This window comes from Heloderma suspectum, chromosome 5 (assembly GCF_057233095.1).
Source record: "Heloderma suspectum isolate Gila_16-S chromosome 5, 16-S_ref, whole genome shotgun sequence".
Lineage (NCBI taxonomy): Eukaryota > Metazoa > Chordata > Lepidosauria > Squamata > Helodermatidae > Heloderma > Heloderma suspectum.
Genome location: NC_139462.1, coordinates 103,146,638 through 103,402,385, shown reverse-complemented (window position 1 = coordinate 103,402,385; position 255,748 = coordinate 103,146,638). Strand labels below are relative to the sequence as shown.

General features: G+C 42.2%; 2 protein-coding genes across 5 annotated transcripts; both read left to right on the top strand.

Moving 5' to 3' along the window:
- The first annotated feature begins 36,993 nt into the window (after window positions 1–36,993).
- PGM2 (phosphoglucomutase 2) lies at window positions 36,994–68,075 on the top strand. The gene is made up of 14 exons (XM_084856957.1): window positions 36,994–37,163; window positions 49,169–49,336; window positions 52,640–52,746; window positions 53,862–53,946; window positions 55,214–55,297; window positions 55,546–55,739; window positions 56,533–56,722; window positions 57,197–57,294; window positions 58,750–58,930; window positions 59,031–59,124; window positions 61,883–62,012; window positions 62,096–62,285; window positions 63,608–63,741; window positions 65,119–68,075. The coding sequence occupies exons 1-14, from the start codon at window positions 37,095–37,097 to the stop codon at window positions 65,219–65,221; spliced, it is 1,827 nt and encodes a 608-aa protein (XP_084713083.1). The 5' UTR covers window positions 36,994–37,094; the 3' UTR covers window positions 65,222–68,075.
- Window positions 68,076–76,994: 8,919 nt separating this feature from the next.
- On the top strand, window positions 76,995–204,582 carry TBC1D1 (TBC1 domain family member 1). 4 transcript variants are annotated; one of them, XM_084856956.1, is made up of 22 exons: window positions 90,987–91,096; window positions 91,863–92,335; window positions 139,152–139,682; window positions 144,218–144,307; window positions 150,103–150,207; window positions 151,705–151,837; window positions 152,830–152,921; window positions 153,957–154,067; window positions 155,389–155,517; window positions 157,697–157,783; window positions 158,743–159,020; window positions 161,616–161,783; window positions 163,995–164,114; window positions 165,914–166,053; window positions 174,863–175,048; window positions 177,794–177,955; window positions 184,580–184,738; window positions 189,406–189,650; window positions 190,988–191,147; window positions 198,042–198,211; window positions 199,290–199,460; window positions 201,207–204,582. In XM_084856956.1, exons 1-22 carry the CDS (start codon window positions 91,063–91,065, stop codon window positions 201,408–201,410), a joined length of 3,948 nt encoding a protein of 1,315 aa, XP_084713082.1. In that variant the 5' UTR covers window positions 90,987–91,062; the 3' UTR covers window positions 201,411–204,582. The 4 variants fall into 4 exon arrangements, with proteins under 4 accessions (XP_084713079.1, XP_084713081.1, XP_084713082.1 ...); XM_084856953.1 differs by lacking the exons at window positions 90,987–91,096; window positions 161,616–161,783; window positions 163,995–164,114 and adding exons at window positions 76,995–77,123; window positions 77,590–77,652; XM_084856955.1 differs by lacking the exons at window positions 90,987–91,096; window positions 161,616–161,783; window positions 163,995–164,114 and adding an exon at window positions 77,537–77,652.
- Window positions 204,583–255,748: the final 51,166 nt, after the last annotated feature.

The following is a 255,748-nucleotide window of genomic DNA, read 5'->3' as shown; positions in this document are numbered from 1 at the left end:
GGTTGCTGCAGGGTCCAGGAGTGCATTGTACCAGCTTAAGCTCATATAACGCCTATACTGCGCCAGCTGCACTGGTTACCGGTGTCTTTCCGAGCCCAATTTAAAGTGCTGGTGTTGTCTTTTAAAGCCTTAAACCGTTTGGGACCAAGTTACTTGAAGGACCACCTTCACCCATATCAGCCTGCCCACACTTTAAGATCAGAAAGACAGGGCCTTCTTATTTGCCCACCCATGGGAGCAGTTAGGTAGATGACCACAACTGAGAGGGCCTTTTCTGCAGTGGTTCCGCACCTCTGGAATAAGTTGCCATAGGAGGTGCACCATGCTCCATCATTGCAGGCTTTTAAGAAGGCCTTGAAAACGTATTATTTGTCCTTGGCCTTCTCTTATATGACTGCTGTTCTAATATGATTTTTTTTCCTAATGGATCAGTGTCGCTGCCTTCATCTTCTGTAGATCCATTGTTGTTCTGTACTCATGTACACTTCAATAGCATCAAGTACTACTGACCAGTGTTGAAGGCAAAATATAGGTGTGACGTGGCAAATTCATGCCACAATCCACATAACATATATTCCGGAGCATTATGGGTGGGGACCAGTGTTTCATGTTTGTTAACTAACATTGTTCTTAGTACTAGAAACCACAAAGTATAGCTCAAGGGGAAAGGAAGGAGAAGGATTATTTGTGCTTTAGCACCATCATTATCTGTACTGAAAAATCATATAATTAAGTTCAGCATTGCTGGCAAGAAAACAGATGAATGCACTTTAATGTACTTATGTATACATACATCCCAGTGATGCCAACAACATTGGTCACAAGTCAGAATGGCTTAGAAAGTGCTATCATAATGGCACAATGGTTATATCAATTTGAAAAACATTTGATATAAATGAAAAAGTTATCCTCCCATGAGGTGATCATCAGTGGGATGATTAGTGCCTTACACACAACAAAATCAGCTACATCCATTTCCATTCTATCTAGTTATCCAACAAGCAAGCAACTCAGCATAACCTTATTTTACCCCTGTAAGGAGTTCCTTTGGGCAGTATCCAGTGTGACACTACCGCTACTGTAAGTTATATTGTATGACAAATGATCGGGGAAACCTATCACACCAGCAAGCGCTATTGGTGTTGCGCTAGAGATCGTTTACGAAAGCGCAGCATAATTTACATTAGCGATAGAGTTGTATTCAATACTGCCCATTCATTCCAATAGGCTCAGTTAACTGCATAATAAGACATATATACACACACACACACACACACACACACAGTGGTGTCATGGTAAATTTAGCAAATTGCAGGTGCTAACTTAGCCATGCCTCCAGGAAAAGTAAAAAATATAGGCAGCTGTGTTGATCCATATTTTTTTCAAACCACAGTTCTAGCAGTTTTCATCTCCACCAGGAGCAGGTCTTTTGTAAAGCTTGATTGCCCATTCAAGACTAAGCCACTGCAAAATACTTTGCATTACAACAGGCATAGCTCACAACAATATATTGTTGCTGGGAAAATCCATTTTCCCCTAGCTACTGAGGGGATTGCAGCTAAGCTCAGAGGGAACAGCGAGTATGGGGAGTGGCAGATCACATCATTGTCCCTGCTAATCAAAATGTCTCAGTGCTTTGACCCTGTAGGTCTTTGTGCTCACCTCATATTTGCCACTCAAAATGGATTCCTGCTTCTCAGACCATTCCCTACTCTGTTCCCCGTCTTTGAGCCTCACTGGGACTGCTTCCTTGTTTCCTGGACCTTCTTACTGGTCATTAGCAGAGTTCACAAGATGACCATAGCCGATTGTGGCTTATTTAAGCCATGGTGGGTTGCAGTGCATGCTACCCCATGCCAGGCAGCTTTTGAATAATCAAGACACCCAAAGCATCTTGTGTCCAAACCCAGTGAGGGTGGGTTGTTAACAAACAAAAAAAGCGTGGTTAACAAACCACCTAGAAACCAAGGGCTGTTTTAGACTTGTGGGTGGTTTGTTAACCAGGCCAACAGCCCACCCTCGCTGGGTTTGGATAACGCGACATGCCATGGTTGCAGCTTGAATATTCAAACCGGTTGCCCGCATGTACCGCAGCTCACGGTGGCTTAAATGCTTGATCATGTGAACCGATTCACTCAGTTTTCTATTTTCCCTGTATGGGGCATAGCTCCTCCTGTTCTTGAGCCCTATGGGAAGTTTTTCACACCCAAACTGACATTCTGCTTCTCTAAGAGAACTTCCATTGATTCCCAAGATTCAGACTGCTAACCCACAAGTTAGAAAGTTTATGATTATAGTGATGCCACTCCACATCTATAGAGAATAATGTAGCCAATGCGGCTTTCAATTTAATATTGGAAATTCACAAGCTGTGTGTGAGTCTAACCTTTTTCTATCTCTATGCATGCAGAATCATGCTGCCTGCAGCTTCCCTTTGAAATGAACTGGAATGACAATTGGGGAAGAATCATCTATTGTCCTCAGGCAGGATATTTTCCAGGAAGTGGTGCTAGATGCTGAACAAGTGTGTTTGTGTTTCAAAAAGCATGCTTAATGAGGGCACATCTTTCGTACCACCTTTGCTGAATAAGCCACATCTGAAATGTGCTTTGTTGTTTGGGGTGACTTTGACTGTTTATGTGTATTAGCACAGTAAATAGGAAATGACTCAAAAAAGGAGTAGGCAACCTGGTGTTCTCCAGATTTTTGGACTAATTCCCACCATCCCCAACAAGCATGGCAAATGGTCAAGAATTATGTGAGTTGTAGTCCAAAACATCTTGAGGGCACTAGGTTGCCTATCCCTGACTTAAAGTTATGGCCTCAAAGTAAAGCACAAATGTCCTTCTGAGACATAAGCAGTTGCCAAGAGGAACATGAGTTTTCCCCTCATTTCTCCTAAATTCCCAATCCAGTTTTTTTTCCTTTTTGATTTGGAATATATCTGGAACATTGTCCCTACATTTACAGTCTGGTAGAATTCAGGTTCAGATTGCTTCTCCAGGAATATCTACACTACAACCATATTGGTTTCATGCCAGTTTAACTGGTTTGGCTTTCCCAAAAGAATTCTGGATATTGTTATTTGGTGAGTGTGCTTGCAAGGTTTTGTTTGAGATCCCTAGCCCATCCCCTCACAGAACTACAGTTCTCAGAGTTAGCTAGACAGAAGGAATGACTATTAAAGTACCCTGAATTTCAAGTATAGATATAAACATGCCTTTTTCTCTGGCCAATTTCACCAGGGAAGCTAAAAAGGAGTGAAAGCCTTTAAAATGATGTTGAAAAAAAATGAATTGTATAGAATAGTAAAACTGCCTTCTAAGATAGTAAAGTGTCCAATACATTTTTGTAAAGACCTTCTTCAGAGGCACAGAAATACAGTTTTCCTAGTAAGACAACATCTCTAGAATACAGGAAAACTGTATTATAGTTTGCTTCTGAAGAAGTTCTTCACCAAAACTCATAGGACATTTTTACTATTTTACAAGGACATTTTACTAGTTTATAAAATTCGTATTTTTCTCAATACCATTTTTGAGACTTTGTCTCTTTTCCTTATCTTTTTTCCCCTTTCCTTTTCTTTTTTGCTTCCTGTGTTTGGTGCTTTCCCTTTTTTCTGCTTTGTTAAATTTGCTAGGGACCATTTTAAAGCATTCCATGAAAACTCTGTTCACAAAATGGTGACTAGGCAATGGCTTGTGAGATGGAAGGAAACCCATAACACAGATCTATAAAAACTGAAGTAAAGAAGGGGACTGCTGAAGTCAGATGGCTTCTACAAATCCAATCACTGTAGGAAATAGCTGCCAGAATGTAATGGCTGTGAATGAAAGGCCCTGAAGCATATTTGGGGATATATATCTTTCTCAGAGGAGAGGGTAGAATGTGAGCCTTTGGTACGCTCATGAACACCTTGCCTGTGGCTGGGGCTTTACTGGCATGCCCTTAATACAACCCCACCAGTGATTCTTAGGCAGTGGAGCTTTTTATTCATTATATACATATCAGTGAATCATTAACTTTTAATCTTTTCTGAACTCATATAAAACAGCAACACACAGGAGAATATGCAAGCCCCCAGTTTACTATGTTTGCTGGTTTGCCTCAGTCCATGCACAGAAGGAATGCAGTTCTGCTATGAAAAGGCATTCCTTTGTTTACTTTAGCCAATCCTCAAAACTTCAGTGGTCTGATGATGTTTGATTTAACTGTTTCCTGGATATATGCAGAATTTTGCATGGTGTAATGAAGAGATGAAAACTGTTTTTAAAACTCTGAGCACAGGAGCATTATTCCAAATAGAATTGGTATAACGCAGGCTGGTTAAAAAAAAAAAAAAAGAGTAGCAGACTGTGTGGGTATTGGAAAAACATTTTCCCTAGGCTGGCTAAAGGTCATGGATTTCCACTGGGCCTTGATGTCAAAATAAATACTTCCACTTCAGTATACATATGTTTGAATAGTTATCTCCACTAACCTAAACAGTAAGGATTTTGTTTCAATGGTCTTTGAGTTTACACATTCCTTCAACACTTCTGTACTTTCACAAAGATAATGGGTTGGAAAGGTAATGCATATATATTATATGAAAGATATATATGAAAGATAGACAGAGTAAAAACAGAGTATTGAAAATATATTTTAAGGTAAATGTTTCAGCTTCCACCCTCATCAGTAGCTGGTATCAGGAATAGCAGTTTGGAATGCCTGGAGATGAAAGTTGCTTAGGAGAAAAAACAGAAGTATGATAGCTATAAAGGTAAAGGTGTCCCCAACCAGTCGTGTCCGACTCTCATCCCCGTTTCTAAGCCGAAGAGCCAGCGCTGTCTGAAGACGCTTCCGTGGTCATGTGGCCGGCATGACTGAACACCAAGGTGCATGGAACGCTGTTACCTTTCCTGCCGAGGCGGTACCTATTTATCTACTTGCAATTTCTTGCCTTCGAACTGCTAGGTTGGCAGAAGCTGGGACTGAAGACGGGAGCTCACTCCCTCACGCAGCACTCGGGTCTCGAACTGCTGACCTGCCGACCTTCCAGTCTGCAGTTCAGCATCTTAACCACTAAGCCACCACGGCCCGTGATCGCTATACTGCCTACAAATTAACCTCCAGATTAAGGCCATTTGGACTAAGTGTTCTGAGTCTACAGATCCAGACATGTTCACTTTTGTCAAGCAAGTTGGGGTGTTTTGCTTGTTCCATTGGAACTAACTGTAAATCTGGGAGACTACACACAGGAGAGTTAAAATGTCTTTCAACAGGCTGGTACAGTTATTTTGGTAAGAATTGCAAATTTGTGATTATGGAATCTTGTTCTTAGGTCCGTTGTAGCTTACCCTACATATTGCATATAACATCCTTTTTTTTTTTTACATTCAGTTAAATAAACAACATAAGTAGAAGTGCATATTAAGGATTGTCTAATGCAATAACTTTTGTTAGTAACTGTGCTCCTGAAATAAGTGGTTTCTTGGAGTTAACTGCATGTAATGCAACACATTGATTTACAATGGTATGATCCTGGGTTGCAAATATCTTGTTTCAGTGCAGCTGTAACTAAAAATTTATGCAGATTGGGTAGTTTTCTGAATGCGATGCCAGGTGGAGAAGTAATGGCTTCCATTAAACAAGCACAATAGGTCATAATAGGGCAACTATCTTTAATTATCTTGTGGTAATTAGGGGCAGCAGGGTGATAGTCCACAACAAATGGAATGCGATTTTGATTAGGATCTCCACATTGTTGGAGATGTTCTTTAAGTTTGTACATCTTCTTGAGAAGTTTTCTTTGTTATTTCAAATGCATTTTATCCTAAGATCCAAACTATATATAATTTTCTTCCTTAGATGGTTTGGATGACATGACTTGAAGTTACGGTACAGGTGGGATTCTGTAGGTTTACAATACAAATCTATGACAATTTGATGGTTTTCAACGGTTAAGAGGACATCCAGGAAGGGTAATTTCATGTTTTCTGTTGTGGTGTTACTGGTAAATTGTATTGTTGGGTGGATAGCATTGATAAACTTAGTAAAAATCTCCGAGATATCCCTTCCATAGTCCCAGCTGACAAAAATGTCATCCATGTAACACCACCATATGCTAAGTTTGAAGGTTGAAGTTCTGCAGATAGTTTTTTCTAGTTGTCCCATTAATAGATTGGCATATGATAGGGCCTTAGTGTTCCCATTGCTGTATGTTGGAGTTGTAAATAGTGATTGCCATTGAGCATGAAATTGTTACAAGTAATTAGCGACTGAGCCAGGGATGTTAAGACTCCAGTACTGGGTTCATTAGAGGTGTTGCTGTTTAAGAAGTGTGTTAAGGCAGAGAGGCTGTCTTTGTGGGGTATGTTAGTATATAAAGAAGTAACATTGAAGGTTGCAATGATGGTATCATTGTTAAATTGACGTTCCTGATTTAGTCATAAGGAAATCTGTAGTGTCCTTAATATATGAAGGAAGTTTATGGGCTAGTGGTTGAATTATGGAGTCAATATATAGTGAAATTCTTTCAGTGACTGTATTGCTGCATGAAACAATAGGTTGTCCTGGGTTGTTGTTTTTATGGATCTTTGGCAGCATGTAAAATCTTCCTTCTGTACGGGTGGGGTAAACTAAAAGAACAGCAATTTATCTGTATAGTAAGTTTCCATGAAGGAATTTATTAATTACATTGCCAATTTTTTTTAAAAAAAACCCACTAGATCAGCTATGATATCATGATTGAGGAGTTTCTATGTACTGCTGTCATTTAGTTGTCTCAGACTTTCAGAAATATAATCCTCAATCTTCATCACAACAGCTCCTCCTTGATCAGCTGGTTTTATGACTATGTCTTTTCTAACTCGAAAGTGGTTGAGGGACTCCCTTTCTTGTTAGATTACAAAAGATACGCCTAGGTTTGTGTTCATCAATTCTTTTTTTAACTGATTTGAAGGTTTCTAATACTGAATTTCTATTTGGGTTTGGAGTCCAGTTTTGGGGGGGCAGAAATTGTAAGAGAGGATTATGGCATGGGTTCAAAATATGAGTTTTGTTACCATTATGAAAATATTTTTTTAACCTGCATCTTCTCTTAAATGCTTTAACATCAGCGTTCATTTGGGCCAGGTCATGCTCTCTAGGTGTAGGACAGAAGTTAAGGCTTTTAGACAGCAGTTTAATTTCTGTAGGGGAAATCTATCACCTGTTAGATCCCTTACAAGAGCCTTCTTTGAATTTGTAAAGTTTTGGGAGTACTTTTGGTGTATATCTCAGTGTGTTGAAGTCTTCTAAATCTTCTATTTTTATCTTCGGATTTACTATGTTCAGAGTGTGTATAAAAATGTGTTTAAAGATTGAGTTCCTAATCTTGTTTTTATTAGAGAGCACAGGAATATTGTAACATAAGATAGCCCTTTTGAGTTCTTTAAACTTTTTTCTCCAAATCATCTCAGAAAAGTAATTTGTTTGGTTTTAAATATACTTTTAAAAAACGAGAAAGTATGGCATATTTAAGTGCATTTCCGTGTGTGTGTGTGTGTGTGTGTGTGCGCGTGTCCGTGAATGTATCTTAAACTGCCTTTTAAGAAGGCAGCATTAATCAGAGGTAGGACATCTTTTGGGCTATGGGCACATTTGGCAATTTGAGAAACTGTCCTCGACACCACCACAAAATGGCTGTCATGGGAGGCATGACAAAGGACAAGTAACCTGAGTCCTGTGTAGTTTTCGTCACCAACAGAAACATCTTTCACAGCAATCCCAGCTACCAGTAAGAAAATGTGTTAATTTTTTTAAGTGGGAGAGGTAGGCCACCTTGGCGGGGGCTGCCAAGAAAGGTGTCCAGGAGCATATTGGTGTCTTCAGGCACCACATTGCCTACCCCTGGATTATTTATTTATCACATGTGTATTATGTCAGCCTGTGTGACATAGTTTAGGCTGGCTTTCCCCAACCTGCTGCCCACATGTTTTGGACTAACCTCCTATCATCCCTCACCATTGGCCATGCTGGCTGTGGCTGATGGTAGTCGGTCCAAAACATCTGGAGGGCATCACTTTAAGGAAGGTTGTTTTGGCTGAGAGATAATGAGTGTCATGACTGTGAAAGGATTTGAACCCAGCTCTTCCTAGTCCAAGGTCAGTATTCTACCTACTACATCACACTGGAGACTTGATATCACATCATAGTCAAGTTATCTACATAGCTCTGTTCAGTCGAATTACTTCCCTTGCCTCTGAATACTAGTTTCTGGGGAACAACTGTAGAAGGGGGCCATTGCCCTCATGTCTGTTTGTGGGCTTCCCAGAGGCATCTGACTGGCCACTGTGGGATGCAGGAAGCAGGATACAGGAAGCAGGACTAAACAGGATTTATCCAGTACAGCTCTTCTTATGTTCTTACTTTTCAGCCGATTAACTAGTAACATTTAGATATTTTCTTAATATTATATTTTTATTTGAAATAACAACTAACAATGTAATCTTGTAGCACTTTAAAGACTAACACATTTATTGTCTCATGAGCTCTTGTGGATGACAGCCTAGCTACCTCTGCTTTAATTTACCCTTTAGTTAATGCTTCCTTTTGTTGCTTGAGGACAAAGGGATATACCAGCTCATGCTGAGCCCGGGAGCTATGCCATGAGAGTTGATGAGTGGGAACATGGGAACTGAGGAGAGGAAAAATACTAGCCTGTGCAATCTGGATTCCAGTTGGTTTTATTACAGGTACATGGACAATCTGAAACATTTTTCTGGCAGATCAGAATGTGCCTTTATGTCATTTTAAATGCAATGTTCTTGGTATGTCCTGTTCCATTACTATTAGTCCCTCACACTGCAGATCCCATGATCTCTCAGTAGCAAGACATGACATATCCCAAATGAGACAAGAAGATTTATTCCTGGTTGCAGTTTCATTGGAAGTGGTAAAATTCACAGGGGATGCCATCTGCCATCACCATCCATAAATCTCATCAGATGGTGATATTAACTTAGGCGCAAAACATTTCTGATCTGTGGTATTAACATGGGGCCAGTTCATATCAGGAAAGAAGAACCACGGGGCCTATACTTCTTTACACTAGTTGTGAGCACCCGTTTGTGCATTTGGTACATAATACAAATTATGCCACAGGCATATAGCCAGAAATAGTGGAAAGATTGAAGAATTATTTGAGATGTTTTTAATAGTATCAGCAGTTCTGGATTAACTGATGCAAGCACTTTTGCAGAGAAATCTGTGCATTTATTCCATGGCGGCTTTGGGTAGAACCTAATGGCATGTTTTCCTGCATAAGCCCCATTGAAAGGATCAAGACCCATGTCCTAGGACAGCTCCCATTCATTGCAAAGGGCCTGGTAAAGGAGGACTTCCAAGCAGATCTGGCTCTTGTTATTTTAAACCCCTCCTGAGAGCAACATTCATTCTGCCAATGAGTTTGGTAGAGGCTACATTGGTGGAACACATCCATAATAGCAATGTATACATGAGGTGAGCCACAAGCAAAGTCCTTGCCCGCATGTGTCTTGTCATGTTTAAATGAAATGAGATTACAACATCCATTTAGTATGCTAGCGATTGATCAGCAGGCCTGTGGGAATCCAGAGGTTTACAGAAGCACAAACAAATCTTCAGGAAAAAGTAACCTAAGGTGGTGATTGTGAGAAACTCCAGATAGCCCAATGAGACCTGAGCATGCTCAGTGGGCATGGGATCTGACTGACTGTGGGGGAGGGGGAATTAGGAAAACCATAGAGAGGGAATGGAATGGAGTGTCTGGAACCCTGAACTCCACTCTTGTAACATTTGTTGCAGGGCTTTCTTGGTAGTTTCCTCAGGCTATGGAACTCCTCCCATGATATCTCCCTCTTGCATGAATGGTGCCATTTTGGAAAATGAGTTCACTATTAGTATATAGGATATATAAACAATACTCCTGTGGTGAGGCTGTTCCATAGGGGCTGTTGTTCATTATGCTTGTGTTTTGGCTAAACAGCATTTTCCCTATGCAATAGAAAAGACTGCCTTCAAGATTCCATTTCCACAAAGGCGACATTAAAATACCTACCAAATATGAGGTGTGCGGCATGGCATGAAGAATAAACATTCCATGTGCTGCTGTGTCATTATGCGGTTCTTTGAAAGCTCCCTGGATAATGCAGATGACAAATGTTTACATATGCAGGACAGACTACACCTGGAAGTTGTGACAAGATCCAAGTGAGCTCTGGATGCAAGAACATGCAGTTTGCATAACCCTGTTGGCTGTGATTCTTACGTTCCAAAAAACATAAACAGACTGCAGCTGCTCTCTGTACATAACCAGAATGAATGCATCACACTGGTTAGATAATACTCCTCCACCACAAAGCTCAGCTGCTGTGGAATGGCAGAGAGGCACCACATAGAGCAAGGAAAGCATGACTTTTCCCAATCCTCAGTCAAGCTCCCTTGAAGCCTTCCTGAAAGACCGCCTTCTCCCATACGAGGCTGCCAGTTCCTAAGATCTTCTTTCAAGAGCCAGTGTAGTGGTGAGAGTGACGGACTGGGAGCCAGGAGAGCCGGGTTCTAGTCCCCACTTGGCCATGGAAGCTCACTGGGTGACTTTGGGCCAGTCACAGACTCTCAGCCCAACCTACCTCACAGGGTTGTTGTTGTGAGAATAAAACGGAGAGGAGGATAACGTAAGCCGCCTTGGGTTCCTTGCAAGAGGAAAAAAGGTGGGATATAAATGCAATAAATAAATGAATGAATGACCGTCTTCAAAGGTGTGTTTGGTGGCGACCAAGGGAGGGCCTTTTTGGTGGCTGCTCCCAAGCTGTAGATCTCCCTCCCAAGGGAGGCTAGGTTTGCTCCCTCTTTGATGTTCTTCCGCCAGCAGGAAAATACTGCTTTATTTAAGAAGGCCTTTAACGTGTAAGGAGGTCTGGTGTGTTGGGTGCTGTTTTTTCTGTGTTGTTTTTATTGCATTTTAATGTATCGTTTTAATCCATTTTAATTGGATCTGTAAGCCTCCCTGAGTGCCGTATTTTGGTAGAAAGGTGGGGTACAAATAATTCAGTGGGGTTGAACCCCAAGTAAGTGTGCTTTGGTTTTAAAGGCCAGTGACAGAAGAAAGGAGGGGAGGAACAGCAATAGTAGAAGTGGAAAGTGCTCTTTCCCTGCTCTCAAGAACATCATATCTTAGCTCTATGAACCTTGAAAATTAAAAGCTTCCCCTCTCACCAGTCATATGGTCTCTGTCTGGGAGCCCACTATAAATGCGGAAAGGCAGCCATTATGCCTTAGGAGATGTATTTCAACTTTTAGAAGGGGGGGCAAACAAAAGCCAGGAAACCACCAAACTATCCGTTGTTGGGAGAAAGAGGGTGGGGCCAAGGGAAGGGGGTGGGCTCCTGGGAAATTCCAGACAGCTGGATGAAATGAAAACAAAATGAAAGCCATTTTTCAATACCAGCCCCCCCCCCCCTGTTTTATTCTCCTGCAATTATCTGGCTCTTTAAATTGACCCTAGTCTTCTCATCAGAACAAAAGGTCCTTAATATGAATATATAGGATGTGTTCTGATACGTAGGATGAATATATAGGATATATATAGGATGAATATATATATATATATATATATATATATAGTGCATGTGTGCGCGCACGTGTGAGTATATATATATATGAATACATATATAGGATGAATATATAGGATGTGTTTTCATGAAAACATAAACAGAATGAGTGATCTAGAAAGAGTAAGCTGTGGCTAACAAAGTGCAATTATGAATTCCCCCCTGCAAAGGGTGGAGTTGCCAGTCTTTTTGTTCTCTCATTCATTCTAGTTTAATTTTAATGGGGCAAACATGAAAACGCTTCTAATCAACCTTATACATTTCCTATGGGGCAATGTATAGCTGCCAGAGCAGCAAATATGCTGCGAGGGCAGCAAAGTTAGATTCTGCATGTCTCTTTGTTCTATCACATGAGAGCTGATGCTTGCAAAAAAACAAATGGCTTAATGACTCTCAAGTACAGAAAGAGTCTTTAGAAGTCACTCACTTGGAGCTACACATGTTAGAGAGAGCTGGGAAGTTAGGGGTTAAATCGGGAGGGCAACTTGCACCCCATGAGCAGCATTAATCCCTGCCACCACATAGCCATGCTGCCAAAATCAGAGGTGGCAAAAAAATCCGTGATTTACTGTTACAAAGTGATAAATAGGTCAAATTTAGCTTGTTCTCAAGGTAAATTTTGTTAGGGTTACATTTGTTTGGTAAGTTATAGCTGTGTAGTTTCAATGTGCAACTGGTAGAAGGCAAGTCCTATAGAAACACACACACACACTGCTCCTTCAAAAGCAAACAGCATTGTATTGGGAGTACATAGCTCCTGGGAAAACAAATAGTTCCTGAAGTAAAGGCTGAGTGCAGACATTATAGTTGCACTGTTCAGACAAAGGAACACTTACTATGGATGAAATAGGAGGAAGAAAAGCCTGAGAGATGCAATCTACATCAAAAAGTAGTTAAAGAAGAAACTTGCAGAGGAAGAAAACAAGTTCCTTTTTGTCTATTGTCCCCCACTAGTTCAGACGACTTATCACAAGTGCCATTGCTTTAAACCAGGACCCCTTTGCAATGGCGTGTGGATAAGTCCACAAGATTCATCTTGAGAACAAACTAAATTTGACCTAGTTACCATTCTGTATTTTGGTGGCAAACCCCTGGGTTGGTTTGTTTGTATGCTGCTGCTGAATTTGGTGGCAGGGCAGCAGCAGGAGTTTGGCCCATGGCAGGTTCAGTGGGACAAAACTGGACCCTTGACCCCACAAAATGACACACCCCTGGGCTAATTGGTAATGCCTAAAAAATAAGTTTGACCTTACTTTAACTTGGTCACTGTTCCTTCCTGCTACCTTCTTCCCTTCCTTCCTGAAGGCACACTCAGGGTTGATCTTTAGTCTACCACTCCTGTGCTTCCAAATGGAAGGAGGGTTACTAGACCTACCAATCAGAAGGCGTCATGCAGCTATTCCTTCTTTTGCTCCTTAATAAATTTTCTGCAGTAAAAGATGGAAGGCGGAGTGGGAAAACATGGGAGGCTTACAAGTAGAAGATGGCATCATCTGGATCCCTCCTAAAATTCTCCTAAAAAACAAACAAATTATGAACGGGGAGCAATTCTACTTAGTAGTTTGGTAGCTAGGGGGCCACTATTCATGCCAGGTCATGTTTCCATCCTTTTTTCCTGAGGCCTTCCCACCTACCTGGGCTGAATCTACACATAGCAGTTATACCGTTATCATAACTATTGTTGCCCATTGGTGTCATGTGTACCAATAGTTAGGATAACGGTATGATAACGGTATAACTGCTATGTGTATTCAGGCCTGGACAGATTCTTGAACTCTTGTCTCTGGCCTGAGCAAAGGTCACCCTCAAGGAACATATATTCCAACTGTCCCTGTTTACTGGAGACAATTCCTACTTGTTGTTAATTGTCCCTGGTAAAGCTGCATCCCCATTTCGTCCGTATGTTTGTCTTTTGGGAGATGCCTTATTCAAATGTTGTTGCTTTAGTATGAGTTGCTAGCATTTCAATCTTCAGGGTTTAACTCCCTCCCCTGAATGTCCAGAATTGAAATATCTTAGTGGAGGGTGAGTGTGGCTTGTCTCTCAATGCATGGATATTAATGCATGCATAGGAAGGCTCTGTGTAATGCACAGCTTGCTGTTTCCCACATTGCACTTGCTGAGGTTTTGTTTTGAACAGCAATAGTATATTACCAGACAAATTTGCATTTTGAATCTATCTTTAATCAAGGAATAGTCATTTTAGTTGCTTTTCAATTAGCAGAGGAGAAGCTATTCCAGGGTAAAATGAATACAGAATGCAATATAATAGATCCTTTTGCATTTCATACGGGGGTGGGAGGTTCTTGGGCAAAGATCTTTGGTATGCGAGTAGGAATGTTACAAGGGAGCCACTATTTTCATTTGTGAAATGCTGGAGGATATTGAGCAGGTGTACTCTTGGAATGTTGATCTGGTCTATTGGCTCTCCATCTGCCCTAACAGGATGGTAAGGCTTGCTGTCCTTGAAGGATGCTGAAAACTGTTCTTAATTTTGAACCATACAATCGCTAAACATCATACTGTAATTACAGTGCAATAGGAACGCCGCTATTGTGTTGTACCAAATGAAGAGAGGACTGTCTCTGAATTTTTGTTTAGCTAAGCTAATAGTCAAAGACAGTGACTTTAATGGGCACTATGCTTGCTTAATGGCTTTTTGTGGCTGGTGGCTTCTAGTTGCTGGACACGTACCACATGCCTAGGTGAGTCTGGATTCTAGAGAGAACCAGTTTGGTACTTAGAATGCAGCTGGCAAAGGAGATAGATGTCTGGGAGTTTTCCAGCTTACTGGCAAGAAAGAGCCTTAGGAAGGCTCTAAGGATGTGCTGTTTGCTTGAAGCTGATGTGGCTTTAAAGACTAGTGCTGTTTGTCTGGGCAGCCTTGCCAACCTCTAGGACCAGGCTGGGGAAGGCTGGTCTAGGCATTTGCTTACTTCCCCTCTTTCCTCCAGTCAAGATATATTTGACTGGAGGGAAATTACCAGATATTATCAAAACAAACACCTGCACTAAAAATACAAGTCTCCAATATCTTCTCATTACAAGAAAAATAATACTGTAAAAGTCTGTTTTGCTCCAGCCCAAAGTTCCTACCACTTAAGGAAGTAGGGAGCACAAATTAATAACTTGCCATTTCTGTCTGAAACCTTTTCTGTTCTCAGCTACTTTTCTAGAGCTCACAGAGTTCTACTCATACCGACAAAAGCTGGTGTGCTACAGCAGAAGTTCAGTTTGCCTATTGTGTAATATGCAAATCAGCTTTTATAAACCCTGATCATACTGATGGATACAATGGGCTGTATATTTACGTGCAGATATTCTCCGCTTTTTATCAACTGGAAAAATGTGATCCCTCCACTAAGAGGTTGTTTTTTTAAAAAACACCTCTTTTGGCTTCTCACAATCTGTTCCTGCCCAAGTTTCTCTTTTCTTAAACTTTCCTCTCTTTGGTGTCTCTACTATATTCTTGAGTACTCTGGCTCTCTGGGGTGGGTGGATTGCTTGCTATACCTCAGATGACTCAGATTAACTTATCTCACTCATGTATTAAATAGGCTGCCTTTCAATGAGACCAGTCCTCAAGGTGACTTACACAAACACACAACCAAACAGTACAGTTTAAACCACATTTGTTTCTATTGTGCAGTCCATAAGTGAATTCCATAATTCACTTTAGCTATTTGTAGCTTCCTGAACAAAGATAAGAGAACTCCTGATGAGAGAACACTGACTTCCAGAAGGATATTCCCTTATTAGTTGTATTCCTAAGCAGTGCTCGCCTTCTGCAATATGCTGTACCTCAGGATGCTTAAGAGATCCCCTAATCCCCTACTGGCCTGCTTGGTTGCTGCGCTCATCTGGAGATACCCTCCTGGTGGTACCCAGAAGTTCAGAGGTCCAGTCCATCATGGCTCGGAACAAGTCCGTTAATGTCATAGCGCCCATTCTCTGGAACTCCCTACCACAACAAATTAGGCAAGTGCCAACCCTTCTAGGTTTCCAGCGCCTACTAAAAACATACCAACAGACATTCCCAGACATTTCCAACAGACAATCCAAGAAAGGTAATCTTGTCCTTTGTACATCGCATAGAAAGTTCTTTACTTTAAGTGATTCATAAATATTGCAAAATAAATACATATTTTTATTTTTCAGTGAAGCCAAAACCAGAATTATTTATTTATTTATTTATTTTAAAAAGGACTATCCAGCCAGGGAAGCCAACAACAGGCTAGCATGGGGGTTAGCATCGATTGATATCGAATATAACTGCAGACAGAGAAAAACGAGCATTTGATGAGGCTGAATGGTTCAGTGGCGTCATGACATCCATGCAGCTGACCTGACACATTCCTTCAAAACATAATGTCTGGCTTAGGGCCCCTTTTAATTATAAAGTGGGTTGTGTTCAAAATTCTCCTCCATGAGTGCTATTGCTAAAGACTTTGGAACATTTTTAGACAGACAAAATCATTTTTAGGGGGGAAAAAACCATGGGAGGGAGTACCCAAAATAGCCCTGTGGGGTCACTGAGGGTGGTTCATGGGCACAGAATGATGACTGACTGTTGGGGTGGGGGGGGAAACTAGGTGGAGATGAGATGGAGTATCCGAAAGAAGGTGTGGCTGGCTGGAACATCAAACAGGAGCACTCCACACTACAACATTTTGTTGCAGCTCCCACTACTGTGTTGCTGATAGCTTAGATTACATTCCAGGCATCTCCAGGTGAAAGGATAAGGGCTGGGGAAGACATTTCATCTCAGAAATCTTTTATTTCCCACTGCATTGGCCGTGCAGTCACTATAGCTTACTGCTGGAGAAAGCTACTGGTCTTTTGAGACGGTAGGGACAAATGCACTTTGAAGGCAGCGTTGTCAGGAAAGATCCTGAGATTGTGAAGAGGCCCTGGCATTTGGAGCAGCCATTTGGAACAGCCTTGCCTGAACACGGTACTAGGGACTAGGGACTAAGAGGGACTAGGACCATGAGTCACTTAACCTGACCTTGAAGGGTCAATACATACCTGAGTGAGGTGGGAGGGGATCTCTGGGAGGTCCTTCTGCCTTTTCCTTGTCTCCTCCCTCTACTTTCCTATTCTTCTTCCTTCTTCCTCCTTCAAGGGATGCTGACCATGGGGCTGACCTCAGCTGAGTTACCTTGGGATGTAAGTTTGTTATATCTCCAGTAAAGATCTGTTCTTAACCCACCACTCGAATCTGTTTTGTCTACATCCGTGGCTGCTGGTGGCTGCTGATTTGGACTTCAACCTTGTGCCCTCCAGATGTTTAGGACTACAACTCCCATCAGCCCCAGGCAGTATGGCCAATGGTCAGGGATGACAGGAGCTGCAGTCCAAAACATCTAGAGGGCACAAGGTTGGGGAAAGCTGGAGTAGGCAATGCTGGAATAGGTGGGTCACTGGGCAAACTAGAAGAGACAACTGGCATGTGACAGGATTTCCTATCTCTTTAAATTGTACACATTGTTGCAAAAAGTAGTGGCTGTGAAAAGGGAATTTGGATCAGGACCAAGGTAACAGTAGAGTGGAAGATGGGGGGGGTAACCCTCTCTCTCTCTCTCACACACACACACACACACACACACACACAGACACACTCACAGACATGGACACAGACACAGACACACACTCACTTGGTATTTCCATCATTAGGGAAAACTATAGGTGCACATAAGTTTCCTCTAGTGGGGCAAACAGCAGCTCCAGGGGAATTTCAATCAGGAAAATGACGAAACATTTTTTTAAAACAACCCAGCACTGTGGTCCTTTCCTGCCTCACTTCCCAGTGGCTTTTTGCAAAAATTTCAAAGGAGATGCTCTTATTTTGTTTGGCAGCTTTATATAGTCATACTTGCATTATTTATTGCATTTTTAGCCCACTCTTCTTCCAGAGAGCTCAGGGCATGTACATGGCTTCCCCCCACCATTTTATCCTCACAACAACCCTTGGAGGGAGGCTAGGCAGAGCGAGTGAGTGAGAGACTGGCCCTAGGTCACCCAGTTAGTTTTGTGGCTGTGCAGAGATTTGAACTCTGGCCTCCCTAGTCCTAATTCATATTCTAACCAAGACTTTGCCAACCTGACATTCTCCAGATGTTGACCAGAACACCCAACATAGAGATAGGAAAATGTTAGAGTCATAACTCAATTGCCTAGAGCAAGAACTCCCTGATTCATTTTGGTGCTATTCTCTCCCTCCCCCCACCCCCAGGGCTGGAAGTGAAAAGAGCTGCCCATAAGAAAGAACAGAGAAATCCAGGATTTTAGCATAGCTGTAACTGGGCAGCACCATGTTGTCAGGAATGATGGGCATCTGTAGATGACTGCCACAGTTGGTGAGTGACTGAACTACAGGTGGCAGCTTCACAGGGCCAATCTACATTGCACCTGCCATCGCAATGAATTCGGTGTCCCATCGGGTTAAACACTCTCGCATTAAAATGTGATTATTCACACTCACCCATTTTCCCCGTTGCAGTGCTTCATCGAATGCGCGAGCTTGGTTCACACTCGAGCGCTGTGCTGTTTTCCTGCATGCGCTTGTCTGATCTCAGATGCTAAGCAGGGTCGCCCCGGTCAGTAGTTGGATATCCGACCGCCTGGGAATCAGGCTTCCTGCACTAAGCAGGGGGTTGTTCTATCCCTTCAAATGAGACTAAGTTTTACCCCCTCCTATCCCCTGCTCTGGATGTTTGTTTTTTTTTAATTAAGGCGTTATCCTTGCAGAATCGGGGCTTCTCCACGATGTTTTTTTTCTAATTCAGGCATAATCTTCGAAGATATGTATGGACAGGTGTGGGAGAGAACTACGACCGGATATGGTAGCGAAGGCGGAAAATCAGAGCACATTAAGGGGAAATACCAGGATATTGGGGTATTGAAAGCGGGGGAACGGAAGTGGGAAATTCCATTTCCAATTCGAGGTGGGTACTGCGTAGTGTTAAAGGTGGGTGGTGAAATATCATTGGAAGCGAAAAAAGGCGGTAAGTGTAGATCCAGCCTCAGTGAAATTCCCTCAGGCCTTGAACTGACTCCATCCACCTGGGCTGGCCACTGAATACTTAGACAGAAAGGAGCATAAGATGGCTCCCTTTGGCAGCTGAGCTTTGCTTGAGGTACAAGGTTTCCTCTGCCCATCTGCCCCCCCCCCACACCTTCTTTGCCACAGAGGAGGGGACAAGTGCCTGGGGAAGGAAGGATTAAATCTCCATTCCCTGCATGCAGTGGTCTCAACCCACTCAATCCAGTGGGTCCCGGAGAACTTTGGAGTACCCCCCCCCCGGGGTCGGCTGCATGCTGTATAATTAATGTAACATGTAGTTTCACCCTAAGAGTAGCTGCTGATGTGGTGTAGGTGTAAGTCATCTAAAGACAAACGTGGATTCTGTTCTATAAGAATCTTTTTTTCTTAGGCTATGTGAGCAAGAATCTATAAGCAAAACCTCAAATGTTTTTTGTCAGAAGGATAAGGAGACAGAAAACCGCGTAGCCTGAATTACTGTTAGTTTCTGGAAGACGGCTGGAATGCATTCAGTCATGGCAATATGCCTAAGGCATTGGCCAATATTCAAGTTTGGTGGGGTGGGGTTTGAAATCTAGGGCAGGCGTGGAGATTTGTGTAACAAATCACTGTATAATAAATCACTAGTCTTTCCTAAATACCAAATGTATTCATTGAGATTTAGCCCCATGTTATTAAGCCTGACAGTTTTCATATGCAGGTTACCAGTTAAAACCCACACCCCTAAACATGAAGGGCAATTTAAGGCTGCAGTCCTATACACACTTATTTAGGAATAAATCCCATTGAACTTGGTAGGACTCACTTCTGCATAAGCTTGCATAAATTGGGCTGTATTCCAGGTGATGTTGATATATTATTGCCGCTTCGTCCAAGTATTTGCATCCTCTACTCAGTTAAAACAGCAGCATCCTGTTACAGAGGGCTCTTCTACACAAGGCATTTTTTGTGCGCTTGTCATTCCCTGCTCATGGTTGTTTACAGGTTCTTTAGATGATGTGACCCTCCAGTTCCATGCCTGTGTCTATTTATGTATTTATTGCATTTATCTCCTGCCTTTTTTTCCTCTTGCATGGAACCCAAGGTGGCTTACCGAATCCTCTTCCTCTCCATTTTATCCTCACAGCAACAACCCTTTGAGGTAGGTTGGGCTGAGAGTCTGTGACTGGCCCAAAATCACCCAGTGAGCTTCCATGCCCTAGTGGGGATTAGAACCCAGATCTCCCAGCTCCCAGTCCAACACTCTCACCACTACACCACACTGGCTCTGTCTACCCAGCACTTCTGGTGAGTTTTGTTTAGAGCAGGGCAAATGGGGCATTTAATTGTGAACGCAAAAGAAAGCAGATTTCATCTTCTGTATTTGCACCATTCTGCTATACCACAGTGCCACCTAGAATTTGCAGGAAAGGAAATGTTCCTTGTGTAGTGCTCAGATCTCAATTCTGCAAGGAAACCAAAAGTACATACAGTGGATTAGCAGGCTCATGTAGAAAAGTTCGTAAAGAATTTTCAGAATGTTTCAGATTGTTACCATAACTAGGCTTAACCTATGTGGTGAGCCCTAATCTGGATTGCCAGACATGAGCTGAAACTTCCAAGGTCCAGCTGAAGTGGATCCAAATCCACTGAAAAGACAACTTGCATTACATTCAGTGTAAGATGATGGATCATGTTTGATTGGCCCTAGCACGCCTCTCCTCTCCAGGCACTTAACATTTCTTTTCTCAAGGTTGTTCAGAACCCATGACTGGAAACAAAATGAACACGCTTTTGAAAACTCTTGTTAATCATTTAACCAAGAGTATTTCTTTAATATGAAACAAATCAGAAAGTCATATGAATAGGTGTTTGTGCTCTTTAATTTTATTTGCATGTTCTTGCTTAACATCTGCAGTTTATAAATTACATTGACTAGGTTTAAAAGTGTTAAGGACTCTGTTCTGCATTTTGGCTATCGAGTCCAGGCCTCAGGTTAAAAGATCCACCAGCAAGGAATCAATGGGATTGCAAACAATGTTTCTACTAGCACAAGATTGGCCCTCCTGGTTCCTTTACAAAAGCAAATACTGAGACTCTTTAACTCAAGAATACAAGGAATTCTACAGGAACTGTCATTTCACACATTATGCAGCAGCAAATCAGAGCATATGCCTCACATCTTGTGATTTGTACTGCTTCCTTATTCATTTCTGGCCTGAATGACAGGTGCCAGTTCTTATCTTTAAAACCCTAAGTGGCTTGGGACCTCCTTTCCTTGTAGATACTCTCTTGTGCGCTCCTTTCAACCTCAGAGCCCCTGCTCTGTGTGCCTCTGCCAACTGAAGTTCGTTGAGTGTCTATAGGAGCAAGGCCTTTTCAGTGTGGGCCCTACCTTTCATCAAGCCCAACACTGGGGTCCTTCAGACACCAAGTTAAAATGTAGTCTTTTAAGCTTTCAGCTTGACTGATTTGTTGGGTGGGGGGTTGCTTCTCTGTAGATTTCTTTTGTTTCTGCACCTTTGTTTTATGACTTTTCTGCTGACTGTGTAACTTCTCATTTTCATTGTATTTGTGCTATTGGTTGTTGTTTGATTTTATGTATTCTTATTCATGTTTTTATGTAAGGTGTTCTGGATTAAACCAGGGGTGCACAACATTTTTTGGCCCCAATGGCCGTACTGGGTGTCAGATGGGGGAACGGGAGCCACACATACAGGACTTTTCTACATGAGGCTTTTAACCTGCCACAGAAGCTTCTGCTTCTGGATTCTTTGTGGGATTAAGATTGGCTCCTTTACAAGTGGTTTGTTTTCCGGGGTTTTCCTTTCTCTGTCCTTATAGATATTCCATTACACAACCACTAGGTGGTGCTGTGGTGTAGCAGAATTGCACAAATACACAAGGGCTTCATGCCACCATTCACAGAAATACTGGACTTTCCTCCTTAGAATACGCCCCCCCCCCCCATAATAGTTGCAAAGCATGGGAGAGGCCCTGGAGGATGACGATGTCATGAAAAGCACCCACAAACTATGATGAGGAAACATGAGCACACAATAAATGCCTCCTGTAGAAAGGTACACTCTCCCACTGACGTATACGTTCACTCGCACAGAGCCTCAGGCTCACTGCTTTACCACCATTAGCAGCAGTAAAGCAGCAAGCCAGGCAGCTTTGGGGTTGCAAGCTACTGGCCTTTGGACGAATCAAGTAAGAAGAAAAGAAGAAGAAAAGATGGACTAGCCACAGACCACCATATCTCATCATAGTAAGAACCAGAAATCCCTTTCCTTGTTTCCAGTCATACAAGAAAATAGACACTGGTCTGGACAGCACTTGAAACACTGGACACTATGGTATGAAAGCGGACATCTGGCCACCCTAGGACTCAATACAATATAAAATTAGGGATGGTTCTACGCTGTATGAGAAACAAGGAACTGCAACCAAAGACAGTAGCCCAAGACTGAATTCTTCCTTTTCTTTCTCCAGTATATAGTACAACTAGCATATAGTACAACAACTTCACGACATTAGTACTAAGCTGTTCCCTGTTCCATGGCGATGTCTGCCATGAGATTCAGAAGGGATAATTCTGATGGTACTGGGACACAAAGCAAGCTGTGCTGAATTTACTGAGAAAGCTGGGAGATGTGAAAGCAGGGAGCTACTACGTTGGGCAGCAGTCCTGTGTTTCTTTTAACGTGTGGTTCTGCCCATTGCAGCTTTGGGCAAGCCGCTGCCTCTCATCCTCACCCCCATATGGTGATGTCAGCAATCATAGAAAGAATCACAGAATCATAGGGTTGGAAGGGGCCTACAAAACCATCGAGTCCAACCCCCTGCTCAGTGCAGGAAGCCTGATTCCCAGGTGGTCTCCCATCCAAGTATTAACCAGGGCTGACCCTGCTTAGCTTCCGAGATCAGGAGTATCCCGCCCTTTGCGACCTTACGGAGTTATTGTAAGGCCTGCTGAAACAGCATACCTGGGGAGCTCACAGAAGACTGAACTGCTAGATGTTACTACTACTGCTACTACGACTCTCATGTTGCACACTCTCCTCTTAAAATCGGGCATAATTTATGAGGATAATTTCCCATGAACCAGGGCTTTAAAAATAAATGGGGGATGACGACTTCATATTATCGGTAAATGTTTTGAAAAAACTTTTTAGAAATACCCTTCAGGATTTATAATGTCATTGTGTTGGAGAAATAACTTCCTGTGAGCGGCATTTCTTTGGTTTGTCTTGTGGTGACAAAGTATATTTATAACAGGAAGTCTCTCTATAATCACTGCTTCCATCTGGTGTTTATAGAATCCCCTTAAATTGCAGGTTAGAAGGGATAAACGAGAAGACACTTTATATTAGAAATCTTTTTGTTTTTCTTTGAACTCAAAGATGGAGGGGGCTGCACCCATCAAAATGTCAAAACAGGAAGACAACAACACTGTCAGCCATCTTGTTTTTCTACTAGAAACAAGAACTGATATTATTTTTTGCATGGCTTTATAATGAATTGTGGGGCGGGGAAGGTACTCTTGGAACCATTTTTTCCCCACTGCAGAAAATGAAGGGCAAGAACACTGTGTCCTAGCACTAAGATACAAGGACAGGCCATGTAACTCTGTGGTGTTGGCTTTCTGCTTGTGCTTTTTACTGTACTTGCAAGCTGCCAGCGTTTCGGCTCTTCTGGTTTCCTGGAGCAGCACTGATGGCAAAGGCATTGTTATGGCTCCTGGCCAACAATTCTAAATGGCTGGTTGATGTCTCCACAATACCCCCACTGAAGGGAGGAAATAGATGTAAGGTGAGCATAAAAGTTTTAAGAGCCACCCATATATCTAAATAAGCATCCATATGAGATTGACAGCTAAAAGAGATACTTCTGACCAGCATTGTGCAACCTGTCTACATGATAAGCTTTTGGAGGTTTTCTCTCTGAGTGTGTTCTGTGTCTCTCTTTTTCTTTGTCTTTTCTTTGTGTATTTGTGTGTTTTCTCTGTATTTTTAAGGTTAAAAATTTAACCTGACCAATACTGCCTGGGACACCTTTAAGGTTAAAACCCTCTCAAGAAAACCCACTCACCCAGAGAAACACACACAGAGACCACAGGTGGAAGATGCTTCCAACATTTTTGTAACTAGCTATGTCTCTAGAACAAACATTTTGTTGATGTGCCCATAACATTATTTTAAAAGCTTCAGATGTGCCCACAGGCCAAACAGGATTTGGTAGTAACTTGGAAGATACCAGGGCAGGAGTAACTGTAGTCCCCTGAGTGCCTCCCTGGCCTTCACGCCTATGTTGGTATTGCTCTGGTGGACACAGCTGAGAGAAACCCCTCTCTCATTTCATCCATGGCATCTTATTTGCTTCCTCCTGTTATGATATGTCATGATATAGATGTTACTGTTTTATTGAACACTGCCCAGGAATCTGATTCGATGAAAAGCTGTCTTAAAATGTTTTAAATAAAATAAAAGGTCTCAGTAATACATGCCAGGTCAGCCCCCTCATCCATAATCAAGGCATGGATAATAGATTTCTAAATGATGTACTGACATGGCTATTTATAATGCCAGAATGTGGTGTAATGGTTAGAGTGTTGGGCTGGGACTGGGGAGATCCTGGTTCCAGTCCCCACTCTGCCATGAAACTCACTGGGTGACTTTGGATCAGTCACAGATTCTCAACCCAGCCTACCTTACAGGGTTGTTGAGGGGATAAAATGGACAGGAAGATGATGAAAGCCACCTTGGGTTCCTTGCAAGAGGAAGACAGGAGGGGTATAAACGTTGAATGAATGAATGAATGAATGAATGAATGAATGAATGAATGTTTCTAGGATGGCAGAGGTGGGACTTTCCTGATACCTGCATACAGTATATTCTTCTAGATCTCCAAGAGCTGTACCTGGTATCTCAAGAATTCTAATTCTAGATAACCCCAAATGTGGGGCTCTCCAGATCAATATAGTCACATGAAAGCAGTAAAAATAGGCAGAGCTACCCTTAAAGGTTTCTTTTTTTTCCCTTAAGGGAAATCTTTAGACTTCACTTCTCTTTCCCCAACCCTGTAATAGATTATCAAGCCCCACTTTGCCTACCTGCGTGAACATGTATGTGGCTTGTTGAGTAACTGCTGTATAAAAAACAGTATGTTTTCAAGACAGGTATTATTTGTTGAGTGTGATCATATGATAAGACTAGTGACGGGAATGTGGTTCTCTCTGTTAGCAGCCTATTTCTGCAAATACCAATGGTCAAAGAAAGCAAATTGTTTACACACAATCACACTTATACATAATCCTTTCCAGTAATGTTCACCAGCCTTAAGGCTCTCCCCATTCAATGCAAAGCCAAATATCACACCACAAAGGAAGGACCATTATTACCCAGTCAAAGTGTGCACTTTTATCCACTTTTGTTGTTCAGTCGTTAAGTTGTGTCCAACTCTTCGTAACCCCATGGACCATAGCATGCGAGGCCTTCCTGTCCTCCACTGTCACCCAGAGCGTACTTTTATCCACACCATTCCCTTTATTACCCTGCATCCAAACTCTCTTAGATCTTAATTCTATAGCTTCTTTGGAAGCTTTCTAGTTGGGAAGAGGAATGAAAACCTCCCAAAATAAATACAGTCGAAACTTGGTAGGCAGGGGTGGGGCAGATACGATTTTAGAAGGGGTAGAGTAGGTAGCGAAGTTAGGACTAAGCATTAACGAATAATAATAACATATAACTCTTTGTGTCACAAATAAATCTTTTGGTTGTTTTTTTTTTAAATACAGACTCCCAGGTGTTGATTGAATAGTTACACTACCATTATTAAATCTGTTTCCTTGTTACTTCTCCTCTAGTGGGTTGAGAAAACCGGTTGAGCATATTGAGAATCTCTGGTACCCAGGGAGAGTAAAAGGGCTGAAACTTGGGGTCAGTGGAAACTGATCCATGTGAAAGCAGGTGTTTCCTAAGGGGTTTGCTTCTCAGTTTCAGAGGTGGAGGCTGGGGAAAAGGTGGAACCCAGGCAGGAATGTCACAAGACCAAATATTTTTCTCCACATCCAGGGTAAAAGAACTATTTCTGGCTGGAGAAATATGTAACATGTCCCTAATATCGGCCCCTGTATCAGATGACTGGAAACTTATGCCAACTTTTGAAAATGGATCAAAGTAGGAACCAGGAAATGACAAGCCAGTTAGCATCTTTTCCATGTGAATTGGTGGAAGGAAGCAATATTAAAGATAAAATTATCAAGCATAGAAAAGGATATGGGTTCTGGAAAGGTAAGTCCTGTCTCACCAAACTTTTAGAGTTCTTTGAATGTGTCAGCACGTATGTGAATAGCAATGATCTGGTAGACATTGTATAGCTGGACTTTCAAAAGGCTTTTGACAAAGCCCCTCACCAAAGACTCCTGAGCAGACTTAGCAGTCATGGAATACAAGGAGAAGTCCTTGTGTGGATTGGTAACTGGTTAAAGAACAGGAAGCAGAGAGTAGGAATAAATGGACAGTTCTTGCAATGGAGGGATGTAAATGGTGGGGTCTCCCAAGGATCTGTATTGGGACCAATGCTTTTCAACTTGTTCATAAATGATCTGGAGTTAGGAGAGAGCAGTGAAGGGGCCAAGTTTGCTGATTACACCAAATGATTTAGATGGTTAGAACAAAAAGGGACAGGTGAGAGCTCCAAAAGGGTATATCCAAACTGGAGGAATGGTCATTAAAATGGCAAATACAGTTCAATGTTAAGCAAGTGTAAGGTGATGCATGCTGGGTCAAAAAATCCCAACTTCACATATACACTGCTGAGATTTGAGCTGGCAGGACTGGCCTGGAAAAGGATCTTGGGGTTGTGGTAGAAAGCTTGATGAAACCATCGACTCAGTGTGCTGCTGCTGCTGTGAAAAAGGCAAATTCTATGTTGGACATAAATAACTGCTGGACATAATTAGAAAAGGGATCACAAATAAAACTGCCAGTATCATAATGCCTTTATACAAATCTATGGTGTGACCACACTTGGAAGAATGTGTGTACTCTTCTTGCCACTATGCTTCAAAAAGGATACGGTAGAGCTAGGAAAGGGGCAGAAAAGGGCAACCAAAATGATCAGGTAGCTGGAGCAACTGCCCTATAAAGAAAGGTTACAATGTTTGGGGCTTTTTAGCTTGGGAAAAAGGTAAGTATGAGGGGACATGATAGAGGTGTATAAAATTATGCATAGTGTGGAAAAAGTGGGATAGTGTCACGTTCCTTTGTCTTCTCCCCTCTCAATCAAGATACCAGGCTTCAGGCTCACTACTTTATTAGTTAATGACCAGCTTCCTTACAAATGCAAATTCTAGAAAACTCTCAGGCTACAAAGGAAACAGCTATTCCACACAATTACAAATACCAACAGAGGAGCCGAAGTGGAAGTTAGAAAAGTTGCCAGCAGTTTGAACAAGAACTTCCCAGCCCGACTAGCATAGGGGGGATGCGCCTCCCTTACAGTTGCTCCCTCCTACATAGGCTTTCACGCATAGCCAACCTAGAGGAGCATCTGAGCTCCACCTCTAACTTTTCCTGCTTCGCTCTGCGATGGACCCTAGAATCCCTCAAATCACATCCCTCACTCTCCTCCTCCCGAGACCTGGATTCTCATGGAGGAGGAAAGTGGGGGGCCCTTCAAGTCGAGCCATCTGTGTGCCAAGGTCTTGAGAAGAATGCCTTGCCATATCTGAGCTCACCAGGGAGGAAGCCTCCCCGGTTCTGGCTGTTCCCATTCTGAGTCTGAGCCGCTATCTCCACATACTCAGATTCATTTCTGACAGACAGGGAGAATGTTTTCCCCATCATAATAGTAGAATCCAGTATCAATCAAAGAAGGTGTGTAGTGGGACATTCAGAATAGAGAAAAGGAAGTATTTCTTCACGTAGTGCATAATTAAAGTATGGATTTCACTTCCACAAGATATAGTAATGGCCACAGACCACTTTCAAAGGGGATTAGACAAATTCAGGGAGACTAAGGCTATCAATGGCTATCAGTCCTGATGGCTGTATGTTACCTGCAGTATCAGAGGCAGTATGTCTCTGTATACCAGTTGCTAGGAAATATGAGCAAGAGTGAGCTATTGTATTCATAGTCCACTTGTAGGCTTTCCATAGGCATTTAATTGGCTACTCGGGGAACAGAATACTGGAGCAGATAGGCCAGTGATCTGATCCAGCACAACTTTTATATACTTAAACTCAAAAATGAGATCAATTCAGCAACTGTTATCTGGGATTGAATTCAAGAGGCACATGTAACCATCCAGTCCTAGATTCCCTAATTTCCAGAATCATATTTTATCACATGCCATCTTCCCCACTCCCCAGAAAGTCATACATTCAAAAAGACAGATATAGGAAAGCTTACTTCACCACCTCAACGAGTAAAATTTACCTTAAATAATGTAAAGGTGTGTTAGTGAAGCCTTTGTTTATAACTGGTACAGACTGGACATTTTTGTTCAGTCTATAATTTGGTAACTTAATCAAGGCTTTCAGGAAGGCTGGCATATTATTGACTTCCAGGAAAGCATGTTGAAGCATATGTGTAAACTAGGGATGAGCAGAAGGGAGCAGTTCCATTTGGTAATTGTTACAGGATTCTGACACCCAGTTAGTTCTGCCCAGGTTTAGTTCCAGGCAGAATTCAGTACATGTGCCATTTATCTAAAAGCATTAAAATTCAATCTCTCTCTCTCTCTCTCTCACACACACACACACACACACACACACACATGCACGCAAAATAAAACTGGGGGAAACTGTTCTGCAATTGTACAAAACTGGCGAAATTGTACAAATATCTGCTTCTCTGACATTTGGGCTGTTGCAATAGTTTTGGGGAAGGAGGGAAAGACCTCATTTGATGGGCTTGGCTTTTCATGAAATCTTAAATAAACAACATTTGTTTTATTCCCCCCCCCCATTTAATGGTGCAATGGTAAATTTGCATCATTTCACCATTGCCCAAATTTGCAAATTAAACAAAGTGTGTGTGTGTGTGTGTGTGTGACCTTTCAAAATCATTTAGCAGGTCAGTTTTCCTCTGGAAAAATTCTGAAATTCGTCCACTCTGCCAAGTTCTTACAGGGAAACTATTCTGGACATATGGATTTGCAAAATCCAAGTGGAAGCAAGTTGAGATGAATTCTGATACCATCCCATCGCATAACCGCTGGTAAGTTGCAGCACTGGGCAAGAGTCCAAGGACTGCTGATAGCATTATGAGGCATGCTGACTTACCGCTTCACAAAGACCATTCTCTGGGCAGATAAATTTCCATCTCTGGCTGGTTGTTTTTAACTGTTGCAAATGTGAGAGGGGAGGATATAAAGAAGCCCTCTGTGGTTGCTTAGAAAGTGCAAGATTTTCACTGCTAATACTGCCCCCCCCATGCACAAAGAAATGTCCTCCCCACCCTCACAATGCCACATGTCCCCCTAGATCATAGTACGACTGTTCATTAAAAAGACCGCCATTTCTGAGCCCAGACCAATTTCCTTTGGGCACGCAGAAAGTAACATACCAGTTTCTGGAGAACTGGAGCAGGAAGACACTACTGTGCTCATGTCCTACTTGTGGGCTTCTCACGGGCATCCGGATGGCCACTGTGATCAGAATGCTGGACTAGACAGCCCTTTGGTCTGACCCAGCAGGGCTCTTCTTACAGTATGTTCTTATCTAATTTCCTGGAAGCCTTCAAGTGAAAAATTATTGCTCTTGTTTCACCCTAATAACAGTCCCTGATTGCACACAGCTTTCTAATTTGTGAAGCTGTCCTACGTTGCACTGAAATCAATAGGACCACTGTTGGTGTAAGTGTGTTATTATGGGATGAGATGCCAATAATTGAATCCACAGGCCTTCAAATGCTAGTTCTCTACCAGCAGAGGGCACCATTTCCCGCAAAATGTTCTTTTGGTGGGACTGCTGGAATAACAAAAGCTGAAGACAGTCTTAAAAAACAAATGAATCCTATAGCCTGAGAGTGATCAGGCTCATAGGGGAAGTCCAAGTGGGAACTGGCGGGAAAACAGACCCTCTCCCTCTGAATCTGACACTGGAAGTGACTGCTAAGTCCTACTTAATTTTATGGCTTTGTTTGAATTGCTGCTTTGGTTTTTATTCTTGTAGTGTTTTATATATTTATTGTTTTTACTGTTTTATTATATGGTGCCCTAGAAGTTTTTCTGAAGGGCGGCATAGAAATCCTTAAGTGTTGTTATTGTTGTTGTTGTTGTTAGCATTAAGACTGTGCAGGTATTATGAGCTTCACTACTGAACGCAGATAGAGGAGGGAGCAGGATTACACCCACTGGCCCCTAAAGCTCCCCAATCATGTGCACAGAGCCTATGGAAGTATAGTTTGAACACACATAGGCTGTTTCAGGTGGGGCCAGGGATTACTGGGCACAGTCCCATTCCTGTTTTCCCCTCTCTGTGCATACAACAGGAAGGCTCAGAAGTCAGAACATCTGCAAAGGCATAATGTTGCTTCATGGTAAATGTAGCCCTGTTTGCAGTACACATGCAAAGATCAGCCCAAGCAACGTGAGAAAGCGTTATGCTCCAGACAGCAGGCTGGGCTAGTGATGCACAAGATTTACTAATGTTTAGGCGAGTACTTAACATGGCAAGCTGGGGTGCCTACATACAAATAGAGATATTTGCAGCTCAGCCATTTCAAGCACTATGACAAAATGAAGAGGACAATGTTTGTTACCATGTCTGTGCTCACATGATAAGGAATGTTGAGGAAAAGCTTAAATACAAATAAAGAACTCTTCTCATTTATTGAGAGAAACATATGTAATGAAAAACCCAAAGTAGAGCCTGAAAGACCATCACCACCTGGGAGGACCAGGCTGGGAGTGCACCAGCATATTCTGATATGGTCCAGGGTATGTACCAGGACAAGCAACTGATGCAGACATACGTTCCAAGCCCTTAGATTCAACCCCTGGGCAAATCTATCTCTCAGCCTCAGTTGAAGTCTGCGAGACAGGAATATAGTAGCCCACCTTGCAGGATTGGTGGGTGGACAAATGAGATAAGGTCTGTAAAGTCCTTTTCATACCAAAATGAATATATTTACTATGCTGTTTTCTTTTCAATATCATTTGTGCTGTGTAAGAGAAATACAGACGCAATAGAATATACAACCATGACCCACAATCTAGCCCAAGCTCCCTTTTAAAATCCCATAGATTGCAAAAGACTTAAACATGCGCTGGAATGAAATCACTTGAACTTGCTGATGCTTAAGTTCATTTGGATCATAAAATGATCCTGTAGATGACCAGGTACTGTATTCTCAAGGGAATTAAGTGCTCCAGTCTGAAAGCTGGAACAATTGGACACCCTTTTCAGATGGGGGCCCTACATCTCGTGGGTATTACTTATCAGTCAAAGTCTTAATGGCATGAAGCAAATGTTCTTGGATGGTATTGGATTGACGGGTTGGGCTGAGGAATGAATGTATTTCCTAAAAGCTCCCAGGACCAGCTCCAGCTTTGAGAGGGCCCTGGGCAAAGTGTCCTTTAATGGCCCCCTCTCCTCTCTCGGTGGGTCCTGGCAGACTTATCTGGCAGAGGTGTTAGTGCTCCATGTGCTACGGGCAGCTGTGTCTAGCCACCCTTTTGATTTTCCACAATGCCCCAGAACAACACTAGGTCAGAAGGATTGTGGGACATTAATAGGGTGACTAGATCCAGCTGCATGGCACTACTCAAGAGTGCCAAACCGGGGGAGGGGGAATCAAGGGGGCCAGAGCAGGTATCAGCAGTGGGCCCTGTTAGGGCCCTGGCAGCTGCCCAAGGATGCCAGATAGTGAGTAACGGTGGCCCTGAAAGATCCCATCAGCAGTAGACATCAGAAGACCTGCAGAGATTTGTTGTTTCTTTTCTTGAAATGAGAACCAAGCAGAACTCTTCAACTTGATTGAAATGTAATGGTGTAATGGAGGGAAGGGCAGCACATGGCATTGTGGAGTGGGGGCTGGGGCTGGCCCATGGCCACCTTAAGAACATAAGAAGAGCCCTGCTGGATCAGGCCAAAGGCTTATCTAGTCCAGAATCCTGTTTCACACAATGGGCCAATCAGATATCCACAAGCAAGACTTAAGTTTTGGGGTCTTTTTAAACATAAGCAACATGGAGGATATGAGCCAAAATATACTGGTAGAAACTAACCTTTCAGGTAACTGTGTAGATGTCTATTGAATAAATAATATGAACCAATTTGATCTTGAACTTGCAGAGCAACTGAACACAAGTATGGAATACATTGTGAAACTCATTTTTACAGATCAGCCATATGGGTTGATATTGGAGAGAACATCCTATTCTAAGGCAAAGAACTTAGTGAAAATCTTCCACCGGTTCTTTTCACCAATATTCTGTTGAGACCATAAAGTATATAAACCTGAAACACTCCATAATATGCCATGCCTCTGATGAAATGAGCTATAGTTCACAACAGCTTATGCCAGAATAAATGTGTTAGTCTTTAGGTACCACAAGCCTCTTTGTCATTAATGCTATGGTTTTTGAAAAGAGAGCCAGAGTTTGAGCTTTTGTGGAAGGTTCTTGTTTTTAATTTTATCAGAAATCTTCATTTAGTATCATGTCATCAGTACATGTCAGCATGATCTACAGCTGTGTTTTTTTTAAAGAAGCAATTTACTTTGTTTCTTTGAGGGGTGGGGGCAGCACCAGGTTCATGAGGTAGCAATTTTGTGGGTTTAAAAATGAAATATCAGTATTGTAATAGCACCCCAATCCACAAATCTTAGCATGCAACAGCAGGATGCACATGAGAATCTCCACTTGCTGATCTTTGGACCAGATAGCTATCAGAGTTGGGTACTGAAGAGAAAACTAAGAAACAGGGCACAAGCTCAAGAAGTGTAAGAAACACTGGATTATCATCCATCTAGTTGCCACCATGTAGTATTTGCAGTTGTTTTTCATCGGTCGGCCTTCCCCAACCTGGTGCCTTCCAGATGTGATGGGCTGTAATTCCCACAATGCTCAGCCAACACATCTGGAGGGCACCAGGTTGGGAATGGCTGTCATAGATGGTTTGATCCCCTTATCCTAGGCAGTATTCCAGAATACAGAGCAAAGAGGAACAAAAACACTTATTACAGGAGATATCAAATCCTATCTTGGTCTTAGATATCAACTATCAGCACCTATTAATTCTAAGGTTCTTAGGAAACTGAAACCACCATCAGTTGTATTTAAACTTAGGTGAAACCTGATTCCATTTAGGGTACCCCACCCCAGGATGAATCATGTGCTCAGTAAGGGATGCCATTATAGGTTTTAGCAGGGGATATTTCATTGGTGAGAAGGAGGAGCAAGATCCTGTACATCCCAAAGGCCCAGTACTGGATACATTCAAGGGTAAGTGGCAAAACACAAAAACTATCAACAAAGGACAGTCACACACCCCATTTTATAATGCAAGTGGATTTGTGCCTCCAGCAAGCATACCTAATACATAGGCCCATTTAACTGTTTACAGCAGTAGCTTCTCAAGACAAATTAGATGTGATAATATGTTGGAATCAGGTCATTGCTGAGTTCTTACAAAAAGGCCAGCAATACCATTAGGTTGAGTGAGGCAGCCCCTCAGGCAGCAGCTTTTGAAAGTAATGAGTGATATCGTTTATTGTATTTTTTTCTGCCAGGGATGGGGAGAGGGGCTTGTGGGATCTTCTGTCTCATGTGCCGAAATAACTTGGTTGGGTTTGAGTACTATGTACTTACTTACTTGGGTGAGCGGGGGCACCATTTGCTGTGCTGCCAAAAGCAGCAAAATGTCTTAAAAAGGAAGGGAGGGATTTTAAAACTGCATAGTTAAATGGGATTGCAGGGGATAAACTGTTTTTCTCCTTCTGGGATTCTGATGTCAGGGTGGAAACTGAGCCGATAGAACCCCAGAGCAGTTCTGATTCTGAGGAGGATCAGCAATCCGTGGGAGAGGAGCCAGCTCATCCCTCACAGGCACAGCAGCTGGCAGAGATTCCTCCTGCCGGCATTCCTGAGACAGTGACCCTGGTAGTGAGAGAGTGTGGGAGGGGGCTTGCTAGACGTTTGACGCAGACGCAGGGAGCGACAAGCGATGGAGGGCATGGAAAGGAGGCATAGCGCCTGTTTGGCGCACAAGCAACGGCCGCCTCCCGTGGACCCAAAGGAAAGAGGGAGGATCTCTCCCTAGCCCATAAGTTCAGGGTCTTCAAGTGATTCTCCTTCAAACGGGGACCAACTGCCTACCCAGAGCATAGGCTACTCTGCTGTTCATTGCTTAGTCGCTGGTGATTAGCTTCTGAAACAGTCATTAAGTTGTAAAAGGATTAAAGCCTTGAAAAGAATCCTTTCTGTGTCTTGAGTTGGCTATTGGAGTGTACGGAAAGAGGCCGCTAGGGCACTCCTGACATCTAAGACTAGAAGTAACCCCAATGGGAAAAAAACAGTTGAGGGGGAGGGGAGGATATGGGATGGAGAAGGGTTCAGCACCCTTTTCTCCCTGCCCATGCTATGCTTTAAATTACCCTTATCTCACTTTACAGAAATTTATGACACACCCTCTAACATACAGATTGCACTACCATTATGTCTAGCTTTATGTGTAGATACTGTGCTTTGAATAGATAGTAACAGCCCGATCCTATGCTGTTAGTGTAAGTCCATTTCAGCAGGCATAAGTATGCCTAAGTCTCACAAGTTTGAGTTACAGGTGCTCCTGAGGCACAACCATGTGCAGCGCAGTCTGAAAAATGTGAGAAGGGACTGCCTACCTGCCCTCTCTGAATGGCACACCTGTTCTCATTACTGAAGCTAATCCCTGGAAGGCACAAAGCCCTTGTTGACCTACCTGCTAATTGCTTTATCTGGGAAGCTCCTATGCTGATTTCACCATACTTTTCCAATAGCATTCCTTCTGTTCCATCCACCTCCTCATAGCCTTTTATTTAATTACCTATATCATAACAACCCAGGTAATATTGTGTCATATTTTAAAGTGTGTGAAGATATGTGGATTTGTTAAGTCCACAGCCAAACAAGGTCCCATCCATCTCTGCAAGGTGATGTGTGTGGTAGAGCATGGTCACCTGGGATTTCAGCACCACATACCTGTGTGTGGCCACACAGACAGCTTTAACACACGTGCACGCACACAACATGAATGAATAGAAGTAGCTTACGAACTCAGATTTTAGAACCATGAGGAATGGTGGGAAACTGAGAAAAGCTGGACCGTCCCTGGACGTGCTGTGATTGACTCTTGCGTTCAGAAAGATCAAGACATAATAAACACACCTTCGCTGCAGGATGAGACTTAATTATAAACTTATTATTTTACAGATCACATGAAAAAACTCCTTTCAAAGCGGTTGCTTCGATGGCTCAAGACAGACTTCGTAATAATGCAGCAATGTTGCTTTTTGAACAGGATCCCAAGGTCAAAGGGGTATCTTCCAAATCAGAAACATAACTGGCAGTAATTTAAAGTTTATTTTGCAATTGTAGCAAGTTTGGGGAGTGGGGTGGGGAAACAGATTGTATGAATGATATTGCGCCAGTTCAAACAGAAGGGAAAACTAGCGATTGATCTAGAGGGTTTTGGGAGGCAGCCAAACATCACCCTGCTCATAGCCTTGAGATTCCACTCCAGCCCCAATCTTAAAATGACAGTGAGAACAAAAAAGTGCGTATATCTCCTGAAAAAAAGTAGGAACATATACAAAAACTTGAACTATAACTGAATCTCCTCTGTACACAAATAAAGCAGTATGTAAGAAAATGTAATAATCAAAAAGACTAAGGGCACAGCCTTATGCATGGCTGGCTGGGGAATGCTGGGAGTTGTAGGACTTTTTTCTGTCTAAACATGCATAGGATTGCACCCTAACAGTATTCTCACTGAGTTTTCAGCATGTTAACATGAACTGCAGTAAGATCGGATCCTGTATGGTTAGTATTTTGATTTTCATTTATGTATTTTTATACCTTTCCCAGTAGTAACGTATGGCTGTGAGAGCTGGACTATAAGGCAGGCTGAGCGCAGAAGAATTGATGCTTTCGAACTGTGGTGCTGGGGAAGACTCTTACGAGTCCCCTGGACTGCAAGGAGGTCAAATCAGTCCATACTAAAGGAAATCAACCCTGACTGCTCATTGGAAGGACAGATACTGAAGCTGAAGCTCAAATATTTTGGTCACCTAATGCGAAGAGAAAACTCTCTGGAAAAGACCCTGATGCTGGGAAAGATTGAAGGCAAAAGCAGAAGGGGACGGCAGAGGATGAGATGGCTAGATAGCATCACTGATGCAATGAATATGGACTTGAGCACACTCTGGGAGAGAGCGCAGGACAGGAAGGCCTGGCGTGCTATGGTCCATGGGGTCACGAAGAGTTGGACACGACTGAACAACAATTTTTATACCGGGAGATTGTCATTGTAAACCAATATATTTACAGTTTAACTTTCTGTCGATTGTATTTCTTCTTTTTGGACTTTGAGTCTCTCAAGACTCCCTTCCCCTTTACCCCCACCCTTACCCCACCTCATACCTGTGAGTGCCATTCTACAAGCAACTACTGTGAAGGGTTGCCTCTGCCTGATTATCATCTCAGGGTCTCCAGAAGAACGAGAAAAATTTCAGCATGAGGAACAAAATGTATAGAGCCAGGCCTTTATCTGGTTCACTTGGCAGCTTCTGTAATTTGCTCTAAACTCCCCCCCCCCGCAAAATCAGTCTCTTTCTGGAAGGCACCCACCACAACAGCCTCTTCTCTGACACACCAGATGCTGTCCTTTGCCCTCATTATACACCACTGTCCTCCCAGGTTTCTCCCCATGAAGCACCATCTTGTAGCTCCTGGAGTCCCTCGGAGAAGTCTTATGAGAGCCGGCATTCCTATTACTGCGTGATTTGGGGCCATGATGGGGCCGGTGTGCTAACAGCGGCCACGGCCACACCGGAGCCAGGAAACCTAGGCTCACGTGGCCCTTCAGCCGCGCAGCTCATGCGTGGTGATGCTGGGCCACTCGGCCTAACTTACCTCACAGGGCCGCTGTGAGGATATTTTTTAAAACCTCCACATTTGCAAGCTGAAGGAAAAGAGGGGTCGACACATCCGGAGTCAGGGAAAATGAGCGGCATCCTCCCCGCTGCCGAGGCCGGCCCAGCTCCTGCCCTGCCGCCGCCCGCTTCCTGCCTCGATCGCCTGCTCGGCGGTCCGCCCGCCAGCGCCTCCGCCGCCTCAGAGGCGGGGCCGCGGCTGGCCGCCTGGGCGGCGTGCGTGTGCCCACGGCCCGGGAAGGGCGCCGCTCCTCCGCGGCTGCGTCCTCTTCCTGAGCGGCCCGCGGCGAGAGGTCGGTGGCGCTGGGGAAAGGATGGCTGCGGCCACGGAGGAAGCCACGCCGGCTCAGGCAGCCGCTGCTCAGTGGCTGCTCTGGGACGAGGTGAGAGCGGGGCGGCGGGGAGCACGCGGAGGGGCCGGGCAGGCGGCGAGGGCGCAGGCGGCGCCGGCGGCCGCTGCTCGTCTTCCTCGCTGCGGCGGGAAGCCTCCTCTGCGGCCGGGCGCCTTCCCCGTCCCGCTGCTGTTGGGCAACGGCGCGAACCGCGCTGCGGCGGCGCGCTGGCGTGTTCACAAGCGCCTCGCGTGAACTGGGCACTCGTAGCTACGGTCGCGCCGGGGTGGCCGTCGTTGCCGCTCTCGGGCTTTTCAGCCGGGCTGGCCCGATGCGAAAGAGGCCGGAGCTTCGGCGCCTTTAAGAGCTGCGTGGAAGGGATTTCCGACGCGCCGGCTTGCGCGACCCCGGCTGAAGCTCGCTCTCCTGAAAGGTGCGGGGGTCCCGGCCTGTTTTGCGCCTGGCCGGCCTGTTTTGTGAACCGCCCAGCGAGCTTCGGCTATTGGGCGGTATAGAAACTAACTAACTAACTAACTACATACATACATGCATGCATGCATACATACATACAATTTTCAGAGCACAACCACCTCGTGGGCTCGTGGCAGGAGAAAGGGTTTGAATCAGAGACGTTTTGGTTTGTCGCGCCATCTGTTTCAGTGCAATTCTGTGCAGGTCTACTCAGGAATAAGCCCCGTTGAGTTCCATGTGACTTGCTCCCACGTAACGGTATCTAGGGTTACACGTCCTAGCACCAGCGCTTGTCTTGCCCTGCATGCAAACCTTTGCGCGTTTGCTCTGAAGTAAGCCCCACTGTGATGGGTCAGGTTTACTCCTTGTATTAAGGATTTCAGGCTTGCTTTCCTTGCTGAGGATTGCAGCCCAACAGTGCAATCCTATGTATATTTACTCAGAAGTTAGTCCCACAAGTTCAATGATGCTTACCCCCCAGTAAGTTTAGGATTGCAGCCATAGTTAGGGTTAGCAGGTCCAGAGCCTGAGGTCACCTTCATGTCATCCGTATACCCCAGGGCATTATTATTTGTTAAACTTGTATAATGTATTATGAGTTTTATTTAAATATATTTATCTCTTTAGTTAAAGCAACTGTAACACTTCCCACAGCCACTCAAGGTGGTTTCAGCTTTAATGACACCATTAAATTGAATGTATACCAGACACTTTGGGGTGGAGGTAGCAGAGTATGAGCCTAGACAGACTGGGTTTGCACAACATGCTAACACACGCTCAGTGGTTGAGTGTGGATTGTTGTTGAACTGTGGGTTAGCTTGTTGTGTGAACAGCCCCAGTGAGTTAGACTAATCACTAGATGACGGATAGCCAACCTGTATGAACCTGAGCACACTCCGGGAGAGAGTGGAGGACAGGAAGGCCCGGCGTGCTATGGTTCATGGGGTCACGAAGAGTCAGACACGACTTAACGACTGAACAACAACAAGCCAACCTGTGGATGCGTGCCAGAAGTAGCACAGGCAGCCTGAGTTGGTGGCACTCCTGAACAGGAGCAGCGTGACCCGTGGGCCTTTGTGGCCTGGCTGTGGCATAAAACTGGGCTGGCATGGACTCCTTTTTCCCTCTCCCACACTGCCCTACTGCCTGCTCCATGGCTGACTAGAGGCAGAGCTGTTGGACCTGCTAGCGTACCATAGTGTGTGCCAAGGTAGCCACTATCTTTTACCTTGGAGTTGACTGCCCACTTGCCAGAAGGGCTGACCACCAGTAGACCAGATGACCTCTTGTTTTCTAAGACTGAGTTTGCCATGCATAGTTCCCATTGAAGTCTGTGGGGCTTAAGTTACTCACGACTAACTTTTCACACTGATTTCAGTGGGGCCTAAGGGTGGCAAACGTAGTCTGGAACCAGCCGGTATTTAGGTAAACGTGATGTGCAGAGGCAGGGTGAAAAACACCATGTACAGCGGGGGTGGATAATTACTGGAACGACCTACATGCTGCAATTAAGGTCACTTATTTCTACGTATCCTACTTCCTTCCCTATCCCTAAATGGTTCTTCCTCATCTTAGCATGTAGCTGTGGCCTGATATGAGAGGGCCCGTCCCATGTCAAGATGAAGCACTACCCAGCCCATTTCTTGAAGTCTTGATGCTTATTTGTTCTCTGCTAGCACCCTTGTGCCCATTAATTTTAGTCACAGGTTTGCTGCAGGGGTCCCGCCTTCCTTCCCTGATACATAGATGGAGACGTTCCGCAGTCACTATGGAAGTAGTGAAAATAGCAGCTTTATTTCCTCCAAAAGTAATCCTATGGCCCCTAGTCAGAGTCTGGGAAGCTGTAGAATAGTTCAGATTCCTGGATCCAAAGTCAGAGACACCACTCTGACCTCAGATCCAGGAGTCTGAGCTCCCCTCCCCCTCGCAGCCGGTACCCTCGGAGGGAAGGGAAAGGGGGTGTGGCGGGAAGGGATGGCTTATACTGTATCCTCAGCCTCCTTCCCTCCCCCTCTCCTACACCTCAGCTAGACGGGCAAAATCCCATCCAGCGAAAATACAGAGCTGGAGGAGCACGGAGGTGAAGATTGCCTCTGCCATGCCTCCTGCTCTGCTTTGGATGGCTGTAAGCCTCCAAGTTCGGAGGCTTGTAGCCATCCCCATAGGATTGCGCTCTAAGGTACCTATCCCACAGACCTTACCTTGGGAATTACTGGCACCTTTATTTCATGGAGATTACTTGATGGAGACTCACAGAAGCATTAAGCATGGGTTGCTGATAATAGGTGGGGATACGGGGAGCAACCCATAGATTTTACTTATTCATTTATTATAGGTTGGAATAAACAAGTGGGCCTATAAACAACAATGTATTCTTGGGTGGGTGGCCATTGCCCTTCTTATCTTCAAAACCCAGCAAGACCATTTATTTACCCTGTGACTACACTTTCTGTACTCTGCCAATGCCCAGTGTATCCTTTATCAGCAGGCAAAACATATGATTATGGTTGTCCAGCACATATACTGGGTCACATGCCCAGTTCATCATATTATGATTATATTATATTATGAATGGGTTACAGTACGTACTGTACTCTACAAACATGCGTAGCGATGACATTAGTGACTATCAAAATTAAATTTTAGAAATCTCTAAAGGCATTTTATTCAAGTCTGGTAGTAAAATTAGCTGAGTCAGCACCACTCATATTTCAATAGTGTTCTTTAACTTTAGTGGCTTTCTTCCTATCTCTAAGTTGTGTTCCTTTTTTAGTTTAAGGGAAACTTCACTTATATGTTTTTATGTAAAATATACGCTGCCTTGCTTACATAAATAGCTTTAATTCCCCCAAAACAGTTGGAACCATTTTCTTCTGATGATCATGCTTTGTAATAGTTCAAGTTCCCTTAACATTTCAGGCAGTCTTTAATGAATTATTATTAACCCTCCAGTGGTTGGAACTGGGAAGCATGATACAATATGCAAGATCTTCATGCTGTGACCTCTGGAACTTAATAGTTATTGAACAATCCCATTCTAAATCTGTGTAACATCTATATGCAGTTCAGTCCTAAAAGTCCAATGTCCAAGGCAGGTATGCAACAATCTTCATACCAATTACTTTTGAAATAGTACTGTTTATATATATATATGGACCTACTCCTCAGTAAGTGGTTGGAGGAATGTAACTTTTGGTTTTATATCAGAAGGTGGTTGCAAAACCTAAAGTAAAGTTCAGCTGAGATCACTGTCCTGATAAGCTCGATGGTTGTCTTTACTATTACAAAACAAGGATCCATCTTGGCAAGCTATTACACATATCGATCCTTCAATCCTTGGATGAACAGAGTGCCTACCTAAAACATCTGGGCAAATACTTGTCCATAAGATTCATTGTTTAGGACTCAGTAATATGCCGCGGTGGCTTAGTGGTTAAGATGCTGAACTGCAGACCGGAAGGTCGGCAGGACAGCAGTTCGAGACCTGAGTGTTGTGTGACGGAGTGAGCTCCCATCTTCAGTCCCAGCTCCTGCCAACCTAGCAGTTCGAAAGCAAGAAGTTGCAGTAGATAAATACGTACCACTTTGGCAGGAAAGGTAACAGTGTTCCTTGCACCTCGGTGTTCAGTCACATGACCACAGAAGCGTCTTCGGACAGCGCTGGCTCTTCGGCTTAGAAATGGAGATGAGCACCACACCCTAGAGTCGAACACGACTGGCTGGGGACACCTTTACCTTTAATACGTTACAAGATTTGCCTGATCTTGAATTAAACCAGAATGAGTGCCATCTTACTGACTGCTGGTCTTATATGAACTTCCAAAGATTATGATACCACTGACTTCCATCTCTCAGAATCCTGAGACAGGGAGGGAGTAGGATTATGGAACAAACATTGATTGCCACTCCTTTGTCCTTCATTAATCCTGTTTTTCCTTCTGCCTCCTTGCTGTACTTTCCTCTGTTCATTGCACCAACAGCTGTTTGTAGTATAGTGTAGTAGCTGAAAGAGTGAGCTGGATGTCCTTGGTTCAGATCTCACCTTAAAGTTCAGATCTCACCTTAAACTAAATGTCATGGCAGCAAATGTATTTATTTATCAACCCTAAAATGTGTATGCCATAACCAATAACAACAAAATTAATAAAAATCCATTTTAAAATTTGGCTAAAGCAGAAACAAAAATGTAAAACTAATATGTTTCACTCTCCATTGCCTCAGACCCCAGTCACAAAAGCTTGGTAGAAGATAATGCTTTTCTCTGCCCCCAGAAAGAGGCAAAATATGAGGTTAAGGGTGCAATCCTATGGCAGACTTGGAGGCTTATGGGCATCCTATGCAGAGCAGGAGGAGCTGCAGAGGTGATCTTCGCCTCCACGCTCGTCCCACTCTGCATTTTGGCTATTTTCCCCCTTCATGTTCCTCCTGCTCCATGTTTTAGTTATTTCCCCCCTTCATGCTCCTCCCCCTCTGCATTTTGGCTTTTTCACCTATCTAGATGGAGTGTGTCGAAGCTGGAAGGAAGTAGGCTGGGAAGGCTTGAGGAGATGTCATATCCCGGCTTCCCCTGTGCCCTCCCCTCCCTTCCCACCAGCACCCCCCTTTACCTCCTCTCTGAGGTCACCTTTGCGATCTCGGAGAGCTAGCTGGCATGGTTCTCTCCATGCCGGCAGGGATGGGGGGAGGGGAGTGCGGATTTATAGGAAGTGGAAAGAAGGCCAAGTAACAAAGGAAGAGTACAGGCAGGTAGCACAGAACTGTAGGGATGGTGTCAGGAAGGCTAAAGCTGAGAACGAGCTGAGGTTAGCGAGGGATGCTAAAAACAACAAAAAGGCTTTCTTCAGCTACGTGCATAGTAAAAGGCAGAGGAAAGAAATGGTTGTTCAGCTATTAAATAAGGATGGCAAAACGGTAACAGATGACAAAGAAAAGGCAGAGGTGCTCAATGCCTACTTTGGCTCAGTCTTCTCCCAAAAGAGGGTCTATGACCCCCCTGGCAAAGGCGAAGTACAGGCTGGATTGCAGCTTGAGATCGATAGGCATATGGTCAAGGAACACCTAATTACTTTGAATGAGTTCAAATGTCCAGGGCCAGATTAACTGCATCCTAGAGTAATAAAGAAACTGGCAGAAGAACTCTCAGAACCGCTGTCTATTCTCTTTGAGAAATCATGGAGGACGGGGGAAGTGCCAGATGACTGGAGGAGGGCTTGTCCCTATCTTCAAAAAGGGTAAAAAAGGAGGAACCTGGGAACTACAGACCAGTCAGTCTGACATCAATCCCTGGGAAAATTCTGGAGCAGATGATAAAGCAATGCATCTGTAAGCACCTTGAAAACAATGCAGTGATTACTCGAAGCCAACATGGATTTGTCAAAAACAAGTTCTGCCAGACGAATCTGATCTCATTTTTTGATCAAGTCACCTCCCTTGTGGACTGTGGGAATGCTGTAGACATCATATACCTTGACTTCAGCAAAGCTTTCAACAAAGTGCCCCATGATATCCTGATGAGCAAACTAGCTCAAAGTGGGCTAGAAGAAACAACGATCCGGTGGATCCACAGTCGGCTACAGAGTCGGACTCAAAGAGTGCTTATCAATGGGACCTTCTCAAACTGGGAAGAGGTAACGAGTGGGGTACTGCAGGGCTCAGTCCTGGGCCCAGTGCTCTTCAACATTTTTATTAATGACTTGGAGGAGGAGGTGCAGGGAATGCTGATCATATTTGCAGATGACACAAAATTGGGCGGGATAGCTAATACTTTGGAAGACAGAAACACAATTCAAAGTGATCTGGATAGACTGGAGCGCTGGGCAGAAAACAACAGAATGACATTTAATAGGGATAAATGCCAAGTTCTGCACCTAGGAAAAAGAAACCAAATGCACAGTTACAAGATGGGGGATACATGGCTCAGCAACACTACAAGCGAGAAGGATCTTGGCATTGTTGTCGATCACAAGCTGAATATGAGCCAACAATGTGATGTGGCTGCAAAAAAGGCAAATGCTCTTTCGGGCTGCATTAATAGAAGCATAGCTTCCAATTCACGGGAAGTACTAGTTCCCCTCTACTCAGCACTGGTTAGGCCTCATCTGGAGTACTGTGTCCAGTTCTGGGCACCACACTTTAAGAAGGATGCAGACAAACTGGAGAGGGTTCAGAGGAGGGCAACAAAGATGATCAGGGGACTGGAAACAAAGCCCTATGAAGAGAGACTGAAAGAACTGGGCATGTTTAGCCTTGAGAAGAGAAGACTGAGGGGAGATATGATAGTGCTGTTCAAGTACTTGAAAGGTTGTCACAGAGAAGAAGGCCAGGATCTCTTCTTGATCATCCCAGAGTGCAGGACACGGAATAATGGGCTCAAGTTACAGGAAGCCAGATTCCGGCTGAACATCAGGAAAAACTTCCTGACTGTAAGAGCAATATGACAATGGAACCAATGACCTAGGGAGGTGGTGGGCCCTCCCACACTGGAGGCGTTCAAGACGAGGCTGGACAGCCATCTGTCAGGGATGCTCTGACTTGGATTCCTGCATTGAGCAGGGGGTTGGACTCAATGGCCTTGTAGGCCCCTTCCAACCCTACTATTCTATGATTCTATGATTCCTGGATCCACTGTTGGTGCAGTGTCTCTGACCTCAGATCCAGGAATCCAAATGGTCCAAGGGCCCCCAGACTCTGTCTAGGGGCCATAGGATTGCTCCCTAAGTGAGCTGCTGGGAGGTGGCATTCTACACCATGGGGGCTACTGCTGAAAAAGCCCTGATCCTAGTGCATGCCAAACTGACATCCATGAAATATAGTATGCTTAGCAGGGCCTCACTGACATCTATATGTTCATATGGTAGGACAGCCTTCCCCAACTTGGTGCCTTCCATTTGTTTTCGACTTCAGCTCCCATCACCATGGACAATAGTCAAGAATCCTGGGAATTGTTGTGAACAACATCTGGAGGGCACCAGGCAGGGGAAGCTGTGGTAGGAGATACTCAGTATCTAGACTATTTAGCACTGTATAGGTCAAAACCAGCACTTTCAGTTGGGCCCAGAAATTCACTGGTAATCAGTCTGCCACAATTACATAGAAACCAGTGGGTGGAAGACCTGATTTAGACAGCAAAATAGGTATATGGTTGGAGATGGTGGCATCCATTCCCCCACCCCTTGTAGTGTAACTCCCCACAGTCTGTCCTCCAAAACTGTTCTTTCCCCAGCTGGGCTCTTTTCTGGTGTTGAGGTATGGTATCTGGCTGCATAGAAATGACATGCAGGGAGGTAAGTTGGGGGGGTGGGTTCTCTGTAGACACCAGTAGTGTAGTGGCAAATTCAGAAGTGCAGGGTCCCTTTGTGATGCCCCCTTCTAAAATTGTACAACCTTGTAAGATATACAGCCTTAAACTGGGATCCCAAAACAGTGCATCTGAGAGTAAGGCATTTTAGGTTTTCAAAATATGATACTCTATGGAAGCTTTACCCTCTCAACTCAGCCTCCATGGACAGATCCCTTCTCATTTAAACAGCTCCCTTGGACACTCCCTTAGCACCCCAACATTACCCATTCGCCTTTCCTAAGCTCATTCATTATATCTTTCCCATCCCGCAACAGAAATGTCCACACACCCAGCTGGATTGAGACACTCGCACACACACACACACACACCTTCTTTCTCCTCTCCCCCCAACTGATTTTTTTCTGTTTCCCTTCCCTCCACCAGGGTTTGTTTTCCCAGATACATGCCAACCTTGTACCAAAAAGTTTAACTGACAGAGCAGGTTGCATTTGGCAGTTCTGCTTACTGTAGGAATTAATGTTCAAGAATTAACAGTGCAATCCAATGGGTCTTTATTTCGAATTAAGTTTACAGAGATCTTGGGAAGGCAGCTAAGGCTGCAGCCCTAGGCACACTTGCCTGGGAGAAAGCCCAATTGGCAATTGAACATAGTGGGACTGACTTCTGAGTAAACATGCATAGGATTGTGTGATAAACCCTAAAAACTGGCACAAACCAGCCACCTGCCCTGCCCCATAAGTAAATAATGGTGGCAGCCCCCCCCCCCCCCCCGCTGCTGCCATGGCCAGCAGCAGCCCTGAATGGGTGGCAATTGTTGTAGGAGACGAGGGCAGCGCCAGGCGCACAGGCACAGAGCAGGGACGGGCGGAGAAGGAAGGGGGTCGAGAGGAGGCTGCAGAGCTCCATCAGGCTCCCTCGCTTGCTTTGTCTGGCCAGCTCTGAGACAAGAGGCAGCCGCCCGCACTCCCTCTGCTCCCTCCTCCTTCCCTAGCAGACTGCGACCCAGCTGTGGGCTGGCTTCAAAAAAAGTGCCGGAGCAAAGCCCTGGCACGACCTGCCACCACTGCACCGCTGGTATACACACTCGTTTTGTTGCCCCAATCACTTAGAAAGTATGGGAGGGGGAAAACTGATTTAGGGCACAATCCTATGCATGGTGTGGAGAACGTGGATAGGGAGACATTTTTCTCCCTCTCTCACATTACTAGAACCCAGGGTCATCCCATGAAGCTGATTGGTGGGAGATTCAGGACAGATAAAAGGAAGTACTTCAACACAGCGCATAGTTAAACTATGGAATCGCTACCTCAACATGTAGTGATGGCCACCAATTTGGATGGCTTTAAAAGGGGGTTGGATAAATTTCTGGAGGGAAGGCTGTCAGTGGCTTCTAGTCCTGATGGCTATGTGCTACCTCCTGTATCAGAGGCAGTATGCCTATGTACACCAGTTACTGGGGAACATGAGAGGGAGAGTGCTGTTGCATTCATATCCTGCTTGTGGGTTCCTTGTCGACAGCTGGTTGGCCACTGTGTGAACAAAATGCGGGCCCCTTGGTCTGATCCAGCATGGCTCTTCTTATCTTCTTATGTTTTAACAGAAAAACTCATACAACTCCCAGCATTCCCTAGCCAGCATGGGGAATGCTGGGAGTTGTAGGTCTTTTTCTGTCTAAACATGCATAGGATTGCACCCTTAAATGTATATCTGTTGTCATTGTATCTAGTCTGGCTCTTGAGTGCAAACTCACTAGGTAGCCTTGGGCAAGCCTCATCACCTGCCCACCCGAGTCTGCACTGCAGCATGTGAATAAGACCTACCTAAGGCCTTCCTTATGGTTCCGTTATAAGAATTATTGAGATAATGCATGTGAAGCACTTTATTCCTTCTTAGCATTTAAAACAAATGCTAAGTATCGTTATCCATCCACTTTCTTCTCTACACCTAATAATTAATGGGATAATCTGAGCTTTAGCCATTCTACTTCCATATTCAGAATTATGTGTTTTTGGGGGGTAAATATTCCTTTCAGAGGCGCTGCATGGCTGTGAAGTTCAGGCATCTCTGAAAATATATAATATTGTGCTTCTATGAAGCATGCTAATGGGAAGTTATAAAAGTATGTTTCTGTTATTGGAGGCAGGAATTAACATCACAATCTTTCCTTGGTTTGGAATATTTCTTCAAAAATAAGCAAGTACCAATGGGAAATTAGATTCTCATGTTGTTCTTCCTCGTTCTTCTTGCAATTTGAACAAGAAATTTTTTAATTATTGAAGATAATCACTGATATGTAATAGTGTAGGAATGGAAAGTCCATAAGGATAATGGAGGATCAGCAGTTAAAGTTACAAAATTAAGACAAAATCTGCAATCACAAAAAAGATCTCTGCTACAAACCTCACAGATATGAATAAGAGTTGGACATGTGCAGTATTGAATTGGTTTGAAAGCTGATCCTACAGTGGACAACCAGTTAAACGGATGCCACTTTACCAAACCAAACTGGTTTTGACATAAAAGCCTTTATAGCTTGGGCCCTACTGTGCTCAGTCACAATCAAGAGCTATTGTTCTTATGCAGGGATGGGGAACTTCTGGTCTGCAGGCCAGATTGTCAGGAGCACCCTAACTGCCTCTTAAAGTCCCTTCCAGTTGCCAAAACAAGATGCAGACAAAAGGGATTCTTTCCAAGTCTTTATTCCTTTACAACCTAATGACTCTTTCAGGTGCTAATTGCCAGCGACTAAGGAAGGAACTCCATATTGTATCATAGCAGAGTAACCTAAGCTGCATGTACACAGTTGGTCCCCATTTGGAGAAAGGCAGGAAAAGCTCTGAAACATATGGGTTAGGAGGGGAGGCTCCTGCCCTTACCCATGGGGCATCGGGACGCAGCCATTTCCGTAGCGCCAGGCGGGCTGAGCACCTCCTCTCGGCGCCCTCCACCTCATGCGTCTCTCTGTGCCGGCGCCTTGCGTCTAGCAACAACCGTTCTCCTGCTCTTTTGCTGCCAGGGTCACTATCTCTCTCAGGAATGCGAACGGGGGGGGGGGGCCTCTCCCTGCAGCTGCGCCTCTGAGAGACAAGCGGGCTCCTCTCCCACGGGTTGTAGCTCTTCCTCATAATCAGAGCTGCTTTGGGGCTCTATGGGCTCAGTTCCAGCCCTGACACAGATATGGCCTGTGTGGGTTTCCATCTGCCCCACCAGCTTCTTCTCCAGGCCCTGCCCCTTCAGCTGTTTAACATGTGCTACATGTATAAAATACTTTGTAAATGCCATAATAATATGTTGATGTTCACATCTGTATTGTGATGTAAACAACTCTCCCATAGCCTCTCTCCTAAGCTTCGAAAATCTGCTGAACTTTCAGGGTTAAAAAATATAATGAGACTTTTTCATTCAGCTGGTATATGGTATTGTAGGGATTGTGATTGACAATATAATCCATTGTTGCTATGAGCCCCTTCTCATATTGCCTTTGTGGTGAGGGAGCTGTTGTGGTGCACTTCTTTCCAATGCTGTGAAATAACATAGTTGGCTGTGAAGACAATAAGATAAAGCATGTTGTGGCTCCTTCCCCATGCAGGCATTGGCGCAGTTTCTGGAAAAGGCATGTGGGGTGTGGGGAACCACAACATAGGCTCCCCACACATGTGTTCGGGGTTCCAATGTTCTTTTTGTGGTGCTGTGCTGTGGTATCCCCTGCACTTTGAAGGCAAAGGGGTACTGTGTATACTATGTGAATGGACTTCCTTGGGAGCCATTGTGGCTAAAAGGAGTCTATAAATCAAGACATTGTGTAAAATTTAGCTGTGATATGCTGCCTTTTAAAACATCTGAGACCCCGAGATTTAGAACAATGGCTTTCAAACTTTGTACATTTATGGAAACCTTTCCACATTGTGTTCCCTGCAAGGGAACCCTTAGGCATCGCTGAAGATTCTGGGGTTTCTTCTTGGCTGTACAGTTCACACAAGGTGCTGGCCAAGATTGTTGGCCCTTGGTCCACTTGAACTAAGAGTAAGACTGGGAAGATATCCAACATTCCTACACCTTGTGGGGAAGCATCGATAATGATGGTGGACAGCAAGCTGTCTTTCAGGGAATTCTCCATCACTCATTTTCCTGATGGGGGAACTCTTGATAGTTTCAAAGGAACCTTGGGGTTCCTTGGCTGAACAGTGTCAGAATTGCTTCCCAAGAACAAACAGCAAGGAATGTATGGTTTTACATTAAAGGCTTCTTAAATTCTAAAATGAAATCCAGGTGAATTCTTTTACAGAATCCTAAAACCTCAGAAATAGTGAAGCAGCTGGTTGCAAAAGGAAACACAGAAGAACTCCAACAATGCTTTGGTTCACGGATGGAATTCGGGACTGCAGGACTCCGAGCAGCCATGGGAGCGGGAACATCCCGGATGAATGATTTGACTGTTATTCAGACTACTCAGGTACCAAATTTAAATGAATGTGCCTTTTTAAAAGCAAGTGTGTTCCTTTTTCCCAAGCAGTGGCTATAATTGCCAGAAAGGAAGTTGAGTACATTTCTCTTATTGTCAATAGGACTTAAGCCCATCTTGTTTTCTTTTAATTGCCCCAGAAGTTTGTAATAACAACACAATTATGTGTGTTTTCCCTTAAAATTTGAAGGTTGTTTTATTTATAAGGACTACAGTGACCTTATACTGCTTCTCTTCAACTGACCAGTCAACATTCCATCAATGTCACTGAAAGTACTTTTAAGTGTTGGATATTTTTTGAAAAAAACCCATGAAAGCCTATTTGAGGTAATTAAACTGTGTCTCAAAATGGCCATAATTTTTGTAGCTTGTACACATATTCAGTTTCCAAGTTAGGAGTAAGGAGCTGTTGTATCTGTAAGCAGCCGTGTAAAGTATGGCTTGGTTGTTACTAAGGAGTGTACTGAAGTGTAGGGGCAGAATAATAGAATAAGGAAGTCACAAGACATATGTCCAAAAATAAGCAAGGTACGTTGCTGCAAGGATAATGGACCACTAGATGAAAATGGAGTACTAATTGGGACAGGTTCTGTAATGAAGAGGAAAGCATACAAGCTATTTGCATTATTTACAAATGGGGCCAGACTGACTGCAAAGCCCCACAATTCAACTGTTGTTGTTTCCACATGGCCAGAAAATTGCTCAACGAAGATGGCAGCAATTTATAGGCCATGTTACCACTTGTCCCATGTGTAGACATGGATAGTACAGGTGCTTCATCTTTCTCATATGTAGACAAGATGACACTGTGTGTGCTTTGCTGCTATCTTTGAGTGATTGTCCAGCAGTGCGGGACCAGCGTGGGTGGCAGCCCTCCCAAACCCAGTGGACTAAGACCAATATCCTGCCCATTCCATACCAGGTATACCAGCATAAATCAGCCGCTCATAGGGATTCTCATAATGGCGGATCATAATTAATCGTTTTTTCCTCTACGTTAACCTTTTCATGTCATGTCTGTAAGAGAATACTTGATTTACGGTACCAGTCATAAATATTTGCACTGGCGTATCTGCAACATGGTGATATAATGGCCCTGCGGTGCTAGTACAAAATCATGGCTTGGGACATTGGCCAAGTTTGCACAATTGCAGGGTGGTTAATAAGCCACAGTGGCTTGTTAACCATCCTGCGTGTGGCTTGTTGCCGTGGTTAGCAAGCCACCCAGAACCCATGGGCTGTCGTAAGGTTCTATGGTGCCTTGATAACCATGGTAACAAGCCACCCTGGCCGGGTTCACATGACACAACAAGCCACTCTGCCAAGGGTAATTATGTTACTCTCCCCAACAGGCAGGGAAAACAGGCCACTGTGGCTTATTTCCCAAGCTGCCATTGTGTGAACTGGGCCATTTTGTTGGCACTATGGTCAGCATAGCCCACTGAAAGCACCTTATATACAGAAGCAGTACATATTAGGACAGGGCTGCACAGTATTCTCAGCCCCAAGGGCTGCATGTAATGCTGGCTCTGTGGCCACACAGAAACCCAGATGCACATATACACATGTGTGTACACGCCTGCTCACACTTACATCCAAGCAGTTGTGATAACTGGGGGAGGGAGAGTACAGGTGATGGGGAAATCAGCAGCGTCGATCTTGGCTGAACCTCTTCAGAGGTTCTGCAGTAGAGATGTTATTAAGTGACATTTGAAGTTTGAAATGCCTTTATCATTAACTTATTTTATTAACTCTGCTAATCAAAGTCTCTTCCTTTACGTGTTCACAGTATTTCCCTAAAGGAGAAAAATCCTTGGTTTTTTTAGGAAAGGGGAAAAATAAAATACACTCATTTTGATCTGTGTATATTTGCATTTATTTTAGGTATTTATGTGCTGCTTTTCCGGGAAACCTAAGAAAGCCATTTACATAAAAAAAATACCCAATGAGCATCAATAAAAAATATTATACAATAAAACAGAAAATACAGGTTCATGCTGCATTCTTAAATCAAGTTATCTCCTATCCCATCAGGGCAAGATGGTTCTTCAGAAGCTGTGTGATGTATCCATTTGAATATGTTATAACTTCCTAGGTTGGTATGTGTGGCAGATCAAGCAAATCTTTCATATTTGCATGATCTTACCCCTGTTGCTCGATTAGGAAATTCTATAATCAAATGCCTCCAATAGAATTCTGGAATTAAAAATGAGATTCCAATGCCTAATACCCAGTATGGTCTTCTCACCCAAGAGTAATTAAAATGCCTTATCTTTGAGGTTTGCCAGATGAGAGACGATTGTACCAGGCCATTAGAAATAGATAATTAGTACCTTTTTACTGTTTAGAAAGGAATCAAGATAAGGAGGTGTCAATGTGAAATGTAGGGCTACAACTTTCACTTAGTAGATTATTGTGGAGTTATTAGGTCAGATAAGTGACCAAGAGGCCTCACTGGAGACCGTAAATATGTAAGAAAAACAAGCTCACAAGACAGGAAGATATTGAATAAATATATTTGTGTCAAAAACATACCTATAACAGGTAAAAGAAAAAAAAAGCTAAAATGCTTAGGTATGTTGGTGTGCACATTAATCTTTATAAGAAACTTCAAAATTTGATAATCTTATTTAGACATATGAATATTTAGAGTAGAAAGGTTATCTTTGGAATTCTTGGATAAGAAATATAAACCGTAGTAAAAATAGTTTGATCATATTTTATAGCATCCAAAAAGTATATAAAGGAGACTCGGAACATGCAACAGTGGAAGCTATCCTTTAGGATCAGCTTTCCTTAATGTGTTGCCAGTAGAATCAACCTGGTAAGCTTGATATTGATTACCACTGAAAACTAGCAAGTGTACTCTCCTTAGAAACCTTGTTTAAGAATGATGTTAGATGTTTCATGTGTTTGAATTCATGCATGCATAAGCTGTTGTATTTAGTAGTTTTGTGCTAATACTTGGTAGTAAAAGACAAAAAGACAAATCTTGTCCGAGAGAGTGTTTCTTAAGAACTAGAATTCTCTATTACCCATATCTGAATGAAGTATTGAACTGGCTCTAGATGGCATCCGGTTGTAAGAAAACTCTGACTGTATACACAGGAGACAGGTGATCAGTGGTTGCCAACATACTGACAATATAGTTTGAATCTCTGAACCAGGGCATATGCTGCACATGAAATAGTTTCCTCTTCCCTCCTTTCTTCTAGAGAAGATGTGCCAAACGTCTGTAATAGCCTCACAAAACTGCTCATACTTGTGTCCTTTTTGTTGTTGTTTTGTTTCTAGGGATTCTGTAGGTACCTTGAAAAGAGCCTCAGTGACCTAAAGAAAAGAGGAGTAGTAATTGGTTATGATGCTCGGGCCCATCCTTCGAGTGGAGGTAGCAGCAAAAGGTATACTTGACAATTCTTGCAATGGTTGGTTGGTTATGTGCTTGTTCTGCCATTTTTGAAAGTATTTGCCCCCTGCCATGTCTTTCTCCTTCTCCTGTCCCCTGCTTTTTTCTTGCGTGGATTTGACTCCATAGTGACTGGCATTGGCCCTCCAGGGTTTTCTGACTTCCATCTGGAGATGCTGCTGATTGAACCTGGGACCTTCTGCATGCAAAGGAGGTGCTCTCCTTCTGAATTTCGGCCTCTCCCCCAAAAGGTTATGGTCTTTTTGACCTGGTGAAGGCATTACTATAGCTGGCATCTTGTGTTTTTTCTAGCGTGGAAGATGACTCATGTTTTTCCATGAGTTCCATATTGAAATTTCACAGCTCACTCAAGAACACCACTTGCGTGAGTAGATATTTCCATAGGCAAGCTGGCTGTAGTAACATCTCCATTGACTCTGAGACAGATGCTATAGAATTGCTCTACTTAACTTTAATGGCCAGGCTATGCAATGAGTTTGGATAGTCAGAATTATGCTGCTTCATATGTTAACGTCATACTTTTTCTGTTGTTGAGGTTAACCTCCATGCTGAAAAAGAATGCATTTTGTAACCTATGAAAGGCACTGGGAGTATACCTTCTGCCAGTACACACTTTTAAGGAGTCCAGCATGGTGTAGTTAGCCTAATCTGTGTACTTGCAGTGGAGAACATGGCTGTACCACCCTTGATACATGACCAAATGCACACTGTTTCCAACATGGATGGAGATGGCCTAAAATGACAACTAAACTGCAGATAGGTTCAGTGTAATGCTTACTTAAGCTTTGTGAGAGTATTCCATACTAAATATTATGGAGAGCCAGTGTAGTGTAGTGGCGAGAGTGACGGACTGGGAGCCGGGAGATCCGGGTTCTAGTCCCCACTTGGCCATGGAAGCTCACTGGGTGACTTTGGGCCAGTCACAGCCCAACCTACCTCACAGGGTTGTTGTTGTGAGGATAAAATGGAGGAGGATTGTGTAAGCCACCTTGGGTTCCTTGCAAGAGGAATAAAGGCGGGATATAAATGCAATAATAAATAAATAAACAAACAAACAAATAAATATTGAATTAATTTTCTTACCAATAGATTTGCAAGACTTGCTGCAGCAGCATTCATCAGTCAGGGCGTTCCTGTGCACCTTTTTTCCAGTATAACACCAACTCCTTTTGTGGTAGGTTCTTTTTTCCCCAGTTACCCTATTTATACGTTGTTACAATGGTAGGTAGATCAACAGAATTTATTAAGGTGGCTTCTGCATAAGTTAATCATGTGATGATTATAACCAGTTTTTAAAATATTGAGCTCTAACAATAATTTAGGTTAGATTGCTGCAGTGAATTGTACAGCGGGCTGCCTTTGAAGGTGGTTCGGAAACTGTAGCTCATGCAGAATTCAGTGTTCAGGTTGTTGACCAGGACTAGGCAATGTCAACATACAAGTCCAGTCCTGGCTTACCTGCCCTGGTTGCCAATTTGTTTCTGGGCCAAGTGCAAAATGCTAGTTTTAACCTATAAAGATCTACATGGCTCGAGACCCCAATACCTCAAGGACAACCTCTTCCCGTATGAACCAACCTGGTCCCTGGGGTCAGCTTCAGAGGCCTTTCTCTGAATGCCCCCTCTGAGAGAAGCTCGGGCGGGGGGAGTGTCAGTTTGGGAATGGGCCTTTTCTGTGATAGCCCCGTGTTTCTGGAATGCCCTCTCCAAGGAAGCTTGTTTGGCATCAACATTGCCATCTTTTTGGTGCCAGGCAAAGACGTGCTTATTTTCCCAGACATTTGGACATTTGTTATGGCACCATTGTTGCGGACTGCTCTTGTGGTGGTCATTCCAGATTGTGAGTGGGGAAAGATTTTGTGTTTTGTGGATGAAGACTTTGCATGTTCTATTATTTTCAGATATTTTATTTTATCTAAATAAATTATTTTATTTTATATTATTTATAAATTATTTTTATTTTATTTTTATTATTGTGCTGATTATGATTTATATTGATTTTGGGGGTTTTAATTTTATAATAATTATGGATTTCCATATTGTGTGTGTGTAAGTCACTTCAAGCCTGCTTTTTGTGGTGGCAAGCAACACATAAATTTAATAAATAATAATTTAGAACTCACAGTCCTCTAGGATGTGATAGGTGGTTCTGCTTCTTGCTTCCTCCTGTTGCAGCTCTTCCTCTTTTACATAGCTTTCAGGCTTGGACTTGGTGAGATTGCAGTGGGAACAAGTTCTGTTATTTTCAGATGGAGGGTGGGAGCAAGTGGAAATGTGTTTCCTCATGCTCTTTCTGACATGTATCATTGTCATGAGCTCCTTAGAGGAAGGGCAAGATACAAATGTGATACATATTTCCTAAAAACTTTGAGGGAAATGGGACAATTATTCCATTGAGTTTCCTTCCATTTTAATTTTTACTCTTTTGCTGGTTTTCCATAGCCCTATACAGTAACTCACCTGAAACTTTCTGCTGGAATTATGGTTACTGCATCTCACAACCCCAAACAAGATAATGGTTACAAGGTATTCTCTCACATATCTTTTTCTGAGTTGTTGACATGGATTTGGATATAATATTTTAGCCTTAATTGCACCAGCCAGTGGCCAAAATGGCTCAAGAAGAGACATTGGTTTGCATTTTGGTTAATTTCAATGAGGTTAGGATGGCAGAGTTACTGTTCAAACAAGCTACAAATTATAACAGCAGATGTCAGCTTGAAACTTCCACTAATGGCATTGAAATAGATGCTTATATTCTGTCTGTTGCTTAGGTTTATTGGGAAAACGGCTCTCAGATCATTACACCTCATGATAAAGGAATTGCTCAAGCAATTGAAGAAAACCTAGAGCCATGGTCGCAAGCTTGGGACGACAGCCTGATTGATAAAAGTCCCCTTCTCCATGACCCTTACGCATCTGTTAACAAGGACTACTTTAAAGACATACAGAAGCACTGCTTTCACAGGTGAATTTTCATTTTCCTTACATTTTGGGGGGAAATCTCTATTATTGAATTTTATTACAACAGGGTTAAAACTGAAATGGAGTTGAAATCGGGTTCCCCAAAAGGAAAATGGGAATCTCTTTTGTCCAACAGTTGAAAAGCAGAGCTTAAACTTCTGATGCTGAGGTTTGTGAGGATGAGGGAAGAAATGTTGCATTATTTATCTTAAGCAAGCAACAAAAGCAGAGGCCAACCATTAAAACATGGGAGGCCATCGTCCCCTTGAAATGTAGTCACTGATAAGAGGAGTTCATGTTCCAAAGTTCTCAGCTGATGGCTTATGAAGGAAGATTAACCACCGTGAGATGAAGTGCCTACCCAGAAGGGAACTTGTGGTAGCTCCAGTTTTCCGCCCTCAGCTGTTGGGCAAAGGCATCCAGGAAAGGAATGTCCAAAGCTTTGGGACTGTGTATTTCCTTTTGTTCATCCATTGCCATTTTCCATGCTGTCCTCTGTGCAGGTGCTGTTTGCGGTGGCTGCATGGAGGGAAGCCAACAGATGTGCGAGACATTCCGTGTAACCCTTTTGTAGTTCTTTGTATGTCTATGAGTGCTGTAACTTGCAGGGTAATCATTGCACGGCATTGCTAGAACACATGTTCTGTTTGCACTAGTGTGGCCTGAAGTTCAGAGCCAGACAACTTGTAAGCAATTCTTCAAAACCCAGTTGTAGTTACATAATACAGTACATTTCTTTGTTCTTAACAATAGATAAGCTTATGCCAATTTAATGTCACTGATGTACTTAATTTCAGGAATATAAACAAGGAGACAAAGCTGAAATTTGTCCACACTGCTGTGCACGGTGTAGGCCATGAGTTTGTGCAATCAGCCTTTAAGGCGTTTGACTTTGGCCCTCCATTTGCTGTTCCTGGACAGAAGGGGCCTGATCCAGAATTTCCGACAGTAAAATACCCAAATCCTGAGGAGGGTAAAGGCGTGCTGGTAAACATTATGTAGTAAAATTACTTCCTTCTACATTTCCTTTGTGCCACTTCAAACCTTTCCTGATCATCTATAAACATACTTCTAAATGTGTATCAATTTTCTTTTAAGTTTACATACTCCTATATCTTCTGAAAAAGCTATCGGCATCCCTCCACTTCTTCTGTCCCGCCCTCAGCAACCCTTGCAGTAGCCGGAGGGTTAGTTCAAATGTCACTTGCAGGGAATTGGGAAAGTGATGCAGCCGCATTTCTTCAAGCTGTGCAATTAAAATAATGTGTGAATCAGCACTGAATCATTTCTTTCTATGGCATGTAGTTTCAAGGCTTCATCCGAACTTTTAGGACTCTGTAATAAGCATGCAGGCCTTTTGTATTATGGGTATATGAGACACTGAATATTTTACTTTTGCGTTGATTTTTTTTAAAATCATAATTGGAATTTGGTGCTTTACTTTACCATTGTCTTTTTCAGACGCTATCTTTTGCGTTAGCTGAAAAAGAAGGAGCTCGGATTATTTTAGCCAATGACCCAGATGCTGATCGGCTTGCTGTTGCAGAGAAACAAGAAAGGTCCGTTTGTTTTGCCAATTTCAGTGTTTAGCAATGAGCCCATTGTTAGGAATACCCGAGAGCTATTGAAAGTAAATAATGAAAAAAGGCTGTATGCTTTTTGTTGTTTGGGATATTTTGCTGTAGTCTCCTGCCACTTTCACGTCAGTTGATTGCATGCACATTTGAGTGCCTGCAGAGCTCTAGATTGTTATATAATGTGTGGGATTGTAACTGTACTCCCCTCTTCCCTCAAGCAATCCTAATTTCCTCATCAGTTATGCAATCCTGGATGTTCATCTTCCATTACTGTGGAAACAGCTTTACAGAAACCCTAACTATACAATATTTTATGATGTCAACAAAAACCTCTAGTACAATGCTACCAATTTTCCTAGTACTGTTACACAAACTGGGTGGCAAATTTGTTAGGTTTTTTTCAGAGATAATTTAACCATTCCTCCACCACTCCCATTGCCGATTTGCTACATGTCATGAATTCAGCCTCACAGTCTCTTGTCCCACTTCACAGTCTCTTTGCTAGTATGGGAGCTCCAGTGAGCAGGGTCTGCAGACAAATAGATTTTCCTGATTCCTGTCATATTGGGGACAATTCCAGGTACACATCTCCATAGCACTTGCAAAGTTGCTTCAGATATGTAAATGCAGAAACTATGGGTGGGCATGGGGGTTTCAGATGCAGCCCTCCCCCCCACACATTGAAATAATGTAAGAGGGAAGTCACGGAGCTATGTAGTCTAGCCCTGTCACCACTGGACATATCAACAGGGCACACATGCACACCTGTGCATTCGAGTGGTGTGTACATGCATAGAGCTTCTCCACACAAGAGGGTGACTGATTGGACAGGAACTTCCCTTGGGTAGAGGAGTTCTGTGTGTGTACATCAGTACATGTATAGAGCCCCTTTACATACTGGCCAAATACATAGATGGGGGCAGGGGTGGAGGGGATGGCTTCTGTATACGCCAGGTGGCTGAACTAGCATGCATGGCCCCATGACACTCTCATGCGTTCTTTCAATATGGAGTGGGAGTGTGTCACCTGACTGCCCCCTTGTAAGGTGGCATATGCCTTGAAGCACCAGTGGAGTTCTCAGTCAAACTCCTTAAGTTTTGTTGACCTGAGGATGGTTTTGTTCATTCCCTTAATATGCATATCCAAATTGATTATTTATATATATAATCAATCTGTTACCTTGCTTTTCTTCTGGTTTTTTAAAAAAATAATAAAATTCCTGGCAGTAGCTAACTATTTTAATTCAATTCCTTTTCAAGAATACTTACACATCCAGCATCTGTGGAAAATCAATGAGAACTACATTCCTAACATCCCTTTTCTTCTTTTTGGAATGGCAGAATTGGCATAATTTCTTCATTTTGGTACCTGTTTTTCTTATAAACGTAAGTGTTCTTCTACTGTCTCTTAACCATCTAAACTGATTTTGTCCCCTAGTGGAGAATGGAAAGTATTTTCTGGCAACGAATTGGGAGCTCTTTTAGGGTGGTGGATTTTCACTTGCTGGAAAAACCAGAATCGGGATCCTGGTGCCATTAAAGATGTATACATGCTGTCCAGCACCGTATCCTCCAAAATCTTAAGAGCAATTGCGCTTAAGGAAGGCTTTCACTTTGAGGTAAGCTCTTGGAGTGTGGGGATGGGATGAAGGAAAGCATATTTTGTTTTTCTGTACATGAGACTAATTACATGCTCTCATTGACCCTTGGTCTATACAGGAAACATTAACAGGATTCAAGTGGATGGGAAATCGAGCCAAGCAGCTCGTAGACCAAGGAAAAAACGTCTTATTTGCCTTTGAAGAAGCTATTGGTAATGTGTTTCTCCTTATTAAACAGTAAATAAAAGTGGGCTTCAAAAACCACTGTTTAGAATACAATATCTTTATAGAGAAGGGCAGCAGTTCATTCCATCACCTACGCTTACATTTTTACTGGTTGTGAGAGTAGATAAAATGTAGTACAATGAGCTACATAAAATCCACCCTTAGTTTGATAAAGAGCGAGGGAAAATGGCTTAGATGGTAAATGTTTCTAAATGTCATTTTTAAAATGGGCTACCTGTTTTAAGGATTACTTAAATTCCAGTATGGAACAGCACTGAACAATTTTTTTCTAAGTATAGTATTCAGGGCAGAATCCAACAGGGCAATTATGCCGCTGCCAATTCTCTTATGCTCCGCAGTTCCGTTGTACAAGCTGCCCTCCACCATTTGCACAATAAATAAATAAATGTTGATTTAGCGCTTCCGAGACCAACAGAAACGCATGTTTCTAGAAGGAGGCAGGTCAGCAGAGCTCATGTAAAGGAGGTCTGCTGACCAGGCTTCTTCCAGAAATGAGCGTTTCCACTTTTTCAGGACTTTCTCTAGGAAGCGCTAAATCTCTCTTGAATAAGTGATGGGTCCCGCTTGTGCAACAGAGTTGGTGGCACCCCTCACTTGCAGAAGAGAATTGGCAAGGCAGAACTGACGGAGGCCCCGTTGGATTCTGCGCTCAGTAATCAATGAAAGTATGACAGTACTTGATGTATGGGGTTCCAAATCGCGCTGCAATTTACCTGGAAAGCAGATTTGCTTGTAACATTTTTTGCTGACATTGGCTAAAAAATTACCTTGACACATGCACAACTACCAACAACACGTGTCTTACAATGTGTCCAATTCCATGCCAGTATATGAGTCTGAGATGAAATTCTGGGCCACTATCTCCGAATGCTCATCTCAGTACCAAAATAGACACTTGCCTCCTGACCATTCTGACATAGCAATGATGTGAATTTACTAGTACAGCTAATTAATTTGAATTGACTCTTCAATCTGTGATCACAACTAAGGGCATAGTTTTCAACAGCACAGTCAAGTGAACTGAAACAAACTAGATGATGGACAGAGATGTAAACAACATTGTCCTTGTCACCAAGGTTATTGTGTTGTGATAAAATTGTTTTATTTGTAACTGTCTTAATGGAAGCATTATCTAAGCTTCACATTTTATCATCTGTCAAGAACATTTTTTCTTTTTTTTCTTGAAATGATAAATACACAAAATAAAATGATAAATATACAAAATAAATATACATATACAAAAACAAATAATAACGCATCCTACAAATACATAAATTCAGACTAGTGAAAATAACAAATATCGGTGAATGCTATCCTGGAATTTGTCATTCCAAATATGCTCCAGTTTCCAAATAATCTATTCTCAAACACTTGATTCTCTCTTGCTTTTATATATTATTTTCATCATAATAGCAATGTCCCATATCTGAAAAAAAATCAGTCAATGGAGGGCCAATACTCTTTTTCCAATATGAATCAATATAAATTCTAGCTGCAGGCGGCAAATTAATAACCATTTCTACATCAAAGATTTCTACATAGCCATTCAGATAACTCAGCAGCACCCTTAATGGATCCATTGGCATTTTATAATCTGTTATAAGCTCAATATGATGCCGACTCAAAGTCCAGTACGCTTTTATTGTATCACAGTACCAAAAAATATGCATGTAGTCCATGCCTTTCCCACCACGCCTCCAGCATTTATCATGAGTCAGATTTTATATCTTCTTGTTCTTATATGGTTTAAGATACCACTGATGTAAACACTTAAAGAAATTATCTTTTAGATTAATTGCTATCAAATTGTTCCATACCTATCCACTGTCAGACCATACCTGGTAGAGCAATTTGTAGCTCTTTTACCCACTTAAAAAAAGTGTAATTTCTTTCTGTAGGACGTTTAGCAACAGATAGATCTTACTTATAAGACCCCTACTAGAAGTAGTTAAATGGCATTCCTCAGTGGTTGACAATTCCCTAAAGGACCATGTTTGCATAAAAGCGCAAAAATGGCATGTTTATTCAGGAAAAACTTCAGCAGCCCGTTGGTCTTGCTTGATCAAAAGTAATCACATAACTCCCTACCACACAGATACTAAACTTTACCTCTTCCCATTTAGAAATACCCCCCAGTACCTCTCTTCCATTAACAGGGTGACAATGCAGGGACAATTAATCCTCAATTTAGCCCACACCTCTAAAATAGCCCTAATACATGGATTAGACAATAACACATCCAAATCAGGGTTTTTCTCTGATATCATAATACATCATTCAGAAGTGGGTATGTCCCATTTTGTTCAAATTCTTCGACTCCAGTCTTCTGGACCCAATCCCATATATTAGCCAATCTGTATGCTTCATAATATTTAGAAAGTAAAGGTAAATTATCCTCTCCATTCCTCCATGGGTAGCTTAACAGTGCTACGTTAGCACATTTATGCTGACATATGAATTATTGCAAAGATCTTGCCATTCTTTAAGTCTGGATTCTTTGAGCTTCAAAGGTATATTAATTAATAAAAATAGTATTTTCAGGAGAACATTCATTTTAATGGAAGATGGTCTACCCATCCAAGACAAATTCAGCTTAGACCATTTCCCCGTATCTGTTGATACCTGCTGAAATAGCTTCTTAAGAATAGCTTCCTAAGAATCTGTCAAGAACATTTTGATAGAATAATTTTAACAAACTATTTTATCTGTACCTCTCATCTTCAGGCTATATGTGCAGCCCTGTAGTCTTGGATAAGGATGGTGTCAGTGCTGCAGTCATAACTGCGGAGATGTCTAGTTTTCTGGCAACCAAGAACTTGTCCTTGTCTCAACAACTGAAAATCATTTACAATGAGTGAGTTTAATTTCAGGTATAATTAACAGTTTTTTTACATACAATGTACATGGAGTTCACATATGACTATTTTGTCTTCATAGGTATGGCTACCATGTTACCAAAGCTTCATATTTTATCTGTCATGATCAGAAAGTTATTAAGGAGCTGTTTGAGAAACTTAGAAATTACGATGGGAAGAATACTTACCCAAAGACCTGTGGAAGATTTCCAGTGTCTGGAGTCAGGGATCTAACTACTGGCTATGACAGTAACCAGCCTGATAAAAAAGCTGTAAGTGGCGTATAATTTTTTCTGTTTTATTCATATGAAACATTTGCTGTCTGCATACTTATTATTTTTGCTGACCCTAAATACCTTTGCTTGGAACGAATTCTCAGTGATTTCATTACAGAGGATAGCCATGCTAGTTTGTTCCAGCAAACACACAAAGAGAGTCCTGTGGCATTTTAAAAACTTACAGGTTAATTATGGTGCCCCAGAAAACTCTGTAACAGTCCCAAGTAAGTATGTTTAAGATTGTTGCATTTACACTGGTAAAATGAAAAGAGCTCCTACAGACGATTGTATATTTTAATCTTCATAGTTCATATTCACTTTCAGAGAAAATTGAGGCACATTTTATAACTTAACTTGGACACACAGATAAGATTACCATTGTTAGCATGCCACTGATTGACACATTGTGGAGTAACTGCCAGCAATAGCAGCATGCTGGTGGTGATACGGTTTTATTTGCCAGTATGGCATAGTGGTTAGTATCAGACTAGGACCGGAGAGACTCTGGTTCAAATCTCCACTCAACCATTAAGTTCACTGGGTGACTTTGAATCAATCCCCGGGTTTGCATAATCAGTGCAGCCAACTGTGGCTTATTTAAGTGGTGGGTTGAGGTGCGTGCTGGGCAGTTTTTGAAAATTCAAGCCAACACAACCATGGCTTGTCGTGTTGTCTGAACCTGGTGAGGTTGGGTTGTTGGTGTGGTTAACAAACCACCCAGGACTCATGGGCTGTTTTAGGCTTGTGGGTAGTTAACCACACCAACAACCCATCCTCACTGGGTTTGGATGACACAACAAGCCATGGTCAAAGCTTGAATATTCAAAATGGCCACCTGCATTTTGAAGGTGCATTGCAGCACCACAACCCACCATGGCTTAAATAGGCTATAGTAGGCTGCTTGATTGTACGAACCGTATCTCTTAGCCTAACCTATCCCATGTGTGGGTATTGGAAATACATTATGGACCCAATACGGGCACTGAAATCTACACAATTACTTCCTACTTTGATCATAGATATATTCTAGGGGAGAAAGATACTTGCCTTTTCAAAGGATGTATGTCATATTTGGCATCTCACTGCCCAGTTGTACAAATTTCTTAACCTAAGGGGGAAAAGTAGTTCTTGATCTCCCCACTGTCTCAAATTCTCATGAGGAAGGGTCAGGGAAAGGTTAGTGTTTCTGTTTTCGATCCCACACTATCCTTTTATCAAAACTGATCTTTTATGACTTGTCATTTCATTTTCATGCGTCTAAAACTGATAAAATCAAGTGGCAAAAATTCTGATGAAGTTACCTCCTTTGGTGTTAGGTGCTCCCCACAAGTAAAAGCAGCCAAATGATAACATTTACATTTAATAATGGATGTGTGGCTACTATGCGAACCAGTGGGACTGAACCGAAAATCAAATACTACACAGAGCTTTGTGCACCTCCTGGAAACAGGTATAGTTTGGAAATACTATTTTTTATAGCAAATTGTTATTAAGAATTGGATTCTCCTTCTATAGAGGTTGTCACAGAGTAGCTGTTTTCAGGGCTTCCTTTTACTTAGGGTAGTGCTGTTTGGAGGTATGGGACTGTGTCCTGCTGCAGCCAACATTCTCATGTTATATCCACAAGACCCCACTCTGTTGTATTCCAACCGTGGAATACTTGCTATCCCATTTGTGTTACCCCCAACCACCAACACCACAGTTCAGAATCACACTTGACCCATAAGCATGGAGTGGTAATAACTCCATCCTTTTACTACTATTGGTTGACTTAATTGTGAGCACAAAAGAGTGGTTAAAATCTATAATGGGGAGACATATTAAGTAGAATATATTAAGCAGAGAGTCCAGTGCAGTGGTTAAATGTGGACCAGGGAGACCTGACTTCAGCTCTCTACTTAGTTATGAAGCTCACTCTGTGACCTCGGGAAAGTCATGTTTTTATCTCATCTTCATGGGATGGTTGTGAAGATAAAAATGGATAACCCGATTTATGCTGCCCTCAGCTGCTTGGAGGAAGGGTAGGATACAAATGTGATAAATAAGGGAGCTTGAAAATGAGCTGTAGGTTGAATGGTAATCTTGCTAGTGATGTGTAAAATATGGTTCCATGAGAGGAAAATTACCTAAAGGGGAAAATTAATTATCCTTGTCCGCACTCAACCAATTCATGTTGCTGGGTTGGCAGTAAGACGGTCTACCTAAAACTGAACAATAATTTGTGTCTCTTCGGCAGTAGGGACTCCTGCATGAAAAATAACTAACAAAGTAAAGTAAGCTAATTGTTTTTCCTCCATGCACACGCATTTCTTATTTTGATCTCAGCCTAGTACTGAGCGTTACAGAACTGGAATGTATCTGAAGATCATTGTGTCCAAGCCCCTGTCCTTAAGGCATGACACAGATGAATAAGGCATCCCACTGAGTTACTCTGGGAAATGGGAGTAAAGGAGGAAGGGACAGGGCTTAGGGGGCATGCCAGCTCCATCTTTTGGGGTTTGCAGACATATTACATCAGCCTGCTCGCCTGGGTAAGTGAAGGTTGATTTATAAATTTTAATAATATGTGCACCCCGGTCATGCTTTATGGAATGTGGGAAGATGTTCCTCAACCTTTTTTCTTGCTTTCTAATTTATTGAAGTCTATGTGGGAGTTTAAATGTGCTGTTTAATTCTAACTGCAGTCTGAATCAAGAGAATTGTATTAGGCGGATCTAGAAACTCAAGCACACTACTGTTCTTTGTTATGAATAAAAACTTATGTACTATACAGTCTTGAAAACGAGATGACAGAAACTTCATTAGAGCTTGTCTTGTCTTGTTTTAGTGATTTTGAAAAGCTGAAAAAAGAACTGGATGAACTGGTCAATGCTGTTGAAAAATATTTCTTTGAGCCAGAGAAGAATAAGCTGCAGTCCAAGCCAGAGTAATACATCTGTTCCTGTTTTAGTCTCTAAACAATCAAAATGCATTTTATGGTTAATTAGACAATACATATAAAGCAGCTATTTTATTAAAGAGCTATGACTGCACAAACTTGACTGTAATCTCATCCCTTTGAGAAATGTGTGTATGTTTTATATGTCATGCATACTTTTAAGAGGGAAAGTATGCCTTCCCTGGATAAACTGTTTTTCAATCAACCAATTTCCTCTTAAAATTAAATTTTGTTTCAGTAAAATAGTGCATATTCACACAGGGAACTTTCCATGCCATAGCATACTATTGGAGGTACAGAAAGCATTCTGGGGATGGGTGGAGATTCTATGTTAAAGATGTTGCATTCCAGCATATGAATTCTGCCATTTGTACAGGTCTCCTAAGTCTTCTGGTCTATCATGCTTGCTTCTCCTGGAACTCCTTCACCTCATCACAGCCATCTGGCTCCTTCTGCGAATGTGTTTAAATGCCTGTTGACAAGTTACTTCAGTCTCTTGTATTCTGTGTCTCACACCATTTTCCCACTTTGTTCCCCTTCCCTTGCATGTCTTATCACTTAAACTGTAAGCATGAGAGCAAAGTCTATGTCTCTGGCTTTATGTACAGTGCCTTGTTACTAGAAGCGCTCTAGAACTCTAATAATAAATGATGTAGAGGTCTGGCTTGAGGGATCAGATGCAATAAATCAGTACATTCAAGATCTGGGACGTCCCCAGTGCGAACAAGCCTTTAGGATAACCTGTAATAGCACCGGGTCATCATATTTCTTACCTGTGAACTTGTAGCAAAACGACAGTAGAGAGAGAGTTCTGCAAAGGCAGAATGTTTATTGACAGTGTATTTAAATGGCAACATAACATTGATTGGGTTTAATTTTGCAAGGTATATTCCTGCAGTTATGGACTCCTGCTAGCCTCTATAAGAATTCTAGCAAAATAAAAAAATTATTGGGCTTGTGCTAAGATCTTATTCTTTTGAAAGTCATTGGCTCTGCAAGAGATGGTCCAAGTTACTGCTTTTGTTATTATCACCTGTTCTTCCCATTCTGTTCATTGCTTTTGTTGCCTATTGCTTGTTTAGGTCTTGTTATGTTCCTGTTGGGTGAACAACAATCAATATGATAGGATTCTCACTTTAGGAAGCCAGCCACTGGTTTCCATGACTGGTCCCACCAACTGGAGGTAGAACTACCTACAGCACAAATTCATTCTCTTTCACTCCCACCCCTGCAGCTTTCCCTTTAATTCAACTATTAATAATACTGGTATTTTTGTTCTGTAAATTGGTGTATAAATCTACTTGATATCTTATTGAAACCAAATGATAGATTCAAAAGATACTACCTGTATTATTTCACCTGCTTGCAGTGCTCTAGTCCAGGGATCCCCAACAGGGCTTACAAGGGCACAAGTGCGCCCTCGAGGCCTTTAATTGTGCCCTTGTGGTGATTTCTATGTATACGAGGCATGTCTGCGGACTTCCTGGTTGCTCTACATTTTTAAGTCTATGGACCTGGTTTCTCTATAATTTGAAGTCTATGTACCTCAGCTTGCCATTTTGACACGCCCCCTTGCTCTCTGATTGGCCAAAGTAATAGGTTACAAACCGGTGTCCTAGTCCCATTCTGTGCCTGCTAGGAGTGGGCATGACTGGCGGGTGGCTGTGTTGGAAGGGAAAGATAAGTGTTTCCCTTGAATGCAAACTGGCACTATAGGGATGGGACCGAGTAGGCTGGAGTCTTTTCCATCTGCAAGGGGAGCACAGGCAAAGGGAGGCATTTCCTGCTTGCTCTCTCACCTCATATTTTCATTTTGGGGGATGACGGGGATGGTGCTTGGTCTCCAAGCCTTTATTTTTGTGTGTTGGGAGGTGCGGTGCTTGTTCTCTGTGCCCTTCTGTTTGTTTGTTTGTTGAGGGTGGGTGGGCAAGCAATGGCATTTCCAGCATTCATCTGCCTATGTTGCTTTACCTCCAGGCATTTGTGTTTGGGGTGGTTGTGATGCAGGGGCATTTCCCATTCTCCCCCATGGCCATCTGCCTTGTGCTTGCTGTGGCACTCTGATGTTGTTTGGTGCATGTGGGGAGCACATGCAAAGTTAACAATTTTGCCACACGCCTGCAATATCTTGTTCATTGTGTGAGCTAGATTTCTGGGCTTGCTGGCTGCTCCACCCAGCCCCACTAATTTTTTGCGGCATTGCGGTGGAGGCCTTTTATGGGGACAAAGAAGCCAGAGCCTTCCCCTGCTTGCTTGCCCACCCAACTCCTTTTTGACCTGACACCCCCCCACGGCCATTTTGTCAGTAGCTATGCTCCCATGGTGGCCATTTTGTGGGTGGCCATTCCTCCTCCATGGCAGCCATTCTGTCACTGGTGCCCATGGTACTTTGTCAAGATTCCAAATGCGCCCACAGGCTGAAAAAGGTTGGGGGGCCCTGCTATACAGTATATCAACATCCTTTAGTGTATGAAGTACATATTAGAATATTCATTATGTAAATACCTCCATTTCCCTTCCTGAAAGCCTGGAGTTCTAACTACAAGAAAGGCCTTTTTTCCCCTTGAAAAGCTTGAATAACAAGTTAGAAGTGGGACATGCCATTCAGATTTTACTGAAGTGGAGATCTTGGGAGCTGTTTCTAATGACTTGTCATTCATGGCTTTTAAAAACACATCCTATCCATAACAGGTATGGCAGTTGTGTGTTTATTTGACAACATTCCTGAGGAACTGTAGTTGAATCTCATCTCATGTTGCCCTGAACGGCTGCTTCTCACTCATCTATGCTGTTCAACCCTTTATTTAATAAATGTTGGAAAGTAATTAAACACTTTTCTGTCCTTTATGCTGGTGATTCTTTTATGCTGATGTTTCTTTTCCTCTTATTGTAAAAAGACCTCTGTGTATGCGGGTATGTGGGTTGCGCAGATAGCCAGGATGTCTTACTCACAGACAGTGGTTTAGTTATTACAAATATATGATTCAGCTTTATAATAGCTGTTCAGGAAGGGAGTAACTAGGCAGAAGTGAAAGTTTTTAAATAAAGATCTGAAACTAAAGCCATAAGAACACACTGAAAACAATTTAGTAATACTGATCAAAATATCATACAATTTCCTCTCACTTAGTCCCATTCCTCTATTTATTGTTCATTTGAAGTTTCCTACATAGGATATTGGCAATTATGGCAATGAATTAACTAACTGAAGGAGGAAAGTTCCATTTTGGATTAAAGATTTTTTGCTAGGAACTCAGAGGATATGAGTAGAAAGCAATGTGGTGGGTAAGATGCTGAAAAACATGGCCAGTTTGTGTTATGAGTAGCTTGTTAGAACTTAATCCTCCACACCTTTAAGATTAGTAAACTTCTATAGTCCCACTCAATGTTCTAAACAACAGTATGTCTTAAAGTAGCCAGTTACAACGGTTTTCTTAATATCTGCAGATAATAGAATACATAGCATCACAGCAAAGGAAAAGGTCAAAATACTGACATGCATTTGTTTGTAAATATCCAACATCACCTCTGTCTGCTTTATGTATTGGATGAAATAAGTTCTCTTGCCTATGAAAACTCTAACCTCAAAAAAACCTCAATGCAAGTCTTTTAGGTCCCACAGGTCATTCCAATCTGCAGCAACTGCTGTGTTGCAACAGTGCTGCAACACTAGATGCTGGGAAGTTGCACTTTTCTTGTACTCCCTTCTGCTGATGTAAATACTTAGGTCTGTGGTGCCAGTAATTTTAAAGTCATCTGTAGAAATACATGGACCAATCTCATATTTGAAACTCTTAGAAAAAACAGCAAAAACAACAACATCCTCTAGTCCTGCAAGGTCAGTTCAAATCTCATGTCAACTTTGCTATCTGATCTCCCCCTTACTTTAGACTATAAATTAATACTGCCCTTATATTCTCGCAAAGCACACAACATTCAGGTTCTGTATATAGTCATAGCTTTTACAATGTAAAAATAGACCTGGGAAAATAAACATGTCATTAGAAAAGAATTTGCCTTGATTCAGTGCCCACTGAAGCCAAGGGGAAAGCTTCCAATCACTTTTAACCAGGCTTTGAATCAGGCAGGCCCTCATTAAGCCCCCCCCCCATTAGAAACAGCTGTGCAACAGTTTGTGGTGAAAATGTAAACCAACAACTGATTACTGTTCTTTTTGATCTGCCATAGCTCAAGAGTTTCTACTTACTATTATTCAAGATAACTTATTAGAATGTTTTAGATACATGCAGGAACAGCACAGTTGATATCTACCCTCTAGAAATAAGAAAACTCCAGTGTAGTAATATCTTGTTTTTAAGAGTGAGGGAAATATGTGGCATGAAACTATGGAAGGGGGCATTCCAGGAGCCTCCCCAAATCCAGTAAAAAAAATTCTCCTTTCAATCACCCTAGTTGTCATCTTCCCCTAGCTGCCTCTTGTTATGTTTAGAAACCATTCCGTTGCTTTTTGTTGTGTATGACTGTCAAGCTGTTAAGACATGTTTTGATTACTCGTTTTAGGCCTGCATTTTCTGCCACTTTTAAAATTCTTTTCTAGAATCCCTCATGGCAATGTGAACTTGTACTGTCCAGAATGATGGTGGCATTCTTTTGCAGTTTGCAGCAATTGGTTCTAAAATGTTGTCAGTGACCTTTGCTAGTTAAGAAAAATTTATCACTGAACTAAAAATGTTTAAAATTCTTTAGTAGTGGTCATTGAAATAAATGCAGCAATTTTAAGAAACTCTAGTTCAGATAACAGTTTAGATATACATGTCAGTATTGAGAGCAAGTGGACATAATGCAGTTTGTTCTGGGGTCTTCCAGGCAGATCACATGCTCTCTTTTAATCCCATCTGAATGTTCTACCTCCTTTCCTGTATGACAGATTAGAATACAGTGGAACCATTGTGGGCTGTGCTACCTACACAATCCAAGGTGTGACATGGATACATACCTTCCTGTGTAATCCTGTGCCACCTTCTTGGAAGACTTTCCCCAAACTGTCACCCAGCAGTAGCCATAATATCAGGCTACAGCCAAAGCAGAGATGGGAAGCAGGGCCACTCTATTCACTCTACCATGGGACTAGCTGCCCTTCACTCCTTTCCCTGGCCTGTTCCCATCTCAACTGCTTGTTACAAGAATTTGTAACACTGGTACCTGAGTTTGCTTGTTTTCTTCTTTCCTCCTCCCTCTTGCATTTTGTGTCTTGTCTTTTAGAGGGCAGTGACTCTGTTTTTTAAAAGCTGTTCTGGGAGTCATGTCTACTGAGGACCAGATAAAAAATGCTTTTTTAAAAGCACCTATAAACTTCTGGTTTGGTGTTAAAGCTGGAAATGAGAAAAGTCTCAATTTAAATGCATTCTTAGTATTGTGTGGGTGAGGTAGATATTTATCAAAGATGTATTCTCAATAGTTGGTCATATTTTCTGCAGTAATCACTATGGCATGCACGGTGATTAACAAAATGTGGAAAGGGGGGAAAGCTGCAGTCCAAATGGTCCAAGTTCATTAGAAATATCTTTGGGGGGGGGTTACAAATCACAATTCTAGGGGGGGAAATTAAATGCTTATTTTTATCGTCAAAAAAAATGGAAAGCTTCTATATTTTTAAGTACCAAGTTGTCCATAATGGAACTATTATCAAGCAGATGTGGTAAGAGCCAATCAGAGGTGTCCTTTTTGGCAAGACCCTAATGCAGCAGGACAATCTAGCAAACATCTGAGGGTTTGAGCACAGGACACAGAGATATGATGTCATTGTTGACATTATACCACCACTGAGATTCATTTGTGATATGCTTGGCTTCTGTCACTGCCTACAGGGAAAATCTCTTGTATAACACAGGAACTTCTATTGGTCAAAAGAGCCTCCAGCTAATAAGCACCAGCCCCTTCTCAGTTAATATGAAATGGGAACATCTCTTTTGGTGGCCACTGATGATCTCTTTTTCTGTAATACTAATTGGAATAAAATTCCAGCTGATGTTCTTAAATTCTCCCATCTCAAACATGGCTCTAGGGCATTCTAGGTGGGGAAGAAAAGGGCTGGATACGCCCAATCTCATCTAATCTCAGAAGCTAAGCAGGGTCAGCCCTGGTTAGTCCTTGGATGGGAGACTGCCTGGGAATCAGGCTTCCTGCATTGAGCAGGGGGTTGGACTGGATGGTCTTGTAGGCCCCTTCCAACCCTATGATTCTATAATTCTCTGAGCTAATTCTTCCTAAGGCTAGCCCTACCATTAGGTAGAGCAATGTTCCCCAATCTGGTACCCTCCAGATATTTTGGACTTCAGCTCCCATCAGCCCCAGCTAGCATGGCCAGTGGTCAGGAATCCGGGATGCTGGGAGGTGGGGTGGGTGGTGGCAGTCCTTGCCCTCAACCATTCCCATCCTCCTGAGCTGGTCCCAATGCATCACAGACAACACCACTGGAAAAGGCCCCGACCAAGTGAGAAGGCAAAGAGACAGCTAGCATAGCTTATGCACTCCATCAGTCACTGCACATATTTTGTTCGGCTCACATGATACACACTTGTACTTCCTCTGCTGCATTGCAGCATTTGTCTGAGCAGGCAGTGAGCCAGTGCCAGGTGGAGTAGTGAGTGAGTAGCAGTGAGGTGTATGGAGGACAGAGCTGAGTGTGCCATGTGGCTTGCCATGCACCCCGTAAGCTAGCATGCTGTCCTCAGGTGCAGTAGAGGATACTGTTCTATTGCTGCAGAAGGTTCATCTGCTAGTCTGAGGGCCAAATTGCATATTATGTTAATCATGTGACTTGCAACTACATCAGTTTTTTTAAAAAATACTGGGTGCAGGGGTGGGTGGGTAATGTCACTAGGAATGTAGCATGCTGGAGGGAAGGTTTAACTTTCCACTGCAACCATAATCCCAATGACAACCCCCCCCCCCCGGCGCAACAGCAATTAGCCCTAAGGTGCCAATGGGGGCTGTATTCTAAAGCTAATTGCTGTGCAGGGGAGATGGCTATGGAGGGAAAGGTTAAACCTCGCTTTTCTACATATTGTGGTTCCAATGACAAGCCCTCATTTATGCCTACTATTACATGTTTTTAAAATCCCAATTCCTCACTAACCATGTGATTAAGGTTGTTGTTGTTGTTGTTCAGTCGTTAAGTCGTGTCCGACTCTTCATGACCCCATGGACCATAGCACGCCAGGCCTTCCTGTCCTCCGCTCTTTCCCGGAACGTGCTCAAGTTCATATTCATTGCATCAGTGATGCTATCTAGCCATTAGGGTGGTATCGTCTGCGTATCTGAGGTTGTTGATAATTCCCCCAGCAATCTTAATTCCGACCTGTGATTCATCCAACCCGGCGTTTCTCATGATGTACTCTACATATAAGTTAAATAAGCAGGGCGACAATATGCAGCCTTGTCATACTCCTTTCCCAATTTTGAACCAATCGGTTGTTCTATGTCCGGTTCTTACTGTTGCTTCTTGACCCTCGTACAGGTTTCTCAGGAGACAGGTAAGGTGGTCTGGTACTCCCATCTCTTTAAGAATTCGCCACAGTTTGTTGTGATCCACACAATCAAAGGCTTGAGCGTAGTCAATGAAGCAGAAATAGACGCTTTTCTGGAATTCTCTTGCTTTCTCCATGATCCAGCAAAAGTTGGCGATTTGATCTCTAGTTCCTCTGCCTCTTTGAAACCCTGCTTGTACTTCCGGTAGTTCTCGGTTCACATACTGCTGAAGCCTAGCTTGTAGAATTTTGAGCATCACCTTGCTGGCATGTGAAATGAGCGCAATTGTGTAGTAGTTTGAACACTCTTTGGCATTGCCCTTCTTTGCAATTGGAATGTAAACTGACCTTTTCCAGTCTTGTGGCCATTGTTGAGTGTTCCAAATTTGTTGGCATATTGAGTGCAGCACTTGAACAGCATCATCTTTTAGGATTTTAAATAGCTCAGCTGGAATACTGTCATCTCCGCTAGCTTTGTTGTTACTAATGCTTCCTAAGGCCCACTTGACTTCACTCTCTAGGATGTCCGGCTCAAGTTCAGTGACCGCACTATCATGGCTATCAGGGACATTCAGATCTTTCCTGTATAGTTCTTCTGTGTATTCTTGCCACCTCTTCTTAATCTCATCTGCTTCTGTTAGGTCCCTGCCTTCTTTGTCCTTTATCATGCCCGTCTTTGCACGAAACGTTCCCTTGAGATTTCTGATTTTCTTGAAGAGATCTCTAGTCTTTCCCATTCTGTTGTTTTCCTCGATTTCTTTGCATTGTTCATTTAAGAAGGCCTTCTTGTCTCTCCTTGCTGTTCTCTGGAACTCTGCATTCAGTTGGGTATATCTTCCCCTTTCTCCCTTGCTTTTCGCTTCCCTTCTTTCGTGAGCTACTTGTAAAGCCTCATCAGACAGCCACTTTGCTTTCTTGCCTTTCTTTTTCTTTGGGATGGATTGAGTTGCTGCCTCCTGAACGATGTTACAGACCTCCGTCCATAGTTCCTCAGGCACTCTGTCTATCAGGTCTAATTCCTTAAATCTATTCATCACCTCCACTTTATATTCATAAGGGATGTGGTTTTCCCCACGTTCTTCAATTTAAGCCGAAATTTTGCAACAAGAAGCTCATGATCTGAGCCACAGTCAGCTCCAGGTCTTGTTTTTACTGTGTATAGAGCTTCTCCATCTTTGGCTGCAAAGGACATAATCAATCTGATTTCGATATTGACCATCTGGTGATGTCCATGTGTAGAGTCGCCCCTTGTGCTGTTGGAAAAGAGTGTTTGCTATGATCAGCGTGTTCTCTTGGCAAAACTCTATTAGCCTTTGTCCTGCTTCATTTTGTACACCAAGGCCATGCTTGCCTGTTATCCCGGTGATTTCTTGACTTTCCTACTTTGGCATTCCAATCCCCTAAGATGAAAAGGACATCTTTTTTTGGTGTTAGTTCTAGAAGGTGTTGTAGGTCTTCATAGAACTGGTCAACCACAGCTTCTTTGGCCTCAGTGGTTGGGGCATAGACTTGAATTACTGTGATGTTGAATGGTTTGCCTTGGATTCGTACTGAGATCATTCCATCATTTTTGAGATTGTACCCCAGTACTGCTTTTCCCACCCTTTTTAATGACTATGAGTGCTACTCCATTTTTTCTAAGGGATTCTTGCCCACAGTAGTAGATATAATGGTCACTTGAATTAAATTCGCCCATGCCTACATATTTTAGTTCGCTGATTCCCAAGATGTCGATGTTCAATCTTGCCATCTCATGTTTGACCACCTCCAGCTTACCTTGATTCATTGATCTTACATTCCAGGTTCCTAAACAATATTGTTCTTTACAGCATCGGATTTTCTTTTCACCACCAGACACATCGACAGCTTCGGCTTTGGCCCAGCCGCTTCACTGTTTCTGGCACTACTTGGAAATACCCTCTGCTCTTCCCCAGTAGTATATTGGACACCTTCCAACCTGAGGGTCTTATCTTCTGGCGTCATATCTTTTAACCTTGTGATACATTCCATGGGGTTTTCTTGGCAAGAATACTGGAGTGGGTTGCCATTTCCTTCTCCAGTGGACCACATTTTGTCAGAATTCTCCACCATGACCTGTCTGTCTTGGGTGGCCCTGCACGGCATAGCCTATGGCTTCACTGAGTTACGCAAGCCCCTTCGCCACAACAAGATACCATATAATTTAACCCTGGCTTCGGGGGCGGTTCACTTTGAACAGCAAAGTGTCTTGGGCTGGCCCTGATTTCAGTAAAATCTGCAAGAGTCTTTGTTCTTTTTCTGGTTTTTAAAGTTAGGATGAGGTGCCCAAGTTTTACTTCTTTGACTGTAGGATTAGTGACCAGGATCACATTTTATATTTTATTTAGTAATGTAAGAACTAGAAACTTAAAAATGTAGGAGTTGCCAATTATTCTGTCAGCAGAACTGATGCATCTCCAAAGATTGATCATTTTTGACAGTCACCCTGTATGGCAGAATTCAGATCTACTGACCTTCAAGCCATAATTTAAGATATGTCTTCACAGGATATTCCTTGATCTGGTAAGTAGTTTTTCCCTTTTAAAGTATATTTCTAGCCCTTAGAGCTATGATAACATCTACTTCAGCATGTGACTTAATTCAGAAAGGACATGTCAAATGTTTTGTGTTCTGTTTTAAATCACCATGATTTTATTATTTGGAGCCTGTAGCTGAGGATTCTCAAAATTAAACTGGGACATATATTACTCCTCACTTTTATCCAGGTGGAAAAAGAAGGTAAAGCATCTGTTAGATTCTGGCACAGGCCAGAAAAGTTATCACATGCACAATTCGTCAAAGTCCATGGATTCACAGTTGGGATTGTGAGGTGGTTGTTGCAAACTGTGTCATGAGAAACTACAATATGTAAACAAGTCATGATTTTGGAAAATGTGTCTACAACAGTAATAAAGCTCAAGGGTTGCTATTTCTGTCACAGCTGCAGCATTTGGGGTCCAATTCTCTCACAGGCATACATAAACAAGAAACATATAGAGATAGAAAACACCTTCTAGGGGAAACAATAGTAAATTAGTCTTTGATTAGCAATAATTTTACACAGGATGTGCAATTGATGACGCATGAGCTAGATGTGAGTTGCATGCTGTCTTAAACATGGAAGTTTTGTAACATGTAGAAATCAGTGATTTTGTTGTAGGATAGTGACTTACACTGAAAGCCTAAGTGGGTGTAAACTCCTAAGCATGTAAGTCCCATTGAAGTATTTACTCAGTCAACGCACTTAGGATTGCATTTGTCGGTTCATTCATGCATGCAGATGTGATTAGCCAGCACCTACCTGACGGTGAGATAATTGACTCTATTCAAAAGCATTGTGTTTGAGGGAATGTAAGTGACACGAAAGTCCTTCATGTGATGGTTCGTTCACACATGCAAGTCATACAGTGGACATGTAAACAAAAATATTATCTTTATGGTGGTGGCTCCTCATTTATGGAATAATCCCCCTGACGAGGCCCGCCAGGCGTGAACCTTGTCATCTTTTTGGCGCCAGGTTAAAACAGCCCTCCTCTCTCAGGCATTTGGCAGCGTATGAGTTGATTGGCTGATGGTTTTAAATGGTTTTAGATACATGTTGTTGCTGTATGTGTTATTTGTTTTATGTCGTTATGTGAATGGTTTTTATATTTATGTCAATGGTTTTTATATTTTATATAATGTATTTTAATGGTTTTTAATTTTTGTGAACTGCCCAGATTGCTTCGGCTATGGGGCGGTATGGAAATAAAATGAATGAATGAAATGAATGTATGTATGTATATTGGGGCTGGGGAGGGCTCTCTTGTCGCTGATTTTGTGCGTGCCTCACTTCCAAGACTTGGAATTGTTTCTGAAGGTGGGGAAAGAAAAATACACGTGCATGCGTGTCTGTGTGTGCGAGAGAGACTCGTCTTTCACACTTCGCAGCGTCTTAGGCCTGGAGGAGAAGGCCAGCACAGAAGCAACAGCCCCTGCACTGCAGCTGTTTTTCTTGCCCATGACTAGCAGCAGCAGCCCGTGCTCCCTAGCGCTGCGCCACATCCAGGCGCTCCGTATGCTGGTTCGTGTAAGGTGCTTGCTTAGAAGGTGGGGGGGAGTCTGGGGAAAAACCGCGTTTCTCTGCCACACGCGTCTCCTCAATTAGAGAGCGCCCGGCTCTATTCCCCCCTTCTTCCCAAAGGCTTTGCTTGCCGCCTCGGTCAGGCGACTTGGCCGGCCTGTTGAAACTTCTATTTTTACAGCTCTCTCCCCCTCCACCCGGCGAGCTTCTGTATTTCTTCCCGCACAGAAGGAGCGCGTAATGGCCCCTCCGAGACCGCCGCGCGCAGCCTGGCTCTGCCCCTTCGCCTCCGCCCCCTGGAGAGACGCGGAAACCGGCAGCAGGTAAGGCGGGGGCCCGCGCATGTGCCGGCTTATTGCTGTTGCTAAGCGGGGTTTGGTGCGGTCGGCTTTTCCCCTCGCCTGGTTGTCTCCCTCAGCAGTGCCCTCAGGGAGAGAGAGTGGTGGCCGAGCAGGGCGCCGGCTGGGGGACTGGAGCGGCGACCCAGCGGCTTTCCCGTGGGCGAAGCTGCCTCGTCCCTCTCTCTCTCTCTCTCTCTCGCGTTGACAGTCCCCTGTGGGAGCGAACAGGGGCGGTCACGTACTAAACGAAGCAACAGGAGGGCGGCACATCAGTCACTTTTGTCACCCTGCTGCTAACTTCTCTGCCGCCACTGCTTGCAGAGAGGCTTGGCCAAAGAATATTCTCTCCCTGGAGTAGGGTGGAGAGCCTGAGATCGACTCTTCCGCCCTCTGTCTTCATCCTCCTCATCGATCCACTTTACAGACATCTCTCTCTTTCATTTCTCAGTGATAAAAAAAACCCAGCACTTCCTTTCATGGGAGCGCTGCTGCACATATCCTGTGTTGTTGGGTAAGTGGTTTTTCTCTCTCCCCCTCTTCTTCTTAATTTCTTTGTTGCTCGTTTGCCACATGGGGCAGCTGGATAAGCCAAGTTGGAAAGGTTTGATTTTGAGCACTCCTGCTGTGGATTTGGCGAGACAGCAAAGTTGCCAATAATGCACGGTAGAACGAAAGGTGCCAACTTTGCTCATAACTCAACCCGGTGCACCTGCATCTTGTTTATGTGTCCTTTCCTTTTCTGGGATCAAGTGATAGACAGTCACACCGCCATCCAGCACTTCAGAGCTTAGGATAAAATTTCAGCCTGGGACTATGCTACAATTTTGAAGTCCCAGTGATGATATAAATTCACCTGTGTTAGTGATGATGGAAGCAGAAAGAATCCAGGAATAAGCATGTGATTTGGTGTGTGTATGTAGTTTTCTTTTAAATTGCATGGTGATAGTCACTTTTTGCTTCTCCCCCAACCCACTCCATAATAAATATTGTAACCGCTGTCATCTTGTACAAGTGCACTGTTTCTGGTGGGTGCAATATTTTCTAATGGAGAGGCATCCAAAATGTGCTACTTTGTCATGTTTGTCACAGATAGCAACGTTTTCCTTACACTTGTACCTAGGGTGTGTGTTTGGAGTGTTATGGGTAAAAATAGTGTCTCAGAATAAGCCATGCAAAGTAATTTAATACACAGCCCAACATACTCTGGTTTCAAGACTGGAGTTTCTAAGGAGTTTGAAAATGTTTTTAGCAAGGACTAAAATGACTGGGACAAGAAAGAAAGAAAAAGGGGGAAATGATTGTAAGGTGAGTATTTGGGGTAATAGTAGCCACAGATGAAGGAGTAGGAACTGTTCAAGATAATTGAAAATCACCCTTTGACTAGTGGAAGGTATGCCAAAACCATTGGTATTGAACGAATAACATGGGTGGGCAGCTTGTGGCCTTCCAAATCAGGGGTTCCCAGTGTGGCGCCCACCCTGTGCAGGCTTCCAATGGCATCCACAAAGCCCTCCCCTCCCTGTCCCCTTAAAGAATTGTTTTAAGAAAAACCTTGCAAAATTATAGGGCATTCTTCTTCCTCTCGCTTTCTAGCCTCTAGCCTTGCTCTTTCTCTCCCCTCTATCCTTTGCCTTGATATCTAAATGTGGCAACATATGATGTTTTAATTAGGCCCTGGTTTTGTCTTATTACTGATTGTTTGAAATTGTTTTAGATGTTGTCTGTGCATGTGTTGTCTGTTTCTGTGTTTGTCTGCGAATAGTTTTTCACTTCGTATAATGTATTTTGAATAGTTTTTAATCTTTGTAAACCACCCAGAGAGCTTCGGTTATTGGGCAGTATAGAAATGCAATAAATGAAATGAAATTTCCCCCTCCCTCCCAGCTTCTAGCATTGCTATTTCTCTCCTGCCGACACCATAGTTTTAGCTCACTTTTGACTAGCGACATCTACCGTGGGAGCCATTTTGTGGTGGCACCCACAGGAGTTTCTCAAATCCCTGAATGTGCCCATGGGTCCAAAAAGGTTGAGGACACCTGCTCCAGATGTTTTGGCCTACATCATCCCTCACCAGTGGGTATGCTAGCTAGGGTTGATGGCCACGAGTTGCCTACCCCTGTGATAACAGATACAGAAAACAAAAGTTTAAACTTTCTTCTATAACCATGGGGGCTAGTATCATAACTTTTGTTAAAAGAAACAGGATTAACAGACACCAGATTTTACCCTTGCTCAGTGAATTTGGATTCTCTGAATGCGTAGGCAGGTAGACCAGGCAATAAAAATTGTTCCATATGAAAGGGACATGGAAGCTAGATTGGTTAGTCAGTATTTCGGGGTGGTGGGGTGGTTATTGAACAGTTGTTTAACTTCAATTTCAGATTAGTTTACAGAGTCAAGGAATAAACCAGTACCTGAAGAAAGTTAAAAGTGTGGAAACAAAAGAACTGCTTGTATAAACATGGGATCTTTCTTATAGCTCTGTTATATCACTTCAGGAATAACTGACTATGTAACCCAGGGATGGGGAATGTGTGGCCATCTCCCATCATCTGTCACCATTGGATATGCTGGCTAGGGCTGATGGTGGTTGCAATCCCAACAACATATGAAGGGCCACACATTGCCCACCTCTGATGTAACCTGTACCATGGCCAGTGCTTTGGGCTGATGGTGGATTAGGCATTTGCAACAAGCTCTGAGTTCATAAGCAAGATACTCATTTCACCATATAAGGCAGGGTTCTTGATCCAAAAATGGCAAGGTCACTAAATCTGAGGTGGTAGTTTATCAAATCCCAAGATCCAGCACAGACAAGCCAGGTAGAATCCCTGCTCCATGTTTGAAAGACAGAGGAAAACATGTTCACACTTTTCTAGTGTTGGACTATCAATATACCACATTTCACCTTTCTTTGCAATGCGGTAACAAGAATGTTTATACCCCCATCTGTGCATGAGCAAGTCTGTCAGCTCCAGATGTCTTTTAAAAAGAAAATGCGTTCATTTTCTGAGTTCTGGGCCCCAGGGCCCCATCTACATGAGCCATTTACTCTGGGGCTGCTGCGATTTGAGGTCCCCGGGACATACAACGTAGTTTGCGACTTCGCAGCCAAACCATGGTTTTCCCCCAGAAAATGCAGATTTCCAAAGAGGCGTTTTGCTGTGATGTTTTTGGTTTGCTGCGGGTTTCCCGTGGTTGCGAGCTGTCTGTCCCTTCCCTGAACTGCATTTTGTGGTGTAGTGCTTGTGTCACTCTGTGATGCCCATTCACTCCTCCTTGTTCCTTCACAGCTGCGCAGTTACAGAGGCATGGAGAAGCATGCTCATTTCTTCAACCACATCTTTGTGGCTTCGTATGTTCACAATGGCTGCTTTGGAGTCAGTGGTCAAGGGCCAGGGGTGGGGGAGCAGAAGGTCCAGGACCAACTTCATTCTAGCCATCATTTTGGAATAATGGGTAGGCACGTACCTCTCATGGGCACATGCCTGGATGTGTGCAAGCGATGGCGAGAGTCTTGGGCTGGAGAACTGCCAAACCATTGGCATGGTAACAAAGGAGCAGACCACCCACATTTTACCTAATAAGGAATGGACAGATACAAAAGAAGCCCTAAAATACAAAACAGCCACTAAAACCTGAAGTGTTGTACCCTCCCACTCATGTGCCTGCGCAGCTGCACATTAAATACAATGGTAAAAAACAGAGAGAGCAGTGCGACTGTCGCAGTTCACTTCACTTCAATGGCTGTGTCAGGGAACAGCGGATTTTCCCGTTGGAGAAGCCCACAATAAATCGCCAATGTACCACGGCAGAAGCTAATTCGCAGCTGCAATGCTGCGCAGTTACGACGGAGTGAAGGTTGAAAGCGGTGCCATGTAGATGGCCCCCAGCATTTGAACTCATGCTTTACATGAGTTCAAATGTAAACTCAAGCGCTTTTTAAATGTTAATATGCCCTTTAAAATAAGAGATCTGCCCTTCTATAAGCAACTGCATGTAAATATGAATTCTTGTGTCCTGTTTTAGTTTTAAGAGATTGCTTGTGTGCTGCATGTTATTTAGGAAAGAAACTAAATACTTCTGAGCTATTACTTAGGAGCCCCACTGCAGTACAGATGGTGGGATTTGTGACTGTACCTAAGCTCAGAGATTGAAGGGAATATTAGTGTGTGAAATGAAAAAAGGCACTCTTGCTATCTCTCAGAGTTCAGTTGCTCTCAGTAGTATTAAATATGCTGATGAACCGCTACATATATTAAGTGAAGGGAAATATTTTCAAAGTACACAAACTTTCATTGGTTCACAAGCAAGCCCTATAACACCAAGCTATAGTAAAAATGATAGACTAGATGCACCTTTGCATCTCTTAGATATGCTCTAGTGGTCTAATTTGTCTTGAAAAGAACAGAATGATCTCCAGGGAAATCAAAAGGCCAGTTCCAGTGTAACCTTTTCTGCAGCCCCTACTGCACATGGAACACATTATGTTGAATGCCGTACTCATTTTGTGTATGATGGAACAGTATGTGCCTGGGACTATCGCAGAATAAGAAGTAGGTCAAAAGAATTGCAAGAAACATGGAGCCAATACAGCAGGGGTCCCCAAACGTTTTGGTCCAGTGTTCACATCTGGTATTTTGAGAGAATGTGGTGGGTGTTCTCACAAAATGCCTGCCATTGGGGGCTTGTCCATTCACAAAATGGCTGCCATAGTGGCCATGCCCAGTTACAAAGTCCATTTCCTAGAAGGCAAATTAGTAAGGCTAAAAGGAAAATAGCTTGCTTGAGAACATAAGTACAAAACAGAGGTAGGGTCTGAGCTCCAAAACAACCTGAAACCGCTCCACAAGTTTTTGCTTCAACAACCATTCCACAGAACACAAATGGATGAGGCTCAGAGACAATTAACTTGGCTAAGGGCTCGGTCCTATGCATGTTTAGACAGAGAAAGTCCTATAATTCCATGCATTCCCCAGTCAGCCGTGCTGGCTAAGGCATACTGGGAGTTGTAGGACTTTTTTCTAGCTAAACATGCATAGGATTGTGCCCTAAGTAACGGAATGCAAGGTAGAGGAGCCAAGGTAGAGGAGGTGGGGTCCGAGATCCAAATGCCAAATCACGTATTTCCCCCCACAAAACACAACAAAATACCCTTTTCACGGAAGACAAGCAGGTGATGCTTAGAAAAACATGTGCACACGTACAGATCACAGACACACACCAGGCAAAACACGACACCAAATGAACCCCACCCAAACCTACACACCAAACTGCTTGCTATTTTTATTTTCTAAGGATACATCTGTGGCCGGTGTGGGATCCAGATGCATTCTTGGAAACAAAGAGGGCACTGGATGCTAGCACTTCTCTTTGCCTTCCAATTAAAAATAAATCAAATATAGATTTTAAAATTTAATAAATCAGGAGGGGCAGGGAGCTTGGTGGATGCCAAGGGAGGTGTCTGCAGATACAATGATGCCCATGAGCTCCATGTTGGGAACCCCACCACTACAGGCAACCATTTACTATATATGTATTTTCATCACACATTTGCACCTGATAAGTGGTAATGATGATCTTGCTGCATGATAGGTTAATGCAGAGGACCAAGATACCCTATCTCAGGGTATCTTTCCAAAGGCTGAAATGTGTTTTATTCCTTTTGCATTTGAGGTTAAGATTTTTAGGGTGCAATCCTATGCATTTTTAGACAGATAAGAATCCTGCAACTCCCAGCATTGCACAGCCAGCTATGATGTCTGCGGAATGGGAGTTGTAGTACTTGTTTAAATGTGCATAGGATTGCACCCTTAAAAAGATAATATTATAGAAATAACACATATCTACCATTGCAAAGTATGTGAATTATATGGAGCTAACATGTAAATTAGCCACAGCACTCTGGTTCACAATGCACATACAGTGCATAACAAAAGCACAGTGTTCAGGCCGTGAGAAGTAATAGTTCCTCTCTATTCTGTGTTAGACATGCCACGTTTGGAGGATGTTGACAAACTGGAGCATGTTCAGAGAATGACCAGGATGGTGAGGGGTCTGCAAACCAAGTCCAATCAAGAATGGTTGAAGGAGCTGAGTATTTTTAGCCTGGAGAAGAGAAGATTAAGGAGAGACATGATAGTTGTCTTCAGATAAATGAAAGGTTGTCATGTAGAAGATGGAGCAGACTACTTATCTCCACAGGCCAGGACTAGAACTAATGTGTGAAAATTGCAGGGAAGCAGAGTTTGGCTCTGTGGCAAACTGTGGCAAATTCTGAAAATTCACAAACTGTGGCAAATTCTGAAAGTGATGTGAGTACCAGACCACCTTACCTGTCTCCTGAGAAACCTGTACGAGGGTCAAGAAGCAACAGTAAGAACCAGACATGGAACAACCGATTGGTTCAAAATTGGGAAAGGAGTACGACAAGGCTGCATATTGTCACCCTGCTTATTTAACTTATATGCAGAGTACATCATGAGAAATGCTGGGTTGGATGAATCAGAGGTCGGAATTAAGATTGCCGGGAGAATTATCAACAACCTCCGATATGCAGACGATACCACCCTAATGGCAGAAAGCGAAGAGGATCTCAAGAGCCTCTTGTTGAGGGTGAAAGAGGAGAGTGCAAAAGCTGGTTTGAAACTCAACATTAAAAAAACTAAGATCATGGCATCTGGCCCCATCACTTCCTGGCATATAGAAGGGGAAGAAATGGAAGCAGTGACAGATTTTACTTTCTTGGGCTCCAAGATCACCGCAGACGGTGACTGTAGCCATGAAATTAAAAGACGCTTGCTCCTTGGGAGGAAAGCTATGGCCAACCTAGACAGCATAGTAAGAAGCAGAGACATCACCTTGCCGACAAAGGTCCGTCTAATCAAAGCTATGGTTTTCCCAGTAGTAATGTATGGCTGTGAGAGCTGGACTATAAGGAAGGCTGAGCGCCGAAGAATTGATGCTTTCGAACTGTGGTGCTGGAGAAGACTCTTACGAGTGCCCTGGACTGCAAGGAGGTCAAATCAGTCCATCCTAAAGGAAATCAACCCTGAGTGCTCATTGGAAGGACAGATAATGAAGCTGAAGCTCCAATATTTTGGCCACCTAATGCGAAGAGAAAACTCCCTGGAAAAGACCCTGATGCTGGGAAAGACTGAAGGCAAAAGGAGAAGGGGACGGCAGAGGATGAGATGGCTAGATAGCATCACGGATGCAATGAATATGAACTTGAGCACACTCCGGGAGAGAGCGCAGGACAGGAAGGCCTGGCGTGCTATGGTCCATGGGGTCACGAAGAGTCGGACACGACTGAACGACTGAACAACAACAAGAGTTTGGCTAAACATTAGGAGAAACAGCTCATAACAATGATGGCTGTTCAGCAGTGGAACAGACTGTTTCGGGAAGTGGTGGATTCTCCTTCACTGAAGGTATTCAAGCAGAGGCTGGACAGCCATCTGTCAGGGTTGCTGTAACTGCGTCTTGCATTGCAGTGTCTGCATTGAGCAGGGGTTGGACTAGATGGTCTCCAGCTCAGTGATTCTATGAAATAATTGGGAGCATGTGACTGCCTTCATAAAGAAGATGCTAACAGAAATAGTATAAAAATAGAAAAATGCAGGATAACATAGGTGGATGCCTTCCGTTCGGGATTATGAAGCTGATTCTCCAGAAGTTACATGCTACATGTTCCCAAGAGTCCTTTGTTTCAGTCCAAAATGTTGCTAGTCACATTGTCTTTCAAGCAAGTGTCAAGTAGAAAAACTTACAGAAAGAGAGAGAGAGAGAGAGAGATTGCTACTGGTCTTTACAAATTTTTATTTTCATAGCAAGATCTTACCTTCAGGTCTCAAAGCTAGTTAGTGCTGGGCTAGTTGTGAGTGACATTCTACAACAGAGCTGCATAACTACATTTCTACATAATAACAAACCTACAAGCATTTAAATGGAGAATTTATACATTACATTTTTCTGGGTTTTCTTAGTCATTTGACGATGCTTAGCCTTTTCATAGGAACATTGGTAGTGGTGCGGATTGGATTCCAGAGGAAGACGGCAAGCTAATGGGCAGTAGGTGACAGTGATGAAAAGGTAGACCCACTCAGGGAGGGGGTGTTGCTGATGCCATCTTGCTCAAGCCCCCCCCCCCCGCCAAAACTGCATTGTTGTTCAGTTGTTAAGTCGTGTCCAACTCTTCGTGACCCCATGGACCATAGCACACCAGGCCTTCCTGTCCTCCGCTCTCTCCCGGAGTGTGCTCAAGTTCATATTCATTGCATCAGTGATGCTATCTAGACATCTCATCCTCTGTCGTCCCCTTCTCCTTTTGCCTTCGATCTTTCCCAGCATCAGGGTCTTTTCCAGTGAGTTTTCTCTTCGCATTAGGGTTGATTTCCTTTAGGATGGACTGATTTGACCTCCTTGCAGTCCAGGGGACCTGTAAGAGTCTTCTCCAGCACCACAGTTTGAAGGCATCAATTCTTCGGCGCTCAGCCTTCCTTATAGTCCAGCTCTCACAGCCATATGTTACTACTGGGAAAACCATAGCTTTGATTTTACGAACCTTTGTCGGCAAGGTGATGTCTCTGCTTCTTACTATGCTGTCTAGGTATGCCATAGCTTTCCTCCCAAGGAGCAAGCATCTTTTAATTTCATGGCTACAGTCGCCGTCTGCGGTGATCTTGGAGCCCAAGAAAATGAAATCTGTCACTGCTTCCATTTCTTCGCCTTCCATATGCCAGGAAGTGATGGGGCCAGATGCCATGATCTGAGTTTTTTTAATGTTGAGTTTCAAACTAGCTTTTGCGCTCTCCACTTTCACCCTCAACAAGAGGCTCTTTAGATCCTCTTCGCTTTCTGCCATGAGATACGCATATCGTCTGCGTATCTGAGGTTGTTGATCATTCTCCCGGCAATCTTAATTCCGACCTGTGATTCATCCACAGACCTTCCTAGCACGATAAAAAATGTGGTTGTCTCCCTCCAACAGACCCTTTGACTTTCCCCTTTATTATATTTATTCTATGCAGGATGTTGCCATGTTCTGCTCTTTTTTCTTCAGCACTACTGTTGGGCCAAGCCCCCCCCCCCCCAAAAAAAAACATGAGTGGGGATCCAGCTGGTTGTCCTATCCATCTGCCTACTGGCAGTGTTGGCATTGGCAGCCTGCAGCAGTGGACCCAGCCAGAAAGAACCCCAGCACTGGCCCAAGGATGCTGAGTGGTTGCATTGGATCTTCTTCCTCCCCTTAAGTCTCTGTATTGGCTCCCTTCTACCATTCATTCTGCTTCACATTCAAGGTTCTTAATATGAGGCTTTTCATCTCTGTCCCGGGTATATTAATCCTCTGACACTCCCTTCTGTCTTTATTCTCTCACTCATCTACTTTCCTTCTCCCTATTTTACCTTCATGCCTGCTACTGTGCTGTTTCCAATTACTGGAACAGTTTTTCTCATTATTCATCAAGCTATCTTACCTTTTCCCTTAAATTAAACTTCTGCATCTTCATCTCTTCTGCACTCACCTATCTCATCTTTAGTGTGTTCCTGTATCAAACCTTTTTACCAATTTAGTCTGAAAGCTCTCTTGCTATTTGTTGTATGGGTTGGATCCAGTTATAAGAATGTGCAACTAGGCTGGCAGAAGTAGATTTCGCTGCCCTTCTCCCCACAGTAGTTGCTCCAGGCCCCTGAAAATGCTACATGGTGCATTGGGGAACTGCTGAACAGAGCTGCGGGGAAGGGCATGCCATGAAAATTGAGCAGTGGCACCTTCCATCTGTCCAGAGAAGGTAGATCGTGGTAAATCCAGCCCATCATCTGTTATTCTGTGGTGCTCAATAAGCGGTAATGGCAGATTAAGAAAGAAAAGAAAATGAAGAATATGCAAATCTGATCGTAACCTCCTGATGATAAATATATGTATCAAAGGACAACAGAGATCGATTTCCAACCTCTGCAATTCCTGTTACACATGCTGGGTGTAGCCAATGTTACGCTAGTGGAAAAGGTACAAGAAGTGGCATTCTATTAATGGTTGCTTGTTCTGCTAATGGCTGCAAAAGCTCTAGTGGAACAACTAGCACAAGCAACATCTAGCATAATAAAAAGTTGTAAAAGTGCTTGAGCAATGGGCTGGGGAAGCAGAATCCAAGTCCTGGATTTGACACTTGTGCAAGAAAATGGGGCTTCCACAAGTGGTACAGGCATTGCACCATTGGATGCAACCCACTATTTCTGATTACCTTGATGTTTTATTTGGCCCTTAATGGTCTTATTCTTTGTGTATTTCTTATTAGCTTGGAGTCTAAATCTTGCACGAAAGTGTTGTTGTTAATGCTATGATCTCCCAAGGCGCCAATTTCTTATTAAGCATTTACGTGATTATATAATTCATTCACTGTCATAACTGAACCAATACTGAACTATAATGAAAATACTATATTGCTGTGAGCTCTAAATAACTGAATGTACTGTTACTTACAGCAGACTGAGGATTATCTGAGGCTTGAAATTAAACACCATAACAGTGCATAGTTAATGTCTAATGAAAATTTGGTTGAAATGACCATTTGCTAACATTCTGTTTTTTCCTTCTGTTAATTGTTCTTTTAGCCCTGTCTTCCCAGCCTATCCTAAAGATTTAGGACAGTTTACAATTTCTTGGAACGTAGGTATCTGTGAAAGCTAGGGCCGCAACCTGATTAAATTCTAATTGACTAAAATTCATTTAACTAGTCAGTCTATCATACGGGTAACCACAGTATTTCTGAATCAAGAATAATACTTCCTTTGTTTTTAGATGTTGCACAGTTGTTGTAGAAGGCATAATCTCAGAAGAGGAATTCTGCCTGTGTGTGAAAGAATGGAAAAATCTTTTAAGATGGTGAAGATGATATGGATTATGAACCCATACATAATGGGTTTAATTATGTATTTATTTTAAATCAGTTTAAACTGCAATATAAAAGTTTATTTTAACACATTAATCTAATTTATCAATTGATTAAATATTTCAGCCCTAATTAAGGCTCATTGAGAGTTCGAAATATTGATTTTACTTTGAACGCCACTTTGAATAGCAGTAGGGTGTAAGAATATGAAAGAAGTTCTGGATTTGGTTTCGGCGGGTTGTGCTTTGTGGGAACCAGGAAGTGACTGAGGGCAACACCCACAGGTTCTGGCCAGAGTTGAGAGAGGCCATAGCCTAAGAGAGCTCAGTGGAAAAACTCTCTTGTTTAAATAAAGCTTAGGTCTGTTTGGAAGACAGAGTCTGTGTGAGTTTGTGGGGTGAAGTACACCAACTTTGAAAGAAGATGGCAGCAGTGACTGATTCCTAGACAGAAGAAGAATAACAAACTGTAAGTTGACCCCCCGTCCCCCCAGAAAAAATCCAAGAAAGAAAGAAAGAAAGAAAGGCTGAAAATGGAGGGCCTGAAGCTACTAAGCACATTCTACATGCAAACTCAGAACTTAGCCTAGGCATGGAAAACCTGGAAAGAGGAGTTTAATCTATAAGGACATTGCAATGGCAGATGAGTCTGTGAAAATGAAACTGTTTCTATATTTGATTGGAGAAACGGGGAGAGAAATAAGTGAGAAACAGTGTGCAAACATTCTCCAAGCACATAGGGAATGCCATGGAGGGAACAGTAGAAGCTGAAGTAAAAACCATCTATATGGTACAGACTGAGAGAGATTCAGCAATGAACAGAGGAAGACAACATCCTCCAGAGACTAAAACACATGATATTACAGGGTTGACCAGAAACAAAAGATCATGTACCATGAGAGATTACAACATCCTTTCAGATACTGTCAGGAGCGCCCTAGCAGCCTCTTTCAGTAGACTCCAATAGCTAACTCAAGGCACAGACGAAAGGATACTTTTCAAGGCTTTAATCCTTTTACAACTTAATGACTCTTTCAGATGCTAATCACCAGCGACTAAGCAAGGAACAGCAGAGTGGCCTTTGCGCCGAGTAGGCAGTTGATCCCCGTTTGAAGGAGAGTCACATGAAGACCCCGAACTTATGAGCTAGGGAGAGATCCTCCCTCTTTCCCTTGGGTCCACGGGAGGCAGCCGTTGCTTGCGTGCCAAACGGGCGCTACGCCTCCTTTCCACGCCCTCCATCACTCGTCGCTCCCTGCGTCTGCGTCGAGCATCTAGCAAGCCTCGTTCCCGCACTTTCTCACTGCTAGGATCACTATTTATCTCAGGAATGCCAGCAGGAGGAATCTCTGCCAGCTGCTGTGCCTGTGAGGGATAAACTGGCTCCTCTCCCACAGATTGCTGATCCTTCTCAGAATCAGAACTGCTCTGGGGTTCTATCGGCTCAGTTTCTACCCTGACAGATACAGGATGATCTTTGTGTACAGAATGGCATAATTTTCGGGGAGAAAGAGCAGCTATACCAGAAGCCCTTCGGGCAGAAATCATTCACAGAGTCATTCATCACAACTAGGAATTGAAGGATGTCTATGATGGATCAGGGAAGCAGTCTACTAGTCAGGAATGAATGAGCAACTGAAGACATTCATGAGGAAATGTGAAGTGTGCAGATCCTGGGAAGACCACCAACCTAAAAAACACTATTACAGCATGACATTCCAGAGAGACCTTGGGCAGAAGTAGGTGTAGATTGGTTTAGCTGGGCAGACAAAGAATACATGCTCATTATAGATTACTTTTCAGATTTGGGGGAGATAGATTACTCATCAGATATCTCTGCCAGAACAGTCATAGGTAAGATAAAAGCACACTTTGCATGATACGGGATACCAGACACTGTGTATTTTGATAATGGGCCCCTGTTTGTTGTAGCAAAATTCTAGAAATTCAGCGAAGACTGAGATTTTGAACTCATCATCACATCAAAGTTATGGCAAAGTGGAATTTGCAGTAATAACAGCTAAGGGTGCAAACCTGTGGCCGCTAGACAGCATCTAGATGGCCATAGGATTTTTCAGTTTATGGGAACTAAGCTCAGAGCTCGGACTCCCAGCCTCCTCCCCCACTGCCTCATAGGAGGCGTGTTTCATTCCTGGCTCCATGCTCATAAGAGCAGCTCGGAGCAGCCGAAAAGGGGGTGTTCCTGGGGGAGGGGACCATGGAAGTACCAGTATGACTCTTCCTATGCGCCAACTGGCCTCCTCCCCCCCCCCGTCTGACGCACATCAGTTAACCAAAATCGGCCATCTAGCTGTAAATGTAGGGTGGCCGGAGCACAGAGGAGAAGATCAGAGTTCAGAGGCGGCCGGCTATCCCCACATGATTGTGCCCTAAGAAATTCTTGAGAAAAGCAAAAGCGGCAGGGGCAAGTCAATATCTAACACTTCTAGTTCATTGGAACACTCCATCTCAAGATCTAAACTCAAGTCCAGCACAAAGGTTAATGAGTCAAAGAACAAAGACACTTTTACCAACAAGTGGGAGGATATTAGAGCCAGGGATTACAGGAACATCCCTTGGTGAACTGAGGAGACAGCAGCAACAGGGACAGGCTCAGTATTACAACCGATCAGCCAGAGATCTTCCAGGTCTAGAGCCAGGGGACACAGTGAGAGTCCAACCCTTAACAAAACAGGACAGTGTCTGGCACAAGGCAACCGTAATTCAGCATGATAGCCCACGATCATATAAGTTAACAGATGGACAGTGGATGAATACTAAGACGTAATAGAAGACATCTAAGGAAAACCACAGAAGAATCGGGTGATGCTATGAGATTGAATGAGGGACAAGCGTGTAGTGAGCAGAAGATCCTGCAAGATGAGACAAGCAGGGAATCCTTGCTATGTGCTGACCAGGCCAGAGACACAGCTGAGGATAGTCAAGGGGAGATGACTGCAGAAGAAGAGACTGCTGAAGGGCACACCCTGTCTACAGGGGAGCAGAATAAAAGATGGCAGCTGAAGGATGTCATCACTGAATCCAGACATACTCAAAGTGGGTGAGTTATTAAAAGACCTGCACACCTGAAAGACTATGTGTAGTTTTCCAGTTTATTTTATTTTCTCAAAAGAGAAGGGATACAACAATGTGAAAAAAATACTGGATTCAGCCTGAGTGGGTTGTGCTTCCTGAGAGGAACCAGGAAGTGGTTGAGGGCCACTGCTTCTGGCCTGAGGAGAGAGAGAGAGGCCACATCCTAAGAGAACTCAGTGGAAAGGCTTTGTTTAAATAAAACTTAGATTTGCTTGAAACAGTCTATGTGAGTCTGTGGGATGCAGTACACCAGCTTTGAAACACAGGGCATGTCCAAAATGTACGCTCTCTCTTTGTTTGCTGTGTATTCGTTGGGTGTGGGCGTGAACTTTTGAACAATGCTAAATGCTGATTTTCATGTGAAGCTTGGCAGTGTTGACCCCTTGCTTACGTCCCTGCATCGTCATTGTACTTGGAATGTGATCTGTTGCCACAGGCTTCAACAATTCTAGAATGACATACTGAAATCCTGAAGTGTTCATTCTTCTGCTTGCATAATACTCATAGAAAGTTAGGAACACATTATTTCATTCAGATATTTCTTTTTTTATTCCGTAGCAATAATTATTTTGGAAGAAATAAATACAACTAGATAAACAGAAGATTTTTAAAATTATTATTGAAGGTGTATTATGGATGATTCCTATAATCATGATTCCTATAATCATGATGAGAGAGTGAGAAGTTACTAAATTATTGTATTAACTGTGTAATTATATTTTTCATTTCAGAATTTCAAGTCTCCATAACTGAATTGGGTGACTTACTCCTCCTTGATGACTCAGAAATGGATCCCATATTGTTCAAAGTTAAAAATCCTGAAGCATCCAGTGATGGCTCAATAGACTTCAGTCTTCAGCTGGTAGGTTCTCTTCCTGTACACTCTCTCACCACTATGCCTGTACTGCCTTGGATTGTGGCAGAGATTCGGCGGCTCAGCACACAGTCCTTGAAGGAAGAGCCCAGCACCAGCCAAATCCGGCTGTATGTTTCACCAGCCGGACTGAGATGTGAAGCAGACACAGGAAAAAAGCAGCAATGGGATCCTCTGATTTGTTCCAGTCTGTTTGAGTGTAGGCCGCAGCAAGTCCACAAACTGATTCACAACAGTCATGACCCAAGTTACTTTGCCTGCTTAATAAAGGATGGAGCAGTAAATCAGCAAAGTACCTGTTATGTATTCAAAGCTGATGATCAAACAAAAGTAAGTGTAATATTTTTATTTGTGTTCAAACCAGGATAGATTAATACTATTTTAGAGCAGGGGTGGGCAAGCTTCTGGTCTGAATGATCTACTTCATCTTTTGCTAGAACCCTAGACCCATCAGCCTGTGCATGGTGCAGAAGGCATATACTTAAAATTCTGAGCCCAAGAATTTGTTTTGAGTACTCAAACTGAACTGAGCTCACAGTCCTTCTACACAAAAATTCACTCCTGGCCACTTCAGCCCCCACCCCAGCTTTCTTCATTTCAGCAATATAATTTTGGAAACGAGGGTCATTTTTGTTGCTGCCATTGCTAAACAATTCTTGCCAGGGGAGCGACGGGCATCATCCCGCGGGGCTGGTTATCTGAGCAGGTGGTGTACCTTTCCCTTCCCTCTCAGATGAGAACAGGTATCAGGTCAGCTTGCTCAGGATTTTATAAAGCAAGTCTCACTAAGTTAGAAAACTGTCAGGGAGTGCACCCACACTGCCCCCCTTTACCAAGGCCTTTCCCACTTGGAGCATCCTTATCAGTTCAGAAAGTACAGACAGTGTACAAAGCAACTACTGTGCATTTTTAAGCTTTTGTTAGTATGTGAATTCACTGTATGTGAATACAGTTATGAGAAGCAACTCTAAAATCATGAAAATTGCTAACTGCCCTATCAAATTAGTGTACTTATGCTGTTAATTACTGCATTAAATACTGCAAATGACTCTAGGCAAATTCACACCTGACTGTCCGCCATTTTTCTGAAACCAAATCCTATACATTTATTTTAAATCAGCCAGAGATCTACCAGTAGATCCCAAGAGTAGATTTGGCCACCCCTGTTTTAGAGGATGTGCTGCAAATTATGAAGGCTTTTAATTAAATCATATTGTAAAGAGACATTTGTGTGGTGTTTGGATACAACCCTGACTGTCTAGCTGAGTAGTTACTTGATATAAATCCTAGTGGTGAACATATTATTGAAATCAACGGCTTCCTTATTTCCACACAATTTGTCTATGATTGTGATGTCAGTATGTAAAACTAACTAACCACATTTTTATTTATTTCATTTCTATACTGCCCAATAGCCGAAGCTCTCTGGGCGGTTCACAAAAACACATGCATATATCCAGAATATATATTTCTCCATTTCAAGAGTATAAGAATTACCAAGTACTCTGTGAATCTCAATATTCAGTCTGTGCCAATATCCAGAAACAAATGCTTCCATGAAAGTGGTGTAAACAGGACAATTATGGAGTGACCCTTCCCTTGTGTTTCACTTCAGTCATCAAAAGAACAGCTTCAGATAGTACTGTTACCTATGGATGTGGCAATGCACTTTGGGACGCATTTATACTTTTGGACATTATCCCATTATCCTTTTTATTGTAATTTCCTCTCCACAGAAAACTCTGAAAACTGTAGCTTGGGGTGGTGGTAATGCAGGGATCTCTTAACAGAAAATTTTCAGTACCCTAATCAAATTACGTGTAGGATTTGGGAGAACCATTAAAGTAGTATACACTCATACAGAATAAATAGTAGATATGCCCAAAGACAACTTGTGAAAAATTACTTTGTTATGTGCCTGTATAGATTGCTTCACTATGGTGTTACATGTACTAGTCATCTGAATGAGAACTTTCAGAGTAGGCAAATGATCTAGATCTGTGACAACTTCTACACCCTTAGGACCTACGGTATGGAAGAATATCAGCTTTATCTTCTCTAATGAAGATTCATGTCATATCATAGTTTATAATATCTTCCCCAAAGAATCCTGGAATTAGATTAGGTGACGGGGCTGTTAAATCTTTGCTACTGATCCTTAGCCCCCCTCACAGAACTACAGTTCCCTGGGGAAAGGAAATGACTAAAAAAATCAGTTTTAAGACTGCAGTGTACATACATCTTTACATTTTGGACCACATGATAATAAAAGTAGTTTTTTCTAGCCTATATTTAACTCCATAGATCACAGAATCTGGATATTAACCCAGGTGTGGGGTAAGTTGATAGTGCCCAGACTAGCAGACTCAAAACTGCTTTATAATAACTGTGATGTTCCAGATGTGCTCCTGATGTCCAGAAGTACACAGCACCTTCTCTAGCTGGATTTCTTCCTCTATTCCTTATTTGACTTCAGCTCAGATCTTTTGAGGCTATATGTTGCCATCTTGCACAAATGCAATGGCTCTGGTGGTCTCCATCAGTAATGGCATGTTATGGACATGGGACTTTCCTCCATAATAACAATAGTAGTAGTAATTCCCTCAAACACTTATCCCCTCAGTAATCATAATACATATTACTGATCTCTGTCTCCCACAATATCCCATTTAGATCTTCACTGTGAAAACATAATCATAGGATCTACTTGCTTGACTGGTTCTGGGAATAGTTTGACATAAATTCTAAACAACAAATTTTTTGTCATAAATTAATAAAGAGGACTGTACAGTTTTAGTTGTCCTTTTTTTCAGGGTATTTGCTTAAGTTTCTTAACATCATGTTCTAGACTTAGATAACAAGCACTGAACATTTTCACATAGATACAGACATCAAATGGATCCAGAATTATAATGGCAAAAGAACTATTATAAGAACTATTATAAAGCCCTTAAGCTTAACTCAGACATTAAACAAAATCTTATTGTGTAAAATAGTCCTGACTAGGGAGAAGTTGAAAGCATTGTGGTTTTTGTTTATATCAAGTAAATAAATATTTCTTAAGCAAAATATTAGAACATTACTTTGTTGCCCAATATATATTGAGCCTTTGTAGTAGTCCTGGTACTTGTTATCTGAAGGATAAATATATCCTTATTAAAATATTTGTCTATAAAAGAATTATCTTATAGCATGTGATACTTGCTCAATGGATTTGATTTTGGTCATTGGGTGGCTCCTCCATCGTGTGGAAGCTTTTGAAGTTGAGAGTGGCTGTTTTTTGTAAGAGATGTACTACAGGCCAACCAGAATGCGGCACTTCCCAAGTTGATGAATGGCTGTTCTACATGAGATGCAAGAGCTAGCTTGCACTATTAAAATGGCCTGCTGTTACTTTGGGAACATTGCCAAAATGAACCGCTCTACTTCGATAGCAGACTTGCACCAGGATCTGAAGAACTGTGCAGTTAGTTCTGTGTGCTTGAGGTGCCTCTTGGCTTGTGTTTCTCTGAATAGTTGCTCCTCATGCCTTTTGGACATGATGAGAATTTCAAAAGCAGTTTGAGAGTAGGGACCTGGTATTCAAAGAAAAAGTGAGGCAAAAATACTACCGGGCCAGTGTGAGCTCTGGGGTACTCTTAAAGGAGCTCTCTTTTTAGGAAGGGAGGATCCTGGCCATAGTGTTGAATGTAAAAGTTAAAGCATTGAGCATGTATTTTCCATCTTGAGTTAATAAACTCAGAACAGGAAGGTGTTTCTTAAAGAACACATACAACTGGAAACCATTAATAAAATAAAATAGAAAACACCTGGAATTATCTATGTAACACTATGGCTTGGCTGGTTGAGATGTAATGGATAAAGCAACATGGCTTGGGTGTTGGGATTGTGTTTTGTACTTCTGCACTCCCTCACACAGCCCAATTTCCCCCTCATTTCCTACTTCAGACAAACCATCTGTTCCATCCCAATTAGTCAAAATATGGCTTGTACAAGTCATAGTATGCCATCAAACTAGAATCAGAAATCTACTTCCAGCCATGATTTCCCATTCTGCTTTGGAAGTATACAATGGCAAACTATGGTTTGCCTGAACCAGAATATGATGGAGGGAATTAGGGATGAGGGAGTGAATGCATGCTCCTGCTGGCCAAATCATGGTTTGGCTGTTATCTGTGAACAGGCCTATATTATAATTTGACCTGGATTATCAGATAAGGGAGTAACTCTAAAATATAAGTTAGTTCTATATGGCCAAGTGTTGCTCTCTCATTGGGGTCTTTAATCTCCTCTACAGAAGCTGGTCAAACAACTTCAGCATGAGGTCTTCTTGCTTCAACCAGAAAACAAACGTTTCCCAAATCTTTGATCTTTAGAATGTTATTGAAGTATTCCTTTTTGATATTTAATTCCCCAAGCATAAAAAAAGGAAGTATCTTTAGAGGAAAAATGGGTATCCTGGCCTGGCTAAACAATAGACACATATACAGATCTATTAAATTGCTGATCAACAGCAAAGTGTAGTTGCATTTATATAAAGAATGTCTGGATTTTGCTGGTTACATAGTCTAATGGGTATGCACATAATGTTTCAGCTATAAAAGGGAGTTGACAAATCTTATGAAGTTTAATATTTCTCAAAATAGACAAAGAGGCAAGGGTAATGTGCAGTTGCATAGGCTTAACCTTTGTTTTGGTTGGAGCTAAGAACTATAACAATACTGATACAAGTCAAGTTGCAGTTGGACTTAATCAGATCTCTTGAATAAAGCAGTGTTCAGTTGGATGTAAAGGACTAAGGTTGTCCCATGCTTTGCTGTAAACGGCCTCAGTACTGCCTGCAAATAGGATGCTTACCTAAATGACTTGGGTGAGAAGTGAATAGAGGAGTACCGGATTTTTTTTAAAAGGAATCAGCTTTGCTGCATGCAGAGCTCCACAAGCAGTTTCTCTGCACCAGTAAAAATTGCTTCCCAGAACACCTGGTGGGAAGGGTTGGAGTGAATGCCCTCTGACTGGCAGAGGCTGCTCAACCAATAAGAGAGGCTTCCCCTCTCTCCCCCTGCTTCTACTTTCCCCTGAAAGTCCAGATGCATCTGCATTTCAGGAGCAAGCCTCATTGAGCGCAGTGGGGGGTACTTCCGAGTAGACACACATATGCTTGTGCTGGGAAAGGGGGGGAACACACAAAGACGGGAAACCAGCCTCTGTTTGAATCCGCAGGATCTCTATTAAACCAAACAAAGGAGAATTGGAGCCTTGAGATCACGCTTTACCACATTTAGGGAATTGGGCTTTAAACTGTGCCGTGTCAGTTTTGGGGGGGATCTCTGTAAGTTCTGATGTGGGCATTCAGAGGGCAAGCCTCATTCAGCACAATGGGAGTTACTTCTGAGGAGACACTAACAGGTTTGTGCAGGGACGGGAAACACAGGAAACATCCCTTGACCTGGGTCACGGTGAAAGGCACACCCCTGGGCAGGGCTAGCATACCTGAGGTCAATGCGGGGGTTGGGGCACACAGCAACTATATCGAGAACCCAACTTAAGGAAAAGAATCGGACTTTTAAGCAGTCTTAGGAAATCCATTTTTTCCCTGATAAGCTCTAGCATGGCTGCTGGATGGCCACAACGTCATCTATCCCTAATTACCTCAACACACAGCCAGCTCAGGGTAAATCGCTGGTGGAAACACCTCCTGGGTTCCTGATGGTTTGCTGGTTCTTTTGTTAAGGCCACTCTGCTACTATTTCTGCCTTGAGTGCCATTTTTTGGTAGAAAGGTGGTGGTGGGAGAAATAAATAAATATATAAATTAGATACAAACTGGTTGAGAAGAAAGTTAAATATTATCCACATTTAATTCAAGTAGTGTTTTTTTTAGAATTTGAGGTGTTGGTTTTATTGTTTTACAGTTTGTTTGTTTGTGTTTTTTGAGGGTTTACTGCAGAGGTGGGAAACCTCTGTCCCACAGGCCAGATGTGGCCCATGGAAGATTCCCATCTGACTTGTGGCTTGTCCTCCCCTGCCCCCACCCCCACATACACACAGTGAACTGCCAGTGGAGGAACATACTGCTCTGTTCCTGTATTTCATTTCTGTGCTAAGAAGCCTTTTCTGAGGGCCCAGCATGGATGCCAAGTTGATGAAGGAAAAGTGCATGTTCCTCCATTGGTAGCCCACTGTGTTTTCATACTATGAGCTGAGAAGGAGGTACCCAGAATAGAATGTAAATGAGCTGCCATAGCAAAAGAGATTGTGCTGTTCCTACCCTGGCAGACCACTGCATTTCCGTTTTCCCCACCCAGCACAGGAGGAAAGCTGAATGCAAGGCAAGTATAGGGGAAAGTTTGCGAATGGGGCTGGATAAAGGATGTGAATGGAAAGAAAGGGTGTGAATGGGTGTGAAAGAAAAACAGGGGAAGGGTATGGCAGAGAGAGAAGGTGAGTGGGGAAAGTATGCGAGTAGGGAGAACGTGTGAATGGGTATAAAAGAGACAGAAGTGGAGAGAGAGAAGGGGCTTATAGAGAGACAGGAAATGTGTGGTGGGGGGGGGATTGGCAGAATGGGTGGAAGAGAGAGAAAAGGGGTGCCTGGCCCAGTGTGCAGCCTCTGGCCACTTTCTGGTGATGGAATGCAGCCCTGCCCCCCTGTTCCCCACACTGCCTTATTGTGTAGTTTTATTGGAAAGTAAGCCCTGTAAATAAACTTCAAATTCCATATTAACTCCAGTGTACTCACGTTTTGTCACACAACCATATTCTTTCACATACATGGATATATATTCCCATTCATTATACGCACATTGCTGAAAGACTATTGAAGCGCCGGATATTTTGATCAACAGCACAGTAGGCTCAGGTACAACTACCAGACTATACGGCCAGTCAGGGTTGAAAAGTGACGAGGCTTGCATTATTCCGCTATAAAAGTCATAGCGAAGACCCAGTGAACTCCGAAGCATTTGTTGCTAGGTTTAGCTTCGTGACAGATGATTATTATGTAATTTATTTTTGATATGACACCGAGGCTTTTTGTAAGCATCTCTATATTAAAATGGCCCGGCAAATATATTTAGTTGTATGGTTAAACTTACTGTTGTTTATAACACTTGTTTTGTAAGTGTTAATATAAACTGCAAAATTGTGAGTTACACTTAGAGAAAAATACTCCTCTGGAATATAAATACTCCATATTTATATAATTGCCAATGCCTGCCAGAATTACCCATTTCTTCTTCCATCAAATGCTGCAGACACAATTTCTTTTTATTATAAGGTTGATTCTTACTTTAAAGATGCAGCTGATTTTCATTTTGAAGGAGCAGAAATAACTAAAATAAGTGTACATATAGTTCCCATGAATGAAAGTGAGTTTCAAAGAGTTTCTGATGTGTCAGAAAATGCTGCTGTGGCAGAATTTACTGGATTTCACAATTAAAAAAACCTAAATATTCTTTTATGTGGGTGGGAAGGTATTTAACCTGCTGCCCTATCTCTCTCTTCCATTTCTACTGGCCTTTCCATCCATTCTGGATTGCTGAGAAATTTTTTTTTTTAAAAAGGCTAGAACCAGAAAAGGAAATCAAAACCATTTCCCCACTCTCACCCCCCAAAATGACAGAGATAGATTTAAATTATGCATCTTACTGCTTGACAGAAGATACATATTCAATCATGTAAAAATTGTTTTCTTTTTGCTGTTGTGTGTAATAGAAGGTTTTCTTAAGTTGTACTCCTGTTACTGGCAAACTGTGGTGTTCTAGATTTTTCTTGCACCATAAGAAATATCTGCTAAAATCTGAAACTTTGACCCAGAAGCACAGCCAGCGTTCTCTGAACAAGAGACAAGTTCTTGGGGAGAGTATATGCTCATCCAATTTGTGTCAGATGAGGTGTATGCTCATCTGACGCTTTGGATTAACCTGTCTGAAACCTTGGAGAGCTGGAACAGTGGTCTAACTTGGTATAAGGGGCTTTCTAGATTGGGCAACTATCCTGGACTCCTATTGGATAGTGGCCATGGTACCCACAAAGGAAACTCTATTTCTATGTCCCTATATCCTGAAATGTTGGGACTGCTTCACGCTTGCAAAATTATTCTAGAGATTTAGTAAAGAGTGAGCACTTTTGTGTTTTACCACATGATTGCTGCTGTAGCCATTAAAAATAAAATAAAAGTCCAAAGCCGTCTCCTTCTCCTGTATCACCGTCAGAGCATTTGAAGAAATTTGTTGTTTTTAAAGAAGTAAATACAGTTTTCTCTGATTCAAGACCATCCCCACTACAGCAAGACTTCTTTCATTATGTTCTTGTAATCATCATAGTACTATTGTGGCATTTGGGGATGCCATGGTAGCACTAAGGGAAAAGCTTGCATGTGGTATTTTGCCTGTAAGCTTACCCAAAATGGTATGTATTCAGTGTGGACTTTCATCCTTTGACCATTGGCATTTCCTGTTGCTGTAAATTAGCAGTGGATTGAATAGTAAGTAAATGTCATCTGATGTTTTATGCAGAGATAGACTTCATTGTATCATGTTGTTGTTGGTTGCGGGGGTGGGGACTGGGAATTACCACAGTACAATGAAACACAATCATTTACCACATGCTCCTCTGCACTTAATTTAAAAAAAAAAATTTTTGACTGACCTTCTTCCTTGCTGCCAGTGCAATTAAGTAACCTTTCAAAGGCAAAGTTACTGGAAGTTCAGTATACTTCTGCAGCAATGTATTCTGCATACTGGAGTATATCGTGTTTGCACAATAGACTTAGGGCCGATCTGCACTTATAGGTTTTTTCTCTTCGAAAGAGGTTTCACTGCCCGTCTTTCACACTACGCAGTACCCGCCTTGAATTGGAACCAGAATTTCCGGCTTCCATGCCCCCACTTTCAATACCCTGATATCCTGGTATTTACCCTTAATGTGCTCTGGTTTTCTGCCTTCGCTACCATATCTGGTCGTAGTCCCCTCCCCTGCCTGTCCATATATGGCAGTGTTTGTATTTCCCTCCTGTCCAATCACAGCTCTCGATGGCCCCATGTCGTCTTCCAGCTACTGATCGCATAGCTTCCTCAGCACTCAATGTTTCCTCAGCAACAAGCAAAGGGCTGGATGTGCACGCGCTTGTCTGATCTCGGAAGCTAAGCAGGGTCGGCCCCGGTCAGTAGTTGGATTGGCGACCGCCTGGGTATCAGGCTTCCTGCATTGAGCAGGGGGTTGTTCTATCCCTTCAAAAGAAACTAAATTTTACCCCCTCCTATCCCCCACTTCAGGTTTTTTTTTTTAAATTAAGGCGTTATCTTTGAAGAATCATGGCTTCTCCGCAATGTTTTTTGTTCTAATTCAGGCATAATCTTTGAAGATTCAAAAATTCAAAGATTTGAAGCTTCTAATGAAAAAAAAAACACCTGAAGCTTCAAATCTTTGAATTTTTGAATCTTCGAAGATCATGCCTGAATTAGAAAAAAAAAACATTGCAGAGAAGCCATGATTCTTCAAAGATAACGCCTTAATTAAAATAAAATCCGAAGCAGGGGATAGGAGGGGGTAAAACTTAGTCTCATTTGAAGGGATAGAACAACCCCCTGCTCAATGCAGAAAGCCTGATTCCCAGGCGGTCGCCCATCCAACTACTGACCGGGGCCGACCCTGCTTAGTTTCCGAGATCAGACAAGTGCGCGCACATCCAGCCCTTTGCTTGTTGCTGAGGAAACACTGAGTGCTGAGGAAGCTATCTGATCAGTAGCCGGAAGATGACATGGGGCTGTCGAGAGCTGTGAGCGCGGTGGGTGTGAAATCAGCAGAAACAGGAAGAGTTTCTGATCCTCCAATGAGAGCCACTATCTTTAAGAGCAGGAAAACAGCACAGCACTCGAGTATGAACTGAGCTCGTGTATTCGATGAAGTACTGCAACTGGGAAAATGGGTGAGTGTGGATAATCACGTTTTAATGCGAGAGCGTTTAACCTGACAGGACACCAAATTCATTGCGATGGCAGGCGCAATGTAGTTCGGCCCCTAGACAATTTTCTACAGCTTTTGCACCATTGGACTGTAAACCTGGCATAGCTAGTATCTTGAACAGTCTGCCATGATAATTCTAAGGACTGGCATTAGGATTTGAAGGATCCTATGTGGAACTGTAGAGAAGCTACATTTTCAACTCCATATAGCCTCTTCTTGGATTTTAGCTTGTGGACCAACCTACATACGCAGATCTGTGAATCCTCCCTGGCATGCTCCCCTTTTATTTATTTTTAATCACCAGGGAATATATATATTTATTTTAGGAAATGATTGACCACATCAGTTAGAATTGGTACAGTCTGAGGAAAGCTGTAGTGCATGAGTTCTGAGTATATGTACATCAGAGACCTACAAAATATGGCTTTTCTCCTCTCCTTTGGCCTTGCACATTATCTGATCTGCTGAGCAGTATCGGAAGGCTTTTCAACTGGGATGGAGAAATTAAAAGTAATTTGGTCTGATGCTGGTTGCATCAACCACTTGTAATTATCATAACAATAAGAGGTCAACAGCACAATGAAGTGGTACAGCTTTTCCTGCACTGTATCATTACAGGCTTTAGAATGGGGTGCTTGCAGACAAGACTTCTATTGTCTGCCTCATTCACGGAATTTTACGGGGTCCAGGAAATGATGTCTTCCACTTGTAACTAGGGATGGCAGAGAATTCCGCCACGGATCTCGGTGAGGCTGAATGCCAGTGCATTCGGCCCCCCGAAATCTGTGGCGGAACGTCCTGCCCCCCCGCCCCCCTGCGGATCCTCCCTGGGACGAGACTTACCTGGGGCGGATCTTCCAGGCAGCAGTGGCTGTGGCTGCGGCGGCTGGTCTTCCGACCAGCTGCTGCCACCGCCATTTGCAATCTTGTCGGGTTTTTTTTTTTTACAAGACGTGATAGGCTACGTAAAGACGTAGCCTATCACGTCTGGCTTAAAAAAAAAAAACACGTATGCAAATGGCGGCGGCTGTGGTTGCCGCCATTTGCGTTCCTTATTTTTGGCCGTCTTAGTCTACGTAAATATTTACGTAGACTAAGACGGCGAAAATAAGGCGAATGCAGATAGCGTAGCGGACACTATTTACATTCCCCCTTATTTTCGCCTTAGTCTACGTAAATATTTACATAGACTAAGACGGCCAAAAATAAGGAACGCAAATGGCGGCGGCCATAGCTGCGGCCATTTGCGTACGCGCGTTTTGTTTTTGTTTTTTAAGCCAGACGTGATAGGCTACGTAAGTCTTTACGTAGCCTATCACGGCTGACCACAGGGACACAAACGGTGGCGGCTATGGCCACCGCCATTTGTGTCCCTGCTAGCCAGCGGCCAGATGTCGCTGGATTCCGGGCCGGCCAGGCCAGCGGAGCTGGCTGGCCAGGATTCTGGGGGGGAGGCATGGAGTGCCTCCCCCCCGGCGAGGATTCCGGGGGGAGGGACGGAGCGCCTCCCCCCCCAGCGGAACCCGGTGGAGCCAGGTAAGGGGAGTTTCGTACATCCCTACTTGTAACCTTCCAAGTTTTTCCATTGCTTCTTCTGACTTTTTTCTTTCCACCAAAAATTTTTTAAGAAGGAAGAGACAGAACAGCTGCACAATGTGTTTGGTAGTGCTAGGAGCCCTCCATCTGGAAGCACCCTGGAGGAAGGGGTTTTAGGATCGAATCTTTCTCCATGAAAAAAATTCCCCATGTGTATAGACGAAAAGCTTCACAAGTGACTTCAATTGCTATGCTGATTTTAGAGAACCCTCTAACCTGATTAGGAGTAGTGTCAGCATTTGCTTGTGGGTTCTAAGGTCAAAATTTGGCATTCCCAACCATGAGTTGCCCTCATAATGCTAATGTATTTGGTAGGAAGCGCTCACAGAAGAAAACTGGCAGTCAGGAGGAAGATCCTTTTCCTACCTGCTGATTTTCCCTTGCAAATGCTCCCATCCACTATCTCAGCAGTTTTTGAAGAAAATTCCTCAGCTGGGCTCCAAAGTCAAAGTGAGCTTAGCTGAAGGGAACAATGGCCTTCGGGAGGCAGGAATTATGTGAAGAATTGGTGAAAGCAGAAGGGATTATGCAGCCCTCGTATCCATCTGCTGATTCTCCCCGGCAAGTGCCCTCTCCCCAACATTCACTGTTATGGAGTGAATGTAAATGGAGGTTTCCCAAAGCTTGTGTTCGTTCTTGTTATGTTGCTATATCTTCTAATGGCCACCCTGTGGAGCTGTGGCATATGCAAGAGTTCAACAATCTGGCTTGCTTAATATGTAGGATGCAGAGATGATTGCGTTAACACTGAACATAGCTGTTCTAAGAAATTATAATGTAAGATTTCATTGTGGTAGCTATAGATTCGTCATGAATACTTCAGCAGCTGGATCTCCACGAGGTATCCCCTCCTTCCAGTAAAACTGGGTGTAGATTCCATCATTGATGCTAATTTTTGAAAATGTACTTTTCTGCCATATAACAGGTAACACTGTCTTGCGTAGGACATGAAAGGAAGTGGTTTCTCCCAATGCCTGCCTTCTCTTCATACAGGTTGGGTTTAAGTATAAGGACTTCCAGATATATCAAAGTCTATGAATATTGCTAGCTGCAAAACAAGTAATTGCAAGTGTAATTTAAACCATATCTGTCTCTAAATGCAAAACCTGCCTAATAAAGATCTGGGTTCTCTTGATAATGGAAAAACTCTCCTATCAGTTAGATGTTACAAGAGGTTAAGGAAGTCAGAAGAACTTCTCTTCTCATGACCTCGTTCCACATCTTCTCTGATGTGGACAGCAACCATGAAAACAAAACCACAACAATACCAGTGTGTGTGTGTGTGTGTGTGTGTATACACACACACACACACACACTGATGAAGGCTCAGCTAGAAGGCAAAAATATTAAGCTTCTAGGAAAACCATTGTTATAATAAAAATTTAATACATTTTTATTATCATTACTAATGATCCGAAATGAGACTTCCTCATTACAATACGCAACCAGGGGAATGAATCTATGTTGTATTGGTCCCCTGTGATACAGTGGTCCTCTCTGCAAACATGTAAACAGCAAAATCATTAAAAATTAAGTTAGTTTGCAGAAGCGCCAGTACAGATGCTGCAGATACTCTGAATAATGGACAAATTTGTCCATTTCAGTTCCTCTCAATTTCTCATTTTTCCAGTGTTAAGTTTGTTCCATCCTGTTTCTAAATCAGTTTGTGAACTTGTTTTTAAAAAGGGCTACATGAAAATGTATATACATCCTTATGCACATTTTTCTTGATATACAGATTTTTGTATGCAATTTTGCCTAATATATGCAACTTTTGCAAAGTGCTTTTCTTCATATAGTGCTACTTTGTATGTTTTTTTCCACAAATGTAAAATTTTTCTTTGCATTTTTGTTTGGAGAACGGCATTGCAAAATTGTAAGAACTATGAATAACGAGGGATATCTGTGTTACAGTTCACATATTGATTTGGTAAGTTCTTACAAAACGCAAACCAAACACAGTTCTTTCCCATCTCTAACTATATAAGCCTCTGTAGTGTTCCCTTCAAGGGACCCATGGCTACAGTTTGTTTGTTTATTATATTTTAACCTGATGACTATGTATCTCAAGGGTTTAAACTAAAACCACAGTACTGACCAATTTCCAATTTTTGGATTACAGCTTGATTTCTTGCAGTTAGATTTGCATGACTGTTGCTACCTTTTAAAAATTATTTAAGAATACAGACCGTTTGCAAACAGGTTTCTTGCTAATTATAATTAGAACTAAGTATGTGATTATTCTGTAAGCCCAGCTCCGATTAAAAAATCCACTGCTTTGCTGCATCACTTGATCACCTAGAATGTAATGTATTTCTATCATTTGAAGGCTTTAAAAATAGTCAGTGTGCATTAGCTTGCAGCCTTACACTCAAAAACTAAGCTTATGAAGGCATTTTGGAGTTAATTACCATACTTCAATTGCATGGTCTCTTTAATCGTAAATGTAATCAGCAAATGGGAGGTTTGACAAACCACATGTAAAAACAGTATGTTTCTGTGCTAGCAGTGGTGTGAGAATTCCATATTGTTGGTCCTTTGAAATTTCAACTGACATTTCTCTGGAGATAGAGCTTAATTTTTTTTTTAAAGGCTAGTTTGTATAGAACACAAAACAATTGGGGTAGATCAGTTGTCATTAGGGATGCTGCTGAAACTTGAGATTAGATGGTGTAGTAGGTTTATAATTCCTGAATGTGTAATGAGTCTGGACTTTGATCCAACAAATGTTAACATTTTTCTAATTAAAAACAACATTGATTATGAATTTATTTAAATTTTTGAGCCTCTGCAGCCTGCATGACTGAGCATCAAAACACTATCATTTTTGTGCATGCTCAGATGTTTGTCCTTATAACCCATTACTTTCCAAAGGAAATGAAAACAGCCTGTTTGCAGTACACATGTGTACAAAATGATTTTACTTTAACTCTTTAGTTATTCTTTGCCAAAGGAACCAGTTTGTTTAAAAGTTTAGATCTGAATTACACAACACTAGTGATTTGAGAACATGCCCTGTCAGAAATCATAATTAGCATGCCAAGTTATGAAGCCAGAGGAAGGTGCATCATGATGCGTGGCATCACAATATGTGGGTTTGGAAAGTAGTGCCATATTATGCACACCATAATCCCGAGATGCTCTTTGGTCACACATATGCACAAAAATACAGAAATACTTCAAATTCTGAAAATAACTGAGAGCTTTCTTCCAAATGTATAATGTTGGATTCATGACATGGAAAGCTAAATATGATTTCTGACAGTGTAATATTGCCCATTGGTATTGCTGAACATGTTACTGGACATATTTACTTGGAGATCCCACTAACTCCAGTTGAACTGGTTTCTAAGGGTGTAGGATTGCAGCCTGATAATTGCTTTAGACATTACAGTTTTCTACACAGAGGTAGGAAAATATGTGGTATTTTTTCAGTAACGCTTTTCACATTATACTCAGCATATCTTTTAATGTGTGATGACCCTTAGTTCTTCAGTCACATTAGTTCCACAGAAAGATTATTGTGCCCACAGAGAGAGAGAGCTGCTTATGTGGAATGGAAAACAGTATTATGTCTCCCCTTCTCTACCATGATTTCACTCCTTTTTATCCTATTGCTAAGAATATATGTTTAACTTACAGGACACAAAGATCAACACCGAAAGCTACTTAGGAACGATATCATATGTATGAGAATCTTATCTAATTTGTGTGGATTTAAAATGTAATTATTGTAATTAACATAATTTACATATCTTTATCGGTCTTGATGGTGTTGAACTGCAGATTACAGTAACTGTAATATGTAATATTAAATATTTGTCCAACATTCTTATTCTAAAATTGTTTCCCTCATTTAAAATATTTAATGAAGGAGATTCAATCTTTGTTAAAAAAAACAAAACAAGAACTCTTTGATTCATAGGTATGAGAGCCAGCGAGGCCAAGCTTCTGATACTGGGATTTGACTTGTGTTCAAAACTTTGCTTAACCACAGAATACCTAGTCAGCTTTGTTTAAAACATTGCTTCTTAGCCTTACATCACAATCCTAAGCATGTCTACTCAGATATAAGACCCACTGAGTTCAGTGGGCCTTACTCCCAGTAAGTGCGTGTAGGACCGTCACCTCAGATTCTTATCTGTATTTAGGACGCAGTCCTATTGGATCCACCCTGGATACTCATAAGCCTTTGAACTTAGAGGCTTACAAGTATCCAATGCAGAGTGGGAGGTGCATTGCTGTGTCTGCTCTACATTTGAGCTAGATGGCCATGTTCATGAGCCTCCCGTCTAGTGGAGGCTCTGGGGAGGGGGAGAGAAGGAGGCTGGGGACGGCTGGGGATAGCTCAGATCCCCACATCCCCAGTCTTCTCCCCTCCTCACCCACCAGCATGTCCCCTCTCACCCTTCTATGAGCTTGCATTTGTGAGCTCGTAGAAGCAGCCAGTGCGGTTCTGTCTGCACCAGTTATGAAGGGAGGGGAGAGGAGGGAGGAGCTTGGTTTCCTGGCTCTGAGGTCAGAATGCTGTCTCCAGCCTTGGATCCTATGTCCCCCAGATGCTGTCTAGGGGCCATAGGATTGCTCTCTTAGTAGGGTTATGTAGCTGAAATGAGTAGGGGAACTTTTCATAACTGAATGCTATATAAGTTATTACTAGTAATTTAGAAATTTGGGCTTATATTTACTTCTTTTCTGAGTTTTTATCATTTTATATTACATTTTCATCTCTCCAGCAATGATTAGAACCTTTTTTTAAAAGACACACAACTTGGATTCTCAGAAATAATAAACAAAAAATGGGCCACACAGAAGTGCCTTATTGAACATTTTCCAATGGTTATTCTATTTTTTAAATTATCCCTGTTTCATTCCAACCTTTTGTCTGATTATCTGTAAAATTCATTAGGACTACAGGATCCAGCTAAGTGGATTTGATCGCAAGATCTTTTGCATGATGTATTTAAAGGTCAGTGTCTTTACATGCACATAGATAGAACCACATACTAGTTGAAAAACAAGTGTTTTCTCCAAATTGGCAAGATTAGAAATTGTAGAAAATAGTTGAGTTGGCCATGCATAATAAAGGATAGATATTTCTCTTAGTAAAGTATACTAAGTAAAGATACAATCATAGCATGTATGCATTTAGGCTTTGGTAATGCATCAGTTGCCAGTCTTTCGATTAGTTAGACTCTGTACCAACCCAATTATAGAAAAATGGAAGTCTCTTATAACTGCAAAGCTTCACTAAGGGAGGGAACGGAAGTGGGAAAGCACATAAAAATAGGTAGTTTTCTCAGCATATATCAGCACTGAACTCCAGGCAAGTGTGGAAGAGGGCAAAATGCCATTTCTACTCACATGGCAGTTTGAAATGAGGCAAATGCCAAAATGGTAATCATTAGCCTATTACAGTAAAATAAAACATTTGTCTTATGGCACCTTATGGCATACATTTTCAGGGATGATGTCCCTCTTGCATTTCATGGCTTTTTGGCCTCTACGATTGACAGTTATTTCTCTCTATCCCCGTGTGTTTATGGCTCTATATTTCTGCTATCTGAAGCTGTGCATCCAAAGAATTGGACTATAGTCCACAGAAGCTTACACCATAATAAAACTGTTTGCTTTTAAGATGCCACAAGACTCTTACTTTTGGAAAGAGGTAGGTTGTCATTCTGTTTCCTAACCAACTATGATGATAGGAGGGATCAGGAATGTACTTGCCACCCTGAACCTAAACTTACTTATTGATTTCAGTGGCAGTAATCATTGCCTGTTAGGTATGGTTTGAATTTCAGGCTTTGTTCCCTCTAGCGATTGCCTATTCTTTTGGAAAATTTCACTTATATTTTGAGCATTACAGATAAGATTATTTACCAAAATATTTAAAGGTTGTAATTTATTAGTGAAAACTGTGGATGAAAACATGTACCTCCAAATAGATGCTGAGTATTGCTTCTTATTCAGTGACTGGGTTTGGACAACATGCTGCAGTTCAGTGAGCTGTGGGCTGAATCTACACATAGCAGTTTTACCGTTATCATACTGCAGTAATAACTGTTGGTGCACATGACACCAATGGGCACCTATAGTTATCACTGCAGTATAATAACGGTAAAACTGCTGTATGTAGATTCAGCCATGGTGACTGTGGGTGCCAGCCAGGTTCTGTGTGCACCCCCCACTTGGGGGTTGTCGTGTTGTGTGAACCTGGAGAGCATGGGTTATGTGAGAGTTAAACAACCCTCGCATAACCCTAAAACCAGACCTTGGGTTATACAAGAGTTGTTTAACCCTCATATACCCTACTCACCAGGTTCACGCGCACTGCATACTGAAAATGACAACCGCACACGCCACAGCCTCACCATGGGTTAAACCCACTATTGCCTATTATACTTCGTACTTCAGGTTGTCTCCCCTCTAGCAGTTTCCCACTCCTCTTTTTAAAAAGCCACGGTGGGCTGTCGTGTCGTGAGAACAGCCCCAGTTATCTTCTTATTCATTTGAATCAATCAACTTCATATTTTAAGATGTGTTAAAATGCCACTTTGGGATCATTCTGACCAAATGACATTATTATTATATCCATAAAGATTAACCTTACTCTTGAGTGCTTTTAGTCTACAGTTTTGTTGGTTTCCAATTAAAATTAATTGGCTAAAATGTATTTCTAGACTAGCTACACTAAAGAAAAACACACAACTTTGATGGTAAGAGGTAAAATAAAATAGAAAGTTCTAAGTCACCTAGTATTGCAGCCTTAGGGTTGTGCTTTAATAAAAAATGCAAGTTCAGGTATAACAAAGCCCTTCAAGCTGTGCAATCCAGGAGAGCTTAGTTCCATTCATCATTTTTATTTCTCCGCTGATTGCTAAGAATTGCTTTAGCATGTCTCTGCCAGTACAAATACTGCTGGTGTCTATATAGGTCTCCAATTACAATCCAAGTCTGGGACATTTTTAAAAGTCATGTCAGGAACTCAGAACCTCTTTAGTTTGCCTTCACAAAAATAGCTTCAAGCTGTGGGACACTTTAGCTGTGGTATATATTTCAAACTTGTTGATAAATTTGAAGTTAATATATGGAGATACTCTGAGTACAGTTACAAGAGTTTTTAATTGAGCCCTTCTCAATACTTTCTATGAATTTTATTTTAATGATATTTCCCCAATAATAGCTCTCTTTTGTACAATTTACTTTATTGTAAAGTAAATTGTACAAACATATTTTCCAGTGGATATCAACTTTATAATTTTAATTTTACATAAATGTTTCTCAGCTTGGTATGAGGAAATGTTAAAGTATCACTTGGTGGCTACTGAGAAGAAATGCAAGAGCCAGAGTCCAGATAGAACTGAAATAAAACCTTTAATTTATTAGGAAATCACACACTAGGCTTATCTATACTACTGAACTAAGCTGATTTAATGGTCAAATCCTCTCCTCTGTTATGACCTCAGAATGAGGAGGGGATGAAACGCTATTACGGAATTCTCCAGCACTTTTCCAAAATACAGTTCCTATGATTCTTTGTGGGGAAGCCATGATAGTTAAAATTAGTATTAAACTTAGATACGTGTGTAGTGTAGATATGCCCTAAAGCAAGGATGGGGAACCTCCCGCCCGCGGACCTGATAAGGCCCACAGGGGTTGCCCATCTGGCCTAGCAGCTTCATCCCCTGGCCATGCCCCCCTGCCACAGTGGTAAAAGCTATCTCTCATAACTATTTTCCCCTGCTTAGCACTGACAAAGGTTCCCTTTCTCAGTGCTTAGCAGCAGAAAGCATTTATTTCCAATTAGCTGCTGATGGGAGATTAGCGCTCTCCCCTGCTGAACAGAGGGGGCAGTCCCAGGGGAGAAGGAAGCTGCTGAGTGATTCAGTTCTGCTTTCTTCTGAGCCTTGTCCTGCTTACTTCTGAGCAGACATGCAGAGGAGTGTCCTGCTTATTCATGTATAGACCTGCTGCTCATGGTTACTTCTGAGTAGACATGCTTCTTACTATAAATTAGTAACAATATAATTTGCAGATAGAGGGGATTGGATTTTTCAGCTGTGTCCACTTTTGTCTTTGTCCCCACCCACCACTAGAATGCCGGCCGCTGAGAGTTTCTCCAAACTGGAATCCAGCCTTCTGGCCAAAAAAGGTTCCCTATCCCTGCCCTAAAGATTGCAGCAGCCTTATTTTGTACGTTGCTCTCCCCAGATCACCCGCTTACTCCAGTTGGCACATTTTCGTCTTATGACACTTTTAAAGGATAGGCGTCATGATTACTCTGCTGCTGATTTTACCAGTGAGACACTGCTTTGTGGGATTGGCTATGTTTTCCCTCAACTGTACTCCAGTCAGCTATGGCAGATTGCTGAGATACTTTGGAGGGAAGAAAACGAGGCCACTGGATTAGCTATCAAGGTTCTGTTCTGTAACCTAGAAGTTCAAAGAATTAATTTTGTTTACTTCATTAATACGGATACATCTCTGTAGGAAGCCACCTTATTTCATAGTTAGGTTGCCATATCCCCCCCCTTCTGACTTTTTGTGCCTTACTAGGAAATTCAACAGATATCATTCTCCCAGTCACTATTTCTATATATCAGAGAAAAGCCACACCTGTTGAATTTTTGGCTGTCATATAGCTGTTACAGGAAGCCTCTTACAGGGAAAAGGTGCAAATCCTACATCAATATGTCCAATGATCTCTAGCAAGTTTAAATGTTAAATACTAAACTGTTCTATGTTTTATCTAACAAAGGACTTTCTTTAGTCAACAGCTTTTGAAGAATCCTTACTGTTACATTTAGCTAAAATGAAGGTTCTTCCTGCACAACACTAGGCAGTGGCAGCAATAAGAAAATAATGATAACTTCTGTACAGTCACGCACTAGTTGTTCAACTGAGAACTACCATGCCATGTACATGACCTGCTGGATCTTAATCATCTTCCTGTTTGAGCTGGCTGTCTGGGGTTACAAAAACAGGAGAGTTATCAAATATCTGGCAAGCCATAAGATATGGCTAATAGGTTGCATGTACATATCACTATGCTGTGCAGACCTGTATGACTATATAGGAGTAGTCTGGTTCTTGTCTTATTGCTTCTGTTCTATTGTGTTGCCGTGCTGTTCTTGTTAAGTGAAAAACTTTATACTGTATGTAGAGATTTAAAAACGGATAACTTGTGGGCAACTAAGCAGAACCGTGTTGAAGTAGAGCAGTCTGGGCTTTTGGGATTTTGTTTGATCTAGGATATGGGAAATCAATGGTATAAATCTGAGTGTCACATTCATATTATATACTAGTGGTGGGTTTTCAGCTAGTATAATGTCCCTACACCTTTAAGCTCTGGTTAATGTCTGATTTCCAGTACTTGATGATTACTTGACATGCAATTACTAGTATGTTGGTTAAAGCTTACATGTATAGCTGCTGTAAAAAAAAAAAAAAAGGCAGATTCCATGTTAGACATAATAGGAAAGGAACTGAAAATACAACTGCCAAGATCATACTCCCCTTCTACATATTTATGGTGCAACCACATACTGTAAAGGAAGTTTGTCATCTTCCTTTACAGATGGGCATTGTGAACTAACATCTTTCATGACCTGACCTCTTAAATCTGGCCCCTGGATGGCCACAAATTGGCCTACCATTTAGCTGTTCACTGCCTTCTAATTAAAACCTTGTAGCTAATACAATTTTTGTACTTCTTGTCAACCTCCTTGTAGCTGATCCAGGAGGAAGGGGAACTGCCAAAAGGCCCACGGTTCAAGTTTGTTGCAGAAAGTCCCAGACTATGAGTGTGTTGGTAGTGGCAAGTGAATAAAAGGGAAAGGTAGCTTGACCTTGTGCTTGTTCTAAATTGCCAATAGATTAGTATTTAGCGAAGTGGGACAAGTGGCACCCCAATAGGGGTAAACGAGTTCTGAATGAGTATGAGTTTAGACATAACTATTGTATGGTTTCAATAGAGTTGCCAGCTGTCAAGATCAGGATGGGGCCTGGGCAGAGTGTAGATCGGGGTGCTTCCAGACGACCATTTATTGTGGAATTGCCATGACATTTTATGAGGGACGGACATTGACATCCATTTAAAATCCCTCCATATTTTTTCCATGCTTCTTCCATCTTTTCTCTTACTGCAGAAAGTCCAACTCTGAAAATAAAATGTCTCCAAACTTCATCTTGAAGATACATATTCTTCTTGCAGATATATATATATATTCTCAGATCTCTCTACAGGCAATTTAAAAAATCTTAACCCCTGAAGTAGGCCCAAAATATATGGTATAGGGCCAAAACATGCCAGGCTACTTCAAAGAATAAAACTTTTTTTCCCCCAACATCCGGAGACTTTGTCTCTTTTTTCCATTTGGTTATTTTGGATGTTCTCCAGTTCTCTCTGACCACAACCATTAACCACCTTGCTAAATTGCAATGATTGGGATGCCCCCTATCTTTTTATATTTAATATAATATAATACATAATTAAAGGTTATGGCTCTATAATACCCTTTCATTTAAGTGGTATTTCACTATTAGCCAGGAAGGTGTTTTAGCGCCACTAAAAAAATCGATTTTTTTAAAAATGGCACCCAATGCAAAGGGTATAGTGAAACTGTATTGAACTGTGATAATCTGCATTGTATTGAACTGTGATAATCTGCATTAACTGTAAATAAATTTAAATAAATAAATAAATAAATAAAGGCTTGGTTTGTGGATGTAATATAGTGGGATGTATGCACAATATCCCCCAATAGTATGGAAAATCAACTGCAGTTCTCCTTGTAGATTACAGCAGAAGAGAAATAATGTTTTAGTGCTAGGAGCCATCTGTTTGGAAGCATCCAGGTTTGATGTGGCGCTGTGGGGTGGGGGTAGAGGAGAGGAAGAACAAGCAGTTTCTGACAGGTCTGAAGGAAGGTTCTACTGGTTTCTTGTAGGTCTAGAGGCAGATCCCACATAAAAGACTTGTATTCTCTTAGACTGTTTCGCTAAAATTAAAGTGGCTGAAGGTGGCCTCGTCCTTTGCTTTTCTGGCAAGTGGCTCCAAAGTTTACAGCCTGTTGAAGCTATGAAATTCCCTGCAGCTGCCAAAACTGACTCTGAGAAAGACAACTGACCTCTGGAGCAACCCTGTTGAAGCCTGGAATGATATAACCAGAGTTGCTGCAGGTATTGTAGTGACCATGACCCCTCCCCCAGAGCTGCCTCCATGGCAATTGCTCTCATAGGAATTGTCTGGTAGGTGGGTAGAAGGCCTGAGTTTCCCATGAAAGGAAATGGATGAAGTCCTCCCTTCATCCATTCACCCTGCTCTATCCACCCCTATAACAGATTATTGCAGCTCTTCAGTTATAAAATGCTGTTTTCAAAACCTTTCAAAATACTTCACAATATGGTACAATCGTGCATTTTTATAGTTTTGGATAGTATATTTCTGAGTTTTCATTTGTTTAAAAAGGATAGAAAATACTTTTGTAAATAGTTGCTTAATTTATCCACAGAATGCAATAAACATTAAAATATTAGGTTCTATTTTTAGTATGTCTGTACTGCTAAACTTTGGGGGGGAGAATGGGGCATAGATGTACAGTCATTAAGGAATAATAAATGAAAATACATTATTTAATGTCTGAACAGCTTCCAGCTATCTCCACACAGTAACCACTTTTGAACTTGCTGACTTCACTTCTGCTATGCAATTGGGGACAGAAATAAAAACATCTAAGAACAATTTTATAACCACTACATGAGTCCTCAGTCTTACAGTCACAAGCCAGTCTTTACTGCTGATTGTCTATTGGCTGCGATATATAATACCATTTAAAGCACTGTGTAAATATTATTTAGGGTTTATAAAGGACCTGACATTTACTAAGCACTGTATACGCTAAAAACAAGACAGTCCTTGCCCACAGGCTTACAATTTAAAAGTCACAAATCAAAAAGAAAAAGGGAGGGAAACTTGGGAGGGGAAGGGGAAATGAACAGTCCCAGACATCGTTTCTTAAAGTTGCATAGTTCTTCTAATGAGCAGCCTGAATGGAAATGGTTCAGGAAGGGGAAGAAATGGCAGCTGATCCAAAGCCGATGGAGTGGGCTCTGATCTCCCATCTCTTCCTCTTCTGCAGCCAGGTGGAATGGCTACTGACAGATAGTTGTGTGAGAGAAGGAGCCAAATTCCAGCCGGCATTTCAAATGGGCCAGTGAAATGGCGCCTGCTTTCCCATAACTCTCTCTGCAGCACCATGTAAAAATATTGCTATTATAATGAACAATTTTAAAAGCAAACTAATCTGTCTTATATTGCTACTTCTCATATTACTTCTAGAACTAGAAGCCTATAGCCAAAGAATTGGTTACTTTTTAAAATCAATATGTGATGTTAGTCCTCACTCACATATCACCATCTCTTGGCTTGAGGGTTGCCACCTGGTGAAGCTCCTTACGGCATGAGAAGTAGTGGGTAAAACCTTCACCTGGTTAATCTCTGTTAGTCTGTTGTTAAAGGCACAGGGTCAGTAAGAAAGGTAAAGATCCTACTTAGCCTTGCCCTGACCCGTTTGGTTTGTGCTACACTTGTGGTAGAAGCCAGAACTGGCAGAATTCTCCCATTGTTTACTCAGATCATTTTTAACCCACTGCCCACTCTGTCCCTCTTCCTTTAGACATCCTGATTCCATAACATTTTTGGCTCCTCCACATCAATTTGTCATGTCTTTGGGCCCTGTGTGAGATTTGTCCACAGCCTTCATCCTTCTTCTGTGTCCTCCACCAAGTGGATTCTAGTCTACAAAAGTTTATTCCATAATGAATTTGTTAGTCTTTTAGGTGGTTTTAGGATCTTTGCTATTTGCAGTCTGTTGCACCTATATTATAATCTTCCTCCAGCCATCTTGCCCATAGTCTTCCTATCCACTGGCGTCACTAGTTTCTGGGACCTGTTCCTACACAGCTTTCTAGTTTATAGCCTGCCCCAAACAGTTCCTCCTATCACTGAAGACTGTGTACAGTTTTACTCCCAGCTAGAATAACAATAGTTTCTTCCCTCATAGAGACTGGACTACATTCTGCTGCTGAAAACTTTATTCCATGAATGTTCCATTACATCATGCCACCTAACCCAACCGGACAAAAGTACAATAAAAAGTACAAAAGTACAATAAAATACAGATAATGGCCTGTGAAAATGTAGGTGGCTTGATTCATTGGCCCCTGAAGCATGGGGTGGGGATGGGGGAGGCTGATGCTGAAACAGAATTCCCACATGTGTAAGGTATTCACCGTTGACTTTAGTGTTGGGGCAGCTCTGCACACTCCCCCAATTTTGCTGCTTCCCAACATTGAGGTTAATAGGGCAGCTCACTTGTCTGGAATTTCCACATGTGCATCTGAGTACACACAGAGCCAGTGTAAGAATGAATTATGATCAATATTATAGATGACTTATTACTCCAGAGGTGCTTCCAGCACTTTATGTGTCCTTTATGTGTCTTCTTTCTAAGAGAGATGTTTATTTTGTAGTTTAGGCACTGCATCCCCCACTCACTCTGAAAGAGCAGCTGTAGTGTCTACCTGGTAGGGAGAATGGGGAGTGGGTGAGTTGTTGTTAAGTCTGATTAACTAGTATAGCATAATAGCTGAAACCTAGTGTAGCATATGAACTGTGAACCAAAAGTCCTCTGTCCTAATCTCACCTTTGATATGAATTCATTAGATGGCCCTAGGCAAGCCTCTGTCTGTCAGTATCAGTATCCCCGTTTGCAATATGGGGATAATAATACTAACCTTACAGATTTGTTGATTACCAAGATAATATATGTGAAGTGCTTTTAACATTCTAAAATGCTATATAAATTTTGTTCACTTATTACAGTGAACAACTTGCAGTGCTTTCCAACTTATGATGCTTATATTGGCTACTAGGAAAGGGAGCCTTCTGACTTCATTTCAAAGGCTAAAATAGAGGGCCAGTTTGCCATGGTGGCTTGTTGTGAACCATGGCACATGCCAAGACATGCCGGGACATGCTAGGCATGATTTGCATAATTTCCCCCTGGCTGTGGGTTATTGTGTCATCCAAATCCAGGCGGCATGGCTTGTTGGAGAGTTCAGCAACCCTCAAATAACCCTGCAACAGCCCATTTGTTATTGTCAGGAATGATTCTGAGCGTGTGGAGATAGCAGCTCAGATTCAGAATGGGAACAGCCAGAACAGGGGGAGGCTTCCTCCCTGGTGAGCTCAGATATGGATAGGCATGCTTCTCAGGACCTTGGCACACAGATGGCTCGACCTGAAGCCCCCCCCTTTCCTCCTCCATGAGAACTCAGGTCTCAGAGGAGGAGGAGTAGAGTGCGGGGTGTGACCTGAAGGATGCTAGAGTCTGGCGCAGAGCGAAGTGCGAAAAGTTAGAGGCGGAGCTCAGACGTTCCACCCAGTTGGCTATGTGTGATAGCCTATGTAGGAGGGCACAACTGTAAGGGAGGGGCATCCCCCCCTAAGTTATTCTGTCTGGCAAGTTCTTGTTTCAAACTGCCAGCAACATCTCTAATTCTCACTTGGCTCCTCTTTTGATATTCGTAATTGTGTGGAGTAGCTGTTTTCCTTTGTAGCCTGAGAGTCTCCCAGGATTTGCATTTGTAAAGAACCTGGTCATTAACTAATAAAGTAGTGAGCGTGAAGCCTGGTATCTTGGAGTGTGTTGATTGCGAAGGGGGAGGACCAAGGGACTTGACAGATATTTGAGGGTTGTTTAACCCTCCAAGAAGCCCTGGTTTGGACAACACGTGGTTTATTAAATTCCACCTTATCTTTAAAAAAAATGTTTTAACTCTTTTAACCTGCTGTTTTATTCTTTTACCTTGTTGTTCACCGCTCCAAAATCTTCTGATATGGAGCGGTATATAAATATTGTAAGTAAGTAAGTAAACTAACTAACTAACTAACTAACTGCAGCCAGGCAGTGATTATACAGATTGCGTCTGGCACGCACTGCAGCTCACAACAAGCCACGGTAGTTTGTTTTGATCATGCAAACCGCGTCAGAGAGAAGGTTGATTACAAGTGTTATCTCATTAACAGAGTAATGTTAAATAATCATCCTAAGAAGCAGCCATTATTCAAGTTTGTGAGTTGAGTTGGTGGCAAGTTTGCCCCCAACATATGCACAAACATCCCTAGAGGAGTCTCCATTTAATTTTTGTGAACCACCCAGAGAGCTTCGGCTATTGGGAGGTATAGAAATGAAATAAATAAATTTCTATACAGAACTTTAGGGAAAGGAAATATTCTTAATGTGTGGCAATTTCTGATACTCTGCTCCAATGCAGGCGTTCAGCTTCTTGTTGCCATCTAGCCCTACTTGCTGTGAAAAAGTGGTCAGACAGCATCTCATGGAAAATGAAGTGGTGGGAGCACCCCTGTTTTGTCTGTGTGACAGATGGACCTGCTACTGCCACTACATAGCCGACACAATACCAGCTTTTTCGAAAGAACAGGAGATACTGGTTCCATGGTCATATTACTTCCATGTCCTTGCAGTAAAATGGGATGTCCACATAAATGCAATTCACTGTGATTTCTCAGCTTTCTGTTGTTGTTGCTGTTGCTGTTTTTCACTACAAACCTGTTGATAAAAATGCCCATCCCAGCACTCACATCATCACAAGTTCAGATATGAATGCGTTCTGGTCGTAACGGGCATACAGGAGTTTTGATAAAGGAGAAGTTCTGCAGTAAGCCCAACTTTTTTGGTGAAGTGTCACTATTATGCTGCCTTTTCACTCTGTCACTGATAATTTTCATTTGAAAAATGAAAGTTTGGCCGTACAGAGTGAAGTGTTGATATTCACATATATGTGCATAGGGTTCATATTTTCTTATAAACACTTTTTGAATACAGCTGTGATGTAGCTTTAAGACAATAGTATTTGCCACTTATCACATTTTGCTCTAGTTGATTTGGGAGGATAATCTGCCATTTGGTGTATGGTTGTGGGGAGAGTTTATAAATCCCACCATTTCACAAAAGTCTTGTAATGGAACCACAGCTGAAACATTTGCATTGCTGATCATAGATAACATGTTCTGACATCTCTCTCTCGCTCTCATTTCCCTCAATGGTTATATATGTTTGGGAGGGGAAAATATTTGGGCAGTTTAACAAGGAAGTATTCATGTCTGCTTTTTCTAGAAGGAAAAAAAAATCAGTATCTGAAAGTATTTAACTTCAAAACCACCAACATTAATTATAGCTACTTTTCAACTTGTTTAAAAATAAACCACAGGAATTACAAATGCTCACTTTGTATTTCATGTTTGTATTACAAAAAGCACTATTCCACTGTTGCTCTAATGTTATGCAGTTAAACAGGGAGACAAAAATGCTGGGTTTTGTTTTTATTTTCAATTAGCAGTGACATTATTTATTTGAATATTGAAATATATCTAGAAAGCCCTATTAACGGCTAGGGGTTTTTTTTTTAAAGTAGTGGTTATGAATACTGCCATTTATTCAGAGCTCCTTAAAAGTTGCCAGTATATGTTCATAATTCCCCCCCCCCCTTGGCATGTTATTGCAGTGCTCTTAAACACAAGCTGCTGCATTTCACAACTTCCTGAGTGATCTACAGAGCAGCACTTTGTTGGTACTTTTTTCTCCCCCTTTTCCCTTGGAGTAGGTGGAGTCTTCTTTTGAAAGCAGCCTATAGAAGACTCCCTTCTGCTCTTAACCCACCCAGCCTTTTCCTTTCTTGCATTGAATCTCTGTGATAGAGTGTGGAATTGTGTGAGAGACTAGTGACCTCATAGTTCCTTGCAGACCTAGAAACGAGCATGTTTCTTTCAGCATGGAGCAAATGCTCTGAAAGAAGTGCTTTCATGTCTCTCAGTACATGAGCTTACTGCTTGAGGCAGATGTGAAAGAGGGTGGTTTAATGAGAGAACAAACACTGAAAGAGAAGAGGAGAAAGTGGCTACAACCGCAACTTGCAACACGCTGCTGTATCTGCGCTCGTTAGGATGTCACCATTGTTCAACTGGGTGGCAAAGGTAGGAGGAGTTTTAATTAATTTACTTCTTATCTGTCTGACTAACAGATGCATAGAGCTATGTTTCGATTTTGGGGTGTTGCAGAAGAAAAATGTACCTCAAGAGCAAAGTTTAGTTGGAGAAAAATAAATCTATAAGTGGGTCTCTCTTTAAAATACGTAAACTTATTTGCAAGTGAATCCCTAACAGGACAAGTTACAGTTCTTGCTTCACAGCAGATTTGCGGGAGCGGGAAAAATTAAATTTTATATATAGCATTGCATAGGAGGTGGAGTCTCACCATTAATTTAAATCTAGCTGTTCTGGTTTGTTCTGGATAATACAGCATAGGTTTGGTTCAGAAATACAGCCTTTGTGGGGATTCAGGATTATGAAGTTCAGGCAAGCCATGAACAAAAGTGGCAGAGGTTGTTTATATTTCAGCTATCTGCCCATGAGGTTTGATAGCAGCTTCTAGTGAAACTCTGTTTTCTTCCAAGCATGGGCACTGAATAGTACAGGGGGTTCTTTTTGTGTGTCCCTGAAGGATTAATAAACTGGAAACCATTTCCAGTTTGTCATTCACAATGGATAAACTTGAATTTTACATGAGAGAATCCAAAATTACTTCTTCCCATCCCTCCGAGTGCATCCTACAATAGAATTGGAAAACTGGAACAGAAATCTTAAGCATAAGTTATTTAAAGCTTTTCTCATTTATCTCCTAGTACATATACATTTTACTTTGCAGCATAATACCTTCAGTTCTTTCCTCAACAGAAAATGGTAATGACTAAGTCATCTAGTTATTATTGTCCAGTTCCTTATCGCCCTGTTAGATCTAGTATAAGGGGTGTGTTCTGTACTTGGAGCAAGCAGTAGCTTATTCTTCTTCCCGATCTTTATTCTCATCTCAGGTTCCCTATCCTGGGCGAACTGAAAGCTCTATGCCTTGCTGCTGCCCACAGAACTTGCCCTGTTTATAACCATGCAGTGAAATATCTACCCACTTACATCCTTTCTGTCTGTCACATGGACCTATTTGGGTAGGCATGGTTGCCCTGAAGAGACAGAGAAGTTTCTAAACATAATCTTATTATTGTTCCTCTTGCCAGAAATCTATGATACGGTTTATATAATATTTTGGAATAACAAAGTGATTTTAGTGTTTCAGCTTGGTCACCTGATCAAATCAAGCTTGTCAGAGTCTAGACTGAGTAGGAGTATTGACAAAGTGGGAATAAGTAAGGATATGCATATATAGTATTTTAAGTACGATATACTTCACAGACTTCATTATAGGTTTGTCCTCATAATGCTTCTACACTGCTCCAACAGGTGAGGAACTGAAATTGAGGAAAAGGGTTTGTAAAGGCTATCCATTGAGTCAGTGTCCAATCAGAAGTCTGAAGTCAGACTGCCTTCATTCAGGTCCTAACAGTGGGGCAGGCTGTTTGCCTCTACAGCCAGAGTAACCTAGTTCTAACCTTTTATATTAAAGTAGCCCTTACAGAAAATTAATGTATACTTCTTCAAACCATTTTCCTCATTTTTATTAATCATAGTAACTATTTTAATATTTTATTTATTTAATTTCCAAATTTATATAGCCGCCCATTAAAAAACAAAATAACAATAATTAATATACAACAACAGAAACAGTAAAACGCAACGTAAAAACATTATTTTCAACAGAGGAGAATAAAACCAAAAATTAGGAGCTCAGAATTTAAAGTAGAACACAAGCCTAAAGAGTCCAGATGTTTTTCTTTTTAAATACAAATGGTTTAAAAGACTTGGGTGAATAAAAAGGTCTTCACATGACAGTGAAAAGATCATAAAGAAGACACCAGATGAGCCTCTCTGGGAAGGCTATTTCATAACCGGGTATCTCCACCAAGGAGGCCCCTTCCCTAGCAGCCAGCTGTCTTGCCTCAATTGGCAGGAGTACATGAAGGTGGGCTCTGAAGAGGATCTTAAGGTTTGGGGAGGTATATATATAGGAGAAAATTATCTTTCAGGTAATAGTAATTATGCTATTAAATTGTTTTAATTGTAATTCCGCTATTCCTCTAGTTTGGATACAAAAAGATAGTTTAAGCACATTTTAAAGCTGGAACATTTTCACAGAGAGAACTGTTCTACATCTCATCATTAGCACCTAAACACGCACACTACATACTTACTACAGGAAAGTATTCTTCCCTGTACAGTTAAACTGCTGATCTTTCTAAGCTAAGCTGAGTTAGTATCTAATGATGAATTGGACCAGAAAGACAAGCTTTCTACAAATGTATTGTTAAACCAACCAGTTACTATGGGTCTCTTTAAAATTAGTCATTTTGTCACTGATGTGAGCACTAAGCACTTCGTGAAGTGCCTCATTAAGCAGGTGTTCACACGTAACAGTAACTTCCCTTATAATCCAATAGCAACTTAAAGCTATACTTGTTGATTAGATTGTTAGTCCACAACTGGGGAACATTTAATGCTCTCTCCCATTCCTAGTTTGAGGAATACCCCCAAATCTGAGACTGGATAAAAGAGATCTTTGTCAAGATTGCTCCCTTTTATGTAGTGAGAAGTGAGAGATGCCATTCCTCCCTTCACACCTGGTGCACCTGTTCAGCTGCCATTGTCACTAGATGGCCTCCAAGAGGCATCATGTTTGCTTTACTAGGGCATATGGATATGAAAACAAATGTGCGTAGGCACGGATCATGTGATCCATTCATGGAATTTATTTGGGTAATCAATTGCACAATTTGGGTCTACACTCATTGGATTGTATGCATATAACCTATTCAACAGCTATGTGTGAGGGATGAGTCCAAGCCCCTTGAGATGTCTGACAGCTCTGATTCTGAATCAGAGTTGGAACAGCTAGATCAGAGCCAGGGGTAGGAACCTTCCCTAGAGACCCAAGATGCTGGGAGAGATACCTCCGAAGGCCTTGATATACAGATGGCCCAGGCTGAGTCGCTGCCTCCTCCCTCCATGGTAAGAATTCAACTTTCTGAGGAGGAGGAGGAAGAGGGGTGTGACTTGAGAGATGCTAGGGCGTGTTGCAAAGCAAAGTGGGAAAGATAGGGACAGGACTCAAGACGCTCCGCCAGAATAGCTACTCTTAGAAACCAACGTAGGAGGGAGCCTCCCTAAGAGAGGAGCATCACTGCGAAGCAATGTTGGCAACTTCACTACCCTCCATCTTCTCTGATTAGAGATCACAGATTAGTTGTTTAGGGCCGGGGGCAGTCTGAGAGCTTCCTTCAATCTGCATTTGTAGGAAGGCTACTCTTTAGCAAAATAAAATCATAATAGCCTGAAGCTTTGACTCTTTGTGGTGTTGATTGCGAAGGGAGAGGACGATCTATTCCCAACACAATGTGTGGATGTCTGGTGATGGAGGTGCACCGGGGGTGGGGTGGGGGGAAGGCTTGCTCCTACCTCCTGCCATGTATAAAGGAGAGATGAGATAAAGCATCAACTGTTTTGGCCCTTGTTTAGTTTGAGAATGAATATGGATGAGCTTATGGCTTAGGGTAGAATGAATTTATTCCCTTCTGCAGAAATTCCAGAGTGGATTGACACATCTGAAATGGATTATGCAATCTATTCTTGATGCATAAAGACATGCATAGCACAGGTGCCTCTGCATGTTCTAAGAAAGGCCCTGGAACCGATGAGGTGAGTTCTAGGGCAGCCTGAGGGGCCTTGCCCCTGCTGCACTAGGCCTCTCATCTGTTCAGACTCACTGAGCAGTTGGTGATATCACTTAGCTAATTGGAGCCTGAAGCAGGTACAAGAAAGCTTAGTGCAGTCCAGGGGAGGTCCCTTGGGACAAGCTAGGTCTTCACTCATTTGTTGGCAGCCTTCCGATGTGCCAAGGTGGCATCAGTGGCATCTAGAAATGTTTCTGCCCAAATGGAAAGCTCTGGTTCCCGGATTCCCGTTGGAAATTCTGCCCCATTCTAGGAATAAGTATTATGTTAGTCTGTCTTTCCACATATAGTACTGTAATGATTAACCTTTCCGCTTGACTGAATATATTTTGAAGTGTATGCGATGCTTGACTTTAACAACTGTTTTGTGTGTGAATTTCATTTTTCTTCATTGATGAGCTTGAGTGACTCCACAATTTATGTAACAATCGTATTTGCCTTAGGTACGCTGGTTTTACAGCAGTGTTGCCTGCAGTGGACATAAAGTGTATCGAGACCAGTGTAGTTTGCGCATCTCTGCCTTCCCAAGCTTCACAAGAAGCTTTCATCCTTCTATCGCCTCTACCCTTCTTAGCCTGTACTTTATCCTCCCTATAGTAGGGCTCTTCTCCTTTAGCAAAGTACCTCTTTACTTTTGATCATCTCCCAGTCTGTCATCGTCAGCTGCTGCAACCTGTCACTTACTGGCCAATAGTAGCCCCAGGCAGATAGTTACAAGGCTTTTTTGATACATAAACTGAGTTTGAAAACAAGCTTATTTACAGAAGCCAAACCATGTTTATGGATACAATAGATGTTTCTTAGCTGTTCCTTTTCTTATTTTTTTTTAATCTACTCATTTTCCGAACTGTGCTTCACAAAATCTATGTACAAAATTGTATTAGTAGTTCAATCTCCAAAGGAAAACAAGTATGAATTTGGTTCTGTTTCTCTTCTGTGTTCTCCTGACCATTCTTATTCTCCCCTGAAATACTTGCTTTGCAAACATTATCTTCTTCCAAAGGAATATGATGGTTACTAAAGAGAAACTCCTCCATCATTAATAATGTGCAGAACACAAAAAGAAAGGCAAGATTTTGCCTATGGATAGCAAAGGATCCCTTTCATGTTTCTGTTGTTCTGTATCACCATGAGTACTCCTGGTACTGTGTTAATTCCCATAGTAATTGCTGAAGAGGCTAATGAAAAGCAAAGGGAATTGTAATATAAAAACAATCTATACAATATTTGCAAGAACTGAACTGAGTATCATGGTAGGACAAAGATTCCTCTGAAGTTGCAGTTTATAGAGGTGAACGCTAGATGATAATGCTTTAAAATGATCTTTTAACAACCCTAATGTGAGAGTTACTGTTACTGAGCACTTTGCTGCTCTGACCTGCCCTATATATGACCTCAGTGAGAATGAACAGAGGATGCTTCATGTTGTTTCCACAGAGCTAGCAGCCACAGCCTGCAGGGAAGGCTTCTAGTTGAAGCCGTCTCTATCTCTTGGCCAACTATTCATACAGATTTAATACCTGCCTTACATTGAATCTTTACCAACAAATTAGTGGGTACTGTTCTTTGCCACACAATTGCTCTAAAGAGATTTTGCCTAATCAAAAGCAAAACAGTTTAACCATTCTTAAAACACATGAGCAAAATGTACAGGTTCCAGCTAAGACTTAAATTCTCCCAATGGAGGGAAGTATATAGTGGGGTCCCATAGTGATCCAACTGTATTGGGACCAATGCTTTTCAACTTGTTCATAAATGATCTGGAATTTGGAGTGAGCAGTGAAGTGGCCAAGTTTGCCAATGACACCAAATTATTTAGGGTGGTTAAAACAAAAAGGGATTGTTCCAAAAGAATCCCTCCAAATAGGGAGAATGGGCATCCAAATGGCAAATGCAGTTCAATGTAAACAAGTATAAATTGATGCACGTTGGGGCAATAAATCCCCAACCTGAGCTAGCTGTGACCAACCAAGAAAGAGATCTTGGGGTTGTGGTGGACAGCTCGATGAAAATGTCAACCCAGTGTGCGGCCACTGTAAAAAAGGCAAACTCCACATTAGGCATATTTAGAAAAGGAATTGAAAATAAAACTGCCAATATCATACTGCCCCTATACAAATCTATAGTATGACCACACTTGCATTACTGTGTACAGTTCTGGTCAGCACACCTAAAAAGGGATATTGCAGACCTGGAAATAGTGAAGAAAGGGGCAACTAAAGTGATCAAGGGTCTGGAGCATTTCCTCTATGAGGGAAGGTTACAACAGCTGGAATTGTTTAGCTTGGAATAGAGGAGGGTAAGAGGAGACATGATAGAGGTGTACAAAATTATGCATGGTGTGGAGAATGTGGATAGAGACACTTTTTTCTCCCTCTCACATAGTACTAGAACCTGAGCTCATCCCATGAAGCTGATTGGTGGGAGATTCACGACAGATAAAAGGAAGTACTTCTTCACACAGTACATAGTTAAAGTATGGAATTCACTATCACAAGATGTAGCGATGGCCACCAACTTGGATGGCTTTAAAAGTGGGTTAGACAAATTCCTGGAGAAGTCTATCAATGGCTACTAGTCTTGAGGGCTATGTGCTACCTCCAGTACCAGAGGCAGTACAGCTATGTACATCAGTTGCTGGGGAACATGGGCGGGAGGGTGCTGTTGTACTCATGTCCTGCCTGTGGTTTCCTGTTTGAAATCTGGTTGGCCACTGTGTGAACAGAATGCTGGACTAGATGGACCCTTGGTCTGATCCAGCATGGCTCTTCTTATGTTCTTATGACTTATGCTATTATATGAACATTGGTTTAGGATTGTATCGACTATCAGAGTTTGGCCAGGTAGAGAAAAGTAATGAACTATGTTGGTGATACTGGCTTCAGATCAGCTTGCTCATTTGGGGGTCAATATCTACTCAAAAGCAGCTCCTTTAAAGAATTCACTTGACTGCATTCAACTGATGTAGAAGAAATACATTGAAAATAGGAACATGAATTATTGAAAGAGTCACTCTTAAAAGCTCCCTAATTAGAATTTTAAAGGAAAGAAGCAATCAGGATGCTAAGAGAGATAGTAGACAAGAACCATAATTGCAGGCTACCCTCAAGGATAATCATTCAAAATTCAGCAAACGATTCCCAGCTAAGAAGAAGATAGCTGCAATCCTTTACCACTTGGGAGTATGTTCTTTTGAACTCCTTTGGTCTTATTTCTGAGTATTCATGTATAGGATTGCACTGTCAAAAGGCTTTTAACCTTTGTTTTATTCACTTCCATTTTAATCTAATGGTTGTGAATCACATCTTCAGGCAACTGTATGCCATTAACACTCTACTGAAAAAGAATTTGTTCTTTTGAAAACAATAACAGCAATAAAATGCACAAAGATGTGTCATGTTAGACAGCCTTTGAAGTAGAACATACTACATTCGAGTAAGTAATAATGAAAACAATCATAGGAGCCGGACCCAGATATTGGGGAGACTTGGGCAAATGTCTGCCATTGCTACTCTCCCTCCCCTCCTTAGGACCACTAAGGGGACAGATGGGCCAGAAAATTAGGAGAAGCGATGCGGCTTAACATTTGAGTTAGCATGTCAAAACTTGCATCCTGTACTCATCAACTGCCATGGGCTGATAAGGCTGGAATTTAGAATGGGACGCCATTTACTTGTGGCTGTCACAGGCTAGAATGGTCACATGCAGAGTCAAAAATTCTGATTTTCATATACTTAAGAAACTCAGAAAGGCATATGAGCACTGAATATAGAGCCACTCTACATGTGCACCAATCTTGTCATTTCTGTCATGTTCTCATGCTACTTTCTGTGTAGAAATGATTACTGTTATCTCCTCCTTTTCTGACACACACTATATGCTGGGGGACTACATTTACTGGAAGAATAGCTGGATAGTTATTTGTCATTCTTGCAGTTCAGAAGGTTGCCAGTTGTGGTCTTTTTGTAAGGTGAAGGCAAGAGTCTGTGTTCTTTTAAAAGAGGAGACAATTGCTTTGTGGTACAGTGCAAGCTTTGTGCGTGTAAGTTCGGTGACTGGCATCTCCACTTAAAAGTTCTGTGCTTAAAGGCTATAAGAAGAGCCCTCTGTCTGAGACCCTGGAGAGTCGCCACTAGTCAAAGAAGGCTATACTGGACATAAATGGACTGGTCTGACTTAAAACAAGGCAGCTCCTTATAACTTTAGTGAAAGCCTCACTGAAGTTGTTCATATATGGATACAGATAGAGATATAAACTGCCTACAATGGGAAAAAATGACATTTTGGTCATTATTTTCAAGCGAGGGAAGCCAACATTGTTGATTCCTTGTGAAACTGTCCTTTAGTAGAAGCCCCACAGACGGCACCTGTTCTCAAGCATTTGCAATGGGACATGTGCATCCTCTCCAACACTAGGGGTATTTCCTGTTCTAATTATAGGACTAGATGAATACACAAAAAGATGCATGCTAAGGCACACTGAACATTAAAAAAGCTGCTTCCACTAAATGGCAAAGTAAGGTTACTGTGTATCCCTAGGGTCCTTTAGAGAGCTTTTACCCTTACTCCAGCACTCCAAGTGTTACTGGTAAACTGGCTTAGATGCGTGTATAGTTTTACTGCTGGGACTAAATCCACCCTATGAAACACTATAAATCAGTAGGTCCACCATCTGTTGATTGAGCATAGAAAGTTGTAGAGCCTATCAGAGTACTTGCCTTAGTTTAGAGATTTATTTAGGTTAATGATTTAGAACCAGTTTTCCAATCTCTAACCATCTTACTTCACCGGTGGATAAAATTATCTGAAGGACCCTAGGTACACACACTCATTTCCTAACCTTACTTTGGTATGCATTAGCATGCAGCTTTTCGTATAGTTTTAGACCTGTAATTACAAAAGGAAATGCTCCTTGTGTTAGAGAGGATGCAGGTGTCCCATTCTAAATGCATGACTCTCTTTCTTAGTAACTTGGCCAAAAGGACAAAGGCATTCATGTGGGCTGAGATAAACCTAACAGAATCCCCTAAAGCAGAACACACGGTTTTATTTAACCAAGTGGTTAGGTCTATTATTTAGCATACCATATGCCAAATGGCCACCTTGAGCACCATTTCCTTTGTGGAAAGGCGAGGTATACATCAAATAAATAATAAATACACAAAGAAGGTAAAATAGTGTTGGGAGTTCACAATACACATCTGCATTATTTCGCTAGATGAACCAGGGGCGGGGCCAGAGAGAGGAACCAGAGATAGCAAGAAAAGAAGGAGGAAAGGGAAGAAGAGCAGCCAGAGAGAGGGGAAGGAGAGGAGCCAGAGAGAGAAGGAAAGAGGAGAGAGGAGTCAGAGGAAGAAAAGGGGAATCAGAGAGGCGAAGGAAGGAAGGAGAGAAGGAAAGAAGAATCTGAGACCGAGAAGGAAAGGGGGGGGGAGGAGGGAGATGAGCCAGAGAGAGAGAAAAGAAGCCAAAAAGAGGGAAAGAGGTACCAGGGAGGGGGGAAGGAAGGAAGGAAAAGAAAAGCCAGAGAGAGGGGGAGAGAAGGAGCCAGAGAGAGTGATGTGAGGAGCCAGAGAGATGGAAGGAAGGGAAAAAAGGAAATACAAGCAAGGAAGGAAGGAAGGAAGGAAGGAAGGAAGGAAGAGAAAAGAGCCAGGGAGAGAGAGGGTGGAGAAGCCAGAGGGTAGCACACACATACATAGGGTTCTTATTTGTGCACACACATACATACATACACAGATAAGGAGGCACTCCTAACATTTTGGTGATTAGCCCTCCACCCCCTATAGCAGTCAATTTATGGTGGTGCCCAGGGCACTTTTTCAAAATTCTGAAATATGCCCACGGGCCCAAAATATTTGGAAACCCCTGTGCTAAGCCATCTGGCACTGTGCCCTCCTATACTTGACTAGATATCACTCACTTCCCACCATAAATAGATGAATGATTTGTTTCTCAAAGCAATAACCAGGCTTTCCTAAGGAAGCTTGTGAATTTGCTCAGAGGATAGAAGCTCCTCTATTCCCAGTTGCTCTTTTTGATGGGGTGCTTCTATGGGAAGACCAGGATGAATCTGGAAGCAAAGTGTTAAACCACACTGGGTTTACCCTGTGTGTGTGTATACATTAGCCCACCATAATCCATCCATGTATGGATGGATTAAGTTGGGCGAATGTCGCAGTCCGTTGTGTTGTCATTGGCCTTCTCTGTGGTGCCTGTTCTTGGCTATCAGCTCTTCGCATGCAACAAGATTGAGCAAAACAGATCTTTCTGTCTTGGGTCTTAAATCGGGGAAAGATTTGATTTTTATCCCCTTTCAGGAAACAGACTTGGTGCAGACTTCTTCCTGTAGGTGCTCTGTACTGCTTACATCTTTGATGTTGCGATTCGGTTTGTTAGATATTGTTCATCTGATTACCTAACCCCAGTGTGCAGTGAATGTTTAACCACAAATCTGCAGCACTGCTATGGCTGATGGCTGATCTATATATTTGGAATAACCATATGGTAAAACCCTTTCAGATTTTTCCCAGCTCAGAATGTATTGGGGGTGAGGGTGGGGATTGCCTGATTGCATGTTTCTCCATGTTAAAAGTTTCATGCCTGAGGAAAGCTAAAATGCCAGGGTTAAAGATTCTAGCCTAGCCTCCTTCCTGACATGGAAGATTCTTATGTGCAAAGAAAGCTGCATGCTGGTAGTGCTCTAGCACTGGCGGAACATCCAAACGTACATTCTTTGTAAATTGGCTTTTTAACACAGTGCGGTTGCAGGGGAGGAAGACGAGGGCAGTCTGTATTGAACAAGAGCAAATCTCCTAGTTGCTAAGACAAGTGAGGAAGTTGTGCCCGCAAGTGTTCATAGGGGTCAGGAATATCACCTGACCCATTCTTGCCTATTAGTATAAGGAGGTTTCTTTCCTTGTTGGTGTGGCCGGTCTACCTGTGGTTCCCATTTTTGGCCAATGCTGGGTGGTAGTGCACTTCTTGAATTGTTGTCTAATAATTTAATGATTATTAAATTTAATTATTTAATTAGCTCTTTAATGAGCTTCCGCCATGCATTAAAAACATGGTTGTTCAGGCAGGCATTTGGGGTGGGTTAGGGTATTTTAGAAAATGTTTTTATTGTAGAATTTTATTGTTTTAAACTGTTTTATTATATGCTTTGTACATCGCCCAGAGTGGCTAGGTGACCAGCCAGATGGGCAATTAATAAATAAATTAATTAATTAATTAATAATATCCCAAATCTCTTCCAGGTCACCAGTTCAAGACCCACTATAAGCTTGAATCCTATCAGCTACTACCTCCTTGATCAGGAATTCCTTAGTATTAAGCCTGTCTCTCCAATATGTTGGGCATAGAGTACCATTTGAGTACTATATAGCAAGCACTAAAGAGTGGAACTGTCAACTTGTAATGGCTACATGAGACTTGCATCTTCCTCCCACTCCGCTTCTAATAAAAACAAATGTAGCTCTCTAGAGAAAAAGGTCTGTGTGACGTACAAGTCTGCTGAACTGTGACAGGAGGTCTCCTCAAAAAAAAATTTAGTATAAAAGTATCACATTAAGTATATTTTGGGATATCTGGATCCTAGTCAATTTCTCACTGTTTTCAGAATAGGGCTACAAAAGAGCTCTCTTGTCTCAAAAAGCAAAAAAGATGCACAAACATTCAAAGCATTTTGGCCAGGGTTGTTTAATCATCTTTTGATTTGGGGAGGTTTAGCAATTCACTTAAAATAATGTGGGCAGGCACACCACATGGATTAAACTAAAAACTTTTGAACTATGCGTTTGAACTGTGTTTTAAACATGAAAGCAAAAAGATTGTTCATAACTTGAGAGTTTTAAAACACAAATCAAATTGTGCTTGTTTAGTAGAACATGGAGTACAGTTTTGTTCTATTTCTGTTCTGCTGACAATAGGTTATATGCTGGGATATTTAGAAAGAATGGCAATCATTTTTAAATTCATGGGGCGTTTTCTGTCCATGTGACTAATTGTGGACGATGTGTTTTCCTGGCATAAATATCAGGAGTAATATAGAACATGTTGAAATATCAGGTGTTCAACAGTACTGAGCAGTTTTATTCAGGTACAACTGATGATTGCCCAGAATTAGATGTTATTTGTTTTCATCCTTTGGTTAACAACGTAATTTACACAGTGTCCCCCAGTATGCAGACATTACATATGAGAGTAAATCTCAGGGTTGAACTACATGTGATGGTGCTCTACTTATATTCAAAGGGAGGGGTCTGATGTTAATGGTGAAGAAGGTAGATCCCTCTCTGCATCCCCTCTCCCAAAGTGTTTTTGCCCCAGCCAGGCTCACTTTCAGTGTTGGAGCAAGTGTCTGGGGATGGCAACAATAGACTGCAGGAAGCAAGGCATGAAGGAAAGACTTTGACATGCTCACTGCTATGCCTCCTTTGCTGTAAAAATCAGAGCCCCCAGACCCATCTCTTTCTACAATGTGGGATTAAACTCATCACATCTGTACTGGCCCTCAGATTCACGTGCCATGCCATGTGTAAAACTGGATGGCTGATCAGCATGTAAATGTACATTACTTCATATATATGCCCCACCAGAGCAATGTGTCCATTCTTTATTTGTTGATCGATTGTAGCAGACCTGTGACTTGTATGGGACAGTGGAAACAGATTGGCTTTGAGTGTCACTTGATTCCCCAGGTCTGGAACATCTTGAGATGATGTGTAAATTTCCCAGCTTGAACTGCCTGTAGTTGCCCTCCTCTGACCAGAAACTCTGCTGAAGCAGGGAACTAGAGTCTAATCTTCAGGACTCCAGTTTGAGCTGCCTAATAAGCTGCCCATTAGTTCTCTCCTTAGAAACTAACCATGTTTTTGTTCATCTGCCACTGAAAACCTTGTTTTGTAATGGAGAGGAGCAGTTTTTTCTATTTATAAATATGTTCTGTTTATTAAATATATATATATATACACACACACACACACACACAATGCACTTTATGTTTAAACAGACAGAACTAGCCAAATAAAAACAGTTATAATTAGAGTGTCCTGGGAGGCACATATTATGAATTCTACAGGTGTGAATTAGTTCTTTTCTTTTCACAGCAGCAAATATTTACAAGTATAAATTTTGAAACCATTATTTGCAGATCTAAATGGGTGGTTATGAGCCCTAACTACTTAAATGCAAATGTGAAATGGGCAGTTGCGTATTTAGATTTACCTGAACCCATAGTTATTTGCAAAAAAGGGGGGTTGGTAAAAATAGCAATAGAATTAAGTCTCTTAATTTTGGGGGGTGAGGTAGGGGCAGAGTTCTTCACAAAACACATGTACACAAGTATTTTAACTTTGGATATTGGTCACAAATAAAACATTGATAAGTATTATCCTGTATGCATTTTAAGGAAAGATTATTTTATTATTATCCTGAACTGTCAATAAAAAGGGGTATATGTTTCATTTAACATCAGTTTTTTGGGGGGTGGTTTAGGATTTTAACACTGATTTTGATTGTACTAGTTATTATATTTTAATCTGTTTTGCATTTGTATGTTGCCTAGATAATTTATTTTTTGAGGCGACTAATAAATATAATAAATATGTACATAGCATGCATTCCAAGGAAATCATAATCTAACTTACAATGTCTGTCAAGATATCTTAGGCAGAGATCTGGACTCTAGGACTGGGTTCAAACGTCACAATAACCCATGATTGGTTAATTAAGCCACGATGGCGTAGTTAACCCATTGTGGGTTATTGTGTTGTCTGGTGGGAGTTTTTAACCCACGATTGCTTATTTGGCCAAAATAACCCACTCTGATAACCCACGATCTGCAGAGTGGGTTATTTAACTCATTGTGGGTTATCATGTCGTCTGGCAGACACCGTGGGTTATTTTGGCCAGCTACAGAGCTGTGTGGGAAGGGTGGTCAAAACCACTGCCGCTCTGCTTTTTGCTGGCTTAGCACTTAGGAACACATTAAAGTGATTGAGACAGTAGTGTAAATGGGGGGAGGGGAATTAGCAGGATTGGGACCAAACCTCATAGCCAGCCTTCCCTATTCAGGAGGCACCCAATGCATCATCAGAACCTACTGACACTGATAGCCGTGAAAATCCCAGGTGCACCAAAAAGGGGAAGATGCTTATAATACCTTGGGGGTTTGCAGGATTGGGACCAAGCTTCATAGAGATGTAACGTTCATTCACTAAAGTGCAATTCTCCTCATAGCCATTGCAAAGAGGCTTTAATGTCTTCGCAATATTGCAATTGCAAATTCGTGCACTTCCATGAATTTGCAATGACGCGAATTTGCAATTGTAGTATTGGGAAGATGTTAAAGGCTCTTTTCCAGCAATGGCTATGGGGAGAATTGTGCTTTAGCAAATGAGCATTACAGCTCCATAGAGCTTGGTCTTGATCCTGCAAACCTCCAAAGTTTTATGCCCACCTTGGATTTTCACTGCTCTCGGTGTCAGGGTGCTGGATTTTGAGGGTGGATCAGCTGCATCCCGATGAGGAGAGCTGTGTGTAGAGTTTTGTCCCGATCTTGCAAACCTCCAAGGTTTTCTAGCCACCCCCCCCTTTTTGCTGCACTTAGGATTTTCGCTCCCCTGGGGTAATTGTGCTAGGTTTTGAGGGTGGATCAGGTGCCTTCCGATTAGGAGAGGCTGTGTGCAGTTTAGTCCTGATTCTGCAAACCCCCAAGGTTTTATAACCAGATCCCCCTTTTTGCTTCATTCAGGATTTTTGCTGCTTGGTGAGTGATCGCTTTGGGTTTTGATGGTGGATTGAGTGCCTCCTGACTGTGGGAGGCTGTGTGTGAAATTTTGTCCAGATCCTGCAAACTTCCAGCGCTTTAGCAGTGAACAGCACCACTGCTCTGGCAGGAGGATTGCAGCAAGACGGGGCAGGGGGGTGAGTCAAATTAAACACAGTACCTTCATAAGCTCACAGTAGCTTATTAGCCTGGGTGTGTGGCGGGACATCGTGGACTATTTAAAAAATAAGCTTCTGTGAGCAGCTTATCAAGCCACCATGGGTTATCCTGATGTCAGAACGTGAGTCTCTTCAAGTCAAGAAACCAATGGTAGATGTGGTGACCTTCACTGAGTCTAGTACTTGCCCATTCTAGGTATAGAGCAGGCAGATTGATGAAAAGGGGTGGACAGAGCCACATGAGCCATCATGTGTGCCTAAATACAGATGTTCAGAGCAAACTCAGAAGCCTCTAAGATGGAAGAAGCGGTAGGAAAACACAGGAGGGTTATGAGAGGAAGATTTGGAAAGCTTCCTCTGCCGACCCCCATGTAAAATCCAGTTAATGATTCAAGGTGATGGTGCAACAAAAGCTTGTCTGGAAACTCCTATAGAAGATCCAGGAACAAAAGAAGGGGAGGGAAAGGCAGGACAAGCTATGCAGCAGAGAGGAGCAAAAAACGGATGTATGTAACGGAGTGAGGAAGTGGAAGCCCAAAATGGAGTGACGAGTGGAGGAAGGGAAGCAAGAGACAGACATGAGAAGTAGTGTGGGATACTAATTTTTTTCATGAATTCATTCAACATTTTGCTGTGGATTTCATTTGTCTTTCCTGAATTTCATGAGATTTAATTTGGCTAGACTGTAGCGACACCTACCATCTGGAAAATCCTCCCTCTTGTGTAGTTCAGGAGGCAGAAAATGTGATGGCTTTCAAATGCCTCCCAAAATCACACTTGTTCACTCAGGCTTTCCCTGCTCTGTAAGTAAATTAATTCTGCTGCTCCATTTTACTGCTACTTGATTTTTTTTTTTACTGTAGTTGGAAATGTTTTAATGCTGTGTTTTAATGTTGTGTTTTTAATATTGTATTTTAATACTGTGAACCACTGAGATATTTTATTATATTCCGTGGTATATAAAAGCTGCAAACAAATAAATTAATAAAATATGCCACTGAATTCCATTCCTACCACCCCTAGAATTTTGCAGTGACTTTAGTTTTAAATTGCAGAAGTACTTCTGGGAGGTAAATAACTTTCAAGCATTAGAGAGTTAATATTTTTCCCCAGGCAGAATCAGGTAGTATGATTACTTAGGAAGCACACAGATATTTTCATTATCATGATTTGGATTTAAATACTTGGATTTAAAAAAAAAGATGAATACCACCTTGTTGTTGAGTCCAGATAGTCACAAAAATAGATTTATAAATTGGGACTGAGGGGGAAAAAGACAACAGGAAAGTCTCCATGTTTTCTCCTTCCACCCATCTTCAAACACTCCCTGAATAATGCATAGATTTTCATACTATACTTTTTCAGATAAATCCAGCACTAGCATTTGCAACATGCAAGTAAATCTTAACTTATATCAGGGGTCCGCAAATGTTTTGGACCCATGGGCACATTTGGGAACTTGAGAACCTGCCGTGGGCACCACCACAAAATGGCTCCCACAGAGGATGTGGCTAGTCACATAATGGCTGCCATGGGGGCCTGGCTAAAGAGTGAGCTAAAGAGGGGTTGGGGGGGAGAAATAGTGAGGCTGGGAGGAAGAGGAAAATAGCAAGGCAAAGGGTAGAGAAAGAGCAAGGGTAGAGGCTTGGAGGTGGGGAGAAACAGCAATGTAAAGTGTGGGGATAAACTAGAGACTGGGAGGGAGGAGGAAGCAGCAAGGCAAAGGGGCAGAGAAAGAGCAAGGCTAGAGGCTATGAGGGGGAGAAACTGAGCTAAAGAGGTGGGGGGGAGAAATAGCAAGGCTAGAGGCTGGAAGGGAGAGGGGAACAGCAAGGCAAAGGGAGAGAGGGGAGAGAAAGAGCAAGGCTAGAGGCTATGAGCGGGAGAGAAAGGAGACTGCCCGAATATTTTGCAAGGGTTTTCTTCAAACATTTTTTTTGAAGGGGGCAGGGGGGGGAGAGCTTTGTGGACACCATTGGAAGTCCCCACAGGCGCCACGTTGGAGTGGCCTGGCTTAGAACATTATCTTCAGCTTATTGGCAGAAGGCCAATGTACTTCCCTCCTTTCCTCTTGTCTTCTCTTCGCTATTTGAGAACTAGCCATCAAATTCTAGATAAATACTAGATACTTTTGCAATTGTACCAATAATATTAAGTATGGGTAAAGACATATCCAGTTTTTTTTGTAGCGCCTTTATTACTTATATAGAGCCATCAATGTGTGTGGCACTTCACAAAGTACAAGAGAGCAGTTTCTGTTCTTACTCTTCTGCTTTTTTTTAACCTTCTTCATATTAGTTCAAAGTGCAATCAAACTGTATGTTGGCAATCTGAGTCATGCACCATGCTCAGAGAATGAAGTAATTCTTCCTGTCTCATTTTTAGATCATTCTTGTTTCCCTATTGGAGTCCTCTGAGTAATGTTATTGAGATATGTCTGTTATTCATGAAATGACCTTACTGAGGTCTTTGTGAAATCACAAGGTAAATCCTTTCTGTTACCATTAAGGCTGAAACTTGCTTCTGCTTTAAAAAAAAAAAAAAGCAGATACATTCACATACAAAGTCAGAGAGTTTTCCTTTTCTCTCTGGAATACCATGTATCTACTTAAGAACAGAAATGGTACTCTAACAGTAGAAGCATTACATTTTATTCCCTACATGCTTGCTTCACCATAAGCAACAACATATTTTTTCATTCTAAAACTTGGTTAAACCGAACTTGTCTTTTATGAGAAGGGAAGCAGCTGCAAAACTGTTTTCTTTTTATTTATGCCATCATGCCTTGAATCCAGAAGCATTCAGAAGGAGGAAACCTGGCCCAGTTCTAATTTTACCTTTATGGTGTGGGAGCTGCTTCCACCTGGTTTGATCCCTTGTTTTGTCAGTAACAGGTGTAAACCAGAACCACATGTACCGTTGAATAAATTTCCCATACCACCATGACACCTTCCTAGGGTGCAGCAGCCTGTTGTAGGAAGTAATGTCATACAGCCCTCCCATTGGTTCTCGTTTACGTGTGTCATTGGAGAGACATTACCGCTGTCTGCTATACCAGAAAAGTGGTGCTTGAATTGACCTTTAGTTTGCAGAAAGGTAAAGTATTTGCATTTGCTAAGCTGTATTTATTTTCTCCCTAAAGGTGATCGCCTTAGTTCATGACTGCCTGAAACTCCTTTCATACTGGCATATGCGCACATACTCTGGTCAGGATTTAAATATATTGTATCTTGTGCAGCATACACAGGACAGGTTTGGGTTTTTACATAGGGCTTACTGGTTTTCCTGTTGTTGTTGTTAATATCCTGCCTTTTCCCCAATACTGGGACTCAAGGCGGCTTTACAACATTAAAACTTGTACAGTTAAAACCTATAAATAGAAATATACAAAAGTCAAAAATATAATTAAATTATGGCCACAGCCCTTACGCATCATCTTGAATGCTGCTTGACCGGGGGGACAAGACTGCACTAGGGCAGTGTGAAAGAAAAGTGTGTGTACTGTGCACAGGTAGCACTTTGGATCCTAGCCTCGATAGGACAAGTACTTCTCTTCCATTCATCAGTCAGTGCTGATCATTGGCATCTTAACTTGTGATCTAACTTCACTGAAAATTATTCTGTTTAAGGCGATATTAAGTTCTCTCTGTAATATTAGGTTTTTACTAGCAAATTGCACATATGTCATCTCTTGATGTGGGGATGATCAAATGATGAATGTCTGTGTGCATCCATGCCCCAAAGTTAATTTATACTGAGGTTTCTCAGAATTAGGACTGATTCACAATTATACATTATTTTCTGTCCCTTTTTAATCTCAATTTTCCTCTTTTTGAATGAGCTCTGATATTATCATCATTTTCTTGCAGGTACCTGAGATTATAAGCACAATCAGACAAGCTGGGAAGATTGCACGTCAGGAAGAGTTTCAGAGTAACCTTTCGGATGTTGAAGATCCTTTTAGCAAAAAATTTGAGGTGCTGTTCTGTGGTCGAGTGACAGTAGCACACAAAAATGCACCTCCAGCACTCATAGATGAATGTATTGAAAAATTTAATGATGTTAGTTATACCAAAAACTTGGACTCTGGCTCATTTTCCCAACAACATGAAACTGCCAACCAATCTGGAGGATTTTCCATAAGTGATAAATTCCGATCTGTCTTCCAACCCTTGGTTAATGAAGAACAGGAAAAAAGGCCGATGAGGAAATCCTATTCTCAGCCTGGACTGCGTTCGTTTTCTTTCAAGAAAGATTTGCAAGCTGGGAGCCTGCGGAGTAACAGCTTTGGCAGATCCTTTGATGATGATGTGGTTTCTCTGAATTTAAAAAGTCGGTTTATCCATGGGCAAAATGTGCAGCCTACAGATATTGCAGGGAACCGGATTATGTTATTCACGGTAAAAACAGTTTTGTTTGCTAGCATCTCTGAACAATGGATAACCAGTTTACAGAAACAGATATCCAAAGCTTTGGGGTATTACTACTAGTTGAACTACTGCAATTAATTCAGTTCAGTGTTTGTGTGTGTGTGTGAGTACAAGGAGTGATGGGATGCTTTCTGTTTAGTTTAAAATAGGCTTGCACAACTCATGAACCTTGAAGTTGAGCAACTCATTAGACAGCCATGATTGTGGCCTGCAAGGTGCTTGACAGCTTGCTTGCTTGCTTCCTTCCTTCCTTCCTTCCTTCCTTCCTTCCTTCCTTCCTTCCTTTTTGCAGTCCCAGGCAGCAAAAACAAGGAGGTTTATGAAGCCCAAGAACAAGGTTGTTCTCTGTGATGTCCAAATCCATCACTCCGGGTTGTTGAGGGAGAAACAACCCAGAGTTTTAACCCAACAACACACCATGGATTAAAACTCTGGGTTGTTTCCCTCTCAACAACCCAGAGTTCCAAGTTCAGATGTCATGGAGCCCAACCCAGGAACAAAGTATTTCTGGGTGGTTTATCAAAGCAGAAACAAAGTGGAGGCAGAACACTTCCTGCGTGGTCCCAACTACCCATGGGTTAAACAATCCGTGGGTAGTTGTTACATGCGAACCAGTTCATAGCTTGAGGTTGGTTTAATATCCTGGCTTGTTCTGAAGCCATTAGCTATAGTTTTCCAGTTCAACAAACTGGGAAACTATAATTAATTGAAGAGCTCCTCTTTTGTTTGCTGCTCCTGCCATGAAAGGAGGAGTGAAGGGGCTGTGTGCATGCCCCAAAGGTTTGTTCATATATGTTTATTAAACAGGGATTTGATTGAACCAGCCAAAGAACTAGTACAGATCAAAGTTGTGCCCTGGTGTTCCTTCATTTTTTTGGTAAATGGGTCAAGAGATTTGAAGGTAGAATGAGGTTTATTTTTGTTGTGTTATCCCTTTAAAATAGTTTAACTAGGAAAAATGTGAATATTTTCATGCCTAAGCTACTACAAATGTAAATGTTTGCTTGAGAACACGTACAAGTTTACACTGCAATTCTGCACCCAGTTACTCTTGAGGCCCATTTTATTTCAAAGACAATGATATGTCACTATCAGCCATGACTTGGTGGTGGCTGGAAAGGCAGCTTCATATGGCAAACTGTTTGCATGCAGCTGCATGTCAAATCCTCCCACCATTACCACTCATTTATTTTGAAGTGGCATGGGGATACCGTGTTCACGCTGTGATCAGCGTGGGGCTGCACTGTATGTTACACAGGAGATACGTGGCTGGATCTCCCATTTTATTTTTAAAACCTGAAAATAGCTGTAGGGGGACTCGAATTGGATCAGGGAAGCAGTGCTGAGAGAGAAAAAGTTAAGGCTTTCCCACTGTGCAGTTTCACCAATCACCTCTTCCCCCGCCCAGCTGCTCTTTGCCTATCTGTGCATGTTTATTCAGAACTAAATCCTGCTTGATTCAGATGAGATTTCTTTCCTAGTATTGAGTGCTTAGGACTCCAGCTGACATATCTTATACATATCATTGCTCTTGAACTTGCAGATCCTTTAAAGACAGCCATTTAGCACCACTCCTTCCCATTTTGGCATGATTCTTCTTTTTAAGGAAATTGATATGAAGTAATAAAGAAATGTATGTCTGAAATAGTACTTTCCCTCACCAGTGAGCAACTGCAGCCTGTCCCCACATAGACTTAAGCGCTAGGGCAAATAGCTAGGCACTCATACAGGCTGTCTTGGTATCTCTCATTCTAGAAAATAAGCACCTCTGTTTACATTTTTTACAAAACTCTGAAAGCTTATAGTTCATGATGGTACTCCTATCCAGCCTCTAGAAATTATGCTGGTGCTCTATACCAGATCATGCCCCACTTGAGTTTCCCTGAAGAATGTTGGATAACTACCAGGGAGAGGGTCTTTTTGGTAGTGGCACCCCAGTTATGGACGATCCTTCTTAGAGAGTTTTGCATGGTGCTGTTCCTATGCTCTATTTTGGTGCCAGGAAAAGACCTCTCTATTAATCTAGGTCTTTTAAATAACTTATGTAGTTTGGGCATCTCAGTTTACAATCTGTGCTTTACATTTTGGGGTGCTATGTGATTTGGTTTGTGGATGTATTTTTGTTGCCATTGCTTTTATGGTCTTATGTTCTATTTTATATATTTACATTATTTTCACATTTTTATTGTAAGCCGCCCACAGAACTTTGTTGTGGGGCAGCATATAAATGTAAATAAAAGATAATAAATAAATTAAATAAAATAGATTCCCTGCTGGATCTATGACATACAAACTGCTATGTGGAGCAGCTTCAACATGATGGCATTTTAAGTAGCCATCATTTTGAGACTTTTGTGTGTGTGTCAGGCTTGAAATGTATGTTCACCATGTGAAAGATGGAAGCTTTAATGTTTTTATTACATATCAAGACTTTCCAGTTAAAATGGGGAAGCACACAGTCAGGTAGGCTGGTCTTACCCTTAAAAGTTCTGCTTTAACAGACTGTGAGGTGATGTCTAAGGTCCAAAAAGTCATCTTCAGCCAACTTACTGCCTCACAGTAACTTGGCTTCATTTGAGTTACGCTGAAAGAAGTGATTTCAGAACAGTAGCCTAAAGCTGAAGTCCCTAGCCACAGCCAATGCTGGCTCCTAAATGAGTGTACCTGTATGAGTCCTGTATTTGCAAGCAGGTGCCTCTCTATCTCATTCACACTTCACATTTTTTGGTAAACAAGAACAACTTGCATGCGTAAAAATGATAATGCATGAAGAAGCCCTCAGTCATATTACCTTCCAGTAATACTAGATCAGGGCTGGGCAATCAGTCACCCTCCAGATGTTGTTGGATTGCAACTCTCATTAGCCCTAGCCAGAATAGTCAGTTGTGAGGGATGATGGGAGTTGAAGTCCAACAACATCTAAGGGTGGGGGAAGCACAGGCTGCCAACCCCTGTGCTAGATTATATTGATTAGACGCTATTTCAGTTTCAATACGCACACAAGAAGGCAGTCTAAAGTTGCTCCAGCATGCCAGGTAGCTTAAGAAATGAAATAATTCATGGACATGGGAGAGGGCCTTCTCTGCTATGGCACCTTGGTTGTGGAATGCCCTCCCCTTGGAGGCCGGATTGGCGCAGACATTGGTCTTGTTTCGGCGCCAAGTAAAAACATGGCTTTTTACCAAAGCTTTTGAGGGCTAAAATGCATTCCCTAAAGTAGCACACTGTTTTAACTATTTTATTGTTTCAGATTTTAACTGATATTAGCTTGTTTAATAGTTTAATATGTTTTTAGTGTTTAAATTATTTATTGTCTTATACTGTTTAAATTGATTTTATCTGTACGCTGCCCTGAGATCTTAATGATATAGGGCGGGATAGAAATGTTTTAAATAAATAAAGTAAATAATGGCATTGCTCACTATGTACATTATGGCTACTATCTACAGTGGAGCAGGTCATCTGTTGTGCATGTGGAACTTCACTATTCAGTGGTAGGTGCACAGCACAGCGAGGTGAACATTCTTTCTCTTCCATTTGAAGTGACTAAGGAGTGATTGTGCAGGGGCTCCCATATGTGCATTGCATCTTTAGGGAGAGGGACCGTAGCTCAGTGATAGAGCATATGCTTTGTATGCAGAAACTTGACATCTCCAGTTGAAAAGGTCTGGTAACACATGACTTCCCTGAGACCCTGGAGAGCTGTTGCTACTCAGAGCAGTCAGTACTGAGCAAGATGGAAAATAGTCTGACCAAGTGTAAAGCAGCTTCCTATCTTCCTTGTATGTAAGGGTTTGCTGGGTTGGGCTAAATTCCTAAAGAATAATAGTATACAGTTGTTCAGTTAATTTAGGGTGCAGTCCTATGGAGATAGTTGTCAGCCTCCAAACTCGCCTCCTATAGAGAAAGTCCTCACCTCTGTGCTCCCCAGCCGCCCTGCTTTTTTGGCTAGACAGATGATTTTGCCTGTCTAGCCGGAAAGCTTTGGAGCCCCCGGGGGGGGGGGGGCATGATGCATAGGAAACTGTAATGCAGCTTCTGCGGTCTCCTCCTCTCCCCGCCCCTGGGACCACCCCGTTTTCCCCATCTCCATGCTCTGTTTCTGAGCACAGAGAAGTACTGGCATGGAGAGAACCACGCTGGCTACAAGAGGCAGGAGAGGGGGCAGGGAGTGTGGTTTCTGGGAATCAAGGTTGTAGCCCTGGCTCCAACCTCAGTTCCCAGAAACCAAAAAAATCATATAGCCCTCTAGACAGTGTCTAGTGGCCATAGGATTGCTCCCTAAATATGTTCTCTTTCCTGTAGACAAGATATCCAGTTTAGTTTATCTACAATGCATTAAAATCAATAGCAAAGTGTAAGCCCTACTTTGTGCTATGGCTCCTGTCTCATGCAAAATGTATACGGTACACAATCTTAAAATGCAAAGCATAATTATTAGGTATATTTTTGTCTATAAACTATTTTGAAGGGCAGCTGAGTAATATTCTCTTTATTCTTTTCAGATTGGCCAGTCTGAAGTTTACATCATCAGTCCTGACACCAAAAAAGTTGTTATTGAGAAAAGCTTTAAGGAAATTTCTTTTTGTTCTCAGGTACCTATATTATAATTTCTTTATTTTTATTTATTAGTTTAATCGATTTATGTACCGCTTACCATATCTAAAAAATATCTGAAAGCAGTGTTCCTTCTTGTTTGACTTATATTTTCTGGTTTTCACACTAATTTCTGTGTATGCAGATATGCACCAAAATCCAGTCCCTGTGTAGGCAATTTAAGTTACATAGTTGCTTTATTATAATTTTGGATTGTGTGTTGCTGTTTTTAATTGTTCACAAATAATAGGCAGTTTACATCCATGTTTTCTAATTTTTCCAAATAGTAGGATTAACAGAATCGATAAACAGCACAAAATAACTATTTTAAGTGTTTCTATAATTAGAATAAGTTCTTTTTGTTTCTACCAGCTCAGAATTTTGTAGGTAGCAAATATATTAATTCAGCAAGTTAAGCAGGTTATTTCACATGTTAAAACAAACAACAGTGGCTGGTCACATATCATAATGAAATTATTTGCATGTTTCTTTGGATCCCAGCCTAGGTTTGCAAACCTAACAGATTATTAGACATGTGGCATTTGTATACATTATTAATTTTTTTAATAATACTTATGATCCTGGCTTATTTTCCTGGTTTATTAAGCAATATTAATCCAGAGTTCCCTAGTTTAGACATAATAGATAACTCTGGCTTAATACAAACCAGGATCTAAGTGCTGAAACTGGGAGGGGAGGAACAAGGGAGACGTGTGTGGCCTTGGGGCTTGGCCACGACTTCATAAACTATGCTTTATGAAACCTTGAGTGATCATCCAGATGTAGCCAATCTGTGATAGGGGAGGAAAAAGCTAAAATTTGAGAGTAAGCAGAATAACTTTTTTGACAGCTAAACTTTTAAAAAGCGCTACCTTTAAAATGTAATCTCTGGTTCAAGCAAAACCATTTTTTATTGCTTAAACATGTGGCTCAGAGTACATTCCAGAAACCATTTCCCCCCATTTCATTTCATTTCATTCATTCATTCATTCATTTATTTATTTATTGTATTTTTATCCCACTCCTCAGCCAAGAAAGGTGCCGGAGCGGCTTACAATCAATGAACAAAGAAGACAGTCCCTGCCTGCAGGCTTACAATCTAAAAAAGACACGACACACAAGGAAAAGTTAATGGGGAGGGAAGAGGGAGAAAAAAGAATTAGGTAGACTGTCAGCAGGGCAGGTGGGATGGCCCTGTTCCCCCCTCTCATCCCCCAAAGGAGGGGCAGTCCAACTGGAGCAGGCCCTGATGTTCCCTTTGCCTGCTCCCTCACTCCTTCTTCTTCCCCACAGAGCCATGGATGTCACTTAGCCCTGTGGGGTGGGGGAAGTCCAACTGGAGCAGGCCCTGATGTTCCCTTTGCCTGCTCCCTCACTCCATTTCATGGTGGACTACTGCAGTTAATATGTGGCAGGATCACTGTGCAACTAGTATTTCTGTGAAAAGTCCAATGTGCAGTAAACTTCATGAGTATATGCTTTCAGCAAGCTAGATTTTTTTCTGGATTGTCCAAAGCTTGAACTCAGACAACCAAGTTTGATAGGAATACAAGGGCTTTATGGGCGAAATCTGAGTGTAACTTGTTAAATGAGATAACACAAATCTCAGAAATTTCTTTTCTAGAGGAAATTTGTCAGACATTAGACTTAGAGGTACTTTCCTTGAGACCAGTTCCTTTGTCAGCAAAAAAACGTCTGAGTCAGCACTTAGCAGCTTGCCCTTAAGGTCAAATTCTATCTTTCTCAGACCAAGAGGAAATAAATTACAAACTTTACTCCCTCTCCCAGTCAATTTAATTGCTTAGCTAGTGGCACAACCAATGGAAGAAAACAGTACATATGCTTCTATTCACTGTCTTAGGAGAAAGCAGGGCATATGCTACCACTCTGCATCCTTCCCTGGAGGACTGCCACAGAATCTGTTTCTGTGGTGACTGTTGACAGTGACTCCTTACTCTGCTTAAGGCTGCAGCATGGAAAACTCATTCTGTTTTGCTTCCCGCTCTGAGGAGTCATGAACCTTAAAACAATTCCCCCCCCCCCCGCAAATATTCCTGTTAATCACTGTTAATCTTGTTCGTGTGCTTTGTAAAAATATGGGACTCCAGATGAAAAGCACAATCAGTATTAAATCTTAAGAAACACAACCTTACTTGATAGTAAAATGAAAAAATCTGAGAAATTCAGGTTTATGAAACTATCTTACTTACTCCTCATGAGTATTGTTCATTCCTCAACAGTTGTGCTGCACTTTTTACTGTTGACACCATGGACAGGATCCAATGGTGCCCTTGTGCAGGTGGCCAGGTCCAGTACCACTGGCGGCTGCGATGTAGCACTTCCAAGAGAAATGAGCAGGAACGTTGATTTCTGGAAGGGACGGCCATGTGCTCACCAGGACTGGTGGACCTGGCCGCCCACGCAAGGGCACCATTGGATCCTGCCCCATTTTCTAAGGCTACATGGGAACAGCATATGTCTCCTACAGCTCATTGTTGCCTTAGACTTATTCTTTCTTAGCTCATATGCATTGTTTTCTGTTATCTTTTCCAAGTTGGAGACTCTTCATTTTCTGTGATATGCTTTATTGGGTTCCTGGGTGTCTTGGAATAAAAGCTATGCCTGGTTGACCAAGCTTCCAGGAATGCAACACAACTATTAATTAGATACACAGGAACACCATTTACTCAGTTTACCCCATCTTCAAATCTGAACGGATGCTACAGTTGCTTTCTGTTGACCATATCCTTCAAGAACTGCAGGAGGGAAGTTATCCTAGCTCAGCTAAGAATTGGACACGGAATTCATAATAGCACTTGCTGAAGGGGGAGTCACCACCAGAGTATGTTCCTGCAGTGTTCTCCACTCACTTAAACAAGTGTTGCTCAATAGGCCCGTAGCCAGGGGTGGGCCAGCCTCCCCCCTAAATTTTCTCTCCCCCCCCCATTTTTTTTACAAACAAATAATTTTTTAAAAGTTTACAATTTTTGTCTTTAAAAGGCCTGCAAACCAGATGAACTCTACTCCCCCCACCCCCCACGTTTAGGCTGGCTACAGGCCTGTTGCTCAAACATTTTTAAACGTTTCTGCAAACCCAGCCACCTGAATGGCACCATGAGGGCCTAACTGTATTTATGTTTGAGGACATTATGTGCTTTCTTCTTGTTCTTAAAACAATTGGCTGACTTTTTAATACCTTGGAAACTAATGTGACTTGGCTGCTGACAGAAGGATGTTATATGCATAAACTAAATGAAAACCTGGGGACAGCTGCTTGTAATGTCCTCTAGCACATGGCACACTATTGCCTGATGCCACTACACCATTCAATTTCTACTCTACATACTTATCTCTTGACTATGTTTACAGTCAAGCCATAGGTTTTGAGGCTCATATGAAAAATGCATGGCCCTGCAAACATTCTGTTTCTTTCCCATTCCCCTGTTAAGAAACATGTTCCGTCTACAGCAGCCTTCTCCAATCTGGTGCCTTCCACCTGTTTGGACTTCAGTCCCCATCAGCTCCAGCCAGCATGGCTAGTAGTAAGGAATGCTGGGGGTTGTAGTTGAAATATCTGGAGGGCTGCAAGTTCGGGTAGGCTGTTCTACAGTGTTTTTTCTTGTTAATCTTAGGCCTGCTTTGCATACTTGAGATGATAGTGCGATCACACAGTGATTACACTACTTCATTTTCCCATGGGGAGCCATTTGTGTTGAATGTCCCTTGTGAAAAACAGTAGCATAAGCACAGTGTGAGAACAATACTACCTAAGAAGTTCATGGCCAATGTAGAAATTTATCTTGAATGAACAGAAACCTTTTGTATTTTTGAATCTTTAGCTATTTTGGATATTGGGCAGTTACATAAATATAGTTAAGATGGTTTGTTGTTATGAGCATGAGTTCGTGCAATACTCTCCTGTCCTCCCTCCTTTTATGGTGCAAAAATGAAAGGAGATCAGGAACCTTCACTGTTTTCAGCTAGCCATAATTTGCCATGTGGTTTATATTCTTGCTTGTTTGGATAAACCATTGTTAAAACTAACTGCAGTTTCTGGTTTGTATGAAGTTATAAACTGAGGTGAGTTGAAAATGGAAGTGGATGCTTCTGATCTCCTTCTTGCAGCCATCCTGGAAGAGGAGAGGAGGGGAAGAGACTTGTACATGTAACACTAAACTGTGGTCTAGATTATATCTGAACCATGCCACTGAATGGTTTCAGCCATGATCAGTGCTGCAGATTTTTACTATAAGTAATTCATTTTCTTTTTATATAGCAAAAATAGAATGTGAAGATGCTTCAAGAAACAAATAGGGGTCTCCCCCCCCCCCCGGAGATAATGATCTCTATAATGAGTGCAGTATTGACACTCGTGAATTCTGTGTTGATTACAGACTCAAAGATTCCAGATTAGACTAAAAAAATTACCTGAGAGCCATTGTGACATAGTGGATAAGAGTGTTGGACTTGACCATAAAGTTCCCTGGGTGACCGTAGGCTGGGGGTTAATATCTGGCCCAACTTGTTGAATCAGGTGGTTGTGGAAAGTGAAATAGGAGAGGTACATTTGCATGTGCTCTGTTCTTGTGCTCCTTGGAGGCAAGGGTGGGATAAACAATGTAGGCAACACACAAGGACAAATATAGCACTGATTATTCATTAAATAACACCTCTCCCCCAGCTTTATTTAATCTGTAGCAAGACATTTTTGGATATTAACACAGAAGAGAAGGGAGGGGAGGATATCCCCAACTTAACTGGAGCTTAATACGTACTCAGCTGCCATACATACCCACTACAAGCCTCACATTTCCACCCTCCACTGTAGCTGCAGCTTTGAAGAATTCCCCCTTAATGTGCACATTAAAAAAAATGTAAATAGCAGCCACAGGGAAGACTGACGGCTTTGTGACTGTGGAAGATGAGAAGGGGTAATTTAAGTCTTTCTGTCCCTTTCATTTTTGTTAATGACAAAAATGAGCCTCATGTGGCGCAGAGTGGTAGGCGGCAGTAACCAAAACTCTCCCCACAACCTGAGTTCAATCCCAACGGAAGCCGGGTCTCGGGTAGCCAATTCAGGTCGACTCAGCCTTCCACCCTTCCAAGGTCGGTAAAATGAGTACCCAGCTTGCTCGGGGAAAGGTAGTCACGACTGGGGAAGGCAATGGCAAACCACCCCGCTATAGTCTGCCATGAAAATGCCAGCATAAGCAGTGTCCCTCTAGGGGCCAGTAATGACCCAGTGCTTGCATAGGAGGAACCTTTCCTTTCCTAATGACAAAAACCACCTCTTCCAACCTGCTATTTGCATTTCTTGGGAGACATAGTTTTGGGCAGGACTATGGCAGAGACGGAAAGAGTTAAATTCCCCTTTGCCATCCTCACTCCCATAGACGCAAGGCTGCTCAGGTGCATGTTAATTGCTTTCATGCAATTAATGTAATCCAGAGAGAGAGAGAGAACTAGAAAGTGTAGGCAAGGATGTGGACTCTTCCTAAAACTGTTTCCAATGTGTCACTTTTGTGGCATTTTCTCCAATATTTAGTTTCTACAAAATGTAGTGAATCTCCATTTGTCTGAAATAAAAAATAAATATAGTTGAAGTCATAGCTTAAAAATATTTTTCCACCTAACCTTTCATATTTGAATATGAATGTACTATGTTTTATTTCTCAATTGATTCATTTTGTTTGTTGCAATTAATACTTTATTTCTGCTGGCTTACCATAAGCTGACTAATTACAAGTCTATAGCCAATCTTTGTGAACCTTTGACATAATTATTTTTGTTGCAGGGAATTAGACATGTGGATCATTTTGGATTTATCTGCAGAGAATCTTCAGAAAACAGGGGCTTCCATTTTGTATGTTATGTGTTTCAGTGTACAGATGAAGCCCTGGTAAGAACCTTTTTCTAAAATAAAAGAGTTAGCTTTGCAGATGACTGCATAAAATTACCGCAAAACATTTTACAAGCCCACCCACCTACACAAAGTATAGGTACCATAAGGCAGCTTGAGGAATGGGATCTGGTCCTTAGAGTAGCTAAGAGAAGCTTGTAAGTTAGTGTCCCATATTCTGATTATTTTATAATAAAAAATTGTTCCAAATGATAAAAGCTGTATTTTTGTCTTTTGTTTTTTTATGAAGTTTAAGGACGCAATCCTATTGCTGCTACTCAGTGGCTAGGCAGCCATAGGATAGGTCAGTTCCCTCACCCCCTCATAGGCAGTGCGGCATGGCCCCGTGCTCTGCGCTTGTAAGAGCAGTGTGGAGTGGCATAAAAAGGGCGTTCCCAGGGGTGGGGCAGGGAGGGCAGAAATGCTGGTACGACACATCCTATATGCTGTCCAGCCACCACCGCCACTGCTACGACTTCCCATGGATAGACAGCCAAAATCAGCTCTCCAGCCACGAATACAGGGCAGGAGAAGCACGGAGGAGATGATCCCCTCTCCTGCCCTGAATTGGATAGGCAGTCGCCTGCAATTTCAGAGGCGGCTGTCTATCCCCATAGGATTGCTCCCTAAGCCAATCTATATGACTGTTCTAGAATGGCAAGGTGTATATTACTGGGTAAATGGTAAACACTGAATCTTCAGCAAAGGGATCATCTATTTGCTTCATCACACTCCCAAATTGCTACAGCTGTGCTATTGGTTAGCCTACTTTAGGAATATGGTGTTGTGGTGAGCAGATTATTTTTATTATTATTAATTAGAATTTATATCCGCCTTCTCACCAAGGTCTCAAAGCCAGTAAACAAGAGTAAGCATAATAAAAACATACCCAAAACAACAATAATCCATAAAACAACTAAAAGCAAATTAAAACAATACAAAAAATTTGCAGCCGATATTAAAAAAAAAACACTTCCAGTTTAAAAGCAGACAAGATGTCTACTTGAATAGAGATTCAGCACTTGCCCAGTAGACAGTTTCAGCTCCGTAAGATGGAACATGAATATGCATAACAATTAACATGACTATGCATAATATTGAAACGAAAGGATCCTTTCAGCAGTGTATTAAATCATTAGCTAATCTAATGTAGTTTTCAAAGCAGAATTCTGAAGTTAGTCAAATATTAAGCAATACTTCTTAACCTATGGATTTAATTGTGTTTCCTTTTTGGTTTGTTTTATGGTTCTGGATTTATTTTTATTGTGGTTTTTGTGAATTCCAGGCATTTTAAAGTTGGAACATATTGGTGTATTTTACTGGTTTTTAAGCTGCCTTCAGCATAGGAGTGGGAGAGTAAAACAATTAAATTATATTCTTATTGACTGTAAGCTTAATGCTTGTCACTGTTAGGTTAATAGAGAGGCTAGCAGTTTCTGATTTTTGCTCTACCCTTAACAAAGATTAGGTCTTCAGACTTGGTTTTTTCCCCTCTAGGTTGATGAGATCATGATGACTTTGAAACAGGCTTTCACAGTAGCTGCTGTCCAACAGACCTCCAAAGCACAATTCCAGCTCTGTGAAGGGTGTCCCATGCAGAGCCTTCATAGACTCTGTGAAAAGATAGAAGGTAGGGATTGTGCAGTATGGTACATGTTGGCTTTTTAAAAAAAAATGCTTCTGGGTTATTGCCAAGTAGACGATCAAAAATGAAGTGCTTTGTTAATTCTGCTACTTAAGCGGGAGTTGAGAAGTTTAGAAAGAGACAAATACAAGTGGATTATAAGGTCAAAAATAGGAGAAAACAAAATGTTTAAATCATCACAACTATCATTCTCAGTCTGGTTGTAGATGTATTGTATGGGAAAAAATGGGACAAAGGATAGGCCAGAGGCGGTTTCTGCATATCAGGAAACCTCCAAGGTACACTGGAAAGTGATGCTTTGTTGTTGTTTGTTAAAAGCTGTAGATGCACACAGGATCTTTTAAGCTTCGAGGCTGGGGGGGTGCTTCCTTGCAGTTCAAAGGACTGGGTGGGGAATTGTGTTGGCTGAGGCAAAATGAGTTTGCTTCAATTCAGGTGGCTGCACTCCACAAAGGCACCGGGCAAAAAGAGTCTTCCCAGGCAGCATCCATGACCTGAACTCCCAGAGCATGGTTACTGATGGGCCCTTGTCACTGGTATCAGTGAATTCTTATCCAAATCCATTTCATTCCCTTACTTGTGAAAGCAGATCATCTGAGCTGGGTAGGTTGTGGTCATAGTCACCAGTACATATTTGGACTTCAGTTTGCTGCTGCCTTTCACCTGTGGATGAAAGGGTAAACTGTTTCTCTGCCTCTGGCCTAAATGTCTCAGGCATTTGGGGTGGGTTAGGGTATTTTAGAAAATGTTTTTATTGTTTTTATTGTATGTTGTACATCACCCAGAGTGGCTGGGTGACCAGCCAGATGGGTGATTAATAAATTTAATAATAATAATAATAATAATAATAATAATGTGATGAGCAGAGCCGCAGCCTAGAAGACTTGCATTCGTTGAACAAGACTTTGTGATATTATGTGACCAAGTATTCTCAAAAATATTTTTTGTTTACTATATATTTGTTCATTACTTGCTAGGGATGCATCCTTCTAAAACTAAACTAGAACTCCAGAAACATTTAACAACACTGAATAACCAGGAGCAGGCCTCAATCTTTGAGGAAATTCAGGTAATCTCTTGCCAGTGCATGTCTTTTTGGGAGGTGGCAGTGGAGGGAATTACTATTGTTTCTTTCATGTCTCTGTTTAGCACCTCGCAGCAGCTAATGTTGATTGCTGGATCTTAACAGCATTAAATTACAATTTATAAATGTTTGTAACTATAATACTCCATATAATGACCCCACTTTTGTATTCTTATTTTACAATCTAGAAGTGTGTTAATGTATGTTGCTTTCAACATTGATTATTGAATTGTTATTCTATTTTACAAAAATAAGTTGGACCTTGGACTGTGAATAGGAATTTTTTGTTAAAAAATACCTCACTACTTATTATGAAGGAGCAAAAAAACAAAAGCTGGTGCATAATGCTGGAAAACCGTAAGACTTACCTGGCCCACTATTAAACATTAGTGGAATTTCTTATGAAGACAACTAGATTAATGTAAGCCACTGGGAGCTGGGATTAATCCTTGACCATTAATGTCTTAGAATGATAGACAGATAGGCTGGGAGGCTGAACACAGTAAATGATTTCATATATCTACTTTCAATATATTTGCCAGTATTTAAAGTAGTGTGAAACTAGTTCCATAAGCCCAACAGGGCTGTAAACCTGCTCTTCATGAACAGCAAGCCTCACCTGCCACCATTTCAACATGCACATACACACGATGCTACATGGCAATCTTCTTGCATGACCCTAAGCTGCTCTATGGTTCTGTTGTTGTAGCCATACCTTGACATTTTAGCCTAGTTGTTATGCATATTTATGCGATTGTTTGCAAACTTCCAACAGCTTTATTCTTCAAATACCTGTTAAAGGGCGGTTTATTTCATTTGGATTTGATCCCATTTGTATCTCCATTCCTCTCTTCATCCCACATTACCTTGTTTACAAAGTCAGTAGATGGATTGGCTAATTGTACATTTAAGATGCTGTTGCCATCTAGTGGCAATGTCATTATACAACGTGCTAATAAAGGTTAAGTAATATGGCACAAATTAGATAGCTAAGATAGCTATCCCTTTTTCTTTTTATAGAAAATAAGGCCAAGAAATGAACAGAAGGAGAATGAGTTGATAATTTCTGTCCTGAGAAGTATGTATGAAGAAAAACAGAAGGATCATGTTCACTTTACTGAAGCCAAACAGGTATGCAATTTGGAATATTACTTTTCCTTTTTTATAGGTGGAAAATATCTATTACCTTTTCTAAAAATATGTACATGTAAGAGGTGATTTATACTTTCCACAAAACTTGTGGTACGGTCTTTCTGGGAGGATTAGATTCGTATGCTGCTCCGCATAACTCCCTGAACATAGAAAGCTAGCATGTACAGGTTAGCTTTCAACTAGCAAGGAGTTTATTGTTTGTATCAACTAGTTTGAATTAGATTTATGTCATTACACTGCTAAATCACTTCATGAAGTCATCACACTGGCTATGTGATCACTGATTGACTGATCACATAGGCAACAAGATGACTTTTTTAAAAGTACAGTTGTGCTAAAGGACCTGCCAAAAGGGGCAGCAAGAAGGAACGAACAAGGTAGGTATTTGGGATGGCTTGTGGGAACATTTTGCACTCTTCAGAATCCCCTTTTCTAAGAATATTCACTTGCAAATGTTTGGCAAAGTGGAACTTTGATATATCTATATCTATATAACCGCCCAGAGAGCTTCGGCTATTGGGCAGTATAGAAGTGAAGTGAAGTGAAGTGAAGTGAAGTGAAGTGAAGTGAAGTAGATAGATAGATAGATAGATAGATAGATAGATAGATAGATATCTCAAGGGAAAACATGATTGTTTTCAAGGTCTGCAGTTGTACAGGCCTGAAACAAAAAAAGGAGAGGGAGAGAGAAAGAGAGAGAGAGAGAGAGAGAGAGAGAGAGAAGTGTGGGATGCAATGTTCTTCCATTGGTTTTACACCATTTCTTTTAATTTATTTTGAATTTGTCAGTACCATCCAGTAGTTTTCTGAGGCAGTCACCATACTGCTACTTGAAAAGAAGTCCCTTACAACCAATAAACCAATTATAACCTTTAATGGAGAGCAAATGCAGTGTACTTCAGGCTCTCAGTTTAGACATTGCACAGGAATTGCGGGAAATGGAGTTCCTCCTTAATGAGGAGCTCATTTTCCTACAACCAGACTCCAAAGTGGAGCTGAAATCATACTCTGTCTGGGAAATGAATGTGGTTCAAACTGCGTTAGATTTTTCTGGGACATATCCTTGCGGGGGGGGGGGGGAGCTGGTTTGAGAAAAATATTTCTTGAAGGAAAAAAAATTGAATGCCTATAACAAATATTTAGCCATTCAGAACCATTTTGTTTTAGGTTAATTCTAAGTTCAGAGCAATCGGCATGGAAACTGCATAATACTTCTAAACATGGAAGGATGCTTATACTAGTGTGAGTGATCTTTCCTATGGAATCTTGTTCTGTTTATTTTGTCATCTTAACTTCCTAGACCTCACAGTCTTCAGTAGAGGCCATGGGAAATGAGATGCCAATCAACACACACCGTTTCAGACTAGATATGTTGAAGAGCAAAGCTAAAAGGTCACTAACGGAGTCGTTAGAAAGCATATTGTCTCGAGTAAGGTTCTTCAGTTTTGTTATCTTGTCTCTGATGGCATAATTTTCTCTCCTTAATTTCCTTCCAGTTGAAGTACTTAGAAAAATATCAGGAGTTATTAGAATTGATTTTAAACATTACAAAATATTTTAATTATCCTTCTCAATACAAATGTTGATATACATTAATTGTCCTCATCTGTGAATGCAACTCATTTCTTGTACATTGCAACTACAACAGTTGGTGCAAAATGCATACTTAGTTATGATAGACTTCGTATAAACATCTGCTACGTAAATGTTACATCTCAAGAAGAAGAAGAAAAATTAAAACACATATAGAAAAAGCTACAGAGCCTCTTAGCATATAAAGAGTCTTTAAAAAGAGGTCTGCTTCTTTTAGCTTATATTAAAACACAGCTGTTGCCACAATTTTAGCCAGTAACCCTGTGTCCTGTTGAACAGCAGAGGATCTTAATAGAACTAAACATTAACATAAGGAGAAGTTATTACTATGACCATTCTCATATGAATCTGCCCAATATAGTCTTCTGAGGTCCTGGTCCAGGTGCCTCCACCTTCTGAGATGAGGTGAGTGGCTACCAAAGATAGGCCTTTTCAGTTCCTTGACTTTGGAATCCTCTCCCTAGGCACATTTGTGTGCTGCTTACATTTTTAGCAAGTTAGGCACCAACTAAAAATGTTTTTCTGCATCCAAACATTTGATTTAATCTGTATTGACTTTTTGATTGGTGTGCTTCTGATCAGTTTGTATGCTGCTGTTTTATTTTATACTAGTGAATGGACCTGGCTTTGCACAGGTTGGAAGAGCCTGTATTTTTGATACAAAACAAACTTACGGTGCAGTCCGAGTTGGACACATTATGCCTGCTCCATCTAAGTGCAGCCACACCTGCTGACGCTGTGAGGCATGCCCCCTGCCATGGCGCACCCTTATAGCCCCCTGAGGGAGGGATCTGTCCACTCCATTCCCCTGAGGGGGTGGGCTACCCACAGCAGGATGGAGAGGCAGTTGTATAACTCTGTACCACGGGCTACTCCTGCCCCCTGGCTTCAAACTGTGGTGACTGCAATGCTATTTGTTAGGGAAGTGACAAGATGGCACTGCAGGTTTCAAACACACAGACACATTTAAATTAATTAACATGCATTCATTCATTTTAAAAACCAAATAACCCCCTAGGGTCCCCTCAGCATGCATGCCAGGTTTCAGATGTCTAGGTTTCACAATCTTGGGACTATGGCACTAACAGACACCCACACACCCTATTTTATTTTATAGATAGGATTTTTGGTTTTATGAAATGTTAATTGTTGTTGTAAGCTTCCTTGGTTAAAAATGTTTTAAATAAATAGATATCAAACTTCTTATTCTGCAGTTGTTCTTAAAGATTCAACCTCATTTGCTTCAGATTATAAATTAGTTATAACCTGTGATGCAGACATTCCAGACTTGTTTGTTGTTATTTCTTAAACCGTGCATGATGCTGAGCAGTGTACAATGCATTCTCTAATAAGAGAGCTTTGGCTATGGTATAGATATGTAATTAATAATAATAGTAAGTGTCATCATAAATTCAATGTCCTCTCATAAAAATTTGGGCCCATTCTTGGCAAAGCTGTGTTTTAGCATAGCTTTCAATTTGTTTAATTCCTGGTTTTGCTTCATTCAGCAATGCAATTTTTATGGCTCAGAGTGTGCTCATTGTGATGATAACTGATTTGAACATATTGCAAATATTCAATCATTAACTGAATATCACTGATTCATTAATTGAATATCAATTGATGGAATATCAATCAATCATTCATTCATCAATTGTTAATTGACTGTTTCTTAAACTAGAAAAGAACCAACAACATTGACCACGCAAAAGAAGCACTTATTAAAATAATGTTTTGCAGTCATGGTTTGTTAGTTTCCAAGTTGCTTACAAATGTCAGCATGAGTGACCTTTCTGAAGGAGACTGTTGTTTCTCATGTGAAGTAAGGCTATTCTTAGTTCACTCAGGAAATTAAATTTAATAATGATCTCAGCACAGTGAGAATCTATGAGAATCTTTGGGGTTGCTTCTTCAGCACTATTGTAGGGAATGCAACTGTGTGAATTTTCAGATTTCTTTATATATGTGTGTGTCCATATAACATAAAATGTATAACATGAGAATTTTCTTGTTAGGGAAATAAAACCAAAAGTCAACTGGAAAGTTCTGGAAGTATTGACTTGGACAGTTCCTTATCTAGCACACTAAGTACTACAAGTAAAGTAAGTACACTGCCCACTGAATGATAAACACAAAAAGTGAAAGCATATTTTGCAGTCTTCTAATATTCTTTCCTGAAATGTAGAATGGCTGGTGGGGCCCCACTTTACATTCTTAAAGCGAGTGTTAAATTTTATGTTTTAAAGCAATAAATCATGTTATTTGATTTATCATAAACTTGCCAATAAACCTAGGAATGTTATTAGCCCATAATCTTTTTTTAACTACCCCACCTGCCCAGTCATATCTATATAAGTAATTTCTGGCACATCAGTAGTCTGAAATAATATATGAACTCTCCCTTTTCCAGTTTACAAAAGCTTTCCTACTTGGTCACCGGGGTAGGATTCTTTCTCATCATGGACAACCAGATGACTGGTTATTTCCATGCTTTTAATAAACCATCCTATGGCATAGACTTCAACATCTGGGACCCAGGGCTGCAGCTCTCTGCTATAAAGTTCCTTTATTTCTCCCCATCTCAAACAAGATGTACAGTTTTGCTTGTGTTTTCTGCAGCAATAGCATTTTGTTCATGGTTCAGTTCATGTATCAGATGAGCTCGTGATTCTGTGACAAGACAGGATGAATAACAAGAATTAAGTTTGAAACAATAATAGATTCTGGATAACCACTTCCTGGTCTTGCACACAGAAATAGCTGGGAAGAGTGTGTCCCATTCAAATGCAGCATAGTCACTACAGACTGGCTCACTGAAAGATGGTTCTAGACAATAACAATTACAATTTTCTTAGTGTGTACATTAAGGAGAAACTAGGGAAGATTGTAATAGTTAAAATCTCAATGAAAATATACATGCAGACAATAGATAAATTAAATGCTTATTGCAAAGTGCATCTAGAAGCCACATATGATGCTTGTAGGCACAGCCTAAGATCACATTTATTACTTTTATACCATGTATAGTTTGTTTAGGTGTGCATTTTTTTTACATTGACAGGAAACAACTCTATGTGAGAGAGAAGACCTCCTTCCCCCAGAGAGTCCTCTGAAGGCAAATGGATCAGTAGGCAATCTCTCAAGTGAGCCTGAAAGCCCACCCACTGAGCAGGCTGCAAAATCAACCCACCAGGCCTTTAGACGGCGAGCTAATACCCTGAGCCATGTGCCAACTGAAAGCCAGGAGTCCTCAGAACCCACTGAAGCATCTCCATCTGTTCCCCAAAGGAAACTTATGAGGTATCATTCCGTGAGCTCAGAGACTCCTCACCAGCAAAAGTAAGACTAAATTTAAAGCTGGATGCTGTTTGGGAAAAGTTTGGGGGAAATGTTTTAAGGTATGTTCATTTTATAGAATGGAAATAATCTTTGAATACCTTTTTTGGCATAACCAGACACAACATAGACTTACATTTTAAAATTCTCATACAATATCATAGTATACTTTCCATGGCAGCATGCTTTATGAATGGAACTTTTAGAAGTCTTTTTTGGCTGGGCCAGTGAGCAAGCACTTAGTCATTTGTGACTTTGGGCAGTTCTGTCACATTACTGCCCCCACGCAGTGGGAACTGTGACTCAACTCTTAGACTTAGAGAAATATTCATATCATGATACATGATAGAGAGATTAGAATTCATGCACAGCCTGCTCTATTTGCATGTGTTTTCCCGTTGTGTTTGCTGAGGGGAGTGCCTGTGCCCAGGATATATGTAGAGGATTTCCCTTTCAGGAAGAGACTGGGAAGTTGGAGCTTTTGATAATACCCACAGAAATGAAGGCTAAATGTCTTGTAATTTATTTATATTGTAAAAGGTGCATGAAGTGTATATTTCTCTATCTACTGATAGAGATCTGGCCCCTGTCCTATTTAACTTAGCATGTTGCGTGATATTTGACTGGAGTGCATTTGTTTTTACTGACTCTGATGTCTCATGTTCCTCTTGTGCCAGTTCGATTCGTGTGTTCATTTTCTAAACATTTTCATGTGCAGCCCTACATTCTTGCTACCCCAATGGAATTCTCCCCTTCCTATTTTTTCTGCTATCCCCCCGCCCCCCAATACCATTAATGTGCACTTGCCTGAAATACTATTGCTTTGCTACAAATACTGGTTTATGCAACCTAGACTGTTAGAAACTGGAATTTGTGCCAAATCAGTTTTTCTTTCTACACGTACTAGAGTAATGCAAGAAAGAGACATGCCTGAATTAGTGGTTACTGGCAGAAAGAAGAGGAAGAGTGAAAGAAAGAAATTTCATAGTCAAAGTTTCCTTGTCCTTTCTTTGAACCTTGCTGTTTGTTTATTTCTAGAGGGCTTTAGCATTACAGTTTTAGACTTGCAAATTGTTTGTTGATCAGGTTTTGCTGCAGTTCTATTTCCAGCTTGCTGCTGCTTGCTAAGTAAAAGTTGAACTTACTTAGAGTGTCTTTTCCACAGTTCATCTTTGATCTCAACTTCTGTGAAATTGAGAAATGTATAGGATATTGTGCTGAATTGCTTTTTTATCAGTTGGGGCAGGGGAGGGGAGAGAAACCATGTTTTGTTTTGTTTTTAATGATACTGAGTAAGCTGAAAAGTACTGGTTCATGTTCTTAACTTTGAACAACTCTAAAGGCTTCCAGTGCTGCAAGTATGTACAGTCAAATATCCATTACTCTGAACCTTAGCTACACAAAACCCAAAGACAGTGTGCATCACTGTATGTATCACTGTGACATGCCCCGCTGTCTAAAGTAGTGATTATCCTGAATTTAAATTCTAAAAGTTTGGAATGTCTGGATAGCTTGTCTGGATAATTGTGGTTGGAGGAACTTGATCATGCAGTTGGGTTGGTGCAATTACTCAATACTTCATAAGGGCACGTTCACATGGCAACTCCCCAGCTCCCATTTAAGCTCCTTAGCATAATGCCAGAAATGTATCCCCCAAAAGAACTTTCGTATATGGCAAAATGTTTTGAATCTGAGTGTGCTTCGGTTTCAGCTGAATCCTGAACTGGTTCAGACAGATTCAGGAGATGTCCAAATCTAAGCAGGACTCCTCTGAAGTGGACTGAATCCAAACCTGAACACTCCTGAGGGACGCAGAGACCTAGACAGTGTGTCTCCAATATATGGAAGTTCTCCCATATAAGGAAAGCAGATTGGTTGTGAGCCAAATTGGGTAGTTTTCTGAACTGCCAAATTGGGAACCGAACTGAAAGTTATGGTTGGTGTACAACCTTGGCGTTAGATATCCTTTCTCTCTCTGCATGCTGTGCTGACATCGCATTATCATCTGGTCTGAAGATGGTATTTGCATGGAAGTTTAGATACTGGAACCTTGGAAATAAACCACTGTTAACATCTAAGAGTCTGATTTGGGCTAGAAATACGCGTAGCAGAAATCAGCAACCCCATAGTTCAGGCCATTGTTTCTGTGTTGTAAAGCCTTCCTAAGGTCCTGGAAACCGACCCCCTGTTGCTCTCTCAAGGATTGGGAAAAGAAGCCATGTTAGATTAGACTCCTTCCAAGCTTCTGGAGGAACTACGCAGTACAACAACTTTGTGTTTGCTGCTTAATTGATCTGTCTACTTGTCTACATACCTAACATTTTACTAGGATCCATCAGAAGATCCTTTAAGTTAGGTCAAGACCATGGACGAAGCAAATTTCAGTGAAAGAACACTCACATGCTCCATGGTGCCTGGCCTATGCTATTATCAAGCATATGCATGACACTCTTAGTACAAACATAGTGATATAGAGTATCTTTTTATTTTAACTCTCTGTCCTTTTCTTTGATTTATCACATTTATTTTTGTTTCCTTACCTTTCTTTTAATCTCTCCTGCTGGAACTCTCCCTGTAAAATTTGAACACACCTGCCAGCATCTCTAAAACTTCTTCCGATCAGTCACCACCACCAGCTGATCAGTCACCATCAGCTCCTCCTCCTCCTCTAGTTCATCTTAATCCCTCAGCCTCCTCACCCAATTTATTAAAACATCTCAGGCATAATTCAAGTGGAGAACAAAGCTGGCGTGCTGTGCCAAAGAGGTGAGAGAAGAGATGTATGGCATTTGTGTATGGTTGGCAGTAAATCCATTTGTAAGCATATATCGCTAGGAATATCCTTATGCATTGCAAATAGAAATGAAGGTGAGACTATAAAAATATACACTAGCCACCCCATACATACCTATCAGTCATTTGTGACCTAAAGGGTGGAAAAAAGAAAGAACCCATTTTGTTAAATTTTCACTGCCTAATAGCCTGGAGACAACTGTTATCCTACCTGGGCAAACAAGTAAGTGGCTGTTTACAAACCTGGTGAACATTTTAAAACATTAAAAACCACCTGTTATCCAATGGAAGATAAACAGCCAGGGAGAAGCAATTGGAGGGAGGAGAAGCACGGATGGCGGAAAAATTCAGCATTCCTCTCCTGCCTGCATTTAGATTGCTTTCCCATCCTTCCAGATAACTAGCATCAAACCAATTTTGACATGCAGGTCTGCTGTCATCCCATTTACTTTGTCCCTTAGACAATGTTTTTTTTTTTTTAAATTAGCTTCTTGTATGACCTGATCATTGTGAATTATGTTCCAAAGAATAATAAATAATATAGTTTTAGAACCAATCAAGAAAGAAGGTTCAAACATGGGTAACAGGGTTCAAACCTCCAGCCTGACACTAAATGTGTTCAGACATTATATTCTCAGATCCTCCAAACCATAGTTTCAAGGATTAGGAATGAGCTATATGTACACATAGACCTGGTTTGCACATCACAGTAAGCTACCGTGGCTTAATTCACCTGCAAGGCTCTGAGATGTGCGCTTGCCATTATTCTGAATATTGAAGCCGTGTACCATGGGTTGTTCTAGGGTTATCCAAGGATTGTTTAACCCTCAAATAACGCCTGACACCCTGGTTTGCACAACACTATAAGCCACATTACACCCCCATCGTGACTTGCTTATTCAAAATGGCAGCTGGCACATGTCTTGGCATCCTGCGGATGAATTAACCCACAGTGCCTTATCATGACATGCAAACCAGCCCTATCTCTTACTTCCCTCCTCCCTTTGTATGCCCACAGTGATAGAACACTTTGTGGTTTGTCAGACTGGCAAACTGTGGTCCTTTCAAACCATGGTTTTCGAAGAACACAGAATATAATGTTGGAATGCAGCTAATGTTTTATTTAGTGTATGAACTCATTATTAAATTACTTCAAACATGACGACTGAATTGCATGGGAAACACTTCCCTTTATAGATTGTCATGTGTGCATATGCGAAATAGACACATGCAGTCCTCAGAAGTGCACGTAGTTTTTCATGCTTTTTTCCTACATGGATGTGCTTTCCTCATATTGTCTGAAGCTGCCCTTATTTATATGGAAGTAAGCATCTATTTTCATAGCGTTTGGAGAGTGATGATATGTAGCTTGTGGACTGGGGTTGACTTCCCCCCTTGGAGTTGCATGTTTGAAGCATTCCTGTAATGTAGCCTTCTCCAAACTAGTGCCCATCAGATATGTTGGACTCCAACTCCCAGCACCCACTCAGCCACTGTGGCTAGCTGGGGTGCTGGGAGTTGTAGTCCAAGACATTTGGTAAACCAGTTCTGGTTTACTGTGTTATTGCAAAGCTTTAGAAAGGAGGTAGAGAGGTAATGTGCTTATAAGTGTACACCAGTTGAAGCACTCGCAAGGCCATTTCACCATGCAGCCAGGAGAGGAAAAAAGTTAAAATGCATTTATTCAATGCACATCTTGCCACTTGCAAATAATCATGTGAATCCAACCTGAAACCTGTTTCATTTTGCAGTCTTGCTTATATCAACAAAACTGTTATTCTTGGAAAGTGACAGGGATAGTGATTTCCTTGCTACTTTTTTTTCTCATTTTTATGCCATCAATTGAAAAGGAAGTAATGCTCCCCACTCCTTTCCAAGTAACACTGAAGAGCCAATCTGTTCCCTTGGTTTCCCACTCCCCAAGATATATTGTAAAAATCAGAGAAATGAGGTTTCATATTCTTTGCTGAATTTGGAATAAAGCTTTTAAAGGTAACCTACAAAACAAACTATATAATGCCTTGTAGTGCTGTTCTTTGATTTCTTGTTATTTGCTTTTAACTCCAACAAGTATTATTTTCTTCCTGGTTTGATACTGACTCTTTTATGTTTTGTGTTTTTAATTTTACTTGGCATACTTATTCTTCCTCATTCTGAACTGCCCCTTTTCAACTACACTCTCAGCACCTCCTACCGTTCTGCTCTACGGAAAAAGCTTCACTCTTCCTCTTCTGTGCCAAACTTCTTAAAATTTCTGGCTCCTGTAGATGAAAATAACACCTCTGACTTTAGGAACACAAAGAGGTAGGGGTCTGTTCCTGGAGCTAAATAATCTGTAATTCAGAAGCATTGTTTGTCTCAGAATCTGTTAAAATAGGCTGCAATCGGAATTACTGAAATTATTATTGTTCAAATTTAGTTGGTGTGATAACAGTGAGAATTTCATTAAAAGTCAAAGCTGTTTCATTTGCATCTTATTTATAAATATCTTATTTATCTTATTTATAAATATCAATAATATATTTATAAATACAAATAATATAGATATTGTGAAGCCTATGAATCACTCAATATCTAATGGTAACATAAGCTGCAGACCTCATTAAAGAGCTTTCAGTTAGGACTGTTTGTGAGTAGAAATTGATTTGAGTATCAGTGTTGTAGTAGTCACATTACAGAGGAACCTCTCCCCACCAGCTGTGGATTCAGAATATCTCTCTAAGAGCCAAACTACACATTTCATTAATCCTGCTTTTAAAAAAATCATGCTTAATGCTGCCACATTTATTTTGGAGGGGAAGTAGCCGTGGGGCCCTGATTAGGTGCCACACAGTGTCAGATCAGGGCCCTGCAGCTGCTGTGCCTTCAAACTAATAGTGGCAACATTAAGCATGCTTTTTTAAAAGCATTATTAACGTAACATGTAGTTTAGCTCAAAATGTGATCAACAGGAAATACAGGACAGCAGCTAGAAGCTGGGGAAAGTTTACCTGAGAAGGAAATTGCAGGCAGCGTGGATTTAATGGCCAAGATTCTCATCAGCATAAATCAGACCATGACAAGAAACTTGCACTGTTGCTGACTATGTGCAGGAATGCTATGCTTGTAGCCAAATTTACAGAGTCTGGAGAAGTATTTAGAGCTTGACATCTTGGTATACCTCATTGGGCTGCTTTTAAAAGACCAAGTAAGCAAGTGGAAAGTTACATTGTAGCTTTTTCACCACAGAACTTGGGATATGATTCACTGGCAACAAAAGCTTGCAACAGGAGAACATTTAGGGAAAGGCCCCACCCTTTCTAGGAAGCTCATACTACCTTTCCCTCCCAGTGCTTGATATTTTCTCAGTGGGGATGCCCAGGGACAAGGGACAAAGACTTTCTATAGGTTGTTTTTGTCATAGAGAATCTAGGTGAAGGGGTAGTGGTAGCAGTGGTAGTATTCTTGAGTAATTTTCACATAGGCCTAGCAAATTCTCTAATCCTCCTGTTGGTTACTTAAGGAACGAAGGGTGCAATCCAATTAGATAGGTTCTTGGTACTCATAAGCCTCCAAACTCAGAGGTTTACAACTATCCAAAGCAGAGCAGGAGGCGTGCTGTGCCTCCCGCTCTTCATTTTAGCTAAACAGGAGTTTTCACCCATCTAGCTGAGGCATCGGGGAGTGGAAGGGACAGAGGCTGGGGATAGCTCGTATCCCCACTTCCCCAATCCCCTCCCCTCTCCACGCAGCAGCACACCCCTTTTCCCTCTTCTCCGAGCTCATATTTGTGAGCTCGTAGAGATGGCCGGAACGGTTCTCTCCGGGCCAGCTGCGAGAGGGCGGGGAGCTCAGACTCCTGGGTCTGAGGTCAGGCCACTGTCTCCAACCACGGATCCTGGAATGCAAAATATCCTGTGGTCTGCCGGATGCTGTCCAAGGACCATAAGATTGCTCTCTAAGAGTTGTATTTCATATATTGTATTTGTATTTTGTTGCTGTGAATACCTGGAGGATTTGTATATTCATTCCATTTGATCATAAAACATATTGCAATTATCTCATTTTGTAATTATTACTAAAACAATAAACAAATAAGGTTTTCACACTTCTTTTGACTTTAGTGACTACAAGCCCAAGTCAAGTGAAGCAGATTCTGTCCACGAAAGCCCTGTGAGGACCCGGCGGCATTCATGGAGACAACAGATATTCCTAAGAGTGGCAACACCACAGAAAGGATGTGATTCTCCAGGTTGGCATGACGGTAAAGGCCTTCTTTAGATAAAGAACCTGCCTGACATATGCTATAGATAAGTCCTGGTCTTACTTTTCCTTTCATAGCTCAAATGAGTGACAATATCATGTATTTCCAAAGAATAGCAGCATCATTACTATGTATTATTTCTCGTTACTCTTTAATCACATCTGCTAGCTTCATTTCATCCTCCCTGCTTCTGTATAATGTTTTATTTCTCCTACTCAAGATGAAACTGTTGCATTTTGTTATCTAAGCAAAAACAAAATGAGGCCAAAGAAGACTCCCAGCTAAACTCTGGAACCTTCTTATTATATCTCTGTACATCCCAGAGAATCAGATCCTAAAGCGTGCTCTTCATTTGTCTAGAACTATAATTAATCCCATAAGACAAGCCTTCAGTTGGTGCAGAAGTGTACCCATATTTTTCATGATTTTTCTGCTGTTCATAAAGTAGAGGGTACCAGATAAAGGACCATAGGGTTAAATCCAATACTGTGCTAGTAGACGTCCACTAGCACAACAGGATTTTCTCCCTCTCTCCTCCCACGCTGCAGCTCTTTGCACCATCCAAAAGTCTGCTCCAGAGGGCTTCCCAGCTCTCTAGAGCAGATTGTGAAGGCATGCAGGGGACTGTGGAGGTGGATGGGGCAAATTGCCCCCATCCTGGTTCCACTGACACAACAGTTTCCATCGGTGGAATGACACAACTGGGTACAACCCATACGTCTTTGCAGCTGTCATTATAAATTATAAATTATGATTATTTGTTCATAAAATGCTCCATTTGCCCCAACCCTTCCCTAATTTGGCTTAAGTTTAATAATCTTCTTTATGGTGATTAGATGCCATAATTTATTTAATCAGTCATTTCAGCAGTTTCTAGTGTCTTGCCAAAACTATCCTTGCTGCTGCTGACAGATTTATCCTAAAGCTTTAGCCTAAGGATTTGTTAATGTGTCAAAAAAAAACCCCAACAACCTAGCATTATCACTGCCATACCCATCATGTATTTTATCTGGTCATTTCATAATTAACTAACAAAATCTTACTTCTGGTTCTTATTCAAATCACATCCACACCAAATGTGCAAAAAATATTGTTGTAATTACATTTCCACAATTTCTTTCTTAGTCTGAATGGCTTAGATTAACGTAAAGAGAGTTCCATGACTGCCAAGCTTAATATATCCTGTGTTTATGAGCCCTGAATACCACATCTGATATAAACATGGAATAAAGAGTCCAAGAGTCACAGGAGCCCATAAATGGAGTTTACCTGGTCTGAACTACATCTTTACAAACTTATGAAATATGTTTTAATATTTCAACATGTTATTGTTACCACATGGAAACTCCTTGAAAAATAGCCTCCTTCTCTGTTTACTGGGAGCAGCTCACCAGGTCAATACTGATTGGTCTTCTACTGCCAGATATATCTGATAGTGATGTGAAAACTCCTCATGTGGTGGTGGTGATGATGGTGATTTACATGACAATCTGTCCTGCCCATTATATCCACTGCATGAAGCAGCTGCCAGACACAGGTTGTTTCTAGCAATTTCTATAATGGTGGTCATAACATGTAGATTGGTCCTCTGTCATTTCTTTTAACACATTGTCCACAGGTCATGATGGGTAACCTACAAGAATTCTAAAAACAACTGTGCAAAAATACTCTTGTTTTTAGCTTTAAGACACTTTAGTTGTAATCATAGAAGCCCCAAGGTTTTCGTTTGCCTTTTTTTTTTTTTAACACAATTGCCTTGTCTAGTGTTTCCTATGTTATGGCCACACTGTGGTGTTAAATTCAACATATAATCTGCCATCATAACAATGTCCGACTGCATAAGCAGTATAACTAAAGTAACAACAGCAGACAAGAAATGAGACAGCAAGTTGGAGGGGGAAGGATGAGGGGGTTGGGATTATGGCATTCTTAAAGGCTTAGTCACTTTCATCCCTTTTTCATGTTATAGCTAGGGTAGTTTTTCTCTATGCTTCCTCCTCCTCCCATTATAGATGCATATTAATGTTGCTTAATTTATTCCTTTTTCACAGTTTTCCTCTGCTTTCAAACATAAAAACAATTCAATACAATATAAATTATTTTTTATATATACATATATATATATATATATATATACACATACACATACATACATACATACATACACCCCCCCCCCAAAAAACAACAACCGGCTAAACAGATTAAAACAAAAAGATCATCAATATTATTAGCGAACACTGAAGCTCCAACAGAGACTACTAAAAACAAATGCCACTTCCATTATCTTCCCACAGACATGGGCACACACGCACACATGAGTACAGCAAAGGCCCTTCTAAATAGAAAGGTCCTTTACCCACCATTTTAACAGTCAGGATTGTGTTGGCTTGAAGCCTCCCTAGGCAAGGAGTTCCACGGTGAGGGAATAACAAATGAGAAGGATGTCAACCTTGTGCTCATTCTGTGAAATGCCCACCAGTACTATATACATACAAACAAATGCATTCCCCCCACCCCCCAAGCTTGCATTCTGCAACCATAAATCTACTGCCTTGTTTTCACAAATAGCAGCTGACATGGTAAACATGTATCTGCACCATTTCAGAATGCCTCTCCATGCATAACAATTCCCTGTATCTAGAAAACTGGTATATCAAGGAGAAGAATTCTAGCCTAGTTTTCTCTCTCACCTGCCAATTTTCTATATTCAAGAGATCTTTTTTAATGGATCAGCTGTGTGAGCCCCCACCTGCAGTCTGAAGTGGGACAGTCCAGATACCATCGCACTTTGCTGTTTGTGAGAAATAGGCCACGTTTCTAGCAGCTACATGAAACACCCCCTCTCACAGATCTAAGTATGAAGAGGCAACCGAATGCCTGCAGCACAACACCTCATTCTGTGCTAGAACACTGGCTTATCAGGTGAACGTCATGTTCCGGGTTTCAGACTTTTCTAGTAACCGTTGCATGTCCCACATTTCCATTTTTTGTGTGACCTGGAAATACTTTAACCATCTTAGGACGATTTGTGATGTAAACTGACTGTGACTGAGGGAAAAAAGTTCTTGGGGCCACGGTGATAATAGCTCAACAAAAGTATCTACTTTTTATGCAGCTGCAGAGAAAAGGGCAAATTCCATGTCAATGATTAGCAGGCAAGGGAGCAAAATAAAATGGCCAGTATCATAGTGCCTTCATATAAATCTGTGGTGTAGCTACATTTGGAATACTTTGTACAGTTGTGTTTGCTCCATCTCAAAAATGAGAGTGGAATACTGAAGAGGGCAACCAAAATGATCAGAGGGTTAGAGTATCTTCTTCTGACTCTAAGGTGGGCATGATAGAGGTTTATAAAATTATGCATGATTTGTAGAAAATGGATACAGCTTTGTTTTCCCCCTCTCTATTAAAGCACTAGAACCCAGGGTCTCCAAGCAAAACTGATTGGCAATAGGTTCAAGACAGACTAAGGCTATAAGATGTAGTGATGACCCTGGGTTAGATGGCTTTAAAATGGGATTGAAAGAAATAATGGAGGATAGATCTGGCAATCAATGACTATATGCTATGACAGTAAATGGATCCCCTATCATCAAAGGCACTATACCTCTGAATACTAGTAGCCAGGGGGCAAACAGTGCAGAGGTGATGTTGCCTTCATTCTTGTTGGTTGACTGGCCACTGTTGGAAATTGGACTAGATGGACACTTGGTCTGCTCCAGCAGTTCTTATGTTCTCTAAACTCAAGGGAATTTCAGAAGCAGCCTGTGATGGTTCTAATCAAAATATGAGAAGTCTTGAAGGCCTTGTTTGTAAGAGCTCTTTTTCCAGCCACTGTCCTCAAGCAGTGAGGTGACAAATTGTCCAAAAAACCCCAAAACTATCCTGGCATCACCATCTACATGCTCTTCGTCCTGCTGTTAAGCTGATTTGCAATGACTTTGGCACCAGATACTAAAATATCACAACTTAAGAAAGGAAAATGGTGGTCATCCTCCTGAGTTGTACTCTCAGTTTCTATCACGTACACTAGATGGCACTGTTCCTCCTGCTTGTGATTTTAGAGGATTAAAGTTGTTTCGTTTGATTCCTGTGTGTTATTTAGGTCAAATATTATGAATTTTGTATTTATTGCATTATTGATGCATTCTGGGTTACTTTTGAGAATGAAATAACTTCTTCTAGCAGTGGGGGTGGATTGGGGTTAGATCTACACTTTGAAAAGGAACACAAATTATCAAAGATCTAACACTTACTAGAAATCTGTCTAGGATCCAGAGAGACCCATGCGTGCACACAAAATGGGTAATGGCTGATTTTTCCTTCCAGCAGAAGCTTCTCGCATCTTATGGTATAGCTCCAGAGGGCCCCCTGACCTTTGAGGAAGTTGTAGGGTGGGGGGACTACCTCTGGTGGGGTTCCTGAAAAGCTCCCATATGTGTGTAGAACATAATGTGCAAACTGTCGCATTAGATACAATCAGCCATAGTATCCTTCTGGGTTGCTTGGCCAGTATGGGCCTTGGGGGCACTGTGTTGTAGTTGTTCCAATCTTATCTAACTAAGCACTCCCCAAAGGTGATGCTGAGGCACTACTGCTTGGCCGCATGGGCTCTGGCATTAGAGGTCTGGTTTATTCCCTATCATGTTTAACAGCTACATGAAGCTACTGGGATAGGTCATCCAGAGTTTTGGGCTTGGGTCTCACCACTATGCTGATGATACCCAGCTCTTTGGCACCTGATGTCAGGAAGCTGTGGAAGTCCTGAATCATTGCCTGGTTGCAGTGATGGACTGAATATGGGATAACAAGCTGAGTCTCAATCCAGACAAGACAGAGATACCATTGGTCAGTAGGAAAGCTAATCTAGGATTGGAGCTACAGCCTGTTCTGGATGGGGTGGTGCTCCCTCTGAAGGATCAGGTTTGCAGCTTGGGAGTGCTTCTGACCTGGCATTATTCCTGGAGGGTCAGGTAGCTTCAGTGGCCAGGAGCACCTTTGCCCACCTCTGACTGGTGCACCAGTCGCACCCCTTCCTGGAGAAAGCAGATCTGGCCACATTGATCCATGCCTTAAGCACCTCCTCTTTAGATTATTGCAATGTACTGTATGTGGGGCTACCCTTGAAGGGTGTTTGGAAACTGCACCTAGTTCAAAATGCAGCAGCCAGGTTGCTTTCCTACTGCACACTTTGTTAACCATATTACACTGGTCTTATATCAACTGCATTCTGGCTGGCAGTCTGGCTGTGAGTGAGCACAATTCAATGTGCTGGTGCTTACCTATAAAGCCCTAAATGAGCTTGGGGCCAGGATATCTGAGAGACAGCCTCCACCCCTAATGAACCTGCCCATAGTTTAAGATCGGTTAGGTTGGTGAGAATACAAGATAGTGGCTTCTCTGTGGGAGCAGCACCCCACCTGCAGAATTCTCTCCCAAAGGAAGTTAGGCTCTTCTTTGTTCAGTTTTAGGCGAGTTGTTAAAACTTCTTTGTTCTGTATGGCTGAGTCCCAGCTTCTGCCAACTTAGCAGTTCAAAAGCAAGAAATTGCAAGTAGATAAATAGGTACCGCCTTGGCGGGAAAGGTAACAGCGTTCCGTGCACCTCGGTGTTCAGTCATGCCGGCCACATGACCATGGAAGCGTCTTCGGACAGCGCTGGCTTTTCGGCTTAGAAATGGGGATGAGCACCGCACCCTAGAGTCGGACACGACTGGTTGGGGACACCTTTACCTTTTTAATGTTTGAAATTATTTTAAAGTTTTTAAAGTTTTGACATTGTTTTTATTTCTATTTATTTTTTATTTTTCAAAACAAAAGTTTTTACAAATGTTACAAGTATTGGATCATACAAATGATTAGCAAATGATCAATCATTCATGCTCCATTTCTCAAGAAAAGTAAAAAAATTACCTACTTGTCAGAAAGGTGCAATCTATACAGACTCATACCCCAACAGAGAATATGGACTGCACTTTATTAGTCCAGTACATAATAAATAAGGTGAATTTTTCAACAAAAGAATCATATAACTGTCTGCCCTCCCTCACTCTGATCAAGTTTGTAATTTTTACCACAGACGCTATATCCCATGTTTTGATCCAGGGTCAGGGCTCGTGCTTTTTTCCAAAGTTTTGACATTGTTTTAAGTTTTACCTGTAAGTCACCTTGGGGGCCCTATTGGGCCGAAAGGGGACTCATGAATGAATGAATGTGTTTTTTGGGAACCACTGAGAACTGAGTTTAAAAGTTCTGTGTAAGAGCTAAGTTTTGTAGATACTTAATTTAAATGATTGCAAAAATGCAGAATTTCAGGTAGCATACATGTGGCTAAATATATAGGTTTCTCTAAAGTGAACTATAAATGCTAAAACTAGATTACTACAAATGAGTGTACTCATTTGGTTTGCTTACTCTACTGTTTTTGCTTCATTTTTGGCTTCACAATATACTATTGTACTCATTTTACAGTTCGGAAACTGAAGCTAATGGAACTAGAAGAATTAATCCTGAAATGCTTACATTTTGATTTCTAACATCAACTAAAAGTACAATGAGTACTTGTGCAATGTGTATCAGATTTTAAATTCATATTTTAAGCAGGTAACTGACTTAATAGTTATCTGTAGATGTATTAAAGAGAACTAAAATGCAGATGTGTATAGAGTCTCCAAACACCCTTTGAGTCTGTCTGACATTCCCATCTTGGACATCTGTTCAAATAGTCTGGGAGGTTCCAATCAAGTTAGTTCATATTGGAATTAACAAAGACAGAGTTCCTCAGGCATCCCTGACACTATTCCTTAACCTGCACCTGTTGATCTCATCCAAACCTTTAGTCAAATGTGACTTGCAATATGAAGAATTGGGATCATGGTGTGCATGAGGTATCCCGGGTTCTACAGTGTGCAGGCTCTATGACTCTCTACGTAGGGCTAAAGTTAAGAAATTAAAAGGCAAGGCTTTTATAATGGCTACATCACTTTTCAAACTTCAGAATGGTGATATGTTTGTGATCAGGTAAAAGACACGGGATTTCTGCATAATAGTTTCTGGCTTGAGGCTTTTAGTTGCTTGAAAAAAATGGTATTGCTTTTGTGAGAAAAAACAACAACAAGCTTTTCTGGCTGAGATCCAAAGAACTGCACAACTTTTTCTGCATGCTCAGGTGGGCTCCTGGATGGTATTTTGAAACTGAAGAAGCTTCCAAAAGCCGTTTGTGATCTGGCAGGAAGAGAACTGTTCAAAGAAAAGTAAAAAAAATGCATGGACAAGCCGAGCATCATTAATGGCACAATCGTGTGCATGTTTAGACAGAAAAAAGTCCTAAAACTCCCAGCATGCCCCAGCATTTTTTCTGTCTAAACATGCATACGATTGCGCCTTAAAACTCTTAATTGACAGGTGTGTTTTATTTCTCCCCCTCCCAACCATATTTAAGTATTTTTGTGAAAAACTGCTCAGTAGAACATGCATTAATGGATTTAAATTTAGATCTCCAAATTTTGATTTTATGGATTTTTTTAAAGGTCAATTGATGGAGGGGGACCAAAGTCAGTGGTAGTGCACATGCTTTGCACGCTGAACGTCCCAGGTAAAATCCCCTGTATCTTCAATTAAAAGCGTAAGGTAGCAGGTGATGGGAAAGACCTCTGCCTGAAGTCCTGGGGAGCTGGTCAAATAACAGATATTAGAAGGCTAGATGGGCAAATAATCTGACAGCATAAGACAGCTTCCTACATACTACATACCTAAGTCCTAAGAGTTCAGGGACACAAATTACAGCCTTGAAATCTCCATTCTGAATGTGCTGAAAAGCTTTATATTTGTATAGAGTAGGAGGTTTTCCAGAATGGTTTTTCCAGCAGCAGTTTGTGTGTTTTCTGACATCACTTCAATAAACTATTCAAAATGCTGACCAAGCTAGAAGAATTATTTTTCGGAAGCAATTTAGAATTGGAAGGCTGACGTTATAACCCTTGTTCCCTTCTGCAGACTCTAGCCTTATGAGCTCGGGAATTAGAGACTTGCTTTCTGTTTAAACAAAAGCTGAAATTCTTAGGAAGCTGACTCCACTGTAGGTACCACACTCTGTGGCTTTTCTGCTTCTGCAGATTCACAGCATATGCATGTTCCTATTTACAAGGTACACAAAGAACATCTTGGTATGAAATGTTCATTGACTTCACCAAGTTGTTGTTTTTGGTGGGGGTTTAAAATTTTCATGATTTGTTTTCAGTAGATGTTGAACTAGCACTGATCGTAAGCTGGCATGTATTATACAGCCATCACATGAAAGCCACTTCAGTCTCTTTCCATGAACTCCAGCTGTTAGACAAGCTATTCATTTGCACCCGCTCCTTAGTTTCCACATACTGGGCAATCTTCACCACAACCATCATGGACCTTTTTTTAAAAAAAAGTATACAGTGGTTTACCTAAAATTGCTCAATCCATATTGCAAAGCATTACACTAAAAATGCTCATTGTGTGCAGAAAGTGACCACTGTCAGCAGTTTTAAAAGGCCTCTTTATGATAGCCATACTATGTTCACCAGCAACATGGAAGTCCCATTGTAGGAACTATCCTTAAGTTATTTATTTATTTATTTATTTATTCATTCATTCATTCATTTCTATACCACCCAATAGCTGAAGCTCTCTGGGCAGTTCCAGATTTTTCTCTCCAAACACAATTTAGGTAAAGCTTACCTAAGGTTGGGGTGGGGTTGATCTAAAAATCCAAACAATGATATAGCTACCATAAGGGGCTTCTGAGTGTTTCTTTCTTACTTTGTTATCTTATTAAGACTACTCTGAGTTGGGAGAACTTCCGCCCAGATCACCATTACAACCAGTTTGTGAAGATGGTCCCTTTAGGACAGTAAAAGAAGAAAGGAAAAGGACATCCAAGGAGCTTCGGGAACTGTGGCAAAAGGCCATTCTGCAGCAGATACTACTGCTTAGGATGGAAAAGGAAAACCAAAAATTGCAAGGCAAGTGAATTACTAAATCAAAAACCTGACCATTGGCCATGCTGGCAGGGGCTTCTGGGAGCTGAAGTTCAAAACATCTGGAGATTGACCTGCTGCCCACTCCTGGTCTAGAGGTATTGCAGATACCATTTACCTTGTGTTTGTTTAGAATCCCCTTTTCCCAATAACCTGTCATGTTTGCTTTCCCTCTTTTGCTGTACTTTACCCATAGTTTGTTTACTTTATCTTAATAGCCTCTTTGCTTGTTTTATTAATGGCAGCTCTTAGCCTGGTTCCTGGAAGTGCTGATAATGTGCACAAATCCTGTCTCCTTTGAACTGTGTCTTTGGTATATTTGGATTCACCTATTTCTATTTAAAGTAATGGTCATCTAGATATTTGTTAACATCCTATTCAGTCTTTCTGACCAAATGCTTCAAGGAGTTATCCTTGCACTTTAATCCATTTGACAGATACTGGCTTTAACTGGAGGAGCTTGTGTGTCATGCTGCAGATACCTTCAGTGCAATAGGAACTCTTTTTAAAAGCAATTCTAAAACATTTCTCCTTTTGTATACCAGAGGCATGACCAGAGTATAATTCATGAAAAAAGCAAAATGGGAGGTTGATGAGACACACAATCCCTCCCAGACCCTCTCCTCCAAAATCTTCTGTGGCTGTTAAAAACAATCATGATCTGTTGCTCTTCAGTGCAGGTTTTTTCTCCTTCACCTCATGGTCCTAGTCAAATCGTTTAGGGCCGTGAAGTGAGGGAGATGATGCTTATGCATTGCCAATCAAAATGGGCTGCATACTATAATCATTGAGCACAAATACTACCCTTGTTTAGTTGTGGGGATGGGGAGAGGATAGCCTAAACAACTGGATGGCTCTCGTTTTCTTCTGGTGCTGTTCTGCAAGGCTGCAGGACAGCACAGGGAAAGGAGGAGTATTGCCCACGCAATGCAGGGGATGCTTCCTTATCATCCTGTGCTGTTGCAAGGCTGCAGTGCAGGAAGAAAGGGAAGCATCTTCCTTTTGCCTAGACAATGAGTGGGCACATTTCCTTTCTCCTTACCATGAGGAAGTGTCACCCCTATTAGTAGTCCCCCCTGCGAGTGTCGCTAGATTCCCTTGTAATGAATGTAATGCAGAAACAAAAGGTCCTTGTGCCTTAAAGTATATGAAGACAAATCTAAAAATCAGAAATGAGGAAATGCCTTTCCACCACAGTGTACAAAGCAGTGAACAGTTCAGTGAACAAAGAATAAACACAGAATAACCCAACAAATCATAAAACAATGACACTATGCTGGAAAAGCTGGTGTGAGGAAAAGCTGTAGCATGAGTTCCTCACTCATGGTCCAAGTGGCACAACAGTGTTTCCCACATAGGCAAAACAACTTAAGAAGGAATCAGAGATGTTTCTCATGAAAGATATTTCAAGAACTGTTTTGGCTTTGTGAATTATGCTCTTACCCCAAACTATTTTGTCATGATCAAGAGCTAGGAGGAAGAAATCCTAATTCTTGGCTCACACATGCTTTTCAGTATGCTAGTATAGTGTGCTATTTTACAGGAACTGGCAAAATCAAAATGGAAAAGAGGTATTCTTCATTCTATAAACTGGAATTGCAGTAGAGGACTAAGCTATCCAAGACTGTACTCTCCCTTAAATTTTCTCACTACTGTAATACATGAGAGTGCTGTTTTGATGATACATTATGCTATTAAATCATCGAAGCGACAGCATTCTTATGATGTATCGGAATAGTATGTCCCAAGAATGACAGTGTGCTGGTAATGTATTGTCACACCAAGGGCTTGTTGCCCATATATCAAACCAGACATCGTTAAAGGGATAACTACATGATGCATTATTTTAAAAATGTAGATCTAAGTTATGCTTAGAGTCCAAGCAACTCATTTTAATACTGCCCTTTAAGAGGGGGTGGGTTGGGAACCAGTGCTTTAACTTGTCTTGCCTTCTTTCCATCTCCTTTTGCCTTGATTCCTGTGTTCCAGTTTTTTCTTTGTAGAGTTTCTTCTGACAGGTGGTAATCCCCAATGTCTTTTACTTTAAAAAAGATGTAATCATTTCTGTCCTTCAAACTGAAATAATCCTTGTGATACTTGCCCAAGAGATCGCCTTGCCTTCCTTCTTAGCAGCTGTGCAGCCTCAGAATAGGAGCACAGCTACCACATAACAAGGCTCGGCAGCTAAGACTGGGATGCCTTCTTTGGCTGAAGGTTGCTTTCACAGCATAATACCCCCTTTTTATTTCTTCATTTAACCCTGATTTCACTCAGAGCCTGCCCACATGATACCACTGTAGTGACACTGACCATATGGCTTATGTACTGCAGCTGCCATCATAGCTGCATAACATCCCATTTTACAGACTAACATAATTTTCAGTTCAAAGTTACACCAAGCATCATACCTGTACCATTTTCCATGTATAAGTACAGATAATGCAGGTAAGATGAATGCTTTCAATACTTATATGCACTAAACTGCTTGTAAGGACATGCCTTGTGATGCCATCTTTTGAAATGCCCATCATGAGGCATTGATGAGAAGCAGCACATAGACTATTAATCAGGAGCATTGCCATGTTTCTTTATTATTTTTTTTCCCTTTCAAAGCTGCTGAAACATGCTTGCCCTTTGTTTTCTTTTCTTTTTTTACTATCACGATTCATTGAGCTGATGTTTTTATCATACACTGAATGTCATTAATTTGTGCATCTTTAATATTTTTAGCTTCTGAAAACAACCTGCTAAATAAACGTCTGAAGCTTGATTATGAAGAAATCACCCCATGCCTTAAAGAAGTAACATTGGTCTGGGAAAAAATGTTGACTATGCCAGGAAGGTCAAAGATGAAGTTTGACATGGAAAAAATACATTCTGCTGCTGGAAAAGGTGAGAATATTTGATTATGGTAGGGTGTAGATATGTATACATATTGTTGGAAATTGAACTATTAGAATATCTATTTTAAAAAGGGTAGTTAATTATATCAGTATGGCTGTAGATCACAGGTCATGCGCAATTGCTTGAGCTTACGGTGTTACTGGAAGAAACTTAAAAAGTATGGAGGTTGTCATGGACAGAGCCATTCACAAAGGGATTGTTTGTTATCATTATAAGAGACCTTTATAAGATATCTTGGCATAATGGCTAAGAAACCGAGCTACAAATCAGAGACTCACCAGTTTGAATCTCGCCTCTGCCATGAACTCATTAGGTTGCCTTAGGCAAGCCACTCTCTTTCAGCCTCACTCTCCCCATTTGCAGTATGGAGAATAATAATGCGGATTTACTGAACAGGGATATTGTAAGGATTGCAACTAGATAATTCATGTGAAGTGCTTGGAAACAGAAAGCACTATACAAATGTTAAGAAGTATTATTGCTGTAGTTATTTCCTTTGAAAGCAGGATTGCTTATTCAGGATCTTGTTCAAGAAGTTTATTTATTTCTTATTAACATTTATATCCCCTTCATGGATCACTGCCTTGTTGTGGCAAAGGGGCTTGCATAATTCAGTGAAGCCATAAGCTATGCCGTGCAGGGCCACCCAAGACAGACAGCTCATGGCAGGGAGTTCTGACAAAATGTGGTCCATTGGAGAAGGAAATGGCAACCCACTCCAGTATTCTTGCCAAGAAAACCCCATGGAACGCATCACAAGGCTAAAAGATATGACGCCAGAAGATGAGCCCCTCAGGTCGAAAGGTGTCCAATATACTACTGGGGAAGAGCAGAGGGTATTTCCAAGTAGCGCCAGAAAGAGTGAAGTGGCTGGGCCAAAGCCGAAAGGACACTCAGCTGTGGATGTGTCTGGTGATGAAAAGAAAATCCGATGCTGTAAAGAACAATATTGTTTAGGAACTTGGAATGTAAGATCAATGAATCAAGGTAAGCTGAAGGTGGTCAAACATGAGATGGCAAGATTGAACATCGACATCTTGGGAATCAGCAAACTAAAATGGACAGGCATGGGCAAATTTAATTCAGGTGACCATCATATCTACTACTGTGGGCAAGAATCCCTTAGAAGAAATGGAGTAGCACTCATAATCAACAAAAGGGTGGGAAAAGCAGTACTGGAGTACAATCTCAAAAACGATAGAATGATCTCAGTACGAATCCAAGGCAAACCATTCAACATCACAGTAATTCAAGTCTATGCCCCAACCACTGAGGCCGAAGAAGCTGAGGTTGATCGGTTCTATGAAGACCTACAACACCTTCTAGAACTAACACCCCAAAAAGATGTCCTCTTCATCACAGGGGATTGGAATGCTAAAGTAGGAAGTCAAGAAATCACCGGGATACAAAATGAAGCAGGACAAAGGCTAACAGAGTTTTGCCAAGAGAACACGCTGATCATAGCAAACACTCTTGTCCAACAGCACAAGAAGTGACTCTACACATGGACATCACCAGATGGTCAATATCGAAATCAGATTGATTATGTCCTTTGCAGCCAAAGATGGAGAAGCTCTATACAGTCAGTAAAAACAAGACCTGGAGCTGACTGTGGCTCAGATCATGAGCTTCTTATCCCAAAATTTCAGCTTAAATTGAAGAACGTAGGGAAAACCACTAATCCATTCAGGTATGACCTAAATCATATCCCTGATGAATATACAGTGGAGGTGAGGAATAGATTTAAGGGATTAAACCTGATAGACAGAGTGCCTGAGGAACTATGGACGGAGGTCTATAACAGTGTTCAGGAGGCAGCAACGAAATCCATCCCAAAGAAAAAGAAATGCAAGAAAGCCAAGTGGCTGTCTGATGAGGCTTTACAAGTAGCTGAGGAAAGAAGGGAAGCGAAAAGCAAGGGAGAAAGGGGAAGATATCTCCAACGGAATGCAGAGTTCCAGAGAACAGCAAGGACAGACAAGAAGGCCTTCTTAAATGAACAACGCAAAGAAATCAAGGAAAACAACAGAATGGGAAAGACTAGAGATCTCTACAAGAAAATCACAGATCTCAAGGGAACGTTTTGTGCAAAGACAGGCATGATAAAGGACAAAGAAGGCAGGGACCTAACAGAAGCAGATGAGATTAAGAAGAGGTGGCAAGAATACACAGAAGAACTATACAGGAAAGATCTTAATATCCCTGAGAGTGTGGTCACTGAACTTGAGCCGGACATCCTTGAGAGTGAAGTCAAGTGGGCCTTAGGAAGCATTACTAACAACAAAGCTAGCAGAGATGACAGTATTCCAGCTGAGCTATTTAAAATCCTAAAAGATGATGCTGTTCAAGTGCTGCACTCAATATGCCAACAAATTTGGAACACTCGGCAATGGCCACAAGACTGGAAAAGGTCAGTTTACATTCCAGTTCCAAAGAAGGACAATGCCAAAGAGTGTTCAAACTACCGCACAATTGCACTCATTTCACATGCCACCAAGGTTATGCTCAAAATCCTATAAGCTAGGCTTCAGCAGTATGCGAACCGAGAACTACCGGAAGTACAAGTGGGGTTTCGAAGAGGCAGAGGAACTAGAGATCAAATCGCCAACTTTCGCTGGATCATGGAGAAAGCAAGAGAATTCCAGAAAAACGTCTATTTCTGCTTCATTGACTACGCTCAAGCCTTTGATTGTGTGGATCACAACAAACTGTGGCAAATTCTGAAAGAGATGGGGGTACCAGACCACCTTACCTGTCTCCTGAGAAACCTGTACGAGGGTCAAGAAGCAACAGTAAGAACCAGACATGGAACAACCGATTGGTTCAAAATTGGGAAAGGAGTACGACAAGGCTTATTTAACTTATATGCAGAGTACATCATGAGAAACGCCGGGTTGGATGAATCACAGGTCGGAATTAAGATTGCCGGGGGAATTATCAACAACCTCAGATACGCAGATGATATCACTCTAATGGCAGAAAGCAAAGAGGATCTAAAGAGCCTCTTGTGGAGGGTGAAAGAGGAGAGTGCAAAAGCTGGTTTGAAACTCAACATTAAAAAAACTAAGATCATGGCATCTGGCCCCGTCACTTCCTGGCATATGGAAGGGGAAGAAATGGAAGCAGTGACAGATTTTATTTTCTTGGGCTCCAACATCACTGCAGACGGTGACTGTAGCCATGAAATTAAAAGACGCTTGCTCCTTGGGAGGAAAGCTATGGCCAACCTAGACAGCATAGTAAGAAGCAGAGACATCACCTTGCCGACAAAGGTCCGTTTAATCAAAGCTATGGTTTTCCCAGTAGTAACGTATGGCTGTGAGAGCTGGACTGTAAGGAAGGCTAAGTGCCGAAGCACTGATGCTTTCAAACTGTGGTGCTGGAGAAGACTCTTTAAGAGTCCCCTGGACTGCAAGGAGGTCAAATCAGTCAATCCTAAAGGAAATCAGCCCTGAGTGCTCATTGGAAGGACAGATACTGAAGCTGAAGTTCAAATATTTTGGCCACTTACTACGAAGAGAAAATTCTCTGGAAAAGACCCTGATGCTTGGAACGACTGAAGGCAAAAGGAGAAGGTAGATAGCATCATTGATGCAATGAATATGGACTTGAGCACGCTCCGGGAGAGAGTGCAGGACAGGAAGGCCTGGCGTGCTATGGTCCATGGGGTCACGAAGAGTCGGACATGACTGAATGACTGAACAACAACATTTATATACCGCCTTATTTGTTAAAAAGCCAGTTAAGCTCAGAATTAAACTGAGATCAGTGGCTTTATCTAAAGTCTGGGTTTTATTCTTGAAGTAGATCCACCACACACTTTAAAAATCTACATGGGCTATCTCATTCCTAGGCTAGCATATTAAAAAACCTAAAGGTTTTAGATGATGGTAACATTCCAGCCCTATTCAGGCATTCTACATCCGAGTATACGAAACACATGAGGAGGGGGAGCATGCTTTTGAACAGTAATTTTCCAGCTTTTCAGATCATGTGGAGAGCCTCCACCGATACAGGAGGCATTCATCTTATGAAAGTCATCCTCTACAAGTAGAGGGTGATGAAAGCGTTGATGGAGGGGGGCGGGGCTAGCACATTCTTCCTCCTTATATATTTAGTATACTCAGACGAAGAATGTCTGAATAGGGTTTCCTTGTCAGAATTAAAAGTGTACCTGTGAGGAGAAAAGAAAAGCCAGTTGGGTTTTTTTCTTCTTCTAACCAAGTTATTTGCTATATACATTTTTAGGTTGCAGTCCCATACCCGCTTACCTGGGAGTAAGCCCCATTGAACTCACTGAGACTTATTGCTGGTTTTATGTGTATAGGTTCTCAGCGTTTAGTGTTCTAGGAAAAGGGAAAAACCTGTGGAGCACGTTGTCTTTTGTATTCAATATGTAGCCTGGGAAACTGGGTCTTATGTTTCCACTGAGATGACCATAACTGTGCCAGCAAAACTAGTCAGTAGCCTCACCCCAGTTAGCAGTAAAGTGTGTGTGTGTGTGTGTGTGTGCCTGTGTGTGTGTGCTTAAAGTAAATACAGCAATTCTTGTAGAGAAACGAGTGGCTGTGACACTCAGCTACCAGTCCTGGCATTGCTCTCAGACAACTTACACAGGAAAAGCACCAATTAGGATGATTTAATATAAGCACTTAAGCTGTTTCTCTCTTTCTTCCCCGTCTGTTCTTTTCAGTGATGATCAGTGGGATGGAAGAGCAAACTTTCCCATTTGAGACTTCCGAAGCCCTGAGGCTGTACCTCAGTGGTTTGGCATACTGCTGAGCAGAGACAGGGAGGGTGCATTTAATTAGTATTCCTCTGAAATATACCCATCTTTTCAATGATTTTTCCATACACCCTTGTTCATAAGTGTTCATAATGCAGCTGCTGGTGTTGAGGGGATAGGAGAGGGAATACATTACAAATGCCGAGGTAACTGAGCTGGCATTCCCTCACCCAAAACTGGGGGTTTGTACTTGACTGGTGCAGAATATTAATGGGGATGTGAATTCAGAAGTGCATCTCAATACACATTCTGCACCAACTAGTTATGAATAACTACATATAATAGTAGCATGATTCGGGGAGAGGTGCTGGGGAGCAGTGATACTGCCATTGCAGCACAGTAAGAGTGTTGGCCCACTTGCCTAGGCAGTGGATTGTGTTCTTTCTTAACCCCCTCTCCAATTCAGAGTTAGGCCATTGGGAGGGCTTCATTTTCTTTTTGACGTCACATAGCCAAACCTATTGCTGAAATACCATTGTGTTTGTTACATGATCCCACATTGGCTGGTATCATCCAGTTTAAAAGAAACATTAAAAGAAATTCAAAAGTATGGAAGATAAGATTTTTTTCCCCCCAAACATCATACAAGGCAATTTTTGCAGTAAAAATTAAACCATGACAATTCAGAATAGCACTAGTTTGGAATTCTACATTAAGTGTCAAGAGCACATGTTAAAATCACGGTCCTGTTAGATGTTATTTCTTAATTCTGTCAACAATTTGTATATTCATAACAAGTCAAAACTAACATAAGGGGAACTTCCGGACAAATTTTGGAGGAAATTAGGGGGCAAATGAGGGAATGAAAGTATTTCCTGATCGGCATTTTGCAGGGTGACTTTCAGGGGTTGGGGCAAAATGACAAACACTCCTCCCAACTCCTCACTGGCAGAGCCCAGGCCCCCTCCCCTGAATGATGCTACATCTTGACATAGCATTGTTCTTGAGATGCATTCTGGGGGGAAATAGCACCCCCCTGTCCACATTGCCCCTTGAAACAATGGTGCATTGTGACATGTCACTCCAGGGAATTTTGGGGAGAAAATGGTGGCCATTACCAGGAAGAGCACTGGTGAGTCCAACCCCCCACCCCACCCCCAAATGCTTGGAGGGGACATTTTCGCCTGGCACCATTTTTAGTAGAAAAATCTGCTGTAGAAGAGAAGCAGCCACAAACATTTAAGAAAAAAAGCCCAAGTAAGCAGCCATTGTGGTTGATTAGATCTCTGTACCAAGCACTGGGAGGCCTGAGTTCAAATCCTGATCCTGGTACATATGCTTGCTTCCTCCTGGCATTTCTCCCCACCCCTGTAACAGCCATCAATTCCACTGGTGAGCTTACAAAGATCCTTGTATATGGTCTTGTGCATGATATATGCATCAACATCCCCCTCCTAAATTAATAGAGAAGCTTCATTAGAACAAAGCTGTATCTCTTCCTTAGCTCTCTCCTTTCCATATCAGTTTGGGATAATGGGGCAGTGAGAAATTAGCTTCCCTTTCAGATCCAGTATGGATCATTTAGCTTCTGCCAAGGTGTATTCAACCTACACTGTCCTTGGTTGGTTGGAGAAGGAGAGATTGCCTACCTCAGGATCCCCACCCTGCCTGGAACTTCAGGCCAAGGTGTTCAGTATTGTCCTATGCAGACCTCCCCCACCATTTTATATCTTAGAGTTTAGTAGACAATTTTTGTGAGTTAAGGTACAGATTCTTGTATAATATTGTTTGAGACAGATAGCTTGTACAGTGATATAAGCAGTGTATAATAATATTCCCCCTCTCCAATTAATTATTTTTCTTTGCTCCTATTATCTTTTGTAAAGGAGTCCCTCGACATCATCGGGGTGAGATCTGGAAGCTTTTAGCAGAACAATACCAGCTTAAGCATCAGTTTCCAAATAAACAGCAACTAAAGGATACACCTTACAAAGAACTCTTAAAACAGTTAACCTCTCAGCAACATGCAATACTTATTGACCTAGGTAAGTCTACAAAACAATAAATAAATCTGAAATGATTCTTAGTACTTCATATTCTGCAGAGAAGGGGCTCTTGATTTGAAAGTCATGCTTTCTTTTAAAAAACATGCCCTGTTGCACTCTATATGCATTGATGACCTACCTTGGCTCAAGCAGTGTTTGGGGCTGATAGTATTTGACACATTATATTGTGCATAACATGGAGTCTTCAACAACTCAGCTCTTTTTTTTTTTTTAAAGAAAGGGGAATGTGGGTCTAGTTTTCATGACTACAGAGGAAAACCTTGAAAAGATAGATTAGTAGGTTCAGAAACTCACAATAGTTTGACCGGGGACATGAATAGATAAGGGCACAATCCTATGGCCACTATACAGTGGCTAGATGGCCATAGGATTTTTCATTTTCTGGGAACAGAGCTCGGAACCAGTGCTTCGAGGTTGGTTCCTAGAAAACCGACTCCCTGCCGCCTTGTAAGAGCAAAGCGGAAGAGCTTGGAAGGGCGAAGCGGAGTGGGGGAAAAGGGGGTGTTCCTGGGGGTGGGGAGGGGAGGGGGCAGCATAAGCGCCATTGCAACGCTTCCTGTGCGCCGTCTGGCCTCCCACCACCACTCTGAGATGCCCTGGCTAGACAGCCAAAATTGGCAGATTTTTGCTGTCTAGACAACAGACAGGATAAAGAACAAAACACCATGTTAAAATAATTTTTGAAATTTTTAAAAAGAAAAAAAAAACACAGAGTTCTGATAAAACCAAGTTTGATAAACCACAGCTGGTTACTCAAGGAAGGTTCCCTGAAATAACAATGTTTTCGGGAGGCGCCTAAAGCAGCACAATGTTGGTGCCTGCCTGATCTCCAAAGGCAGGGCATTCCATAGGAATTCTGTTGAAAACCCTCAGGGCAACCATCAGATGCCACTTCAGTCAGCTCAGGCAAGGAGACTGATGGGCAGCAGGGTGGTTTGTACACCCGCAGAATCCCTGATTTGTGTTTCTAGCTCAATACAGGTTCAAACACTCAAACTTGGCACCTGAACAGCTAGCTGGGTCTCCTGGTGCGGGAGATTGAGTCATTATAGATGACAGCAACTCCCCTTCCCTTGTCTGTGCTGGTACTGAACTGTATACTCAGGTGTACAGAGCTGGGCAAGATCTACTCATCCCAGCTAATCCATCTCAGTGATACAGCCCGGTTGACCTCTTCATCCACAATTAAATTGTGCATGATTTCTGTTTCTTTATGGACCATCCTGGCATTAAACAGCACTATTGTGGCAGAGGGAAAATTGGCAGGGTAACCCAAAACCTGTTGGTTGCAGGGAAACCAGAAGAGGGGATAGGTCTCGGATGTCTTTCCACTCTTGCATTTGATTGGCTAATCTAACCCCACTTCTATCTGCCCATGACTTCCAAAATAGGGTTGACCCAAAACCATAATCACCATTGCCCAAGCACATCCCAAAATCAGGTAGCCAAAATGATTTGCACTCAGCAACAAAATACCTGAATTGCTCAATAAATTAATATTTAATTAAGTACAACAAAATCCTACGATTTTGCAGAAATTACTGTGCAAAGTGAAGAAAAGCTTTTTAAAAATAGATGATAATATTTGGAGCTGCAATTTGGTAATTTGGAATTACTTTTTGCAATACTGTATATTTGAAGTAAGCCAAACACATTTTGCTGGTTTCTAAGGGTTTTTTGTTGAATAAAAAGCCTAGGCTTGAAATGTATTGGGAACTTTTTCCCCATGCGTTATGACATGCTACTTGAAGAGGACAGTTGCTTTTGAACATACACAAAGTGACTTTCACCACTAAATCAAAACAGCTCACTCTCCCATGAGGTTGAAGATCCAACACAGCAAACTGCAGCCTTTCTGGTGTTTGAACTTTTATTTCTCATTCTTCCAGTGAGAGGTGGCTTCTGGAAATGCCTGAGCTATGTCATCAATTATTGTTCTAAAAGAAAAAGAAATGAAGTAATTCTTCATCTTTCTTATGGTGGTTTTTCCATTCTGGGTGTGTGTGTGCGTGCGTGCACACACACACACACACCATTCTAGTTAGTTCATGCTTTCTAGGTGACTTTTTGCTGAGTTGGAACTCTCTGCCAAACAGGAGGCATTGAATAGGGCTGTTCAGTCAGTGTGTGTTGGAACAACTCCTACTTTGGGCAGGGAGGTTACTGCAGACCAACACAAGCTGCTCTTCCAGTTGGAAAGCAAAGCACGATACATCTACAGCAGCACTGTATTCCCTGCCAGCCTGGGCAGTGAGCAGCCAGACCCAGAAATCAAATACAGCCTTCCTTCCTAGTACACAATGCTTAAAGCTCTAATCTGTGTGCAGGAAGACTTAGCTTCAGGCTTTGTTCTTCTTAAAAATAAGAGGTCTGATAATATTTGGCAAAGCAACACACCTCCCATAGATGCAGTGATTCAGAAATGAAAGGATGGATGAGATTTAACAAGTGAAAAGCTACAGAAGATACTGCAGCTATACTGGAAGGGAAGCAGGAATAAATCTCTATTGATTACATTTTGGTTTCAAAGAAAAAAAAACTTGTGTGCTTGCTCTCTCTCTCTCTCTCTCTCTCTCTCTCTCTCTCAACTGGTTTTCATGACGTGACAACCCGTGGAGGGTTGTCACCCTTGTTTGTTTCAGGGTGGCTTGTTGTGATGTCCGAGCCTGGCACAGGGTCTTCAGCATGGTTTGTTAACTGTGCACAAGCCACCCTGAGAACCCATGGCTTGTTGTTGGGTTATTCAGGGTGGCTTGTTTTCAGGGTGACTTATTGTGAAATCCTAACCTGGCCGAGTAGCTTATGCCGATTTTGTCAGAATAAGCTGCAGAGGTGCCTGGCAAGAGCGCCAAAAAACCTGGATGCTTCTCACAGTGCCCTCCACCCCTCCTCCTCTAGCTTAGCAGTTCACTTCGCAGTAACCGGCTCTTTGTGAACCGAGTTAACACAGCTATGCATATATGCATGACTGACCTACCCTGGGTAAGTGCATGTGCCCCCCAGTTCGAGACCATGGCGATTTGGGAAGGGGGATTTAAGTTTCCCTCCCTCTTGTTTCCATGCTAAAATCCCTCCTCACTTTTTTTTCTTTTGCTAACCATTCAATCATGCATACTGACATAGAGGAACAGGCTGCAAGGAGGCTTTTTAAAAATATTAAAGAAAATAAATAAAACCCTCAACCACCTTGTCCTGAAAAACAAGCCAACAACAAGTAAAGTAAGCCCCCCTCTCCGCTCCGAAGATATGGCATATATACGTCAACACAGACGCCTTGCAAAGCAAGAAAAGGAAGAAGTGGGGGATCTCATCACAGCAGGAGTATAGTGGAGTTGTCCCATAAAGGTCCCTGGGGTACTTGCTGGGAGCAGGCAGGAAAATGAAGGGGGAAACAAACCATGGAAAGCCAAGAAGCATCTAATCATCTTTCAGCAGCAGCATGGCTTAGCAAGCAATTAACCAACCCACCATGGCTTATTTTCAACATGGCTTATCATGGCATGTGAACCCGCCCCCTTCTCTCTCTCTGCTTATCGTAACATGTGAACCGGCCCCCTTCTCTCTCTGCTTTCAGAATGGTAAACATTCCTATCCCCTTGCTTCTGAAAAGTCTACAGTTGTATAAATTTAGTGGGATAATATAACAGGGTAGAATTTTTTAAGCAAAATTCATTAGACAACTCTTGTTTTTTGTTTTTATTAATTTAATGAGAGTTTTCCAGTTTGTTTTAAATTAACAAGGTTATAAGGAAACCAGGGTGTCAAGTCACTGATTGGAGTTAAGAATGCCTATTATTTCACAGAACGCAAGTAAAGAGTTCTGAAAGGAATAACAACCAATTTCACTGCATCTAAATGTTGCTATGTACATAAACTTTCATACCTGCCCATTGCCCATAAAAGCCACTTGCAGAGAACTTCTCAGTCTGATCTCTGAAGTAGATATGAGAGCAGCCATATTGTCCTACTGAGACAATGGCTGCAAAGCACAGCACTCTGTGATAGTGTTTTTGTTCAGTCTCTTTCTGTCTTGCTGCTGCTGAATCCCAAGAAATCTATACTACAAAGTTTGGATTCCTGTACTGCTCCTACTGAAAACTGTGCAGATTTGTCAGGACTCAGCAGAGTAGAGAGGGGGAAGGCAGAGCTCTTTTACAGGGCCCAGTCTAAGAATCAGAGAGAAGAGTAGCAACTTCCTTTCCTGACCCTGCTATGCAAATGGATAATAGTAGCCCAAAATGTGCCTGCCATATCCTTGCTTCAATTTTTTTCTGTGCTGCTGCTTCCAAGATCCCTGTGCCCTGATGGGGAAACAGGCACAGAACTGGCAGATGTGTAGGAAGGATTCTGTTAGGACTTTCAGCACAGGAAGGTACTCTTGGGTAAGAGCCCACCCCACCCCACCCCACATCTAGAACTTGTTTGATAACACAGATCTAGTGTTCCAATTTGGCTTATTGCATTTATGATTATACTTGGCAAAGGCTATATTGGCTTTAAATAATTGAATAAATAGTAGCAAATGAATTTGGCTATATAATTTCTTAGATAAGACTGCCTGAAAATTATTCTTTATTTCACATGACAGCATGGCATATTTGCTTTCATTAAAGTTTGTGTTGCTAACCTCAGTTTTGTTTTCATAGGTCGCACCTTTCCAACACATCCGTATTTCTCAGCCCAGCTTGGAGCTGGGCAGCTGTCACTCTACAATATCTTGAAGGCATATTCCCTCCTGGATCCAGAAGTAGGCTATTGCCAAGGCCTTAGCTTTGTAGCAGGTGTGCTGTTGCTTCATATGAGTGAAGAAGAGGCTTTCAGGATGCTGAAGTTCCTTATGTTTGACATGGGCCTTAGGAAGCAGTATCGACCTGACATGACAATTTTACAGGTCAGAGCTCCTGCTTGTGTTTCATTTTAATGCAGTGACATAAGAAGTTTACATTACATTTCTTTCAACCATGTGATCATAAAAAGGAGGACACTTGTGAATTTTGATTGCATGTGTATTCAGAGGACTTGAAAGAGAGGATGTAAAATGCGAACATTATCAATTGTGTTTGCTGAAGGTGAGACAAAATAAGCATGGTGATAGATCTATAAGCTGCCAGTATCTATTGTTCATGCAGGGATAGATGAGGTTTTCCTCTAGAAAGGCTAAAATTGGGACTCTAAAAGAAGGGATTCTTTTAGAAACATTTTGGAGATCACTGCATCACAATACTTCTGCAAACTAAATTGCTTTAGTTTTCTCTTTCTTTTTGTCAGGTGTGTGCATGCCAATCTGTGGATATGCATATTTTATTAATTTTAGATTGTGATCCTATATGTTTTCTAAGAAACAACTTTCACTGAATGCATCAGGACTTAAGTCCAAATAAATGTGTCTTTTGTTGGAGAGTCAGGCTATGATGAATGATATAACTTGACAGTATTAAACTTTGTTGTACTGTGAACCATTACTCTAATTTGTGTATTCTTTATGAACCACAATATTTTCTTATTCTATGATAACTAAGTGGGGACCACTTGAAAGGCTCCCCAAGTAAAACTCATCTCCTGTACTGGATGCAGCTCTATTGAATGTCTGGGATGAAGGACAAGCATTGGCCCTGGATTGTAATCTTAACTAAATAACCTAAAGAGCATGTGCAAACCTAAAAAATGGGTGGCTACTAAGAAGAGGGCCTTTTCTGTTATGGCACCCTGGTTGTGGAATGAGCTCCCCGGACAGGCTCGCCTGGTGCCTCCATTGTGGTCTTTTGGGTACTGGGTGAAGACCTTATTTTCTCAGGCATTTTAGTTGTTCAGTTTCTGTTTTTTTAAATCTGTTACTGTATTTTAAGTTTTTGCACTGCTGCTAGGTTTTATTTAGCTTTAAACTTATGTTATCTTTTATTGTGTCGTATTTTATGATTTTAATTGTTGTGAACTGCCCAGAGAGCTTTGGCAGTATAGAAATATAATACATAAATTAAAATAATAACACTTACCTCAAAGCTCACACTTCCCCTTTCCTACACTCCGTGTGGTTCAGTACAGATACACTGGAATGCAGGAGACAGGTTTAATTCAGCTGTGTTTTGCCATCATCTTACTGACCACCTGCAAGTTGCAAGTGCATTTCAGACCACCAGTGCCTTACAAACTACAGTTTAAGAATCAGATATGTAACTTCACCTTCCTGTTTCACTGATGTTTTCCTCTATTTTTTATTTGCTTTTGCAGATCCAGATGTATCAGCTTTCCCGACTCCTTCATGATTACCACAAAGATCTCTACAATCACTTTGAAGCACATGAAATTGGTCCAAGTCTATATGCTGCCCCCTGGTTTCTTACAATGTTTGCATCTCAATTTCCCCTGGGGTTCGTGGCTAGAGTATTTGGTATGTCACTGTTATTGTTAAGGATAACTTGGAATCATATGTGATATCAGCTTGTCAGTTGCCATTAAGAATATGCTGGTTTGAAATTCAAGAGGTTTTTATGAGCTTTTATGAGTGTGAGAAAATTAATAGAAGGTTACAACTGATTTTCATAAGTTCAGACAGATTAGAAGATGGAGACAGACAAATTATAGTAAATAAAGATACTTGTTGTATGCCACCTTATCAAACTCTTTACCTGCGTCTGTTGACAGAAGGAGAAAGTATTTATTTTGCTGCTTTTCCTAAATTTTATTCAGTGTTCTTTGAAACATATTGATCAGTTGTCTCTGAAGAATAAACCCACACAGGCCCCTGTGGATACACTGGCTAATATATTTTAATCAAAATAAAGAGAAATTGCATTGTGACTAATTAATGTGATATGTCTGTAAGATTCTCTAAGGGCACAATCCTATAGCCACTAGACAGCCATAGGATTGTTTGATTTTCGGGAACAGACATCAGAGCCAGCGCTCTGAAGTCAGTTCCCAGAAAATCGCCTCCCTTCCCCCTCCCCTGCCACCTCCACACTCTGAAGAGCAGCGCAGAGCAGGGCAAAAGGACGTGTTCCCGGAAGCAGGGAGTGCGAAAGTGCTGGTACAATGCTTCCTATGCATCATCCAGCCTCTCTCCCCCACTCCGAAGTCCTGCAGCTAGACAGCCAAAATTGGCTGTCTAGCCGTGAATGCAGGGCGGCTGGAGCACAGAGGAGCTCCACCTGCTCTGTATTGGATAGATGGTCACCTCCAAGTTTGGAAGCAACCGCCTATCCTGATAGGATTGTTCCCTCCATCAAGCTCTAATGACAGTAACCAAATTCTAACAAAAAGGCGATTGGTTAAAATGGGGCAGTCATCTTTTATGTATAGCCCCTTCAAGAAGATTTTACAAAAACATTGTAGATTTTGTTAAAACTGTCCATAATTTTGGAAGAGTATTCCAATTTGACAAAACTATATATGGAAGCCCTAATCTCTCTCTCTCTCTCTCTCTTTCACCATGCCTTATTATAAAATCAAGCTGAGATTCCAACTATAACATGTTGCAGTTATAATCCAACATTCCTCTTTATAGTCATGCATAATAAAATGAGCTTTGGCATTACTTATCAATGCCTTGCTTGAATGCAAATAAACTAAAACATGTGTTATCTGTATATAATCTTCTCTATACGTTTCTAAATGTAGGCTTGTTTTTAATTATCATGCATTTTTCTATTTTGCTTGCGTCATGCAGAGAAATAAGTTTAGAAGCAACTTTCTAAAAGAGTAAATACATGTGAAAGGAACTGTGCAACTGTAATGAACATAAGCAAAGAGGCTCTGTGGAACAAAGACTACTACAGCTTAGAGAAGAAATGTGACAAAAACCACATTTTGCTTGCTACACTGGAAGCAATGCTTTGCAACAGTTTTTGCACCTTTGCTCATAAGTTTTTTTTAATAAGGAGAACATTCTCTCACCTCTGAATGATTAATTCCAGAGGGGCAGCCATGTCAGTCTGTTGCAGCAAAACCCACAAAGAATCTTAAGGCATCTTAAACAAAGATGCATATCACCATGCATTTGCCAGCCTTTAACATATCACAAGACAATTTGTTGTTTTCACCAAATAGTGGGTTTCTTAGGAAGAAAGGTGCTTTTTTATCGAGGCTAATACAGCAAACAAACTAGTCTAACAACTTTCTATCATCCATTTATGAAGTTATTTGCATCATCAGAGTCTAGCGAATAATGAAGTAATTAATCCTAACAGATGCACTTCATCTAAGTATCCTGAGAATCCATTGTTGTGAACCGCCCAGAGAGCTTCAGCTATTGGGTGGTATAAAAATGTAATAAATAAAATAAATAATAAAATAAATAATAACAATAACAGCAGCACCAATAATAATAATGACAACAACACTTAACATTTACATAGTGCTTTAGGGAGCAATCCTATGGCCACTAGACACTGTCTAGAGAGCCATAGGTAGGGGTGTACGAACCCCACTCACTCGAGTCCTCGGGGGGGGGAGGCAATCCGTTCCTCCCCCTGGAATTCTCCCTGGACGGCTCTGCTCTGCGGCAAGTCCGTGGAGCCACTGGCTGGGTCTGTCCACTGCCGGACTTCCGTCCGCTGCCAGTCGGACGGACACAGACCCGGCCGGCGGCAGGTAGGATCCAGCCGGCATGAACTTCGCGGGGTGGTGGAGGTGAGTGGACCGTTTCACCACGGACTCCGGGGGACTCATTGGAGTCTGTGGCGGAATTCTCCACCATCCCTAGCCATAGGATTGTTTGGTTTCTGGGAACCGAGGTCAGAGCCAGGGCTCTGACCATGGTTCGCAGAAACCGCGCTCCCTGCCACCTCGTAGCTGGCGCAGTTCTCTCTGCGTTTCGCAGACGTTATCTCAGTAACCCTTACAACAAGCCTATGAAATAGGTATTCCCTATGAAATAGGTATTCCCATATTCATTTAAAATATTTATATCCTGCCTTTTGGTTCTGCAGTGGAACCCTCAAAGTGGCCCCCAGTGCTCATAAAAACAGTCACAAAACCATTGAAACAAAAACAATCAGTCTGAAAAGCAACATAAGCACTCAAGCAAAAGCAACAGCATCCATCATGACAGTAATATAATCTGTATTGTCCAGATGGGGATGGACAATTGAGAATGGGAGAGGGTTGCAGTGGGAGGGGTGAGGCACCAGTGGGTTCAAAGCCAAGTAAAGGTTTGAACTAGGGCTTCGTAGTTCGCATCTCAGTCTCTTAGCTGCTGTGCTAATTCCAGATAACTAAATCATGGGTTAAAAATTGGCTATGTGGACTAGAGAGCAATGTTGTATGGTAATACTGCAAAACTGCCTCTGTTTTTTCTCTCTGTCCCTGTGAACCTTCAACACCCCTGTATAGACAGTATTATGAGAGTCCTGTACCAGAAAAACCCTTACTTGCTCAGTAGTAAAAGAAATGTAGAAAAATCAAGTTTACTCTGTTCCAAGATTGTAGATAATGTGGTTTTTGAATCATGCTGACATTCATTTGGATGTCTATACCGTATACTTTCTGGCTCATTGTCCATTTGCAGCAAGCTTTTGGACTGGATACGTTCTTAAAACAATTGGCCTTTTGTTTAAATGTTCAATGTGTTATAAGGGGTTCGACAAATTTTGGTTGGGCCAGGCCTTGGTGGCCAACCAAAATTTTGTTATTGCCAGGATATGCTGCTGACCCAAGCCTCGCAAAAGTCTCCATGCCTCAGAGCCAGAGAGGGGCATCTTTCACTGCCTCTGCACCTGCCCGGTGGTTGATGCTCCAACCCCCAAGCAGATGCAGAGACAAGCCTCTGTCGTCCCCTTCCTGCACAGAGCCAATGAGGAGCAGTGGAGGTGTGCAGGCTTCCACTGCCTTTGCTTTTGCCAGGCAGTTCACACTCCAAGCCCCTGACAGGTAGAGAGACAAGCCAATGCATCTGCACCATCTCCCTCTAGCTCAGAACAAGAGAAGGGAAACAAGTTTGTTTCAGCTCTCTGCTTCCAATCAGCAAGTGCAGAGCTAAAACAAATAGCTGGCTTCCACCCATATTTGGGGCTGAGGAGCAGACAGGGATATCCCTCTCCTCCTGTAGTCCAGCACTGGAAGGATCATCAGGCTTGTCTCACTCTCCAGAGCCTGGCTAACCTCTTGCCATGATCATGAGCAAAACTGTCAAAGCCTGATGTTATGTAGAAGCAAAGCAAGTGTTCCAGCTTGCACACAAATATAGCGCAGGTCACTTTGAGTTGATCTCCATTGTTTCACGATGTCTTGCACATGCGCTGCATTCAGCTTTCCTTGGCTAGGTGTTCAGCATTATCTACCCCAATTCTCACATGTACTATTTTAGGATTTTCATAAGAGTTGATCAGTTAAACTGTATGCTTTGGTGGAAATTAATATTGCCCAGATATAACCAAGGACTTCATATGCATTGAACATACTCAGTTCTACAGATGGCAAATAGTTATAAGGTCAGACTGGAATGAACAGTTGTTGCTAGTAATCACATATGGTATAAGTGAAAACCAACATAAGACACAATTTTTCAGACAGATACATGTGCATTTATCACATCTACCTTTTGCTGGAGAATATGTAGAATTGCCACATCATCCTCTTGTACGCGTTTTAGAATAAATGGTGCAGAAATGCACAGTGTTATCCATATGTCGCATGTTGTTAGACGCCTTCAAATTAGAGAACACTGGGATATAGTTGCTATCACCGGAACAATTCTTGACAAACAAGAACTGAATCTCTGAGGAGCATTTGGTAGATTACCAGCTTCTTAAAAGTCGAGGCAGGTCTGCACAATTATGATCCACCAAGCTCAATTTTTTTAAATTATTTATTTATGTATTAGATGTGTATGCTACCCAATTGGCAAATGCCCTTGGGGAAGTTTACAATCATAAAACCAAACAATAACAATAGAGGAACCCCCAAATACAATAAAAGTATCAAAATAATACAATATTTAACTTTTTTAAAAAAATTAATATTGAAAACATTGAGGAGCCAGCAGTCAAATTAATAATCAAGCCACGGGTTAAAGATTAAATGCCTGCTTAAAGAAGAAAGTCTTAGCCTGGTGCCTGGATGTATACAATCAGTATACATTTGTATATCGATGTAGCCCACTAGCCCTGTATGGTGGCTCACCCAGGGGCACAGTGGAATGAATGGTGTTGCTGCCTACCTGGGACTGTAAAAACTGAGAGTTTGATAAGCATCTAGAAGGCCAGAATGCATGAGAGGCCAGCTATGTTTGGCCCGGTGGGTCACAGTTGCAGTGGCCTAATCTACTTTCTTTCCTTTGGGTGTTCCAATCAGCAGGCTAACCTTTAGACTACATAGCACTTATAAGGAAGAAATGAAGCTGTTGGGAAAGCCTTTCTCAAAGTTGTGACTGACAATTGACATTGATAAATCCAGATCTAGACAATGGATAAGAGGATACTTATTTACAAAAAACATACACTAATCACATAATCTTTCTTAAAAATAACATGCAAAGTAGTAATACATGACTATCTGTGCTAACTCCATAGCAGTTTGCACAGTTGTAGCACACCATGCTGAACACAGCTGAACAACTGCAGATTCTGATCTGCCCCTCTGTTTTTGCAGCCACAGGTAAGCACCAAAACCAGGAGATTCATAGCCCCAAGAGGTCACCTTACATGACTGATGATGGTCTATTGAGCCCCTGAGGAATTCCCGGGCATAATTGGTGGGCTGCATTCAGCTTGGTGAGCTACAAATTGTCCATGCCTACTCTATAGTTTCTATTTATACGTGTTCTTCAAGATAACTTGTTTTCATCCAAGACAGGTTCACTTTTCAAATTTTCAGATAAATCTTAGTCTTAAACCTCCCTCATGCACAGGCTTAAATTTGATATTAAAGTCACTTGGAGTCTGGTTCACACAATATTTTTTCTCTCAACATGAGCAGTCTGAACTTTTTCGGACATATATTCACTGGGCAAATATAATATGTCAACCAAGCAATCACAGCTAAGGGCTTGTATCCAACAGTAGTCCTACTTAGAGTAAAACCATTGAAATTAATGGAACTTAAGTTAGCACTAATATTGGATACAGCCCATGGACAGCAACAATTCCCATGCTGATAATAGGAATGGCTGTGGACCATAACTGCGATATTCTGGGTTCATATATTAAATTTGTCCCATACAACTATGTTCCTAGTGGCTGTAGGAAGTGCTCATGTAGAAAGAAATGTATTTGTGTGAATCATGCAGATTTATAAATCTTTCTCTAATATTGTGATTTTTCTCAAGTTTAAAGCAGTTTCTTTTATTCTTATAAAGTGTTTCTTCTTATTTTGAGAATATACTAGTATGGATGTCAGAGAACATCTTTATTCATTCTTTATTCCTTTTTAAGATAGATAGATAGATAGATAGACAGACAGACAGATGAAGATAATAATAATAAATATTTTTCATATTGTATTGCAAATCTAAAACGTTTCTACATACAAACAAGACATTAAAATTATAAAGTAGTTCTTATTTTAATGAAAGCACAGACTTGAAAAGGTAATGAATGCTTCTCTTATGGTAAAGGAAAGATTCCTATCATTTTGATGTAGAGACCATCCTCTCACAAACCATTTCTGAACAGCGGTGGTCATTTTTCTCTGATAACGGCCTGAGCATTCACAATGGAAGCCCCACTTCTAAAGATTAGACCCACATAAGGTATGGAGTATGGATTGACTATATTCTGGTCAACTAAGAACACACAGTGTACCATACTGGACTAGCAAACCCACTCCCATCATCACAAATCTAAAATCTACACCTGCAAGGTATAGACCAACAGTTTAGTCTACTTGTGAAGATGTCCAGAGACTGATACATAGTCTTGGAAAGAAACAGAGGGTAAGATCTTCTGCTACAAGGCACAGGACCAAACCACAGTGTGCTGGTATTAATTTATTATTAATGTATTATATTTGCATTTGTCCTTTCCTCCACGGACCTCAGGACAGCATGTGGACATTATTCCATTTTATCTTCACAGCAAGCCTGTGAAGCAAGTTAGTCTGAGAGAGAATGTAACTCGCAAGGTTCCTCAGTCAGCATTATGGCTGGGGTGGGGATTAAAATTGATGTCACCCTGATCCAAGTGCAACATTCTGTCAAGTAGACCACACCAACTTGGAGAGCAAGTGCACTGCATCCAATGTACCAGGAGAACAAATAGCTCCAGGTGGCTCCAGTAGAAATTATTACAGTACTAATGTACACTTCCTTAATCTCTTCTCTTCCTATTTTTTCCCCTCTGTCTTTCAGACATGCTATTTCTCCAGGGGTCAGAGGTTATATTTAAAGTGGCCTTAAGCCTACTGGGGAGCCATAAGCCCTTGATTCTGCAACATGAAAACCTGGAAACTATAGTTGATTTCATTAAAAGTATTCTCCCAAACCTGGGCTTGGTACAGATGGAAAAGACCATTAACCAGGTATGAAGCTGAACATTGTCAAGGAAGATGTAAATTGCAAATTTATGAGCAATTTATTTGTGTATTAGTACTTATTTTTCTAACTGAACTGGTTTGCAGTAACTCATTTGGGGAGTTTAGATGTAGGAATTATTTTTTCTATGCAGAACTAGAATATTTTTAGATGATAGCCCGAACTATTTTAATGTAGCCTTTGAGTAATATTATAGCTAGATTTCCTATTGTGTTTTCCTAATAAGCTTTGTTTATTGGAACAATGGAAATGCTTCGGATGCTTGAGTAATAGTAATATATCCTGTGCACAGCAACCAATATTTATTGTGAATGTCCTGTCCAAGGAATATAATGCAGTCCTTCCTGAAGCAAGAAATGGCATATCTCTGTAAACAAATGGGACCAAATGCAATGTGTTCTGCTTTATAGCAAAATGGCTATGAAAGATTAAAAAAAGAATGGCAAATCTTTCACAGGACCTCTAAGAAGAGAGAGAAATACAGTAAATATACCACAGGGCTTATAACCAGCTAGCTATTTGGCTAAATAATTCAGATCATCATATGAAAGTCACCCCCCTCCCCATCACTTCCTTGACCTTTAGTCTTCAAAGCTCCACCATCTGTCCATTCCTTCAAACTTCTCCTGCCTCCATCTGTCTTCCTCCAGGCCCTACCTCTCAGTCTTGTACATATTCTATCCCACTTCCATCAAACCCTCTGATTCTTTCCATCCTTTCCACTCAAATTCCCAGACCTCAGCCTCTCTTCATATCTGGCACTCCATTCCCCCCCACACACACACTTTTGTCAGTGGCCCTTTTCCCAATTCCTTTCTTAACTCTTCCTTCCCTCAATTCCTTATCTTGTACCAATTTACAACCCAGTTACATGGTACCTGGTGAGCTTGACCTTGTGAACTACATATGTTCAGCCCTCTAAATCTATGCAGTTCATAGCATAGGTGGATGATCAGTATAATCTAGCCACTTGTAAGACTGCTGTTTCTGTGGTTTTACTATGTGGAGGAACACACAACTACTTAACTCTCTTTGACACAAGTCTCTCTTCCGTTTTACCACCAGGTTTTTGAGATGGATATCTCCAAACAGCTGCAAGCTTATGAAGTTGAATACCACGTACTTCAGGATGAACTGATAGATTCTTCTCTCAATGACAATCAGAGGATGGATAAATTAGAAAAAGCCAACAGTAGTTTACGTAAACAAAACTTTGACCTCCTTGAGGAGCTGCAGGTACAAATTGCACATTATAAAATGCACATTAAACATAATTTGAAAGCAGGTGGCTACTAACTTTACTCATTTATTTACAGCTGGTAGTATCAATATTCATTTTTATATTTCAGAAAACATTTGAACTGTGAAATCTTTCTTGGTTTCTAGTGGAAAATCTGTTGGCATTAGGATTTATGATTTTAAAAATAAAAGTCCTAAAAATATACTTAGTGGATTTAAGGACTTGGTTCAACTGCAATGTCTTTAGAAGAAGCACCATATTGTGCCTTTAAATATTAGATGTGTATGCTATGGGTGTGGTAGACAGTTGCTAAGCAGAAGCATGGTAAGCTGAACAGAGTACATTTATGAGCCACTTAGTCAACTTAGCAGGGTTATGAGCTATAGCAGCCTTCCCCAACCTGGCGCCCTCCAGGTGTTTTGGACTACAATTCCCATTGGCCCCAGCCAGCAGGAGCAATAGTCAGGGATTATGGGAGCTGTAGTCCAAGGCATCTGGAGGGTGCCAAGTTAGGGAAGGCTGAGCTTATAGCATCAATAGAAATGCCTGAAATAGCGCACCCATTTCTTACAGGTACATACACTCAAGTAGTATATGCCGGTGGTTTCCTATTTTTGGATTTTTCTGCCTTGGAGATAGAACTGAAGACCAAAAAGATGGATATAACACAGACTATTCAAGTTAATGCTGCCAAGTAAAGCTTGCTAAAGCTGAAGAGGCAAAATGCCAATTCTTCAGTCCTTGGCAGACAACATTTTCTTTGATCTGAGTCATGATTCCTGTTTCTTTACCTCAGTACCAGTGAGATTCATACTGAGTGTAGCTCTGGATTAACAACACTATGCATAATTAAAATGCCTTAGTTAATAAATTTAAACAAGTATTAGTCAATCTGGCATAGATTTATTTTCACAGTTTTTCTGCTCTGTATTATGTTATAGGCTTGATGTCATTCTAGAGCTTAAATAATCAAGATTTGGAAGTGATGGAGAGCATATATTAGAGACAAATTTGAATTTATTATTAAGTAGCAAACTGTCCATCAGTCTGTCCATATGGTGCTTGGGGGAAACATAGCCCATAGGTTACAGGCCAAAACCTTCCTGGGGAAAGGAGTACCACTCACTCACATGTGTCCCAGATTTTATCCCAATTATTTCTATCCTGTAGAACTCAAAACGAGCCACTGGGGAAACAAGGGGCAGTATCCAACAGGGCATTTCTGCCCCAGCTGATTCACTTCTGCAAGTGGTGGGTCCTGCCTATTCTGCTGCACAAGTGGGACCCAACGCATATGCAGTGGAGATCTAGCGCTTCCTAGCAAGCTCTGCTGATCTGCCCATTCCAGAAATGAGTGTTTGGGTTTGCCACAGAAGTGCTAAATTGTCTCTGTGTTAGTGGTGAGGGATTTTTGTACAACAGAATCAGCAGGGCGCCAAAGAATCGGCAGGGGCATAAGCACCCCATTGGATACTGCCCAAGGTTGGTTAATCAGCTTTGCCCCAGTATTACTTCCATTTCTTCAGCATGGAATCCCAAAACTGACTGTGAATTAAGTATGCTAGCTAGTGGATGGATCTAGCATTGTACCTTTACTGTTGTATTTTATTCTTCTACATGTATATTCCAGTTTGAAGCATATGTGGTTTCATGTAAGATGGATGGAAACCTGCTGAATGAGCAGTGTATCTTCTTTCCTTCCTCACAAACACTGCGTTCATGTTTCCTGTTTGTTCTTTAAGGTGGCAAATGGAAAGATCCAAAATCTACAGGTCATGGTTGAAACTTTGCTTAACACTGAAAGCAAGCTGAAGCAGACAGTTCTCACACTAGAGCTGGAGAGGAAAGCATTGCTGGAGACAGTAAAGGAGTTGCGCATGCACTCAGCAAACCCCAGTGGAAAACCTCAGCTTACCAGACAAGGGCATATGGATGCTGCTAACTGAAAGCTGCAGACGTCCTTGAGGTGGAAAATTCCATGCAGAAAAAAGGGAAGAACCATTTTCTGAAGCCACCATTAGATTCTTTCACATTGTCCTTCACATTGTCCATGCCTTAAACTTCAGTTGAGTGAAACAAAGTCTTTGCACAAAAGAGAAGCATGTTACTAATGGAAGAAACTCTTGCTTGTTCGTATCTTAAATTCTTTGAAATTATACATATATACAATACAACAAGCAGAAGAACCTTTATGCTGCCTTTCTTCTTTTTGCTTTTGACTGACACATTTCCACTCCGTGGTAAACCTTTGTCATTTACCTCTGCAGTAAGTGCTTCTCTACCTAAGGGCTTTATATTGCTTACATCCTAAGCATTGTGTGCTACAAAGGTACTAGAGAATTACAGCACTAGGAGCTCCTGAACTGATTTCCTTATTTAAGGGGCTACAATGTATTCATCTGTGCTTGTACGCATATTTGTGATACTTTTTTGTTCTTTGCCTGAAGCTGAAGTGGGTTCCACTTATTCACATTGAATTTTTAAAACCGTGGTGTTGCCTGAAGACATCAACTTAGTGAACCCCAGGGAGCCAATATAACTATATAACTTTTGGGATTACTCTCTATCATTACAAATGTGATATTTTAATTAGGATTTTTTGGTTTGTTTTTAACATCCAACATTATAGCATGGTTTAACGCTATGATAAAATAGATCAAGTTCACGATACTACTTTCCCCCTCTCTAATATGTGTATCACCTAAGTCTGAAACTCTCATATCATTAGGATGGATCATGCCATAAAGTGTCAATTTATTTATTTTTGAATCATTGTGTGTTGTACGCCTTTGGTTTCATCAGTGGGAATCTGATGATTGCCAGTTTTAATTTCAGTAGTTCATTGGACACCCAACCCATTCTTGATGAAATCATGTTCTTCAAACTTTACCTCCTGAAATTGTGGAAGTAACTTCCAAGGGTTGCTTGTATGAAAGCACAATCATATATGTGTCTTACTCTAAAGTAAGGCACACTGAGTTCAGTGGGGACTACTCCTATATAACCTGGTATAGGATTGAACTTTAAAACCATTTTACACAGAATAGTTGACAGATGTTTGAAATAGGACTGCAGGTTCTCTCAACAAGGCGCCTTTTGGGGTAAGGTGATGCATTTTAAAGATCTTCATATCAAAGAAAGTATTTTTAGGACAGTTAAAAGCACTTCAGATACAACTGCGAATACTATAGTATTCAACAGTATGCAATTCAAGATTTACTATACAGAAGGATCAATTGGTAACACAGATTTGTTTTGCTGGCTTTTAATATTACAGGGTTTTACTTAAACTAGTCATATTACAGTTCATAAACAAATTACAAGGGCTTTTTTTCCTATCAAGGGTGGTTGACAATAATTATTATATCACATAGTGAATTTCCAGTCTAGATTAAAGGTGAAATCCAGAAATGTTAAAACCTATGGGAGATTTACGATTGACTCTAATAGGATGTGGGCCGCACTTTCTGGGCATATCTGCCCTACAAACTGATTTAATGGTAATTTTTCCCCCCGAGAAACCCTCAGACTGCATTTCTGGGGAGTGGGGGAGATAATTTTCAGCACTCTTACCATTGTAATTTCACTGGATTGTTAAAAGGACACCATAATAGTTAAACTGGTATAAAACTGATATTTATTGTAATGTAGATGCTCCGTAAGTATCATTTATCATCATCATCATTGTGTTTATTTCTGTGCCACTTCTATGAGTTGTATCCAATGTTAGTTCTTCTTCGAATGGACCCATTGAAATGAATGAGATTTAAGTTTGTCAGTTACTAACTTAAGTCCCATTCATTTCAATGGTCTGCTCTAAGTGGAACTAACATCGGACACAACCCTAAGGTCATGTTTTATGAAGAGGACAATATGTTCTTTAATTTCTAAAACCTTAGACTGGCTCCTTGAAAACCTGCCCTCACAAATTCACTGCCTGGTTTTGCATTCTTAAACATTGGTAATGACAATCTATGAACTTGTTATTGTGTATGCCTGGAGACAACTCTTAACAGTTCGTATTTCAGTTTTTAAACAACTGTTTCACTTTGGTTTCTTCAGAAGTTTTATTGTATTTACTCTTTTGAGTGCTCAGCGGTGTTGCATATGGACAGAGGCAATAACTGATATATAGGCTTTTTAACACTAAAAAGAAGAGCAATAAAAAAATGAAATGAACACCGCCAGATTCATGTTGTGATGCACCACAATTCAGAGTAGCGTCTCCTGCTGTACTCCTGTGGGATTATTAAATACAAATATGAAGAATCAATCAGCAGAGTAGGCCATGCATCCACAGGACCTCTTCTTGAGGCTGTCTGGGCAGCCTTCCCACCCAGAGTTTCCCACCATCAAATAACTTATGGTTGACTTCCTCTCACAAATGAATTCATGTCCCTCAACTTGCAGTGGGCCAATCATTGCTGCTAGCAATCAACAGCTTCTTGGTGTGTGTGCCTGCCCCTCATAGGGAGGATAGGACCTTCAGTCCAACTGTGTTTACTTCCAGGTCAGATGGGAGTTCACTGCTTGTAGAAACGCTGCTAATTATACCATCATTTTGTTCTTTGATCTCTATTTGTCTTGGATAAGGTAGGCAATTCTAAGATTTCTTATGAGAGGATAGGGTGTGTGTCAACTCAATTTGCATTCTTTCTCTGTCTTTCAGATCAGAGAACGCAGGTATCTGAACCCAGGCCTTTCAAATAATTCCCCCCCATGCTTGCGATAGTATGGGCCATTTTGGATTTCCATTTTCCATAGATATTATGATTACACTGGTGTTTCTCACTGCAACAGTATAAAATTTGAATGACAAACACACGTCCTTATACACCAGTATGCATCCATTTTGGAACCACAGCTATATTGGGGCTCCCAGCTGGAAAATTAATCATACTTACCTGTCATTCACACCTATGTGTTTGCTGTGGGAAACAAGATGTGCTTGCAACAAACACAATCTCTTCATAAAGTATGGTTTGGTCAGCAATAGCTTTCAGTTTCAGGACAAGACTGTGTTTTCTCTGTGCTATGGGTAGAATTCTCTCTACAGAAATTTATCCATATCTTCTACATTTGCAAATTCCTATCTGAATAAAGAATTGTACAGCAGCTATATTTTGACTTTCCCTTGCTTGCATATAATTGTGTAGGCTGTGTTAGTAAGTTCTCCTGCGTGTGTAAAATTCCCTCCCTTGGCACCTTGAAATGTAAGTATACAGATTACATGAATTGGGCAGAGAGAGGTTCTAATCATAAACTCTATCCTACAAAATTCAGGGATTCCAACATAAAAATGAATGGGGGTATTGCTATATGAGGAAGAGGCATCTACTCAGTGATACAGCACATGCTTTCCAAGCTGTACACTTTATCCCCTTTGCAACTTGAAGGAAAATCTGTGTTCCTGCACTGACTCTTGTCTTGCCAAATGACTAACAAGCAACCCTGATTGCTGGACACAAGCCAACCCTTGTGTTTTAAGGAAGGCAGCGGATTTGGGGGAAAGGAGGGCAGTACATATAAAAGCATCCTAGAATGGCATTTAATGAAATACTTGGGTTTTTTGATATGTTAGTAGATGACAAGTGGAGGTGTAGGAACAAATGGACAGTCAGGAACAGTAGCCAGTGCCCCCTATTGAGCATGGAGTTGAAGGGAGATGGCTCCCTTAGGGCAAAGTTGGAAGAGTGAGAACAGGTAGGAGAACTTTGAAATGGCTTGGGGATGCTTGGGTTAGATCCTCTCCAGGGAAGTGCTGCAGAATTAGTGAGAGGCTTGGAAACAGTGAAAGTGAGTCACATGCACTTGGGGTGGGGGCTTGGTGGGGTGACAGTATCTTAATGGGATGTTAGGCTTTCAGTTATAACTTGCCCTGAGCAAGCATTCCAGCGTCACCCTTGGGAGCCAGCTGTAGACACCAGGATGCCTTTTTCCTTCAAGAGGTTTTCACCATAAAAAGGATGTGGAAGGCAGGTGAAAGTTGGCAGTCAAATTGTCACCCAGGCACTGTCTCTGCGTGGAACATTCAACGCTCACCGTATCTTTGTTTTATATAACATAGCCTAGGAAGAAAAAGCCAACATGTGGGGCTGCCAGGAAATACACCTAAAGCATTTGAAGTATCAGGAATCCAGTACCTCAAAGCAGGCTTTTTCAGGCTACAATCCCAAAGCTGGCCAAGACATATTTCATAACCATGATGCCTCTACAAGCTCCTGTTTATGCCACTGGGATTTAAAAGGGTTTATTGTGCTGATAAACTGGGACAACTGGTTATTATGTTGACAAGAAAGCAAGACTGAATTTGGACGGTAATTACATATACTGCTTTGGGATTTAGCAAAGAACCAAGCTATGCAAGTTTATGAAAAGCTGTCACTTGGCATTTCTTGTATGTCCAAAGAAAAAACTTTGAATGGATGATAGTAGGCCCTACAACTCATCTGGAAATCACAAATTAGAGGATTTGTTCTATCCTCTTAGAACAAATCTGCACATTCAGAAGGATTATATTGTATAGGCCTTCTGGGATTGTTCCCCACATAAAGCTCCTCTAAATGCAGAAAAATAGCACATCAAGAAAACCACTAGGCTATCTTTCCACAACCAGAGTTTTATTTTTCCCTGGCACATTTAATCATGAAATTCCCTGTCAGCATTCTGAGTTGGTGTAGCCCCAAAGGAATATATTACATTATTCTTCTGAATAATGTGATATATTCCTTTGGGGACTATATCAGCCCAAACTTAGAACTATTTTGCTTGCACAACTGGGTGGGGGAAAGGGGGCCTCATCATTATCCACTAGGCTTTTGTGCTCACCAAAAGTTGGCCAAGATTCTCTATTCCTGTGCACTCTCCAACTTTTCGTCTGTTGCCTTTGCTTGTTCCAACTTGTCCCAAAAGTGATAAAGTCTGTTTTCCATATTATTCATGGGGTGGATGTTAGTTGTTCCACTGACAAGTGGGCAAATCTACACTATAGTTTGCTTCAACTGTGCTACTTCAGTATGGTGGAAATGTGAAATTGGATAGTTGAGATCTAAAGGAAATTTAATGATCCCTTTGAAAAGGACAATCTGAGGACAGAATGGGCTTGGGAGGAGGAGAAGCGGGGGGGGAGGAGAAGCTGCTGCTGCTGCTTTGGGGATTGTCCTGTGGCACAGGAGATCCTGTATGAATAAATGAGTTGACTGAATACAGCAGCAGTCTGAAACCTTAGGAGAAGACAGATTTAACACTGGGATGCTTTGTCGGAGCAACTTCCATCCAAGCCAATTTGGTTACTGTAACATCAATCCTGCCTTGAAATTGGGATAAGCAGCCAAACGTAATGAAGGTGAGTGGGACTGATAACAATCTGTTTTCTTCTGAAATGTTTTTTAATTATCAGATGTTTGCTCTTGTGCTGAAGAAGGGGAACACATTCTTTCCACCAGGGAAAAAAACTTTTAACTGTCTTTTCTTTAAAGAGTTAAATTTAGATTGTGGGGTGATGCTGTAGGGTTGAGAAGGTAGCATCGCAGCATTATAATTTTTTAAGCAACACATGTCTACATATGTATAAGTTAAGCTTTCACCTTACATAAAATGTAAAAATGTTGTTATAAAAACATTTGCAGAATTGCTCCAAAGAAGTGTTACTGATGTAATAAGATGCTAGCCAATAGGCGCCCAGCTCACCATAACAGAATCACAGAGTGTCCTCTTCCCCTTTTTAAAGAAGAATTGGATTTCTGCCCTTTCCATTTGAATTGTGCCCCCAAAACCTTCAGAACTGGCTTTTCCAGGGTCTCAGCCATGACGGGAAAAAAATAACTTGTGTTTCCAAGGGTAGCAGTGGCTCTATCAAACCATCTCAGCTCCTCTTAAAATACTGCAACTGTCTTCAGTTGTAGATGACCAGATACAACTTATCTCATGATTTGAACTGCAGTAACCTGCCACATTAAAAAAAAAAGTGAAATGAGATTTGGGCACGTTGCCTCTGAAAATGCATCTGCTCAGCCCAGATCACTGTGATCAGGCAGCCCACCTTTGATGGCAACATTCCCTGTTTCTGTCTCTGACTTGCCAAATTTTTTGAACTACTGATCACAGTCTTCTAGGCCAACTAGTTATCTAGTACCTCAAGCCAGGCCATCTAAATACAAGCTTTTTGCTGCAGCACTGACTCACCTTCCCCCACGCACATTTTTTTAAAGTTCTGTCCAGTAAACTTGCAACTAGAAAATCCTCCTTAGTTTCCAGACACAGCATGACTTGTTCTGTATCCCGAGTTTTATTTACATAAGCTATTGTAAGATGAATGAATGTCTCCTATTACACCCGCCTGGAGACTGTTTCTCACACATTTCTAGCACAGAATTTTCTGTTTTAGCATATTATACCTGAAGGGATTTTACCTCTGAAACACAGGAAGCTTTCTAGTTGTGACGGTTGCCGAGGCCTCTTCACAGGTGCATTGTGTTTGATTCCTCTGAAGAGACTACTACTCTCTGGTTAAGATGAGTGGACATTGAGGAATTTATTCTATGTGGGGTAGGTTTTGACTGCAGGGGAATTTCAAGGGTTTGGTGAATCTCAGGGCACTTTATTCCAGAATAGGACTGGGGGAGAAATTTCAATGTGAACTTACCTAATTTTGAACTTCCAAACCAAGCTGCAAACCAAAACTCAGTTATCCTTCGAAATTCGCACTTCTCTGAATTTTGCAGTGCAGTTCTCCAATGATAAAATGCATACAAAACTCATGCAAAATGGGACAATGCATGCAAAAATGTGTATATTTCAGAAAATATTAAAAAATGCATTATATTAGGAAGATTGCGTGCAAAAAATGAGTATTTCATGCAAAGCTGCATACAAAGTGCATGTATTAGGAGAAATGCACAAATAAATGTGTATAGTTTTCATGCAAAAATACAGCATTCATACAGCAGCATTCATAATGCTAGCGGTAAACTGATCACAAGTGGTTTATGCAACCAGTGCATTGTACAAAAAAAAAAGCTTTTTTGGATTCAAGAACTGCTCCTGAGACCTACTGAAGTGGAGTGTACCAGCACTGAGAAGGTTGTGTTGGGATAGCTGTGTGGGTTAAAGGTATTATGGCCCAATAGAGAGGCATTCTCTTTTCTTGGAAGCTAAGAAAATTAGTTTGCCCTCCCCAAAGTGGAAAGAAATTTACTGTCAGACTTCGCTTTAAAAAGAATTAGGAAGTTTACTAGTTCAAGGAAATCTTACAAGCAAAGTGTATGATCGAAGGAGGAAATGAGAGTTTAAGAAACAGAGGGCAGCTAGCTTCAGTGGAACATAGAATGTCCTGCCACTTGCAACGTTAGATGGTGGGGCTTTGAGAGAGAGGGAGAGCCAGTGCATTTCCCCACACCAAGATGTCCAGAGGTGCCAATTTAAATTTCAATAGCACTGGACGGAGGGTGGGCCAGAGATATATCAGTGCTAGGGACAAGATTCTCAGCGATACTTAAAAGCCTGCCTGGGATATATTGAAGCTGTGTAGAAAGCGTATTTTAAGAGCATTTATTGTGGTAACGTTTTATGCCTCATAATAACGACATTTGTTAATTTAAGCAATTATACCCTGTTCTTCAGTATTTCTACTCCCGGGGCAACCAAGACACAAGAAATAGTTAAAAACAGTAAAACAGCATAACAATTAAACAAATATAGTACGATCGGCAAGAGTCATAAAAGTGTATTTGCAGCAAGAAGACCAGTTCAAATACTATTGATTAGGGATGCACAGAGCATGCATCCCAAGACTTAAAAGCCCCAGTGGGTCAGGTGTTCACAGGAACCTGGCTTGGTCACCTGCACAAGCCTAAGTCATTTGCAAGAAGCATCTGATGCGAGCACTCAGAAGGGTGTCTGCAGAGTGTCCACCTCCACGGCCTCCCCCACACCCCACCCAAGCCCAGCAATGCATGTGCAGTGATAGGAAAGGCAGCAGAGACAACAGGCTCTTCAGATTCCTAGAGGAACACTCATCATAACCGGGGATGGAACTTGGGACTACAAGCCCCAGCATCTCCAGCAGGAAAGTGAGACTAATGGACTAAATATCCTCTGTGGAGAAGAAGATTTCTTCTTTGAATATCCCTAATATTTACAAAGGCCTGCTTCACCTGACATGAAAAACACAGAAAAGTGGGTGCCAGGCTAACACCCCTGTGGAGGGCATTCCAAAGATGGGTGCCACAACCAAAAAGGCTCTCCTGTCACTATCTGCCTCACCTCAGAAGGCAAAAGACATCTGGAGAAAGCCTCTGAAAATGACCCCAGGGTACAGGTAATTTTGGATGGGAACTCTAACTCCATAGGTCAAAAGGTAGCCTTTTTCTTAAAACAAAGTGATGTGTGCCTTTGGCTGCCATACCCTGTACACAGATCCATTTAATATTTTATAATAGTAACCAATCCATGTGTAGAATGTGAAAGTTGACCAGACATATTGGTGTTCCTAAAGGATCATCACAACTTGTCTGGCACACAGGATACAGGGCTCTACCCTGCCCACCCTGAGATGACCTTGATATGCCACCAGCCAAATGCTCAAAGCTTCATGAGAACCTGGGTAAGCACTCAGCAAATTCCAAGGAATGTCTGGCTAGTGTGTAAGCAAAAATTGCCACTGGAGGTGCCACTATGGATCACTGAAGGACTAAACCTCCCCTCTATATACACTGAAATTGTGATATGGGGGGGGCACACCTTTAATTAGTTAAAGAAAAAGGAGATACATAGCTGCAGGCTAAGTATTAAATGTCTCTTGGTTTCTGTGTTGTGTAAAAACACAATCCATAGATCTGCAGGAAAATAATACTGCAGCATCCAATCTGAAGTGTGTGTGTGTGTGTGTGTGTTCCTGTGGAACCTGCCATTTACCTTCAGTAGCACATGCTCCTTTGAAAAATAATTGGGCTTTCCATTGTTTTTCTTCAGATTGCCTGAAGCAACTTCCAGAAATATAGTTTCTAGCCCAGGGGTAGGGAACCTTAGGCCTGGGGGTCAAATCCAGCCCTCCAGGATTTACCAGAAGGCCATACCATTTTCCCTCCCACACTAATTGTCTGGAGGTTTCCTGGCTTTTGTGCAGTTTGTTTCCCCATTCTAAAAGGTTGAAATGCCTCTCCAAAGGCTTATGACTTCTCTACACCAAGGTTTTATGCTGCACCTTTACCAGGGCTTTTGCTTCTGGATTCTTTGAGGGATTAAGATTGGCTCCTTTATGCATGCTCACATGTGCTTTTGGGGTGATTCCCTTTCTCTGCAAGTTCTACATGTTCCATAAAACAGCCACTAGATGGTACTGTGGTATAGTGGAATTGCAGAAGTACACACAGCCGTTGCTGCGCTTAATCGAGCTTTTAGAAAAAATGCCAAATTTTCCCCAATCTCTAAAAAAAAAAAAAAATGGGGTAAAGGTTATAAAGCATGGGAGAGGCCTTGGAGGTTTACAACATCATATCAAGGACCCGCAAACTTCAGTGAGTGACCAATCTCAAGCATACAATGATAGCCTCATGCAGAGATGCCCTTAGTCACTGGCAGTAAGAGCTTTAAACTACAATATGCTGGTATTTTTGCCCACCCCATTTGCATTGGGCCCACCCCTTTTGCCCTTGCCTTCCCCCACCACTGGACTGCAGCCCCTGTGAGCTTCTCCAAAATGGAATACAGACCTCGAGCTGAAAGAGTTTCCGCACTATTGCTCTAGCCAAATATCTCCTGTTGCCCTCCTCCATATCTTCATTTAGTTGCCCTTTGAAGCAACCTCTCAGCAATGTGGGAGCTACTCTTCTGTGACCTGATCACCTATGACTGGGGGCTGCACATGAATGAGGCAACCACATGAGTCTTTACCTATTTCTCTATGCCTGAACTAAGCCTTAGGCAAGGCATTTCAACCTTCTAGAGGCGGTGGGGAGGGACTGCACGAAAGCTGGGAAACTACCAAACATTTAGTGGTCAAGGGAAGGGCATAGCCGTCTGGGGAACCCTGGGAGGCCAGATCAGGACCCCCTGAGGGCCAGATTTGACCCCTAGGATTAAGGTCTGCTCCTTGCTTTATGCAATAGGATCCAGACTTGGATGCTGTTTCCCTAGGGATAGTGTCTTCCTAGTGATATCAGTATCTGTAGAAAAATAGTTTTATGTTACCTCTTTCCTTACACATATCCTCCCACACCACCCCTAATCTGCAATCCATGATATATACTATAAGCTGCTAGATCATCTTCAGGGGTCTTTCTCCAGGAGCCCCTGCCAAAGGAAGTGAGGCAGGTGGCTACCAAGAAGAGGGCCTTTTCTGCTGTGGCACCCTGGTTATGGAATGAGTTTCCCAGAAAGGGTCACCTGGCGCCTACGTTGTGTTCTTTCCCAGTGCTCTTTTTTATTTTCCCAGGAATTTTAGTCTTTTAGCTCTGTTCTTTTAAATCTGTTATTGTATTTTAAATCTCTGCATTGCTGCTAGGTTTTATTCTGGTTTGCCTTTTGTACTGTAGTTTTAAACTTTTAGATTATATATTGTATTGTTTTAATTGTTGTGAACTGCCCAGAGAGCTTCGGCTATTGGGCGGTATAGAAATATGATGGATGGATGGATGGATGCTCGAGCAGACTAATCCCCCATTCTCTCACCCTCCTTCCTCCCACCTCAAATGGCACCCCAACATTCCATGTCTCAACTGCTGTCAACATTGTGTAAGTCCTGGAAGCTCACAGGTCCTTAATGGGGCATTTAAAAAAGCTTTACTTTTAATTAATAACATAATATGCAGAAGTCTATGTAGGGATTTTCTCAATTATTTAGAAATCACTACTTATTTTTGGGTGGCCCCATTTTACTTCCAAACTCCAAACTCGACCACCCAAGCTTGGTATTAGAGGGAATGATGTATGTTAATCCTTTGGTAAATTAGTCCCTGTGACTGGATAACATGTGGTGATTTTCCAGTGGATGAGCAGCTTTAATTTCAAAGTCCAAGTCACAAAACTCTTACAGGAGCAACTACTGAAAAGCCAACACTGAACAACTGCAGAATATCTTCTTTCATTCCACCAGGAAAAAACAAAATAAAAAACAAAGGCTGCTACAACAATCTGGCAAAATCTGTATAATCTCTCCTCAAGAGAGTACTTTTCTACTCATCACTTACATGTAGACACTTAGATGTGTTTCCAGTGGGAGGATTGACATTAATTTCAATGCAAAACAGGATCTAAAAGTATAGCTTTTCCAGCTAAGATGAGAGAAGGGGTGGAGCATTAATGCTTAGCCTGAACCATGTCGGTTTCCCCAAATGATGATGCAAATGTTTCTTTCATGTGGAAGGGGTAGGAAAGATAATCATGGTTATGATGGTTAAGTACACCTGAATAGCTAAAACAACAGAGAATATTGTGGCTGTAAGTTCTACACCTTGTGGCATACATTTCATGGACTGGATCCCGATTTCAACTGATGCACAAAGACCATAACAAACGTACCTTCCCATGAGGGGCATTGTAACAGCAAACGTACCTTCCCATGAGGGGCAGTGTTGTTCCAAGCAGTTGTTCCTTTGCACCTTTTGTACCTTCAAAAGGTAGTGAGGTAGTGTGAGAAGAAGAATCTTCAGCTCACACAAGACAAGTTGGAAAAGTTAGAAGGAAAAGGCTGTAAAAGGAAAGGAGGAAGGAAGGTGCCCTCTGACACAAAACTATTAAATCCTGGGATGCAGCTACACATCCATGAAGTGTGCATTGGGACAGTCCACGTGCATTTGCTTAGGTCAGGTGGTAAAAAGCTGCAGTGTTACAGATCATTCCATGCAAAAGCATCTACATTCATCAGATTTACAGCTTGATATGCTCAAGATGGCTAATACGGCTCGCACTGAAACTTGCACACAAAACAAAACTGGCTCAAAGCAGTGAATGAACTAAACTGTGAAGTTACGTTCCCTGACTGCTGAGAAGCAAGTAGATACTTTATATATTTTGATTTCGTGATGCCCCAACTTGTATTCGCTTTATGACAAAGCTATCTTTCTGCAGAGCTTAATGGTAGGAAATGGGCTGAAACACAGCAGCTCCTTTGCAGTTTTTGCATTGTATCCCTATGATGATTACAAGGGGGCCATGTGTCCTTCTCCATAGAGGGCAGTCTGTTGTAAAGATGGAGAGACATAAGAAGGGGCCGTGAAGTTGCCATCGTCAGTTTAGCACTGGGACAGCAGACTGAACAGGCACACAAGTCACCGGGTCATAGTTTTCCCCACTATGGCAGATGTATTTCTATTTCAATTATAATAATTATTTCTAAATTTGCATCTATACATATAAATCAGCATATGCAAATGTTATACATATCAGCGTCCTCTTTGTGTGCCCCTCCCCAGATTTTGGTGATGCATTTCCCCTTTTTTGGCGATGTGGAAATGGCCACTCTAGATGAACCTCTGTTCTACTTCCTCATTCAGCTCTGCTACTTCTGATAGTTGCAGATATACTCCTTGTAGGCATGGTTAGGAGCAGGGCTGGTGCACCAGTTCCATGGCGCAGAGGACCTTGCATCTGAGGAAAGCCTTGAATATGACACGGTGGCCATTTGAATCATATCAAATAGAATATAGCTGCTCTGTACTGGGTCAGCTTCACATTCCTTCATTTTACGTGCTCTCCATTCTCTGGGAAGAAAGAAATAACCAGCTTCAGTTGCATACCCCAGAGGGGAGGAAGACCACTGTGATGGGATGCAGAATCTTCCCAGCATTGTACTGTGCTGTTACATTAGCAGTGTCATGTAAATACTGTGAATGTAACAGAGCAGCTCTTAAACATCTTTTTCGTATTTGGATATCTTCCAGCACATTCTGTTAAAGGGTTTGCAAGTATCCACCTATTTTATAAGTCCATTGTTGAAATGTGGGTCTATATCAGGGCTGAGCAACTTTGGGAGGCCTGGGGGCCATTTTTGCCCCTTGGATCCCCCATGGGCCACATCCTCCCCCATCCATGGGTGCCAAAAACAGGGGAGGGATAAGCAAAAATAACAAAAGAAAAACAAAATGGCATCCATAGCTGCTACCAAGTCCCCAAGGGGTCAAAAATAGCTTGTAAATTTGGGTGCTGCGTAGCATCTCTAGATGCCATTTTGTTTGAAAAGGAATGTTTAATTTTGGGGGTGGGGGATGCACTGGGGGGCTGCAGGGCCATATGTTCCCCTCCCCTGGTCTTTATGATTTATGCATTTTCACACATGAGGCATAACATTGTTCCTGTTTTCAATCAGTTTGTAATTTAATCGGAATGTAAAACCTATGTTGGATTGAATGCTCATGCATATGCAAATGCTTCTTTTCTGCTCCCCACCACCACCACTTTACCACTGATCAGATGTTCACTCATAGGCAATTGAAGCCTCATAAGCTGCAATCCAGAGAGTAAGTCCCATCGAAACCAATGGAATGAATTAGTTGTAACTAAATTGTGTGTCTCATGAATTCCAATGACACTTAGAGAGCGATCCTTTGGGGATCGACGGTTGCCTCCGAACCCAGGGGGCAACCACCTATCCACTGCAGGGCGGGAGGAGTGGCGAGGAGTGCATCTCCTCCATGTTCCTGCCACCCTGCTTTCGTGGCTAGACAGCCAATTTCGGCTGTGTAGCCACGGGAACTCGGACCGTGGGGTGGGGAGTCCGGATGACACATAGGGAGTGTTGTACCAGCACTTCTGACCTCCCCGCCCCACCCCCAAGAATGCCCTGTTTCCCCCGTTCCATGCTGCTCTTCCGAGCACGGAGTGCAGGGCCAATCTGCACTGCCTAAGAGGCGGTGCAGGAGGGGGTGGAGATTGGTTCTCTGGGAACCAACCAATCCTATGGCCGTCTAGCCGCTGACGAATGGCTGTAGGATTGTGCCCTTAAGCATGATCCATTTTCTCTGGCTCAGCGTTGTGCAGTGCAATACTATTGCTATTTACTGGGAAGTAAATCCCATTCTGTTCAATGGATCTTGCTCCCACGTAGGTGTGTGCATAGGCTTGCAGCCTTAGTCTTTTACTAAAAACACCAGCCCAATCCTCAAAGTGAAAACCTCCACCACTGAAAAACCTTCCACCTATTTCTTCCACTCTTTGATGACTGGGCTGTCAAACATCCATCATGTGTTCCCTTCATCTAGACTAACTCACGTGAGCCCCGTACTGCTATATTAAACGCTTCAGGGAAATCAAACCACACCATTCCCTTTAAAAGAGAAAAGTAGCTGTTGTGTTACCCACACCCAAGTGTACACTCCCTTCATATTAATAAACCACATAAATTGGGAAGTGAAAGAATAAAACACCACATGTAGGCATTACAACTATTCCTTTCTCCTTTGACTACACAGCCAATACGGTATGCTGGTTTGGAAGATCAAGAAGCCAATAATGGGCCATAAGGTGAAGCAAACAATTCTCTATCTTCTCATCGTTTGGGGGGTTTGCATGTCCTAACTCAGCTTGCTTACATCAAACTATATTAAGAAATCAGTTGAGATATTTAGAGTTTCAGGCCTGCCTCCTCCCCCTCAACTTTTTTGACTTGGTTCTGCTGCAAAGGCATTTGGAGCTGTATATTTTTTCAGGCTTCTTGGGGACAGCTTTGGTTAGGTCCTGATGAAGACTTACCGTAGGTGACTGCAAATGACCACAGTGTGCATGTAACCACTAGGCAAGCTGGTTGTCTGTATTGTCCTGCCAAGTGGTGAGAAGAATCTTGCCACCCTTCTGCACTAGCTCAGTGAGTGGCTCCCATGCATTTGGAATAACAGTTACATGACTCAGTCCTGTGTGCAGGGGCCAGTCCTGTGGGTCTTGATGGATTCAGCATCCTTTGTCCAGCAGGTAGGAATGGGCGAAGTCTGATCCAGGTGTGTGTGGGGTGTCCACTGCAGGGAAATCCGGGATACTTGGGCTCACTGGATTTCTCCAGAGCCCTGCACATGCCTGCCAGATTTCACAGGGTGCATTTTAAAAAGGCAAGATCTACGGATGGCGGCTGCCATTCATGGACCTTGGGAAAATTACAGACGTAAATTGCATATTTTAAACCATTTGCAGCTGTAAGGCACTTAAAAAGGTAAAAAGGTAAAGGTGTCCCCAACCAGTCGTGTCCGACTCTAGGGTGCGGTGCTCATCCCCGTTTCTAAGCCGAAGAGCCAGCGCTGTCCAAAGACGCTTCCGTGGTCATGTGGCTGGCATGACTGAACTTTGTGCCGAAGCGGTGCCTATTTATCTACTTGCAGTTTCTTGCTTTCGAACTGCTAGGTTGGCAGGAGCTGGGACTGAAGACGGGAGCTCACTCCGTCACGCAGCACTCGGGTCTCGAACTGCTGTCCTGCCGACCTTCCGGTCTGCAGTTCAGCGTCTTAACCACTAAGCCACTGCGGCCCCAGTGTAAAGCACTTACATCTATGTAATTTGCAGCCATAAAAGGGCTTTTACGTATTATTCCCACTACATTAAAGCAAGCCTCCCCCCACCATAGCAAACGGGGTCTTCCAACCCGTCTCCCTCCCTCTCATTCACCCACACAACTAGCCTCCCTCCATCCCATAATCACCACCTCCCATTACATGAAGGCATAGACTGACCCACCCCTCCTCTGTTGCAGGGGAAGAGGGTGTTCCAAGCCCCCACCCAAGAAGCCCCATCTCCACCTTCACCTGGGTCTGTAAAACAAAAGATGAGACCAGGGGAGAAGAAAGGGAATAAAAAACACTGTCTTTCTCTCACCTTCCCTGAGCTAGAGCCATCCAATATGTGCTGGTCTTGCACCCCACCTATTCCTGCCATGTCACCCCACCCACTACCCCTTCCCACCCACACACACACACAGACGCACACATCCCCCACACATACAGGACATCATGGGCAGAGCACCAGCAGCCCCTCCTTCCTCACTCTCTGATTTGTCCAGCTAGAAAGAATACAATCTGAGGGGAGGAAGCATGGCTGTTGCCCCTAGCAACTGGCCCGAGGCCTAGCAGCGCCCCATGAAGCCTGCCTGTGAAGCAAAATGAATCAAAACCAAACCAAACAGAAAAAGGAAAGCAGGAAGATGCAGGTAAAGGAGGTCAAAAACACATGATATCAGATCAGGCACTGTTTGTCACAGAGCAAATAGACACGCACTGAACCATAGAGCAATAGGAGACTGGTGCGGAGCAAATAAACATACTGTTTTGCTATTAAAGCTTGAGCTTTGAACTTTTTGAATATCCAAAATGTTCTGCCTGTCTACACTGCTCAAGCTTCAGTTTTTTAAAAGAATGAGCAGAGTTGGTCTGGTAGCTCTCTAATAATAAGTGTTACGCTAATGTATTCTTATATAGCTAAGCACGTTGCAGTGACTTACCACTGGGTCTATAATCCATGGACATCTGTATACACTCATTATCTGCACAGGGGGAGGTAGGTTGTTGTTGGGAGGCATCCTGACAAGGTCTCCCAGTTTGGACTAGGCAGCCTTCAAGCTTAACCCATGCCATTGAGACGCGGGCCGCTTGCGCAAAACATTCAAAAGCTTTGAAAAACTTTTAAATATTGGTCAGAACTGAATCTTGGGTCTTTTGTTTTTATACCCTTGAGGGCCTTAAAGGCGGTGACTGTGCTTCAAAATCTTGCTGTGTCTTTTCTTGAGGTCTATTTACCAGATAGATGTCTGTGCTTTCTGCATCTCAAAATAATGCTGCAGTATTCGTGTGCATAACCAAGAAATGTCCAATGTCCACATTGTATGTAAATATCCACAGTGTATGTAAAGACACTGTGTGCCTGTGTATTCTCGGCTATTTGAATGAATGATGATGGTTTGTCTTTGGCCTGCATCAGGGTGGTGAAGAGTTGCAAACAGACTTCTTGGAGAGATTGTGCAACTTCTCTTGGGACTCTCATGCCTGATGGGTAAATAAGCATTTAGCATTCTTCCTCCTGGGCCTTTATGGAAATCCTATGAAGGATTTATATAAAATCCTTCATAGGATGAAGGCGTAGTACTTACTCTGGTGTAGGGCCTTTTTCTCCAGTTTTTATATTATTATTGTATGTGATCTTAGAAATAATTCTGCTGCAGCTGTAGAAATTAATTCCCATCAATAAATTGTACTTATTTAAAACACTTAAAAGAGCCTATATATATTACATAGGATGAGGTCGTCAAATTCTAGACTGTACCACTCTACCCTCTGAGGGCAGTTCCCTGCTGTGGGGTGGGGTCAGTCATTCCTTGTCAGATTGCTGCCTTACATCATCATGTGGATAAATGGGATTACTTTTATTGTTCACACAGCATGTCACTGCAGTTTTACAACATCGCAAATGTGCACCTCATTGTTGGTTTGGAGTACGTGCAACAGGTGTTGTTTTCTTTTACAATGTTGTGCATGATAAAAAAATTTAAATAAAAACTCCTTTTTTGAAGTGTGCGTCGTTTCAAAGCAATCAGCAAGAGTGTAATTGAAAATAAGAGGTGAACATGAATGAACTTCTGTGCATGTCTCTACAGAGTAGCTGGTCTGCCGCAGGCTGATCTTGCATGTACAGAATCTCATGTAACGTTCCGAGCTGAAGAAGAAAGTCTGAAGAAAATGGCCCTCAGTTTGCAAGTCAGCTGAGCATTACAATCTGGTCAAATTCACAGACCCAACCACATAATTACAAATCTCAGTGCCTTCACTAGAAATTCGTTCTCTGAGTTCCAAGGCAGATGATGTGTGGGCAGGGGAGGCTGGTGGCTCCAATGTCAGTGGGGCAGTGAATCTGCTCTGGATTTCGGTCAGAACTTTAAAGGAGCTATCCCAGGTGCATTGCACCTTGCATAGCTCTTTTAGAGTTCTGACTGGTTCTGGCTGAAACCTGGAGTGGATTCACCACCCTATTGTTTTGTGGCTTCTAGTAAGGAAGGTGCCTTCTAAGACAATCTAGCCTGGTATTGCCTACTCTGACTAGCAATGACTCTCCAGGATTTCTATCAAAAAAGATCTTTTTCCCCTCACCTGCTACTTGATTTTTTAAAAATGGAGATGCTGGGGATTGAACCTGGGACCTTCTGCTGGAAAAACATGTGCTCTACCAGTGAGCTAAGGGCCCACCCTGGTATAAGGAGGTGAATTGGAGCGTATTAAGGCACCATTCATCTCTTCCCTTATTAGAAGCATCTGCACGTGGACTTAGGGAAAATGTCGGCCAGAACAGTTGACGTCTCCAGACAACTTCTCTTCCTCTTACAGGAAGCCTTTACAGGTAAGGGTGTGTGTTTCTTTGAAAAAAGCTAGCAAGGAGTGTAGGAATTAGATGGCTGGGTTGAGTAGTATCTGGAATCAGATTGGGTGTGGCAGAAAGAAAAAAAACTGTGTGTGTGTGTGAGAGAGAGAGAGAGAGAGAGAGAGAATGCAGTGGCAATTAAAGTATTTCTGTGTGAGAAGAAAGGATGTGTCCCATGGTACCTGCCTTGCTTTAACAGGTAGTGTTTGGAATCAGAAAACTGTGCTATTAGTGAAAAGATGATAGTGTTAATCAATAAAAGCTCGATTAACACAAAAATCTTTATAGCTGGATTTCCAGAGTCATATTGTCTACCTTTTCTTCTAATAACAGTCAGGGTTGAATGTGTGCCATAATTCTATGGAAGGACAGAATGCAATCTTACGCACAGAACTGGGAATGTCAACTTTTGTTTTATTTTGTTTTGTTTTATTAAAAAAACATATTTCTAGTGCTTATGGATAAGAAACATATGGGCAATGCCTACTAAAATGTAGAAACCAGAGAGGTGTCTGAATAAGGTCTCCAGTGGTTGGGAGTAAGGATTCAACTCTCTGCATATCTCCTTGCACAATGGGGGGTGAGGGTAACCTGCAGAATACGTTTTACGAAATAAGTGAGAATATGCACATTTTCTCAATTTGCAATATTTATACAGATTGTACAATTTTGGTTTTCAGGGTGAACAGCTTTATTTTTAATGAAGAATACACATGTCCTGACAATGGTTTAACTGGTTCTAAAGTACAAGAACATGTATGCAAAGCATAGTGGATAGAGCATGAAGCTGCACTCTGTGGGTGTACAGATTTTGTTAAATCCGTTCAGTCTGTTTCACAGATTGTTAGGCGCCTTTCGTTTGGTCATCCACTCATTAGCAGAATCAGATTTTTTTTAGGGATGTACAAGAATTTCGTCCCACTTGCACTAATGTGTACTTGCACATTAGCGCAAGTGTGAATTTGCATGAATCCCTGCAAGAAGTAAAAAGCCCTCAAGTCTGCACGGCTCAGAAAAAGTTGATCCACTGCAGAATCTGCAGGTTAGATTCATAAAAATCTGAACTCATCTGAATCCATTGCAGATTTCTCCAACATCTTTAGCTCTGGTTCAGATCCATCTTCCTGAAGAGAATAATTTAATCTGCCCCACCAGGGTGCCCACACTTACTTTTGAGTAAACAAGGAACACATAGGGAGCTGCATGATACATATTTAACATAACATGAAGTTGTCCTAACATAGATAAGGGAAGGCAATATTTTTAACACAGTTAAGACAACATCCTTGGGTTCTTAATTGCCAAGGAACCGAGGTAATCACATTCCATGACTAGCAAACTGCCTGACAGACTATTGCGAGTGGAGACGGTGCAAAGAAGAGTTGGACAACAAAGCTTGGATCGAAATTGGGCCACATTTACTGTAATAACTGCAAAGGGGATACATAGGACGGGCCCTGCCTGTGTCAGCGGCTAGCTGGCACCTTTTGGGCAATAACATTCTCAGCCTGAGGTGGGCATGCCTGCATCGCCACCCCTCTGGTCTGCCCCTCATGGGGAGATAGACCTTCCCATGTCATCCCCTCCCGGGGCCGCACAGCTCCTGGGTGAGAGAGGTGAGTCGGTCTCCCAGGCAACCCTTATCCCCCATGCCGAGCCGCATAACCGGTGCGGGAGGCCTTGGGCACCACCTGTCACCGTAAGGTGCCTCTGAATGCTCACCATCCCTAAGCTTGTTATCCTTGGCCCGTCCTAACCACCACAGGGAGTGACAAGCCTATTGCTTGTCAGACTCCCCCCCGCAGAAAAGACTGTGAGGAGAGGGGCACGGGACAGAGACAAAGGCCCCTCCGGCCCGTCCTCCTCCCAAATGGCAGGAAGGACTGCCCAATGGCAGTCCACGCCCGTCCTCTTCACCCCGCCTGCCCACAACGACCGCCCCCCCACGGCCAGGCAAGCCGGACGTGGGGGTAGGGCATTACTAGCCATTACGAAAAATATACTCTTTTGGTACGGTTGGATGAAGCCGTTTCAACAATCCTTGAAGGAAAATTCAATGTAATATGTTCTGAGTGTTGTTTAAATGGGCCACTCAATTGATGGCGTGTCTGACAGAGACCAAGTAAGATAACAAGTTGTGGGAGGATATGAAGTGAAACATTTTTTGTATGTATGGTCTTCAGTTATGCAAAATGGCTACAAATCAGTGGCAAGTCTAATGTAAAATGAATGTAAAACAAAAATTCATTTTAAAAATTAATAATGCATCTTCATGTAAAATTAATATAAAACCAAAATTAAATGTGAAAAACAATGTGGTTGCATCTTTTCTTATTTCACATTCCTTTTGTCCAGTTCCCCTGATATTCGGCATGTATAATGCTCTGAGGGAGTAGTACAAGTCCTGAAAATGTCATGACATGTGGATGGTGAATGCCAAATATTATAAGCAGCAGAAGACAGGGAAGATCTCAATTGAAAGTAATGGGACCTTTATAGGATGCAACCCCTTTTTCAGTTGATCCTAAAATGGGGGTCATTTGTCCTACGTGGCTTGGGACCTAGGTGCCAGAAAAATGTCTGTTCCATATCCTAGCCTGTGTACTGTGGACATCAGTGGAAGCTCTCTTCCTCCCGCCATCTGAGGTGAGTGGGAGACAATTCAGAACAGCCTTTTCAGTAGTGTCACCACGTTTATGGATTTGCCTCCCTGAAGCTGGCCTGGCATCCACTTCGTTATCTTTTCATCACTGGGAGAAGATCTTTACATTATCTGAAGCTATTAAAGTGTTAATGTTAATTTAGAATCTGCTGTTTTAATTGCTGCTCATTTCTTCTTTTCTGATGTTTGATTTTATATTGATTCTATAGTTCTTTTATTTTGATGGAAGCCACCATGGGAACATCTCACCTGAAGGGCAGTATATAAATGTATAAAACAAATAAGAGCTGGCAATTCTATCTGATACCCCACCACATTGAAGTTGAAAGGAAACACACCCAGATGGGAGTGAAGTCAGGACTTTCAGCTGTAATTCAAGGGGTTTGACAAAAGTGGGGCATTAACCATTCAGGAAGGACAGCCAGTGGCATACCCCCCCCCATCATTGGTGGCTCATAAGTAAAGGAACAAATGGCTGACAAGCAGCTGCATGGCCAAGTGTGGCCTGTTTCCTGGGTACCCCATGACCAATCAAGCAGATAAAAGGCCTGGAGGTGGTTCTGAGTGTTGCATTTGCATTTGGTAGCTGTTCACTGGAACCCCCAACATGAGGTCCACAGAGGTGTCCATGTGAGTGAAGGAGCTAGGGATGTACGAAAGTTCTGCCACAGATCTCGGGGAGGCCGAATGCCAGCGCATTCGGCCCCCCGAAATCGGTGGCGGAACGGCCCGCCACCCCCCCGCGCCCCTCCCCAGGACGGGACTTACCTGGGGCGGATCTTCCTGGCGGCGGCGGCTCCGGTGGCGGGGCAGCGGTGGCGGCTGGTCTTCTGACCGGCTGCTGCCGCCGCCATTTCAAAGTTTTAAAAAAACAAAAAAAAAACAAAAAAAGTGATAGACTATGTAAACATTTACGTAGCCTATCATGGCTAAATTTTAAAAAACACCGTGATAGGCTACGTAAATGTTTACGTAGCCTATCACGGCTGATTACAAAAACAAAAACACGCATGTACGCAAATGGCGGCGCCCATGGGCGCCGCCATTTGCGTACGCGCATGTTTTTGTTTTAAATCAGCCGTGATAGGCTACGTAAACATTTACGTAGCCTATCACGGCTGACTGCAGGGATGCAAACGGCGGTGGCTACAGCCGCTCCCATTTGCATCCCTGCTAGCCAGCGGCTGGATGTCCGGCCGCTGGCGGAGCCAGCCGGCGGCTCCTCTGAATTACTGCAGAGCAGAGCCGGCCGGCCAGGATTCGTGGGGGGAGGGACGGAGCGCCTCCCCCCCAGCATCAGCATAATCCGCGAACAGGTAAGTGACTTTAGTACATCCCTAGAAGGAGCCCATCATTAGGCTGAGGAAACAACACAAACCCATCAGAGAGATAGCAAAAACAGTGGGAGTGGCGAACACAACAGTTTGGAAGTAACTGCCAAGCTCAGCAACAGCAACAGGCCTGGAAGACCACGGAAGACAACTAAAGTGGATGACCGCAGAATGCTGCTCATGGTGAAGAGGAACCTTTTCACAACATCTAGCCAGGTCAAGAATGCTCTTGTGGAGGTAGGCATGTCATTGTCAACATCTACAGTCAAGAGATGGCTTTATGAATGTAAATACAGAGGTTTCACAACAAGGTGCAAACCACTGGTAACGCTCAAGAACCGAAAGGCCAGATTAGCCTTTGCCAGCAAATACCTAAAACCTACCCAGTTCTGGAATAAGATTCTTTGGAATGGTGAAACCAAGATTAACTTGTACCAGAATGATAGGAAGAGAAAAGTATGGAGAAGGAAAGTAACAGCTCATGATCCAAAGCATACCACATCATCTGTCAAACATGGTGCAGGCAGTGTTATGGCATGGGCATGTATAGCTGCCAATGGAACCGGGTCACTGATATTTATTGATGACCTGACTGCTGATAAAAGCAGCAGGATGAGTTCTGAAGTGTATAGGGCTATACTTTCTGCTCAGATTCAGCTGAATGCTGCCAAACTGATAGGACGCCGCTTCATATTGCCGATGGATAATGACCCAAAACATATAGCCAAAGCTACCGAAGAGTTTCTCCAGGCAAAGAAGTGGGATGTTCTTCAATGGCCAAGTCAGTCACCTGATCTCCATCCAATAGAGCATGCTTTTCACTTACTGAAGGCACAACTGAAGGCAGAAAGACCCACAAACAAGCAGTAGCTGAAGGCAGCTGCAGTAAAGGCCTGGCAAAGCATCTCGAGGGAGGAAAGTCAGCATTTGGTCATGTGCATGAGTTCCAGACTTCAGGCAGTCATTGACTGCAAAGGATTTTCATCCAAGTATTAAAGGCGATTCTTAAGTTTGAAATGTTGGTTTGTTCCATTACTTATGAGCCACCAACGATGGGGGGGGGGGGATGCCACTGGCTGTCCTGCCTGAATGATTAGTTCCCCACTTTTGTCAAACCCCTTGAATTACAGTCCTGACTTCGATCCCATCTGGGCATGTTTCCTTTCAACTTCAGTGTGGTGGTGTGCAGAGGCCAACTGCCAAAACAGTTATCCTTGTTCCAATTTTTCTGGCCCTGCCTGTAGCTCAGCAGGGAGAAAAATTAAGTTAATGCTCTCTCTCCCTGATGCACTAGTCTACTACATGCAGGAAGCTGCTCGGTAGGGGAGAATTCAAAAGTATGAAACACTCCCTGCTCACCTGTAGTGAAGTGGTGCCATCCAGAATTCTACGCCTTCATTCTGTTGCATGGGAAGCTTAATTATAGCTCTATTCATACAATTTCAAGGTTACGACAATCCTCTTTGAGCCAAGGGCACAGGTTATTTTGTTGGTGTGGGAACAATTATACCCTGGTTGACCACACTGTAGAGCTTTGCCTGTAACTCCCTGTTTGAAGTGCTAAACGCTACAGTAGAGAGTTCTACCTAGGTGTGGTTGGATGTGCCCTGTAGGGCGGGCCTTTGGTTCCAATGCTCAATTGACTGGAAATACGGCTGCTGCTGCTGCCATCAGGCCACAGTTGTGTAAAGGAAGGAGGAAGGTGTTGGTGGCTTGGGGTGTGGGTCAGAATCAAGTGGGAAGGGAAGCACAAAGGGTGGATGAGCTGTGGGTGTGAATCCAGGTCAGCTGTGGGAGAAACATAAGCTTCACGGCAGCCTCCACAATGCCTTGGAAATGGAAGGTAACGTGAAAGAGTGAGCTGCCCTGGAAAAGGTGATGCTATATGTTGAAGGCAGAGATGAAGGTAGGAAAGAGCTGGATCGACAGAACCAAACAGGGCAGCTCTAGTTTTTAGTTCCTGTGGCATAATGGGAAAAAGTTGTCCTTCAGATACATCTACTGTGCAAACGTGCACCCATTTTATGCCAGCGTATGAGTCATGGCTTCCCTCAAAGAATCCTGAGAACTGTAGTCTGGTGAAAACGCTGACAATTGTGTTCGAAATTCCCAGCGCCTTTCACCAAGCGATGATTCCCCTGAAGAGAGAAAATGATTGCTGTGGACACATGAAGTGGCCTTCTAAGCAATCAGGCCCACTGCTCCATCTGACTCAATATTGTCTACACTGCAGTGCAAGCTGGTGGCTCCAATGTCACTGGGACGGTGAATCCACTCCAGGTTTCAGTCAGAACCTGTCAGAACTCTAAAGGAGCTCTCCAAGGTGCAGCAATTGCACTTTGGGGTCCCAGGCAAGAGTCTTTCCCAAACCCACCTGGGGATGCCAGGGATCGAACCTGGGACCTTCCGCATGCAACGCATGTGCCCTACCACTGAGCTATGCCCCCATCCCATTTCAGTGCTAAACCCTTTATCTTAAAATGCAGGGTCAAGACAGAAAGGCTACTTGAAGTTTTGTTGGAGGTTCCGTGAGACATCCTGGGTCACATGGTGTTCTGTGGGCCAGATTTTTAACATGTTGTTTTCCAGGATGGACCATCAGCACCTTGCTCTGTGGGAAACATGCGGCAAGCACAATCCCTGATCTTATTAAAGAACTAATTGATGGATTACTGCTGTGGGTGGAGACCAATTGAGATTTCAAACCACCCCAAGTACATCGTAGAAGTGAGCTCATAGATTGGGTTGCTCTGCTTTGAAAATATGAAGTAAGAATAATAATCACCAAGTTTATTCGCCTGTTACATTAGACAACAAGTTAAGGTTTGATTGCATGTTTGCAGAATATGGTTGATAACATAAATCACACAAACATGATTTAACCCAAAACATCCAGTAATACACGGTTAGAATATTCTCTACATGAACAGGGTTTTTAAATTATTATGATTATGATTGTGATTATTATGTGTTTCTCATTCAATTCATAGTCCTTATGTCCTTACTAAGGCTCCAGGCAATGGTGTTTAATCAGTGAAGCTGCACCAGTGCATCAAACTTCAATGAGACGGGCTAATAAGAATTGATTCTATCATACCAAATAAGATAGGAATCAAAGATGAGAAGTTAGGCCACTGGTAGTATCCATAAATTACTGACTGACCGGATGGCAATCTTCTGTGAACACTGCTAATTTGAGTTCTTCCCCTGAAATGTTTTTGCTTAACTATAAACAGTGGTAGGCCATAGTCCCCTTTGGGCGTTGCCTCACGCATTCAGACAACTAGCCCTGCTGGTACTATTCCTTTGATCTCCACACATTCAGTGCAGCATCTGCAAAGGGAATCCTGTGCATGTACAGACTATCAAGGCAGTTAGGACCCTGACCATGAAGGGTTCCTGATCATGTTATAGCCTGTGCATGTACAGCTGTGTGCGCATAGACTCCCTTCTGCATTTATTCCTTCCTTCCTTCCCTTGTTCATTCATTTATTACATTTCTATACCACCCAACAGCCAAAGCTCTCTGGACGATTCACAGCATGATAAAATATAATATAAAACCTTTAACATACACAAATTTAAAACAGTTTGAAACAGTTAAAAACACCAATAAAACTACCAGGACCTAATTTGTGATCATTTTCTCGTTAATTGACATAGATATAAAAATATTAACTGCTGTTTTGGCTGATAGACTTCAAGAAGTTATTACAACGTTGGTTCGAGCAGATCAGGTGGGATTTTCTCAAACATAGGGGGCTGATAATCTTAGTCATCGACTTGATAGCTTTAAACATTGATAGAATGGAACAGGCCACCATTGTTTATTTGGATGCTGAAAAGGCATTTGCAATTTATTTTCACTACTCTGATTAAATCTGGCTTTCCTTTAGAATATGCGAAGTGGGTCAGAACTTTATATTCATTTCCAAGAGCTGGACTCTTTTTTCTTTTGGTCTTTTTCAGCTTTTCTTCCACTCGACAGAGGAACCAGACAGGGATGTCCACTTTCTCCTTTGATACTTGACTTATGTCTAGATCCTCTGTCTTGTGCCATTAGACAGTATAGAAATATTCATGGCTTTGTGCATGACTGTTAAGAGTTTAAAATATTTACACTGAAGATCTTTTATAGTTTATTTGTTTATACTGTTTGTTTATATAAAATGTTTATTTATTTTATTGTTCATTGTCATCTGTGCCAGCATTGCTACAGCTGATTAATATGTTTGATCATTTGTCTGGTTATGTGCAATTAATTGATCAAAATCCGAACTAATTCCGATTGGAAAAATTATAACTCATAGCGTATTAGAAGATCGGCAATTTTGATGGTGCCAGATATTATTACTTATCTTGGAATCAGTGCCAGATTTAGGAACAAGCCAAGTAAGCCATGGCTTAGGGCCTCATATTGTGAGGGGCCTATGTTGGAGATAACTAAGATGCATTATAATTGAAATTTGGCTTTGGCTTAAATATGTTGAAAAGTCTGGTGTGACTTACAGCAGAGTTGCCTTATATAGGGAATGCGTGGCAACACAACATTTAGTATCTGAGGCAATAAGTGCAGACTAGACCCAGTTTTTTAAAACATTCCAATCAACTTACTTTTATTAGTGCTTTTATAGACATCTTCAGAGAAGGCTAACATGGTTTAACTACAAGCACCCCCTAATGCTGAGTGTGTGAGGGTAAGCGAGCAAAGGCACGAGACTGCATGACACTTGATGGAGAGGCAAAGGAAGAAAAAGGAAGAGGAAGACAAGGGATCAGGAAATAGGAACTGTCCTGATCAAACTACAGGACATTCTCTATCCCCCCCTAGGGTCTGGAAGCATACGGAGTTGTTCCTATTATTTAACAAAATAACCTTTCATATAAAATCCACCATCAGAATTCTGAACCCTGACCTCCACATCCCAATCCACACCCAGTCCCATCAACTTCCCAAACAGGGCTGATGGACTACTCACATCATCCACAAGTTGCCCAGCTTCACCTCAGACCTCAAGAAGAGATAATGGAAGCCAGCCTGCCAACATATTCTAAAGTCCCATTCCATACCAGGCATCATTTCCACTAACCCCTCCAAACCACTTCCCCACCTCCACCCCTCCATATACCACCACACAAGCCTGTAGCCAGCCTCAGTGCTATGGTGGGCCATGCAAATATGGCGGTGGGGGGGGGGGTTGTAGGAATTGCAAACTACCAGCGATAAGGGCTTGAAGCTTCTTTATTTCAGGAGCGTAGCAAAACTGGAAATTAATCCATCAGGCCACATTCCAGCAACTCTGGCTCTGTCCTCTCACTTCCTCTTCCTCCCAGCTCCCTTCCATTTCCAACCTAACAATGGAAAATGTTAGGGCAGACTTCTTTCTCTCCCTTTCCGCTCTTTCTCTGTCTCCCCCGCCCCCTGTACCTCTGTAGCTCTCTTTTGACTTGCTAGACCTCCATGGTAGCCATTATGTGACTAGCCGCATCCACTGTGGACGCCATTTGTTGTGGTGCCCACAGCAGTTTCGAATTTTCCAAATGTGCCCACAGGTTCAAAACGTTAGGGACCCGTGTGCTAATGTGTGTAATGTTTGTATTCCTTTATGTTAAAAATCTTCAATTTTCATAGATATATGCACTTCATATGTATTCGTTGATACGGATATATCCAAATCTATTTATGTATACATATTTTTCCTCTTTCTTTTATTTTGTTATAATTATACAATTAAAACAAACCAATACACAACTGGGACCTAATGAAAAGTGAACATTAAAAATGTTATTGCACCTGATCTTAAATGCATGGAAGCAAGGTTTGCAAAGGGCTTAGGTATATTTGGTAATGCTCACAACATTATCCATGCTACAGCTGAGTCACAATTTATGAATTGTAGATGCGCCAGTGTTCGAATGGTGTTTGTTACAGTAAGCACGTGAAGAACCTACTCCAGCTTCACTTTCACACAACTAGTGGCCCTGGATTTTGGAGTACACATCTCCATCTGTATCAAAAGACACATCATTTCCACATTTCAGTGGTGCCAGATAAACACACTGATATGAATGTGGGTGCACAACTCTATCTGCATCAGTGATGCACACGAACACCTGCTTGTGTTTGTGGATTATCTTTGCTGGATTGCGATAAAAGTGTGTAGGGAGACAACTGCATCTATGTCTTCCCTTTCCACATTACGTGTTTACTGAGCAAATGCCTGTGAAACATGCTGCACTGTGGTGCAATGTGAATGGATCTTTATAGGCTGTTGAATACCACTTTCAACTTCTATTTCCCTGCGTAGGTTTTAAAAACACAAAGGGACCAGGGAGGAAATGGCCAAACAATGCATGGCTGTGGAGGGTGGAAGTGGGGTGGTGTCCTAACACCCAGCGGTGCAAGCAGGGACAAAAAGGGGCAATACTTCAAGAAAAAATAATAAAGCAACCTAAACCTGTCTATACGTACCTTAGCATGGGTCTTCAAATAGGACTGGGCCCAGACAGAAATACTTGGAGTCCAAAGCAAAGGCAAAATGAAGACGAAGTCAATGGGCAGCTGTAAGCCCCCTGGTTATATGCTCAAGCCCCTAGCAACTCTAAGGTGATCCTTGTTAGCCAATCACTGGCTGGCTAGAATAGTTTTCTCAGGGCCCTAAAGAGCGATGAGAGTTTCCACAGGAATGCAGCTGAGATCACTCACTCCAATTAAGCAGGGGAGTGTTTCCATGCTATCGGCTTCACTTTCTTTGCAACTTTGTTGCAATGTTTCTCCAATCGCAGCTTCTCCATTTCCAGTTTCCACAGTGCTTAAAGTCCCAGCTTATCATTGCTGTAGCCTGGGGCTCTAATCAAATTGTTTTCTTGATGGCTGGGTAGAGTCGGAGTGGAGTCTGGGTTGGGTCTGATTACCTCATCCGTGTTCCTGCCCCCTCGGCTGCGTTTCCAGGACAACGGAAGGAGAAGCTAATGGAGGAGGATGGGATTTTTTTTAAAGGAATCAACTTTGCTGTGAAGAGAAGCTTTCCCCCTCTCCCCTGCTTTCTGCTTTCCCCTGAAAGTCCAGATGCCCCTGCATTTCAGGAGCAAGCCTCACTGAGCACAATGGGAGTTACTTCCAAGTAGACACACATATGCTTGTGCTGGAGAAGGGGTGGGGGAGAACACAAAGAGGGAAACTAGCCCCTGTTAGTAACCTCATTGACCACAATGGGAGTTACTTCTGACAAGACAGTATTGGGTTTGTTGTGGGAAGGAGAGCAAAACCAGCCCCCATTTAAAATGCAAATTTTAATGCCATTTTAATATACAGAAGCTGTGAAGGAGTTATGTCCTAAGGCAATGGACCAAAGCCTCGAGATCGTGCTTAATCGCATTTAAGGAACTGGGCTTAAAAGTGTGCCATTTAAATTGCGGGGGAATCTCTATAAGTTCTGATGTAGACATAGAATCATAGAATAGTATGCTTGGAAGAGGCCTACAAAATGATCAAGTCCAACCCCCTGCTCAGTGCAGGAATCCAAGTCAGAGCATCCCTGACAGATGGCTGTCCAGCCTCATCTTGAATGCTTCCAGTGTGGGAGAGCCCTAGGTCATTGGTTCCATTGTCGTATTGCTCTAGCAGTCAGGGATTTTTTCCTGATGTTCAGCCAGGCCAGAATCTGGCTTCCTGTGACTTGAGCCCATTATTCTGTGTCCTGCACTCTGGGATGATTGAGAAGGGATCCTGGCCTTCCTCTCTGTGACAGCCTTTCAAGTACTTGAAGAGCGCTATCATATCTCCCCTCAGTGTTCTCTTCTCAAGGCTAAACATGCCCAGTTCTTTCAATTTCTCCTCATAGGGCTTGTTTCCAGTCCCCTGATCATCTTTGTTCCCCTCCTCTGAACCCTCTCCAGCTTGTCTGCATCCTTCTTAAAGTGTGGTGCCCAGAACTGGGCACAGTATTCCAGATGAGGCCTAACCAGTGCTGACTACAGGGGGACTACTACTTCCAAGGATTTGGAAGCTATGCTTCTATTAATGCAGCCCAAAAGAGCATTTGCCTTTTTTGCAGCCACATCACATTGTTGGCTCATATTCAGCTTGTGATCGACAACAATTCCAAGATCCTTCTCACTTGTAGTGTGGTTGAGCCACGTATCCCCCATCTTGTATCTGTGCATTTGGTTTCTTTTTCCTAGGTGCAGAACTTGGCATTTATCCCTATTACATGTCATTCTGTTGTTTTCTACCCAGCGCTCCAGTCTATCCAGATCATTTGAATTTTGTTTCTGTCTTCCAAAGTATTAGCTATCCTGCCCAATTTTGTTTCATTTGCAAATTTGATCATCATTCCTTGCACCTCCTCCTCCAAGTCATTAATAAAAATGTTGAAGAGCACTGGGCCCAGGACTGAGCTCTGTGATACTCTGCTCTTTACCTCTCCCCAGTTTGAGAAGATCCCATTGATAAGCACTGTTTGAGTGCGATTCTGTAGCCAACTGTGGATCCACTGGATCGTTCTTTCATCTAGCCCACTTTGAGCTAGTTTGCTCATCAGGAGATCATGGGGCACTTTGTCGAAAGCTTTGCTGAAGTCAAGGTATATTATGTCAACAGCATTCCCACAGTCCACAAGGGAGGTTACCTGATCAAAAAATGAGATCAGATTCGTCTGGCAGGATTTGTTCTTGACAAATCCATGTTGGCTTCGAGTAATCACTGCATTGTTTTCAAGGTGCTTACAGATGCATTGCTTTATAATCTGCTCCTGAATTTTCCCAGGAATTGATGTCAGACTGACTGGCCTGTAGTTCCCAGGTTCCTCCTTTTTACCCTTTTTGGAGATAGGAACAACATTAGCCCTCCTCCAGTCATTTGGCACTTCACCCATCCTCCATGATTTCTCAAAGATAATAGACAGTGGTTCTGAGAGTTCTTCTGCCAGTTCCTTGATTACTCTAGGGTGCAGTTCATATGGCCCTGGAGATTTGAACTCATTCAAAGTCATTAGGTATTCCTTGACCATATGCCTATCGATCTCAAGCTGCAATCCTGCCCCTTCAGCCTGTACTTTGCCTTTGCCAGGGGGGTCATAGAGCCTCTTTTGGGAGAAGACTGAGCCAAAGTAGGAATTGAGCGCTTCTGCCTTTTCTTTGTCATCTCTTATTGTTTTGCCATCCTTATTTAATATCTGAACCACCATTTCTTTCCTCTGTCTTTTACTATGCACGTAGTGGAAGAAAGCTTTTTTGTTGCTTTTAGCATCCCTCGCTAACCTCAACTCGTTCTCAGCTTTAGCCTTACTGATGCCATCCCTGCAATTCTGTGCTACCTGCCTGTACTTTTCCTTTGTTGCTTGGTCTTCTTTCCACTTCCTATATGGGTACTTTTTTGTTTTCAGGTCATCTCTTAGCTTTTTGTGAAGCTACATTAGCTTCTTCTGTTGTCTTCCTCCTTTTTTTCTTATTGGAATTGTTTGTAATTGTGCCTTGAGAATTTCCTTTTTTAAAAGCTCCCACGCATCTTGGACTCCTTTTCTTGTTAGAGTCGCTTGCCATGGGACCTTACGTATCATTGTTCTGAGTTTATTAAGATCAGCTTTCCTAAAATCCAGGGTACGGGTTTGGCTACACTTGGCTTTTACTTCCTTTAGAACCATGAACTCAAGTATAACATGGTCGCTTTCCCCCAGAGTTCCTGTAACTGCTACTTTACCCACTAAGTCACCTCTGTTGGTTAGGATCAAGTCAAGGATAGCTGATCCTCTAGTTCCTACCTCTACTTTCTGTTAGGGATGGCAGAGAATTCCGCCACGGATTCCAGTGAGGCCGGATTCTTTAGGCCACCATTTGCGTCCGCACCAGCCAGTCCGCGGCCGGAAATCCAGCTGTGGACGGCCCTGGCTGGCCAGCTGCTCCACAGAGCTGCCGTGAAGCAGAGCCGGCTGAGCAGGATTCGGGGGGGGGGGGACCGGATCGCCTCCCTCCCATCGAGGATTCCAGGGGGAGGGACGGAGCACCCCCCCCTCACAAACACAATCCGCGAAAAGGTAAGTGACTTTCATACATCCCTACGTAGGAGGAAGTTATCCACCACACCAGTCAGGAATTTCCTGGAGGGGCCATGTTTTGCAGAATTTGTCTCCCAACAAATATCAGGGAAATTGAAGTCCCCTATTACTACTACATCATGCTTCCTTGAAACCTTGGCTATTTGCTTTTCAAAAGTTTCATCCTCGTCTTCTCCTTGATTGGGTGGCCGGTAGTAGACCCCAACCACCATGTTCCTTTTAATCTTTGCTGCATTTATTTTAACCCAGTTGCCCTCGATGGGGCTACCAAGCTCATCCTCCTGTATTTCTGTGCAGAGATATGTATTTTTAACATATAGTGCAACCCCACCTCCCTTTCTGTTCCCCCTGTTCTTTTTGAACAAGTTATATCCTTCAATTGCTGTATTCCAGTCATGAGAGTCATCCCACCAAGTCTCAGTTCTACATATCAAGTCATAATTTCCCTCCTGTATTAAGAGTTCAAGTTCGTTCTGTTTGTTTCCCATACTCTGGGCATTAGTATATAGACATTGAAGACCACGTGCTTCATGGTCTGGCTTTCTTCCTACATGTTTGTGAAGACTATTATTGGGCGCTATAAGAGCTGTTTTCCCCGTTGCGGTGCATGAGCCTTCATCCATTGTTACCCCCAACTTTATGTCTCCCTTCCCTGTAGGATTCAGTTTAAAGCCCTCCTCATAAAGTTCTTCATGCTGTGGCCAAACACATTCTTCCCAGCCTTTGTGAGGTGCATCCCATCCCTTGCCAACAGTCCATCTTCCAGGAAGTATAGCCCGTGGTCCCAGAATCCAAATCTCTCTCGTGGGCACCACCTTCGTAGCCAGTTATTCTCCTGGAGTATTTTTCTTTCCCTTTCTATCCCTCTTCTAACTGCTGGAAGGATGGATGAGAAAACTATCTGGGCTCCAAAGTTCTTGAGTTTCCTTCCCAAAGCTTCAAAGTCTGATGTGATTTCTTCGTAGCTCCGCTTGGCAGTATCATTTGTTCCCACAATGATGAGAAGAAAGGGATACCTGTCAGTGGGCTTTATGAGTGCAGGCAACCCTTCAGTCAAGTCTCTAATCTGTAGTCCCGGGAGACAGCATACCGGGGAGTCCACAGGTCTTCGCGACATACTTGGGTTTCGATCCCACACAGCAAGGAGTCTCCCACTACTACTACTCTTCTCTTCTTGTAGCTGTAGGCCTTGGTTTTATCGCCTCTGCTTGGCTGACCTTCAGCCGCTTGCTTGCTCTCATGAAGGTTCCCCTGTAATTCTTCCTCCGCAGGCTGTCCTCCATTCTCATTCTCAAGTACCTGGAAACGGTTCCATTGTTCCACTGCCTCCACTGGTGCTGAGTGTCTTCTTGTTCTTCTGCTCCTGTCATTCTTTTCCAAGGAGTATCCTCTACTTCATTTTTCCTTGCCTCAGCAGTTTCCTCTTCTGCCTCAGCTTGCTGTTGCTCTTCTGGCTTCTGTTCTTCGCTTTGCTGCTGTAGTTCCACCATTCTGTCCAAGAACTCTTCATGTTCTCTTATTCCCTGGAGGGTCAACACTCGCCGCTCCAGTCCTCTTACTTTTTCTTCCAGTAGCGTGATCAACTTGCACTTGTTGCAGGTGTAGGCCATGTTGTTCTCAGGCAAGAAAACAAACATGGCACACACCTGGCACTTTGTCGAAAGCTTTGCTGAAGTCAAGGTATATTATGTCAACAGCATTCCCACAGTCCACAAGGGAGGTTACCTGATCAAAAAATGAGATCAGATTCGTCTGGCAGGATTTGTTCTTGACAAATCCATGTTGGCTTCGAGTAATCACTGCATTGTTTTCAAGGTGCTTACAGATGCATTGCTTTATAATCTGCTAGAGAATTTTCTCAGGGATTGATGTCAGACTGACTAGTCTGTAGTTCCCAGGTTCCTCCTTTTTGCCCTTTTTGAAGATAGGGACAACATTAGCCCTCCTCCAATCATCTGGCATTTCACCCGTCCTCCATGATTTCTCAAAGATAACAGACAGTGGTTCTGAGAGTTCTTCTGCCAATTCCTTTATTACTCTAGGATGCAGTTCATCTGGCCCTGGAGATTTGAACTCATTCAAAGTCATTAGGTATTCCTTGACCATTTGCCTATCGATCTCAAGCTGCAATCCTGCCCCTTCAGCCTGTACTTTGCCTTTGCCAGGGGGGTCATAGAGCCTCTTTTGGGAGAAGACTGAGCCAAAGTAGGAATTGAGCGCTTCTGCCTTTTCTTTATCATCTGTTATCATTTTGCCATCCTTATTTAATATCGGAACCACCATTTCTTTCTTCTGTCTTTTACTATGCACGTAGCTGAAGAAAGCTTTTTTGTTGCTTTTAGCATCCCTCACTAACCTCAGCTCGTTCTCAGCTTTAGCCTTCCTGATGCCATCCTTGCAATTCTGTGCTTCCTGCCTGTACTCTTCCTTTGTTACTTGGCCTTCCTTCCCCTTGCTATATGTGTCCTTTTTTGTTATCAGGTCATCTCTAAGCTTTTTGTGAAGCCACATTGGCTTCTTCTGTTGTATTCTGCCTTTTTTTCTTATTGGAATTGTTTGTAATTGTGCCTTGAGAATTTCCTTTTTTAAAAGCTCCCACCCATCTTGGACTCCTTTTCTCATTAGAGTCACTTGCCATGGGACCTTACGTATCATTGTTCTGAGTTTATTAATATTGGCTTCCTAAAATCCAGGGTACGCATTTGGCTACACTCGGCTTTCACTTCCTTTACAATCAAGAACTCAAGTATAACATGGTCAGTTTCCCCCAGAGTTCCTGTAACTGCTACTTCATCCACTAAGTCATCTCTGTTGGTTAGGATTAAGTCAAGGATAGCCGATCCTCTAGTTCCTTCCTCTACTTTCTGTAGGAGGAAGTTATCTGCAACACAAGTCAGGAATTTCTTGGAGGGGCCATGTTTTGCAGAATTTGTCTCCCAACAAATATCGGGGAAATTGAAGTCCCCCATTACTACTACATCATGCTTCCTTGAAACTTTGGCTATTTGCTTTTCAAAAGTTTCATCCTCGTCTTCTCCTTGATTGGGTGGCCGGTAGTAGACTCTGACCACCATGTTCCTTTTATTCTTTGCTCTGTTTATTTTAACCCAGATGCTCTCGATGGGGCTACCAAGCTCATCTTCCTGTATTTCTGTGCAGAGATATGTATTTTTAACATATAGTGCAACCCCACCTCCCTTTCTGTTCCTCCCGCGCTTTTTGAACAAGTTATATCCTTCAATTGCTGTATTCCGGTCATGAGATTTATCCCACCAAGTCTCAGTTACACCTATCAAGTCATAATTTCCCTCCTGCATTAAGAGATCAAGTTTGTTCTGTTTGTTTCCCATACCCTGGGCATTAGTATATAGACATTGAAGACCATGTGCTTCATGGTCTGGCTTTCTTCCTACATGTTTGTGAAGACTATTATTGGGCGCTATAAGAGCTGTTCTCTCTGTTGCAGTGCATGAGCCTTCATCCATTGTTACCCCCAACTTTATGTCTCCCTTCCCTGTAGGATTCAGTTTAAAGCCCTCCTGATAAAGTTCTTCATGCTTTGGCCAAACACATTCTTCCTAGCCTTTGTGAGGTGCATCCCATCCCTTGCCAACAGTCCATCTTCCAGGAAGTATAGCCCATGGTCCCAGAATCCAAATCTCTCTCGTGGGCACCACCTTCGTAGCCAGTCATTCTCCTGGAGTATTTTTCTTTCCCTTTCTATCTCTCTTCTAACTGATCAAAGGATGGATGAGAAAAGCATTCATTCGATGCATTCAGAAATGCAATGAGGCATTCAAAGGCAAGCCTCATTCAGTACAATGGGAATTACTTCTGAGGAGACACTAATGGGTTCATTGTGGGACAAAGAGTAGTAAAGACAAAGACGGAATCCAGCTCCCATTTTAACCCACAGGATAGTGATAACGAAGCTGTGAAGTACTTTCTTTCTAAGGCAATTCATCAGAGCCTCACTGCTTGCTTAAACACATTTAAGGAATTGGACTTTAATGTGTGCCATTTCAATTGAGGGGGAATCTCAGCTTCATCCACCACAATGGGAGTTACTTCTGAGGAGACACTAATGGGTTTGTTGTGGGAAAGAGACTGAAACCAGCCCCCATTTTAATGCACAGGATCTCTTTATGGAAGCTGTGAATGCGTTACATCCTAAGGCTATGGACCAAAGCTTCGAGATCGCACTTAATCACATTTCAGGAATTGAGGCCTTTGATATGTGCCGTGTCAATTGAGGGGCTTTTCTGTCATTTCTGTGGTCATTGAGAGGGCAAGCCTCATTCAGCACAATGGCAGAAAACACCCCTTGACTGGGGTCATGGGCTGTGTTCTCTAGTGCTTATTTTCACTGAGGTTTTAGAAGTTGGTCCGTTGGCATCCTGCTCCAAAATGGCAATGAAACATCCGGAAAACAGGGAGGGAAAGGGTTGGGTCACTGAGGTCAGAGTGACACACCCACAAAGGCTGGGCTACACACTCCATGGGCAGGACTATGATACCGGACCCAGTGCGATTGTGGAAACAGGTCAGTAATGGAGCTGCGGTAAGCTGAAAAAGTCAGACTATAAGCAATCTCAGAAGAAGCGGTTTTTCAGCAATAAAATGCGGCACTGGGGCTGAATGGGGACAACGTCATGGAAACATAGAAACCTCGTGGTGCAGCCAGGTTGGAGTAAATCGCTGGAGAAAACACAGCCCAGGGCCTTGTTCTGACCATGGGGCTGGAGACGTCTCAAGACAACATGCACGCACTGGTGGTTAACCTGCTAAGTGAAGCCCCAGGCTTTGCACAATGGGAGCTTACAAACTGCTAGAACACAAAAAGAAAAGGGAGTTCTTGACAATGGCTGTGTAGTATCAGGACTGGATATGAGATGTGTAAATTCTATAGGAGATCCTACAAGACCTGGGCCTCATCCTCAAGGCCCTTCCAACATTAAGAGAGGCATGTCTCCTACCATTTGGGGCTCCTTTCCCACACAGGGCAGATTCTCCTGAAGTTCTCCAGATGTTGCTGGACTACAAGGCCTATAAACTCTGGCCATTGGCCATGCTGATGGGAGTTGGAGTCCAACAACATCTGTAGGGCCACAGATTTCCCAGCTCTGTTCTTAAGGGCTAATGCACGTAGTACATGGTAGAGTATCGTAAAGATGATTGAAGCATGCACTTGAAAATATAAAATGTGAACATGTGGGAGCAAACTGATGTAATACAGATGTATGTATCATGCACCATTCATTAGGGAATCCAGATGGGCTGTGTCTCCCTGTTGGGTATATTTTCATTGGCAAACCCACATTTGGTCCAACACAATGTGTGAAAAGAAAGACGAAATAAAGCATAGTGTTCAGGGGCTTGGTAACCCTCCTCTTTTTTGCTCCCTGCTTGGTACTTGCAGAAACAGGAGTTGTCAAGCACCTGGTAGAGAGCAGTACTTGGCTGTGATTGGCTATATTTGGTGGGTCACAATTTCTGAAGGGCTGTCTTAGGAACTAATCAGTTGTTTTATGGAGAAGAATATTGATCAGATGTTGCTTCGGCAAAATCCTTTATCTATTCATAGATCTTGGCTGATTCAGTGCTGAAAGCAGTTTACAAGGGTGTGTTTGAAATTGCTTAGTACAATACAAGGCACCTAACCTCAGGTCAGGAACTGAATGATAAAGTGTATGACTTGGGGCACTTACCTTGGGATTCTTCAGCAGCCTGTGTGAGGCTACGCCCTGTTGAAACAGATCCAGCTAATCTGGTTCATCAGGTCAAAAGACATGGTGTATCCAGCAACCCCACCCAATGGTCCCACCTTAAAAAAGAAAAAAAAAAGAAAAAAAGCATGTAGCACACTTTTGAACAGGCTGCAACAGCAACCTAATGTCAGTTTCAAATGTCACATTTTAATAAGTTGTACATAAAATTCAGCAGACAGCGCAAAGGAAGAACTCAGGCATGGGAAATTCTGCTTCTGCATTCTTTCTTTGCCAAACATTTGCATCAGTTTTTTCTTTGTGTTCTCCCCTGCCCCCAGCATTGGATCCAGACTAAGTTAGCCATGCTTTAATCCAATTGCAATCAATGGGACTTAAGTTAGTCTTACAAATTTGACCCATCAATTTCAATGGGACTAAAACATGACTAATGTAGTTGGGGTTTAACCCATTTTCTTTGACGTTTACACCAGTAGCAAAAGCATGACAGTCAGTTATTTCTTTTCCCCACCACCACCCTCCCACACCCTAAAATTGGGCCCAGACTGTGAAAGAAGACACAGTCTCTCCCCTGACATACTATTAGTGTAAAGACTAGCATCGCATATTAATAGTGGTCACTGCAGGAATTTCACTTGCAGTGTGATCCCAACTTCACAACTTTCGTTAAAATTTGTATATGCCAGCAGATTGAACAGTTGTTCTGTACTGTCTTTCCATGCATGCTTCAGACAGAATTTTAAGTGGCATAGAAACATTTATACATAGGTTGCACCTACACTTTCAGTTTAGTGTGGAATTGCTATCCTTTGTTCATTCATCCTTTAGAGACAATCCAGATGGATCATCGTTAGGTTGTATTTTATGTTTAAGAGGTGGTGTATATTTATAAGAAACTGTAATATTATTGTTGTATTGGCTTATGGCATTATCAAGGTAATATAAAGTCCTTTTAAGTCCCACTGATTTCACTGAAGTCACGTTGACTTTGGTAACTGAGTATAGCACATGCTTACGGCTGCATTCCTAAGCCATTTGTAATTATTTATTTACATAATTTATATCCCATTAATTTATGTTTCTGGGGCAGCTAACAAAGTATTAGGATGTAACTCCCACCAAGTAAACATTCAAATATCAGGCTACAAGTTGCTCCAACTGAAATCAGTGGGACTTAAAAGTAGACGAGTCATGCCCTAAAATGTTTTAAATACATTTTAAATTATACTCTAATATTTCATTGTTACTTCCTGTTAGTTTACGGCTTTTTATTTAAACAGAATGTAATGCAGAATCAAGAAAAGGAAATCAAAGCATCACATATGAGGCTTACGGAAGTGGACTCTGTCTCATCTTAACATTTTTCATTCTCTGCTAAGTGCCTTTTTTTTTTTTAAGGTACCTTGAATCTTAAGTATGCCCCCAATTTCTATAAATATGTGTTTGTTGTACTTTTCTTTGGGAGCAGCTGAAAGTGAACAAGGGATTTAGTGTAAATGCCCTTTACTATACCATTACAACATGTTTTTCCTGAATTGGGGTGCAGAATATTTTTGACCCATAGGGCCACATCTGATGCTGGCTTAAGGGAAAGCGATCACACATACACACATACACGTGCACACGCATACATACATAGAGTCGCATGCATACATACTCTATGTACGTGCAAACACATGCGGACACATATCTCAGCTATCTATATGAGGATGGTATGGAGGATGGTATGTGTGTGGGTGCTCAGGGCACCCCCCCCACACACACACACACGCATACTGGGGATTCAGCAGTAAAGTCCTTGGGGGGCTGCATGTGGCTGCCAGGCTGCAAGTTGTACACCCTTCTCCTAAATGTTTGAAACTAGACACTGTCAGATGCATGAATCAGCTAAATGGGCATGTATTAATTAAGTCATGAGATATCTCCACTGAGATTTTAGATGGGATAAATATGACTCCAATGGCCATTGGTGGGTGCTTGGAGCCTATTCCAATGTTTCTGAACTTTTTAAAACTTGCCCTTCCTTTATAGTTTAATATAACTTCAACCCTGTCCCAGCCAGTGCTAACCACTTCTTGTTCAATAGAAAATCATGATTTGATCCTCCCATGCCAACTGCATTCGCTTTTCTTACCCTCTCCCACTAACATCACTATTTTGCTTGGCTCTAATTCTACTTGCACACTCACAAAATCCCCCTCAGGAGGGAGGGAGGGAGGGAGGGTAACAAAGCTGGCTGGAGCTGGCATGGATGCCAGATGAGAGTCACATCGTCCGTTCTTGTCTGGAGGGTGTGGCAAGTGGGCCTATGAAGACATTCTCTGAGGCATTGGGAGGAAGCCACTGAGGCCTGCCTGGTTGCTCTAGGCAGTGAACCAAAGGGCAGCGATTGAGTGGCTCCTTCTGTCCTGTGTATCATCCAAGGACGATTCTGAAACAGGGCCTTAGGCCCTCATGTCTATTTGAGATCCAGGACAAAATGGCATCTGCTACGACAGACTCCATTTCCTGGTTAGGATGGACTTGTACTTCAGCAATGGAAGTTACGCCCTCAGGATGAAAGAGAAGTGTCCACATGCTGTGCTTTCTCCTGCCCCTGCTTATCAGGTTCCGGCTTATGGTATCCTGCTGGAACTCTGGGCCCCGGAAGTTTCAGAATCTGGGACTTCTGCAGGTCCTCCAACTTTGCACATTATAAATCAATTGCAAAAAACAACAACATACAACCGTACATGGATGATGATGGTCAATTTATATACCACGTTTTCCACATACATTGTGCTGAATGTGCTTGATAAAATAAACAATGTAAACACAACAACCATAATTAAAACTCATTAAAACATTACATTAAGTCAATTACAGTTCACTTAAAACATAACAAAAATTTAAATGAGTATAAAACATAGCAATGGATCAATTAACAAGACTGAATACTCATTCTTTACTTTATACTCATATGAAGCAATTAAACAGTTCATATTAAGAGACCTAACGAGATACCCTGCTCATATCAAACTCAATACAAAAAGATGTTGTTGTTGTTATATTAAAAGTAATACATATTACTATAACTAGGGGTGTACGAAACCCCGCTTACCTGGCTCCGCCGGGTTCCACTGGGGGGGAGGCGCTCTGTCCCTCCCCCCGGAATCCTCGATGGGGGGGAGGCGCTCCATGCCTCCCCCTGGAATCCTGGCTGGCCGGATCCGCTCCGCGGCCAAGCTGCAGAACTGCCGGCCGGCTCCAGCCGCCCGCAGTCGGACATCCGACCGCTGGGCAGCCCTGCAGGGATGCAAATGGCGGCTGTCGTAGCCGCCATCATTTGCGTCCCTTTCTTTCACCATGATAGGCTACGTAAAAATTTACGTAGCCTATCACGGCAGGGGGAAAACCCCAGCATACGCAAATGGCGGTAGCCACCACCATTTGCGTACGCTGGAGGTTTTTCCCCCCTGCCGTGATAGGCTACGTAAATACTTGCATAGCCTATCAAGGCAAGGGGGAAAAAACCCCAGCGTACACAAATGGCGGTAGCCACCGCCATTTGCGTACGCTGGGGTCCCCCCCCCCCCATGATAGGCTACATAAATACTTATGTAGCCTATCACGGCCTCCACAGGGATGCAAATGGCGTCCCTGCGTTAGCCGTGATAGGCTACGTAAGTATTTACGTAGCCTATCACGGCTGAAGAGGAGCAAGCAAATGGTGGCCACAGGACGGCTGCCATTCGCACAGCAGCGCGGACGGCAGCAGGTAAGTGCTCCGTTTCGTGCGCCTTTCGGGGGTTGGGGGCAGCAGGCACTTCGTCCTGCGATGGTTTTCGGGGGGCCAAATGCACTGGCATTCGGCCTCACCGAGATCCGTCGTGGAATTCTCTGGCATCCCTAATTATAACCCACAATGTGGACGGGTGACTGTTTCTGAGAGAGAGTGGTGTACCTAAGGCCACTGAATGAGTTCATAGCAGAGACAAGATTCAAACCAGAGGCTTCCTGATCTGCAACTCATCCCCTTAGCCACTATACTACACCAGTTTTCTTTTTAAATAGGGCAGAAAAGGGCAACTAACATGATCAAGGGGCTGGAGCAACTCCCCTATGAGGGAAGGTTACAACAGCTGGGATTGTTTCGTCTGGAAAAAAGGCAACTACAGGAAGATATGATAGAGATGTACAAAATTATGCATGGTGTGGAGAATATGGATAGGGAGATATTTTTCTCCCTCTCTCATAATACTAGAACCCGAGGTCATCCCATGAAGCTGATTGGTGGGAGATTCAGGACAGATAAAAGGAAGTACTATTTCAATGATGTTAAAAGTATGGAATTCACATCCACAAGATGTAGTGATGGCCACCAATTTGGATGGCTTTAAAAGAAGGTTAGACAAATTCCTGGAAGAGAAAGCTATCAACAGCTACTACTCCTGATAGCTCTATGCTACCGCTAGTATCAGGGGCAGTAAGCCTATGTACACCAGTTGCTGGGGAACTTGGGCAGGAAAGTGCACTCATGTCCTGCTTATTTTATTTATTTATTTATTTATTTAATTTATTAATCGCCCATCTGGCTGGTCACCCAGCCACTCTGGGCGATGTACAAGTATATAATAAAACAGTTTAAAACAATAAAATTCTACCATAAAAACATTTTCTAAAATACCCTAACCCACCCCAAATGCCTGCCTGAACAACCACGTTTTTAATGAACAGCGGAAGCTCATTAAAGAGGGGGCATGGCGGAGTTCCCTAGGGAGGGAGTTCCACAGAGTGGGGGCCACCACAGAAAAGGCCTTCTCCCTCGTCCCGACCAGTCTAGCTGTCCTGGCTGATAGGACAGAGAGAAGGCCATCTGAGGCTGATCTTGTTAAGCAGCCTGTCTGGTGTTGCTGGAGGCGCTCCTTAAGATAGGCTGGGCCACAACCATATAGGGTTTTAAAGGTCAAAACCAACACCTTGAATTTGGCCCGGAAAACAACTGGTAACTACTGCAACTCCTTCAGCACTGGAGTAATGTGATCTTGCCGGCGGCTGCCTTTAATCAGGTGTGCCGTCGCGTTCTGTACCAGCTGCAGCTTCCGAACCGTCTTCAAGGGTAACCCCACGTAGAGCGCATTACAGTAGTCTAAACAAGAGGAGACCAGGGCATGTACTACCGATAGGAGCAGATGATCAGGAAGGAAGGGGCGCAGCCGCTGTATCAGATGGAGTTGATACAGCGCTGTCCAGCTCACAGCTGACACCTGAGCCTCCATGGACAGCTGGGAGTCCAAAATGACCCCCAGGCTGCAGACCTGGTCTTTCAAGGGTAGCTGTACCCCATTCAACACCAGGTCAACATCCCCCAGCCTCCTCTTGTCTCCCACCAAAAGTGCCTCGGTCTTGTCAGGGTTCAGCTTCAGCTTATTCCTCCCCATCCAGCCACTCACCATCTCCAGACATTTGGACAGGGATTCTATGGCCAACCTTGGTGAAGATTTAAACGAGAGGTAGAACTGCATGTCATCCACATATTGATGACACCGCACCCCAAACCTCCTCATGATAGCCCCCAGCAGCTTCACATAGATGTTAAATAGCATCTGGCAGAGGATGGAACCGTGTGGGATCCCACAAGTGAGCAGCCATGGGTCCAAAACCTCCTCTCCCAGTGCTACCCTCTGGTACCTGCCGGACAAGAAGGACCGGAACCACTGCAATACGGTGTCTCCAATGCCCAACCCCTCCAGGTGGTCCAGGAGGATACCGTGGTCAACGGTATCAAAAGCTGCTGAGAGGTCGAGGAGAACAAGGAAGGAGCATTCACCCCTATCCAGAGCCCTCCTCATATCATCCACCAAGGCGACCAAGGCCGTTTCTGTCCCATGCCCAAGCCTGAAGCCCAACTGAAATGGGTCTGGATAATCGGTTTCTTCAAAGTGTGCCTTCAACTGCATCGCCACCACCCGCTCAATCACCTTGCCCAGAAATGGCAGATTTGAGACTGGGTGAAAGTTGTTCAGAACTTGGGGATCCAAGGAGGGTTTCTTTAAGAGTGGTCTTATCACTGTCTCCTTGAGGGCTGATGGTATCACTCCCTCCTCAAGGGAGGCGTTCACCACCGCCTTGATCCCCTCACCCAGTCTCTCTCTGCAGCCCATAATGAGCCAAGATGGGCAAGGATCAAGTAAGCAGGTGGTCGGCCGTACAGATGAAAGCACCTTGTCCACTTCATCAGAAGGAAGAAGCTGGAACCGATCCCACAAAACCGGTTTGCCACAGGCCGCCTCTTGCTCACTAACTGTATCCACAGCGCACGGAATAACACTCCTATTCCGATCAATTTTATCTGCAAAGTGCCTTGCCAAGGCCTTTGAATGCTCCAGCGGTTCCGGAGCCACTGGACCAACCAGGCTCCAGACCACCTGGAGCAGCCTCCTGGAACAGCACTCTGCAGACACGATAGAGGCAGCATAATATTCCTTTTTTGCTGCCTTCACCACCACGTGATAGGCTGAAGGTACAGCTCTAGCCTCTGTCTGATCGTCTTTGGAGCGAGACTTCCGCCACCGGCACTCCAGCCGTCTCACCTCCTGTTTCAGAGCTCGTAACTGCGGATTAAACCATGGTGCAGTCCGAGCCCTGTTCAGGGGGAGAGGGTGTTTCGGAGCCACCCGATCTAATGCCCCAGTGATTGCAGCATTCCAGCCACCCACCATGGTCTCAACTGAGTGGCCATTGGTGTGCCCCAGAGAGTCCCCAAGCACGTTCAGGAATCCATTCGGATCCATAAGATGCCTGGGGCGGACCATTTTAATGGGTCCTCCACCCCTACAGCGGGGTTGTGGAACCGAGAAGTCTAACATCACCAGATAGTGATCTGACCATGACAAGGGGGTGGTGGATATACCCCCGACTTCCAGATCACTCCCCGCTTCTCCAGAAACAAACACAAGGTCTAGTGTATGACCGGCTACATGGGTGGGCCCAGTTGGAATATGGTGCAGCTCCTAGGAAGCCATGGTCTCCATAAAGTCCCGAGGTGCTCCTGTGAGGACGGCCCCCGAATGTACGTTGAAATCCCCCAATACCAACCAGTTTGGCAAACGAAGGCCAGGAGATAGAGTCACACCTCCCCCAGCCATCCTTTGGCTCTGGACAGGCCCGGAGCAGGGGACAGATACTACACATCTCTCCCTTGTTCCACTTACCTGGCATGGCCTGCCCCTAGCACTCTGCCAGTGCCCGCCGCCCAGCCTCAATATGTTCTGGCTCCCAACACTCCTCCCACTGCCTCCATCAGGTGGACACATGCCCCCTTGCTCCTGCCTATCAGGCAAGCTACCCACCCCTAAAAACACAACAGAATCCCCCAGAAATAAAACAACAACTACAACTGAAAAATCCCCTTAAAAATAATGCCAGGCAGAAGTCCGCAGCGGCGGCAGTGCAGCAGCAGCGCAGGACGCAGGCCTCTTCCCCAATGGTGGCAGCTTCTCCTGCAGGCCCTGGCTGTCCCAGGCCACCTCAGCCAGCCAGCTTATGTAGCCTCTCCAGGAAGGGGCAGGTGGAAGCAGCACAGCTGGCTTGGTACCTGGGTGCCTGGTCCTGCAGGGACTGGCGGTTGTGCTTGTGGCTTTCCTGTGGGCAGCTTAGTTGGCCACCATGTGAACAGAATGCTGGACTAGATGGGCCCTTGGTCTGATCCAGCATGGCTCTTATGTTCTTAAATACATTTTAAATACATTTAGGGTGCGATCCTATTACCACTAGACAGCGTCTAGATGGCTATAGGATTTTTCGGTTTCTGGGTTCCCAGAAACCTCACTTCCTGCCCCCACCCCCGCTGCCTCATAGGTAGCACAGTTTGTCCCCAGCTACATGCTCATGACAGCAGTTCGGAGTAGGTGAAAAGGGGGCATTCCTGGGGGAGGGGAGGGGAGAGGACCACGGAAGTGCTGTTATGATGCTTCCTATGTGCCATCCAGCCTCCCCCACCCCTCCAACACGCCCCAGCTAGACAGCCAAAATCAGCTGTCTAGCCACAAATGCATGGATCCCCTCCGTGCTCCGCTCACCCTGCACTGGATATTCAGCCGCCTTCAAGTTCAGATCAGCCAACTACCCCCATAGGATTGTACCCGCAGAAGCAAATTCAGGCAGTGTACTCTTACGACAAGATTTGCAGCATGGTTTTTTAGTACTTCATCCTGCATCTCAATTTTTCCCTTAAAGCACTTTAGGGCACAGGAATCCACGTGTGCATGTGTACTTGAGCTGTTTTTCTGCTCTTCTCATGAAAGCAGCCTGTGATACAGTACACACTGGATATGTAGCGTAGACTGTTGGGCCAGGATCATGTAACCAAGAAGGCAAAGTGTTCCCTTACGTAACAGAGAGACAGAGCAGGACCTGATTTCTGCTAGTGGTAGTAGTGTACAGAATGACAAGCTTCACATAAATTTCTCACTGTAGCTGTAGTACACCTCAAGGAATTTCAAAGGTTGGTAGATTGTTCCAGAAAAAAACTGTCACCTTACCTACTTCATCCTGTTAATTCTCTGAAACCAGTTAAGTGACCGACATTTTCTTTTACCCGATAGTAATGCGGCTTGATGGAAATACCAACTGTATCCTTTAATATTGGGTAGAGTGGGGGCTCTCCACAACCATGGAAGGAGAAGCAAATGGAGGATTACCTGGATTCTTCTGGGAATCTGCTTTGGTCCACGCAGGGCTCCACAAACGAGTGCACCGTACCAGTATAAGTCACTTCACAGAATATACTTCCAGGTGGAGTGGGGAGATTGGAGTGAATGTCATCAGACTGGCAGGGGCTGCTCAAGGCTTCCCACCCCATCCAGGCTGTACCCCACTTTCTCCTTCCCCTGAAGCTCCCATCATGAGAAGGATCAAAGCTTCACATTAATTGCTTCTTCACAGCTACAAACATTAAAGAAACACAGCTGCAGATCCTTTGTTAATTGAAGGATCTTTTGTTTCCTCCTGTTTCCAAAAAAAATTATTTGTCTCCCCCTCCCCACATTAATTACTTCCTTACAGGAACAAAGAAAACAATAAAGAAATGTAAATGTGGGGGTCGGGGCACACAACAACTATAGCGCAGAGAACCTGACATAAGGGAAAGAATTGGACTTAAAGTAGTCTCAGGAAATCTGGTTTTTCTGTGAAAAGTTCCGGAGTGGCTTCCGGATGGCCACAACATCATGTGCCCCAAACAACCTCCAAACGCAACCAGCTCACAGGAAACTGCCCATGGAGACACCCCCTTGGTCTGCCTTATTAAAGAGAAACAGGAGCATGCCTTGCTCAGTCATCAAGCCATACCTTGCTGGTGGAAAAAGAAAATCAGTAAACTGATTATCCATCTTTCTTATTCCCTTGCAAAACAATGTACAAAACTGATTTTATTTGGAAAGTAATGCTAGTGGATTTGGAGCTCAGCCTTCTCACAGCATGGTTTTGATCTAAGCACATTTGCTATCATTATACCAGCTGGCTACTGTATGCAATTTGATTAATCTTCTCCCCTATTCTGAACAGTTTGTTCATTGCTTGGGAGTGTTCTTTGACCCAGCTTTGCCACTGGATGATCAAATGGTGAAGCTATATAGCAGTGCTTTCTGTCTCTTGCATCTGACAGGCTATCTCCGTCCCTGCCTGAAGAACAGTGATTTCACAATTGTTATTGTTATTTAGTAACCTCACAGATTGACTACTGCAAAGAACTCTAAGTTGGGCTGCCCAATGCTGCAGCTAATGCAGAATGTGACTTCCAGTCTTGCAACTCAGGCTAGCTGTGAAAACTATATTATGGCTATTTTGTTCCATTTTTACAAACGTCCTATTCGTTTGGGGGCCAGTTCAAAGTGTTGGTTATTACCTATTAGGGGTGTGCAATAGATTCAGCCAAATCCTGAACCCCAAATAGAAGCAGGCAGTTTCGGTCTGGCTCTGTTGAGTCCCAAGTTGAAGCAGCGTTCCCTCTGAAGCCAACAGAACCAAGCCCCAGAACTGAACTGCGGCCCATCAATGACTCGCATTTCAGATATACACCTGAGTTGTACAGACTTCCTGTCTCTCAAAATAAATACAAAATAGCATCTTTCTTATTTCCTTTCAATTCTCTAGCTCCTGCAGGAGGAGGGGGTGTGGCTGGATGACTGACAGGTCCATCTTCTAATCCTAGGGCATATTTTACCAGGGACTTTGGGGAAGGGAAAGGGCAAGAATGGGACTGTGAGATGCCCATTCTTCCAGTGCCACCAGGCTTCACTATGAAAAAGCCTTGAACTGAATTTCAAGCATCATAATTCCCTAGCCCCTGCTTCTTTCCTCCTGAAACATGGCAGGTTTGCTTGGGGACACCTTTAGGATGCATGCCATTTTCATACGCATTGACCAAAAAAACCCTTGGGGAAATGGAAGGGGAAGCATATCACTCTCCTTCCACATGAACATGAAGGGCTCTCCTTCCACATTTTATTTTATTTATTTATTTATTTCATTTCTATACCACCCAATAGCTGGAGCTCTCTGGGCGGTTCACAAAAATTAAAACCAAACAGCACACAATAAAACAATATAAAATATATAAAACATGTATAAAATATATATAAAGCAGTTCCACATGAACTGCTGCCCCTAGTTTTCTGAAATTTGACAGATGTATTCTTTAGGGACACCTCTAGGCCGCCTGCAATTTTCAGAACAACTGTCCACAAGGACATTTGGCAGGTGAAATCCCCTCCCGAAGAGCTACTTTGCAATTACCCATTTCCAACCAAGAGAAAAAGGTCATAACCATTTTTGGATATCCCATGATAGTCAATGGGAAGCATGAACCATTAGATTTCCAAACCTTGGTCAAAGTGGACCAACTCCGAATAGTCCAAGCAGAAGTGGGCTGTTTTCTAAAGTGCCAAATCAGGATCAGAGTTGAAACGCATCCCTATTACCTATCAAGCCCTAAATGGCTTAGGATCTTGGTAGCTTGGGACCACCTTCTCCCAAAAATTTGATCCATTCATCGCCACCAGCAGTCATAATCAGATGGCAACATCATTGTTGCATATTTACATGGGGCACAGAATATCAGCGCACACGGCTAGTTTCCATTGAGATGCAATTGTGCACAGTTTCTGAATTGGAAAGCATTCCATGAGTGGGATGCAATAGAACCATGACAAGAAGAATGTGAGAAATGCAAGTTCAAAAAAGAGTATTACAGGAAGATGTGAAACAAATAAGTTTTAAAAATTAATAAGTCATATTCAGTTATTTCTTAATTTAGACTATTCATATTTGCAGCTACAGAGAACTTTGTAAACCAGATTAGATTATTTTGTATTCAAATAAAATTCACATTACTTAGTATTCAATTAATCAGAAATAGATTATTTTATATACATCATTAATATTGTGTATTTCCTAGTAATCACAAATTTCATTAAAGTTGGTCACAACTGAAACTGATGTACTTTTAAAAAGCACCATGCCTCCAACAATAAACCATCCATAAAATTGTTACATAAATTAACTTCAACTTCAACATTTTAGATATAATAAGTTGAATCCATAGTCTACAAATAAATATAATTTACAGTGCAATCCTATGCATATCTACTCAGAAGTAAATCTAATTGAATTCAATAGGACATACTGTCAGGTAAATGTGTACAGGATTATAGCATTAATGTACAATACTTCCATTCAAAATGTCTGTTGCTAAACTCATTGTTGTTGTTTATTCGTTCAGTCGCTTCTGACTCTTCGTGACTTCATGGACCAGCCCACGCCAGAGCTTCCTGTCGGCCGTCGCCACCCCCAGCTGCCCCAAGGTCGAGTCCGTCACCTCCAGAATATCATCCATCCACCTTGCCCTTGGTCGGCCCCTCTACCTTTTGGCTTCCACTTTCCCTAGCATCAGCATCTTCTCCAGGGTAGCCTGTCTTCTCATTATGTGGCCAAAGTACTTCAGTTTTGCCTTTAATATCATTCCCTCAAGTGAGCAGTCTGGCTTTACTTCCTGGAGTATGGACTGGTTTGATCTTCTGCTAAACTCATAGTTGCAATGAAAACTGATAGGGTGAGTTAATTTAATTGAATTTGCATGTCACTTGAATTTTAGTTCTGCATCCAGACTTTCAGAGATATGGACAGGCCTAGGAAATCCTTGAAAACTCAGAACTATTGTGAAGTCCTGTGTTCATGTTCATGAATACAGAAAAACAAAACACGGTGTGAAATGTGCTTTTTGCCCTTAACCTCTAAGGGAGGTTTCTCTCCTGCATTTGAAGATAACTGTTCTCTTTGATTCTTAATTAATTTCAATTAAATCTAATTAGTCCATGTTGAAATCCTGCATTATTTATAATTCTGACTGTCACTAGCAAATTGCTCTCAAGGTCAAATCCTGATGCCATCTAATTTATTAGGAGCGTTGCTGGTAAATGAAAGTAGGATGATTTCTCCCCAGGGTGAAGTCCTGACTCTATCTAGGTCAGTAACTAAATTCTCTTCAGTTTCGATAGGACCAGAATGGCAGTTTAAGTCTGTCATTACCCTGGGTGATTGCTTCTGCTCTTGACTCTGGTTTATCATACCAGACAGCCTGCATTTCCTTTATTTTAGTTAGATACAGAGCGTGGGTTTTAGCTATACATTAAAAAACACACACAATGAAAATGTTAGTGTTGCCAGGAGTTCATAATTTTTTATGGACTGTTCATCTTTCTGGAGCTATATTTATAAGTATTATAGACAAATCTTGACCATATTTAGTATGTCTGCACCAACGTCAATTGGTCCTGCTTTCTGTTTCCATAATATGTATGAGTAAAAGGGACTTCTGACAGCAACAAAAAGGAACATAACGTTTTTTTTTAACGTACACTTTTTAAATGAGTAATAGTTTTTTTTTTCTGAGAATATACTAGAGTTTTGTTATTTTGTTGGTCATACTGACTCTGAGAACTGAAATTCCTGTGTAGTGTTTGCTAATAAGAGACTCTGCTTTATTTCCCAGCTCCATCCTTTGCCAGGTGGAAAGATGACTTATTTGTTTCTATAGCATCATCATTGTGCACGGTGCTTCACATGAGTAACAACAAAAAGGAAGGGCCAAGGAGCTTTATTCAAAATTGCAATCACTGTACATTATCCCCAATATTTCCCACAAAGCAAAATAATTTTAGGTTGGGTGAGGGGCGATAAAAGAGGGGGGGTTCCAGAAGATAGGAAATCTTTTTGCTAAATAGATCATATACTTGAAACAGACGAGAGAGAGAGAGACAGAAGAAAACTGAACATCTCACGATGCTGACATCTGTGCCCAGTACCAGTTGCTATGTTTCCATCATGAAATTGTAGAAGACATACAGTCATGGCCATAGACTCATTTCTGCTTCCAAAATTACACTTTTTACTCAAAATGAAATGTTATGTTATTGGGATGAATATGCCCCTCTCCACAGGTTAGTGAATTCATTTGTGGGATTTTCAGCATGCATTGTGCATCTAATTAATGGATTACATTTAAATAAATTTCCATATTAGCAAAATCCCAGTATGGGTGCCTTTTAAGGTCCTGAAATAAGTGTATATAATTTGATTTAACATGTACAAGCTATATATAGGGGTCCTCCATGGACGCTAGGACAGGGCCTGACAAAGCCCCAGCACATGGCAACAAAAGAATCTCAACTGGGCCTGGGCAATGAGGCAACAGATATGGCCTACTACTGGGTTAGGTAGAGGAGAGAGCCATGGCTCCAAAGTTATGGTGACTGCGATGTCTCCTAGGCAAGTGAGAGCTGGATGTCTAGCAAGAGGCAGGAAAGCCTATGGAGAAAGCATATCAAGGCATTTGGGACTGTGAAGGAGCAGGCCTAAGGGAAGTCCCCCATGGTACAGATGGGGAGATGAAATGTCCAAGCCCAGGGAGGAGGAAACGGTGATCCATGCACAACCTTCCATTCCTCTAGAGCTGTGGCCTCAACAGGATGGAACATTGGGCCAACTGCCACGGCGGCCACAACAACAGGGTTCCACTACAAGCTTTTATTCTTTGTTAGACATAAAAGGTATTTTAAATATTTTCATTTAAAACCCTTTAAAAAAGTAACTCCAGAAGCAAAACAGTCTCAAAAAATAAACTATTTTATTTAGCGATTTTCAAACCTTGCCTTGGCACATCTGTCAAGGATTCCCTGTAAGGTGCAGAGGATTCTGGGAAGTGTTGGTTGGACCAATTGGGCCTCATCATCACCCAACATTAACTGACACTGTGCTCTAGAATGCATGCTATGCTGTCCCTGCCCTGCAGCTATGCATCGCAGGGCAAGATTGGGAGCTGTGAGCAAGCCGGCATTCACTGTTGTTTGCCTGCCATTTACTGACCTTCTCATGGAGGAAGCTCATGGTTTCCTGGCACGCAGTTTGAAAACCACTGTGTTGTTTGATGATTAATCTGCTTTAATCCAGTTAAAGTTTGCAGCCCTCATTTACAACATTAATTTATTAGAACCGCATCAAGAAGAAAGATGCTAATTACAAAACACTCCACTTCGTGAAATATCGTTGCGACAATGAAATTAAGTGCAAAACAATTGTAGATGAATTATTTATAATTAACAAGGTTATGTCAGTCTAAATGTCATGAGTGAACTATTCAAGAGATGCAGCAGGACCAGCACGGAATAACTTCTGCAGCCCCGTGCACCTTAATTGGGGAAGGTTTGACTTGAAAAAGTACTGTTGGCATCATGGCAATCTTGTGGTCCCACACTCACCACCCAAGTGGAGGCTCTAACATCGTCACATGAGTCGCAATCATGGGTTGCAACCATGGCGGCTGCTGTCATGCGTGAACTGTTCCTTGTAGGAAAAAAGCCATTTGGCCTGGCATAGAGCTGTGGCACCTTACCATAGCAAGAAATGGGACCAGACCACAGGCGTCCATAAAATACTATGTGTCAGAACTAGGCCCATTTCAGAAATTCAATATATTTTGCTCATGTGTTCAAAAATTACTACAGCAGTCATGAAACCAGCCTAAATGAACAGGCAATGCTTTATAGAAACCACAGGTATTCCCATGGATGTTAATAAGGCTTGTTCAAATTTGATTTAAAGTTTTACTATTTGCAAAGATCAAAGAGTGACATCTTTAGAAAGAGAAAACTTGCCTTTCCTAACCAGCTCATAAAGACGTCATAAACAACCTACAGTTCTCAGCATCTGATTTTGTACTGTTTAATGATTTTGATGTCTTCCCAATTAAATGAAACTTCATTTTGGTTGAAGGTGACAGTTGCACCAAACATTTTATCTCTGTAGGAAAGTAAGGATCATACAATAGTGGGGCACATTCTTAATCTATCAAACCCAATGGTAGCATTGTCATTGCTTTCAAGGAAGTCTGCACTGCGCTCACAATCTGCAGTCCAAATGCTAGGATACTATCGAATAATGATTTGTTACATCGTACAGTCATTCTATCTCCTGCTTTTTTGTTTTGTTTTGTTTTAAAGATGTCCAATGTCCTTCAAAACAATCTACATTTTCTTAGGTTGGAGGGACAGCTTCCTGGACAAAGTACGAAACCATATTCTTAGACACTGTGTGCTTCCTTCTGAAGTGCTGTAAGAATCCATGACTACCCGCACCAGCCACAACACACTGTTTATCCTTTTTTTAAAAAACACACACACATGAAGTTGAAATTCTCAAAACTAATTCAAGTGTATGTGGTACAGTCCTCCCAGATGTACCACAGTCTGTAAAGTTGTACCACTTTACAGACTGAGCAGGCACATGGGTCACCTAATCACAGTCTTCCCCACGATGGTGAAATTCATTGTATTTCTATTTGAATTCTAGAAATTATTTCCAAATTTTTGTGTATACATATAAATTAGGATATGGAAATTTTATGCAAATTCATATCCTCTTTTGTCCTGTTTGTTGTTGCTGATGATGCAATAACATGATAAGACCTCTGACCTTGAGTTAAAATACCTGCTGCACAGTGCTCCTGAAGTGCCGGAAATAGGCTTCTGGTTAAAGGCTTATAAGGATTATAATACTTAAGTGAAGGCCCTCTCTCAGATAAGACCCAGCCCCACATGCTATGGTCTTCAGCTGAGGCCTTGCCCTACCTAATGAGGCAAGATTAAAGCTATA

What these genes read in the sequence shown, in the direction of transcription:
- PGM2 (XM_084856957.1), top strand. Translation starts at nt 37,095, where the DNA reads ATGGCTGCGGCCACGGAGGAAGCCACGCCGGCTCAGGCAGCCGCTGCT. An exon ending in CAGAAGCACTGCTTTCACAG is followed by an intron (nt 55,740 to 56,532) that starts GTGAATTTTCAT and finishes ACTTAATTTCAG; the next exon opens with GAATATAAACAAGGAGACAA. An exon ending in ACCAGCCTGATAAAAAAGCT is followed by an intron (nt 62,286 to 63,607) that starts GTAAGTGGCGTA and finishes CTTTGGTGTTAG; the next exon opens with GTGCTCCCCACAAGTAAAAG.
- TBC1D1 (XM_084856956.1), top strand. Translation starts at nt 91,063, where the DNA reads ATGTCATCACTGAATCCAGACATACTCAAAGTGG. An exon ending in AGTGTACAGATGAAGCCCTG is followed by an intron (nt 150,208 to 151,704) that starts GTAAGAACCTTT and finishes TTTCCCCTCTAG; the next exon opens with GTTGATGAGATCATGATGAC. An exon ending in ACTCTGTGAAAAGATAGAAG is followed by an intron (nt 151,838 to 152,829) that starts GTAGGGATTGTG and finishes ATTACTTGCTAG; the next exon opens with GGATGCATCCTTCTAAAACT.